The 282185-nt window shown below is 44.2% G+C and overlaps 4 protein-coding genes and 1 long non-coding RNA gene across 14 annotated transcripts; 2 read left to right on the top strand and 3 right to left on the bottom strand.

Annotated features, from left to right (window-relative positions):
- Positions 1-5391: 5391 nt before the first annotated feature.
- Positions 5392-45026, bottom strand: QSOX1 (quiescin sulfhydryl oxidase 1). Its single transcript, XM_048860325.2, has 12 exons — positions 44698-45026; positions 35908-36008; positions 28369-28417; positions 27794-27896; positions 25445-25535; positions 23477-23622; positions 20827-20961; positions 18586-18715; positions 13817-13939; positions 13510-13657; positions 12243-12419; positions 5392-10811 (listed from the first exon to the last, which is right to left on the bottom strand). The coding sequence occupies exons 1-12, from the start codon at positions 44942-44944 to the stop codon at positions 9784-9786; spliced, it is 2478 nt and encodes an 825-aa protein (XP_048716282.2). The 5' UTR covers positions 44945-45026; the 3' UTR covers positions 5392-9783.
- An 8908-nt stretch (positions 45027-53934) lies between these two features.
- Positions 53935-62676, top strand: LOC125626151 (uncharacterized). The gene is made up of 2 exons (XR_012669651.1): positions 53935-54519; positions 59972-62676. It is a non-coding gene; the product is annotated as an uncharacterized LOC125626151 (long non-coding RNA).
- A 2317-nt stretch (positions 62677-64993) lies between these two features.
- On the bottom strand, positions 64994-200034 carry CEP350 (centrosomal protein 350). Of its 9 annotated transcripts, none has more exons than XM_075131502.1 (39): positions 199788-200034; positions 185737-185822; positions 184073-184116; positions 181975-182089; positions 180887-181058; positions 168927-169573; positions 168420-168533; positions 161750-161863; positions 155740-155886; positions 147334-148037; positions 146535-146656; positions 143682-144742; positions 141146-141299; positions 139195-139358; positions 137767-137956; positions 130386-130597; positions 129844-130007; positions 129072-129182; positions 128671-128811; positions 127188-127324; positions 126592-126711; positions 124803-124969; positions 122878-123074; positions 120510-120694; positions 119343-119430; positions 118803-118949; positions 117012-117169; positions 112536-112658; positions 103037-103236; positions 99979-100190; positions 98529-98673; positions 90277-90437; positions 89599-89735; positions 88458-88540; positions 85301-87399; positions 82931-83332; positions 82695-82841; positions 81073-81195; positions 64994-69137 (listed from the first exon to the last, which is right to left on the bottom strand). In XM_075131502.1, exons 2-39 carry the CDS (start codon positions 185807-185809, stop codon positions 68973-68975), a joined length of 9645 nt encoding a protein of 3214 aa, XP_074987603.1. In that variant the 5' UTR covers positions 185810-185822; positions 199788-200034; the 3' UTR covers positions 64994-68972. The 9 variants fall into 9 exon arrangements, with proteins under 9 accessions (XP_074987603.1, XP_074987604.1, XP_074987605.1 ...); XM_075131503.1 differs by having other exon boundaries at positions 124803-124966; XM_075131504.1 differs by having other exon boundaries at positions 139195-139352.
- An 8514-nt stretch (positions 200035-208548) lies between these two features.
- Positions 208549-229300, bottom strand: LOC125641019 (torsin-1A-interacting protein 1). The gene is made up of 8 exons (XM_048860314.2): positions 228907-229300; positions 226127-226189; positions 224474-224548; positions 223518-223565; positions 217373-217477; positions 214202-214264; positions 213213-213272; positions 208549-211125 (listed from the first exon to the last, which is right to left on the bottom strand). The coding sequence occupies exons 1-8, from the start codon at positions 229106-229108 to the stop codon at positions 210323-210325; spliced, it is 1419 nt and encodes a 472-aa protein (XP_048716271.2). The 5' UTR covers positions 229109-229300; the 3' UTR covers positions 208549-210322.
- A 9556-nt stretch (positions 229301-238856) lies between these two features.
- Positions 238857-255057, top strand: LOC125641018 (torsin-1A-interacting protein 2). Of its 2 annotated transcripts, XM_048860310.2 has the most exons (6): positions 238857-239053; positions 240194-240369; positions 244155-244724; positions 246569-246658; positions 248456-249242; positions 252070-255057. In XM_048860310.2, exons 2-5 carry the CDS (start codon positions 240336-240338, stop codon positions 249238-249240), a joined length of 1479 nt encoding a protein of 492 aa, XP_048716267.1. In that variant the 5' UTR covers positions 238857-239053; positions 240194-240335; the 3' UTR covers positions 249241-249242; positions 252070-255057. The 2 variants fall into 2 exon arrangements, with proteins under 2 accessions (XP_048716267.1, XP_048716266.1); XM_048860309.2 differs by having other exon boundaries at positions 248456-255057.
- Positions 255058-282185: the final 27128 nt, after the last annotated feature.

The raw sequence follows: 282185 nt of genomic DNA, 5'->3' as shown, positions 1-282185 counted from the left end.
ATAAATTCGACCTTATTCCGTAGTGTAGACATACCCTTGGAAACATAATCCCAGCGCTACATACAAAATGATGGGGGTCTAAATGTGCTGCTACTCAAGACAGAGATCTTGGAGTCCTTGTGGATAATTCTCTGAAAACATCTGCTCAGTGTGCAGCAGCAGACAAAAAAGCTAATAGACTGCCAGGAACCGTTAGGAAAGGGATAGATAGTAAGACAGAAAATACCATAATGCCACAATATAAATCCATGATACACCCACACACCTTGAGTACTGCATGCAGTTCTCAGCCCATCTCAAAAAACCACAAGCATATTATCATTGGAAAAATACAGAGAAGGGCAACAAAACTGATGAGGGGTATGAAACAGCTTCCAGGTGAGGAGAGATTAAAAAGAATTGAACAGTTCACCTTAGCAAAAAGAACAGGAGGACTTGTGGCACCTTAGAGACTAACAAATTTATTTGAGCATAAGCTTTCGTGGGCTAAAACCCACTTCTTCGGATGCATCTAAGTCTCTTAGTCACCTTAGTCTCTAAGGTGCCACAAGTACTCCTGTTCTTTTTGTGGATACAGACTAACACGGCTGCTACTCTGAAACTCAGCTTAGCAAGGAGACAACTCGTGGAGGCTATGATTGAGGTCTATAATCAGGAATGATGTGGAGAAAAAGGGTTATTTATCCTTTCACATGAACCATTCATTCATCCAATGAAATGCATGGCGGCAAATTTAAAACAGACATAAGAAAGTACTTCTTCACACAACACATAGTCAACCTGTGGAACTCATTGCCAGGGGAACTTGTGAAGGCCAAAGGTATAACCAGGTTAAAAAAACAATTAGATAATGTGATGAATGATAGGTCCATCAATGGCTACCTAGCCAAGATAGTCAGGGACACAACCCCATGCTCAAGAACAGACCTGAAACAGACTTTTGATTCACCAAAAATTCAGGAACATTTCAGATTTGGTTCGCCAAAAACTGAATTTTTTTCCCCAATTTTTTGGAACTACCACCAAACCAAAATATCAGTTCTTCACCCTGCTCTACCCAGGGTCCCCTGCTTGGCTGAGGGGACTTGCAAGGAGAGATGTCACTTACTGCTTGTCCATTCATAGTGAGACCATGTCATTAATAGCTGTTTGAGGGGGGCCTATGTGACATGAGCTGCTAGACCCCACAGGGCAGGCGTTTGCATCATAAACACAAGTGGCCCCTTTGGACGATGCAGCACAGTGGACTGTGCATATTGATAAGCTGAGCAAGGCTGGAGACGGCATCATCCCTGTCACCCCCTCGAGGCAGTCTGGCCAGGGTAAAGCAGAGCAGGGTGCTCTGCGAAAGCTGTGTCTGAGTCCAGGACTCCCATCTCCAGGCCTGTCTGTCTAGCATCTCTCACCAGTACTAAATGCACAGGCAAAGACAAGCTGAGCTGAATCTTCCTTTCCGTTAAATCAGCTGTTGCTTTAAGCAGGACAATAGCAGCGCCCATCATAACCCGCCTTTTCCATGCAACATGTTGGGATTGTAAAGAGCAGCAGCCCTTCAGCGGTGTGTAGCATTCTGGGAGCTAACTGGACTCAGGGTGCAGTTTGCAAGTCAGCCTGGGCACAAGGCAGTGGGCATCCCCCAGCAGGTCTCTGCCATGAAGCTGGACACCAAGCGTAATGCTTAGAAGAAGCCATTAAGCTGTGCGGGGGAGAACTTTGCAGCCACTCCACTGCCTTGCCCTGACACTAACAGCAGCCAGCACAAATGGTTCCAACTCTTAGCCATGAGCACTTCGCTGCTAAAACAACCCATGAAAAAGGCAGCTCAGGGACTGTCCCCTGCAGCTGGCTGGGAGATGCTTGGAGCTGAACTTGGGGTATTTCACTCTCAAAGCAGCCCTCCTTTCCCCTCGGCCCTGCCCACTTGATGGAAGAGGGGACCAGCTGGTGGGGAGGGGAGGACCCCTTAGGTTTATAGATAATTCTCACAGGCGCCCTGGGGAAATCAGGGTGAAAGGCGACAGAGGCAGCAGCAGCCCTGCTAATGACAAGGACCCACCCCATCTATCAATCACAGGGCCGGGGAGGGGCAGTGACGGACATGAATAGTGTCTGGGGCACACAGCCCCTGGCAGACGTTCTCTCTGGATACAGGGCAGCCAGCATGTCCACGGGCTTTGCGCAGATGTGCCAAGAGCTTAACACGATGCTCCCATGGGAGGCTTCCCTTGTGGCCTCTGGCGAAACCTAAATTCTGGGGGAGCAGTGTGTAGGGGGGGGTGTTGCAAAGGGGAGATTGAGGCATTTGCTTTCTCCATTTCATCAGGATGATTTCCCCACTGGCAGAAGGAGGGCAGGTGGAAACAGGCTTAGATTAAATACCTTTTGCTGGAAAGGCTGATACTTTATCCCCAACCCATACAGAGGGTATTGATGGTACGGTACAGGGTTCAACAGGTGTACAGTTATGTTGCGGGTTGGGGAAAACCTCCTGGCAGCTAATGGGCATAACAGCCTTCATTCAGGATCCATGCAAGAAGCACTTCCACTGCTTTATGGAGTGAGATAGCTGAAACAATATGAGTCACTGCACAGCCACAGGCAACTTTCCAGGCTGCTCAGGAATCTGAGTTATGTGGGCGGAGGGTTTCACTGGGGCGGAGTGTAAATGCAGAGGGCTGGGTGGGTGAGGTTTATGTGCATCTGAGAAAGAAAGAGAGAGAGAAGCACACAGAGAAAGCAGCAAGGGAGCCTCAGAGAATCAGGGAAGTGTGACCCTGGTGAAAAGCGTAGGGAGAGCTTTTGGGCTAAGTGCTGGCTGGAAAGTGGCTTGGAACGGTGAGCAAAGAAATTGTCTCCTGAAGAACAGAAACTGTTTGATTCCTGCTGTGTTCAGGGAAACAGGACTCTATGATTTTCTCAAGGCTACAGAGGGAGTTGGTGGCAGAGCAGAGAACCAAACCCAGAACACCTGAGCCCCAGGCCTGTGCCTTAACCACATGGCGACCCTTCCTTCCCCGAGGAGGGGGACCTCCTGTGCTGCTTTGAGTGCGTGGGTGGGGGCGGGCACTAGACAGAGCCCCCAGGAGGTGGGGAGCAGAGAGAGAGATGGGAAAAGGGACACAGGTGGGGAGTAAGGATTTAAAGAAGAAACAAGAGTGAGAGAAAGGGGCAGGTGGAGAGAGAGGAAGGGAGAGGGGGAAAGACTCTCCACTGCTTGTCCCTCCCATCTGCCTTCTTCCCACAGCCACCAGTGGCCCTTGGCTCCCAAACAGGCCCTAAGCAGGTGTGAGGCACAGAGTGAAGGAACCAGGTCCCCCTTCCCCCCATACCACCCAGAGCCAGCGCACCCTGCTTCCTGTGGTACATCTGGGTCTCCCCTACCCCCACCTGAGCAAAGTGAAGATGTCAAGAAAAAAGGCTCCAAATCGGATTGACACCCATTGCCCCCCTTAATAAAGTTTATTATCAGCCGGTCTCTAATCCTTTTAAATCCCCCACAGCGGGGGGAGGGCCAGGATTAGAGGAGGCCGGCGTAATCCCAATGAATTTGTTATAGGAGGATTTAGCCAGCGCCAGGGGAGCAGATGGCCCGGGACCAGCTCTGGAAAACAACCATTTTCCTTAATGATTTGTAACAAGGATAAAAGGGCAGGAGAAATGGGGCCAGCAGCTCTGGGGAGAGGTGGGGCATGGGGAGAAGGGGGCCACAGTGCAAACAAGAGGAGGCAACATCAGTTCATTCAATCCCTTAGAAAACAAACCAAGACAGTCAAAGCCCCAGCAAGATGCACAGTGGGGAGGGAGGACATGCTGCCTGCCCCAACCTCCACGCTCAGCATCCCGGGAAGAAGCACACGCCCATCCCTGGAGAGAGGGTACTAACAGCACCTGGTGACAACAGTGCCCAGCATGCCCACGGGGAGATGGGGAAAATGGTTTCAGGTGTTTCCTCACCCTACATCCAGGCCTCCCCCCCACACACCCCATTTGGGGCAAGGGCATTTGATTGCCCTGACAGTGCTGCAGAGGAGTCCATACGCCAGGGCAGAGCCCCCTCTCAGGTGCCGCTCTGAAGCGAACTGTTGAAAGGGACCAGAGGCGGCCAGCCCGGAGGGAGGGGGAGAGAGAACTCCTCTACTTCCCTCCACCACAGCTCCAGGAGCAGGGGCAAGCTTCCCCCACCCCACTAAGGTGCCTCACCACAACCTGCAGGACTCCCGCTAGGGTGGGCGGGTGGCTCAGGCTAGGAAGCCCCATCAGGATCTGGCCTGTGCTGACAGTAGTGACATGAATTGTCCATCAGGAGCTGAATGGAGCCCCACCAGCTCAACGGACACAGGGCCATGAACAGCAGGCAACCAGGTGTGGCCCTGACAGCCCCCTCAAGTAGAATCAAGCTGGCGACAGGTGAATGGCTCCATAATCCATTAATAATCCTCTCCTCTTTCTCATTCCCTGCTCATCAAGGACCAAAGACACCTGCGTGCTAGTCTCATATTCAGGAGAACCACCTGCAACAGCCAACCTACTGCTCCAATATCAGGGCAGCACTGCGAGCACCTGGCAGCCAGGGAGACCAACTAGAAACGGCCAGGTGAGGTGCCTGTGCTTAGTTCAGTGCTGCTGGGATGCTAAGGGCTGGAGAGCAATGGGCATCCGAGTGCCTTGGGCTAGTCTCCAGCCAACCAGGATGGAACTCTGAAAACAGCTGAGCCATCCTCTCTCTGCCAGGCCAGGCTAAGTGATGCAAAGCTTCTGCTGGATTCAAACCAGGCAACAGGGAGGGAAAGGAAGGCTATTCCTGGCCCTTCCCGGGTGGAGTTGGTGCATGGGGGAAATAGGACTTTAAATTCCTTTGGGACAGAACATGGCAGAGGGGAGCAGAGTGGGGTGGGGGGGTGGGAATCAAAGGCTATGCTCCTTGTAAAATGGTTGCTACTTTAGATGACAAATGATGCAGTGTGGTGCCTGGCTTTGAGCGAAGGCTTGGGTATGGAGGGCCGATGCACTGGAGGATCCTGCACAGACAGAGGAGATGTAGGGATGTGCATGGATTTCTTTTGACAGAGGGGAATCAGAAGTCTTTCCTCAGATCCCCACCCCCAAGCCAAGAACGTGGTCAGTAGCACACATGCACTAGGGATGCAAAAAGAGGTGGTCAGAGGGCCAGGAGGGGGCTAGTGGAAGGAGGCCAGGAACAGGAGGCACAAGGAGAGGTTAGGTGGAGAAGAGATGAGTAAAAATGACATGAAGGAAAAGTGGGCTGGTCCCTAGCCCACTGAGCTCCTTGGCTGGCCCCACTGGAGTTCAGCAGAGAGGGTCACGCCCTGTGTTGCTGTTCTGCATCACAGCAGTTCAGACCCACACTCAACACACTTTAGACACACGTGATCCAACAAAGCAGAACATTTATTAGCAAAAATAATTTATTCCATTAACACAAGCAGCCACCGCGTTCAGAGACCCCAGTTCCTTCTGCCGCAGCAGCCTGGCACCGGGAACAGAGCACAAACCAACCACCACTTTGAAAGTGAAGAAAATGAAACCAAACCAACCTCTTGTGACAAAACTACAGAAAAATGTTTCTCCTCCTCCCATCCTGGAGCAGAGCGTTCCACAGATCTCAGCCTGGGGGCAACACACTGAGGTAAAGGTCTAGGTTGGGGCAAGCCGCTCTGCCCCTTACAGCAGACTGGCTGAGATAGATAATGATGCAGCACCCCTCTCCCTTCCCAAAGGAATCTATTCTCTCCAGTGACACACAAAGACCCATAATGTCAGGCAACATGGAAGGGCATGTGTGACCCCATCATGTGATGTCAGAATTCCTTTGAGTGGCTATTTTCCATTCACAGACACCAGCTCATCAAGGACCAGGCATGCAGGAAGCCACTCCAGAGGGTTGAGGGATGCCCATTAGTAGCTCTGAGTGGGCTAGCATAGCTCCTCATGGGCACAGTCCTGGGAAGCTCAGATACATTCCAAGCCCCATCCAAAATCCAGCAGCCCAGCAAGCTGGTCCCCCAGCTCCAGCCTGTAGATGGCAAAAGGAAGGTAACCTAGTGAAAATCAGGGAGGAATCCACAGGTGATCTCAGAGCCAATGTTTTGTAGCTCAGGAGTCCAGATTTTTTTAAAAGGCACATTTAGGAAAGGAGCAAAGAACTCATCTATCCCACTCTGGGCTTTAGAAACATCCCAGCAGGCTTAGGTCAGATCCATCAGGACAGCACAAGCCCAGGGAAGGGAGAGCCACAGGAGCCTCACCACTCCCAAAAGCAAGTCCAGGCCTCACTGGAAGAAGCAGAGAGGCTCAGGGCAGGAGATGTTCTCAAGCACCAAGTAGGGGATGGGGAGAGTGATCATAGGTTGCTCCCCCCCATACCCCATATTCCAGGGCAGTCCCCATTTCCAGGCACCCGTCCCTCCCCTCCTCCTCCCCAGTTTTGGGATGCAAAAAGAAACAAACAAAAAAAAGGGGGGGGGGCGGAGATGATAAAAACTTAGCTCTTGTCCACAGGGGGGCAGGCTGGCTGTCACCCATTGTTGCTGTAGGAGCCCCGCCAGTGGTGGTGTGAGTACAGATCGGCTGCTAGCATTTTTACAGCTATCTGACCTGGTCAGATGCCACGGTGGCAGAAGCACAGGCAGCCTATCTACATTGGCTTTCTGGCTGGCAATGGAGCACAAAACCACAGCACAGACAAGGCCTTAGAGCAAACCCAGCAGGTCCTGTAGGGCAAGGTTTGCAAAGGTGACCAGTGATTTCAGATGTTAAACTGGACATGCCTTGAAAGGGGCAGGATTTTCAGCCTGTGACAGTCAGGCCCTTTCGAGGCCTCTCAAGCAGGCTGAACAAAATCCCTGGTCACTTTTGAAAAGCTTGGTCCTAACTTGTAACTAGTTGGATGCACCCTTTGAAGAAAGCCTACGGGTACCTGGGGTTACTTGGATGGTACCAGGAGCTATGTTCAGAACAATCAAAAAGAAATGCTCCTTCACCCACTGGGCAGCCAGCTTCTGGATCCCACCAGCCCAAAGGTCATTTGCACAGTGCTAGACAGTCCCTGCCCTGCAGACCTCACTCAAAACAATGCACAAACCAAAGGACAGGATGGGAAGCCACAAAGAGCTGGCGAATGACTGGGGATAAGTTAAGCAACTCTTGCAGTGCCACGATTTGTATTAGGATTCCCTTTCCTCAGCTCAACGGTGACTCCAGTACAATGGGTTTCACAGAAAGCTTGAACAAAGTGACAATCATCTGCAGGCCGGTGAGGTGCGCTAACACCAGGGGTCAGAGATCAAATGCTCCGGGCTGATGGTGCTCACTATACAAGGATGTGGGCGGGGATATTCCCAGGACTGAACAAGCACCCAGGTGCATCTGGGTGCTGGGATTGCGAGACCGAAACACAGTACCCAAATGCGTGGCGGGAACCCTAATCGAGGCGCCCATACGTGCATGCTGAAGCGGGTGGGAACAGAGAGGGGTAATGGAGCAGCACAAGACTTCCTGGTATGTTCTATGGCTTTTTATTGTACAAGGGGAATTTGGCTCGAAGGCTGGCCCCACCCAGGGTGCCAAAAGGAAGAGTTCCAGTTTCCTAAACACTATAATAGGGGGGGGGGGAGAGGGGAAAAGCTCCCCACCTCCTCCCACTTCTAATGTTAAAGCATGAGGATAGCAGCAAATCTGCCTGACAGGCTTCCAGAGAGATGAGCGTTGGCCCGAGCATGGCCCCAGCAGGTGAAACACAGCACAGGCTGACACAGAACCCTGCCAGCACTAAACCCCCCCCCCACACACACACCCATACTCAGGAGAAGGCTGGGGACAGCCTCACCCACGACAGGCCAAGGTGGCCCAGAACTAGATGCTCCAGCAGAACGGTCTGTATCCTTTCCCACCCACCTCTGTGCCCAAGCGTGCTCTGGGCTGCAGGGAGGCTGGATGTAACAGCTGTTCTCATTTAACACAGCGACTCCTCCCCTGCGAGCCCTGAACTTCAGAAGCCAGATGCCAATGGGTGAGTCTGACCCCTGTGGCCATTTCTCTCGGTCTCTCTCACGAATGCAGAGCCAGCATAGGAGGAACCCAAGAGTGCGGAGCAGGTGGTATTTCAAGATAGGATTGAGATGCATTAGTCTAAGGAGCGCAGTGGCTCGTGACACAAATAGTACATGGGGCGGGGGGGAATGTTTCAGGTCAGGATTAAGGTGAACTGGCTTAACTCTGGCTACACAACTTCCTCAGCACCTGTCTGTGTTACGCATATCTCTAGCCAGTGGCACCGCAGTCCCTTATTTGTGGGGGGGGTGTCACCTACACTGAGCATAGTGCAAGAGCACCTTGGGGTGAATGGATTAGTGATCCTGGCCTACAAGAGTGAAGGAATCATCTGGCAAAGGGAAAGTTCTGCACCCTCTGGGGCAGCCTGGGAGCTTGGGGCTGGATTCACCTTCACCACGGTGCAGCAGGAAACAGTACCAGGGCATGCAGCTGTGCTATTCCCTCTGCTAGCCTTGCACCCCTGGGCTCTCACTGCTCCTGGAACTTAGGGGGCAGCCTCTGACAGATCAGGTTTTCACTCTTTCCCTGCACTCCCGCTGCAACTCAGGATGAGAACTCGCAGAGCAGGACTGACACGTAGGCAGGAAAGCCCAGCTACTGCAGTGGTGATGGGTGTGCAAGCTCTCACAGCATCCCCTAACCCTGACCACGTCTAGAGGCAAGTGATGAGCATCGCATCTGAGCCCATTCAACCCTTTCCTTCTCTGCTGAGAGCGCTAAGGGTGCAGTTACTGCTGGGGGCTTTCTGTGGCGGGGATCCCGCTGTGCTAGGAGCTGCATTCAGCCCCCCTGCATGGAACAGCTGCCAGACGGCAATCGCCACTGAGCCAAGATGGACTAGCGATGGGGGCAGAGGCTGTGCAGTACCCCAACACCATCCTGGCCCCCTACTCAGTGGTACCAGTTGGTCTGTCTGACCGGTGGGAATTTGGAAAGGAGTCTGATCTAACTCTTGGCCCAACCGATCACAAAACACAAGAAGCATTAGTGACCCCACAGCGATCTGATCCTTCCACCGCCCAATGCCTATATTAACTAAGCCTGGCTGTCCCAATTCCCCCTCCTCCCCCACCCCAACTCTAGTGGTTTAACCCCAAAGGGCTAGTTCTACATGGTGAAAACTGATAGCGTAGCTGGAGCTGTAGTACAGGCCTGGTGTGCGCTGAAGAGGTTTTGAACCCAGTTCAGAAAGAACAGGTCTGGCCACCTTCTACACTGCAGCTCTAGCTCGCTTTCAGAGGGGTGGTAAGTTCCGCCCAGGGCAAATAAATCAGCCCAGAGAGACACGACTGATCAAAGGCAAACTGCTCACAGCCCCAGACCAGAAAGGAGGCCCCCCAGTCCTTATTAATGGCTGAGCTACTGTAAGCAGGGAGGCAGCTAGAACTCCCCCCCACCTCTCCCAGTTCACTCCGTCCTCCAGCCCTCCACCCCGACCCGAAAGCGGCTCCACTCGAGGTCTCTGAGGAGCTCGGGTGGCTTGGTAAGGCTCTTGGATCCCTGAAGAACACCCTGCCACATCTATCTGATGGGCGGCCCCATGTCCATGTAGCCAGCAGTGGTGAGATCCAGAAACTGTCCAGCTGCACCCACTGCCCTAGCAACCCTTGTGGAGAAAGTCTGATGCTTCTCCAGCCACAGAGCCCCGGAAGGAATCGTTTGCACTTGCCCTGTACCATCACCCCCACCCTACCAGCGCCCCCGCCAGCCTCAAGCTGTGGGGAAGCCGGGGCGGCCCTTGCGGAGCCTCGTGCGCATGCGGAAGAAGGTGTACATGCCCAGCAGGCACATGGAGGAGAGGAAGTATAGGACGATGCACAGGCTGAGGTCCAGGCGGGAGAAGCCCACTCCCAGCATGCGGAACCAATGGTTCCTCCTCAGGGCGTCCCCTTCATCCTCCTCCAGGGCCCCGATGAGCTGCTTGGAGCCCCGCCCCCGCCGCCTCAAGCGCTCCCAGGCCGCGGCGTAGTCAAAGTCCTGGTGGCTGTCGTCCGCCAGCAGCAGCGGGATGGTGTCCCTCTTGCTCAGCCGCCACTGCTTGTTGGCCGCCACGGCTGCAGCCTTCAGGGCTTTGCTCTTGTAGTGCAGCTCACTAAAGTTGTCCAGGTCCACAATGTCCTCCTCCAGCTCCTGTGTCTTGGGGTTCATCCGGACGATGCTTGGTTTCCGTGGCCCTGAGGAGCCTCGTCTTTCCGAGCCACCCACCTCCATTCCCACCCCTGCGGCCTCTGGTTCCCCTGGTCTCCTTTCTTCTCCTTCGTCCTCCTCTTCCTCCTCCCCTCTCCCATTATCGCCTCTCTCTTCCTCCTCCCCTCTCCCATTATCGCCTCTCTCTTCCTCCTCCCCTCTCCCATTATCGCCTCTCTCTTCCTCCTCCCCTCTCCCATTATCGCCTCTCTCTTCCTCCTCCCCTCTCCCATTATCGCCTCTCTCTTCCTCCTCCCCTCTCCCATTATCGCCTCTCTCTTCCTCCTCTGCCTCTCCTCTCTCTTCCTCCTCACCCACGGCCCTCTCTCCAGCTCCCTCCTTTGCCTCCCGGCTGTGCCTGACCACCAGCACCATCTCAGGCTCTGTGTAGTCTAAGATGATGTTGGCCGGGGAGAAGTGGGCCTTGAGGAAGCGCAGCACGGCTGCCTCGTCCCACACGTGGCGCCTGTTGACCACGCCGTGACACAGAGGGCACAGGTCCGGGGGAGGCCACTGCAGCTTGGGGAATTCAGGGTCCTCCGTCTCGGTACCTGGATAAGTCAGATGGAACAAAGGCCTCAGATACAGTCCCACCAGAGGCTCCAGCAGCAGGACGATCCCAGTACAATAACCACAGCATTTAATACCCTCCCAATGAGCCCTGAAGGAAGGGGAGTAGCCTTTGTGCCTTACGGATCTTACAGACACACCCCAAACCTGCCCAAAGCCCTCCAACCTTAGCCTGCTCGCACCTTGCTAGTGTGAGACTCCCAGCAAGGGGCGCAGTTCCAGAGGGGTCTGCACATCACCCTGACTTGGAGGTCATGCACAACTCGCCTGCAGGAGCAGCTCTGTTTGCTCACTTGCCCTTCAGCCATCCTGGGGGTTAGGGAGCGGGCGTGTAAGAACCCCCAGCCTACCCTAGTGCCAAGAACAGGCTCTCGTAGCCGACAGCTGCAGCCCTTGGAAACTTGGGATTCTCCTCTCCACCCCCTTGCCCCGCAAATGACCAACCAGAGCAGGGACAGTCACCCCACAATGGGACAAATGTCGGCAGGTTCCCCCAGGCTTCAATGGGCTCTGCCCTCTCCCTGGCAGAGAGTCCCTGGGTGTCAGCCTGGGCCACATCCTTGGGCCACGGGGGTTCCAGGTGAATGCTGTGAGCTGGAGTGGAGGGTGCTATGCCCCCCTGCCAGGGGAGGTTGCACCAACAAGCAGGAAGTCATTCCCCGCTTCCTTCCCCTGCCCAGCCACTCTTGCTCCCTCTTCCTTCTCAGCTGCCAGCTGCTTTCGTCCCAGCTCCCCTGAATTTTGCTCTACAGGGGGAGGGGCAGCATCTGCATGCGAATGGAGCATTTGGAGAATCATCTTGGGAGGAGGGTCCTCCCAGGGCACATGGCAGCTTTTAAAGCCCCCGGTGGGAAGCCAGATAAGATTTAACTGCTTCTCTGGGGCAGTCTCTGGCTCAGCACCACCAGCTGCCTGTTCCCTTCACCTCGGGGGTCTGCGATCCCTCCCCACAGCCTTCCACCAGACCCCTGCCAGGCTGCAGAGTTAACCCGTGGCCGCCCGCCTCCTGCTTTCAAAGGAGAAATGAATGAACAAAGCCGGCCCGTGGCGTGCAGGCAGAGCGCTCTCACAGCTCCCTGTGCCCCAGGCTTCGCCCTTCAGCCAGCTTCCCCTGGGGTTATCAGCCTGTGAGAAGAGACGTCCCCTCCCTGCGCAGTGGTGGCAGGGCAGGCATGGCGTTATCGGGGAGCTGAGTCAGGCCCGGCCTGTGCTTTACAAGCCGGCTCACAAGGTTCATCTCAAATTCCAACCCCCCCTGCATTCAGCTGTCCCCATGACCCTGTCCCCCATCCCTCCTCAGATATGGCCAGAGGGTCTGGAACCCCTGCACTGGGGGCTAAATTCTCCCTCGGGCGCCTCGCACCCCTCCTTCCTTGGCCAACGCCAGACTCGCCAGCAGGACCCCCCCTTACCTGCCAGTCGAGCGTTGACCCTGTTGTGTCTTGACCAAAGCCAGAGGACTGCCTTGTCCACGCTTCTCACTTTGTCCATGGACTCCGCTGCCATGCCCTCAAAGTGCTGAGCGCACTCCCGGCAGCCAAAGAAGGACCAGACGTAGCCGCGCATAGCGCCAAGGACCTCGAGGGGGCCTGGAGGGGGAGGCAAGACAGCTCAGCTGGGGAAACCCTGGCACGCTCGGCTGGGGAAACCCTGGCGACTCAGAGAGGCACTGCGCCTGCCAGGTTCTTGCCAGAGTGCTAGCAATCCAAGGCCAGGTGGGTCCACGGGACCAGCCAGCTCAGGATCACAGCACCACGGAGCAGGGGGCCTCAGCTACACTGAGAGGGCTTTGTGGGGCCCAGCATGGGGCTTCCAGTGGAGTGAGACACGCTTAGAGCATTCAGCCCCACCTGCACTGGGCGGTGTTGGCACAGCACCATGGGACACCACGGCACCATGAGCCAGGCTGGGCAAGGGGATCCTGAGGGAGACCAGCAGAGACGCCAAAGGCTGGCTCGGCAGTCGGACTTGTATGTCCTGTTTAAGACACATCCCCTGTGACCCAGCAGGCCCTGGGGCTAGTGTTCAGCTGTCACTAGAGAGCCACACTACAGAAGAGCTAGATACTATTGTTGCTAGCTGTTGTCTGGTGCTCCCTGAGCCAGAGGGGCTGGCTGAGCTGAGACAGCAGTGCCCTTGGCCCTGGGGCAGGAGAGAGCGCCATGCACAGCTGACTGACGATAAGGTGCTAAGATTCCACAAGGGAGCACGACCCCCTTAGCCGGCTGGGAAGCTCAGCACTCTGACCCACGCGTGGGAGAAGCGGCAGCCAGCCACCTGACATGAGAGCAGCAGAAGGTTCCTGCTGGGGGGATCCAGCAAGCCACAAGATACAGGCTTTAGATACAGGCTCTAGGCATGCAAGGTGGGGTGAGAGGAGATTGGGGCATTACAATGGGCCACCTAGTCTGGGGCTTACCGACGTCCTGGCTACGGGGGATGGACGGAAGGGCTTTCCCAAACAGGGAGTACAACCCTTCTAAAACCCCAGGACTGCCTTCAGCTTTCTGGCCTAAGCCTACCTCCCCTCTCCCCATCCCATGGAGCAGCAGCTCCCGGAAATTCCGAGCTACAGCCAAGGGGAACTATCATGGTGATTCCCATACCCCTTTCTCTATGGTCAAGAGCTAGATCATCCGGCACATTCAAAGTGGGACATGCACAGGGTCACCTGTTTACCTGTGCCCAGCCTGCGGTACCTAGTCGCCTGCACTGTCAGGAGGTGGAAGAGGGTCCAGAGGGAGCAGGGGTAGCCTCGGAAATGAGGTTTGCTTCCCTGGCAACCCACCCATGTCATGTTGTTCGACAGCACTTCCGGGGCTTGACCCTGATGGGGAGAGAGACAGGCAGACAAAGAGTAAACCTCAGGGCTAACACGGGAGGGCAGAGGAGGGAGAGCAGAAGGGGACTGAGAGAAAAGGATAGGGGAAAGCAAACACATGCACATGCCGCAGGGCTAAAGGGAAATCATCTCTAAGTGACCCACCTCTTTTCTGTTGGTCAAGACCCGCTCCAAGGCACTGTAGGGAATCCTTGATTCTCTCATGTTCCTCAGCCACCTGTCCACAGAGCGCAGGAAGTTCTGGACAAAGGGGCGGCCAGGAAAATACTGCGGCAAGAACAGAGAGAGGAGGAAATACATTTAACGACAAAAGCCTTGCTACCCATTATGGCCGACGTGAACCCAGGCGCGAGAGACATTTCTGCTTTGATTCCAAGGGACATTTTGAGACCTTTACTGAGCATGCAGGCTAATAGGACACAAATCATCCTACAGCGATAAAGTCAGGTTTTTAGCAATACTATCATGTTCCAATATGCCCTTTGCTAGCCTCTCCCAGGTGGGAAATGGGGCGAGACCTGGATTGTGGACAACTCTCGGCGACTGCAATGCCAGCCTCTCCCAGCAGTCGTCACTACAGGGAATGGTGCAGGTGCACTGGTTGTGGGGAGCTCACAGCTACGCTAGTCTCAGGCTGTCCAGCTTGGTATGAAGCCTCCCCCTGCAACAATCCAAGCAGCCAGCACTGGGAAGCCCTTTCATTTGTATTCAAGCTGCCACCATTGTGAATAAGTCAGTCCTGTGGGCCAAGAGCCAAGATCCAAATCTCGATCGTAACTCCAAATAGTCTCCGAGGAACACGAAAAGCTACTTTGACAATAAGTCAACACAAATCCGATTAGTATCAGCACTTTAAAACCGCAAGCGCTTCGGGGGGAGGGGGGGGGAGAGCGAGTGATGGGGAGGGAGGGTGGGGAGACCCACCTCAGGGAGAAACACAAAGAGAGGAGACAGTGTAGGTGGGTAAAACCAGGAGCGGGGGACCCAGGAAAGTGCAGGGGGCATGAAAGAAAAAGGGTCTAGCCTCCATGGACATCCAGTTATGCTAGACAATAAATAAACACAGGGAACTGACATTTCTGATGGGGAGCCCCACCCCCAATCTCCTTTCAAAGGCTCCTGTGGGATACTGGAGATTTGGGGTGAAGTTTAGCAGGTGACCCGTTTTAAAATAAAGGCTTCTCTCCCCGCAGGCCTACCCATCTTTCGGAAACGTGAGATTTAAGGATCAGAGTCTGGACATGCAGAGAAGGAAAATTCCCTGCAACTGTCAGGAATGTGGGAATCCTGGTGACATTGCTCCGTCTAGTGGCCTAAATCTGAAAGAACACCTTGCACTGAGCACAAAACTGTTTCCTCTAGACTATGGTACACACCCAATCACCAGAGGAGGAGGCAGAAGGGAGAGAGGTTGCAAGAGAATCATTCCCCTCCCCATCTATACCTCCACACACACCCATTCCCCTTCCTCCCCACCCCACCCCCCATTCCCCTCCCTACCCACACACCCATTCCCCTTCCCTCGCACCCACACCCCATTCCATCCACACACAGCCACACCCCATTCCCCTCCCCATGCACCCACACCCCATTCCATTCCCCTCCCCATCCACACCCGCATCCCATTCCATCCACACACACACTCCTCTTCCCCTCCCCATCTATACCTTCACTCACACACACACACACTCCTCTTCCCCTCCCCATCTATACCTTCACTCACACACACACACACACACACACACACACTCCTCTTCCCCTCCCCACCCACATCCCATCCACATCCACCCCATTCCCATCCCCCGCCCCCAACATCTCTGAGCTTTGCAGGGAGGGAGGGAGGGAAGTTGGTGAACTGGGTTCCTTGTGCTATTTCAGTCTTGGACTCTGTTCCCTGCATCTGAACAGCTTTGTCTCCTAATCTGGAGCTGACATTACCAGAGCTGCCTGACACCAAATGCATTTCACAGTATAGACTGGTCCCCTGAAGCTTTCAGAGCCTGGGGGACTGGTGTAGCAACCCCCGCACCCCCGACACACACACACACAGCGCCACCTTTCAGCTGTCAGTGGGTTGAACACAGCCTGCACTCTCCTGGGGGATTGTATTTTGAATGGGAAGGTGGCAGGGTGGGGTATTCATTTAACAAAACCTTCCGTGCTCAGGAAAATGGGGGAGACTGAGAGCAACAGCTAAAGCCAGGCTGCAAGCAGGCTAGGTGTTAAGCAGGCTTCAGCACAGCCATGCCAAAGCACCTCAGGCCTGACTCACATGGCCACTGGCTATTCTCGTCCTGCCCTCCTGACACACTCCTTCCAATGCACCTCAGTCCTGCCCCGCACCATCCCCTGCTAGTCTAACTTCTGGTCCCTTCACAGGCACAGCCTGCCAGTTTTGTTAATCAGGCAGCAGCTGGGCAATTAGGGAAAAAGTAATAAGGGTCTAAGCTGAGAACCCAAGACTCATTGCACTAGTGACCCACATTTAGATGAATAGATTTTAAGGCAACAAGGGACCATTACAACCATTTATCTGACCTCCTGCATAGCGCTGGCCACAGAACCACACCCAGCAATCTCTGCATCAAGCCCAGAACTTGAGTTTGAGCTAGAGGTTCTCCTTTAAAAACACACCCAGTCTCGATTTAAAGGCTTCAAAGTGATGGGGAATCTACCCTGTTCCCAGATAAGATGTTCCAGTGGTGAATCACGTTCATTTCCAGTCTGCATGTGTTTAGTTTCTGACCATTGGATCTCGTCAGCCCTTTTTCTGCTTCATTAAAGAACCATCTATGATCAGAAATGTCTTCCTCAGATAGGCACTAACTCTGGGGCTGGAGCACCCACGGGAAAAAAATGGCAGGTGCTGAGCACTCACTGGCAGCCCCACTACCAGCACCTCCCCCAGTGCCTCCTGCCCGCCGGGGGGCCCTGCCGATCAATGCTTCCCCCTCCCTTCCAGTGCCTACAACAGATCAGCTGTTTTGTGGCATCAGGAGGTGCTGGGGGGAGGAGTGAAGGCACAGAGCACACAGGGGAGGAACTTGGTGGGGCGGGAAGAGGAGGGGCGGGGTGGAAAGAAGCAGGGTGGGGATGGGGCCTTGTGGGAAGGGGTGGAGTGGGGGTAGGGCCTGGGTGGAGCCAGGGGGAGCATCCCCCTGCAGATTAGAAACTCGGCGCCTATGCTTCCTCATCTTTTAGACCAGGGGAGGGCAAACCACGGCCCACGGACCAGATTTGGACCATCAGGGCTTGCAATCCGGCTCGCGGGATTGCCAGCCCTGTGGTGCAGCGGGGCTAAGGCAGGCTCCCTGTCTGCCCTGGCCCCATGCCACTCCCAGAAACAGCCGGCACCACGTCCTTGCGGCCCCTGGGTCGGGGGAGAAGGGTTCTGTGCGCTGCCATCACCTGCAGGCACCGCCCCCTGCAGCTCCCATTGGCCAGGAACAGGGAACTGCAGCCAATGGGCGCTTCGAGGGTGGTACCTGCAGGCAAGGGCAGCACATGACAGAGCCGCCTGCCCCCCCCCCCCCCCCCTAGGAGCCACTACTGGACATGCTGGCCACTTCCAGAAGTCAGGGAGCCTTCCTTAGCCCTGCTGCACACCGCTGCCACTCCGGAGCCACTCGAGGTAAGTGGCGCCAGGCTGCACCTCAACCCCCAGCCTTGAGCCCCTCCTGCACTCTGCACCCCAACTCCCTGCCCCAGTCCTACATTCATGGCCCTGCATGCAATGTCCCCACCCAGATGTGGCCCTCGGGCCAATAAGATTGCCCACCCCTGTTTTAGACATAATCAAGTCATCTCTCAGCCCTCTCATGGAGAAACTAAGACTGAGCTTACATCTCTCACTATAAGGCACATCTTCTAAACCCTGAATTATTCCGGCAACTATTTTTGGAACCCTTTCCAGTGTTTCAAATCAAACCCAAGTTTCCAAAGGAAATGGACTCATGTGCAAGCCCAAGGAGTCCAGATGGAGACTGCACATTTAGAAGAGGTCCTTAGTGGTCCCTTGCTACAACAATCGCATTGCATCCCACGTGAGGAGAGTTCTTTCATCCTGTGGAAGAGGATTTCCAAAGGTAAGTTCTGAAGGATTGTATAGGAGACAATATACGGCCAGCAAGCCACATATCTGCCATAGCAAAGCAGAGGTCCCACGACACTTCAAAGCCACTCACTGCAGAGGGCATTGCTGTGTGTGTATTTACCGGTGCAGCCAACGCAGATGCTTAAGGTAGAGGTGGGAGCAGGAGGAAAGAAGTTGCATCAAGGTGGGTGGGGGGGAAGAACCAGCCACAGAGGTGCCTTCTTGCCGGAGGTTCAGGGGGAAGTGGCTACGGTGAATGGCTGAGCATGGGTGGACGGGGTTTCCAAAGGTGTGGTTCATGTCTAGGCTCAATGTGATTGGCCACGTCACCAGCGAAGGTTTGGGAAGGGCACATATAATTTTCATGCCCAGCCCAGGGGACGATGCAATTCCTATTTCCCATTTATCTAAACAAAGGCCCCGTATTCACAACCAGGGCTCAAGCGGAGTTAGGGACTAGGGCCAAGCAGCCATAACTGAGGGGGTTTGTTAGCGTTCGGCTCAGGCAGAGCTGCGCTCAAGCCAGCCAGAGTATCGTCACAAGGGCTGCTACGCAGGCTGGAATGCGGGATATGCAAACGGCATGGAGACAGGCTTCCCCGGAGCCCTGTTCAAGCAGAGCGTGTGAGGGGATATGCCCAGCTTCATTCACTGCGGGATTCATTACCAGCCTGCCGCTCCTCCAATCCATCCGAAGGGGAGGCCCAGTGACTGCCACAGTGGCAAGTGAGGCCCCAGCAAAAGCCCCGCATCGGCTTTCAGCATGAGGGGGCTACGGACCGCCCAGACCTTGCCTGGCTGATGACTCCTTAGTGCTCACCTTGGCCAGCACTGTCACAAAGTCTTTCAGGGCTCTCACGCGCTCTCCTGTTAGGACAGAGAACCGGGCCACCTCTACCCGCAGGGCATAGTGCAGCGCAGACTCCAGGTCAGCCATGTACACCTTCGAGCTGGAGAATGGGGGAGAAAAACAAGGCGTTAACAACCGGCTGAGCCTGCCTGCACAAAGGGAGTCCTTCGCCCCTGCTCCAGTGAGGGACCTCAGCTGTATCCCTCCAGGATCCGCCTGGGAGGAGGAGACCTCTCATTACAGCTGCGAGTCCTGGCCCCTTCTCCCACAAGGGGATGACAGAATTCAGTCATGACCTGCAGTCTGGCTTCATCCCCAGAGAGGCCAAGGTTAACTCAGTCTCCAGCTTCATTCAGTCCTCAGAGGGCCCTCCGCATGGCGCTCACCCCAGTGGGGCTAGGGTTGAAGGCGCCTGCTCTCTTTATTTTGCAGCAGCAAGAGAAGCAACAATGGTTGTGTTTTACACCACTCCTCAGGTCCCCACATCACAACAACACCAACAGCAAAGGGCCTGCCAATCCACAGCTAAAGCAAAGGAGGGACAGCGTGCAGATAGAAACGGGGGGGAAGGGGCGGGGAGAATACACCAGGACCCCAACACGGTACAGACGCCAGCAGGATGCGCCCCACCACAGAGCCTGCAGGCCTCCTCTGGGGGGAGAAAGGCAATGACCTCTTCCTTCCTGCAGCAGGGCAGGGGAACACCTCCAGCGTCCCTGGCCAGCGAGGTGGGCTAGGGGGAAGGGATGGGGCAAGGAGCAAGCAGCATGACCACATCTCTTCCTGCCGCTGACCCAGCTCACAGCCTCACCCTCCAAGCATAAGCCCCCTGCAGTTCCTGGGGAGCAGCAGCCCAGACCTACCAGTGCCAAGGCCCTTACGCTAAACTCAAACAGCAGCATCCTGGGGCACAGGGAGCCTGTCCCTCATTGTGGGGCTCTGGGGAGAGTCACCTCAGTATTTGGGCTTTGGTCATAACTTACTGCAGAGTGAAGCAGAGCCCTGGAACCATCTCGGCTACTTACAGAGCCCCACTAAGACAGGTTATCACCTCCACCCTCTCCTGGCTTCCCTGTGCCCCAGACTGTCCCAGACACAGGTGATCCTGTGTCTCAGCAACCCCTGGGTGGCCATCATCTTCATCTGTCCCAATGCCAATGCTCCACAGAGCCAGGGAATCCAGGACAAGAGCCGCTTGTTCTGGATTCAATCTCCAGTTCATACCGGCACCTCAGTAATGACTGAACTCAGAGCCAGGTTCTTCACTGCTCTCCACTGACCTGGGGTGCGAGATCACAAGCTGCCACCGTGGCCTGCGAGCACTTTCTCCAGTCACCCTGCCCTGCGTCACCTCTCCTGCACTGCATTGTCTCTAGTCCCACCCAGCAGGGTAAAACAGGTGAGGCTTGCAGCACGGCCTAGATGTTGACCGGCCTCAGCTCTGCTGAACGGGGCATGCGTCCAAGAGCAAGTTCCAGAGCAGAAGGTCCCTCTGGAGAAAGCCCCAGCCCCCAGCTCCCACCCTTTCAAACCAGGGGGCCTGTCAGCTCCACCGATCACCCCTGTAATGTAAGGGAAGGTGAGGACGACACTCTAGGATTTCATAGGCCAATGCCTGAAGGTCCACTCATAAAAGGCAGCCAGTGCAGGCCATGGGAGCACAGCTGCTTCACATGCCCTTGGGACCCAGCATTAATAAGCAGCAGGCCCATCCCATGCTAACTTCAGTGTCTGAATGGTGCCACCCCACACAGAGCACAGCGCGTGGATCTCACCGCCAAGGGACAACTGCACAGAAAAGGGCAGGAAAGGCCCAGCCCCTCTCACCAGATGGCAAGAAGCTGTTGCTGTCTGAGCATCCAGCAGCAGCTGAGAGCAACGAACGAACCCCTGCCCCAAACTGCAATATGGTACCCACGCTCCTCCGGCTCTGCCACTTTGGCCAATTGCTTGCCCCGGCCTTGGCGTCATATCCATCATTTCACGCCTACCAAGCTACCCTCCTCCGACTGCCCGTCCCTCTGCTCCCCTTGTCTACACATGCTCCTGCTAGCCAGGCCTTCTGGAGCCTCCCACAGGAAGCATCAAGTTCCCAATGCCGGTCATAATGCTGGAGGCCCAGAGCTTACTCAGCCAAGGGAATGGAGCGGGGGTGCGTGGACTGACAGGAGCGGGGGTGCGTGGACAGACAGGAGAGTGGGACCTGCTCACCGGTCTGCAGGCCTCCGCGGGGTGAGGGTCGACTTGATCGGCGTGTCTGGCGCGCTGGTCGGCGCGTAGGGGCCTCGCGTGACCCCAGGCAGCCTCCGTAGGAAGTAGGTGTAGAAGGATCGCGCCGCCATTTTCCTGTAGGGAAGGAAATGGGAACACGTGATAGAAGCCTCTTCCACTTGCACAGGGGGTCACCTTTTCACCTCCATTAACCTTTTTATCACCACGAACACAGCTGCTTGCGCCCCTGAGGTATGTCACACGCAGGCAGGAGGCCAGACATCTCCTTGGGGATGGGAGTGGAGTTCCTGGCATAACAATGTGCGCTGTGCCCATCTGCTTCCCCACTCCCATATACACCGGCAGGCCCCACATGCCCAGGGGGTCTCCTCGGGTGGGAGAGTAGCTGCACAGTTAGCCGTGTGGCCCCAGGGCGCCCCCAGCTGGTAGTGGCCTCGCTTGAATCACTAGCTCCCTGCTCCAGCTGCCTAGAAAGGGGACGAGGTTCTGTCCCTGACAGGGGCAGAGACATGCAGATAAGCCAGGCCTGGAAGGGGAGGGGTTTGCCTCCTTGGTCTGGAACTGCTACCTCTGGCGCTTCCCACTCCCTGTGCTCAGCCCACGCGCCCCTCCCTACTGCTCCCTTTGCCTCTTTCATCCGTCCGCAGCTATGCCCCTCCGCTCGGCCCAGCCAAGCTCCCCGAGCACCCTGCCTGGTCTCCTTCCTAACATACAGCCGGAGCAGTCCTGCTGCCATCAGCCTGAGCCTGCTCCACACAGCCCCACTCCTCTCTTGGGACTGCCCTCTCTGCAGGGCAGGGTCTCTGCTCTCCGCTCCTCCCACCACCTCTACAGACACATTCTCAACAGCCATCAGCATGTGCCCTGAAGCGTTTGACAAGGCAGAGCCAGCACCTCCTCTGACTGCCAAGACTAGGGACCCACTGGCTGCAGTGAGCGTCCCTAACGGGCCTCTGGCCGGGGGAAGGGAGAGCACTGGAAACCAAACCATCTATATAAAGAGAACTCAGGTTCTGACTGGGCACCGCGTGCGTTCCAGGCCAGCTGGCATGAGGAAGGGCATGGCTCTCATGGGGATGGGCAGCCCCAGTTCACGCAGCCATTCCCCCAGCTTCTCTCTATCCCTTGCAGGCTCTTCCTCGCCCTTCTGTGGGGAAATTCCCAGTTCTGCCAGTGTGGGTTTTACCCTCTTGGAATCAGTAACGCCCTTTAACCTGAGAGCTGGGGGTACGGATGCACTGGGATCTGTGCAGGATAAACCCAGCCTGGCAGCCAGGGGACTGTGGGAGGTTTTGCTGTCTCACAGGACAGCTTGGCAAGATGGAGGGAGCAGGGGGTGGAATGCAGGACTCCCTACTTAACCCACACAGAATGAGCAAAGCTGTCAGGCTCTGAGAGAGGCAGCGGCAGGAAAGCCCAGGAGAGCCAACAGCGAGAAGCCATCGCTTTCCGCTCTTTTTTCACAGCCCGATGTTTGCCCGCAAGCAGATGGTGGAGAGACAGCATCGTCACAAGCAATTTTCCCCTCCACCAGCTCCGCGGCAAGGAAACAATGGCTCTGCTCTTGGGTGAAGCTGGCATCATCAGAGAGCAGCCCTCCTCCCGTCAACCTGGCTCACTCCGTCCCCCGCATGCCAAGCAGCACAGACAAGCTTTGCAAATGCCATGCTTCCCACTAGGAAAGACTCCCTGCTTGGCTATTACCCAGGCAAGCAACCCCTCTCCACGACCCTTCCTAGGGAAGCCACAAGTGTCTGTTTGCCCCCTTGCCCCACCACACTCTTCCCTGAACTGCCAGCCTGACATCAATCATCCATCGAGGGTGCGAAGGCACCATCTGGCTGCTGTTACACGTGCCATTCAGGAGCAGGAACCCACGAGAGGGGCTGAGTCCCGGTGCTATTGTTCTCTGCCAGCATTTCAGAACCAGCCATTGTCTGGTTCCTAATGAACTTTTCCGCAATTAGAAAACCAAGAGGGAGGAGTGGAGTGGCTGACTGAGGCGGGGAGAAGGTCAGGGACAACTTGACTCCCTGCCAGATTTGCAAAGTCCACTGATGTATTCCCCAGCCAGCAAGACACCTGCAGGCTGGGCTGAGTTTAGAGGGGCTTTCAGCCGTTTGTAGCTGTAGCTTGTGGGGTAGTCCGGGGAGGAAAGCCACACACAGCATCACAAAGCCACATCCAGTGTCTCAACAAGGGGGAGCAGCCCAGAACAGGCAGGGAAGTTTGGAGATGGGCAGCTCCTGGACAGGAGCTGGCCTTATCGCTGTGGGATCTGCCCACCAGCACCAGGATTCACACCCCATCCCTTAGGGAAGGGTCCCATGGAGTTTAGCAGAGAACAATATTCTCTCGATAGACTATTTCGAGCCAGAACTCTCCGGCCAGGATAGGAGAGGAGCTGCCATAAAACCCTACGGGTTTTATCCCTATCAAACTCCACAAGATCTCTCTCTAAGGGCCATGGGTAGGGGGATCCGCGCACAAGCACCGAGGTTCACACTCCCAGCTTCAGTGCAGCTAATTCCCTCCATCATCAGCCCCACAGTGCCAGGATTCATCCTCCCACTGCTTAGGTACAGGGGGATCCACCACCACGTCTGGGTCGCAGCAGGGAAGGACTCACACAGGGATGCGGCTGAAGGTCCCATTGTTGATGAGCAGGAAGCCGGAAGGGAAGGCAGTCACGCCATACTTCTTCACTAGCTCCTCCTCGCTGCTCAGCACTCTCCGGACAGCGACGTTCTCGTACTGCAGCATGTCCAGTGTCACCTGCAAGGCAGCACGCTCCATGGGTTAGGCTAACTATGGAACAGAACGTCCCAGGGCCAAGCCCGCTTACAACGGCTCTCTCCTCTGGGGGGTGGCATGGGACGCTCATGGCTGCTCCAGCTCCAGCCCCAGCCTCTACCAGCAGGAGTCGGGACACAGCACTGAGGGAACACTTTACGCCTCCCAAACCATTGTACAAACATGGCCTGACCCTCACAACAGCCCCGAGAGGTGGAGAAGTAGGATCTCCATTTTACAGACAGGGAAGGTGAATCAAAGGGAGACTCAGTGACTGGCCCAGGTCAGTGGCAGAGCCAGGGCTAAGTTAAAAAAGGTGAACTTTCCCTGAATGAATGATGCCAGGAATTCCTGGCTCCCAGCTCTGTGCTTGACCCGCCAGACCATGCAGTTCTGGCTACAGGAAAGCTCACCACTACTTGAGCCTTAGCTTCACCTAACTGCAGCGCGTGGCACTTGATGGCTATGGAAACTGGAAGGGATATAAAGAGTCAAGGAACAATTAACATCTTTGTATACGAACTCCTGAGGAGCCCAGGGCGAGAAGCAGAACTCGCCTCTCCACCCATCTACTCAGACTGTAAGCTCTTTGGAGAAAGGGTCATCTTTTCACTACATGTACATACAGCACATAATGGGGCCTGGTGACATGATGGGATTAAAATAGATCATTGTTGCGGCCACTGTTATACAGTTGCAACAAATCTTGTACAAAATGTGTCATGTGAGGTGTCAATGGAAAAGTTATGGCTTGCTGAATATGATTATCCTGTTTGTATGCATGTATCATTTTGGTGTCTGAAGTTATGAATACTGACTATGTACCAGTATTTTAAATGTGTTTGCTCCTGTGGAAACACCCACAAGGTTGTTAGTTTACATCCAGTCTGGTCAGCACATTGTGAATGGACTAGTCAAGTTGATGGCCCACTGAAGGACACTTGCCTCACACAACAGGCCATAGAAGAAGCTGAGGATGCATCAGCCAGAATATGGGTAATGGCTGCTCTGACTCATCGAAGCATGCAAGGACATGTGACTTGCTCCTGTGACCCTGAACTTCATCTTGTGCCTGGACTTTTCCACAAACTAAGACTGAGAGTTTTCCCTCCACATGGGAGAAAGTATAAATAACCCTGGTAGCCTCTCCCATTTGCCTCTTTGCTACTCTGAACTATGGACTTACACTAACAGAAGCATTCCAACCAATGGACTGAGGACCTTCCAATCTTTTGGATGTTACCAGAGACTTTATAAGCCAGAGTTTATTCCATCCCTGCTACAAACCTGATCCAAGAACTTTGCAATGAGTGTATGTATTTGATTCCTTTGACCATTTTTACTCTCACCCCTTTCTTTTCTCTTATAAATAAACCATTAGATATTAGATACTAAAGATTTGGCTACAGCTTGATTATTGGGTAAGATCTGAGTTATAAATTGACTTGGGTATGAGACTGGTCCTTTGGGATCAGAAGAACCCTTTGGTTGATTAAACTGGTTTTAAATAACCATTCATCATAAAGCCTAGTGTCTGGTGGTGAAACAAGGGCTGGGATACCTAAGGAGGCTGCATTTCTGGCTTCTGGTTAACTAGTGTGGTGAGACAGAAGTTTACTTTTGTTACTGGTTGGTATATCTTATGGAAGAATAACCACCAGTTTAGGAGTGAGTCTGGCCCATTTCTCAGCAGTTTGTCCTGAATCCAGCATCCTCAGCTGTGACCCACTGAGGCACGGTGACAGGCCACAACCCAACCTGATGCTACAGGAATACAAATACTGAACCAAACAACAATGCCCACCTCTCTTCCCATAAAGGAGTCGTTCGCTTCGAAGATCAGTGCCAGGTACATGACATTGTTTGTTTGAAAGAACCCACGGATCTCCTCTACGCTACAGGAGGAAACAATGAGGCATTCTCAGTGACATGGAGTAAGCAGGTGAATGCGCCAGCCCCAGCAGCTCCCTGCCAGCACAGCACACAGCAGCTTGGCAAAGGGTTGGGTGTTTGCCCTTCTAGCACACAGCTGAACCCAGCTGGATTTGTTGCCCAGGTAGGTGGCCGAGATCAGCTCTGCTTATCCACTGTTTAATTCACATGGAGCTTGCCGGCCTGGTTTTCTGCTTCACTTCACTGGCTCTATGGTAATCTGCCAGGGTCAGCCAAGGAACAGGAGATGGGAGACTGTTTGTGGAAGGACTTGAGGTTAGAACCCTATCTAATGTGAAAGCCAGCATTGAGACTAGAGCCAGACCGGTTTAATCAGGACACGGATCGGGTCACATTAGAGACAGCCTGAACCCTAACTCTGAGCCCAACACTCCTGCTCTTGGGCAGTGGGGTTTAAAATGAAACCCCCAATTTCCCCTGTGGGGCATCAGACGGTGGGGAGAGCCGGAACATGAGGTTGGAATGCTGGAGTTTGGCTGGGGTTCATTTCCCCATCCACACCTGTGGCATTTGATTAACTCTGCCTGTGGCTTTGCAGTTTTTACTTGGGGGGGAGGATAAGTGCCTACAGAGCATCAAGAGGTGCAGTAAATCCACCTTTGCCGAGGAGCAGCGCTGTGCATGGCACAGAGTTTGAAGCCGGGAGAGAGCAGGGGTACAGAGACGCATCTTTGGAAGGAGGGGGCCTTGCTGGGGTGCAGCCTGGAATGCTCAGACAGCGGGGAGGAGAGGGTAGACAGACACCTGCAGCGTGGTGTCTAGCACCTGGTCAGGGGCTATCCTCCTGCTCCTCCATTGAAATGTGGATGGGGATGGCTGGTGGGCAGTGCAGCTCAAACCCTTTTGTTTAGTCCAGCCCAGCCAGACCCAGTCCAGATGACTCAGACCCAGGAAGAGCCAGGTCAGTCCCCTTCACAGGCACAGAGGAGAGCGCAAGGATGTGGTTACCTCTGGAAGGGGTGTGTGTGTGTGCTCACAGACTTCCCCCGGCAATCACCAGATGCAGATCTGAGGAGTTTCCTTTTCATCGCTGATCTGCAAGCTGCCTGTCTGGCTTCACAGATCCATTTCTGTCTCCTAGTCTAACACCTTTCTCCACTGCCACCAGCATTAACAGGTTGTAGCCACAGGGGCTTTCCAGCGGGTGCCCCGCACTGAACTGTACAGCAGAGTCCTGGCTGCTCTCTAGGTCTGGCAGGTAAGGCTAAACGCTCCCGGATCTTACGCTAAACGGGCAGGACTCAAGCCAGGGCTTTCAGTCAGGGAGGAGCCAGAGGGCAGCAGTGACTCCAGGTTGCAGGGCAACTTTAGGATCTAAGGACATGGAGGAAGACCAGGGACAGCAGTGGGCACGGCACCTCTGTGCCACCAGCCATTCCCCCCCCCCAGCCATGACGTGGACCATCAACTACCCCAGACACGTGCAGCCCAGGGGAAAGAACCCAGCCTCCTGCTCCAAACGCTCACGGGGCATCTGTTTGCTGTGGGCAGCACTGTGGGCAGCAGAAGGGCTCATCTGCCCTTCCCAGGCCGTCAGCAGATCTCATTCGATACAGCAGAGGCCACCGACACGTCCCCCATACAAGCAATACAGGGCATGTCCTTCCCCCGGTGACGAATAGGAACAGCCTCCACAGCAGAGTCGTAGTTACATGCAGGTGTGTTAGATACGAATCATGGGGAAAAACCTTGCAGGTAATGGAACCCGCCCCACACTGACAGCTCTGGACGCGTCACACGGGGAGATACACGAACGTTACCGAGGAGGCAACTCAAAATGTCTGTGCCCATTAATCCCTGGCTAAACAGCTGCCTGCTTCGTTTGGTCCACGTGCTACTATCACAGTCACTCCAGTTAGTCGCTCTGGCGCCAGGCCATCAGGTCTGCTCACACCTCTGCAGTGCATGTCACTGTCCTGAGAGTAACCGGGAGCCTCCTAGGGATCGCCTAGGCAAAGTCTCCAGCCCAACCCGCAGGAATTCAGTTCCACACAATGACAGGGATTGAACCAGGGCAGGCCCTTGAATAGAGTCATCATCCACATGCGGCAGAGGTCTCAGGGCAGGACTGCTCCTGGAGGCCCGGTTAAGCATGAGTTCATTCCTTGTCGTTTCTCTCACCCCAAGCCCCCTCAACACACTCTCTCACACACACAAATACACAGAGTTACATTCTGCTATTATGTCCCCCTCCAATAACCTGGCTGGTTCCAGTGGTGGACAGGCAGGTGGCCACGTCTCCTTGTGCATCTCCAGGTTGGTGATTATGCTCTGCCTCAGGTTCTGAATGCTGTCCCCAGGATCTGTACGGGGAACAAAATACACAGAGCTCACCACCAAAGCACCATGCACAAAAAGCCAAGGACTGTACCCAAGGTAACAATGACCCATCCCAACCATGCTGGACCCCTGCAGCTATAGCAGTGTCACATGGAGACTGAGCACTACTGGACCATACTGTACAATATATCTCCAACCCACCCTGGCAGCCCCTCCAGTGGCTGGTTCGTGGCACATGGTAGAAACATCTCTTTTGCAAAGTTTGATATGCCTTATTCATTTATCCCCTGCCGGAAGATTCCCTGTCATGAGTCATCCTCCACCAACACCTCTTGCCCTCCCACCCTCACCTGGGGAAACCACTCGCTGACCACACCCTACTCTAGAATGCAGCAGGTGCGCAGGCCACAACGGAAAGGAAACCGCCACAGCACGGCGAATTCCAAAAGGGGAATCCAGCAAGGATTAAAGAGCCAGGAGGTTTTGGATACTCACGGAATATCTTCGTCCCGTCCTCAGGGCTCTTGGAGAAGGCCTTGAAAAACTGAAAAGAAACACAAGAGAAGAGTGTCTGCAGGATCATCTGGAGAACATTTAACAACATTCATTGCAACCCACAGAGCACTGGTGCGGCTGCATGGACCAGTGGTTAAGGCAACAGACTGGGATTAAGGAGCTCTGTATTCTATTCCCAGCTCTACTACCAACTTGATGGGTGATTTTGGGCCAATCACTGCCTTTCTCTGCCTCAGTTTCCCCATCTGTAAAATATTTACCTGCTTTGTAAAGTGCTTTGAGAAGTGGGACTGAAGAATGCTATAGAGAAGGTAAAGCTTATTACTTTCCCAAGTGAGTTTAATCATGCCTAATAATACTACCTAGCTCTTATATAGTTTTTTCAGCAGTAGATCTCAAAGATCAGTATCATTATCCCCATTTAAAAGATGGAGAAACTGAGGCACAAAGCGGCAAAGTCACTTGCCCAAGGTTACCCAGAAGGCCAGTGGCAGAACCAGGAACAGAATCCAGGCCTCCTGGGGTCCCAGTCTCATGCTCCATCTACTAGGCCTTGCCAATTTATAAAAGGTCTCTAGGCACCTGCAGAACAATCATTAAAACAGGCACAAACCACAATAAATAAATCGACCCAATACAGAATCAATGAAACTCCCCAGACACAAATCTGCTCAGCAGCCTACCCCACCTCCTGGAAAATGCCTCAGGGAGCAAACAGATCTTGCATCTAACCCTGAAGGGCAAACCCACATGCTGGCTCTGTCAGACTAAGCAAGGGGGTGGGAAGGAGGAGCGGGCATTCGAGAGTCAAGGTCTCTTCTCCAACTACCATCCAGACACACGTCTTGCAACCTTCCCACCAACAGCCCTCAGAATTCCTATCTGGGGGCTGTCAACAAGTCTGTCAGTGGATCTGGCCTGCAGGGATGGTGCACAGGTGCAAAACTCTTCTTGGTCTCCCCTCTCCAGATGCCAAAACTTCAGGGTTGCCCTGCTTGGCCAATTCTGCAGCACAATGAAAGTTAAAAGCATGTCAGATGAATGACATTTAATACCAAGGTCAATGGCAGGCAGGGTTCTGTGCCAAAGTACATCATTCATCTTCATATTTCAATCAGGGAAAGTCCACCTTTTTTAATTCCTCTGAAGCAGACAGAATTCCCAGCTGGCTTCCCTGGGGCACTGTGAAATGCAGAGATTGTGCTGCAGAATTTACATCACCTGGCTACAGGGTACATCGGATCTCGGTTATAGATCAACCGCAGCCCCATGAATGGCACCCATAATGGAATGGCTTGGATGACCAGGCTGTTTGGAGTGTGGGCGTGACATCTCCCAAAGGCCAGGCCTGCTCTGGAAGTGGGAAGCCATCCTTTGTCCTAGGCGAAGTCCCATAGTGCAGCAATGCAGTCTGGAGAGGACAAGTGCTCTGCTCGCTGCGCTCAGTGCAAGCTCCTCACCAAAGAAGGAAACAAAGAGCGCTCTCAGCTGCCACCAAGCAAGAACAATGGGACCCTTCAACAGATCCTTGTAAAGGCAGGCAGACTACCCCAATCGATGGAGCAGTTGCCCAGCCAGTCTGGATGTTTTCCCTAGACTACCAGCTTCTCCAGGCTGACCCTCTGCCAACTAGCCCTTGTCAGAGCCCCACTCTCAGCTAGACAGCGGGGAAGCAGAAATCACAGCCTGTCTGGATCCAATGAGTGAAAGGGGCAGAGCTGAGTGTCCCCAACCCACTGTCGGCATTGCACGCCAGCTCTGCCTCCCCCGGGGCCTGGTGTGCACGCTGGCCGGGGGTATGGATCAGAATCACTTATTGCAGGGGCAGGGCACAAGCGTGTGCCTACCATACGGGTGGCAGAGGAGGGATCCTTCCATGGAGGAAGATGCCCCATCCCAGCCTAGGGCTCCTGCCCTTTCCAGGAAGCTCTGTGAGGGTTCAATACGTGGCCATGTTGCGTGTGCCGGCACCAGAGCCTGGAACGCGGCAGTTGACTGTCACAGGGACGAGAGAGCCGCCGATGTTCCCATTGCAGTTATGGCGTTGGGGAGCATGGGCAGCAGACCCCACAGCCCAGCCTTGCTGCGGGTGGGGGAGAGGTCGCCATCCTGCACATGCCAAGGCACTGCAGCGACATCCCCACAATGGCTGTGTTCAGCCAGGAGGAGAATCGCCAGGCTCAGCCGTGTAAGGGTTGCAGCCCATTGGACCTAGCAGGTCCTGGACAGGGAGAAAGTCCTGCTGTTGGAGGAGCCAGCCAGGCTGACTGACCAGCTGCCTGTCAGCCCTGGGAATGGCAGGTGCGTGAAGCCCTGCCCTGGGACAAGGGCCGCAGCAAATTGGCAAAGAACGCAACGATGCCTCCAGCCCAGAGGAGGGCTGTGCCGGTGTAAAGGCTACAGCTCCACATGGAGGAGAGGAGCCAGCCACTCAGGCTGCTTATCGGATGCAGCAGCACCCCTGGAGAGCTCAGCCCCCTGAGCACAGCAGCAAAGGGCCAGCAGGGCAGGCGAGAGGGTTGGCACACGGGGGCTGCGTGGGAGATAAATGCCCACGCTCTCCTTTGGCCAGGGCCCAGGAACACAGCCAACCTCATACAGCCGAAGACCTCCCAGCCCTGGGGATCATTCATCCTGCCTCTTTGCTAGTCCCTTTAAAGGCTCACCAGCAGAGGGGAGCCTGCTCTATGCAGCCATGGCAGGATACAGGCCGCCCCACAGTACGGGCTGCAAACAGTCACGTGCCCTCTGTGTTTGATGCCAGCTGTGCAGCCTCCCCCCTCCCTCCATGCAGGCGGGGCAGCAGGATCAGTGAAATCTCATGGCAAATGTTTGCCAACCAGGCTGGGCTGGGAGTGAAAGCTGTTTGCAGAAGGTGCTGTGGAGGGCGGGGGGAGGACGACACAACACCAACCAACAGCCTTGTAGCACTGCCACATCAGCAGGTCCCTCTGGGCTTTGGGAGCCTTGTTGAAGACAGGCTCTAGCGCTGTACTTTGGGTCAGGCGAGGGGATTAGCCCATCAGGCCCATTCCTGTGGCACCTGAGGTAAGGGTCATTGCTCCAGCACTCGGTTCTACCCCGTCAACAGCCAATTAAAGTACCCAGCGGACTGAGGGGTCTCACAGGACCCCCCAGAGCGGAGAGCATCCCAATCCATACCTACTAATTTACCCCTAGGTTTGGAGCTCTTTTTAGGCTGATCCCAGGACTGTAATTACCCCAGGAGTCCGGGAAGTTTCTTTTTCCAGCCAGCCACAGAAAGGAACTTTGGGTGGATTTTTACAGTCACCCTCTTCTTGGCCACCAGCCCAGCCATAGGGCTCCCCCAGTCAAAGCTAGGGCAGGTAGGAGGCAGAGGTGGCCCCCCAGGTATGCAAGATGCTGGGGTTAGTGCCCATTATTACGAGGCCTGAGATGGCTCTTGTGCATCTGCCGTTTACCACACGCCCCGCGCCAGAGGGAACAGAAAACCAAACCAAAGGGACTTGACCTGTCATTACAGACCCAGACATGACAACTCTCAAATGTGAGATTTTTTTTTCCAGCCACCTCATTCTTTATTGAAATGATAATCTTGAGTGGCTACCTCTAGATGGCTTACTGCTTCCAAAACTTGATTGCTCACTCTGAATTCCTTTGAAATGCTTATTGAAATAATAAACAAAGAAGCTCAGCAAACAGACTCATTACCTTGTTAGACTTTGTCTCTTTTGAGAGGTGTTTCTGTCAGGCCCTCTTAATTGTTGCTTAACTACTCAGACTTCTTTAGCAGTTGTAAGGTGTATAGCTGGTACACCCGACTCCTTTAAACTTAGAATTTGATGATTGAATAATTTATTAAAATAAAGTTATTTTTGTAGTAATATCTGTGGGTTAAAGGTCACAGATCTCCACCAGCGAGGGGCATACATTAGCGCTCCCACAGCCACTGCCACAGGTGCAGCTATACCAGGGGGAGATTTTCAGAAAAATACAGCCCATATTTCTTGAGCTAAAGTAGGTGATGTGCAAATTCCCAAGTTGCTGATCCTTGATTGGAGCTGCTGATGGCTCCAATCCATTGACCCGAACAGAAGTTGGAACAGACCCTCACTTTGTTATCTTTATCGAAGGAAAAGGGCTGGAAACGAACTTAAAAAAATTTTAAAAAGCAAAAAAGAGATCAGAGATTCTCCTTTACATTTTGAAATTTCCCCAAAGCAGGAGAGCCCTAAGAGGGGAGTTTTGCTGGCCTTAGAGGCAGGTCTCTGAAGGTACAGGCCAAGGCATTTAAATAAATAAGCTCTTTTGGGACTAAGTCTGTGATTATAGACCCAGACATGCCAACTTGCAAGACACGTGATTTCTTAATAAAATTAAGCCTTACTCATCATCTCATGATAGAACTCTCCAATTTCAGGATTTTTTTTTCTTGGGAGTCACCTGCTCTGAAACAATGGAGGCCTGGCAGAGATTAATTACTGGGCAGGAGACAGGCAGATGTGGGGGTGACAGCACCTGTAACAGGGGCCAAAATCACCTTATCCAGTGCACATGGCAGAGCAGGCAACACTGATTGTCACATGCACACACCCTGGGGTTGGGTGGGGGCAGACGGGACAAAAATCAAGAGACTGATCTGAAAAACACATCTTTAAAAAAAAAAAAAAAAACACCTCATGGATTTTTTGGCCTCTCTCATGATTTCTGATCTCTTGAAGTTGGCAATCCTGCAGACATCACACTGAAACATGACTCACCACACGGCTGGGGAATGGAGGGAATTGCTAGTTGCGGGCATTGAGTTGGCCAAATTCTGCCAAGCTGGGAGTGAGTGTATATGGGGGAGGAAGGTAGATGATGGCGTGAGGAGCCTGACCCCGTCAATGGCTCCATGCTACTGCACAAGGCCCGGAAAGTAAAACTCACCAGTCTGGTTTCACCACAGGGTTCATGTGCACCTGGGAAATGAGTGGCATTTTGAAACATGTCAGCTAACACGTTTGAATTAACATATTTCTAAACACCACTCAGCACCTGGTGCAGGGCCAAGCCCACCGTGTTAACATTCACATTACAGTGTATAAAGCCCTAGGATTAGCCCAACCAGCGAACATTCTTAAACATAATTGTCTTTGTCTACACTAGGTGCTGAGTAGTGTTTACATACCATGTTTGAATACCCCACTCATCTTCCCAGTGTAGACAAAAACACAGGCTGTTTTCACTGTCTAAAAGGGAACGAGTGTTAGCGATCCTGCTGCAAACTCCTAGTAGAAACAAGGCTCTTTAATTTTACTATGATGTAGCTAGGTGAGGTCAACCCCAGGTGGAGGGCGTACTGCTGACCTCAGCCAGCTACATTGCACTAAAAACTACCTGTCCCTTGTCTCCAGCAGGGTAGCTCCCATGCCTTAGTTATCCCACTGTCAAAAATCCCACACACCTCTTTGCCTGGCAAAGAGACAGCCAGAGATTTTGGTCCAACCGTGACTCCAGCTAGCTGACTGCCCCTTAACTCAAGTTTATGACTGGCTACTCATAGTCGTTAAGTGTTCGTTTCAGGAGATCTGACCAGGAACCAACACTAGGGAATGTCAACCCTGAAGTCTGGCATCTTGTTAGTTAGCTGGCAATCAATTTGCTTGGGTTACAGCTCAGCCAAAGCAAGCTCACCAGCTAGCGCAGAAAGTAAACAGTAAAAAACAAGTCACAGAATTCTTCCGGCTTCAAATAATCCAAAGGGTCACTGGAAACACACTGATGTTTGCTGAGAAGGACTCACTGACACTGTCTCTTTAAAGGACTTTGCGGGAACTGCACTAGGTCTGCCTCAGGAAACGTTTGCGGCAGAAGCATTCGAAATGGCCATATGCTGTATTCCCCTTTGCACCAGATCAAAGGCACCACACCGTCCTCCCAGCTGGAATGGATTCAGGCACTTAGAGTCCCCGTTCCTTGGGAAAGGAAGACAGCCAGGACAAGAGTCGTGCTGGGAACTTGAAGGGAGGAGGAGCGGGGACATTCTGATGGAGTCCACCAGACTCTGGTTTTGCTCTCCCTTACTACGACCTCAGAGACGGCTCATTACAGGGAGTCCCCAACAGAAATGCAAGAAAGAAAAACGGAGGGTACCTTTTACTACTCTGGTGCCATTCTCCTGCCCTGTGCATGTCTGGGCACTGTAAAACTAATAGTTAATATTTAAGCCCTGCATCTGAACTCCAAGTTATGGGAATTCATTGCCTGTTAGCAAGGCATCTCCGAGGCTTTTGCATTATTGCTTATGTTGGACTGGGCTTTGTTTGCATGAGGAAATATTTAAATTATATATGTTTACACAATTTCTGCTGGGCGCAGGACCAAGGGATGGAATCGCAATTCGACTGCCAATAACAACAGAGCCACCCAACATGGGAAGCTCTCAAAGCACTTAACAGATGGGAATGAAATCGCACAGCACCCTGGCAGCCTAGGGAATAGACACAAAAATTAAGTCACTTGTGGCAGACCCCCATGGTACTTTTTACAAGAGTTGAGGTGTTAGCTCCAGCCTCCTGGCCAAATTCCTCTGTGCCTCACTACATTCTGCCTGCCCAGATCCCCACAGCAATCTCACTCGGATATGGTATTCTTCACTGGCTGTTCTAGACGCCGGAGAAGGGATGCTGTGCACGGCTGAACAGCTGCTGTGTTTCACTCCAGAGGTGGCTGCATTTCAGTGCTGGGTGAAACGATTCCTACGTGTATGCCCAGGAATGTATTTGAGGTGCTATATAAACAGATGCAAGGTCAACATTCAGCTGAATTGACAGGGAGAGGAAACAATTAAAAGAAACAGGAATAAAGGAGAAGGAGAAGCAGGAGAAGCCACAAGAATAAAGTGCTCTAGGAGGCACAGAACACATCTCATACAGGAGTTGGTCCTAGAGCCCTGGGTTCAATTCAAGGCTCACTCCTTCCTCAGGGGCAGTGAGCTGCACATCTGGGACAAAAGCCAGCTGGGCTTCAAGTTCAAAAGGTTGTTGATTCCTAGAAACACACCAGTCAGGTTTCTCTCGTCATGCCACTGCCACTGTCTTACAGGGACAGAGAGATTGCACACACAAAGGGCTCTTTTCCCCGACTGGTGGTGGTCAACACTCCGTATCCCAAACAAACACTGTCTGCACTGAGATAAACAGGATGGGGGTGGTTTCAGATGGCTTATGGCCAATGCTGCCAAAACCAAAACACAGGCTGAGACCAGGACCACAGTAGAACTGATCGGGGGCCTCCTGGGGTACCAGCCCCATGGAATGTCACAAGGTGTGTCTACACAGCATTTTGGAGTGAGCCTCCCTGCTCCCACGGGTCCTCCCACCCCCCTGCTAGGCTTCAGACCCCGAGACTCTGTTCAAAGCACTCCCTGTGCAGGTATTTTTAGAGCATTGGTGTGAGCCCCACTGCAGAACGCTGAGTACACACACCCCTACAGACTGAAGCTGGACCAGCTCCGCTTTCCTGCCACTCCACTCCAGCCTGTGCTCACTTTACCTTCAACGTTGGGAACCCAGTTATCCCAAACTTCTTGCACGCTTTCTGATTGGCTATGTCAGCACAGTTGACGACGCCGAGGTTCACCGCGGGGCTCCATTCTGAAAGGACACACAGACAGACAGACGTTAGCGGACCTGAACCTCCCACTCCAGTCCCGGCCACTCTGCATTGAGAACAGGAGCAGCCGCTGGGGAGAGCTAACTCTGAATTCAAGTGGCAGCTTTTCCCCGAGAGCCTGTCACAGCTTCACTGCTCATGGGGAGACCCCCAGCCACGCCAGCCCCAGGAAATGGGGCAGGAGCCACTAGGATATGCTAGACGAGGACTAAGTCGGAGGAAGCCTCTGTTATACCATAGCTCACGGGTGAGCAAATTATGGCCTGGGGGCTGCATCTGGCCCTCCAGACATTTTAATCCGGCCCTCGAGCTCCCGCCGGGCAGTGGGGTCCAGGGCTTGCCCCACTCCATCTGGGGAGTGGGGTCGGGGGCTTGCCTTGCTCCGCACGGCTCTGGGAAGCAGTGGCATGTCCCCTCTCTGGCTCCTACATGTAGGAGCAGCCAGGAGGCTCCGCACACTGTCCCCACCCCAAGCGCTGTCCCCGCAGCTCCCATTTGCCAGGAACCACAGCCAATGGGAGCTGCAGGGGTGGCACCTGCAGATTGGGTGGCACACAGAGCTGCCTGGCTGTGCCTCCCCGTAGGAGCCAGAGGGGGAACATGCCGCTGCTTCTGGGAGCTGCTTGAGGTAAGCGCCTCCCAGAACCTGCACCCCTGACCCCCTCCTGGGCCCCAACTCCCAGCCCTGATCCCCCTCCCACCTTCCGAACCCCTCAGTCCCAGCCCGAAGAACCCTCCTGTATCCCAAACCCCTCATCCCCAGCCCCACTCCAGAGCCTGCACTCACAGTCGGAACCCTCACCCCCCACACCCAAACCCCCTGCCCCCACCCGGAGCCCCTCCTGCACCCTGAACTCTTTTCTAGACCCACCCTAGAGCCCACACCCCCCGCTGGAGCCCTCACCTCCTTTTGCACCCCAACCTCCAATTTCGTGAGCATTCATGGCCCGCTATATAATTTCCATACCCAGATGGGGCCCTTGGGCCAAAAAGTTTGCCCACCCCTGCCGCAGCTACTGCTCCCTACTGCAATTACATAATAGACAGCTGCCCTTCAGTGTATTGGAGTTGTTTCTACTTCTATCTCACTCCCAGACACTGCTGAGGACTGCATAGACTTCCAGGATTACCTACATATCCCTTGTGAGCAAAATCTTGCTCTTTCCACTTGGAAGAAATGCATTATGGGTAACCCTCCAAATCTTTCCCACAGTTCCATGGCCAGAAGCTGAATTCTATCCTCTTCCATTGCTAGAGCACTGCTCATCCCAAAGCACTTTCAACACTCATGCACAGGACCTTTAGAGCCACCAGTGAAATTCACGGTACGGCATGGCAGCCGTTTACCAGTGCAGAGTAAGCACAGAAGCTTAGGACAGGAAGCAGAGCGGCATGCTTTACACAAGTCAAACCACTTCATTTATATAGGACCAGGAATGCGCAGGCCACTTCACAAGCAAATGCTGTGGGGGTATTTTAGGACTGGCTGAATGTAATGCTCAGAGCTGGAATCCAGTCAGGAGACTGGGGCTCAAACCCCTTTTCTTACAAAAAGTATTCATGTGGGGAGCGGGGGAGTCAGGAACTCAGTTTTCCATCTCTCCCACCCCACTGCCCGTCTAGCTGTCCAGTGACCCAGCCACCATGCTGAGGCAGTGTTGAGATGCTCACCTAGGAACAGTGTCATCAACAACGCTTCCTGCAGCACCCGGCCTTTTCCTCGGAGGGCTCATCTCCAAGGACAGCCCAGGCCCACTTGGCTTGCCAGCCACAGTTTGAGGGTTGCAGGGAGTGAAACATGAAAGCATTGCAAAGAGGTGGATAATACTACATTGCATGTGTGCACTTGGGGGCTGAGAGCTGAGCAATTCACGCTGTGCTCGGCATTCCCCCCACCCGCAAACTGGCATCCTCACTCTGGCCCCCAGCATCTTCTCTCTGGGCTGCAGTCATTGGGTGAGGATAGGGACCCCAGAACCAATATACAGCTCAACAGAGCTCACAGCTTCTCCCCCTCCCAAAAGAGAAGCCCCCTAGACTTTGCAGAGACAGGAATCCCACAGTAGTCATGGGTCAGCGCAGTAAACTCACAAGTCTCATCTGTGGGCAAGGTGCCAGGGAGGGAGAACTGGGCCCTTTTGTTCCAGGGACCTTGCCTCCTCCACTCCAGGCACAACAAGGAGAACGCCCTCCTGGCCCTTCACAGTGGCAGTGGGAGACCGGAGGAGGAACACAGGGGAGAGCAGCTCCGGCCTGGTGCCAGGGGCAGAGCTGGGCAAGGATCCAATGTAGAGCTGTTAATCCCTCTTCCATAAACACTGTGGCTCAGAGGCTTCTCTGGCACCAGCTGTGAGCCCAGAACACTCTCTCACCCTCCCCACATGTTGGCACAGGCAGGTCCCTACTCCCCAACGCATAGCAATGCTGTCCTCACTCAGACAGGCCAGCTCCAGGGTCCATCTCACAGTCGGTAGTGCACAGCTGCTCCATCCATGCCTCTGGCTCCTCCTGACATCATGGCAAGTAGCCCCCGCGCGTTTGTTTGAACAGAGCATCTTGCTTAGGAAACTAGACCCTGCATTCACCTCTGGAGACCCCTGGGGATCCATTCTAAAATGATGCTTGACTAGAAAAAAATCCACCCTCCTGAAAACTCACAACTCAGCTCTTCTGAGCTGTGAGCAGCAGCCAGATACTTGCAGGCGCCTTCCAAGCACGTCTGCATGGGACAGCCCACACCTCAGAGGGAAGCGTATCTGACTGATACAGCAACTTCCTCCATTTGCTCTGGGGTCCGGTCCATGGAACATGCTCGAAAGGACGGGAACAGGAGCCAAGAGCTCGGAGGTGGTGGCCACAGCAGGGATGGAATACAGTGGCATCTATTAGCTATTCTTCTGGCCATTGCAACCAGGTGGCTACATCAGCTAGTGTGGTTGATATGCAGGAGCTCTGGCAGGGACAGAGGTGTTACTGCAGTGCAGGACAGGCAGCCATCAGCACAGGTCACACGGTACTATTACTTGTGCCAGCCACACAAGAGAACACTGTGCAACAGCACGGGGGGGGGGTTGGAGTCCAAGGGAAATACCAGCCCCAGCCCCACCCCACCCCCAATATACTCCAGCCCTCAAATCACTGCACAAGCGCCACTTGCAGCTCTTAATTTAAGTAGCAGTTCTCTGCATTTATTGTCGCAGCAACCCCTGCTGGCCATTTGAGGACAAATGCAGTGCTCCAAAAGGTGCCCGCTCCCAGCAAATGAGCACACTGGCAATGATGCTGCTATCTGTGCTTGAAGGAGCAGGGCAGGTGTCAAGGCTCATGCAGACAGTTCCACAGGGCAAGGAGGAGCCAGAACCAGGGTTTGGGGCAGGTTGCCCTTTAGTTGCACACCCAGGCAGTGCTGGGGTGCTGGGAACGTTCACATCCTTTACTCTAGTCTCTCTCTGCAGAATCCACAAGATCCAAAACGCAACATCCCTTCCACACAGCACTGAATAGATCCCAGCCATTGAGAGCTTCCCTCCTGTCTCCACAGTCTGCTTCTATTCAGCTCCTCTGTAGCCATGCTACAGCTGCTACACAAGGACTGTGTCGGGGCTCACTAGAAACCATCCTGGCATGCACACACTGGCCGTGGAAGCTGGCCTCACAATCAGACTGAGGGGTGTTTGCCTCTCTCTTATTGTGTGCTGCCCTGGGGATGATCCATTTGAAAGCACAGGGCTTTCCTTCCAGGTGGGTTTCATGCTCCCCGCCAGTGGACATAAAAGGCTCAGCTCACATTAAGGCGGCAGATGGTTTAACACACATTTTGGGTGGAGAAAGCCAGGAAAAAGCAGCACTAGCAAGAGCCAGGCTAACGCAGACAAGCGCTGTGCAAGCTGCCCTTATCCTGCAACACCCCTGAGCTCTCAGACGTCTCCGCCAAGGCAGCTCAACTCTGACCTGCAACACCCCTGCTATTCCGGTTATTCCAGTGCTGGGCTCTCATCCCAGCTTTGCCAATGCACCTCAAACCTGACCTGCAGCACTTGCTCCTATTTCCCTGCTGGGATGCAGATCCGTCAGGGCTCCTATGTTCTGACCAGGGCTTAGGGCAAGAGGCATGGAAAGACTTCCACGTGAGCAGGCAACGGCAGGGCTGTGGGGAGGAGACCCGTAATGGGGACATGATGGAGGCATATTAAAGCATAACTGACACAGAGCAGGTAATCAGGGGGCCTGCTCATCTAACCCAAGAACATGGGGACAATCAGTAACATTGAAAGGCAGCAAAACAAACTGATCAGAGGAAATCATGTTAAAAACACAATTAACCCGTGATCTCACTACCACAAGATCTCATTGAGGCCGAGAGTTTAGCAGGATTTAGAAAAGGCCTGGACAAGCGGACAATATGGCTGAGAACATTCAGTTACATTAGACAGGAAAAATTAGAAGGGCTCTAAACTCTCAGGCCTCAGGACGTAAGTCACACATTGCCTGGTAGACACTAGAAATTAAGTTCCCCTACAGGCAGGATATTCTGTAGTGTCCGTTAAGGGGATTCCTGCTGGCCACTGTCAGGGACAGGGTAGTGGGCTAGATGGGCTACTGGTCTGACAGCTTTATGTCTTTAATTCTCCTGAGGAAAAGTTTCCAACTGTAACCTGCTGCATGACAACTTTGTGACGTGGGGATTACAAGGAAGCAAAACTCTTCCCCACGTGGGACTTAAGGGGACATTTACCAAGGCACAAATGGGATGCAAGCACCCAACAGCCCTTTTGAAAATCTCCCCCTAAGCCAGATTGGAGCTCAGGGCTTCCCGGGTGCAGGGAAAGGGGAGTGTATGAATTGCACTGATCAGCTGAGAAAGGGATTTGGGTGGGAGAAACACAAAAGAGAAACAATTCTCCCCTCCCATCCAGGCAAGGTCTCTTCATACAAACTCTCCATCACGTTTTCATACGACAACCCAAGATGGATTTGGCAAGCTAGGCTCTTCCCCGCTCCAGGAGGTTTCACTTTAAAGATCAGCATTTGCCCAATTAGATTCATGGAGATTTTCCAAGTCTGATTTATGGGCTTCTGCAGCCATCAGCGAGCAAAGACAAAATTCTCTAGTGTCCTGGCCTCTCCTGCCAGAATTGAAAAGGGGGAGGAAAAATTGCAACGACAAGCAAATCCAGTGAGGGGCTGCAAGGGGCCAGAAGCTCCCTGCTTAGATTGTATCAGTGCACACCACCACTGAATGCTGCACTGAAGGCACGTTTGTACCTCTTCAGCCTTGGCGTGTGGGTGTGTGTACTTCCTTCAGCTGCATGAGCTGGGTTCTGTCAACACACGTCAGAGGGGAGGCAAACATGGGTTCATAGTGAAGACTCTTCTGTGATTACATCAGCAGGAGAGCTCTGCACAGAGTGTGTGTGTGATGCCCTGCTGGCACAGAGTCAAATACAGATTTTTGGGCCAATGGGAGGCCATGTGCCCACAGCACCCAGAGTCATCAATTCCAAGGCCAGGAGGAACCACTGTGATCATCTAGTCAGGCCTCCCGCATAACACAGGCCACCAGCACATGGCTCCTTTCCCCGCTGCCCACAGGACACCAGCCCCAGTTGACAGCCGTCATCACTAAGTGTGTTCCTCCAGACAGGGTTGAAGGGCTGTGAACTCACCCCAGAGAACTGCAATCAACAGCATCCTCCTCCTCTCAGCTCCAGGCATCGGAAAAGCATGTGCAGCCTGGGGCGTGAGACCCTACTGCTTCCATCCCAGCTCACAGGATCTGGCCCTCCCATGTCTGTTTGTCCCCAGCCCTGGGCATGTCACTGTGCAGGAATCTTATCTGGAGCATACTATAGGGGGGTCCAGAAGGTACAGGCAATTACAGCAAAGGGTCCCTAAATGATGCTCTGAGGGGGACCAGTTACTGGAAGTTCAATCCCTATGGTAAGGTCACCAGAGAGACATGGCTGGCTTACAGCATCAAGTCACAGGCTGGCCCACAGCATGTGGGACCCTGCTCTGTGTAAGCCCAGATCCCATGCAAGCTTGGCAGCGCATGGCCCACCCTACCTCTCCCTGGAGGCACATCTGGAGAGGAAAGCAATAAGTCAGTGTGCCTCTCCTCTTCTAGCAGCCGGGGACCTCACTGTCATTGTGGTTAAGGCATAGGAATGGGAACCCATGGATCAGAGGCCTGGCCCTAGGTAGCTGTGCCAGTGGCTGGGCGATCCTGAGCACCACATAGCCTCTGACAGGTTATCCCTTCTGAGAGCCGGGAATAATGCTTCCCTCCTGTGGATAAGGAGGGCTGGAAGCTGAATCCCTAACTGCTGAGGAAGCACTTTGAGATCCCCAGATAGGAGGAAGCAGAGGGAGTGAAAGGCCGTTTGATCCTAAAGCTGGTCCTGGCCACCCCATTATCATAGCATCATAGAATATCAGGGTTGGAAGGGACCTCAGGAGGTCATCTAGTCCAACCCCCTGCTCAAAGCAGGACCAATCCCCAATTTTTGCCCCAGATCCCTAAATGGCCCCCTCAAGGATTGAACTCACAACCCTGGGTTTAGCAGGCCAACACTCAAACCATTGAGCTATCCCTCCCCACTTATGGCAAGCTCTCCCCAGAACCTTCAGGACAATGCACACGGGAAGTGTTGAAGAGGCCTTCAGGGGGATGACAAGGATCTCGAAGATCCCTCCTGGCCTCCCACTAAGTCACACAGTCACATCAGCGCTGTTCCACCAGCGTCTAGAATCAGGGTACACCACCAGAAAACACCTGTGAGCATGAACCAACACTCTTGTCATCCAGTTACACAAACCTCAGGCTGTAATCTCATCACCACGGCTGCACAGTCTAGTACATAGGTAAGGGAGTTCTACTCACAGCTCTGCCACTGATTCATTGAGTATCCTTGGGAAGACCCTTAGCCACTTTCCCTCAGTTCCTTGATCTGTGCAATGGGGATAATTATAGTTACTTACCTACCCCACAGCAGCTGCAAAGATTCAGTGCTGGGAAAGCCCTTGGAAGGCACAAATGTAAATCCTCCTCCTATCTCGCACACTAAGCATGGCCATGCCAAGCAGATACTGAGACCTCTAAGGAAACAAATGCGCTGTAGGAAGTGATGTGAGTGGCTTCCCCATTGGCACGTTTCCTTTTGAGTCGGTCCTGAGCCATTGATACCCCAGCATACTGCTAGGCTGCACAATGCTAATGCCTCTCGGGTGAGACACAAAATGGGTTGTCTGAGCTCATGGCACTTTGGGGAAGAATAGGGGTGTTTCTTACACTGGAATTTGGCCAGAGTATCTACAATTCCCTCTGCACATTTCAAATGTCCACAATATTCTTCACTTCCTTCCCACAACTGCCATTCAGTGCCACTGCAAATTTCTGAACAGCTGTCACATTCTGCCTGCAGGGCGGCTGCTGCACTTCAGTGGCTAGTGGAGTGATTCACATGCCTCTAATTGGGCAATCAATTACAATTGTAAACACACCTTGGGATCCCTCAGGATGAAAAGTGCTCAGACCCCATCTCCCTGGGCTGCAGGCCCCAAACATCAGAGAAGGGACCAACTGGACAACTACTATGCATCCGATGAAGCGAGCTGTAGCTCACGAAAGCTTATGCTCAAAAAAATTTGTTAGTCTCTAAGGTGCCACAAGTCCTCCTTTTCTTTTTACTAAGCACCAATTCATCAACTACTCATTGATGGAGCCACCTGTGGCAACAGGAGTTGTCCCAGCCCATGCTCAGGCACAACTCAGCCTTTGATCTACAGAGGCTCTATCTGCGACCTTCAAACACACACGCCCATTGCCCAGGGCAAAAAGCCAGTGGGGAAAAAACCTCCAATTCTCCCCCGCTCCCTCCAGTAGCTCCCAGACCCAGTCTGTATTAGGGCCTCAGCTGATCAGATCAACACTTGCTGGCCTCCTCCACAGCCAGCTAGAGAGTCCCTGAGCCCCGGGGCAGATGAGAAAGGAGCCACAGCGTTAGAGTTAACCCAAAGTCACAATACCAGAAGGAAAGCCTCCCTGGAAAGTGATGTAGCTACAACGCAGAAGCGAAGCGAAGCAGGAAGAGGCTTCGTTTGTATGTGGTTTTTTACAGCAACTTGAGGGAAGTTGCTCAACTAACTGCTCAGCAACGGGCACTAAAGCTACAGCGCAGAGTGCAGCTGGGACCGGTCAGCCACGCACAAGAAACGGACGCTGCAGGGGAAGGCCAGGCGGCCTCCTTTCCGCACTCTGCAAGTGACCCGGAGCAGGGATGCTACAGCCAAGGGTCTGGGAGAGGCTCCGACAGAGGGGGAGGGGGAGGGGGAAGGGACGACACACACACACACACGGAATTAAGAGGGGAAAGGAGTGTGGGCGAATGAAGATGCCAGGGGGGCAGGGAGAAGGCACAGCGATAGCCAGACAGGGGGCTGAGGGTGCAGAGAAGAGAAGCGAGGACTCCGCGGAGAGCCGGGGCAGGGACCGAGAAGGTGGGTGGCAGAAAGGCCACGGGGCGGCCCCAGGACAGTGTGGGCCCTTTCTAGGGGGAGGGGCCCAGGGCTGGCCCGTGGCAGGTGGCCAAGTGCCCACGCTAGGGGGGCCAGGCAGAGGGCAAGGGCTAGGGCCGGGGGGAGCGGGGCTGCGGTGGCCCGGCCACTCACCCTGGATGTCGGCGGCCAGCGCCCGCCAGGTGGGGGCGAAGTGGACGCAGTGGCCGCACCAGGAGGCGTAGAACTCCACCAGCCAGGCGCTGCTGGAGTTGAGGACTCTGCGCTCCAGCGTGTCCACCTGCAGCAGCACCAGCGCGTCGCCGGGCGAGTAGAGGCCGCCGGGCTGCGCCCCGGCCAGGGCGGCCGCCAGCGGCAGCAGCAGCAGCAGCGCGGACGGGGGGCAGCGTCGCCCCGCCATCTTCCGCCGGGAGCCCGCCGCACAGTGGCTGCTGGCCGGGCCGCGGGGGAAGAACTTTGCGGCCGTAGCTGCCGCTGCCTGTCCCTGGCCGGCGGGGGCGGAGCTGCAGGCGGGCCCCTCCCGTCCCCGCCCCTTTGTTGCGGCGGCCACCCTGGCCTGGGCCTGGGCGCGCGCGCTCAGCCTCGGGGCGGGGGGGCTCGGCTCAGCTCCCCTCCCGTCCAGCCCCCGCTCCAGAGCCAGGGGGTCCAAGGCTGGCTGGGCGGCAGCAGGGGTGGGGACCCGGGCAGGGCTGCCTTCAGGCATGGGGACGCCCGGTACCTGGAGAGCCCCTTCCCCCAGCCGTGGTGGTTACCCCGGCTCTGCTGAGCCGGGAGGCAGGTGGCGCCTGGGAGCAGGGTGCCACCCCCCACAAAGCGAGGGCTTTAAAGCAGCAGCGCCCCTGTAAAACTTTCCCTGGGCCTGCAACAAAATGTTACCCCCGCAAGAACGACCCTGTTTCCTACTGGCGTAGGGAGCCTCTCCCCTTTGACACTGTGCCCTGGTGCCTCTTAAGTGATTAAGATGGCCCTGGACAAAGAAGCCCCCCTCGTCCCTCCCCGTGGGCGGGTCTGAGACTCTTGGGCAGTGGCAGGTAGATTGGCGCTAGCTCCCAGCCAAGGGTCATGGGTTGGGTTACCTTTCCCTTTTTGTGGCAGCCTGAGCAAAGGCAGGGGGTAGTCCCCACTCCCCACAGTGCAGCAAGGGAGACCTCCTTCCACCTGAAAGAAATGACCAGCACAGCTGCCTCTCCCTGTCCTAGGACATTAGGGAGATGTGTTTCAGGCCATTGAAATGCATTGGACATAGGCCCCAGCAGTGAAAGGCATCTCTGTGCATTAGAGGGGGCATATGATCCCGTACTCGTCACACTGTTTAACTACATAGCTGCCAGAGGCCCTTGTTCTACACCCACAGATTTTAATACAGATGTGAAGGTGGTTGCTCACATGCAATGCTAACATACAGTATAAATACTTTGATCTATACCTGCCAGGTGCCAGCCATGCCTCGCAACACGTGACAAAGACGCATCATTTTAATTATCTGCCAGAACACAAAACAGCAGCCAAAACACACCTGTTCAAAGATCAGGAGAAGCCACCAAAATCATATGCACTAAAAAAAATCATGAGATCGATATTTAAAAAAACAACAAAAAAGCTTGCCTTGAGGCTTGGCTCAGGTTACACCTTTTCAAGCATTTCTTTGTAACCATGACACCAGAAACATACTGTAAAGAAAAGAAACTGGAAATTCTTACGCAAGTCTTTGTCCCCAGAAGTTGGGCTTTAAGAAAAACATCAGACAGCTTGAGACCCATGATAAAATCACAATAGGGGATTCATTCGTTTAGTGTAAATAACTCTAAGCTCAGGTGCATGAAAGGAAGGACGGTCCAGCAGTTAGGGCACTCACCTAGGACTGGGGAGACCTCCCTGTCAAATCCTGCTCTGCCACGAGCTTCCTGTCTGACCTTGGGTAAATTACTTAGTCTCTTGACAATTGGGAGAAACAGCTCTGTCCTGCCTCACAGGGGTGTTGTGAGGATAAATACATTAAAGACTGTGAGATGCTCAGTTGTTACAGTGATGGGAGCCAATAATATTCAGCAATCAAAATGAGAGACCGCCACCACTGTGGGAGATAGGAAACTTGGGGACAAATGTGTGACATCTCTTGAAATGAGGGGAATTTGAGAGACGTGCCTAGATAGAAGGGAATTTTACCTTGGAAACCCAGAAGTAAAACTGATTTTAAACACTAACCATATTACACAGAGCCCTGCCATGAGCTGGTAACACACACACACGAAAGAAGAGAATTCAATTTGGTTTTTTTTTAAAGACAAGATTAGATAGGACTTACCTAGTTATTCTAGGACAGTATTTTTGTTCAGGCCTTTTTAACTGTTTAAGAAAAGCCATGAAATGGAAACAGTCAAAGTCAGAAGTCACAGGCATTTTTCTGTATCCTATTATTTATTTTCCAATTTTGCTGCAAATTACTAAAACTGTATTTGGGCTGTAATCAATGTGCCCTCTAGTTTTTGACAGGCCGTGTGCGCAAAAAAATTTCTTCTGTGCAAATTGTGCTTCTGTGCAAATTTTTGTGCGCGTAGTGTTTTGCCGTGTGCACAGGGTTTAGGATCTGTGTGCAGCGCACACGTGCACAGCTTTGAGCGCACAGTGGCTACAATATGGAAATTGATCTGAACATAGATATCACACAAGAGCCAGCCAACCGTTTCAAACTAATTCCACACTCCATGTTTATTCTTTCACTTGTTGGAGAAAAATTCTCTGCGGGTGTCACCTGCAATGGAACTGGGCCAGTTTACATCACCAGCAAATTTGTCTTGCAAATATCTGACTGAGGGTTCCTTGCTCTGTTCCGTTGTGCGAGCATAACGTTGCTGACCTTTTTCACTCTTTACATTAGACTCCCATGCAGCCCAGCTTTACCTTGGCAAAACACTAACTCCTCAGTGAAATCATTTAACATTACTATCACATCCATCCATCCACCCATCCACATGCAAAAATTAATGGATAAATTAAAAAAATACATGGAAAAAATCACAGAAATCAGGGCTCTAATGACAAATGGAATTGAGTAGTTACACTTTTGAATTCAGAACCACCCTTAACCTCCATGCTCCATCACCCACAAGAAAGCCTGGCCTTAGTCTCTGAAACCTGCTTATTTACACACATTTATATAAACCAATAGCCCCTCCTTTTCTGAAGCTCATTTGTCCCTCTCCTCCCCCATCTTTACAGTGGTGTGCATCGGGAAACAATTCAACAACTAAATACGTAGTATTTATTGTTCTCTGTGTTAATCTTATTTTATATGGACAAATATGGGGGGAACACTTAACAGAAGCATCAGGAGAGCACGTCTGTGGTTAGTCACCACGTGATCTTAACGCGGTCATTCTTATCCTTGTTTCAGAGTAACAGCTGTGTTAGTCTGTCTTTGCAAAAAGAAAAGGAGTACTTATGGCACAAGTACTCCTTTTCTTTATTCTTATCCTGCTTTCCCTCAAACCCTCCCTATTCCTGGTCACCCACTCCCCCATTGCAACACTATAACAGACGTTGCAAGCACTCTGGGGCAGGAATCGAGTCAGCCTCCCCCATTAGAGAAGCACATTTCAGGGCACTATAAAGTCACACACAATAATACATAAAAGCAGATACGAAATTAACACATTGGCTTTTTGACAGTCTGTGTTTCAGATCCACTGGTCTCCCAGGAATCGTCCTCGTTAATGGCACTCCCCTTTATTTATGGCTTTGTTTATTGGTCCATCTCAGAAAGCTCATCTTCCCAGAGCTACACCTAGATATTTAATGCAACTTGCTCTGCTAGAAGAACAGGATTCTGAGAGGCCATTAGCATTCCAGCACTTGACAAGAGACCCAGCCAGCTCTTGCAAGGAGCATTTGTACATGATATGACTACTCTGCTTTCCTGAGCAAACCATCTTCATGCAAGAGGGATGTTTTTACAGTGTCTAACCCAGCCCCAATCCTGACCTGTGCCCTTAGGGGGTATGATAATAATCAATATTACAAATACAAAATTACAAACCTTCCATTTAAATGAAATACTGAGGAACTTCAGTGACTATCTCACTGTTCAATGCTTTAGTTCCCAGGGAGGTTAGTGGGAAAGACAGTGGGCACTTTGGTTGCCAGGGGTAATACTAGAAATGGGTTTCGTGTGAAAATTCCAGGGCATTTATGAGACAGTGCTTTCAATGCACAGGGATTAGCACAGAGATCCTAATGCATTCTAGCAGTTTTGGGTGCATTTCACTGGGGAGTGGGATTAGCATGTAGCTCTCCCTACTCTTTGGTAGCTGTGGTTACTCTCTTGGGGCTTTCTAAACATTACTGCCCTCTAGTGTCTATGGATGGATTTCCAGATGGGTATATCATTTATTTTATCGGTGGCAAAGAGTCCTGTGGCACCTTATAGACTAACAGACGTATTGGAGCAGAAGCTTTTGTATTTTATGGCAGTCCTAGTGACTATCAGACTCCCAGTGTACCAAGTGCAGGGCTAATACAGATAAAGAGACAGTCCCTGCCCCAGTTGAGTGCTCAGAGGGGTGGGGCAGATTAGAGTACCCAGAGAGACTTGCTCAAGTCCCTGTGTCCCCAGCCCAGAACTCACCCCCCCATTGCAGATATAATTTGTGGTTACCTTTTCCTCACTGCTAAAGCCATCAATGGCCCTCGCCTATATTACAAAAATAACCTAATTGAACCATAGTGGTTGTGGCGATGGGTGTTTATTGCTTCTCTAATGCCATAAGAATGATTCAACATTTCAAGGAAGCCTCAGCTTTTTTACAAGACAGTCTTATTATGCTCCTCACCGTGCTTACTCATTCTTCAAGACAGGACATTCCAGTCCCACCGTACGAAGTGGAAGGTGACTCAGGTTCACTCAGCCCTGTCAGGCTTGGAATAATTTGGTTTGATTGGTTAAGCTCTCCTCCACTCTAGCAGTGGCAACAGATGGGTCCATCTCACTTGGCATTATGAAAACACAAGAACTGCATCTTTGCTCGCAAGGCATTGACAGATACTTTGCAATGCCCCATCTTTTCTAAGGGGTGAGTTAGAAGACTGAGTCCTGACTTGGGGCTTCCACTTTTCTGCCATAGAAATGACAGCCTGGGCTGTTGCTTTACTATATTGATTCTTTCCCCAGGGCACATCTGCTTATGTCATTTTAAAGAGACAGCAACTTGATTTCATTAAGTTACTCTAGCATCATGAATTACAAACGTGTTAAAAATCAATTACTTATTCTCTGGCAATCCTGCTAAAAAAAGCCACATCATCTACTCTAATTAGTCCCAATTTGTTGACTCATATTCTAGCTGCAGCTAAAGCATCTTTGTACGTGTAGCAGTTATGCAAAGTGAAGGGAAAGAGTCCACACCCCAAATGCTTCGACTCCTTACAAAGTGACGCTCCACCGTGCTGTGAGTTATTTTCCACGCTTCCTGCTACCCTAGAAGCTAGATTCATGGAGCTTGTTATGACCACCTTCTCATTAGTCCAGAGGTAGCTCCTTACCCAAAGATGTGGGAAGGGAGGATGGCACGCATATCCTCATTCACTGACAATGCGTGCATGCTTTTCATTGTGTAATAGTGCTTGAATAGCATTTTTTAAAACCCTACCCTAAATAGGAGACCGGATGTTTCCTTTCCCTGGAATTGAAAAGAGGTCAACTGTAATTGTAAAACAACAATAGCAGCCATTGTGCTAGAAGAATTAATGAAGGATCAGTTTCTTTCACATCTTTTACTTCCGGAAGGACTTTTATAAAATATATGTATTTTAAAAGTCTCCTGGTGAATTGTTTTAAGATGAAATCAAGAGGAGGAAAAATTGGTCCCTTAGCTCAATGTCAAGGTCAGTTCTCATATGGCCCCTGTTCTACAGGTAACTGAATAAACTGTTTTTCCATGGACTTCAATGAGCTTTGGACAAAGCCCATATTGCCAAAGATCGATCATTCTCATAGACTATAAGAGCCTCTATTATGGATAGTATACTAGATTGGAGAGGAGTTAAGAAAATCCAGACTGATTTACTTGTATTCAGTCCTTGGCTTAGCTGAAGGGACTCCATGAAAGCAAGTGTTACAGGATTCCTTACCTGTGTAGCACTGTCAGACAGAAGGGTTCAAAAAGGCAAGAGTCGGCCTCAAATCATCACAAATGACTTAAAAATGACAGGTTTCAGAGTAGCAGCCATGTTAGTCTGTATTTGCAAAAAGAAAAGGAGGACTTGTGGCATCTTAGAGACTAGTGTAGCTCACGAAAGCTTATGCTCAAATAAATTTGTTAGTCTCTAAGGTGCCACAAGTACTCCTTAAAAATAATGACAGGTTTTAGAGTAACAGCCGTGTTAGTCTGTATTCGCAAAAAGAAAAGGAGTACTTGTGGCACCTTAGAGACTAACCAATTTATTTGAGCATGAGCTTTCGTGAGCTACAGCTCACTTCATCGGATGCATACCGTGGAAACTGCAGCAGACTTTATATATACACAGAGAATATGAAACAATACCTCCTCCCACCCCACTGTCCTGCTGGTAATAGCTTATCTAAAGTGATCATCAGGTGGGCCATTTCCAGATGTCAAGAATTATAACATTCATAAACCAGTCGGAGAACACTTCAATCTCTCTGGTCACGCAATCACAGACATGAAGGTCGCTATCTTAAAACAAAAAAACTTCAAATCCAGACTCCAGCGAGAAACTGCTGAATTGGAATTCATTTGCAAATTGGATACTATTAATTTAGGCTTAAATAGAGACTGGGAGTGGCTAAGTCATTATGCAAGGTAGCCTGTTTCCTCTTGTTTTTTCCTACCCCCCCTCCCCCCAGATGTTCTGGTTTAACTTGGATTTAAACTTGGAGAGTGGTCAGTTTGGATGAGCTATTACCAGCAGGAGAGTGAGTTTGTGTGTGTATGGGGGTGGGGGGGATGTGAGAAAACCTGGATTTGTGCAGGAAATAGCCCGACTTGATTATGTAAAGAGTTGTCACTTTGGATGGGCTAGCACCAGCAGGAGAGTGAATTTGTGTGGGGGGGTGGAGGGTGAGAAAACCTGGATTTGTGCTGGAAATGGCCCACCTGATGATCACTTTAGATAAGCTATTACCAGCAGGACAGTGGGGTGGGAGGAGGTATTGTTTCATATTCTCTGTGTATATATAAAGTCTGCTGCAGTTTCCACGGTATGCATCCGATGAAGTGAGCTGTAGCTCACGAAAGCTCATGCTCAAATAAATTGGTTAGTCTCTAAGGTGCCACAAGTACTCCTTTTCCTTAAAAATAATGTGATTTTAAAATTCATGTGGGGCTCTTTTCAGTTGCCCCCTAGTTTTTGAGGCTTTAAGTGGTCCTGCTGTCAAACTTTTCTTCACAACTATGAACCCTAAGAACATTCTCTCTCTCTCTCTCTCTCTCTTAAATTAAGGCCAAGATTCTCACATAGTCACATGGCTCCAATAGCTTGGACTTTTAAGACAAACACTAAACAGTGTGAGACTTGTGCTGAAATTGAGAGAGTTGGTACCACTGTCGGCTAGCACTTTACCCTGGTATTTTCAAAGGAGCCAGAGGGAATAAAGTGTCCAGCTGCCATTGAATTCCGGTTGACAGGTCTGCTAGTACCAAGATCCATAAATAACCTGATTGAGTTTATACCTTGGCCTTCATTTTCCCCCTTTAAATCCAATTTCTTGCACGTCTAACAGATTTACATATAGTATTTTGTTTAGAATCACCCTAGATACCACCTAAACCAGGGGTTCTCAAACTGGGGGTCAGGACCCCTCAGGGGGTCACGGTTATTACATGAGGGGTAGCAAGCTGTCAGCCTCCATCCCAAACCCTGCTTTTCATCCAGCATTTATAATGGTGTTAAATATATTAAAAAGTATTTTTAATTTATAAGGAGGGTCGCATTCAGAGGCTTGCTATGTGAAAGGGGTCACCAGCACAAAAGTTTGAGAACCACTGACCTAAACCAAGCACCACAGAGGTTAAAGAGACAGACAAATCAAACTTCAAATCCAGGCCCTGGATCTGTCTGTTGGTAGAAGCTACCTGCAACTGATCTCAGTGGGATTGCTGGTCTCATATATTTAGACTCCAATGGTGGAAAACTAGGCTGAGATGAACATCTAGATTCGAAGGCTTCTTTCCCCACTCTTAACAAATTTCAGAGTAACAGCCATGTTAGTCTGTATTCGCAAAAAGAAAAGGAGTATTTGTGGCACCTTAGGGACTAACCCATTTATTTGAGCATAAGTTTTCGTGAGCTACAGCTTACTTCATTGCATCCGATGAAGTGAGCTATAGCTCACGAAAGCTTATGCTCAAATAAATTGGTTAGTCTCTAAGGTGCCACAAGTACTCCTTTTTTTTCTTCTAACAAGGTTACCTCTGAGCTCCTGCAGAAAAGGAGGCTACCTTTCCTCAGATGTCCCTTTTTTTTCCCCTCGGTCCTACTTTAAGTACCTTCTCCTATAAACACCCATTGGTCCCCTATCTTGGTAACCATTTGTTTTCCCGTAGCCTCTGTTCTTCATCCCTTCCTGGGAATTTTCCAGTGTCTATTTCAAACAGCACCATATCCTGGAAAGGGCAGGAAAGGCAGAGGAAGAAAGAAGATAACACTCAGGGTGGGATGGTCACTGGTACATCTCTATTTGTTCATTGGTTACTTCAGACTCTACTGCATCTCACTTCTCCAGCAACCAGTGCACTTCTGAGCACTGTGTTTTGCTTGCATCTCCAACCCTTATCATGCCATCTACTGTAAACATTGTTATAATCCATACATATTTCTTCCAGCCAGCCTGCCTTCCAGTTACCCACATTTTGGGCTGGGCTTCCACAGAATGGTAACATCAAGATAGTGAGCCGCAACGGTCCTCCTCCAATGCTTGTGCTCTAAAGTGGACTCCTGGAGCAGTGTCTTCTGGCTAGCACCTTTCTTTCTGCAGTCCATTCAAATGAAGGACTGAACTTTCCAGAAACACTTTGCTTTGCAGGATGCTCCAAAATCTGAAGCAGTGTTACGTTTCAGGCCCAACAATGTTCTTCAAGCAAGGCATCATAGGCTGTGTAGCACCAGATTAAGATGCAGCTGAGTGTACAATAGATGCTAGACAGTGCCCACCAGAATTAACACAGTGAATTTTAGGAAGTATGTGCCCTGCCATTGATCACTCAGAGAATTTCATTGGGTAACAAAATTCTAGGGCAGGGAGAGGTTGGTTGGAAGCATTTATAATGTGATTGTACACGTTAAGTGGTGCAGGGAAGTGTTAATACTGTAGATAGTCAATGCGAAGGTGAAGTAATAGGAATATGCAAATCAGGGAATAATATGGTGTAGCCAGACAGCCAGCCCCCCCCCCCCCTCAGACCAGCATTGCTGGAAACACAGGAGGAAGCAGGAACAGGGCACTTAACATATATTCCAGCACAGCCTTTGAAGCACAGGTGTGCTGCTACAATGTGCCTCTGGGAACAGATATGACGATTAAGCTCACAGCAGGCAGAGGCCCTGTGACAGACCTGGCTCTTAGCCCCTACTAAGTAGTGTGATGCACACACACCAACATCCTAGGTGGGAAAATATTTACCCTGATAAAAGAAATGTCCAGTAGTCGAAACTTATTGTTTCTCTCCCTTGCAAGTGTAAACTACTCTTGCAAAAGCTGGCGTCACCCCGACAGACCAGCCTCAATTTGGCATAAGAAAGGAGAAAGAGAATAAAGGAGTACAGAGGTATAAGTAGGGGACCTACAGCACCATGATTCTTGAGTGCTTTTCACTATCTATCTGCTGGTCAGATAAGTGACAGCCTCCCAAGGCTTCTGCAGCTAAGAGGGTCCCTACGCCTTGTCCCTTATTCGTCTTTCCGCGGAATTGAGTGACCGATCCTGGCTTGGCACCGCTGGAATCGAGAGATGCAAGGAGGGTAAGAAGCACCCACACCTGATCTCCTATCTTTAGTGTACACATATTTTGAGATAGAGCTCTATACTTTGTTTTCTTTCTTTGGGATTGTGGCTTCAGTTTTGTAACTTGTTTGTGTGTGTGTAACATCTCTACATTTAAATAAGTAGGCACTAGCAATTTTGTAACCACATGATTAGAATCTAGCTTAATAAATTTTGGTAACCATTTATGCATAAGCCTGACTTGTTTTCTCTGGTTTACTGTAAAGCAGCCAACACAATTAAAGAACCTCAGCCGTTTTGGCTCTAAAGCCTGGCCATTAGGTGAGAGTACTAAGAGCCTAGCGTTGAGTTGTGCCGCCTCCACGGGGCAAACTCTTGGGGCACCTGTCAGTCAATCCTGGCTGCCCGCTGCGAAGGAGCTCTGAGCTCTAGCAGTTAAAGTCACGGGTGTGGAGAGGCTCTTAGTGCTGCCATTGGGGCACCTGTCAGTCAGTATTGACTGCCCGCTGCGAAGGAGCTCTGAGCTCTAGCAGTTAAAGTCACGGGTGGTTAGGACCTTGGGGCATCCGTCAGCCTAGCCCGGGCTGCCCGCCGCGAAGGGACAGTGCGTCCTAGCGGTTAAAGTCACGGATGGTATAAACGGGCATAGCTGGCACCTCACCAAACATCCTTGGCCGTCGGCTAACAGAAATTGGCGTCACGAACAGGATTGTGATATAGGCTGCAGTACAGTAACACAATGAAACCAGTCATGATAAACACCACAGAATTCCCTGAGCTAGAGAAAAGTTTGACCCAAGAGGGATGGGGAAATCCTCTGTGGAGCAAAGAACTGCTGGAGAAATATTGGGGAAAACCAGCAGAGATCTGGCAGCATTTCTGTAACTGGAGAACTGCCTGCAAGATGAAGAAAGGGAAAGGAAAAGGTGCTTGTATATGGCTGCTTACTAACATTTGGCAAGCTGCCTGTAAGGATTATCATAGTCTGGCAATAGAATTTAATAGGCTACAACAGGAAAGGGACACACTGCGCAAGGAATGCCAGAATTTAGATACCAGAGTAAGAACACTGAATAGGGATATGGAACATCTTCAGAAAAGATTACTTCCCTTAATTGAGAAAGAAGGGATAGAACGAAGGGAAAAGCTGGAGACTAAAACACGCAGTATCAACAGGGCTAAAATTGAGACTGCTCTCTGGCTAGACCCTGAGGAATGGGATGGAGACATTTGGGATTCAGCAGATGAGTCCCCCTCCTCTGAGGAGGAAGGTCCCTCTGTAAAATTAAGACCAGCTATCACACATCACAAATCAGAAGAACATGAGGAAAATTTGAGTGGGGCAGAGCTGGATGAAGAAGGGGATGACAATTATCCATCCACCTCTTCAAAAACAAAGAAGGGAGGTAAAAAGGGAAAAGGGAGTAAAGCTCCAACACACTTTACCAAAATTACCACCCGCCAATATACTCCCATGGAGTTAAAAACAATCCAGGGAGATTTTGCTAAAAAGCCTGAGGAAGGTATAATAGAGTGGCTGGTCCGCCTCTGGGACACTGGGGGTGGATATATACGCCTGACAGCCCAAGAAACTGAGCGCCTTAACTTAGGTGCAGGAATATTCCTGGAACACTCAGAGGGGAACACCCCTAAAACACTTTGGTCTCTGGCTTGTCAATGGGCAAGAGGAATTTACCCAGCAGACCGAGATGAACCCACAGTAATGCACTGGACCAACATAGATGAGGTAAAAACAGCTCTATTAACTGTGGCTGTCATTAGCATGCTTGGCCAAAACCCTCAAGGGTTAGCCTATGAAAGCCCATGGGAGGGTCAGGTAGATGTAGATGATCTCAGACCCCTGCTTAAGGGAGTTCCGAGTAACCACAGGGCTATGGCACTGTCCCTTAGATCAGAAGCTGCAGCACATAACAGTACCTTTCGGGCACTGCTAAACCTTCTGGTGTCATACTTTAGAGAATTCGGAGACATCAGAGCACTGACAGGCAAAGCTAAGATGCGTTCCCTTCAGGGAAACAAGGGGGCACCATCTAAAGGACATAAAAACAAGCGAGAGCCAACCCAGGAGGAAAAGGAGCTTAGAGCCAAGTTGTGGAGACAATGTCTGGCTTTAGGTTATCCCAGAGATGTGATAAATGGACTGCCCACAGAGCGGCTAAAATTATTCACCACCTTTAAAAGAGCTGACTGGGAGACAACTAATGCTACTCCCAGTGCACCTCTGCAGCTCTCTCCTCTTTCCCCACCTGCAGACACCCTGTATACTCCATTGCTGCAGCAACTGCAAGAGTTACCAGAGCAGGGAAACTAGCTTGCGGGGGTCAATCTCCTCTCCTAATAAACCAGCTTAAATCCAAAGAGGAGAAAACAACAGCAAAAGACCCCCGGATACATGTAACTGTAAATGACAAACACATTATTCCTTTCTTAATGGACACAGGGGCTCAAATGTCCATGATTAAGCGAGAAAGTTTTCAGGGCTCGCCACCTACTGGCCGAAAGCAGATACTTGTTACAGGAGTAAATGGCAGTACCATAACTTACCCATTAGTTAAGATAAAACTGGATATCCCATTGCAACCCCACCATCAGCCCCGAAAATATGAGGTGATTTTGGGCAATGCCAACATACTGGGCATGGATGTTTTAAGAGGAAAGAAGGGAAGGATTAATGGGGAAAGATGGGCTTTTGGAGTCAGTTCTGTTCCTCATGCCACCCACCTGGAAGAGGAAAGCCCTCCCCACTATTCTGTAAACTTACTTAGCAGCGCGCCTGCTCTCCCGCTCTCAACAGTAACAAACATAAAGCAGTATAATGTCCCAGCTGAGGCCATAAGCCCTGTTACTGACCTGATCAAAGATTTGGAACAGCGAGGAATTTTAATTCGTACCCACTCTCGCTTTAATTCTCCTGTGTGGCCCATCAAGAAACCAAATGGCAAATGGAGACTCACTATAGACTATAGGAAGCTAAACAGTAACACTGGACCATTAACTGCAGCAGTCCCTAGCATAACAGATATTGTAAACACCATACAAACCTGGGATAAACCCTGGCTAGCAGTATTAGATGTAAAGGACATGTTCTTCATGGTCCCTTTGCAACCAGCTGACCAGGAAAGATTTGCTTTTACTTGGAAAGGTGTACAATACACTTTTACCCGAATGCCACAAGGGTTTAAACACTCACCCACTATTTGCCATGGGGCACTGGCAAAGGTCCTAGATGACCTTATCCTGCCACCCAATGTACAAACTGTGCAATACATTGATGACATCTTAATAGGTGGGAAAACCCCAGAAGAGGTACAGGAGGCTATGAATCAAATCAAAGGAGCACTAGAAGCCCTTAATTTAGAGTTACCAGCTGAGAAATGCCAAGGTCCCTCCCAAGAGATAAAATTCTTAGGTACTGTATGGATGGGAGGTAGGAGGTCTGTGCCTAATGACACTGTGCAAGAGCTAAATCAGGCACCCTCCCCTGAAAGTAAAGATCAATTGAGACAGATTTTGGGAACCCTGGGGTTTTGGAGAAAACATGTACCTGGCTTTGCCATTATAGCCAGACCATTGTACAATTTGTTAAAGAAAAGTGCTGCCTGGGAATGGGCTCCTGCCCATGAGGAAGCCCTCAGACAACTGATAGGGGAGATACACACCTATCAGGCTCTGGGTCCCATACATCCTGAAGCCCCATTCCATTTGTACCTAACTGTGGGAGCCACTGGAATGTCTTATGCTCTCTGGCAAGAAAGTGACACTGCTCCCAGACGACCAATTGAGTTTGGTTCCAAGTCATGGCAAGGGTCACAGGCTAACTACACGCCTTATGAGAAGGTGCTTCTGGCAGCTTACACAGCCTTGAGAGAAACTGAGGAATTAACTCAGGATAAGGACATCACAATTCACACTCCTCTTCCAATCATTAAACCTATATTGGAAGGGAAAGAGTTACCACCTGGTGTAGCACAAAAGATGACTATCCAAAGATGGGCACTTTACATACACCACAGGGTAGGTAGTGCAGACACTGCACAAAACCCCACTATGATTCAGGAATCCCTATGGAAAGTAGGAATGCCTGATGAATACCGCCTACCTCCACAGCAGTCTCCCATTAAGGATGCTGCCCCATTTGATCCTTCTAAGCCTGAGGGAGTATGGTTCACTGATGGCAGTGCCAGGCTGGTTAAAGGAAAATGGAAGGGAAAAGCTGCAGCAGTGCCTGCAGACCCCTCTGCAGCACCCCTAACTGCTGAAATTGATGGGTCAGCACAACTTGCAGAATTAGCTGCAATTAAACTGGCCTGTGAAGCAGGAGCCACCACAGTATATACGGACTCCTATGCGGTGTGGGCAGGTGCCACTCAGTGGATCACTAACTGGAAAAATAACCACTGGGAAATAGGAGGTAAACCAGTCTGGGGACTGGAATACTGGAAGTGGTTATATCAGCATGCCCTGCAACAACCCCTGTCTATAGGACATGTCTCAGCTCATCAGAGGAATAATACCCCAGCTGCACAGTTAAACAATTTAGCCGATGCAGCTGCCCAGCTCTTTACCACACAAGTAGAATGGGAACGCTTATATTCATGGTTACATGATAATTTAGGACACACAGGAAGTGATGAGTTAGTGCGGCAAGCACATATCAGGGGGTGGCCTATCACCCACAGACAGGCTAGAGACCTGGTGCAAGCCTGCACTATTTGTGCTGAGACTAGAAAACATATAGCAGAAGGACAAAGGTTTGCCAGGCTAAGAGATGGAAAAACACTATGGGCAACCTGGCAGGTCGACTATGTCGGACCACTGCCCACTACAAGGCAGACGTGGAAATACATCTTGACTGGGGTAGAAATTGTTTCAGGGATTGGTTTTGCATATCCAACCCGACTGGCAACAGGGTTGTCCACAGTTATGGGACTAAACCGCTTAACAGCAATTGTCCCAATGCCTCAAGAAATCCAATCAGATAATGGTTCGCATTTTAAGAATAAACTTGTAAGGGAATGGACCCTTAACCATGGAGTCCAATGGACCTTCCACCTTCCATATCGACCTCAATCTAATGGCATGGTCGAGCGCTGGAATGGGTTGCTAAAGAATCACTTGAAGCCTACTGATGGCACATGGGGAGACAGACTGGACGAAGTGGTGCAGAGATTAAACAACAGACAGACTCCTACAGGAAGTCCAATCAGCAGGGGATTCTTCCCTACAGGGAAAGCTATCTCCCCTGCCAGAACACCACTGCACAGTTCCAAGTATGCTCCCGGAGACACTATTGTGATTAAACACCCAGCCCTGGGTACCTTTACCTGCGTTTTGCACGCCTATAAAGAGAAAGGTGTATGGAGTGCCTTAAATGCTGATAAAAGGCTAATAACCATTACAGAGGCTTGGATCGCATCCAAGACCGGCTGACCATGTGATTTATTGCAGGAATGGTCCCATGGTTCCGAGCAACCTGCCAGCTAACCTGTCAGCAAAATGGACCATGCAGCAGACCTGTTTGATCACTAGAGACTACTATGGACTGTTGATATATTTGCCATTACTTATAATAGCAGGTGTAATTTTTGCTTTTGGTTTTAAAATAAGTTTTTTAGCTAGAACACGACCCACCAGAGATATGTTCCTGCAAGCCCTCATGATCCTTCTGTTGGCTCCAGTCACCTTGGCAATACCAGAACATCCTCTTCGGGGAGCAATCCAAACCATCGCCTCAGCTGCTGGTGCTACAAATTGCTGGATGTGCACCTTGCTAGATTCAACCAATGGACTGGGACTTGAATTTGTACCACTCAGCCTAAATGATTGGTGGAACAAAAGTGACATCTTTCAGTGGGGACCAGCATGGTACACCAACAACCCTCACAATGACTCGGGGGAGGTGGGACAATGGCATCGCACTGTTTGGGGACAGCCTGTGGAATATGTAACGGGATCATCTAAAGAAGTATACCCTATTTGTTTTGAAACTCAGGGTGACATACAAATGGGTAGTCTAGATAAGCAGCAATGTGCCCATACAATTGTATTTGATCAGAAAAGTGGGGGTTGGACTACCTACCCACCCATGAGCAACAAAAGGACTTTAAAATGTTGGAAAGGTCCCATCAATGGCACACTTGAACATAGACCCCTTTTTAGCATACATAATGCCACAATTGTTCCCCTGAATATGAGTAGATACCCTGAAAGCAGAGATTGGTATGACCAATCACTGTTCTTTATTCCCAGTTCCGGACACATTTATAACCCATTGCTAATCAAATCTATTAACTCCTTATTAGATCAGTGTAATGAAAATGGACTTTTTCGCTCAGATCAAATTTTAGAAGATTTGTTAATAGTTTTGCTCTGTACTAACATTAAGATGGGATATTGTGTTCCATATCACCAACCCATACCTAAACCTGAGGGGGGCAGGTGGCACAGAGGACCTTATTCACCTATTCTTAGTAAAGAACCTGGCTTGTTCTTTATTTGTGGGGACAAGGCATATAAATATCTACCTGTAGGTTGGACTGGAAGGTGTTCACTGGGACATGCAGTACCCGAGGGACTAACAGTACACCCTCATGTTAATGCCCCCAGAATAACAAATCTGGGAAGTTTTATACATCGGTCCAAACGAAAGTTCACCTACAACCCCCTGATTGAACGGCCCTCTGGTTTTCACCGATTTACACGTGCACTTATACCTTGGTTAGGTATAACTGAGCTCGAGATGGCAATAGCAAACGTTTCTGGACAATTGGAAATTGCTCTGAATCATACTGCTGATGCATTAGGGCTTTTAAATGAACAACTTCAGTCTGTGGCCCGATATGCTCTGCAGAACAGAATAGCACTGGACGCTACCCTAGCCCAGCAAGGAGGAGTGTGTGCTGTCATCAACCAATCTTGTTGTTTTTATGTAAATCATTCAGGGCAAATAGAGCAAGATGTGGTTGCTATTAAAGGTGCAGTTAAAATTTTACATGCAGTGGCTGAGAATGGACAAACCTCATGGATGCAATGGTTAGCTCAACACTTGGGATTTTCTCTCTCTCCGTTTTTACATTCGGTTGTGAATACTGTTTTAACCATTTTAATTATTGTAATTGTTTTTTGTGTAACTTTATGTATTATGAAGCGTTTGATTCAAACTGCTCTTTCCTCCACGCAAATCAGATACCTAGAGCTAAAAAGGGATCCTAACCAATTCCGCGAACCCTCATCCTCTAATTTGGTTGTTGGGTATTTCTAGATTTCCCCAAGGAGGGCAAGAGGTGCTGGCATCACCGCCACCTTGCAATCTGGGATGTAGTGTGGTGCATCAGGGGGTGGAATGTAGCCAGACAGCCAGCCCCCCCCCCCCCTCAGACCAGCATTGCTGGAAACACAGGAGGAAGCAGGAACAGGGCACTTAACATATATTCCAGCACAGCCTTTGAAGCACAGGTGTGCTGCTACAATGTGCCTCTGGGAACAGATATGACGATTAAGCTCACAGCAGGCAGAGGCCCTGTGACAGACCTGGCTCTTAGCCCCTACTAAGTAGTGTGATGCACACACACCAACATCCTAGGTGGGAAAATATTTACCCTGATAAAAGAAATGTCCAGTAGTCGAAACTTATTGTTTCTCTCCCTTGCAAGTGTAAACTACTCTTGCAAAAGCTGGCGTCACCCCGACAGACCAGCCTCAATTTGGCATAAGAAAGGAGAAAGAGAATAAAGGAGTACAGAGGTATAAGTAGGGGACCTACAGCACCATGATTTTTGAGTGCTTTTCACTATCTATCTGCTGGTCAGATAAGTGACAGCCTCCCAAGGCTTCTGCAGCTAAGAGGGTCCCTACGCCTTGTCCCTTATTCGTCTTTCCGCGGAATTGAGTGACCGATCCTGGCTTGGCACCGCTGGAATCGAGAGATGCAAGGAGGGTAAGAAGCACCCACACCTGATCTCCTATCTTTAGTGTACACATATTTTGAGATAGAGCTCTATACTTTGTTTTCTTTCTTTGGGATTGTGGCTTCAGTTTTGTAACTTGTTTGTGTGTGTGTAACATCTCTACATTTAAATAAGTAGGCACTAGCAATTTTGTAACCACATGATTAGAATCTAGCTTAATAAATTTTGGTAACCATTTATGCATAAGCCTGACTTGTTTTCTCTGGTTTACTGTAAAGCAGCCATCACAATTAAAGAACCTCAGCCGTTTTGGCTCTAAAGCCTGGCCATTAGGTGAGAGTACTAAGAGCCTAGCGTTGAGTTGTGCCGCCTCCACGGGGCAAACTCTTGGGGCACCTGTCAGTCAATCCTGGCTGCCCGCTGCGAAGGAGCTCTGAGCTCTAGCAGTTAAAGTCACGGGTGTGGAGAGGCTCTTAGTGCTGCCATTGGGGCACCTGTCAGTCAGTATTGACTGCCCGCTGCGAAGGAGCTCTGAGCTCTAGCAGTTAAAGTCACGGGTGGTTAGGACCTTGGGGCATCCGTCAGCCTAGCCCGGGCTGCCCGCCGCGAAGGGACAGTGCGTCCTAGCGGTTAAAGTCACGGATGGTATAAACGGGCATAGCTGGCACCTCACCAAACATCCTTGGCCGTCGGCTAACATATGGGAATGCATCAGTTGGTTTACAGGCTGTCTTGGGAAGGGCCCAAAGCAGTGATGCGGCAGTTTGCTGCACCACTCTCCAATTAGCTGTGGCAATGTTGTCCTTTGCCAAGGTTTTCAAAAATGAAGACAAATCCAAAAGATTGAGTTTCTAACCTGAAATGCACCCAAAACTGATTCCCAGTGAATATGCTCCCATTGTAAGCATAGGCATTATGACAAGTAGCAATGTGTCCTAAAGGACAGGCTATGCAGTGAAAATTAGTTCAAGGGTGGCGATGTACAACGACGTATGCTCTCCCTGTTTGAAGCACCAATTTAGACACTACTGTGTTACACCCATTTGTCCAACCACCAACCTACCTCAGAGCTCTGGTTTGCTCAAATCCAAAAGCCTGAGTGAATCAATCACTCTAAGACTTGATTCTAACTTGGATCCTACTTGCTAAGAATTTTCCAAAACATTTCTCGTTGGGAATGAAGTGCTTAAGTCTCTGCTCACCTATTTAAACAATTTCAACCACACATGAACAAAGAACCAATTTGAAATCGAACATGGATTGAGTCCTCACAGAATACTGTATGCCTTGATTTGTAAAAAGAACAAAAGGTTACTTATCTTACAGTAGCTGTGGTTCTTCCAGATAGGTTGTCCGTGTGGATCCCACTTGCGACATGCATACACTTCGTGCCCATGAAGATGGCACAGATGCATTGTGCCTCAGTTTCCCCATCTGTAAAACGGGGACAATGAGGCTGACCTTTGTAAAGTGCTTTGAGATCTACTAAAAGCACTGTATAAGAGCTAGGTATTATTATTATTATTAATGCAATATTAAAGTTGTGAAATCACTCAAATTCCCAAGAAATTCCAAAACGATAAGGTTGCTCTGGCAACAATAAGTCTCCCATGATGCATATAGGTAGTATTCTTTATGCCTCTTTTCCTTATTAAACGGAAACCCTAACCTATTACTCTGTCAATGTACAGCATCAAATAAACAGGATGTGTAATGTGGAGGAGTTAAAATAGCTAGATAGCAACCTTAGTTGTAGGAACATCTAGACCAAAGTGCTTGATCTTGCAACCTTAATATTGCATTAGTGCTAGTTTTTTTTGCATTTAATCATGAAGAAGCCTGGCTGTCATGAATCCTGTGATTTCTGCAATTTACAGTAAAAGTCATCGCTGCTCAATAGCCTTCTGCAGAGCTCCATTAGCTTTCATTTTTAAAATTACTACATTTCTAACCCTGACAATTATGAAGATAATCTTCCAAATATGAACCAAGTGTAATGGATGCAGTGCTCCCTTCCTAGCAACAAACAGCACCTTCTGGAGAACACTCCTTTTTACTATAGGAAGATGGGTTCAGAGAAGACAAGAGCAGACCCATAAAACCATCTCATTTAGGAATATATAACACAAGACCTAGGTTCATTTCTAGGAAAATTTTATCCACTTCTTAAATATATTATTGATATTTCCTATTTGAAACACATTTTTAGTATAATTTTAAATTGAAGATTTTTAAAGTCCATTATGAAAAGTTTACCATGACTCATTTTTAACCTTTCAAATTAAAAATTGTGACTTGTATTTTTGAAAAACAAAGCAATGACTTTTCTGTTTTTTGCCACAACACTCAGCCAGCTTTAACAAACATGCAAGGACATGCTATAAGGTATTATTACAATTAAGGCAATTATAATAGGATTTAGCAGATTGTTATTGGGACCAAAGTGCAGCATCAGGGATAAGGAGGAATATGTTACCAAGAACAAATCCACTGGGCACCTTCAGAATTATCAGCTATTTGTGTAATTATACTCCATTTTATAAAGAAGCAGGAAATAAGACAATTAATTTATAAATCAGTTTATTTACAGGTTTTATCCTCAAAGTACATTTCAGTTAACAAAGATATTTACATTGGTGTACACAGGGAAAACCCTGGTTATTTTACAGTTCATAATTACAAAAAACCCCCACATCCTTAACTCTACTGTGCAAAGCTGCACTGGATGCGATTATTGGCTGAGAACTGGCCTGGAAACCAGGTTAACAGGTTATTTACACAAACAAAGTAAACAGATTTATTTATTTTAATATCTGCACAATACAGTACACAGGGAGAGAGGGTCTCCCAAGGTGGCTTTGCAAATGTATATAAAAAGGCTCTGCAAAGTCAAGGAAAAAACCTATTAAATGCAGGTTAATTACAGTACTCCTTTTTCATCTATATATATTTTTGCATTTTTAATTTTTATATTTCAAATGTGTTCTGGATATTTTGCTTTTCTCCATTTTAGCTGATTTGTAAACACTTCAAAATTCCTACAATTTGAACTAAATACCTTGTAAGTTTCAACTGTTACTCTGCTGAATAGTAATTTATTCCCCAAGTATTCTTAAGGTAGCAATGGGATCTGAAAGTCTGAACTACACTCAGTTCTTTGCAGAAGAGTTATTTAAATGCTCTCTAACGCTGTGCTACTGAAAATCTTTTGCACATACACAATTTATTCAAGTATTGCAAAAAGCTAAGGCCACTTTTTCAAGAAAGGAAAGTGAACAAGATACATTTTTCAAACAGGCCACAAAACCTTATGAGCAACAAAACCTTTTCTGAAAGGTAAAGTAGTAATAGCCCAGATCTGTAGCTTGGGAATTATCCTAGTCAGAGAGGTGGTCTCTCTCCATATTCACACAATGCTGGACAGTTCTACCTTGCATTAATAGTCCTTCTCCTAGACTGAAAAGGGACATAGGTCTTCATATCGACTCCATCCAGTGCTTTCTGACTCTGCCATAGAGGGCCCACCCTATTTTTGGGCTCAGAAAAATTCTGGAGTTTCCATGTTCCCTCAACCTTGGATTTTCCAACACTGTTGCACCAAGATAATTCAACCATGACCCAGACAGAACTTGGGCTTGAGATAAAAGGGATAGAGGGGCGTGTGTGTGTGTGTGAAATTCAGCTCTCTCTTTATTCAGTTCAAGACTTCCCCATACTACTTCAACAATTGATCACAAAGCCTGACCTGAAAGGACCATCACCAAATCTCAATGATCATCAGTCCTAGCCCACAGTGTACCTCAACAATTATCAAGCATTGAGAATGTAATTTAACAGCCATAGTTGTTTTAGTCTAGGCTGCTCCCATTACAAATTGGTACCAAAAATAAATGGTGATCTCTCCAAAAACATTACTTTTACGCAGTTTCTTTCTGCCCTAAGAGCTGGAAAGGTAGCAACTGTTTCTGCAGCTGATACCTAGATGTTTGCTTACTCAAGCCAACAAGGGCAAAAGTAATCTCCAGTCTTCTTCCACATCTTGATAGACTGACAGTACAATACACTCTGTGCTGGCGCACGTACCACACATGCACAAACTCTATATTCCAGCAGGAAGCCTCAAAGATGCAGGCTATCTTACTATCTCAGCAATGGCCATGGGATCCTAGGGATGGAAACTAATTTATTTCTATGATACCTATGCCACAGACCTACTTTGCAGGTTTCTCTCCTTCTGCTGGTCCTCTGCCCTCTTCTATAACTATCTATAAAAATAACAATATTCTCTGTTGAAAAGAAGATAGGCCCAGGAAAAGGAATCAGACAGTGACCTGATTAATGACACCATGCTGGTTAAACAGCAGCTGTAGCTGGTTTTTGTCAAATGCTTAAGACAGTGTTGAGGTTCAGCATCAGGATGCTAATTTACATACACAAGTGACTCACTCATGAAAAAGATGCATACCACTCATGAAATCATCTGACTTCTGGACAGCTAGAAAGAACACTACCACCTACAGACTGATACATGTGCCCTGAGGTGTTCCAAGACACTATTTGCTCCTATTTGTTCTTTGCTCATTAAGCTCTCATGGATATGGCTCACCATTAATAAACTCACACATGAGAATCTGATTGGGTTGAAAAGCCAACATTTCTCAGTGCTGTCCCTGATTTAAAAAATTACCAGTTGTGTGTCATTGTGCAAAATGCAAATATTTCAATGACAGTTTCCCAAATATAAAGATGGAAAGAGAGAAAAACAGAATGGAGCAATAGCACATGTATGCATAGCAGGAAACCCAAGAAACAAAAACAGATGGAAGGAAAAGAGCAGAAATCTTCCCACATGCATATCATGGGCTGCAGCATCTTTGGGTACCTCCTAACATGCTTTTGCATGCACTTCAATACTCCAACGTGCCTGGAGAACATGAATCCGCTTTGGGTCTCATCCCATGTTAGTAAACAGGACTTCCATTAGTAAGGCATTAATACTCAACCCCACATTGTCTGTGTTCATCCAAGAAACACAAAGAGGGAGGACAGATTAAGAAAGCACTCAAGACGAAGAGCACAGCTCCAAAAATACAACAGGGTGGCTGCCTAGCGCTCTGGAAAAAGAACATTTGTGAGAAGGAAGGCAGATAATAAGGGAGCAGAAAATATTTTCACATCTTGTCTTCAGATTACTCCTTTAAACACTCCACAATCGCTGGCATTTGCCCAGGTGAAGCTCTTTTCATAGTTTTCCACTTTCCTTCCCACATTTGACCACTGAGGTTTATTTCTTTCTACCCCTCTGTCTCAAGAAGCTGGATTTTTGTGCAAAGAATATGGACCCTAGAAGTTTCTAGGACAGATGCAGTATAGTATAGGACAGATGCAGTATAGGTACCTTTCACAGGTTCTGCTGTTTCAAGGCCTAAGACAGTGCAACCACTGCACTGGACACTTTCCTTAACTCCAATTTAATAAATTATCTTAAAATAAGTTAAAAATCCCACAACCATAGAACAAGTACACAGTCAAGCACTGGACATCACTCTCTTTGGTGAATACACTCATTTCCCTAATCGTTCAAATAACTGCTCCTCTGATTTATTAGGGTTGGGTGGTAGCAAGGGAGGAAGCCGAGCTATTGAAGGCCATAGTTTTGTGAAGAAACGTTTTCCACTCCTGCGTGTCTACTGCCTGAGAGAATCCTGAGTATCCATTTATCTAAGAGCTGCTGGTAGTTCAGGAGCTGAAGAAATGCTGCTTGGTAGGAGTAAAGCTGACCAATGTGTAGTCTCTTATGCCCAGTTTTTGGTGGCCTTTACTTTGCTCTTACTCTTGACTGAAGCAAATTAGACAGGAAACAAGTAAGAATTCTTTAGATGAATGCAAAAAAGCAAGCTCATCCAATTTCCCCTTTGTTAGCCCACCGATCATGTCTGGTACCACATTGCATGAAGAAAGATGGGAATGGATTTCAAGGGAATGAAATGGACTCTAGAGTGGAAAAATTGATGCATATTGTTAGGACTGCAGGTACAAAGTGGTTAATAATGTAACACTATTAATTGCCGTAATGTCCATTTATGGCTAAAAACTGACAAGCAGTTATCAAAATCATCCAATACACCTTTCTAAAGATCAGTTTAGATTGCTGACAGCAATTTTGGGCCAAGTGACCAGTATCTCAACCCAACCGCATCCAACCACCTTCAGCGTACAATTTGAAGTTCATAGTCCCAGTCTGATACCATGGAAAGGTGCTGACTTATACTGTGTGTGCTGAATTAGCAAAAGGATGGTGTGACTATATCACAAGCCAGCATTAAGTGAAGGACCATGCTTAGTTGCAACAACAAATCCAGTGTAAGGTCTCTAAAGGCAGGGGGATATAGTACTGTGTTTCCTTATCGCATCTGAACTGCCTTTAAAAACATGTATGAAAGTCCAGCAGCAATATTGCTATGGTGGAGATGTAGTATATGTCAGGAGTCAGAAAGCCCATGACAAGAAGTTTTGCAGTTTTTGGTTTATTTTCACGGATGTCACAAAAGCAGTAGTCTCCCTTGTTTTTCATTTATCTGGTTCAGAACATTAATAGTGTCTCTGATTAAGGCCTCGAATATCCCATCTGCCAACTGCATCTTCACACAGAGCTCATCCTCATCATAATTCACCCACTGAACTTCTTCCTCATGGAGTTCCTGCACCTTGGATTTTAGAGAGAAAAAAAAAGTGTTAACACACTATTGTTTCTTGGAATATTATTCTTCAGGCCTTCTAGGACAAGTAAAAAAACAAGCACGGAAAATGTATAATACAGAAATAACTGACAATGACAGAATTGTTTTTATATATAAGTTGTTCCACAATAATTCTCAGAGCAGTAAAATGAACAGTTATATTATACAGCTGATCTCTTAATCAGATCAATTAATTTTATCAAAATAGTTTTACTTTTTAAATTTTTCCCCTTTGATTTACTGTTCATTTTAATGAAATTCATTCTATTTTTATATAAGTTTTGTGCTTGAAAAACACTACTGATATACCATCATTCCTGATGAATAGTGTGAATTCAAACTGAAATATTCTTAAAATTATTTATAAAAAGTCAATTATGTGATCAGTGCTGCACAAAAGAGGAAAATAGGATTGAAATCAGTAAGAAAGTACAAAGAAAAATGGGGGGAGGAAGAAGGTAGGTGATTAGAATATGGCTAATAAGCATCAGAAACCCATAATATCAAAGATATTTACATTTCATAACTAATTCTCCTGTAAGTAGAAGCAAAAATGCTGGCAGGCAATGCTACCGTGCAATACTATGATACTGCAAAACGGTTTCTTTGTACAGCATATTTTATGCTTCACTGCTCGTGAAAGCATTACTACTAACTGAATTTTATGCTACGTTCAGATAAATAATTTCTAACAATTTGATGATTTTTCTTTCTTGTCCATGAGCAGACCCCACAATTCTTAATTGTTATTCAAAATTAGGTATTCAGACCCCACATGACAGGTTGCATACAAGAACATAGACAGAATTTCATCAGCAAATAATGCATAGTCCGAAGGCTGTCCAAACTGCATGTTACAAATATTACAATTTGAAATTACATCTTTTGAACATTCATGCTAAAATTTTGTTTCCATATGTATTCACACTAGTAAACCTTGAGTGCTTCGACTTACTCAGAAAGAACATGAAATCAAATAAAACATTCTTTTGAATGCTAGGGAGTAACTCTTGAAAACTCTTCCACTATTTGCTTAGGTTTCAGAGTAACAGCCGTGTTAGTCTGTATTCGCAAAAAGAAAAGGAGTACTTGTGGCACCTTAGAAACTAACCAATTTGAGCATAAGCTTTCGTGAGCTACAACTCACTTCACTGGATGCATCCAATGAAGTGAGCTGTAGCTCATGAAAGCTTATGCTCAAATAAATTGGTTAGTCTCTAAGGTGCCACAAGTACTCCTTTACTATTTGCTTAGTTTCAGTGCTAACCACATTGAGCCATGAACCTTATATTTGGCACAAGAGTATCTGTTTACCTTAATTAAAATATATTTACGTTATATAATCAGAAAAGGAAAAGAAGGAACCTCATTGTGGATAAAAGCTGTCCCAAAATACATATAGACAACTAGTAAGGAGGTCAGGCAGACATTACTTTGGAATACATGATCAAAACAAGGCTGAAAAACATTGTTTGCAATAGTTTTATTAGTTATGATATCAACATATATGGTATTTTATTCTATTTATGTAATAAAGGAGGAGTGAAAGAGGGAGAACTGAAATAAACCCAGTACCCTCTTCCTCTTTGTTTAGTCTTTTGAGTTGTCCACACAAGGGGACTTCGTCTGCTGAGAGTGTGAAAGGGGGCAAGCTACTGTACAAGAATTCTTTGCAATTTAATAATCCAAAAGTAATGTGAAGGCCCAACAGGCTGCAATGGAGACTACAGAGGAACAGAACTTCTAAGGTTCTAGCTATGTTTACAACCAGTTATGCACGTGGTTTCACAGTTTGATAGCTCCTTTCATACTTATTGAAGAGTTTGGAAAAAAAATACATCTCACCAAACAAGTGTGAAAGGGCAATTTTTAGGTGTCCCGCACTTTCATTAGTGCTCTGCACATTTCCACAGATCCACCCTAGTGTAGTTAAAGAAACTGTCATTCATACATATATAAGACAAAAGAAAATCACACCCTAATAATTCCTTTTTGTCATAATAGTATGGGGGAAAAAAGAGGGCTAACAGGAACCAACAGTTAAGGACAAAGTGCTATGGCTTTGACTACAAGGAAACACAGTAGCAAAGACTCTGTCAACCAAGCCCTGTATATCAGAGGTCAGTCCTTTCACTTCCCCCCAGAAAGAGAGGCTCTGAGAGGGAGGACAGCATGACACACTGTACCTCGGGGAAACACCCTTGCACCCTCATCTTCATCCTTATAACATGTTTGTGTGGTATCCAATGCAAAGTTTGTCATGTTGGGTGTCTTCGGAAGGCTCATCATGCACTGAGCATTGTTGTTATAGTAATGTTATAGGTTGTAATTTCATGTATATAGTTATGAGGCTGAAAATGTGTCCTCATTGCCTAAAAAAAGCCTAGACAAAAACTCTCCAGGAGCAGAGGCCCAGGCAAAACTCTCCAAGAGCAGAGGGGCAGTTCACACCTCATCAGGGCATGTATGAAACAAACCCAGCCCAGCCTCACAGGAACAAGACACTGGCCTAGGGAGTGACAAAGGATCTGCTGGACTCTCGAATGAGTCACCCCCCCTTCCCTTGGTCAGTTTGGGACTAGGATGAGGTAATGCTCACCTGACTCTGAAGTGGGGGGGGGGGGCGAAGGGGGGAAGGAGCCAATAGGGACGAAAGAACATGATAAAAGGGAGAGATGTTTGCCATGCTGGCTCTCTCTTCCACCTCCATCTACAGACACCATCACCACCAAGTGACTTAAGTGCTGATCAAAGGGGAGAGCCTGGCTGAAGGGCAACCTGCCAGCCTGTGGTGAAAACATCTAAGTTTATAAGGGCACTGAAAGTGTTAAGATCAGCTTAGAATGCGTTTTGCTTTTATTTCCTTTGACCAAATCTGACTTCTTGTGCTTTGACTTACAATCACTTAAAATCTATCTTTGTAGTCAATAAATTTGTTTGTTTATTCTACCTGAAACAGTGCATTTGGTTTGAAGCGTGTCAGAGACTCCCCTTGGGATAGCAAGCCTAGTACATATCAATTTCTTTGTTAAATTGGCAAACTCATATAAGCTTGCAGCATCCAGCGGGCATAACTGGACACCGCAAGACGGAGGTTCCTAGGGTTGTGTCTGGGACCAGAGATATTGGCTAGTGTCATTTGGTTGCACAATCCAAGGAGCAGCATACATGTTAGAGGCTATGCGTGAACAGCCCAGGAGTGGGGATTCTCACAGCAGAGCAGGGTAAGGCTGGCTCCCAGAATCGAGGACTGGAGTGACCTAGCAGATCACTAGTCCAGATAATAACAGGGGAATGTCACAGACAATTAACACAGAAATCAGAAAAGGTATAAGAATATAGGGTGGGTTCTCCTCAGAGGAAAGGAGGGTGGGATGAAGGATGACAGGGGAGAAGACTAAGAAAAGGAATTAAAGAGACTAAACTTCTTTTGTTCTACATCACTCTTCTCATTTCCTTCCAAGGGATTCAGTCAAAGACATACATTGCATGCACCACGTGGTGCTCTGAGAAGGGCCTACCTTATCATGCTGATTGCAGAATTCTACAACTGAAGGAACACTCAGGCGTATGCAGTCTAAGGGATAGTGCTTTATGAACAGTAGGTGATGTTTGACCAAACTGGTACACTAGCATTTGGCTGGCTAATAAGCAAACAATACTGGTCATTACCTATCTGGCGGTTAAAGTGAGCTTTTACACCCTTGCAGCAGTTTTCAACAATTGTGTGTGCTATGAAGCTTTCTGAACTCTCATGAAAGAATTCAGTAGAAGCTCACACCTCTGACACCAGGACTGAAATTTCCCATCTTGGAGAGAAGCAGGGCTTGGATAAAGCTGGGAACAGGACAGGTTAACTAAAGCAGAATTCATGTCCCCTTCAAGGATGAATTCTGGCAGGAGAACAAATACCATCTTTCCTGGAAAATACTGAAGGAGGTGTGCACACATGTGTAGGAGAGAGAGAAAATGAGGGAGCTTAGAATTCTCCCATCCATCTGACAAGATATTATGACAACTGAAAGCAGCACTTTAAAAGGGTAGCTTGGGCAGCATCTGGGGAAGGAGACTTTCTCCTGGTGTGATGGGGTTGGGACTCACCACCACAGCGCCTCCTGCTGTTCACTCTGGGAATTAGCTCAGTTCATGCGGAAAGCCCTCTGCTGGTGGTGTCCCACCCGTCTCTCGCCCTAGATTGGCATCTCGACCCGCGTTGCTCCTTGCTCAGCGGCGTCCTCTTCGGGACACAGCCCTCTGGCAGTGCCCCCAAGTCCACACTCGCCCCCTTCCAGAGGAGGGTTAACAGCACTCTTTTCTCTTCACCCCAGCCGCAGTGGCCAACCACATTCCGAAAGTCTAACCCCTTCTATCAGGGGTCGGGTGCAGTCCGCTATGGCCACTCCTAATGGCCAGGTATAGTACAAGGGGGAAGGGGGGGGACCCAGGCTCGCCCTCTACTCTGGGTCCCGGCCCAGGAACCCTCTGGCAAAAGCCTCCCTGCCCTCCTTCTCTCCCCTTGTCCGCCTCTCCTCCCTGGGCCGCTTCCCCTTCAGCCCCCTTGCACCTTGTGGGCCCTTCTATCAGGGCCTGCAGCCCGGCAGGTATTGGGCTAGAGCTCTCCTCAGCTCCCCCAAGCCTGCCCAGCACTGCACTGTCCTGGGTGCTGGTCTCCTTCGCTCAGGAGACAGACCTTCTCCCTTCAAGGTCTGGGAGAAACTCCCTGCCTCTTGCCTGGGCAGCCTTTATATAGGGCCTAGCCTAGCCCTGACTGGCTGGCTGTAATACTGGTCCTGATTGGCTCTCTAACAGGCCCTCCCTGGTTGGCTACCGCCTTGTGCAACCACTCTGGCCTGCTGTAACCCAATCTGGCATGGGGGTGGGGCACTGTGCCACGACATTGGGATTCAAATGCAAACGTATGAGTACCTGCAAAATGAAGGACAGGTCCCACTGAGGAGTCACTGGATGATGTAGGAGTCTCCAACAAAACTGAATAAAAACCAGCTGGGAAATAGTGTCCCTGCTCCTGAAAGAACTCCAATAAGAGAAAGGACAGAAGAGTAGATGCTCAAGTTATAGACACTGAGCTCTTTTTGAAATCCTACAAAGAGAACATTAAGATGTCTTGCGCTGGCATTGATATTCCTCTCACTGCCCCACTGAACAACAACAAAAAACGGTTCCAAATTCATACGTATTTCACAGAAGTAGGCTCTCTGTTGCTAGGTAGAAAGATTGCAATTTCAGAACAGATTTCCTCTTCTAGGAAGCAGCTATGCTTTATTTACAAGCTCTCCAAATCACACTGAAAGAGGAGAATTGTGGGCCTTGGATCGACAGGTCCAAAAGGTCAAGTAATGTCCTAATGACAGGCTCATCAGCTCAAAAAAATAGGGGCATGGGCCTTTAAGAGGCTTGACAGCATTACCTCCGCTTTGTCCTGCTTTGCCTTCCTCAAAACTCTGAAAAGGGATAGAGGAAGAAAGCAGTGGTATAGCTCTTTGCCCCAGTCCCATGCAGGCAAGCCCACAGGCAAGTAAAAAACATGGAGACCTGGGAGAAGGGTCGAAATTTGGGGTGGGGGGAGCATGGGCTGTTATAGTAGGGATAAGGGAGAGACAAGACAGAACTGGGGGTGGGGGGGTGGGGATATCAAATCAGTATCTTAGATGCCTGTATACTAATGTGATAAGTATGGGGAATAAGCAGGAAAAACTCAAAATGCTAGTAAATAAACACAACTATGACATAGTTGGCATCACAGAGACTTGGTGGGATAATATGCATGCCTGGAATATTGGTATAAAAAGGTATAGCTTGCTCAGGAAGGACAGGCAGGGAAAAAAGGAAGATGTTGCCTTGTATATTAAAAATATATACACTTGGACTGAGGTTGAGATGGAAATAGGAAACAGACTTGTTGAAAGTCTCTGGGTAAGGATAAAAGGAGTAAAAAACAAGGGTGATGTCATGGTAGGGTCTACTACGGACCACCTAACCAGGAAGAAGAGGTGGATGAGGCTTTTTTTAAACAACTAACAATCATCCAAAGCATAAGACTTGATGGTGCTGGGGGACTTCAACTACTCAGACATCTGTTGGGAAAACAACACAGCAGGGCACAGATTATCCAACAAGTTCTTAGAATGTATTGGAGATCATTTTTTATTTCCGAAGGTGGAGGAAGCTAGTAGGGAAGAGGCTGTTCTAGATTTGATTCTGACAAATAGAGAGGAACTGGTTGAGAATTTGAAAGTGGAAGGCAGTGTGGGTGAAAGTGATCATAAAATGGTAGAGTTCATGATTCTAAGGAATGGTAGGGAGAACAGCAAAATAAAGACAATTCATTTCAAGAAGGCAGACTTTAGCAAACTCAGGGAGTTGGTAGGTAATATCCTATGGCAAACAAGTCTAAGGGGAAAAACAATTGAAGACAGGTGGCAGTTTTCCAAAGAGACATTATTAAGGACGCAAGAGCAAACTATCCCACTGCATAGGAAAGATAGGAAGTATGGCAAGAGACCACCCTGGCTTAATCAATAATCTAAAAATCAAAAAAGAGTCCTACAAAAAGTGGAAACTAGGTCAAATTACAAAGGATGAATATAAACAAACACCACAAGTATGTAGGGACAAAACTAGAAAGGCCAAGGCACAAAACAAGTTCAAACTAGCTAGAGACATAAAGGGTAACAAGAAAACATTCAACAAATACATGAGAAGCAAGACGAAGACCAAGGACAGGGTAGGCCCTTAACTCAATGAGTGGGGAAAAACAGTAACAGAAAATGTGGAAATGGCAGAGGTGCTTAATGACTTCTTAGTTTCAGTTTTCACCAAGAAGATTGGTGGTGATTGGACATCTAACATAGTGAATGCCAGTGAAAATGAGGTAGGATCAGAGGCTAAAATAGGGAAAGAACAAGTTAAAAATTACTTAGACAAGTTAAATGTCTTCAAGTCACCAGAGCCTGATGAAATGCATCCTAGAATACGCAAAGGGCTGACTGAGGAGATATCTGAGCCATTAGTGATTATCTCTGAAAAGTCATGGAAGACGGGAGAGATTCCAGAAGACTGAAAAAGGGCAAATAGAGTGCCAATCTATAAAAAGGGGAATAAAAAAAACCCAGGGAATTACAGACCAGCCAGCTTAACTTCAGTACCTGGAAAGATAATGGAGCAAATAATTAAGCAATCAATTTGTAAACATCTAGAAGATAATAAGGGGATAAGTAATAGTCAGCAGGGATTTGTCAAGAACAAATCGTGTCAAACCAACCTGATAGCTTTCTTTGACAGGGTAACAAGCCTTGTGGATGGGGGGGAAGTGGTAGACATGGTATATCTTGACTTTAGTAAAGCTTCTGAAACTGTCCCGCATGACCTTCTCATAAACAAACTAGGGATATGCAACCTAGATGGAGCTACTATAAGGTGGGTGCAAAACTGGTTATACACTTATAAAGTTTGTGGATGATACCAAGCTGGGAAGGGCTGCAAGGATTAAAATTCAAAGTGATCTGGACAAACTGGAGAAATGGTCTGAAGTAAATAGGATGATATTCAATAAGGACAAATGCAAAGTACTCCATTTAGGAAGGAAAATCAGTTGCACACATGCAAAATGGGAAAATGACTGCTTGGGAAGGGAGTACTGCGGAAAGGGATCTGGGAATCACAGTGATCACAAGCTAAATATGAGTCAACAATGTAACACTGTTGCAAAAAAAAAAAAAAAAAAAAAAAAAAAAGCAGACATCATTCTGGGATGAATGTTGTAAGCAAGACACAAGAAGTAATTCTTCCACTCCGTGCTGATTAGGCCTCAACTGGAGTATTAGGCCTCCTGTGTCCAGTTCTGGGTGCCATATTTCAAGAAAGACGCGAACAAATTGGAGAAAGTCCAGAAAAAGGCAACAAAAATGATTAAAGGTCTAGAAAACAGGAACTACGAGGGAAGATTGAAAAAACTGGGTTTGTTTAGTCTGGAGAAGAGAAGACTGAGAGGGGACATGATAACAGTTTTCAAGTACATAAAAGGGGTTACAAGGAGGAGGGAGAAGAACTGTTCTTCTTAACCTCTGAGGAGAGGACAAGATGTAATGGGTTTAAATTGCAGCAAGGGAGGTTTAGGTTGGACATTAGGAAAAACTCGTTTTTTCTGCTCTCTTTTTGAGGTCTATTTTGTGCCCCCTCTCTGTGTAGAGTCATGAAGTTTAAGGCCAGAAGGGACCACCAGATCTCTAGTCTGATCTCCTGTATATCACAGACCACCAACACCACCCAGCACTAAACCCAACAACTGTACTTGTCCTTTTCTTCAGTTCTGGGCTTAGAAATGAGGAAAAGAGGAAAGATAAAGCTGGGCAAGAGGAAACAGGAACAGAGGGAAAAACAAAAGCAAAGAGAAATCTCTGAAATGGGGCCTTACATGCAGGGCTTGCCTGACAGAATTATTGCCTCTTTGCTTCCTGGTACGCAAAGTCACAACACTATATGTAATTGACTGTCTTTTTTGGTAGGCTGGGAGAAGAGGAACGCACAACAAATTTCCTTGCCTATATTACAAACACATTACACCGGTGGTCTCCAAATTGTGGTTCCCAGTGTGCTGGATGGTCACAAGGTGGTGGCTCTCCTTGTTTCCAGCTGCTACATTATATTTAATACAGCCAAAAGTACACACTTTACTAAGAATACTTTTCCAAGTAAGCAATTGCTGTAATTGTCACAGGATGTTACACAATTATGAATGGGAAGGGAAGAAGCCTGCAAGAGACTCTACTAATATCTTATTTCAGGCAATGAAAGTTTTAGAATCTCTGCCTCACATTATTAAAAATGAAAATAATTATAATATAACTCAATTTTCACTATGTTTAGTTTATGTTTCTGCACTTCAATAGTCCTTTATAAGGAGCAAATCAAATTTGGACAATAAATCAGCCATTATAAACAGACTAACTACAGTTTAACTTCTATATTCTCCTATGTGACACTGGCAGAGCAGGTGCCAGCTGATGCTGAAGCCACAGGTCAATTCACTTTTGTATTAGTATAGATCAAAGTAATTGTTAATGTATAAGAGTGTATCTGGCATTTAAACTTAATGAAAAACTAATGGGTTGTTACTTGCATTGTTTTCACTTATTCGTATCCTGTTATAATGCAATAGCTAACATTTATATTGTAAATACCACTGTAACTAAATAACCCATCAGACAAGAAAGAAGCCTTTTGAAATGCAAATGAAGAACTTTAACAGAAAAGTGCTAATTTCAAAGCAAGTGGTCATCATGATGATCGCAGGTCAAAGATTCAAAATGCATTCCTCACCCTCTGTCATCAAAGGAAAAGGCCACATGAATAGTGACCCTGTCAGCTTGATTTCTGTGAGAAGAAGCTTTAAGAATGGATTAAAGGAAAGATCATTCATCTCTGGACTTTTGGGATGTGTACCAGATGCAAAGTGGAGATCCCAGAGACAATCTGGGTACCCTGAAAAGACTTTTGGGAAACTGCCAGTTTATTACATGACTGTCACCATTTGGAATTACAAAGAGTGACTCACTTGTGCATATATTTTACCTGCTAATAACTCTCATTTCCTTTTCTTAGCTAATAAACCTTTAGGTCATTTAAAATAGAATTGGCTGCAAGTGTAGCCTTTGGTGTAAAATGTAGAATACCAACTGATCTGGAGGTCTCTTGGGACTGGGAGCAACCTTGTGTGACATGATTTTTGGTTTGAGTTACCTTTTATCACAAAGTCCAGTTTGTCTGGGTGGCAAGATGCCCTGGAGATCCAAGGGGACTGTCTGTGACTCTATGGTAAGACTGGTAGCGGTCCGGGAGTTCACACTTGTTACGGGCAAACACGCTACCAGTTTGGGGTATCTGCACTGAGGCTGGCACTCAGCTGTGAGGCACTCCAGAGCAGGACAGACAGGATTTGAGTTGCAGAGATACATTTGTTAAATACACCTATACTTAAGAACACAGATGAAAACAAACGTCTACAAAATCTAAATTTTGAACCAAATTTGATTTGTTCCTTTAATAGACTATTGCCATACTCAGGAAAACATGAAACGGGGTTTTCGAAACGCCATTTAAATCATCATGTTCTATTTCTTTTTGAACACTGTTATTTAGCAATGCCCCTGATTCAGTTAGTGATGCTGCCATGATCCAGTATTTGTATTCTCACGATTCATGACCACATAAACAAAAGTGGCAGAAGCTGGAGGCTGATTAGGAAACAAAGAAAGCTAAACAGCTGCTTAACAGTTTAAAGAGGTTTTAACAAATATGTTTATAGAAGTTTTCCAGGGTTTGGCTACTTTTTCTAAGCTAGAAGTTTCTCTCTTGGTTGCTTACGTTGCAATGATAAGCTTAGCAACAATGTCACTGAGCAATGCCAATTCCTAAAGCAAACAGTATAGTATAGAGTTTGTTTTTCCATATTTTTCCCAGCCTTCAGCTAAAATGGTGGTTGTTTTACCTCTGTTTCTCTGTGAGAGTGAGGTGGGATGAAACACAGGCTTGTCAGACCTTATTTATTAAAATATATTGATTGAAGTGTTTTAACCTTTGACACTTGAATTCTTGTATGAAATCTGGAAGGTCTCAGACTATTGTACATTAGTGCCTGAATTTCAACCTCATTCAACCTGATTCACTTTTTTGAATGTTTCCAATTGAGACTAATTCATAACAACTGAAAGCTGGTACAGTGAGCTGGTGCAGGCACACAACAGCTGCATGTTCCATACCTAATGTGGCTGTACTTTAGCTTATTACAAATGATATTAGTTACAACACATGTACTAATAAGGCCCAGATATCCCAGGATACTTGACCCTAACTTTAAATCCTTTACCTAGCTAAGGTGCAACTTTGTCCCTGGCGGAAAAGTCTTCCTAATGCTTTGCTGGGAAATCTTCCACAGGTGGGAGAACAAAAGACTGAAGATATCCATTGTTTGAATTAACTGGTAATTTTATATATCAATTTAGGATATAGTTAAGATAAATGCAATGCGTTGGCAACTCTTATGTTGCCAAGTAGACTCATCACAGACGAGAGAGACCCCAACCATTCAGTAAAACCACCCAAGGATCAGCTTTAAAAAGCTTGCCCCCATGAGTTATCCTCCATCCCTGAACCAGTGTTGGCAGCATATATTGTTCATCGGAGTTTACATGCATAGGTATTATAGGAGCAGCAATGCTGCTCAATGCTGGCTTAGAGAACATGTTGAGTGTACCATGTGGCATAGCTGCTACCACAGTACAATGAAGAAGATCTAGTCACTTTGAAATTACAATCCTATTTCAAACTCTATACTGGTCTTAACTGCAGAAGTCTTGAAAAAGCCAAGAAATGCTATATCAGAATTCTGTCATGGGAAGGAGCTTAATCTATTTGGATTTCAGTATCACTTGTCACAGTGGAAACAACATTACTAAAAAATAAATAATTTGGTTCATCAAGGCAGAAAGCCAGTCCTTCTCCGAGAATTTGTGACAGGTAGGAATACCATTTTTGGTCCAAATAAAAAATGTTCTCCTTTCAGTTATGCATTTTACATTGTAACAAATTCACTGTTTAAATTAATGGTTTTAATATTTGATGCTTCTCAACTTTCTCCTTTGCTTACCCTCACTACCCACACACAATGATCTGTTTAAAAGTTATTTTGTTCATTGCAAATACCCCAAAAAGACAAAAATGTAAGTGGACCATATGGAACTTAAATATTAGTTCTAAATTGTGCACCTAGGATTAACAACCTTTTGTCAAAAGATTCATGCCTTCTTTTGAGATATAACTAACACACCCTTTGTATTCAGGGAATAGAATACAATCAAACTACTGAATGCTTTTATCCACTGACCAGTATATGATCCACTCTGTCCCGTTTCTTGCGTCCAAACTTCATCATCTTCTGCCAATCTGTTTTGTGATTGGGTTCCTTCCTCAAGCTGAACAATTTCAGCACTTCAGTTGCAATGAAACTCTAGAGGAAGAAAAGAAAAAAAGAGTTAATATTGTATTTGAGGGAAGAAGTGAATCCTGTACCGAGCACCTGCCCTTCAAAATCTGATCTTAAAATACAGGGTGAACTTCTGTTTCACTGTGAGATGTACATTGCAGTGCAAGAGATTTACAGTGGAAGCACTGAGCAATAACCCTATCTTAGAGACAACATTATGCAGAGATGACAGGTTTCAGAGTAACAGCCGTGTTAGTCTGTATTCGCAAAAAGAAAAGGAGTACTTGTGGCACCTTAGAGACTAACCAATTTATTTGAGCATAAGCTTTCGTGAGCTACAGCTCACTTCATCGGATGCATCCGATGAAGTGAGCTGTAGCTCACGAAAGCTTATGCTCATATAAATTGGTTAGTCTCTAAGGTGCCACAAGTACTCCTTTTCTTATTATGCAGAGAGTATACTATATTTAAAAAAGGGCTGAATTTTTTTTAGCCCTTAGAGCTTTGACTGATTGTAGAGCACAACTTTCACTTAATGATACAGTAAACTGGAGACTAAAACTAATTCAGTTTATGAAAGGACACTGTAGGAAAATAGGGTTAGAGACTGACAGTCCTTTATCCTTTTAACTTTATTCTTCCCTGCTATTAACAGTTCAGGGACAGCTATGGCTTGGTAGACCTAGGTTCTGTCCATGACTCTGCCAAAGATTCAATGTGTTATCTTGGGCAAGTTACTTTAAATGCCGTTCTACTCTGAAAAATAACTTTGGAATAACAGCACTGGAAGCAGGGGATATTCCTTGTTTGTGTCCTAATGATTTCCATATGAAAAGTGCTAGTTTGACACGTGTTTTTTTCTAACATACAGCCCTGTAAATTCAATCTGGGTTCAGCAACAAGCTGAGTTTTTTCTTTCTTGAGCATTATCACCAGTAATAAAAAGTCTGCAGACCAAACTAGGCCCTTAGTTACAGCAGTGCACCCATTTCATCTTCAAATCATACCCTTAGTCTATCTGTGCAACTCCATTGCCTTCACTGGGTTTGGCACAGGTGTATCTGATTGAAGTTTAGCATACAACTATGATGCACAGTAAAGTATAAAATCCAGCTCAGTCTTTTAGCCCCAATCCCACAACCAGATCCATGACAATAGACCCTTACATCAAGTCCCACTGAAGTCTGCATAGGTGTATGGATCTGCTCACACAGATCAGACTGCAGGACTAAGGTGTTAGATCTGCAGTAAAGGAAATTTTTTAAAGTCACTAAAGTCAACAAATACAACCCAGAAAGAGAGGGTGGTAAATCTGTTGAACAAAAAAAATTACCATCTTTAAACACTTGCTTTTCAGCGAAGAACCACTCTTGAAACCTCTCTGTGCTCAAATGCTACATCTGTTAAAATCCAGGTAATGTTTGCCTACCTACATTCAGCATTTTGTGGGCTACAAATGAAAAAATGCTATATAAACATTATATGATATGAGGACAGTCACAATTTAATAGCATCTTTCCTACCTTGATCTCGTCAAGGTCGTTTGGATCTTTTACTCGCCGGAAGTAAGTGGAGGTAATTCTACATGGTTTCATCCAAATAGGTTGATTCAGACTAGGATCCTCAGCAAAGATTTCCCGAAAAATCTCTCTCGTCAAGTCAAATACCGCCTTGACAAAAAGAAAAAGGTCAAAATTAAAACTTCAGCTTCTGAGAGCAAGTATCCCGGGGATGAGATCAATGTTCCCCAGGGTTGTACCTGTTTATAGACCTGTTTGCTTATAGTTTCCATGTCCTGCTCTTTGGTGGTATTACCAAGGTCTATGGGAAGGCTGATATTCTGAAGATCATGACCCAGCTCTTTCAACTTCCACAGCTCCTCAGCTGCTGCATGCACCATGCCTTCTACTTCCACTGCAGTATGTGGAACAGCCAAAGGCTCCTCACATGGCTTAGGTGGCACTTTTTGTGGCTCTATCTTGGGCAACACCGCTGTTTCTTCAGTTTGCTTCTGTGGGACCTTTTGGGAGCTCAAGCCAAAGTCCTCATCAAACCAGTCTTGATCATCTCCTAACACACTCAGGAATTCCCGGCTGAGCTCCAGTTCTGCCAGCCTCTTTGCAAGCTCTTCCTGTCCACTGGCACCAAACACTGGACTTTCCTGTGGAATAAGAAACAGAATTACTATTCAGAGCAGTAATGTACTCTATTTCCCATCAAACACTTCTTATAATTAGATTTTGAAATGTACTTCTGATATGATTGTCTGTGTATATAAAGCATTTTTGAATAATTATCTCAAAAAACCCAAACCACTGGAAACATTTGATTCTACTCCTATACCTGCACTTTCATCATATCTTCCCCAATGTTTTTGAAAAGTTACTAGGGAATTTACAACAGAGAGAAACATTTTTAAAAATAGATCATCTGTTCCTGTTGCTCATTCTGCCCTGAAACTAATTTGTTTGGGAGGGGCTGGGTGCCTCAACAGTTTGGAAATGGAATATGTAACTTTTCACTTCACTTACAACCAGTAAAAATCTAGCTCGGGGCGGGCAAACTTTTTGGCCTGAGGGCCCCATCGGGTTTCCAAAATTGTATGGAGGGCCAGTTAGGGGAGGCTGTGCCTCCCCAAACAGCCAGGGGTAGCGCAGCCCCCGCCCCCTGTCTGACGCCCCCTGCTTCTCGCCCCCTGACGGTCCCCCCAGGACTCCTGCCCCATCCAACCCCCTGTTCCCTGTCCTCTGATGGCCCCCTTGGAACCCGTGCCCCATCCACCCCTCTCTGTCCACTGACCGCCCCTGGACCCCCCACCCCTGACTGCCCCACACCGCCCCATCCAACCCTCCTCTCATTCCTGACTGCCCCCACCCCAGGACCCCTGCTCCATCCAACCACTCCTTCTCCCTGACCACCCCCGGAACCCCTGCCCTTGACTGCTCCCTGCTGTCCCATCCAACCCCCGCTCTTCTTACTGACCGCCTCCCCCCCGGAACTCCTGCCCTCTAACCGCCCCGACCCCTATCCACAGCCCTGCCCCCTGACCACCACCCCGACCCCTATCCACAGCCCTGCCCCCTGACCACCACCCCGAACTCCCCTGCCTTCTATCCAACGCCCTTACCATGCTGTCTGGAGCACTGATGGCTGGCGGCGCTACAGCTGTGCTGCCCGGCTGGAGCCAGCCACGCCACCATGCAGCACAGAGCACCAGGTCAGGCCGTGGCTCTGCAGCTGCGCTACCTGGCAAGAGCTCACAGCCCCGCCACCCAGAGCACTGTGCAAGCGGTGCAGTGAGCTGAGGCTGCGGGGAAGGGGGGACAGCAGGGGAGGGGCCGGGGGCTAGCCTCCACGGCCGGGAGGTCAGGGGCTGGGCAGGACAGTCCCGCGGGCTGGATGTGGCCCACAGGCCATAGTTTGCCCACCTCTGATCTAGCTTAAATCAGTAGACAAAAAGCCATTACAAGCTGATGGCTGTTTGGTGGCCCATGTGAAAGCGAGCTGGTGCTTTTTGTGATAGTAACATATCGAGAATATAACCACAGTTGTCAACTTTGTTAGGAGCCTCAGCAAAGAGGCCATATCTTATCTTCTTACCCTTAGAGGTGGTTCTGGGGAAGCTTGAACTTTCACTGTTCATGATATATCTGTCCAGTGGATATATAACTTCACCTATCAGAGAGCTGTTAACCCAGCACCTTTAGCAGCTTGATATCTTAAGGATCTCTATAGCAACTAATTGTAAGGTCAGAGGATGCTTATTTCATATGGAGAGTAAGCAGAAACAAACTTACTCTACAAATACAAGAGTCAGCATTCATGCAAATTCAATTAGGATTATGAAAAACAGGGTAGGCTAATGCAGAAAATATGATATATGTAAGCAGAATGCTCTCTAAGTAGAATATTTTTTAGTTTTTCATGTGATATGAGTAGGTGTTTCATACATCTTTGTAAATCCCCAAAATGTTTCAGAATGTACCATAAAGTGAGACACATATTGGAGGCCACCTGAAAACACTTGGGAGGAACAAAATTGGTAGAAAACAAAATCTTCAGATTCAATAATTATCAAATAAACAATTAATATATTAGCTTCTGAAATCAGTGCAAGCTATATACTCACTGGTCTGGGACACATATCCGGAGAGGAAACTTCTTCTCTTTCATCTTCCAATTCAGGACTTAAAAAAAAGTTCTGCAGGCCCTTTGCTACCTGTTCCTCCACATGCTGGGCTGGGGTTCTGGATGATAATTCCTCTTGGACATCACAGAGCTCCTGATTGCTAAGATGAATCTTCTCATTCCTGACCTTCTTGATTTGCTGTAGCTGATTGACAGTGTCCTTAACAAAATCCTTAAGTAGACTGTCTGTCAACAAGCAGACCTTTTCTAGCTGGTCTTTTGACTTCTCTTCCTCTCTAAGAGGCAGTCTAAGTTGGGCCTCTAATTGATTCTTTTCCTTGGTCAATAGGTCCAGAAGTGGAGTTCCAGGTTTTTCCAAAACTTCAGAGGAGAAATTATCTGACTTTTCAGTACATTCCTCCCTTGAGGACTGCTGCCCCTCCAGCTTTTCAGACAATATACCATCTAAGGTACCCTTCAATAGAACGGTGGTAACATTTTCTATAGTAGAAACAGACAGTGCATGGACAGTCTCATCTTTTACAGCATCTTTCAGGCAGTCCACCACAGACTGCTCTTTGGCAAGCGGTCTAACAGCTGTGAAAACCTCCTTTATGTGGTTTACTTCAGAACTGGAGTAATCATCGACTTTTTGCCCAATAGAGCCTTCTAAAGCAGTCATGCCTGGTGGAGCTTTATCTTGGGATGATTTCTCAGTTGCATCTATTCCCTTGCTTTCTTCAACTTTGCCAGATTTGGAACTTTCTTTGTCTTTCTGCTCGGATTTGTAGTGCTGACCCAATCTGTCATCAAAGAATGAGTCTTCATCTTCATTCATGTCTATATAGGTATCAAAACTTTTTGAAATGTGAGAGATCTTTTCAGGAGGAGCAAAAATACCATGCTTTTCCTTACAATCAAAATATTTAATACCATCATAAGTCCCATTGTTGTTTCCTTCAGGTTTATCCAGCTCCACACCAGCCCAAAACCCTTTGGCAAAACTGGTCAGACCTTTGAATCGCAATGTTCCAGGCTGGATGTTACTCACAAGTATCCTGTCACCAATATTGAAATTTACCAGTGTGTTTGCTTCTTCTGTGATAGAAATTGAGGCCCAAAGTGGTGATTCGATGGGGGCTTGTTCTTTCTCCACATCACTGCGTTCTTTATTTTTTATGAGCTCTGTTGGTGACTTGAGTTCTAGCAATTTCTCTGAATGCACACTGCCAGAGACAGAGAGAGACTTGTCACTGAGATATTCACTGATTTCATCTTCACTGCCAAGGCTGGTGGATCTGCTTCTAGGAGGTTTTGAATGCTGTGATTTCTCTCTAAGTGACTGAGAATCTTTTCTGTGTGACAGTGTAGGCTTCTCAAAATCGTCTTTGTAACATTTAGCAGAAGGAGTTTCTTCAACTGATGTCTCTTTTCTGGGGGGGGACCCCAAAAAATCTTCAGAGTATGATGGCTCTTTTTGAGTAAAAACTTGTTCTGGAACAGAGAAGTCTTTTTCCAGTGCCCACTTGTTCAAGCTGAGAGAGGACTTTTCTGATCTGTCACTTTGATCACTCCCTGCATCATCTTTGACTGCCTCTCTCTGTTTTGAGATCTCTGCTCTACTCTGAATATTTTCAGCAGTCATGCTAAATAGTTCCTTCTGAGACTGTTCAGTGTCAGAGTGGAGATCTCTCTTTGGAAGGACTTCTGGTAAGATTTCCTGGTGTATATCTAGCATCAACAAGGCACCAGAACTCTCTGAATGTTTATTATTAACATCTTCAACCTCGGATTCTTCTGATTTTATGTACTCCATCTCCTCTTGTATATCAGATTTGTGATTGGACACAATATCATCACTGGATACATCTTCTGACTTGCTCAGTAACACATGGGATACTCTGCCACTATCTCTTAGATCTTTGAGAAGAGCTAATGAGGGCACACTGTCCAAGGAATCACCAGATTCAGCTCTAGATCTCCTTGGGGACTTGAAGACCGGGGACAGGGTTCGGGAAGGTTCTTCTATATGAACCTCTGAGTCAATGAGTCTCTTGATGTGTACAGACACAGACCTCTCAGAACTTGATGATACAGCATCTTAAATGAAAAAGATTAATCATCACAATGCTAAATCATCCAGAATAATCTTTTGCTACCTTTTAATCCTATCAGAGCAAGGTGTGATCAGGAATGCCTGTTATTTTGTTGGGAAACTGCAGCCAAAGTTAAACAGCTGTTCAGTCAAAAGATTTGAGACTAAAGGATATTAGCAGGGAGCTGGGAAAGTTTCACAGGCTCCTGGACTGTCCTGTAAATAATAACAGCATCCTCCGTATTCCGTATGTATTATGTCTCCATAGTTTTCTTTCTAACCTCCTACCTCTGCCGCTGTCCTGTGAAAAGTTATTATTGTGGAATGGGACTTTGTTATAGGAGGTAAAAGCTCAGGTATTTGTCTGGAGGTCACAAAGGTAAACAAGGTTATAAATGTATGTGGAGAGATAAAGATTAATAGTAAACCACTGAAAAATATCTGAACATAAAAAGGAAATCTTTCATTGTTTTTGGCTTCTTCAAGGGCAGTGTTCTCAAATTATATGATACTGGGGAACACAAAAGGCAAAAAGAAAAACAGTTGTCATACTTTTGATGTTTCACATGAGTCTCAGCAAGGATAGAACCAAATATCTGTGGTTCAGCACATTGTTTGCTTTTGCTGTCTCCTAAGTTGAAGTGATACAGCAAGAAGAAAAAGCCAAGATGCTACCATTTCTTCTTAGTTAAAATATTCTTCTAAAATTTACCATTTTCTTTCCACTATGTTTTGGCTGTTTATTATTAAAGTCTCTTAAAAGAAGAGACCTAAGATGCTTTACAGCTAAGGGGAGGAATAGTGAAATTTGATCTTCAGAAGATTAATGTTAGAATCAAAACAAATGTAAATGTGAAAAAAAATACAACTATAAAGAAAAAGTGTGTACTATGCATTCAATTTTGACTTAACCACTCTCTCTCTAAATCCCTTCTCACCTTGAAGCAAACAGTGAGAGGTTATGAAAGAATGGATATTTTTCAAAACACGGTAAAGTAATAGAATTCTTCAAGATTTATGAAAGGATGCCTCCATCTGCAGCATTTATTTTCCAAATACATACCAACATGCTCTGCAATAGATTCCAAAGATACTCTGGACCGCTCTGACTCAGTCAGTGATTTCCAATTCTTGGTTGTCTCCGGCCTAGGGTTGAAAAGTCAATAAAGTGAACCACCAATGTTCCAGATGTTGGAATCGCTAGTCATAGTGTAAATGCAAACAGCAATAATTACAGAATCATGTACCCCAATGCAAGAGTACATTAAAGGTGAGATGAATATAGAAAGTAATTATAAAGATGGGTGTATGTATGCGTGCAATCGATATATTCTGGGGAGGATTTCTTTCTAATAAAGATTAGCTTAAAGAAATATTACCCTCTGCAGTTGAGAGCATGTAAACCTACTACTGAGAGGCCAGTGGGATTTTTTGTACCATCTCTTGGGGTGGGAAACAGAACCACAAGGAGATACACCAAGAGGTGTAGTGGGCTAATGCACTGTTTACCTCTGAAACCCTGGGTTGTAAACTAGGTTTAAGTTATAAGTATGAATGACTTCTACAGGAGGGACGGGGAGATGCCTGCACAGGGGGCCAGGAAGAGAACTGTCCAGGTTAGAAAGCCATCCATAATATTTGTCACAATTCCATACAGGCAGGAGCTGCTGTTGCTCAGAAAAACCCTAGATTAGGACACCAGGATGAGGTAGGACAAGAATAGAATACACTGACACTGTGCATGGGAACTTCATACAATGCTTGTCTGTATGATGATGTGTCTGCTGACTGGGCTAGCATAAGGCATCAACACACTGCCATTCTCCAGTGGCCTAGGGAGCTGTGGTCTTCAGGTTTCCTCCCTGTGATTTTCCCCTATACCTATATGCTGCACTTTCTGAGATATCAACTTCCTCCCTTCCACCAAAATGCTATTGAGTGTTCTCACACACACACACACCCCCTACATTCTAATACATGTTTTTGTTTAGTTTAGATTAAAGTTCTCCAAGTACATAATACCTGAGGAACAGAGAAGCTTGCACAGATTGTACTTTTCTTCCATGCTCATTCAGAAATATCTTCACACAACTACTTTATATTATAACCGTAGCATATTCTGGAAAAGGCATTTGTACTTGTACAGCTAACCTAGAAAAATGCTAACAAGGTAATGTTAAATTACAAAGAGATTTCCAAGTTACCTATGGAGTGGGGGTGGCTTAATTTTAGGTTTTTCAGTAGATGAGGATGGAGTTTTAATTTGAGGCTTAGCTGTGGGTGATGCCTCCAGGTCTTGGCTCAGCTCTGCTTCAGTCTTCTTTATGAACTCATCGTAAGACTGAGTGTGAAAAAGTTCAGATTGTTAATTTTCCAAATCACAACTTCTTGGAAAAAATCAATCAGCAAACAGAAGTTATCAAATGAATAAAGCACATCCTTTCCTTTTAGAAGACTGCTCTCAAAGCAAGAAGTTTTCATGTGTGTATTGGACAAACAGCTCTTCAGTTGCGAGTGGCTGGAGTTTTAATATTTTATTTTTATAGACTCCAAGTGTCTGTCAAGTCTGAGTCAATATACTACAACAAAACAAAACAAAAACAAAACAAAAACAAAACTCCCCCCCTCCCCCAACATCATGCTACTGGTGGATTAGTCTTTTATCCTGAAGAGGATTGTCCATCATATCAGTACCACATGGGCTACTGTAGAATTATTGGAAATATTTAAACCAGTACCAGAATGGTGGTGCTGCTGTCATAAAAAGGTGTATCAATAAGCACAAAAGAAAGGATTTCTTCAACAACTGACTGTAATATACCAATTCATACTATGCTAGCAGTTTGACTTGTTACTTAGCCCTTCTTCTAACTGTTCCTAACCTCTAGCTGTTTGATCAAACTGGCCTCCTGGGCTTTCAGCCTCTCCTTCTGCCTCTTCTTTTGTTCCTTTTTCAGCTGATAAACAACAGACTTCCTCTTCCGTAGCTCATCCTTTAAGGCCCTGATCCGGCCTTCAATGTCACTCTGGTCAGATGTAGTTTCTGAAAAAAGTAGTTTAGTTTTAATCCTCAAATAACCTCACACATTACAAGTATTTGAATTATTACAAGTACAGAATCTTCAGTTAATGAATTTAAATTACATCACATAAAATATTAGTAAAATAATTTATTTTTAACATGTTCATATCGTCTAAATAAAGACTTCCTAAGTCAGCATCTCTTATTTTAACAATATCACATCACATATGGTAAGGAAGAAAAACGCTACATCTGACCTTACTGAGTTTGTCAAAGACATGACGTATAAAATGGTTATGTTCCTAGTTATGTTGTACATGCTTAGAAAGCCAAAGTCGCTTAACTTTGTGATTCCTACACTGAAAGAAGGCATTAGAGACACTGCTGAATAACCAAAATAGATAGAATTTCTGCTGTGTTTGAAAGTTATGATACAAAAGGCACACAATTAAACAAAAGGTAAAAAGTGTAAAGTGCATGAACACCTTTCTGCCCTCATATAGCACATGTAATCTGAGAATCCCAAACCGCTTTACAAAGATGGGTATTCTTATACCTATTTTGCAGATAGAAAAACTGAGGTACAGGGCAGTTAAGTGAATTGCACTGGGTCAGCATGTCAGTGGCAGAACAGGAAGTAGATTTTAGGCCTCTTAATTCCCTGTCCCTTAGTCTAATCTATAGTCTAGACCACACAGAACTGAGATGTTGAAAGTGCAGTCACTGTTAAATAAACAAAAACAATACATAGGTATTTTCTCCATTTAACTAAAGCATATTAGCCTACTCAATGACAAACTAAGGGCATGTCTGCACTTGGGGCTGAGGGTGTGATTCCCATGTTCAGGAGACAAACTCACACTAGCTTTCATTGAGCTAGCATGCTACAAACAGAAGGCAGGACAGGTTAGCTGCCCAAGGATGTGCCTAGGGTTTTTCAGGGGCACATATTCAGAATGACTAGCCTGTCCTGCAGCTCATGCTGCTGCAGATACATTCTAGTTTTAGCGTGCTAGCTTGATGAAAGCCTGTGTGAGTTTGTCTCCTGAAGATGGGAATCACACCCCCAGCTCCAAATGTAGACATACCCTTATGCTATGAAGGTGGCATAGAATAGACTGACTCTGATCTACAGAAGAATATCAGGACTGAAAATTAGCTCAATATTCAGAACTATGCTGTGTGTCTAGAATGCAAATGGTTAATTTATAGATAAGTGTGTTTCAAATATATATTTTAGATATAATAAGTATCTGAAAGTCATTGCCGCCTCTCCCTACTTACCAATGTGTAAGTTCAGGCCTCTGTGTTTTGTTAAGGACATCACAGACACACACACACAGCACAAGCATCCAGTAACTTTTACTCAGTTCTCATTCATTCAATTCATTGATCACTTGTCTGGATAAAGACTTAAGGATTTGTCATTAACTGCTTGTGATGTCAACTGCTGCAGAGGAAACAGTATTTTAATGTTATGTTTTTCAGTGTGACACTTCTTTTTAGTGGTTTAAGAATGTATATATTTTTAAAATTTGTGTTTAAAAGCTTTTAAATTCACCTTAAACACCCTTATGCTACATGATGTATTATTTTAATGGAGAGTACTTCATTTGTAATAGTACGGTACAGAAGCAAGCTAGGTCTCTTGCAAGCTATAGATACAGTAAGACCACCAGCTTTTAAATCTCCTGGACTAAACAAATTCACTAGGACTGGAGGATGACTAGTTAACTTCAGTTAGAAAAAGAGCAGTTTGATCATGGAAATAATTAACTGTCAAACCCTCCTGTTTGACAACTTATTTCTGGGGTTCTCACACTTAAGCAAACAGAGAACCACATCTTTAGAGAGATTATCTCATGGGTCACCCGACATTCCATTCACAACTGCATGGACCACTTAAGCTCCTAGTCTCGATTTTGCAGACTACCTATTATGTCATTCATAACAACAATATATCCCTGTGGTGAATGTAGCCACTTCTCACTTGAACAAATATTTTCATTGTTCTTTAAAAAGGAAATCACATGGTTTCCTTTTGCAATTTCATTACCATTCGTTCTGTTCCTCTTCCCCTCCCCCAGGATTCCCTACTGTCTGGTCTTCCAGTCCTGCTGGTAGTCGTCTCCCTCTATTCTACTAAAAAGAAAAGGAGTACTTGTGGCACCTTAGAGACTAACCAATTTATTTGAGCATGAGCTTTCGTGAGCTACAGCTCACTTTAGCTCACGAAAGCTCATGCTCAAATAAATTGGTTAGTCTCTAAGGTGCCACAAGTACTCCTTTTCTTTTTGCGAATACAGACTAACACGGCTGTTCCTCTGAAACCTGTCTCTATTCTACTGAAAGTCATGCCCAGCTGCTTGATTCCCTTCTCAACAGTAGAGTCGTCTCCACTAATATAACTGTTTTTGTATTTCTGTAACAACCAAGGCCCAAACAAGACTGTGTAAGCTCATAGAAAAGCATGGTCTTATTGTCTCAATGCTTCCTTGCACATTCCCATCTGTCTGTATCTACTGGTTGTCTCTTGTTTTATACTTAGGCTTGGTCTACCCTATCTACTTATGCCAGTATAACTATGTGTGAATTTTCCACACCCCAGAGTGATGTAGTTATACCGACCTAACTCCTGTGTAGAGAGCACTATATCAACGGGAGAAACTCTCCCATCAGCATAGGTAGCATCTTCTCTAAGTGCCACAGCAGTGCAGCTCCACTGTGCAGTTGCACCACAGCAGCGCTGTAAGTGTAGACAAGCCCTTAGGCTGTAAGCTCTTTGGAGCAGGAGTCTTTGTTCTGTGTCTGTATAGCACCTAGCACAATGGGGTCCTAGTCCATGACTGGCACTACCAAAATAGAAATAATAAATATTATTAATAGTTTTCAGTCTAATTTACAGTCCCCTTGGCACTTCTCCCTGGTGGCTGAAAACTTCAGTCTCAGGGGCGCTCCTGTGTCCTCTCCTCCTTCTATGTAGCAGCAGCCCCAAGTAGAGGCAGCTTCTAGCCCAGAGGTGGGCAAACTACGGCCCGCAGGACTGGCCAGCCTGGCCCGTGAGCTCCTGGCCCAGGAGGCTAGCCCTTGGCCCCTCCCATGTTGTTCCCTTTCCCCCCCGCAGTCTCAGTGCGCCGCGCCGCCGGCACAATGCTCTGGGCGGCCAGGGAGGGGCAAGCTCCTGGGTCAGCGCAGCTGCAGAGCCCGGCCTGACCCGGTGCAGCTGCGCCACCAGCCACTGGTGCTCCAGGCAGCGCGGTAAGGAGGCAGGGAGCTGGGGGCTTGGATAGAGGGCAGGGGAGTTCGGGGGTGGTGGTCAGGAGGCGGGGGTGTGGATAGGGGTTGGGGCAGTCAGAGGGCTGGGAACAGGGTGATTGAATGGGGGCAGAGGTCCTGGGGGGACAGTAAGGAAGGACGGGGGGTTGGATGGGGCAGTGGGGGGCAGTCAGGGGCAGGGGTTCTGGGGGCAGACAGGGAGAAGGGGTGGTTGGATGTGGGGGGTCCCGGGGAGATGTCAGGAAGGAGGGGGGGGTTGGATGGGGTGGCGGGGGGCAGTCAGGGGCAGGGGGTCCAGGGGCAGTCAAGGAGAAGGGGTGGTTAGATAGGGCAGGGGTCCGGGGGGGGGGCAGTCACAAAGGAGATGGGGGAGTTGGATGGGGTGTCAGGGAGTAGTTGGGGTGGGAGGTCCGGGGGCAGTCAGAGGACAGGGGGGTTGGATGGGGCAGGAGTCCCAGGAAGGCCATCAGGGAGGGGGGTCAGATAGGGGGCGGGGGCCGGGCCATGCCTGGCTGTTTGGGGAGGCACAGCCTCCCCTAACTGGCCCTCCATACAATTTCAGAAACATGATGAGGCCCTCAGGCCAAAAAGTTTGCCCACCCCTGTTCTAGGCAGTTTTACAGGCACCCAGACCATTTGCTGCAATGAAGAGCATAGATGACTATAAAACCAGCTGAAATAAAGAAGAAAAGTCAGCAGCACCATGTGACCAGCTAGTTCTTCATGGCCCAATAGCAATTTGCACTTCAGTTCGATAACCAATGCCTCATTTCACCAAAAGATAGCAAAAGTAACTAGCAGTAAGGGATTTCACTGTCAGCAGCTAGTAAATGTGATCAGCAGCTGGATGCATTCCTTTTTCAGTGAAGTTTTATAGTTAAATATTTATGAAAGTGTTTTTAAACAAGTAGTGCACAAAATAGATATACGTGTTTGATAGGAAGAATGTGTTCTCTCCTCATAATCCGAGGTAGTGTACTTATTTTCCGGCAAGTGTCTTGATTATAATTAATTCCTCCTACTTAAGTGACAGTAACATCATGTTAATTAAGGCCCAAATTCAGTTTTTGTATAAAGCAAGTTTCTACAAAGCCTAACAAAAGAATCTGTTGCCACGACATTTGAAAAATGTTAATGAATTTTTTTTAAAAGAATAACTTTCCTCTAAAGTGTTTTCAAGCATTGATAGCACATATGAACCAGAAACTGATTATAAACAAACACGAAATTGACTATTCTGTTTTCATAGTTCAAGCTGACAAAAAAATGCAGAAGTGGAAACAAACAGCATAAATGGTGAGAAGTAAATTAATTTTTAAAAATTCTTTACTTATCTCAGACATCAGTTAAACCCGCAAATAAAACTGCAATATCTATTTTTAACTCGACAATGTCCTTTTAACGAACCAAGATCATTTTACATATGGTGCGAGAAAAAGGGTAACAATGCAGACCAACACTAGAATGCAGTGATACATCCCCAAATCCCTCCTCCAGCTGACATCAGTCTTAGTCTCTCCATCATATTTTAAAATGCCAAATACTTGAAAGTCTATTTATTTCAAAAGAGCTCATCATGATCACTGTTGGCACCCCATATTCATTATTTTTCATTTATTCGTACTGATATGTTTATTTGGTTTTCTCTGTTTCAACTTTAAGATAATTTTATCAAGTTATTGCATGTTTTAATTATGTTACAGTGCCCTGAAGGTGGCATGCTATTAAAAATTAATCAGTGTGAATGTGTTTATTTTATGTATTCATTTTTATATCAAAATGGAAATCACTTGTCCTGACAAGTCCTGTTATTTTCTAGTGCACACAAAAGCTGTTATAAGAACATTATTAAGGTTGCAAGGCAAGCACTGAAAAGCTAGGAAATGCCAGAATTAAGGTTGCCTATGCAACCTCAATTTGGCCCCTTTTTGCTTATTCTTTATGATACATGTTTAACTTACATGATTACATACTATTTTTCCATGTGACCCCCACCTCATTCAGTGTAGAGGATGGATCTGCTGTGGGGAGGGACTTGCTGTGGGGAAGTGCAGAGGACCCCTGCTGCATTTGCTGCAGAAGTTGGAAGGTCTGCAGTGAATGAGGCAGGGGACTGCAGAAAAAGAAGGGATGATCTCATGGTTAAAGGCAATTGAATGCTGGCCCAGAGAACTGAATTCTATCTCTGCCTCTCCCACAAAGTTCCTGTCTCATGTCAGGCAGGTCACTGAAACCAAACCTCTCACAGGTGGTCACTAATTAGATGTTCCTCATTTTCTGGGTGCCTAATGTGAGACCCTGGAGTTTGATCTGCAGAAGTGTTGAGTGCTCACAGCAGCAATTGAAGTCAATGAGAGCTGTGCTTTGAGCACAGAAAGTGCTATGTAATGAAAAGTACTCTGAAAACCAGGTCCTAGGTACCTCAAAATGGGCACCCAAAATTAGTGGACACCTTTGACCTTACTGTCTGTGCCTCACTTCCCTATCTGTAAAATGGGGATAATACCACCTCCTCCTCACACAGGGAAGTTGAAAAATTACGTTTGTTAAGTACTCTGATACTATGTGATGAGTGCCACAGAAAAGTCCATAAATGAATTAATAATTCTGTCTTCAGAGCAGGGTTTGAGTAGTGTGCAGCAAATGAGACTTAAGGTGACACAATGCACAATGAAAATAAAATAAAATATTGAATAGCTGCTCATTACATGAGTACCATCCATCCTGTTCACTGGTGGAGGCAGGGGTCATGTGGAAAAAATAGTACATGATCATGTAATTAAAGACTGTATCATAATGAATACACACGAGGAAGACAAATTAAGAGTGCACAGGCAACATTAATTCTGGCTTTTCCTAGCTTCTGACTGCTTCACTGTGCAACCTTAATGTTCTTGCGTTTAGCTTTTGTGTGTGTAATCTCCTAGATTTTTAAAAGGCAAACTGAAAAACCGCAAATTCCATTCATACTGCCACTCACATAGGTCATCAGCAGGGCTTGAACCTTTAGATACACCACAGAAACCTATTCCCTTTGAGCTAACAGAGTAACTGATAGCATCAGTAGGTTGTCATCCTCTATATGGACCAGCACTAGAGGGGGATGAAACGAACTTTGCCAGTGGGTTCCACAGGTACTACTGACAGCAGAGGAAAGGTGAGACTTAGGGATCTTGGGTTCCAGTCCAAGCTCTGGAAGGGAGCATGTCTAGTGGGCACAGATTCTTCTGTCCCTTCATACCTGTCTCAGTCCCATCTCTTTCCCACCCTAGCACCTTGTCCCAGTGCCATTCTCTTCACTTATCCAGTCACTCTCAGGCTTCTCCTCCCAGTCCCAGTGTCCTTACCCAGGCAGTCCTAGAATCCCTTCTGGATTCTCCATCCCAGTTCTCCCCCTCCAGACTCCTTGTCCAAGTCTTCCCCACAAGCACCTTACTTCCAGTCCCATTTTACCATCAGTCCCAGTCCCCACGACCCTGACTCTCTTCCTCCCTCTACATCCCCATTAGCTTTCAATCCCAGTCTTCCTCCCTGGGCTCTTTGGCCTATCTCAGTGTCTCTCTCCAACCTCCTAGCTCCTTTTAGCAGTCGTTTTACCCAGCCACTCCCAGTTCTCTTGCCTCAGAACTTTTGGAGATCCTAGCTGCTAAAATCTAGGAAGTCTCTATTGAGCATGTGTGAACTGATTTTTCCAAGGTTTGTAACTTGGCCAAATTTGGATGGATTTCCATAGGGAAGGCAAAAAGGCATATCCTTAACACAAAGGCAACCCCTCTGTCAAATTTCAAGTCCTTGCTCCAAAGCATGAGGTCACTCCGGCTTCTCGAAAAAGTGTGCCAGAATTTTTCTACATGGGCAAAACAATGTATTTTTCTCTAGCCTTGATTTCAGACACACCCAAACCATTTTAGCTGAAATTTTCTAAGAAAATTCAGTCTGAAGCAGACATCCAGCATGGAAAATTGGAGCCCGAACGGTCAAAGTTTGTCAAAACTGCAAGCAACCAAACACACAGTCTTATAATGGAAAGTAATAGGCAACCTTAATAGGTTGGTATTACCAGCTCCACCTATAATATATATGCCAGGTGCTAACCTTTTTGCATTGGTGGCGTCCGACACTTTCTGCTGTTTGTATATAAGCACACAAATATTCTAAATTCAGGATTAATTTTAATGCAAGTCATTTGCTGTCAGGAAAAGGAGAAAATTGAAGCAAAATTCCCCCTTTTTTGTTAAAAAAAAACAATTCCTTTCTGGTAAAGGTTTCCAGGTAGAGCAACTAAGAGGATGATAAACTCATCCTACAGAGCAGATAAAGCACAGACATACAACCCCAGTGCAAGCTTCCCTACAATGAAGGTGGCATTCTTATGCTCACAAACTGCAGAATGTCCCTGGGTGCAAATAACTAAGTCAAAGTATTCTTAACAGGGGTAATGAACATCGGTTTCATTAAAAGTGAACTGGTGAAAAAAACAACATGTTTAAGATCTCATTCATATCAGTGGGTGTGCATGTTTAAGTACACTTAAATTCAATATAGTAAACAAAGGATCTGAAAGATCATTTCCTCCAACTTCTGACATCAGATTTTCAGGCTCTGTATTTCTTCTAGAACAGTTAATGACATCACAGTTTAGGAAACTTTGTTCATTGCTGTACACTGAAGTGATCAACTTTAATATAAAACCCTCCTACAGAATCCTGAACTCAGCGCAATTTCAAATATTTTCAGTTTACTTAATTAGATTTATGAGTTAATTTACTGGGTTGCAAAAACACAGAGTATGAGAAATCAATTTAAACACAAGACAATGTATTCTTTCAATCTTACCTGACTGTGTCATGGATAAAGACTCATCAGACCAACTGTGGGATATTTGATGGGATTTCACAGGTAAACGCTGCTGCCCTCCAGTTCTGTGGCTTCCTTTGATGGAATCCTGCTTTGACATAGATGTACTGCTTTTGGAAGGAGACTATTCAAAGACGAAAGAAAAAATAAGTAACTACTTGTGAAGTTCAATTTAAAAGTATGAGATCACTGTCAACAGGAGTTAATTACAAGGAAGGAAAGTATTCCCTAGCCATAAATCTTTAGCAATAATAAATAGCTAGCTACCTATCCAGATACATTAACGAAAGCTTTATCCGTCTCAGTGTATTACGCATCAGAACAAAACTACCTAAAGTAGCAAAAGCAGACATTTATCTTGAACCTGGACCTCAGTAATTCTGCCTTACATGGTCTGGTTTATTGCTAAACAAGAAAACTTGTATGCTTCAGATTAGAATATTTTTAACGTATTTGTTGGTGCAACCACACTTTCATAAAAACTGCTGCCAAATATATCTGCTAAACTGAAAGGACACTTCTCAATATCAGGAAGTGCAAGGCATTACCCTACATCAACCACCACAACACGGGCTCAACTTCCAGCCAGGCAAAACTTCTCTTAAGGGCAGATTCTCTGCCAGATATCTGTTTACAGCATTAACAGTATGCTTGCCATAGCCATTTTACCCAGACAGAATATAACCTTTGGCACATTAGATGTTTACACTGCACTCTCTCTTCAGCGGCACGTTCTAAATGGACTTTCCCAGAGGAAAAAGTGTTTGTAAAACTCAATGTAAGTCTCAATGAGCAGTGTCTCCACAGACAGTGGCTGACACAGCATCTTTAGCCTCACAGCTTCACCCAGGTATAAAGCCCAGAGAACAAGAATTACCATGATGCAACTTAGAAAGCAAGCAGACATAATACTTGGAACAGAGTAGAAAGCCAGAATTATCTACAAGCTGGCATTATATGTTGTAACCTGCAAGACTATGGGTGAGGCATAGCTGGGTTCCTTATGCTATGGAATACCCCCAAACACTTCATAATGCATAATTCAAATCAAAATCATAGTATTAGCTTCCTGTGCCTGATATAATCATGACAAACTATCATCCATCCAAGTCACACTGGTATGCTGGGCTAGCATTCCACTGATTATGCTGCGTAGCCCCTCTGGCACATTCAAAATCTGTAGTAAGTCTGCACACAAGTTAAAAATGCTTAATTGACCCCATTCCCAAAGAATTTTTTTTCTAAAGAATTTAAAGAAAGTACGAGTCTCCAATATTTACTGACACCTTCGGATATAGCATTTCAGCTAAAAAAACAGTTTAATCTCTGTGTAGAAAGCTTTAAACGGCTACTAGAAAGTTTATTTTCTACTTCTCTTCTGATGGTTCTTTACTAGAACATATAAATGTAAAGGATAAAGTTCACTCACAAGCTTGGCTGGCGAGGTAGCAGACTCTAGATCTTGTGAGTAAATCATTTCTTCAGTAAGTGTACTCTGATCTGGGCTTACTGGCTTCCCTTGGTCCACAGCCTCTGATGGGACAGGTTCACCAGCTGGACTGCCTAGTTCTTCTGGGACAGAGCTTTCACTGTTTAGATGAGTATAGGAAAGCACTGGAGACTCCTCTTCACTGGCTGTTTCTGAAATGAGATAGTGGAGGCAAAAGAGAGCACACAGTATAGTCAGCCGAGCAAGAACTTGCACTATTTACATGCATCTAAGGTAGTTTTGATTACTGCATTTGATCAAACAGAATCAGTCACAAGCTGTGTTTAAATGCCAGATTGTACAGTAAAGAAACAAGGTGGGTGAGGTAATATTTTCACCAACTTCTGTTGGTGACAGACATGCTTTCAAGTTTACACCATTCTGATTGTATAGTGTTACTTCACATTATATGGTATTGAATTTTTTACCAAGGCAATATTTAATCAAGGAATTTTAATAAAACAAAATGCCAAATGTTAGTAGTGGCTGCTGGATGCCTAAAACAAAGGGATTTCAGCATATTCTAAATTAACTTTTCCAAACTCTGTGGTTCTTAATGAACATCTTCCAATACCCCGCAAAGACAGGCTCCCCTATTCAATTACAACCCTCAGCAGTCACTGAGGTGGTGAAGTCAACTGCCGGAGACCAATACTGGAGCATGGAATCTGCCTATGGAAATAATTCCTCACCCCTCAACGATATTGCATGGTTAGCTGTGATTGGTTGAAAACCAAATCCTGAGTTCAAAATTCTATGCTTCCCCTGAAACAGTTGTTGACAAACCTCAAACACGGGAAGCAGTAGGAAAATGCTTCTTGTGCTATTTTAGATGTTATGATTTCTTCAACTCTTGGCAGATAACAGAATCTGGAAATCAGGACCTAGTTATAAACATTCCTGTTTTCTAACTTTTATAGGATATACAATACTAGTGAAAAAAGCCTTAGAAAATTACTCAATATTGGGGCAGAGGTTGGGGAAAGGAATCATCTTACTCCATTCTCCAGGATGACTGAGCTCCCACCCTGGTAGGTAGATAAAATTAGTGGAGGGACTACAAATACATTTGCTTTTTACATTCAACACATTGGGGTTTTTGTTCACTAAAACTTTATATTTCACCATTCTTTTTTTAATTGTCATAGTCGTGTGAAGTTCAAGTGGGAGTTTGCAATGACGAGTGAAACGGACCATAACTCTGAACTGCCTCATAGATTCAAAAGATGTGCTTTATTTTGGTGAGGGGAGAAAGGAAAATTAAGATCCTCTGGGACAATCTTTGAAGAGACCAGTATTTTCTTCACTTAGACTCCCTGCTCTCGAAACCTCTTGCTGAAATTACAAACTGCCACAGGAAGGCTGAACAAGACTCATTTTGGGAGCTGCATCGAAGCAAGTTTATTTTCCATATAGAAGAACCTTTCATACAAACTGCACCCAAAAATACTTTAGTCATGTATAGTTGCAGAGTTAATAACATAGCAAGAGAAAATAGAAGTCAAAGGCAGGGAAGATAAACAGCTTTTCACTGATCCGAAATGCAAATTGTGAGGAAGAAGAAAGCTCCCTCTGATGGCAGGAATCATAATGGTAGTAAGATGGCTGGTAGGGAGATGGACGAGAACAGCACTGAAACGGAAAGGGGATTTAAGAGCAGGGCCGGCTCTACCATTTTTGCTGCCCCAAGCAGGACGACTGAAAACAGAAGCTGCTGCCGAACTGCCGCCGTGGCGCAGCCTGCAGAGTGGGCTGCTGCCGAATTGCCGCTGCTGCCGCGGAAAGACAAGTGCCGCCCTGACGACACACGGACTGCCGCCCCTTTCACAGTGCCGCCCCATTTGGGAGCTTCGGGGGAGGTACCTAGAGGAGCAGCCAAGGCAACACACAGACCACCGTGCCCCCTTCCCCCTCCCCCAGGTCCCAGCCACTTCCCAGAGTGGTGTGGGGGCAGGGCAGACAGGCAAGGAGCCTGCCCTGCCCCCGGTGCATGTGGGGCCGGACCCGCCCCTGAACCCCTCCTGCAACCAAACCCCCTGCCCTGAGGCCCCTGCTGCACCCTGACCCCCTGCTGCACCCCACACCCCTCCTGCACCCCAAGCCCCTGCCCTGAGCCCCCGCTGCACCTCACACCCCAACCCTCTGCCCTGAGCCACCTGCCACATCCTGCACCCTGACTACCCTGCACACATCCTGCACCCCGCACCCCTCCTGCACTCCAACCCCCTGGGGGCAGGGAGGGGGCAGAATTGGGGTGGGGATTTCAGGGAAGGGGTTGGAATGGGGGCAGGGAAGGGGTGGGAGGAGGCGAGGCAGGGGCGGGGCCTCATGGAAGGGGTGGAGTGGGGGCGGGGCTGGGGCAGCAGGGGGTGTGGTTAGTGGTGCGGCCCTCGGGCCAATGTATTAGACCTCATGTGGCCCTCGTGGTCATTTGAGTTTGAGACCCTTGGATTAGAAAAACAGAGAGACAAACAGAGGCACTGAGACAAATGGATAAAGCTGCAGAGACGGCCTCAGGTGTATTTCAAGATGTAACATGTAGAATATAAAGAAGGGTACAGAGTCAAAGATGTCACCAAGATAAAGCCACTGGAAGCCAAAAACTTTGAGTTGAGAAGGAGATGGAGTGGCGCTTGAGAAAGGTCGTCTTGTATAAGAGAAGCAATTCTATCAGAGGTATTTAGCTCTGGAAAGTTGAAACAAAGAAACGGATTTATTTGGTCAATGCAAGACATGAGGGTGAACAAAGTCATTAAAGACATACTGTTGACTATCAGTGTAAAAGTGGTAGCTAAGGTTAAAGATAATGATAAGAGTTAGAAGATAATAAAGAGCAGAGGACAGAACACAATTGTGTGTCCAGAGAGGAATAACCACTACCACACAGGAAGAAAATACAAAAATATGAGCTTACCAGAGGCTAATAGTTTATGATATGCTATGTTTTGCCCAGTCATCATTTGCACTGGGTCACTCTTTGAGCAGAACACGGTTTTACCTTTGGGTTCAGCCCTCTGGTCCCCAAGTTCCTTTTTGGCTGTTTTTGTTTTGAGTCTCTCTTTGTCCCAAGCAGCTAAGGCTTGTTTCTCCATCTGACGTATCTCTGCTTCCTCTGCATCTAGACGGCGCTTCCACTCCAGCAGTTCTTCAGCATGTTGTCGCCGCTGCATCAGCTTCTGTTCTCGCTTAGTCAGGAACCTAATAAACATATCAGAAGACAACAGGAAAACAGTCTACCACAGCCAAAAGACCCAATGGCCAGATGCTCTATCATCATGATATATAGACTTGTTGTTTTCTAGGAGAATATCAATGTTGTGACATTCCATAGATCTCCAAAAAACAAACGAAAAAAACTATATAATAAAAAGAGGCAAATGACTTACTGTTCCTACTGTGTAGGACTTATTGCGGTTCATTGACAAATTATGTAGAACAGCACAGAAAAAAAATCAGAAGTGTAACAGATATCTTCCAATTCATATCTTTCTGCACGTTTCCTTTCTATGAGAAGCGGGCAAGTTTTTAATGTAAAAACTATGATGGAAAATTCTTAATCTACCAAGAGACCCACCATTTTGGATTTTTTAAATGCTTGTCCCCTTAAAAGAGGTTTCAAGGTTGACCTTGCACCAGGCCCACTTTGAGCAGAAAGTCAACACACACATAAACAACTTCTGGTCACTTAGGATAACTCTGAGGCCCAGCTTTTATGATACAGTATGATAAACAGATCACTAATCTGGAGGGAGCTAATCACCTACAAATTCTGAGGATTTTAAATACTGTAGTTATACATAGAAGGGTTACTCACCAGTAACCAATTTGAACAGATAGTCTGTAGTGATCCCCACTCCTGGGCATGCAAAAAGGCTGTTACCATTAAGTCAGAACCCTCTAGAAAACAGTGACCATTGGGATTGTGAGCATTCTTTTTCATGGATCCCAACGTTCTCCCTACTGTCCTCACTGGTATAGAAGATACTGCAACCCTAAATGTCTCAAGTTCTTTCCAAATACACAAGCAACCATAAGAAGAGGGCATATGGTTCCATACTGACAATCCAATTGAAGAACTATAGGTACTGATAAGTAACTCTTCTTTTAATATTGTCTGTATGGATCCCTGCTCTTGGAAATGGTGTCTTCACATGCCTTTTTCCTTCAGTTAACTACATGGAAACTCCCAAATAAAAATTAGATTTTCTGAATAATTATATGAAGATATATTTTCAGGAGCCATCGGACATCCAGAGTGTGCCACCGCTTCTCTTTCCTGCATTGAGAAATGGAGGCAGAAGGAAGGTAGAACTATATCTTGGGCTCTGTGGAACACTGACCACCTTTGAAGGGGATGAATTTCTCCTCGATTTTCAGTATCATTTTGTCCTTGGGGATATATTTATAATTCACATGTAAAGTACTCTGAATCTCTTATACTTGGCATGGAGATGTGATTGATATCATGAAACACACAAAGACTAAAGCAGTATAGAGAAACTTACTTTAATGGTTCAAAGGGATGTGAAAGGAGGGATTTTAAGATTAAATTGAGACTCCATGTTGGACGTATTAACCTCTTTGGAGGTCTGAGTTTCTTCAGTACTTTGAAAAAATATATGATATAATACATGTTGCTGGCCTATGAGTGATCCCTCTACCTGGCAGCACATAACTGAATTTAGGGCCTAGTATATACCTTTGAAGTCCTAGTACAAAACCCCTGGATAAGGCATCTTGAGGGAACTGTAATTGACAATACTTGGATCACCATGGAGTCCACATTTGTTTCTTCACCAAGACTGTTTAACTCTTTATTCCTTGTTTTCAATTATGCATGTCATAGCCATTCCAGTTAGTCAAGTAGGTCCTTGACTCAGAAACTTTTATGGAGACCAATTAGGTGACAATGACCTCATTACGATAACTACCTCTGTCTTGCTTCATTCAGCAGCCAGGCTGATGCGTTTCGAATTCCCAGTTCTTTGTGGCTGACTGGATTCCAGAAGCACAAGTCCAGTTGTCATAACAGTCAAAAGGTAGTTCAGTAAATGTATGAGCAGTGAAAACCAGAGTCTCATCTTCCAGTGAGGTGCTAGAACACTTCCATACCAGCATCCATTTCCTGGACACCACGATTAGTTTAAATAATGGAACCCTACAAATGACTATACACAAGAAACCCACTGATCACCACACTTACCTCCACATATCCAGCAACCACTCCAGACACACCACATAATTTGTTATTTACAGCTAGGCACTCAGATATCACATAATTTGCTCCAAAGAGGAAGTCCAAGATGCACACCTAAACACATTTAAAATGGCCTTCACTAAACAAGGACACGCCACCAGAGAAGTAGATCACATCATGGAAAGGGCCATCCAAAAACACCCAGAGAACCTGTTTCAGTACAGGAAAGAGAAACCCTCTGGCCGCACACCCCTAGTTGTTACTTACCACCCACAATGAAACCCTTATGGGGTATCATCGAACAATTACAACCCATATTTAATAGGGACCACACCCTGAAAGAAATCCTTCCTGAACCCCCTTTTCTGGCCTTCAAACAACCCACCAGCCTCGCCCAGCTCATCATCAGAAACATGCGCCCCACAGACCAGTACACACCAACTCAAAGGAGCACCAGACCCTGCCAGAACAAGATGCAAAACCTCCAGACATATCTCCACTGCTATGATGATCAATATCCCCCACAAAACATGTTCAAGATTCATGGGTCCTACATCAAATGCCCCATTAACAACTAAGTGGGTGAAACCAGACAATCACCTCACTCTCGAATGAGCTCAGATAGAAAATTGATAGAAGACAAAAATATATCGTATCATCCACGGCAGAAAATTTTTCACACAGTGATCATTCAACAAAGGTGATTTTTCAGTACTTGTCCTCAAGGGAAACCTGCATAAAACCTGCAAAAGGCAAGCCTGGAAACTTACATTCATAACTCTGCTAGCTACCAAACACCATGCACTTAACAGGGGCACTGTTTTTATGACTCATTACAACAAGTTATAACACTGCACTGTCTGCTATCCTTAATTGCCCATTTCAAACCCTTTATGCATAACAGTCTAACCCCCAATAACCCACTTCATTTCAAGTAATGACCTCCAACACACTTATCCCTTCTGCTTAACCTGTATTAGCTGAGACGTTCTGCTTCCATCCCTCAGACCTGAAGCAGAGCTCTGTTTAGCTTGAGAGCTTATATCTTCCACAAACAGAAATTGATCGAATAAAAGATATTATCCCACCTACGTTGTCTCTCATATTCTGAGACCAATACAGCTACAAGATCACTGCAAACAATGGGGTGCCACTAAGATTATTTTCTCTGGATCTCCATTTTCTGAATCTTTTTTATTAGAAGAGGCACAGAAGGGAAGGTGTATAAAAACAGACCCTCTGGGCAATGTTGTGACAGGCATCTGTGACAATCACCTTTGAATAAAGTGTTACCTTGCTGCTGCTACAAAACAGACTGATGTGCTAAGGGCCAATGAGCATATTATCCATTGGAACACAGCAGGATTCAGAGATAGTTTTCCTGGTACAAGGTCTTCATATTTAAAGCCCATCACATAAATGATCAGCTAAATTGGACAGCCAGCTGGTTACTAGATTGCAAAAAGTTCCTCTGAACAATGGAACAGGATGAAGCTCAACTCCTTCAGCCCACCCTAGTCTGTTAATGTAGGCCACAGAGGTGACATTTGCTATCTTTTTCCAATTAAAAACGACAATTACTTCTCAGTATATTTTCGTAACTGATAAGAAAAGATTGGTAAGAAACATAGAGAAGAATTAGATGGCGTAATCTTTTTGAAACCAACCTCAAGCACCCATCTGCCTGAGGTAATTGCAACTCTATGATTCATGAAAAATAAAGAAGGAAGTTGGCTCCTAAGCAGAAACAAAAATAACCTGCCACATTTATTATCTTAAGGCTCTTGTATGCATATCAAATTTACTGTCTCAAAAACTGTACCTGGATGAGGGGTTGCCAAACTATATGGTTCATGTACCATGGGTACTATGAGAGCTTGATATTCCATCCATTCACTTCATACATTTTTTTTTTTTAAGTTGGTGGTACATGAACCAATAAGCTTTGGGAGCCACTGGCACAGACCACCAAGCTGTAGATAAGTTCCTTTATCTCTGCTAACTAAAGTTTTTTCTGCCAGAATGACAGTGTCTGATGGGGGTTTCTCAAAGTGTTCCGATGATTGCTCTGCAGCACCTGGATACTGGAAAGTTAGCTTTTTCCTGTAGGAGGATCAATCCAGTCAAAAATTTCCAAGACGACCTAGAATTTTTCTCTCTTCCATTGTATAATTGGTCTTATAATTAAATATGTGGGGAGGCCTCAAAAGGAAGATATTTCTACTTGCTAGAACATCTTGTGGAATGCCTGGCCTCCTTAGACATAATTCATTGGTAAGTCACTGCCATGACTACCAATTGAGTTGTGTCTAAGGAATCAAGCCACATTAGAGGAATGCTTTGCCTCCTTTTGATCTTCAGGCACAACTACCCTGGCTTCTTTTTTCAACTATTTTGGAAGCCAGTCCATTAATAGGAGAAGTCCGCCCCAAGCCAAGAAATTGTACTGTTCCAATATCATTTGATGAATCCTTATTCTCTTCTGAAGCACAGCAGAGGAATAAAATTACTCCCTCAACATTCTGATCGTGATGGGTTAACTCTTCTTTACTTTGTTTTCTTATTAACTGCCACAATAAGAGATCTGGGATTTGGTGATTATCAGCAGGGTTAAATGTCTGTGGGATAGAGGTGAATGATAGTCAGAGGTTTTCAGAAGGAATAAGGGGATAGTTGCTGTGTTCTGCTGGAGCTGAATGATAGTAAACAAGTGGTGAGATGATGTTCCATGAATTATCTGAATTTAAATATAAAACTCCTCTGCCATTCTGCTCAATAACTCCTGAAACTTCCTAAAGTCATCAAATTGAGACATAAAAGGATGGTATGTATATACAGACTCATCAGTTGAAGAGGAGGAAGCAGCAGTTACTTGAATGATTATTCTCTATTTCTTCTTTCTCCTCCACTCAGGGGAAAAGGATCAAGACTGTTGGGCCAACAAGTCCAAGGCCATGTGGATCTCTTATGATTATTTCAGAAGGATTTTGCATAGATGCCTGATACGTTTGGGAACCCTGGAGCAGACCTCTAACTGCATCCTAGCTTGATCTTCACTGAGGCCAAAGTCTCCATAACTTATTTCAGGAATCCATAAAGGACCAAGAGAAACATCATGTGTCTTCTCCTCTTCCTTCCAAGAGAGGGAATAGTGGGATCTGAGTCGAGTGAGCACTGTTGTCCTTGAGACATTCTTGAACCCAGTGATTTCTCAGAGTTGGACTTCTAGGCAGAAGATATTCCAGACTCCAATTCATTAATACATTTCAGCTAAAATCAGATTAGCCTGTTGGACTTTCTTCAACATACATAGGTGGGACTCCCACTCTGAGTATTTTGGGAGGGGAAGTGGAGGAAATCTGCATAAAGCATACACCTCTGTGGGAAGTATCACTCACCCAGGAACTGGATACACTGGTCTGAATACAAAACTCTTTGCCTCATACAATGTACATTACTTCAACCTCAGATTCTTCTCAGACTCAGCCACTTTGACAATAGAAATAAATGGAATCATAGATAGATTCATAGATATTAAGGTCAGAAGGGACCATCATGATCATCTAGTCTGACCTCCTGCACAACACAGACCACAGAATCTCATCCACCCACTCCTGCGAGTTTCATGAAGTTGTATAAACCCCATACAGTCTATGCAGATAACCTCAATATAAGGCATATAACATAGCTCTGATCTTGAAATGAATTCAAAAGAGCAGGAGCTGACAAAACCATGCCGAACCAGATGCCTACTGTATCAACTCATGGATCCAAAGAATGACATGAAGAACCAATTAACTTGCCATAAAAATTAACAGCTACACAAACATTAACTATTTATGATGACACTAGCCGAACAAGCCAAAAGGAGTCCAGAGAAAACAAGGGTTTTGACCTTCAATCCACAGTGGTAAGAGAAAAGAAAGGGATGGGTGGGAACTGCAACCAAACTTCCACACAAACTTCCTCGTGGCTGGACTTTATAAAAACTAGACAAGCCATTTACAACACACATTTTGCTTCTCTACAAAAGAAAAAGGACACTAAATTATCTAAACTACTACATGCCACAAGAGGCCACAGCAAAGGTTCCCTGAACCCACCCAGCAATATTGTTAATCTATCCAACTATACTCTTAGCCCAGCAGAAGAATCTGTCCTATCTCGGGGCCTCTTCTTCTGCCCCTCCACCCCCACGAACATGATACAGTACTGTGGTGACCTAGAATCCTATTTTCGACGTCTCCGACTCAAGGAATATTTCCAACACACCTCTGAACAACATACTAATCCACAGAGACCTTCCTACCAACACTACAAAAAGAAGGATTCTAGGTGGACTCCTCCTGAAGGTCGAAACAACAGACTGGACTTCTACATAGAGTGCTTCCACCGATATGCACGGGCTGAAATTGTGGAAAAGCAGCATTACTTGCCCCATAACCTCAGCCGTGCAGAACACAATGCCATCCACAGCCTCAGAAACAACTCTGACATCATAATAAAAAAGGCTGATAAAGGAGGTGCTGTCGTCATCACGAATAGGTTGGAATATGAACAAGAGGCTGCTCGGCAGCTCTCCAACACCACTTTCTACAAGCCATTACCCTCTGATCCCACTGAGGGTTACCAAAAGAAACTACACCATTTGCTCAAGAAACTCCCTGAAAAAGCACAAGAACAAATCCGCACAGACACATCCCTGGAACCCCAACCTGGGGTATTCTATCTGCTACCCAAGATCCATAAACCTGGAAATCCTGGACAACCCATCATCTCAGGCATTGGCACCCTGACAGCAGGATTGTCTGGCTATGTAGACTCCCTCCTCAGGCCCTACGTTACCAGCACTCCCAGCTATCTTCGAGACACCACTGACTTCCTGAGGAAACTACCATCCATCGGTGACCTTCCTGAAAACACCATCCTGGCCACTATGGATGTAGAAGCCCTCTACACCTACATTCCACACAAAGATGGACTACAAGCCGTCAGGAACAGTATCCCCGATAATGTCACGGCAAACCTGGTGGCTGAACTTTGTGACTTTGTCCTCACCCATAACTATTTCACATTTGGGGACAATGTATACCTTCAAGTCAGTGGCACTGCTATGGGTACCCGCATGGCCCCACAGTATGCCAACATTTTTATGGCTGATTTAGAACAACGCTTCCTCAGCTCTCTTCCCCTAAAGCCCCTACTCTACTTGTGCTATATTGATGACATCTTCATCATCTGGACCCATGGAAAAGAAGCCCTTGAGGAATTCCACCATGATTTCAACAATTTCCATCCCACCACCAACCTCAGCCTGGTCCAGTCCACACAAGAGATCCACTTCCTGGACACTACAGTGCTAATAAACAATGGTCACATAAACACCACCCTATACCGGAAACCTACTGACCGCTATTCCTACCTGCATGCCTCCAGCTTTCACCCTGACCACACCACACGATCCATCGTCTACAGCCAAGCTCTGCGATACAACCGCATTTGCTCCAACCCCTCAGACAGAGACATACACGTACAAGATCTCTATCAAGCATTCTTACAACTACAATACTCACCTGCTGAAGTGAAGAAACAGATTGACAGAGCCAGAAGAGTACCCAGAAGTCACCTACTACAGGACAGGCCTAACAAAGAAAATAACAGAACGCCACTAGCCATCACCTTCAGCCCCCAACTAAAACCGCTCCAACGCATCATCAAGGATCTACAACCTATCCTGAAGGACGACCCTTCACTCTCACAAATCTTGGGAGACAGGCCAGTCCTTGCCTACAGACATCCTCCCAACCTGTAGCAAATACTCACCAGCAACCACACACCACACCACAGAACCACTAACCCAGGAACCTATCTTTGCAACAAAGCCCGTTGCCAAATGTGTCCACATATCTATTCAGGGGACACCATCATAGGGCCTAATCACATCAGCCACACTATCAGAGGCTCGTTCACCTGCACATCTACCAATGTGATATATGCCATCATGTGCCAGCAATGCCCCTCTGCCATGTACATTGGTCAAACTGGACAGTCTCTACGTAAAAGAATAAATGGACACAAATCAGATATCAAGAATTATAACATTCATAAACCAGTTGGAGAACACTTCAATCTCTCTGGTCACTCGATCTCTGATCTAAAAGTCGCAATATTACAACAAAAAGACTTCAAAAACAGACTCCAACGAGAGACTGCTGAATTGGAATTAATTTGCAAACTGGATACAATTAACTTAGGCTTGAACAGAGACTGGGAGTGGATGAGTCATTACACAAAATAAAACTATTTCCCCATGTTTATTTCCCCCCCCCCCGTTCCTCAGACGTTCTTGTTAACTGCTGGAAATGGCCCACCTTGATTACCACTACAAAAGGTTTTCTCCCCTCCCCCCTGCTGGTAATAGCTCATCTTAAGTGATCACTCTCCTTACAGGGTGTATAACAACACCCATTTTTTCATGTTCAGTGTGTATATATATCTCCTCACTGTATTTTCCACTGAATGCATCCGATGAAGTGAGCAGTAGCTCACAAAAGCTTATGCTCAAATAAATTGGTTAGTCTCTAAGGTGCCACAAGTACTCCTTTTCTTTTTGCAAATACAGACTAACACGGCTGCTACTCTGAAACCTTTTACAACCTAGAGGACTGAATGGTCCAAACCACAAGAGAATACGTATACAACCTCAATATTTGCTATATTCTAGAGTGTTCCAATGTAACACCAGGCACGCACATGCATCCTATAGAGCAGGGATCTCTACAGAAAATAATCCAGTGAAAACTCTAATACATACTGGGCAAGAGGTTTCTCTTGTTTTTTTTTGGTCAGTGGGGAGCGGGGGAGAGAAAGGCATTCACACCACACCATTACTATTTTCAAAGGCTAACTGTGCTAATGCTGTATTTTTTAACCCATCAGTTCCAAAAGGTTAACAGAAACCATTGAATAAAGAAAACTTAGTTGTGCAGTTTAAAAGGTTAAATGTGGTGCTCTCTCCAAACACAGATGCAATAACTAAATAGAAGCTGAGGCGTCCAGACTTCAAGCCCAGCGCTAGATAAAGTTTTCAATTACTGCTCCGTTGCAGCAGCTCAATAATAGGCAGTCCATTTTGTGTTCTTACCTACTGCTCAGGAAATTATATTCAGCAACAGCAGATTAATTTGGAAACAGTGAGGCAAGTGTTGGAATTCTATTCTGATGAGGAGCCTCCTAGCTGTTTAGGAATGAACAGAGCATGCTCTATCAAAGAGTACACCACTGAAAAAGGTGCCGTTACCTGACCAATTGGTTGTAGATATACAGCTGGAATTTGGGATGGAGGTTGGGAAAACAGACACTGAGAGAGGCCCAGTGGTGAGACGTAAAGACAGAGAAGAAGTAGTGAACAGGAGAGCAGTGTCTACAAAATAAGGAGGAAGAGTTTAAAACCAAGATATCAAAAAGACAGAAAGAACAAGAAAAGGAGAGCAGCTAACAAAGAATTTTAAAAATGTGTTAACATTACATGGATTACATCACCTCATCTTAAACAGAAAAATTGTATGTTGTCACTCCAAGGGCAACAGAACATAACTACTTCTATGCATAAAATGTAACAATTTATTCTGTCAATTAAATGCAAGCTTCTTTTCATATTGTTATCTAGGTTAATTTCAGATTTTGGTAGTAGTTTTGTTGCTTGTGTATAAGCTTCCATTTGCAGTTCTGTGCACACACCTCAATCCTGGGTCTTTAGCACCTCCTGCTATTCCAGTCCTCAGTAGAGGACTTGTTTGTTTTATGATGTGGACAATGGTACTATTCTGAGACCCCTAAACACATTTTCACTTATAGGTTCAAACATGAATCTGACCATTTTTCCAAAGATAAATGCCACTGATCTAATTAGTAGCACCACCTGGTTCAAAAATAGTGCAGTGATTCAGAAAAATAGCCTGAAATGTTCACGGGTACTTCTATTTCTAGCTGGAATGCAGATGTTGCCGTTTTTCATTCTCAGCAAAGCATAGTCTTGGTCTCACATTTACACACTGCCTGTTTCACTTAAAAGTACTAAAGTGCAACAAAATTGCATCCATATTACAAAATTCCTGAAGCCAGTTGGATGATAATATTTAAAATATAGTGTAGCCCCCAAAAGTTATTCAGAGGAAAAGCCATGCTACAGATAGCTCACTATTACAGTGCAAGGTAAGAAACACGTTAAGATAAAGCAAAAGATTAGGTTAGTTCTTCTATTTCCTATGGTGCATGGATGATTACTGTTGAAGCTGCATACACAGAGGACACAAGGGGAAAAAAGTGTTAATTCTCTTTGACAGAGCATGCTCCTGTTCACATGCATACCACAAGGATTAAGACAGAAACTCTTTTTCTCTTCCCTTCTTAGCAGAAGATAGGTATTGAAGCTGTCACAGAAGTGTGAAGAATCTCTCCTTTGCCACAGAGTCCAGCAGGTCCAGCATTCCTTTCCAGTCTGAAGTATAGCTGGCTTTTAAAGCCCTCTTCTTCCCCAGTTTGCTTTTAGTTAATTCTTATCATTCAGTTTTTTTCCTGCACCTTATGCAATTAGACTAATTCAATATTAGTTCCCTTTCAAGGGATGGCTTCCCTTCCCCACCCGCAAAAATTCTGCCAATACTGTCTTGCTGTACTGCTTTGATTTAACCGTATTCTTTGCTACATCCTTGGGAGAACTCCGCAGTCTGCAATGCTGGTTTTTATGAACAAACATACCGTTTCAGAACCATGTAGCAAAATATTAATTACGTAAAAAATATCCATTTGGCATAATCTGTTTGGCAAAAGTAAAAGTTAAATTTAAGTTTAAAGAAAGTGCTACTCCTCCCTGAACTTCTACCAAACACACACACAATCCACAGCACAAGAAGCAATGAGATAACATTGGAACGATATATTAAACCACACAAAGGCATAATTTCCATTTCTTACTGCTCAGAGCGTGATAAAGGAGGGCAACTGTTCTGCTAGCCAGTCTTGAAAATTCTACTGAACTAGGGCAATTGTTTTGACTGGCAACTAAAATATCATTAGGCCTTTCCCTATCATCTTAAAGGTATGTTTACTGTGTGCCAAGGCTGAAGATTTTATAACAATTTTACAAGATTGTAATGGGGTCGTTATCTACCAGTAACTAACTCTTTTTCTGTAAAGATAAGCATTATTTAATGATCTACACTCCTGGAGAAAGAAGAGAGGTATCTAGTACAATACAAGATGAACATTAAATATTACCAAAAAAATTTTTGGCATAAAAATACTTCCATTAAAAAGTGCATCAGTCACTGATAAAAAAAAAGCGTATCAGTTGCATCTTAAGAAGTGGTGTTTTACTCACGAAAGCTTACGCCCAAATAAATCTGTTAGTCTTTAAGGTACCACCGGACTCCTTGTTGTTTTTGTGGATATAGACTAACATGGCTACACCTTGATACTCAGTCACCTATGATACTTCCTATAGAGCTACTCTTATCAAGGTATGTAAGTATGATTTCAAAATTCAAGAACTGTGAACCAATTCTGAATTATGGCATCTGTTGCCACTGGAAATTTCATTCTTGTGATCAATCTGTCCGATTCTTAACCTTGAAGACTCAAAGACCTTCTTTTGTTCTAAGGAGAAAAACCCTTTCTTTTTGGGGAACTCTGGAACCCATTATTGCCCATAAACAGAGTGGCCCTTCCCATTCTAAAAGAATTTGTCTATGTTAGGGCATAGTTAAATCTCAACGCTTCTTGTATAAAGATGGACTTGGTTTAGCATGACTAACTTCGGAGGCACAGATCCTTAAGACTTTATAGTCAGTGTCTCAGTTGTCCTGAATGCTGTTTCTTCTTTAAAGAAGAGAACTGAACTGAGGGTTCAGGCCACTCAACACCAATCAGTGGAGTCTGGGTCAGAAGACTTCCTTTTAGACCCAAAGTGGGTAAAGACTGTGCAATCAGACTGACCTTCTGTCAAGTTATTTCTTACTATATGGGCCCCCTTAGTATCTGAGCTTTCATTACCATAGTTACCGAGAATCTAACATAGGGAGGACTTATGCCCCTCCCCAGGCATTTCAAGTATCCAATATGCTAATGAGTCATGGATATCTTGTCATTACAAGATGTGTAACATTTGATTCATGACCTTTTCTCTGGACCCAACATCTTGGGATTCTAGAGACAAAAAGAGAAAAAACAGCAGAAAATCTGCATAGTATGGACTAAACTATAATTACCTTAACTAGTAACAAGTTTAAAGCTATTTACAGCAATTACTTTAAGACTATTAATAGTGGTGACCCATAGTTAAAGGTCAAAAGAGAAGAGCTGAAGGCAGTTAGGGCCACATACTTTTTATATGGTAACTTCAAGGTACTAGATTAATATCCAAGATTAGTGGACATATTGAATTGTAATAGTTAACTTCTTTTAGACGTATGTGGGACTTTTAAAGCAGAACAAGAAACTTCCACATTGAATTGCTTCTGCATATTTTCAATGAAGAAGAATGCCATATTTTTATTTTACAAATATCTCATCTGTTCAGATCAGCTTGAGTTTGGCTACAAGCTCTGATGAAATTATTTTTCACATGCCCTTCAAGTTGCAGTCTTTGATGGCCTAAACATTTCTGACTTGAAAATGTGATACTTAACCAATGAAATAAGACAAAAGGAACTAGGGGCTCTGCAACAAAGTATTTATATCCTTTGACATATATACTATACAGGCATTACACAAAGGGCATGCCTCAAGGAAAAATTTTACTCATCATGAAGCAATGAATTTGCTCCTTCGTTACCTTGTACAGCAGGAATGTAGAGCCATAGCTAATACCAATCTTTAGGGAACAAGGGTTATTTCACTGTGAAATTTATACCATCCAAATTCCCTGAAGGACGTTCTGGATCTGACAATCTCTTTGTTCATTGTACTGCATCTAGTGCCCTCCAATTAGGTTGTATCTCCTTTAAGCAAGCATACTGTAAAAGCCATTTATGAAATAAAATAAAATAAAATAAAATAAAATAGGAAACTAAATTTAAATACCCTCACCTTTTAGACTCTGTATTCTGCTTTCCAATAAGTGCCTGTGGCTCACATGTTCTCAATTTTTCTCAGTGTATGGACCACATATTAACAGCGGGATTATCTCATGGAGTGCCTACTATTTCCTTCATAATCATTCAGACCATCTCCCCTTCCCATTCATGGTCAAACACCACCCCATGCCACCTACAACAATTGCTTCAGTGAAAAGTAATTTATCTTTAGATGATTTTTAATCCAATTTAGCAGTTAAAAACAAGGAGAGCCAGAACTATATGATCAGCTAGCCAGTGATCTGCAAATCAGAATTTGAAGTCAACTAACGTGCCAGCAGATTTCTGTTAGAATGCAGGGCAAAGATGTACTGTAACATCAAAGCATTATTACATAAATGTCCCCTTAAAAAGTGAAAGGGATAAAGTGAGATGCCCAAACAGAGGACACAGGCACTGTATCTTAGTAGTCTTAAAGATCTATCTGAACTGAACTGCAGGAGACACTTTCCCAAGTTGTACTCAACTTCATTTCAACTCCTCATATAAATTAATGGCACGGCATTTAAACTGAAGGGCTGCTGTAGTAAAAGGGAGCAGCCTTGGCACGGTCATCTACTGCTAATAAAACAAAGCATTTACTTATTTTCTGCTACTAGTTTTATTAAAATAAACAAAACAGCTTTTATAAAAATAGTTACTTTTCATCCATTCGGCTGCGCATTTTCTTGAGCTTCTGCATGATGCTACTAGTCTCACTACTGGAGATGGAGACTGGGGAAGGGCTGCGGGTCTCTACATCAGTTGGAAGTGGGCTGGAAGCATTGCTCTGCTTTATATCATCTTCACTGCGAACCTCCTGCAAAAGCGGAACAAAATTAAGAAAAGTACCATGGGCTTGGAGTGAAGAGTGAGAAAAGAACTTTTTGAATATTGATCCGCTTTCCTCCTTTCTCCAGCTTAAAACACAAAATTTGGCCCTGAAAACAATACTTATTACCACACTGCTTTAGTCAGGTTAATCCTTGGACCCAAGCAGCCTATTTAGAGTTTATCCTGAGGTTACTAAAACTCAAACACAATACAATTTTAAGCAATCAAGAACATAAATCCATAAGAAACCTCTACTGAGAAAACTTTAGAGCCAAAAAGAAGGCAGGAAATTCTTTTAATTGAACCTTTTCAGGTTTCTTTTTTATTTTATTAATTTACCCCATATTTACCTCCCACCCAACACCAATCTGACAATAGAAACTTGAGGCACTAGTTCCTATTGCAGATGCTTGGTAGCTTATTTAATATAATAACAATTTAAAAAATTCAGCATGAATCCCTTCTGTACTCTGCCCCTCTGTAAGTTAAGTTCTCCACTGATAGTTTCTTAAATACTGAGTCAATCCTTTCCATATTGCTAGAATAAAGCCTCATCTTAGATTTTGTAAAGAGTTTCGCATCTGTAATGGAATCTCTCTTCTCTTTCTATCTGGAGGAAGAAACATGCAAGACTAAGGGTCAAGAGCTCAAACCATTCTACCTACACATTTCAAAGTATTGAGCTTCCACCCCCTCTAGTGTCTTTTTCTCAGTCTTGTTCTCTTCCTCCCTTTGTGGGTAGTATATATTCTATAGAATCTCGATTCTACATTTTACCTTCCTCAGTCTCTAACAATGACTTATTTAACAAGTTAATGATATGGGTTTCTTTCTTTCCTAGATGACTGTGCCTTCCTTTTGTTTCCTCCGACTCATAGTGAATGCACTCTTTGCATGGTCTGGAAAGTCCTAGAATCCTGCTGCTGCCGTAGTCAACAATCCTGCACTATAACAAGTATGTTCACTTTCCAAAGAGGTCTTTCATCCAGGAAGCACAGCAACTAGTATTATCCATGATACAGAAGCTTCCTGCTATTTTAGGTCCCTAGTCTCATATATCCTGTGCAACTGGAAGACTGAATTAAATAGTCTGAAGTCACCAGAAAGCTTTAGTCTCTTCAGATTAAACCAGAAATGTATAGTAAGGAAAACTAGTTTTATTAGTCAAGATTTTCAAAAGTGACATTGGGTGCCTCAATTTTTCAGGGCCCAACTTGGGACTCTATAAAACGGACTGATTTTCAAAGGGCAAAAACTCAGTATTTTCTGAAAATCAGACTCTTTAAAGTGTCTTAAGCTGGTATCCATAAATCAAGATACCCAAAATCACTAGTAACTTTTGAAAATCTTGATAATTAGCATCATTTGCTATCCAGTTAAAAAAATAAACATCTTTTGGAAGTCATTACCATATGGCTGTTTTTTCCTTCCACAATAAATTAAACAGATCAGACAGACAAAATTGCTCATAAACCCAAGGGATGAGGGAAGGGTTAGGAGCAAGTCTGTAAGCTATATATTCAACATGATAACTTTTCATTGCTATAACACTGAAGTCAATTACCAATGATATGGGTTGGCTCCAAGTACCAAGATACAGCTTCTGTAATGTTACTTACCAGCTTGTTTTCCCCTGCAGACTTCAGTTTTTCCTGCAGTTTCATGGTAGTTTGGCGGATTCGTTCTATCTCCTCCTGCTGTTTAAGTATCAGTTGTCTCTCCTTCCGAGCTGCCTTATTGGCCTCTTGCAAACGCTTAATTTCTGCCTTTAAAGGTAGGGAAGATGCAGCAAAAGAACTGTAGTGACAGTTGCCTGGAATGCATGCTGAGGCTGCCGTAAGGCCTGTGCCACATAATTGGCCACAGCATTATGCTATTTTGATAATTTTGTTCAGATATTCTCAGTCCAAGGACAGCTGATCAATAACTATACCATCACTAATAACTGTGTCCTGATGTAAAAGGCTCAACTTGCTAATGCTAGATGCTATTATAATACAAATAAATAAAAATAATAATAATGAGAACCACAATAAGCTTAGTATCCAAGGATCTGGTTCAGTGGTTCTTGTTCAATACTTAAGAATCTATACAATGTCAGAGCTGTCCAGTGACTATACCATGGATTCAACTGGATTTGTCTATAGGGTAGCATTTACCTTCTCCTGCTGCAGCCTCAACAGCAGACCACGCTGTCTCTTTCGGATGGGTGGCATCTTGTCATCCTCTCCTTTGTCTCGTAAATGTCTGCAAGGAGATTGGGGGAAGGGAAGAAATAAATAAATAGCCTTAATTTCTCTTGCTTCCAAATACAGCAATACTTTTCTCCTCTACAATCTTACATCTCTAAAACAGAGTAGCACCATTTTGCATGTCATAACTCCATCATGAATATTCTCTTCAGTGAAATATCCTATATTCTTTAGGGTCTAAACAGAATCAGTTTTGCTATTTTTAGTTTGGCTCTGTTTGAGATACAATTCTGTAGCAAAGGCATAAAAAGTTAAAAGAGAATTAGGTTATGCCAGACATTGTCTCTCATACCCAGGCCAGATATTCACAGCGCTCTCATTTGAAAGAGTGAGTGAAAAAATGCTTCAGGTCACTCTATAATAGTTCCCTGCCTGGTACACGAAATCCTAGAGTAAAGGAAACAGTTATGGTTGTTTACTGCAACATAGGGCCTTTGCTGGTTGGTGGTACGGGAATATTAGAAAGGGCGGGGGGGGGAGGGAATCAAGTGACCTTAATACCACTATTACTGTTGAGACATTATCAAAATGTACATAAAAGAGATGAGACAGAAGTCTCAGTACAAGATAACTTAAGCAGCAGCATATTTAAGGTTTGAATATATTGCATGCAGTTATAACAGAAAAATTTAGAGTTGAAAGAAAATGGTTTCCTCTTGAGTTGAAAAAGTGATTTCAGGTGGGACATTATTAGTGATGCTATACAATTAATTGCTTTGTCAATCTATGAGGGAATAGTTATGTCCCCCTTGCACCCTCCCGACTATGAACCTTAACTCAGGAAGCAATACTTTAATAAATAATAAAAAGAGCACTAAGACAATCATCATCTCTTGCAGTTTACTGTGAAGACAAGCTTCTCTTTATTGAACAGTACTGAATTTAAATAGGCATGTGCCTATTGTGTCATTTTTACATTTTTTATACATATAAGGTGATTTTAGATGAATAGTTTACAAAGAACATTTAATCGAATTTAAAAAACAGAACATGAAGAAGCCATAAAAAAAATACCCAGGTAGAAGCACAAGTGCAGGAATCATCAGTGATACTACATATTCAGAGTTCTCTTACTTTTTCTGGTGTTCCAGCCAGGCTAACTCAGCCTTGGTTTTCTCTTTCAGTGCCTTCTCACGGAGCCGGAGCAGTGAAGACTGATGAGCTGCTCGCATTTCCTCTTCCTTCATATACTGCCGTACCATCTCCATGGTGAATTTAGAGAAACTATCCTGCCCCCCAGAGAATGGCATACTTAGCTCCTGGTGAGGCAAGAGATATTCCAGTTAATCCCCACAAAAAGGACCTCAAGTAATATTTCATCAGACCCAAATAATCTAAGTGAAAGAGGATGAGGGCCAGCATTCTGCATATACAATACCAGTACCCAACTACATGTGGAGACTGAAACTCATACCAAGGGCTATTTGAAGAGATGGTATGAAACAGAAGACGGAGGGGCAAGTTGAGATCCCCAGTTGGTGGTGGTGTGTGTTTGTTTCATTTAAAAGGACACCGAGCTACCTCACTGTTAGACAATGATGCTGCACTTAAAGTACAGGCTGAGAATTACATGCCACACACTGAGAAAGAGTTTTCCCTATAAATTGAGCTCAGGCCTGGTCTACACCAGGCGGGGAAATATTGATCTAAGTTGCACAATTTCAGTTACGTGAACAACATAGCTGAAGTCGACATACTTAGATCTACTTACTGCGGTGTCTTCACTGTGGTAAGTCGACAGCTGATGCTCCCCCGTTGACTCTGCCTGCACCTCTCACTCCGGTGGCGTACCAGAGTCGACGGGAGAGCGCTCAGGGGTTGATTTATTGCATCTTTCCTAGATACAATAAATCAACCCCTGCTGGATCGATCGCTTGTGGAGGTAAGTGTAGAAATGCCCTCAGTCTTAACTTTCCAACATCTTACATTAATGTAAGATTAATTTCCACCGGTTGTTAGTCTGTTCTTTACATCCACTTGAAAACGTCCTTTTCACCTGAAAAACTGTTAGCGCTTTTCCTGGTGTAGGGAAATTTGTGTTGTTTTTTTAAAAATTTTGATGCCATTTTTAGTTTATTTTCTTTTCCTCATTGTGGCTGACAAGGCTACAAAGCAACAGAGAAGCAGAGGAATGTGCCCCAAACACAACAGTATAGAATAAATTTAAATGCGTCAAACACAGAGTAGACTTTCTACTTACATGTTTCAGCTTTATCCTTTGCTAAAGGCTTCTATATTTTGTTTTACAAAACTACCTTAGCCAACTGATAGCTAGCTGACAGTTCCAAAAAGTCTTTTGATCTATTAGAGGAAGTGGCACAACAGGGGAATACTTTCCATGCCAGATCCATGTCCACATATCCTCCCTGGTAAATCTTAACTCTGCCCAACTTTAGGTCAGCTGGGCTTGGAACATCCAAAGCCCAAAAAACTGGGACCACAGCGAACCACTAGAAGTTTGTCAGAAGGAAAGTCACCTCTGAACCAGAGTTGAGGCACCTTTAGCTACAAGTCTCTTAAATTTTCCTGCCTCCTGCCCTGTTAATAATAGCGGCTGAACTAGTGGGAATGGCAGGAAGAGGGCTACATATTTGCTGGTGAGTGCGATGGAGGAAGTCTGAGTGGTCTGGGTAATTGATGGATGTAGAGAAGAGGAAAAGTGACAAGTACATAGTTGGGGGAATGAGATTTCTAGATTTTCAGCAACTGCGTTGATTTGATTTGCTTAATTCTAAGTGAAAGGTTTTTGTTTGAAGGATAATAATGTGGGGAGACACTGGCATGGTTGTATAATTATTAGAAAAGTTTGTATTCAGTGCACATTCACAAGTGTTTATTGAAATAGTTGACAGATTACAGAAAAAACAATGGTAAAAACATTATTTAGGTTGCAATCAAACATTCAAAAGTTCAGAAATGCCTGATTTATGGTTGCCTATGCAACCTTAATTCTGTCCCCTTGTGAGTTATGTCCCTCCTGTGCACTGAATGAGGCAGCAGTCCTGTGGGAAACGTGTGATAATGTAATTAAAAAACATGTAATGGGGTAGAATTAAAGTTGCGCTGACAATCATAATTCTGGCATTTTGTAATTTTCAAGTGCCTGATTTGAAAGCTAAATAACTTTTTAGCACAGTTTTATTATGTGATTTCCAAAGTTTTTTTTTTTTTAAAGGCAAAATGGTAAACAAGTTATATTATGTACAACTGAAATTCAGTGCAAGATGGAAAGCTTCATTCTCTATTAGCTTTACATTTGGCACAATATACAGAATTATCCTTTGAGTGTTTTACAGGAAAGAAACATCCTAAAGTTTGCAAGCGTAACTTGACAAAAGATGGTTCATTTCAAAGTCACCAACAGATTGAGTATCTCACCTAGGGAAGAACCTCAATTGCATTTATTCTCCATAACTACAGTTTCATGGTATTTGAGACCTACCTTGACAGATGACAGGGCTGTCTTTTCTGGGGAGACTTCCTCATCAGAATCGTCCCGATGATCTCGTTTCTTCTCCATGTTAATCCTCCGATGGCTCTCAGAAGGTAGCAAAGACCGGAAAGACTTTTCTTCTATCTCATCTTCTGTCATGGACTCATCAAATTTCAGGGAATACTCTGTTGCAATGGAAGCTGAGTCTGAGGGAGGAATCAGAAAAAAAAAAAAGAGTTTATTCTCCAGTGAGTCTTCATTATGCATGTTAGGATATAGATATTCAAGCCTGTCTGCAAAGGTACTCTAAGAATTTAGGTGTATTCTTATCACTTGGCTAGTTATAGAGGTATAAAAGAAAGAATCAAAATCACTGTCTGCCGGTGTAAGGTCCTTCTCTTACTGTGACAGTTTGAGGCCCTGTTCTTAGGCTAAGGCCTTTGGCTAAGCAGCAGAGGCAGCCATAAGCTGGGAAGCAACTGGTCACATCCTCACATTCCAAACTAGTCACATTGAAAATAAGGTGCTATTGGGCTGTTAGGAGTACAATCCTGTCCTGATAGTGCCTATCGCCTCCAGAGAAAGGGAAGTGCCTAGAAAATGTAAAAGGAAACTTAGTTTGATAGCATCCTGTCTGGCAAAAACTCACTTATCAATAGCTGGGATGTGAAATCCTCACTTCTGTATTGTTTTGTCATTATAGTTCCCACTTTGCTATTGTTTGTCTTTATAATCTCTGTCTGGTTCTGTGATTATTCCCGTCTGCTGTATAATTAATTTTGCTGGGTGTAAACTAATTAAGGTGGTGGGATATATATAATTGGTTACATAATCACGTTACAATATGTTAGGATTGGTTAGTTAAATTTCAGGAAAATGATTGGTTAAGGTATAGCAAAGCAAAACTCAAGTTTTACTATATAGCCTGCAGTCAATCAGGAAGTGTGTGGGTGGGGAAAATGGGAACAGGGAATGGGGGTGGGGAAATTGGAATAATGTTTTGCTAAAGGGGGAAATGGGAACAGGGAATGGGGGTAAGGAAATTGGAATCATGTTTTGCTAAGGGCAGGAATGGGAACACGGACACAGGTGTAAGGCTCTATGGTGTCAGAGCTGGGGAGGAGGATACTAAGGAAGGAAACTGGAATCATGCTTGCTGGAAGTTCACCCCAATAAACATTGAATTGTTTGCACCTTTGGACTTCGGGTATTGTTGCTCTCTGTTCATGCGAGAAGGACCAGGGAAGTAAGTGGGTGAAGGAATAAGCCCCCTAACAATGAACACAACGGGCTTTGAAGTGGATCTAGCTTCACCAAAGGTATAAATTGTTGTGTGGAAACTCGGACTGAAATAATTCAGCCAAATAATGGGCAAAAATGTTACCACACAGAATGAATGACAAAACTGTGAAAAATGTACAAGCCAAAATAAAAAATACTAGTCTGAACTACACTTATCATCCTGCAAAAAAAGCCTATTAGAAAAATGTGTGGTCATCCCTTGGAGATTATAATGAAGTAGAATATCAGACATTTTTTAACTAATAGTATTATTTAGCTAATGAAGGCTTCAAACAGAAGGTACCCAGTGCCACTTCACAGTCTGAATTTTTTAAAAAAAACTATACAAATGCATTTTTATGGTAGCTGAAACATCGGACCTTCAGCATATATTCTGGTATAAAAGTAAATGAACATCTGGCAACAGTTAAGTTAACAGAAAATAGAACAGCTTATGAAGTCAATTGCCTGCTAAATACAGAACAGTTTAAATGATTCCTTCCCACCATGTCATCCTCTGTTATCTCTTCACACACCACCACTTAGTCCAGATGCTCATCTTTCTTCACTTGCATTCCCCCTCCACTTATCTCAGAGACTTTAATTCTGGGGCACTACCTCTAGCTTCACCAAGGATCAAGAATACATCTAACCTTTCTCATCTGGTAGTGATGGAATACTATCACTCTGCAAGGAATCATCCACACCAGTACGAGCCTGCTCTTCTATGGAGCTGCTCGTCTTTTCACGTCGGGAGGGCTTCTTCTCATTCTCCTTGGAAGAAGGAACTGAAGGACTCTCCTGCCGGCTGCTGCTGCTACTATTTAACAAGAACAAACACTTTTTACTTTGTTTCTGCTTTTCTCCACCAGAACCAAGACATAGAAATGTTGCACAGGTATTTGACAGTTCTGCTTGTTCACTCCTTCAACATTTAAAAGTAGTTTGTATTCTCATCTTATCTCTTACTGAGTAAAAGCCCTAGTTAAAAAAATATTTAGGTTAAACAAAAGCACAGTTTGGCTACTGCAAAATCCCAGGCCTAATTAAATTGGAAATCCACACTAGAAGTTCTCACTTCTGGTCTAAGATAGAAAGGAATAGTCAGGGAAACAAACAAGCCTGTAAGTATGCACATCTTTTACCCTGCAATAGGTACTAACGATAAATCATGCCAATCATTCCCTTTTTCTTTTACAAGTCTTTAAAATTTGGGGGGAGGGGGGAGTGTTTTGTTTTAGCTTGTTAAATTATTTATTGTTATTATTAGAGAGGGAAAACAAATTGGCTAAGAGACAGAAAACTAAGAGTTGGAATAAGTGGTCAATTTTCCTCTGGATAAAAAGTTATTGGTGAGGTGCCACAATGTGGTAAACTAGGATCTAGAAAAGGGGGTGAGCAACGAGGTGGTAAAATATGCAGAAGACACAAAGTTATTTAGGTGTGTCAAACCAGACAACTATGAGGAACTTTAGAGGGACCTAATGAAACTAGGGGAGAATGTGCAATATAATGAAAGATTAAATTTAGTGTTGACAGATTCAAGATAATGAATAATGGATGGACTAACAGAAGGTTCTCATACACCTTACTGGGTTCTAAATTAGCAAATAGCTCCCAGGAAGGAGACCTAGGCACCTGTAGACAGTTCAATGAAGACTTCTGCTCAGTGCAGAGCAATTGCCAAATAAAAACAAAGCAAACGTCAGGGTATATGAAGAACAGAACAAAATATGACATATATTGTAAAGCAATTATATAGATCAATGGTATGCCTTCACCAGGGATACCGTTTACTGTTCCAGTTACCCCATCTCAAAACATATATAACAGGATCAGAGAGGTTTCAGAGAAAGGCAACAAAAGAATGATTAGGGACATGGAAAAAAATCTCATAAAAAGAGAAACTGAAAAGTTTAGTACTGTTTACCTTAGAAAGGACAAATGGGAACATGGGAGAAAGGGGACATGATAAAAAAATATACAAAATAATTAATGTTATAGAGAAGGCAGAAGAGGAGTTTGTTCTTGTTCTATGAGACAGGAAAAACAAGGGGACATTCAATGAAATTAAACAGTGGCAAATTTAAAACGGAAAAAAATATCTTCACACCACGAGACTTTGGAATACATTGCAACAAGTTCTCATTTGAGGAGCAGAATTTAGCAGGAAACACAAAAAAAAGAGATTAGGTTAAGGATTATTTATATAAATAACACTAATATCCAGAGTTATAATAGTAAATATTTAAAAACCAAACAAGTTTTGGAAGGGATAGAAACCTTCAAGATAAACCAATCTCCAACTACTGGGAATTAAGAAGCAGTTTCGAGTTTAAAATTCCAATAGATACCAGTTTTCCAGAGCATTCACTTGTATGTATTTTTACTTTACTACACTTTTAAAGTAGAAATTGATGGCATAATTTAATCTCTTCTCACCTCTGATCATGATTCTTGGATCTTGAGGATTCTGAGTAACTATCAAAAAATGGGGAGTATGTCGGCTTTGAGTCAGCTGTCTTCTCTTTACTTTGTGAAGGGGCCCCAGATTCATTTTTTCTGTCAAAGTAAAATGTTCTGGATAAATTTGAGTGGTCTTGGAATAAAGAATAAAAACAAAGGTTTTTACAAGTCTACTTCAATTTAATAGGAGAAATAAGGGTCTGTTGAGTAAAGAGAATGGAGGACTTAAAAAAGGATAGGCCAGTTAAATCAGACCAAACTTAACAGGATGAAAACTATCCAATGAAAAGAGTAAACAGTTTCACTTCTCACTTATATACAACCTTTTACAGAACAGATGATGTGTAAACCAAGGGAAAAAATTCTGTCTTTGTACTCTTACATTAAGCTAAGTTAATCTTTCTAATCTATCTACTATAGCCACATAGAACTCCTTTATATAACGCTCTTTCATTAAAGTTCCATATGGTTTTCCCTAAAAAATGGTGGGAGAACTAGTACAAGAGACCACAACAACTGCTACTGCTTTTCCTAATGTGCTACGTTTGTGAGAGGTTGTATTGGTCAAATACCTGTTTGTATCGGCTCTGTCTCTGAGCTCTTTCATGAACTTTGAATGATGTTGCCGCTGATGGTCAAACAGTGTGGTGATTGGAGCTGCTGGAGCACTGACACCATCTGAGATTTGTGTTCGTGCCAACTCTGTCATCTGAATATAGGAATATACTTGATACACAGCTGCATTGTTCCAGGCATATATACACAACACACAGCACCATGATATACAAATAATTTACACTTAAAGAAGGATCAATTTCAACTAAGTAAGAGGAGCAGACTGCTCTGTACATTTATTTTTTATTTACACACACACACAGAGTGGGAAAAGCCATGTGATAAACTGTATCAATCATACCACTTTGGCCAACTAACCTGAACTCTGCTCACTAAATGATCTTCACTTAGACAAACATTCCAAAACTCCAGACAGCTTAACAGATGTATTTTTTTAAAGAAAATCTGCCACAAATATAATTTTCTTCTTTCCCAAAAAATTACACTTGTCTGATGAGTGACACTGACTATGCCTAGTCTTGAACAAGTGCCAATTTTATGGCCCAATATTATGCAAACCATCAGGACTAGAAATGGCATTATATAATCAGAAACCCAGGACTTTCCTCTTTTCAATGGTATAAGGCGCTTGTTTCTAATCAGGTACACAAAATATGTCAAACGTATCAAAGTATATGGAAACTCTACTTTTAGAAACTCAAGATTTACTAGTTTTAAATTTTCCTCTTCCTCAGGAGGTCTGTACGTTCAGAATTGGGAGACTAAAAGCTTGGCTTTATAGGTGAATGGGTTCAAAAAAATCAGTTCCAATAATATTTTTCAAGAACTTACTAAATACATTTCTAAAATAGTTTTTCTGTAAAATATGTAGCTTATGCAGAACAGACAGTGTGGCAGCATAAAAGATTTTTGGTTGAGATGATCTGCATAACTTGCTCATGTCTTCATCATTCGTGAGTAACGTAGTAACCTTAAACGCACACTGATAAACTTGCATCACATCATGTCTTCTTGTGTACATATATATGCACATTATTGAAAACAGTCAGAAAAAGTAACTCCCTTTATACTTAAGGAAAGTATGGTGTGTGCCCAGCAAATGTGCTTGGTGCACTGATGACAGGTATTAACTATACATCATTATGTTCCATTTAACTCTATGGACATTCAATTCAGTTTTGCCCTAGTTTCTTCAGAACATTGATCCAAAAACTCTCTCTCCAGAACCATCAACCTGAGATAAGAACGATTCAAAGAAAGGGAAGTCATGGTCTTAGAAAGATGCTCTGGGGAGTGCATGGGGATTATAAGAAGGCCACTCACTTTTTTCTACATAGCAGTGCCAGAAGTTCTACTGAAAATCCTTCCAGCACTAGCATGCTGCAAAGGTGAAGAAGCTACACTGAAGAGTGAATGTTTTAGTAGCAAGACAACTTTGCAATGGAACATTTTCATCAAGTCTTTCATACAGAATCTCACCTCACGGATCTGGCGAGCTGCATCTGTGGTGAGCAGAGCAGCTTCCACCTGCTGGGCTGCAATTTTACATGTGGTCTCCTGTAGTGCTTCTGCTGCTTCCTGTCGTGACTGGACCAGATGCTGCAGAGATTCTGCATGGGCCTATAAAGAAACAACAGCAAGGTTATAATTACTCTTCGTGGGTAGTATTACTATTCGTTTTGAGTTTACAGCCTTAAAGAAAAAAAATCAGTTTGAAATTAAGATTGGTCTCTGACATATTTTGGTCATACTTCAAATTCCTTCACCCTTTCCAGACCATCCATGGACTTCACATTAAGAATATTTCTGGACACAGGTTTACTTACAGATTCAAAGCTCTGTCTCTTACACACTTGATATTTTTTGAAGGTAGGCATTACCTGAGCTGCTTTCTGCCTCGCCTCCTCCAACTGTCTTTGACTCTCTAAAGCCTCTTGCTCAGCCTTGAGTTTCAAAAGAGCCAAGTCCCTCTCATGTCGCTGCTGCTGTGCCTACAGATTGAGACATTTTAGTGTTAAGAAAAGGAATCTGCATTTAGATTCCACAACCCGCCCCTAACTGTAGCTAACTGACAGTCAGAAGGCTGCTCTATTCGCAGCTTCCTGTGCTAAAGTCAAACCTTCAATCTCTCTTCCAGCACCAATATCTTGTTGGTGAGGGAGCTGACAACTATGTGTACCCCTTCCCTCCCTTTCCCTCTGGGTACAATAGAAATCAGAATCTGGAAGGTTTGCTTGTTCTGCTTTGGGAAGTAGCTGATTTTGTCAAGATGAGCAGATTTCAACCAAGATATACCCGGAATAAGACCAAGAACCCAGCCTGAACAACCAACATTGTGTTGCCTAAGGGCCAAATATCAAACCTAGCAAGTAAACAAATTCTAGTTTTATCGTGATATAAAGTAAAAACAATTATTTCTGCCAATGGCACACTAATGGTAGGAGCTCATGACTCACCACTGGTGTGTTGAGAAGAAGAGGGAAGATGATGCAGGTATTGATCTTAAAATATATTGGACATTTTCAAAAAGACTGCATCACCTCAGCTATGTAGCAGCAGCAGAACTATTTCAATTACAGTGCTTTGGTTATTTTTTCCTCACAAAATACAGAACAAGAGGGTTAAAGCAAGTAAAAGAACTTTTCCAGTCACCTTCAGGATCTGAGCCAGAGAAACACTCTCCTGCTGGGCAAGTGATATGCCCCGTACTCGTTCTACATCTGAGAGTTGCCGTACAGATTCCTCAATGGCACTCAGGTAGTTGAGCTCTGCTGACAAACGATGCTGGAGACCAGCAGGAGAGAAGCGCATGGATCCTGTAAGAGAATACTTACTATTTAACATTTATAGGACTTAGGCTGGTCTACACTAAAAAATTAGATCGACCCAGCTATGCTGCTTAGGGGTGTGAAAAATCCACACCCCATGAATGATGTAGTTAAGCCACCCTAAATCCCTGTGTAGGCAGCGCTAGATGGACAGAGGAATTCCGCCTCTTGGGGAGGTGGATTACCTAGGATGACATGAGTGTCTGTGCTGAAGTGCTACAGCAGTGCAGCTGCCGCACTGCAGCTGAATCATTTCAAGTGTAGACAAGCCCTTGGCCTGCATCATAGAAACTATACATAAATACAAAGAGAGAAAAAAAAAGGAAGTTTTATAGTATTAGTTGGGCTTGAATGGAGCCAGCTCACCAGCCACGGCTGCTCCTGTCTTGCTAGTTCCCAGGCTCAAGTCAGAGATGGGTACATTGGGCTTGAACCCTGAAGCTGTAGTCCCAGGAAAGCCTGCAGGGGACCTGGTTCTTTCCACTGTATTTCCTAGAGAGTCAAACTGCGATAGTTTCTGGGAGCCTGGAGATGGGGGAGAGGTTGGGGTCTTCTGGGACCTTCCCTTGTCTGAGAGACTGACAGAAAAATCAAACCAGAAAAAGATCAGTATTCTCCAATCCCCAGACATTTAAGTGCAAGGATGACAGTTTACATAGTACTAACCTAAATCCCCTGTTTGTCTACATTTGAACAAACTATGTAAAAGGAATGCTCTCCTATGATTTGCAGGTGCCTACCCTGCATTTAAGTGGCGGCTCATTACAGGAACACATTTTGATAACGTTCTATAGTATCAAGCATAGTTAGTATATAAATAACAAAGGAACAAGGATTACTTACAGGTTCTAAACAGAGAGAAAAATCTCATATGAATCAAATTTATAAACAGTCATTAAAGTATCACGGCCAGTAACCTACTGTAGAAATTACCCTATAATCCTTCACATAAATAACTACATTAAAAGGTGATAGGACTCCTTGATTATCACATAGATACAAACTTCTCTCTGTACCACGGGACAAAGATTTTCAAAAATAAGTGCCTAAGGTTAGCCCCTTAATTCCATTCTTAGGCACCAGCAGAATAAGGGGCCTGATTATACAGCAGCTCCTATCAATTTCACTGGAATTTGATAGGAACTCAGCACTTCTGAAAATCAGGCCACATTCAGGTGCCTAAATATGGATTTAGGAGTCTACCTTTAGGCACCGCGTTTTGAAAGTCTTGGCCAGGAACTTAATTTTACCTACAGAAGAACCTGACATTATAGAAGCTCTTTACAGTTTAGAAATGCTCTAGAAGTGCAAGTGGCTATGACAGAACTGTTACCTTTAAATATTAATCTCCCTTTGCAAAATGAGACAAATGCCAAAGAGTCCTAAATTTGCATTAAATAGTAACAGTTAATAAAATACAATATGAAAACTGCCTGGGGAGGGAAGTTTTAGTACATCGCTTTCCAAAAACTTTCAGAAAATGATTCAAATACATACAAAAATGTTAACATTCCACAATTATGAAAGCAAAGATGATCAACAGTGGATGCTTAAATCATAGGGAAGCCTCCCAGACACATATCAAAACAATGGCATAACCCATTTCATCATCTCATTAGGCCAGGGGTTTTCAAACCCAATACTGGGTTCAATATTTCAACTAAATTAAGCCAATCCATCACAATCACTCTGTATGCCCTCAGTGAACAGACACATGAAAACTAACTTGTATGTCTTTTTAGAAGGCGATTTGAGACAAGATTTTATTTTCAATGACACGGTTAATGGAAACATGAACTGCAACAGCAGCAAGGATGGGTATTAAATTCTCTCCCCCACTACACTCCTTTGGAGCAGCAACCCATCTTTGCACAAATCACAACACTGTCATAAGCTCATTCATTAGGGGGCATGCAGTCACCCCAACCAGACACATTCTTGTGGTTTCTACCGGCAAAGATTGCAACAGCTCTTTATAGGTAGTCTGCCTATTTCTTTTAGCTTCTTACAGATTCCTCTTTGTGAAGATGGAAAAAGAAAAGCTAGCTTCAGTGCCTTTTCAGAAATTAAACTGAAAGATGCCTGTATTGGCCAGGGTTTTCTTTGTTTGGTACAGAAATGAAGATTAAAAGGGACAGTGTTAATTTGAAAATCACTTCTATTTTGTACCTGCTATTATTACAGATAACACCTAAGACTACCCTAATTAAGAAGTTCTAGAGAAAAAAAAGTCTCTAATTTTTCCACGTGTTTATTTTGTAAATTTGACACCACAGCGTAGAGTCTGTTTCAATGTTTTGTTGATCAGTTGCTCTTCCAGTCTCATATACCGGTACGTCACCACCACTGATGCAGTGTTCTGGCAGGGGTGAGGGAGAAGAACTCACACACTTTCACAGCCCCTGCACGAAGGTTTTTACCCATAGTAGCTGCAACAAAACGGAAACTAAATCTGAAGAGTCAACAGGTAGACATATATAACCAGAAAGAAAAAATAGGAGAAAAAGGGATAAGGCTGAGCACATTTGATGTTGCACTTCGGTGTGCCCTAAAGGCTGTTCTTAACATCAACAGTGAGGCAGAAAAACTAGGGCTGTCTAACAATTCAAAAAATTAATCGCAATTAATCGCACAAATAAAAAAAATTAATCGTGCTCTTAAACAATAATAGAATATCATTTATTTAAATATTTTTGGATGTTTTCTACATTTTCAAATATATTTATTTCAATTACAACACAGAATACAAAGTATACAGTGCTCACCTTATATTTATTTTTTGATTACAAATATTTGCAGTGTAAAAAACAAGAAATAATATTTTTCAATTCACCTCCATATAAGTACTGTAGTGCAATCTCTTTATCATGGAAGTTGAACCTACACAAGTAGAATATGAAAAAACTGCACTCAAAAATAAAACAATGTAAAACTTTAGAGTCTACAAGTGCACTCTGTCCTACTTCTTGTTCAGCCAATCACTCAAACAAGTCTGTTTACATTATCAGGAGGTAATGCTGCCCGCTTCTTGTTTACAATGTCACCTGAAAGTGAGAAGGGGTGTTCGCATGGCACTGTTGTAGCCGGCGTTGCAAGATATTTATGTGCCAGATGTGCTAAAGATTCGTATATCCCTTCATGTTTCAACCACCATTCCAAAGGACATGCGTCTATGCGGATGACAGGTTCTGCTCAATGACGGTCCGCACTGCTTTGGATCGACGCATGTTCACTTTCATCATCAAGAGTCAGATGCCACCAGCAGACGGTTGATTTTCTTTTTTGGTGGTTTGGGTTCTGTAGTTTCCGCATCAGAGTGTTGCAGACTCTGAAAGCATGCTCCACACCTCATCCCTCTCATATTTTGGAAGGCACTTCAGATTCTTAAACCTTGGGTTGAGTGCTGTAGCTATCTTTAGAAATTTCACATGGGTACCTTCTTTGCATTTTGTCAAATTTTCAGTGAAAGTGTTCTTAAAACAAACAACATGTGCTGGGTCAACCTCCAAGACTGCTATAACATGAAATATATGGCAGAATGTAGGTAAAACAAAGCAGGAGACATACAATTCTCCCCCAAGGAGTTCAGTCAAAAATTTAATTCACACTTTTTTTTTTTTTTTAAACAAGCATCGTAAGCATGGAAACGTATTCTGGAATGGCGGCCGAAGCATGAAGGGGCAGACGAATGTTTAGCATATCTAGCATGTAAATACCTTGTAATGCCAACTACAAAACTGCCATGCAAATGCCTGTTCTCACTTACAGGTGACCCTGTAAATAAGAAGAGGGCAGCATTATCTCCCGTAAATGTAAACAAACTTGTTAGTCTTAGCAATTGGCCGAACAAGAAATAGGACTAAGTACACTTGTGGATGCTAAAGTTTTACATTGTTTTGTTTCTGAGTACAGTTATGTAACAACAACAAAAAAATCTACATCTGTAAGTTGCACTTTCACAATAAAGAGATTGCACTATGGTACTTGTATGAGGTGAATTGAAAATTGAGAATTCACCTCTTCCAACTCTACACGTATTACAACCTAACGTGGAGGGTCTGTCGGTTGCCAATTGTGATTTACTCAGTGTTCTTGCTCATCGACATACTATCGACATCATTTGCTTGCAAGGGACACACACGGCAACTGCCGAAGCCAGGTGTTACAGTATCGATGGCTTTGACCTCTTGTGCCATGTGGAACACCCAAAGCATGTCCAAGCCACATACATTCGGTCCAATATTGCAGATGCCACTCAACTGATGTCTACTGAATTCTGTGACACCATCCAGGTTGGCGGTATCTAGCTAGCAAATGTTTACAAGCCTCCAAGCGTCAGCTGGAACCAACAGGTTCTACCAAGCATGCCACACCCAGCTGTTTACATTAGAAACTTCAACTGCCATCACACACACTGGGAGTAGGAGGAGGTTGAAACTGACAGTGAACAACTTGCACCTGGGCATCTCAAAATGACCTTGCCCTTATCCATGATGCTAAGCAGCAAGGCACGTTCCATTCTTCTAGATGGGATCATGACTATTCTCCTGACTTGTGCTGGGTCAGTTCAGTTCATGGCCATCCTCAGCCAGCAACATACCAAGTCTTGAATAACTTTCCACACAGGCAACACAGACCATCGCTGATCCTGATCCAGTTGTCAAGAGTTCCAAAAAGAAGTGGTGGAACTTCCAAAAGGCTGACTGGGAAAAATATAGGGAAGCACTGGAGAAGTGTGTGGTGACAATACCAGCCCGGCATATCTTGGTAAATGAGACCTACCGTTGCTTCTGTGGTGCTATCCATAAAGCAGCCTGCAGAGCCATCCCACGCCGTTGCCGTCCAGTCTACATCCCATTTTGACGAGGAGAGCGCTTCCTTGCTTGAGCAGCATGAGGCATCTGGTGACCCAGATGTCAATGACCATCTGATCAAATCATTGGACGCTGGTCACTGAGCCAGATGGGAGGAGACGACCGAGAGGATGAGCTTTACTCACTCCAGCTGCAAGTGTTGGAGTCTGCTCCGATGCCTGGGAACAACGCAGCAGCCACCTGCACTCTGCCGACCCTCAGTGTCACCCAACCAGGTAGCTGGATACCTACTTAAAGTGGCCAGAGCACCTTTGGAGAAACAGGTGTGAAGACAAGTGAGGAACAAATAGCGTACTTTTAAACATGTACACCAGATCAGAAGCTGCCCAGAACCATTCACTGTAACAGACACTGGGTAGCATCAAGTGTGGAACAGCTGAGGGCTATGACAACATATTTCCAGAATTCTTGAAAAACCTTGGCCCCCGTGCTCAGCTCTGGTTTGTGAAATTCTTCACCGGGGTCATCAGTGAAGGCAGGCTACCGAAGATATGGTGCACTGCAAAAATCATTGTCCTCCTAAAGCCAGGAAAGGACTCAAGTCAAGCATCAAGCTATTGTCCCATATCATTACTGTCAGTGTGCTTCAGTGCATAAAGTGTTTAGTCCTACAGCGGAGAGAATTTTGAGTCCTGACCAAGCCGGTTTTCACTGAGGTCGTAGCACATGCAACCAAGTACTCGCGCTGACCATATTTGTTGAAAATGGCTTCCAGAGAAACTTGAAAGCAGGTGTTGTTTTCATTGATCTAACAGCAGCATACAATACGGTATGGCTCACTGGCCAGCTTGTGAAGGTATCATGGGTCCTGCTACCTTGGGTCACAGGCATCGTTGAACTGTTCCTCCGTGATAGGCAATTCAGAGTTCATATGGGGGAGAAGACAAGTGTTTGGAGACGAAAGAGCAATGGGTTACCCCAGGGCTCTGTGCTTTCTCCAACCCTGTTCAACCTTTACATCAATGACCTGCCAACAACGGAGTCACGAAAGTTCATTTACGCAGACATCTGTTGCGGTACCCATACCCGGACGTTTCACGAGCTTGATGCCACCTTAAACCAGGACATAGTAAAGTTAGCTGACTACTGTAAGACTTGGCGCTTTCAGCCAAGCATCATAAAAACAGTTTAGCACAACCTGAGAACTGAATGTTTATCTGAATGGTCAGAAGCATGAAGTAGAACTGGTCTATCTAGGTGTGACCTTAGATCGCACACTGAGTTGCTATGCCTACCTGAAGAAGACAGCAGCTAAAGTTAAGACGCGTTACAATCTTCTTCGCAAACTGGCAGGTTCGTCATGGGGTGCCAGTGCTCCAACTCTGGGGATGTCAGCTCTTGCCACCTCGTATTCAGTGGCGGAGTACTGTGCAACAGTATGGAGTCGATTGTCACACACCAAACTGGTGGATATGCAGTTACATGCTCCTATGCCGATCATTTCTGGCACCCTGAGTCCAACTCCACTCCCATGGCTTCCAGTTCTGAGCAATATTGCTACTCCTTATATCAGACGAGAGGTTGCCACTGGCAAGTTACTGGAGAAAGTACGCGTCAGCCCAAGCCTGCCACTGCACAATGACCTTTTAAAATCACCAGCTGCACGTTTGCTGTCACATCGCCCATTATGGTCTCATCTGCCACGCCAGGATGTTAGGGGTGGAAACACTCTGGCGAGAGGAATGGATATCTGTTATAATCCCCAACCAGTCCCTCGTTGCCGACCCCACAATCCGCCCACCTAGTTTTTGACCTGCCCCATCACCAATGGTCCCTGTTGAACAGATTTCAGACCGGTCAAGGTCTCTGTGCAGCTTACCAGTATTGCTGGGGCCTTCGTGACAGCCCTTTGTGCAGCTGTGGCGCGACAGACAATGACACACATTGTCGATGAATGCCTACTGACTAGGTTCAGTGGTGGCCTAGAAGAACTGCATCACGCCACTGAATATGCTATTGCTTGGCTAGAGGACTATGCACAAGCTAAATAATAATTGAAAAATACTATTTTCTTTTGTTTGTATTATTTTTATTACAAATATTTGCCCTGTAAAAATGATAAAGTGAGCACTATATGCTTTGTATTCTGTGTTGTAGTTGAAATCAATATATTTGAAAATGTAGAAAAATATTCAAAATATTTAATAAATTTCAATTGGTATTCTATTGCTTAACAGTGCGATTAAAACGGCAATTAATTTTTTTAAGCACGATTCATTTTTTTGAGTTAATTGCGTGACTTAACTGCGATTAATCAACAGCCCTAAGAAAAACTATCAAATATTTACAAACATTGAAAGGTTTTCATAACATTGTATTTAAAGGGTATTCCATCAGACAATTGATTCTTTTAAACTAGTCCATTTCAAAGAACAGAAGTTGACAGTTTCCTTTTGAGTGTTAAACAAGACAGACAAGATCTCGAGGACCATTTTTATGCTGAAACGAGGTAGCTGTATTCATTACAAAAGCTGCCAGAAACCTACAAATAATATTCAAACTCTATGTCCTCTCTCAGAACGATAGGGTCAGCTTCAATATTTTCTTTAAATTGATTAATTTTTAAAAATTAATCAGACAGCATTTTTTATACTATGTTTATTCCAAGTACAGGTGTCTCACTAGTAAACGTTGTGATTTATTACTACTAACTTATCCAGATAGATGGTAGAATTTTCAGGAGCCAGGCTATAATTTAAGACTTTTGTATAAAAGTTATTCAGTGTAGTGCTGAAACAGCAGATCAAGCTGCAAATCCTTTTTCCACCTTTCTCCACCTCTACACTGTGGTTGCACTTGTACTCCACACTACATATTAAAACTCAACACCAAGTTCTAGTAATATGTGCATGTCTTATAAAGGTCCACTTTACCTCATCAAAGAATGTCCAGACAACTCTTCCAAAGTGCTATCAGTATTTGCATTCTGCTCATGGTCTCTATTAGAAACTCTGCTGTTAGGCAAGGACTTCTTTGCTTGCTGGGACACACGCTCTGACTCAGATAGCATTTTGTCATCTTCCACAGGAAAGTGGTGTGAACTTTCATTGAAAGATTCTAGCCCTACAAAGTATAATACCAGCAAAGTTAAATCCAAAAGTTCAGCAGTTATTAGCTACAAAGAAACAATTGAGCGGACTTTTCCCTTACTTAAAAAAGGCTTTGTCTAGCCTAAATAAATATGGCACCTTTTTACTCAAGACTAGCTCCTGTTCTGAATCACATCTACTTAAATTTACTAATATAGTACCTGTTGCACTGCAGAGCCAATACAGCCATGACTGTATAGTAGACAATTCTGTTCTGCCTCACACTTTCTTCATCAAAATAGTCAACTAAACCCCAACTGCACACACAATTACTGGCAATTTAAACGGAAAATATCAGTTTTTGTGGTGGTGGTGGTTAGAAAAATTCCGATCTTGACTTGCACACTGAGGAATTCTGATACAGAAGCCAGAGAGAGAATATGGAACCTCCAACTAAACAATTTCTTTTCTGAGCGTAACCACATTTTAAACTTAGTATTCTCATCTTACTGTCCATTTTTTTTTTAAAAAAGCATAAAACTAATTTCCCATTTGTCAAATCATATTTTGCTCCGTTTCTAATGTAACGGAAACTAGCACAAGAGGCTTGATATTTATTCATTTATGCATAAGATACAGATGTTTCATAGCCTAATGATGGACTATATATTGTATGTTTGCTATCTGCTACAAAAAGGTGGCCATTATTTTCATTTCACAGCAGCTGAACAGATTTTTTAAAATTAATTTTAGAATTTGAGGATAATCTCAGGTTATATAAAAAAATAAAGCTAGGTCATTTTTTAGACAGTTTGCTTAATATAGCACATTTTATCATGATACTATTAAATTTCTCAACTGTTTGTTTTTATCAGTTACTATGTCACAAAGCCAAAAAAAGGATCACCCCAAACAGTATCGTGATGTTTCTGGTAGAAACAGCATTAACAACTCTGTTTCAATATTCACTGAATTTGTAACAGACTGAGTTACAGATGAGCATCTTACATGGTCAAAGCATGAGAAAGTAACTGCTGAAGACAGACATTTGATTTCTCTTTAGAATAGTAATGTAATGGAAGCAGACATTTTCATACAGGGTTAAAAGTAAAGAAGGCTACCTACTACACTGACACTAGATTACAGATGCTGTACCATCAACCCCTGGATAAGTGAAAATGCTTAATCTGTCACAATAATCCCAGAACCAATCCAATATATGCTAATATAACCATCTGATAAAAGTTAGTCTACACTAGGCACTGCACTTACTTTCCTTTTTCCCTTTCCTTTTAGAAGATCCAGATGAGCGAGAAGATGCTGCAGACCAGGGTCCAGGTGAATGCTGGGAGGTTAGCTCTACAGATCGGTGTTCATGGGGAGACTTCCTGCTGGGAAGCTCTTCTTGAATGCTGGAATTGCTGCTCCCACTGATACTGCCATAGAACAAAAAACACTAGCTGAAGATTCCCAACTCCCCTATTCCATGCCACAAGAAATCCACATGACTTTCTTGAGGAGACAGATGACTAAAATCAGGGCCAATTTTATGTTGCCACATTACAAACCCATCTTGAGAAACAAGATGACTTTTGGTATTAGAAATTGGTAGCAGTTGCTAGGACACTCAGAACTTAGACCTGATTCGGAGTGTACTGAATTTCAGACCAGATGTAAAATTACAAAAGATGGATATTTGCATAATTTCAGATACAAGTTTTTATGGGCATTCAACTACAGATTTGGATACACATATGTATTACCCTGAAGTTGATGGAAATCTAGATTGCACATGGATGTCTGATATTATTGATAAACTTGTAGAACTATACACTTTTTCAACAGGGTCATGCATTTATGAAAAAATTAAAGGGACAATGTTATGTGAAAGGTGGTAAGTTGTATTAGAAGCTAAATTAGAAGCTAAATTGCAATATTTGTTTTCTTCTGTAAGAGAACATTTTACAGCTAGCCATATAACCAACATGAAAAATGTGCTCTGTCTTCCACTTATTCAGGCCTACACAAAAACTGTAGACAAACATCTGTTGCTGCCCTCCTTCCCCAACAAGTTGATAGGATTATTGCTTCTCCCCTATCCCACTCCAAATCCCTCCAAAGATGGAAAATTCGATGTAGCTAAATTTTGAAAAAAAATCAGCAAGTAATTTGAATCCAACCATTTTCACAATAAATTGGAAGATCTGGAATGCCATGGTCTTGAATTCCAAGCAGTTACAGAGAAGGTTTCAAAATTCTATCAGAATTTTTTTGTTTTTAAATTTCTGTTACTAAACCTTACTGGAACCTTGAAAAAATTCTAGATGTTTACAACAACTACTACAAAAAGACAGTAAAAAATTATAATTTGGCAATTACATAGGGCTTAATATCTTCAAAGAGTTTAGAACATTAAGCCTCATAACAGCTATGAAAGGTTAGGAACTATTATTCTCACATTCTACAAATGGGGCAACAAGACCCAGAAGGGATAAGTGACTTGCCCAAGCCAACATAAGAAGTCAGGGCAGAACTAGGATTAGGTCTCAGGAGTACTCAATTCTCTGTCCTACACTGCTTGCTCCTAGGCCATGTGGCTTGACATATTAGTTGTGTAAGGCCACAGGTACAGCGGAACCTCAGAGTTATGAACCCCAGAGTTATGAACCCCAGAACCGGTCAACCACACACCTCATTTGGCACCAGAAGTACACAATCAGGCAGCAGAAGAGACCCCCCCCCCCCCCAAAAAAAGCAAATACAGTAAAGTACTGTGTTAAATGTAAACTACTAAAAATAAAGGGAATTAAAAAAAAAGATTTGACAAGATAAGGAAACTGTTTCTGTGCTTGTTTTACTTAAATTAACATGGCAAAAAGTGGCATTTTTCTTCTGCATAGTAAAATTTCAAAGCTGTATTAAGTCAATATTCAGTTGTAAACTTTTGAAAGAACCATGTTTTGTTCAGAGTTATGAATGTTTCAGAGTTATGAACAACCTCCATTCCTGAGGTGTTCACAACTCTGAGGTTCTACTGTAAATTATTTACCAAATCCTACTATAAGGAATCGTCTTTTTCACTAATGGGATAGCATAGTGTAACAGTACTCTTCTGGGGGATATTCACACATTACTTGATGCAAAAAGGAAGCTGCTTATAAGTACTCAGAAATTCAGTATCATTTTTCATTTCAATTTTCTCCAAATGTTTCTACATAATTACCTAGGCTCAAGAGCAATCGGTTTGTCTGTCAAAGTTCCACTGCCCTGTGATGAAACAAAGTCATCTTCATATGAAACAACACTATCTGGAGGGCTCATGGTAGGAAGTAAAGGTCGTAGGACTGGAGATCCACCATTTGACCTTTCCTCTAATCCTGTGAAAAGGGGGAGAAAAAAGAAAAGGAAAAAAAAAAAAAGACAGTTGATACTAAACTCCATGTAGCTCACATGACAGGAAATGATACTGCAGGCCTTAAATACTTCTACCAGTACTCAGTAAGAAAGAATGCTTTCCCAATAGAAGCATGCTAAATGAATATGATAGAACTGCCACTGGATGTCTAATATAAAATGTCAACTATATTCTGCCTCTTTTCTATACTGAAGTAAAAAGCCACTTGAAAAATGTTATCTGGATAACGTGATGCTTGGGAGTGGAGCCATCTGGAGAGCTAGAGGGAGTAAATTCCATCATCTTTGAAGAATGAAAAAAATAATCAAAAAGGACATAATGTAAATTAGCTTGTGGAAAACATTCAGCATCAAATGACTACAGTATCTGAAGGCAAGAGCAAGTGCCAGAGGACAATTAAGTGCACTGGTAAGAGGACAGAATAGCTATGCACAAGAATAGAATGCAATGTCCTGGCATGAAAATTCTGGAAAATATGCAACAAGGCACCAAATAGAGCAATTAACACTACAAACTTGCTCACTTAGCAAGAAAGATCCTGCCTACTGATATACCACCAGCGCCTAATCTATGAAGACCAGAGATTGCTACAAAGATCTCAATTCATTACCTGTGTTGTCTGCCAAACTATTTTTCAGAGCTACCACTGGATAAGACTACATATGAAGAGTTGAATTTAAAGAAAAAAGGAAAAAAAAAAATCTACCCTCTACTGAAGTAATCTACCCCTGACTGTGCAGCACTATTTTGGTGAGTGAAGAGAATCTGGCATATATAGAGTCACTGACATTACTAGATTAAACAAATCTTGCAAACAGTATGCATTCCATATTTCAGGAATAACTGAAATGGGAAGAGAACGGGATGAAATGCTGGTAAAGCTTTGGCACAAAGCTTGATCCTTTTGTTAGAAATAACTCACTTAAGAAATCGCATCGGTGGGATTGGTGGGTGGATTTGAAATGGAGCTGTGGTAGGAGGAAGCATACTCCCAACCACTGGCTCAGCTCCCACTGTTGGCTCCATTTGCCCAGCTACATTAAAGAAACCTGAAAAAAAAGAACAGGGGCAGGACTTACCTTTTTCTCAGCAACAAGACCCTTTTATTATTTAATAATAATAAAAAAAAGCTTTCCAACCCAGAAGCTGGCAAAGCGGTCTGAAAATAGTTATAGATGCCAAACTGAAAGCAGATGTCCACAATAGCATGTATTTGAAGTATATTTAAAGGGACAGTGCTCCAATGAGCGTACATGGACTTCAGATGAACAGAATGGGGAGGGAAAGAGAAAAATACAAGTGGCTTACAAACAAGGAGACGTTAGGGAGATTTCTGTGGAGAAATTGTTTGGTACTGTAACGGGTGAAGTCAGCTATCAAACACATTCTGGTCCTCAAACCCAACGCAAGGTAGTTAGGTGTAGCATAGCACTTTGGATATGACAAGATACCTGATAAACCCTAAGTATACAATTCTAAAAATATACAAAAATTAACATGTACCACACATAGTTCAATGTTCTAAAATCATGGTAAATACATTTAAAAAATACAATTCACTCCCAAATAGTCTGTGTTGCATTTAACAGTTGAATAGGTCCAAAATTCTAATTACCTACACTCCGCAGGAGTGTAGCAACCTAAATACAAAAGCAGTCTTCTGCTTCCAAAAACAATGGAATTCTCTTCCTGGAGCAGGAAAAAATAAAATCAGGTCAATCAATTATTACTCAAAACTACATCCATAAAACTTCCCTGTGAATTGTAAGAATGGCCATAACAGATCAGACCAATTGTCCATCTAGGTCAGTATCCTGTCTTCTGACAAGGGTCAATGCCAAGTGCTTCAGCGGGAATGAACAGAACAGGTAATCGAGTGATTCATCCCGTGTTGTCCACTCCCAACTTCTGGCAATCAAAGACTAGGGACATCCAGAGCGTAGGATGGCATCCCTGACCATACTAGCTAATAGCCATTGATGGACCTATCCTCTATGAACTTACCTAATTCTCTTTTGAACCCAGTTATAGTTTTGACTTTCACAACATCTCCTGGCAACGAGTTCCAAGGTTGACCGTGTGTTATGTGAAGAAGTACTTTTTTGTTTTAAACCTGCTGCCTATTAATTTCATTGGGTGACCCTGGTTCTTGTGTTATATGAAAGAATAAATAACCGTTAGTCATTCACACTTATGCCTTATTGACAGTTCCTTATTAATCCATCTTCATATTTATTGAGATACTTGAAAACTGAGTCACCACCAGTAAATTCAACTACAAAATTCAGTCAATATGGAAATTATGAATGTACCATGGTGTAATCTTTCCATTTCTTTTCCTTACCTTTGCCATGTAGTTGGTAAGATTTTGCAAATATGTTGATGACACTATGTGGACTTCCCTTGGCCAGTTCCTCCCATGGTCCCTTGCTTTGTATGCCACTTGTCTGTGTGAAAAGTGGTAAATACTTTTCTGCCTCCTTCTGAAACTCTTTTATGGGCTCAAAAGCAGTTCTCTCCCCAACACAGAACTCCTTTTCTTTTAATACCTCAGCAATTTTCAAAGGAGACTGCCTATGTTGGTCACCTTCCTCCTCGGAGAGACTCCCCTCACTTAGAAGAGGCCCTTCACTGATTGAATCTGTGCTGGAATTGTGAGTAATTATTCCTTTGTTTTGACTATAAGCCTGATTTTCAGACCCAGGGGAGTCAATCTGCCTCTTTGATAAATGTCCTAGCATTCCTTCAGGTCTTTGACTCACTGGGGATCTCATTCCAAGGCTGACTGCTGCACTATGAGGCCTGATAGTTTCAGGGAGCTTTTTAAATTCACTAAGGTTGCCCACTCCAGGAAGGTTATCATCAAAGGTTGTATGAGACACACAAGTAACCAACATTTTCTGAATTCTGGCTGAGAAAACATCTTCATTATCCTCTCTCACAGGGGGACTCACAGCCTTAGCCCAGCGTCCATCATCCTGGTTCCCCAGCAGTAGTTGCTCAGAGTTCCACACTGAGCCATAGTTGATGCCAGCCCCAGCTAACTTCTTGGCTTCACTTTCAATTCTGCTAGACAAAGAAGCAGCTGTAGCTTTCAGGGCTTCAATACGATCCAGTTTACTCTTATATTGGCTGGTACCAGGCTTTACCAAGAGATCGTGCTGTGCAGCAGATGAAGTCACGAAAGGCTGAGGTGTCAAAGTCAAGGATCCCACAGCTGTGTTGTGATTCCTCCTGGTTGTCAGTACTGAGTCAAAGTCCTTTGGCAAAAGGCCCATCTGCTCCAGATCCAAAAGCTGAGAGAAAAGTCCTCCACTTGAGCCAGCAAGAGGTTGTGGGTGAGAGAGTTGGACTCTTGGGCTCAGTCTATCTGGCTGTATCCACATAGGCTCCATCAAATCATTTCTAGAATCAAAAGACAAGACTGAAATTTGTGACCAAGTGCAACATTTGTGAAGTACTAAGAGTTCATGTGAACATATATCTTTGCAACAAAAAGTGTTTTTCACAGACATCAAAACACAACAATCTTTTGGGAAATAGAAATTATAGATGTACCAAAAATAGAAATGCTCTATACTGTATTTACATAAAATATACAGCATATACATACAAAGTCTAAACACTCTCTTAAATTGCATTATGTTGTACCAGATAGTATTCGTTGGTAAGAAAAAGCAAGATTTTTGCAGCAGTTTACAGAATGCAGTTCAGATGACACCTTGCTTTCCCTGCCACTCCTGTCTCATGGAATCTTCCAAGCCCAGAGAATCCTCTCCAGTTTTACTCACATTACCCTCCCAACACTTCATAGCAACTGACACACTGGGCAAGGACTAGACACATTTAGTGTGGAATATAAGCACATTCACAAATGTATAAATAAAATAAAAGCCTTTTATTATAGCTAAGTTTCCCCTAACTAGGGTTCTACAAACGCATTCCTCTTCCAGTGATCCACAGTCTTGGAATTTCCCTCTTTAATCTTACTAGCACATAGTCTGAATATTAGATTTCCTGAGAAACTCACCAGCTAAGTCCTGCTTCTCAACTTACTACATGGCTCTCCAAATAAATTATGCAGCCATTTTAGTCTCAGTTCTTCCCTGTTATTAGCACCCATATAATGCAATATGAATATACTACTGTGATAGGCACCTGAGAAATGCCTAGGTATAGTGTGTACCAGTGTAGTATTTGAACTATTACCACTTGAATTTCCTAGCCCTAGCTAAAACTCTGCCTGCCTAAGAGACAAGTATTGCTACATTCCAAAACTGAGTTTTAATTTGACCAAGGTAATGAGAGACATAAATTTAAAAAATGGTATGTGATCACGTAATTAAAGACCAGATCATAGGACACATGTACAAGGGGACAGAGGTAAGCCTTAACAGTTATTTCCTCACTTCTGAATGTTTCAATGCGCATTCTGAATATTTTGTTAATATAAATTTGATTAAATTTAGTAAGTAGTGTCCATTAGTTTAAATGTCCAGAAAAGAAGATAGTCGATGCTACAAAGAACTTACAACCTAAATTAGACAATATATCAAATGACCAGATGACAGTTCAGTGTGAAAACACTGCGCAGAGATTCCACTCCATGCTGCTTCTGACTTTAGTGAATTATTGAAAAGCTTCACAGAAAATAAGCAAGAGTCTGCTTGCTACACAAGAGGAAGAGAGATTATTCCATGTATGAAGGCAATGGTGGAAGGATATAAATTGAGTATTTTGGCGGAAGCAGAAGGTTGAAATAGGAGCAAGCTGGGGAATAGGAAGAAGTTAGAACAAAGATGCAAGCAGAAACAGACTTGTGTGGAGCCCTGAAGGTGAGAATCAAAAGTTGGCACCTCAGTCTGAAAGTGAGGAAGAAAATAATGACGTGATTCAAACAGAGAATGACAATCTAACTGGCAGATATGGTTATATGATTACTTGTTCTTGCACAGGGATGACAGAGGAAAGACCAGTCCCTGATGTGGAACGCAAATCTCTGTGAGATATCTAGAGAAGAATAACAGCAGTTGATGTCAATTATATTTTAAATACTATTTACAGATGCTATAATTTTGAGGCAGATTGGTAACCAAAATTTAATTTTTCATACATTAGATTCCTGTACAACCTCAAAATAAAAATTTATTACTGTACTTCAAATAAGTCACTGACTGAAACATCCATACTTACTTACCTAACAAGAGGCTGTGGAGGTTCCGACAGGGACATATCACTACTGGAAGATGCACTAGGAGGACGCTCCTGTACCTTGTTTTCTTTGTCAGATTCCCCAGATGGTTGATATCCAGGCCTGGGCTAGAAATAAAGAGAAAACACTAACAGCAAAATTTTCAGAAGCACCTAAAGTGACTGAGTAGCTTAAGTCTCATTAAAGTCAAAGGGACTAGAAGAAACTCCACGTTAAAGTTTTACTAGCATGCAAAAATAGAAAAAAGGAGAGGGCATTCAAGATTTTTGTCCCAACAAAACGGACTGGGACACAAGCTTTACTCACACACAAGAGCCAGCCAAAGAAGAACCAGGAAAGTTAACAGTGATGACCTGTCATCCAACAACCACATTTCACATTCAGCCTCAAATAGCAGTGAGTTGAATGACCTCAATAGTCACAGCTCTGCAAAAGTAAGCTGAACTGAAGCCCCTCATTCAGTCTGAGGCGTTTTATTGTATGCATTTCTTAAGTTTCAATCAGTTAATCAATACATTAAACTCAGATGCTGGTTAGAATTACAAGATACTGAATTTCCATTCACCATTATTGTGTGTCTTGCTGACGCGAGGAGATTCTGCAGTTTATCTGTCTTGTGGGCAAATAAAATTTTGGTTTGTGGTATAGATCATTATTTTCATAGGTATAATCTGCTTCTTTCCTTAACTGCTAGCTTAATAAAGATAATTCAGGACCTTCCTAAGTATTCTACCCTCTATTTCTATGCCTATCTTTAAAATACTGAGTAGTGAAACTGCCATACCTGCATTTCCTGAGCAATAGGGAGCTGAGAAGTTTCCTCTAGCAAAGTGTGTTCCAGCAACAGTTTAGAATAGGTTTCCTGTAGTCGCCTAGCTGCTGAAGGTTCAGAAGTTGGCATGTTCTTTGCCTTAGCAAAAGCCTCTCTCTGTTTCTTGTAAAGCTCTTGAAGTCGTTTGTTCTTTCGTTCTGTTGCCTCTTTCTGTGCCTTCTTCTCTTCATTCTGCCTCCTCTTCCTCTCCTCTTGCTGTCTAATAATGTACTGGCGAACCTCATCTGTGTCATAGTGACGCTTCTTGGAGATAACTTGAGGCTCTTCACTAGCAGCTAACTTGTCTGGTTTCCTTTTTGTTGGACTGTGGCTCCTGGCACCTTGTGTAGGCACTGCAGATTTCTGACTTTGCCTTTCCCCATCTTTCTCTTGTTTTGTACTTGGAATCACTGAGTCCAGCTGCAGGTCGTCAAGAATTCCACGTATCTCTACAGGCAGAAAGTCCTTATTTAAGGAGGTATGGTCTTCATCTTGTTTACTACCTGGAAAAGTAGAGTCCAATTTCTTCAGGTTACTCTCGGACTGTACTTTACTCCTTGACCATTCAGAACTTCTTGGACAGGTTTTGTGGGTAACATCCAGCCTGGGATCTGACCCTGTCCTTCCAATAGGGCCTGCTGAAGAATTAAAGGTGTCAGATGATACATCTAAACATTCTGAATGGGAAAGAAAGGTGGGGAGGGGAGATTTTCTTTGTTTCAAACAAATCACATAAAAATGATCAATAATTGAAGAGCATAAAAAGTAAGGAGATGAACTAGTATTCTTTTGTCAGTTCCAACCGAAAGAGAAAACATCCTGTTTTATATATCAAAAGCACTGTACTAAAAAACTTTGATATATAAAGTTAAGATTTGGGAAGTAGAAGCCACCACTGAAATATCTGCAAAAAATTTTAATACACCAAGCAGAGCCAATGACTTCCAAAGATTATATATAAAATACTAATATAATAACTAATATATAATAATATAATATAGTACTAATTGGAAACAGATAGGGTGTAGCCAGGACACTGCTACCAAAATGCACATATTTTAACAGTTACCATTAGCACTACTATAGTTAAGGATCTATCAGTTTATAATTAAATCCCTTCCATACAGCTTTACAAATATGCTGTAAAGTTTGCTTCAGAATGAAACTAGACATTGGGCAAAAAAATTACTACAAGTCCAATTTTTCTTCCAAATTTGATGTGAAATGTGTACATTGTTGGAATACCCAAAGAATCTTGCAAGTTTTATAGTCTTTTCTTTACAGCTTTTTAAATCAAAATGGCCACATTAAATTTGTATGAAACAAAGTGTCCATCCATATATGAATCTATGAATGAGCTATCATAGTAATCTTAAGTAAAAATATAGATTTGCCACATTGGATTGGACTGTAGCCATTAAGACCAAAGGTGGCCAAAATCTGCTGCTTCAAAGGAAAGAAGAATTCTTGTAATACACTATTACAACTCTCTAACATGGGAAAAAATTCTTCTTGATCTCTACAGTGAGAATTTTGTGTCATGAAGCTTTGGAATTACTTTTCTCTTAACACCATAACTACAAATGTGAAAATGTGAGAGTTCAAGGATTTTGCTTTTGCTATAAGATGCAGATCAGAATTTGCCTCCAAGTTTACAACCAGGATTCTTTAATTATGGCGAGGGTTACAAAAAGGTATAACTGATTCCATAATAAAACACAACTGAAGATCTTAAACTACAACCCTGGGCTTATCTATACACACAAATTTCACCAGTTTTAATTATAGGTGTAATGTTGCACCAAATTAGCTAAACCACTGCAACTTTTTGTAGTGATATAAGTGTTCACACAAAGTTGCAAACTGGTGCAACACCACTCTTTTTTTAATTCAAAACACAGATGAATTTTCTTCCAACTTTGCAGAAACGCTCTTTGCCTTAAAAGCAAAAACAAACAAAAACCCCCACACTTGGTTACTTATCTTACAGTATCTGTGACTCTTCAAGATGTTCTCGTCTGTGCGGATCCCACTCCAGGTGCCCAGTTCAGTGCCTTGATCTTTGGAAAAAGCAGTGTCCACTGTGGCCGGGTGCCTGCATCCTGAATGTCCTCACGCTCTCCCCTGTCCCTTCCCCCGACACAAGGGCATAAAGGGCAGAGCAGCTGCAACTCTCCCTCAGTTCCCTGACTAATTCAGAGAACTCCAAAAAAGTGGGGAAATCGAGGCTGGATTGTGGAGCGGGATCCACACAGATGATAACATCTTGAAAAACCAGTTACTGTAAAGGTGAATAACCACTTTTTCTTAATCAAATGTGCTCATGTGGATCCAACTCCAAGTGGCTGATAAGCAATGCCCTATCTGGAGGTGGTATAAAGGAGTTCTGACTGCCACTAAAGAATGGTTATAATACTGCAGTGCAGACCTTGGCATCTGATCCTGCGGTCAGATCAAGGGAGCCCTCAAGGGGTGCATGTAGCTGACTTGCAAATGTCAGATATGCGGAGGTTTCTGAAACAAGAAAAGGAAGCAGTTTATGCTCCAGTGGAATATGCTTTAACCTTTGGAGGAAGAGGTATTTCAGCCATATGGTAGCAAACTGATGCACTGAGTAACCCATTTTGATACTCTCTGGGAGGAGATGATTTAGCCCTTCGGGTCACTGGAGAAAAGGCAATAAAAGACAGGAAGACAATCAAAGGATCTGTCCTGAAAGGGTAGTATAATAAAGCCCTTGAAACATCAAGGCATGGAGTTTCTTCTCCCTGCGAGCAAAATGGAGTTTAGGAAAGAAAATAGGTAAAGTGATGGACCAGTTTGAATTAAACCTGGATGTTAGAAAAACCTCGGATGAGGTGTCAACATCACCTTGCCTCTGCAGAACGTTGTGTAAGGAAGATCAATCACGAAAGCTTGGACGTTGCTGATCCTACTGGCCGACGTGATGGGATTAAAAAGACTGTCAAGAGAATGAGAGGTGGTGGAAAGAGCATACTAAAAGGTGCTCCATGAGTGGCATCATGAGGTTTGCAAGGATGATATTAAGATTCCATGCAGGAGAGAGTTCTCTGACTATTGGGTAAGTATGCAGTAACTCCTTTAGAAATCTGGATACCATAGGATAAAAAAAATGAATATAACTGGACAAGTGCATGACATGCAGCAAATGCTGCAATGCGGATTGTAATGTAATTGAAAAAACTCCAAAATGTTTTAAATATATGATATAGTTAAGAATCTTTGGTATAAAAGCTTTCAGCAAGTCAAAGTTGTGCTGAGCTACTCAAGCTAAAAAATTTTTCCATTTGTAGGAAAAAGACCTCCTCATGGCGGATTTCTGCTTTGGAACAGGATCTTGTAGAGAGCAGACTCAGTCAGTGATGCTCAACAAGCCTACATCCAGACTATCAGATGCAATGACCCTTGATCTTGATGTAGTAGCTGACCTTGATGCTGCAATACTACATTTAGGCTTGGCAGAATTAAATTCTAATTGCTATCTATTGGTAAACTGATTTTCAGCTGACACACTGAAATCGACGAAAAAAAATATCAATTAGTCAGTGAGCCTACTGGGATCGGATATCACCAGCCCTGTAACCATGGAAGGAGCACTCTGTAGCGAGTCCCCTACAACCCTGCTGTCACAGGAGTACGTGAGTGGGTCAGAGACAACAGAGCTGCAGAGGGCTCCCTGAGCAGCCTCAGGACTGGTGGCACCCAATCCCTACAGGCACAAGATACAGCAGGAGGTTGTGGTCCTGGCATGGCAGAGCAGAGACCCCTGACCAGGACTGCAAGGAGGAGGAGCCCCCAACAGCAGGGGAGGCCACACCACTGCTGAATGGCTCCTGCAACAGTGCAGTGAGCCCTCTGCAGCCCACTATCATGGATCTACTCCCTCTCACCAGCTGGGAATGCAGGGGGTCTCTGCTCTGCTCCTCCAGGATTGCAGCCATCTTTACACCTTGTCCCTGCAGGAATTGAGTGTTACTGGCCATGCAGGGAGACCTCTGCTGCTCCACTGTCACAGGAGTGAGGTGCCATGATAGTGCAATTGAAGAGGGCTCCCTGCATGGCCACGGGGCCAGTGACACCCGATCCCAGAAGGAACAAGGTGTCAGGGAGGCTGCAGTTGTCCTGGCCCAGTGGAACAGAGACCCCTGGCCAGGATTGCAAGGATGAGGACAAGCTCCTGGCTATAGGGGAAGTCACTACGCTACTGAGAATTTCCTGTCCGGGAATGGCTCCCACACTCCCGGCTGGTGAGACTCAAGCCCCGAAGGCATAAGGTGTGGGAAAGGCTGCAGTCCTAGCTCAGCAGAGCAGACACCCCCGGCCAGAATTGCCTCTCCCTAGTCGCAGAGGAAGCCACCCAGCTGCTGAATGATTTCATCCCCTGGCTGGAGCCATTTAGCAGTGGGGTGATCTCCCCCATGGCCGAGAGCTTGTCCTTCTTGAGGCCCTGGCTGAAGGTCTCTGCTATGCCCTTCCTGGACCCCAGCCTTTCCTGTACCTTTTGGCTGCATGTCACCGGTCCCATGGCCATGCAGGGAGCACTCTGCAGTTTTATTGTCATGGACCCACTCACTTACTCACCAGCCAGGAGTGTGGGAGCTGTCCCCAGGCAGGAACCGTTCAGCTGCAGGGTGGCCTTCCCTATGGCCAAGGGCTCGTTGTTCTCCTTACAGTCCTGGCTGCAGAGGGCTCTGCTCTGCCAGGCCAGGATGACCTCCCCATCCCCATACCGCATCTTGTGCCCTAGTGTCTTGGCCCCCCAGCCACACAGGAAGCCCTCTGCAGCTCATCACTGTTAGCACTGCCCTAACTCTAACTCCAACCTTCCCCCCACAATCATAAAAATAAAAATAGTTGTTAGAAAAAAAATCTTTAAAATAAAATTTTATATATATCATCTAAATTAGAAAAAACAAAAACTTGAGTTTGCCAAACCCATCTATATTTGGGCAGTCTGGAAGTGGAATGGGAGGCTAAGCAGATGTCTGGGGAAGGTCTATCAACCAGAACTGTCTTGACCTGTATGGGACCATCAGGACTAATGAGAGAGACTCTCTCATCTCGTCTTGCATGTCATTCTGGGAATCGGTGAGAATGTGTATATGAGACCTTGATCCAACAGTATGAGACACGCATCTTGCAATGAACCTGCCTCCCCAAAACAAAAGGCTGGACATTTCAGATGGTCTTTGGTGACGAACAACTCTATGACGGGATTTCCCCACCAGTGAAAAGAAATCAGTTTGATAAAGCTCTTCAGAGACCACTTGTAGTTGGTGATGAATTGTCTGCTTAGTAGTCTGCTAAACTTTGCTGACTCCTGTGAGATGGAGAGATGATACCTGGGTTGTTGGCAAAATGTCCATAAAACTTGATAGCTTCTGACATGGGGGTGATGAGCAGGAGCAGATGCACCTGCAGATGTGTTGACTATATGAATCTGTACTGTGGAATTCCATAGGACAGTCTGGGATGCCATGGAAGTTAATTTGATTGCTTGGAGTTTCAGAACATTTACGTGAAGAGTTATTTTCTTTTGAGATCGAATCCTTTGTACCTGGGGTGGTTCAGGTGAACACACCAACCTGCTCATGATGTGTCATGATCAGCATCTTTGCAGGAGTTAGAGAGAAGAGAACCCACTCTGGAAATTCTTGGGGTTGGACCACCAACCAGTTCAGTCCTGATGGGATGAGTGATGGGACTACAGTTCTCATGCTAATTTGATCTCTTGTAGGACAATACACCAACTTTAGCCAGGCTTGTAACAGGCACGAGTGAAGTTAGCCAAGAAGCTTCATGTAAGTGCAGAGTGGCATGGTCTAGAAATCCGAGACAGCTCCATGCTGTGTATGCTGGATTCAATTTAATACTGGTGATTATTGACTGAAGAAACAGAAATCTGTCTTCAGAAAGATATGACATCACCAATTTGGAGTCACTCAAGGCTTCTATTAATTCTTTTGCCTGTGATTGGATGGGAGACTCTCTCATAGTTCACGAAAAGGCCCATTTGAGTGAACAAGTGAAGGACATAGTTCAAAGCTGCAGTAAGCTCCTGATGGGATAAGCCTTTGATTAGCCAATCATCTAGATATGCATAGACATGGATGCCTTGTCTAGCCAGTGTCTGAGGTATCAACGGCTGCTGGTAGCAATGTTTTGGCTACTAGATAGGGCCTGTTAATTGACTAATCATAATTGTAGTGAGGCTGATGAACAGGCCATTTTCCCAAATGAACTCAGTTTCTTGGGATATCTCTCACCTTAGATTTTTCAAGCACAGGAGAGACCACCAAAGAGCCTGGTAGTGTTTCTCTGCTCTGTTAGCCGTAGGAGGTAGAGTAGCGGGTGTTTGCCACAAGGTCTTAGCTCCAGGAGGTCCTCGTTGACAGGTTGTACTATCCTAGCAGGAGCAGATGAGTGCAGAGTACCAAAAAGCTTGTGAGAGCTTGTTTTAAGTGACAGACATTTCAATGTCAAGTACCTTGGCAATTCTGGGGCACAGGTCCTGAAACTTTTGAAGTCATCAGATTCTGGTACAAGGGTTGACGGTACAGCTTTGGCTGGGGAAGGAAGAGAATGGGTGCCTGAAATGCAAAGGACAATGCTCCTGCTGTTCTCTAGTGTCTGTTCCTCTTCAGCCACTTACTCACTCATCTCTCTCAAAATGATGGTGATCTGGGCACAGATGTGGAGGGGAAAATGGAGATCTACTCTACTTCCTAGAATGTAGGAAGGTCTTCTGGATGTCCAGGACAGAGATCCCCAATATGCACAATCCCACGATGGCACACTGTATTGGTAAGATTGGTTCAGATTGGGCTGACCAAGCCATTTGTAGGCCTGTGATGGATGTGTGTAGGAGCTCCAAAGAAAGAGCCTCTTGTTTGCAGTGATATAATGATCTGAGGTGAGAAGACTCCTTGCTAGACCATGGAGAAAGAGAGTGCTTCAGTGAGGAGGACAACAAAGAAACAGTCAAGGGACAGCCTGACCTCTGGGAAGACCTTAATGCCAAGAAGTCAAAATTATACACTGGTGCCAATTATGAAAGTCTTAGTACCAAAAACATCACCGGGCACAAGATAGTCTCCTCCAGTAAAAAAACCATCAGGCACCAGTAGAGATTCCATAGATGGTGCTGATATTGAAGCTGCCACCAGTGTCAATGCCTGTGCCAGTGGTATTGTAAGCACTGGTACCACCTGAGGCTAATACTTCTTCAGCACCAAGCTGAAGGTTGAGCCAGCATCACTTACTCCTCCTGTGACGGGCAGAGGCATAGTGGTTTGTTCCCTGGAGAACTGATGTTTGCGCCCTTCCTTACAGAAAGATAGGGACTGATGCCAGGAGCCATGTCTGTCTCTATATTTGGGCCTCATGTCTCATAGAAGAAGCTGCACCAGTGTTCAGTGCCAGCATGGACTTTGGTGCCAGAGCCTTGCCTGATGCCAAGGATTTTTTGTTGGTACCCATCTTAGGAGTCATGTGCTGGGTAGCAGGGGCACTAGCAGCCTAGGACTTAACAGTGGTCAGATCTGTCTCAGAAGTTGATCCTCCCTCTTCAGGGTCTGAAGTGACCCTATGCACTGTTTGAGGCAGTGAAATTTTATATAGGCTTCCCTGGATTTCCCTGTCCTTGTGGAAAAAGGTCAGCACAGCAAACACCAACCTGGAATATGGCTCTCACCAAGGGAGAAAAAATGGTGGCTGTGGCCAGTGATGAGAGGGATTAAGCCACCCAGAAAAGATGTGGTTTGCAGTCTGAAGGCTTTGAATCTACCATTTTGGTGCAGAAAGAGGCGCCATGTGCCAAAGGGAAAAATACAGTCCTTCGTTTTTTTAAAAGACAAGCCAAACAGGAAAAAAATAACAGAGGGTAAAAAGGGAAAAATTAGCACTGAGTTAAGAGAAGGAACAATAAGGGGTAGCAGACAAATGCTACTAGTTTTGTCTCAGTGCCAGGGCTGGTAAGAGGGAACAGAGGGACTGTACGGCTGCTCTACCCTTTATGCTCGAGGTGGGAAAGGAGAGGCACAACGGCATGGAAGGTGCAGACACAGAGCCAGTGGACGCAGCTATTCAAAAAGATTCTGCTGTCATGTTCATATACACCTGGAGTGGGATCCACAAGACACAAAAAACTGACACTTTTCAGGCCAAACTAGTTTTCCAAGTCAAAGTCATATAAGATAAAAATAGGGCTTTATAACAAAAGCAGGTTGAGTTGCAACCTTAACTGCTGCATCCTCCTTATATAGTAGGAGCCTCCTCAAATCTTAGAAGTCCGCAAAGTTGTTAAATAAAAAATTAAAACCAACAGAAAAAGCTAGTGTTAAATACAGCACAGCTTACGAGATTTAGTAGCTCTCTCCCTCCCATTTCTGTCACTGGATGTTGCTCTTCTGTGCTGTTGCTCTACTTTAGGTGCTGGACCCAGTATCTTTTTCACTAGCTTTTGTCCATCCCGCCAAGAAGATGTACTTATCAGATGGCTTCCACCTAAACAAAGAGCAAATAATGAATTACAGCATGTATTTTCCAGTGTATCTTGAATTTACCTAGTACTTACCATAAACCTTCTACTTATTATTACACTAAGAAACCATCACTATATTCCAAACAAATGGTACGACTTCAGTTGCACAACCCAGGCCTAACGAATAGCCTTGAAGCATAAAAGTATATGAAGGCTAAGGTATGATGTTTATTACTGAGGTACAGCACAAAGTAAAAACCCAAAGCATCTTGCAGTAACTTGTATCCCTACAAAAAACTGTAGAAGTAATAGTCCTGTGCTGGCCTAAGAGATTTGATGACAAGTGTTAGTGAAGATAAAGAGAGAGAGAATCTGTAGAAGATTGTGAGGTTGAGAAAAGAGGCTTTGTATCTTGAGTGGGGGTAGGAAAATGAGAAAGCAGAGAAGAAATAGAATAAGAGAGAGATAAAATGTCAGAGTAGTGAGAATAAAAGGAGGCCCAGAATGGAGGGAGGGGGGAATGAATTATTCGTCTTTAAGTACTGAAGCTAAATGAGCACCTATTTAGTTTACAGAAAGGACTTTAGAAAGCAACAGCATTTTTAATAGCAAATTTGCTGATGAAATAGATGGCTCTTATGAATGTACAAATGTGAGTCAACAACAGTCCTGGGCTATGCAAATCCACTGCATTCTAGCAAGACATTCTGTGAAGGGGAAGCTTTAAAGGGTTAAGATGCTATCTTAATGGTTTATGCATTGCTTAGGAACAGAAGGCAGTTTTAAAGGGCCACATCACCATTATTTTTTTCAAACATGCATTAATATTATTCTACGATCCTATATCAGATCAGAGGCTGACAGATCTGGTACAAAGGTATCTTCACTGAATGCTTATAAGGTTAAACATGTAAATTCGTCTGACTAGTTTTTCTTCCCTTTAGCTTCCCACACAATATTTAATGACCTTTTGAAGTAAAGCACCAAGATCCTTGGATGAAAAGTATATATATATATATAAGTGCAAAGCAGTACACTAATTATTTAATTTGGGCCATTTATCACTTTAATCTCTGCTGAGAAACAGGTAATTTGCAGGTAATTAATAATCAGGTCAATTTGTCTCCCTCTTAGTTGGGATTTCCAACCATATATGTTCATACACTAGAGCATGAGCATAGTTTAAAAACTAGACATAAATAAATAGGGATTACAGCCTACTGGCCCTACAGGGTTCTGAGAAGCCTAGACATTGAATCTAACTAAATTTAAAAGTAAACCCAACACAGCAGATCTAGTATATTTTCACATTTAATATCTTCAATGTTCCTTTAATGGAAGCAGTAGACCTCTATGATAAAAGGTTGAAAAGCCACCATTTCAGTGGCTACTTAAATTGTAAGCTATACACATGTTTTATGAACCTGTCACTTGAACTTGAAACAGGTTACCATGAACCTTTTCAAAAGAGATGCACCAGCCAAAGAGATTCTCTTGCTCAACTTGCTGCTCTCAAGTACTTCTATGCCCCTCCACAAAGCCAGAAGGAAGAGCTCATCTTCTATTTCAGCTCAGCTGTCTACACTAAAAGAAGCTAACAAAGCAGAATATGAGCTGCAGTTATTTATAATACCTGGCTGTGTTATGCGTTCTGTTACTGCAGTGCCTGGAGGGGGAGGGAACATCATTACAGATATAACACTGAACTAGCTTTGGTGCCTCTCCTCTAAGAATTTCAGCATAAAAACATGAGGAGAATTACACAGCCCAACACAGAGATAGGTGCAGCTGGATAACACCACGAAATCAACATGGCTACTGAGTTCAACTGCCTCTGTGCTATTCCCCCTTTCTGGACTAATGATATGATCACAAATATTTTATGGAAAACTCTTAATTAATTTTTCTTTTCAAGGAGATATTTGGTTCCATTCTTAATCCATGAGGCCCACAAGCATTGCTTAATTCAGGCTACCCTTTCAACTTTGTCTGGGAACTCCATCTTCAGATTCCTAAATAAAACCAAACTGAAGGTAGCAGTTCTAAAATTCAATCTACTTTAAAGACAAATCCAGAACACACAACTTCTGTTAGAGTTTTGATAATTCTACTTTCTATGTAAGGGAGGAGGCTTAGCCATTCACAGATCCTGAACAACATGAATTCAACAGGGAACAAAGAAACAGCTTCATATCTAACATTTACTTTCAATACCAGTTTCAACTATTAGCCACCATCACTAAAATGAGACATTTACACACTGCTTCCCTGAGTACCATATACTGAGTGCACAGTTCTATATTGTGCCACATTAACTTTGTTCCTGAAACTCTTTGGGAGTAATAAATTTGTATATGGCTTAACTTTATAAGCCCAGTTAAAGAAAAAAAGAGCTCGCTAACTACAGACCACAGTACATTCTGAGGTTAAATATGCAGAAATAAATACCCTATGCATTTTTTAAGCTATGTTAGTATATTGATTGGGTTGCTTATTTGACTTGAAAGTTCAATTCAAAAATAATTCCATCTGAAAGTTTTTCCATTTACTTTTGTTACTTATAATATCAAAGATTAGTACAATTTAAAGGAAAATTGTCTCCCTTCATTGTTTCAGTTGGGGTACAGGAAAAGTAATGGAGAAGGAAGCTGTTCCTCTCTACTTCCCAATTCCCTCCACAGACCTGGACCTGTACACAGGAAGGGGGGTGGGGGGGAATGAGGAAAAAAGAGAGGGACTCCATTCTATTCCCAATCCATCAGGCCATAGAAGGATAACACAACAGGTTTCATTGACCCCACCCCACCTACAAACAGTGGAGGCTGTTGGTCCCTCCATTATTGCTGGCATCTATCTGTGAGATAGGATAGGCACCAGGAAAGCAACATGCAGCATCCCACTGTGACACTCTGTACCCCAAAGCAACACCCTGGCACTCCCGAATTCACCAGTGTTATAATTGCAACAAATCTTGTACAAAATGTGTCATGTGAGGTGTTAATGGAAAAGTTATGGTTTGCTGAATATGATTATCCTATTTCTATGCATGTATCATTTTTGTATCTGAAGTTATGAATATTGACTATGTACCTGTATTTCAAATGTGTTTGCTCCTGTGGTAACTCCCATAAGGTAGTTTACATCCAGTCTAGCCAGCACATTGTGAATGGACTATTCAAGTGGATGGCCTGTCATTTAACACAATGGGCCATGGAAGAAGCTTATCCCCACCTGGTGGACTTTCCTCTGAATGTTCTAGCCAGAATATGGGTAATGGCCCCTGCTATGACTCATCGAAGCATGGAAAAGCATGTGACCAGCTCATGTGACACTGTATTTTTCCACTAACTGTGCTGGAGGCTTTTTTTGGGACAATTAAGTTCCCTCCACATGGAAGAAGCTATAAAATAGGAAAGTGGCATCATCCCTTGGCCTCACTCCCCCCACAACTCAAAACCTGGAAACACCTCAGGAACAAAGACTTTGACTGGGGAGCTGATCCCAGGCTGGAAAGGAGGAGCTCCAGCCTGTGTATGGAAAACTGATGAACTGTTTGTACCATCAGGGTGAGACACTGCTTGATTCAAATCCTGTCTAGTTTATAGAACTTAGATTGTGATTTTGTTTTATTTCTTAGGTAATCTACTTTATCTGTACATTTATTACTTATAATCACTTTAAATCTATCTTTCTGTAGTTAATAAATCTGTTCTATATATATATATTTTTTTTTTTTACCTAGAACAGTGTGTTGTTTGAAGTGTAAAGGGAAATCTCTCAGGAACAGAGGCGGGCTGGTGCATGTCCTCTCCACACTGAGGGGGGGGTGAACTGGGTAAATAACTTACACTGATCAGGCTTCTGACTATAGTGGAGTTGCATCTTACGTGGGGGTTAGGTTCTAAAGTCAGCACGTAAGGCGAAAATCGCATATAGTCAAAAAGAGAGAGAGAGACGGAAGAATGAAAGAATAAAGAAGGGAGAAAGACGACTTCAACGGCGTTCTGCGCAAACCGGAGTGCTTCAGGATGGCCAGAAGCATTGTCTATGATCAGCAACACTTTAAAGTCAAGTCCTTTCTCTTCAAGGTACCGCTTGACCTCTGGAATGACACACTTGTGGAACCAATCCAGAAATAATGCTGCCATCACCCAAGCCTTTTTATTTGATTGCCAGAACACAGGCAGCAGATTTTTGTTCTGGTCTTTTAGGCCACGGAGATTCGCAGCCCTGTAGAGCAAGCCCGGCTTTATTAAAAGCCCACCACATTGCCACAAAACGCCACAGTCACACTGTCTTTAGCTGCTTTGAAGCCAGGGGCTTGTCTTTCTGATTTCGAAGGGTAAGTGCGGTTGGGCATTTTTTTCCAGAAGAACCCAGTCTCGTCAGCATTATAAACTTGTTCCAGAAGCTAGCCCTTTTCTTCTATGATTTTCTTTAATTGTTCGGGGTAGGCTTTTGCTGCCTCTTCACTGGGAGATGCAGCTTCACCAGTAGTCTGCACGTTTTTGAGGTTGAAGCGGTTCCTAAAACTGTTAAGCCAACCTTGGTTGGCTTTGAATTCCTTCTCATCAGAAGGCTGTCCCTCTTCGGTGGGAGGTTTGAACAGCACGTAGAGGCTAAGACCCTTTTCTCGCAACGTGTTGATATCGATAGGCACATGTTTACGGTTCATGTCTTCCAGCCATAAGTTTAATGCCTTTTCAGTCTTCACTAAAGTCTTATCACGCACCTGGCTCGTCATCTTAGCAGTTATTGGAGCACTTGATGCCACAGCTTGATGAATTTCTCTCTCTCGAATCTTGATGGCACGGATGCTAGAATCGTTGCAGCCATATTTACACGCCACACTGGAGACTGACATACCGTCTCTCAATAAGACCAGCACAGCCAGTTTTTCCTCCAGTGCTGGAACAGATCACTGTTTCTTCAGAGGAGCACCAGATGAAGTAGTTGGCTTGCATTTAGGGGCCATGATGTATGAAAAATACGTATCTTTAAACACTAGACTCACTCAGCACGGCGAGATGCTCACTGGATCGGCGGGCAGCGATCGATCCAATGGGGGTAGATTTATCACATCTAGTCTAGACGCGATAAATCGACCCGAGCGCTCTCCCGTCAACGCCTGTACAGTACTCCGCCGCCGCGAGTTATTGTTATTTTTCTTTTTTTTGCCAAGCACATATAGTTGAATTTGCATAAGTTAAATGTACGTATGATGCGACTCCACTGTATAGCAAGATGGTGCAGCTAAGGGGTCCTAGGCTGGGGAGCTGGGGGGAAGTGGCTGGAGCCCCTCTATTGTTGGTTTATAAGTGGCTGGAAAAAGCATTCATGTAACTCAGCAGGGTGTGTCCCTGCAGTAAATGTTTGTGTGAGTGCAAGACTGGGAGAGGTCTGCAACTTGTCACAGCATCACAATGAGAGAGGGAGCCCAGTCTGGATAGACAGAGAGCTCAGCAGTATCCCAGTTTCAGGCTGCACCCCAGGGAAGTACTTCACACCCACCCCCTAGGCTCTTCCACAGAGATGAGAGAAGACACAGGCAGAAGTGGAGAGCAAGGAAGTACTGCTGGTCTCCAGTGCTCTGGTGAATGTCCTCAGACAACCCCTGTGAAATACATATTCAATCATCTGCTGTTTCTGAGAGTTGCACACAGTGGCAGGGGAAAGGAAAATTTTGTAAACAGAAAAAAAAAATTGGTGGGGGATACATTGCTGATATAGCATACCAAACAACCTTTAGGACATTTTGTGCAACTAACCAGAGTTCAAGTCAACAGGTTGCCTTTAAACTACATCCTTTTTCACCCGTCTAGACATAACTAATCTCTGAACATACACATCTAGAAAGAAGCCTATGTCAAGAGTACTACTAGTCACCTGGTTTGGAATCTGGGCTTGATGACCTGGTTAGCTTTTGAACCTTGCGCACTGGTCTAGTTGCTTTCTTCTCCTTGCTTTTCTCAGGGGGTTTCTCTTTCCCTGTTGAATCCTCTGAAAAGCAGACAGTATGTGTGAACTGTTAGTTGATACCCCATGGGAAGGAAAAATAAAACTCAGAAGCAAACTTGCTTCAGCATTTACCTCGATAAAGTGGGGATTAGTCAGAGAACTGCAGCATGATCACTCTCTAGGTCATACCCACTACCTTAGAATACAGCATCTGCTATAGAAAGAGCTAGGTAGAATTCTACTGCTACTCCAAGGCCCACAGATTAGACTCCACAATGCATTGCTTAGGCTTATCCTTATAGCTTTGCCCAAACACACTCAGAATGAACATTTTGCCTCAAGCACTGTTTACATAAATACTAGAAAATTGCAAAGCCATAAGTATGCACAAATAACAGCTGTAACAGATCCTTAGAAAGTTCATTTTGGGGGTTAGAAGTCACGGTAATAGTTTGGCATATCTGAGCTAATGTTGCTTTTTTAATCTACTAAATGACAAAGTAAGTTTTACAAAGTACATATTAATGCTCCACCTGAATGGGCTATGTCTAGCTCCTTCATTGTTGAATACATGACCCTCTTCCTTTACATTATGCATGCTAGCACATTTAATCCTTGGCTCCCAACCAATCCATCAAAATGTGATAGACTAAATAGCTGAGCATTGTACTTTCTGCAATTGTGCCCGCAGAATTTGCCACAAAATACACCCACTGGGTATGTCTATACTGCAGTTAAACACCCACTGCTGGCCCGGGTCAGCTGACTCTGGCTCACGGGCGAACATCTACACTGCAATTTTACAGCCCCACAGCCTGAGCCTGAGTCAGCTGACCCAGACCAGCCATTGGTCTTTGCTATGTAGACATATCCACTGATTCAGAACTGTTCTGCATCATTTAAGCTTTCATTTAAAAAAAAAATGACAAACCTTAGCCCTTATGGCTGCAAAGAAAGCATTCAAAAAGTGAACCAAATGTGAGTCAGTGCATTGTTACCAATGGGCTTGTGTAAACTAAGATAAATATGGTATTTTAAAATTAATTTAGCTAAAGTGTGTTAACACATTCTTTTAAAACTCTAGCGTAGACAGGACAAGTTTTATTTTCACATGTGTTTAGCTGATAGAGATAAACCCAAGGGTGGGATTCAGAATCAACATTCCCACCGAGTAGGATTCACTATCACAATTAAAAAACAAATCAAGAGATTCTGTATTAGTTGTATTAATTTTCATAATTAAAAAAAACCCTCAATTTCTAAGAGACATGTTCTTGAAGATGCTGCAGAATTTTCAGGTATGCTGCTGATTTCAGTACCAGATTGGAAAAGAATTTAGGTCCAGCTGACCATACAGTACATGGTGAACATATCTACATTACATTTTCTGTCCATGTGTTCACTTTTAATAGAACCACCTCAATATATATTTACAGTATGTACTGTGTATGACTATAGATTGGTTACTTGGAATCAGTTATTTGATACGATCTTTTCAACTGAAGGAGATCATTCCAGACAGCTGGTGTACACATGACATCAGGAGCAGCATATGGCCAAACCTGCATACAACTCATTCCTCTTACTGAAATGTGTCCCCTGGAAAATGTGAGAAATGGACTAGATGTCTGTTTAATTGAGACAACTCTGTTTATATTAAACTTTTAAAGAAACACCGGATTTCTAGAAAAAAAGATGGTAAGTTAAACATAAGATATCTATAAACATTAGAGTAATCTGAATAAAAACCCTGCGCAAAAACAGGAGTAGTCTATTTTTTGTCAAGGTCCAAATTTCTTGGTCAAGGTATAGTCACAGTCCAGACTCCAGAGAAGAAAGTAAAAAACCCAACAACAATAAAAATAAGTAAATAAAAGGATTTCGGGATCCGTTCAAAAGTGTCTGGTGATCCGGATTTGGCCCGCGGTCCACCATTGACTATCCCGGGCTATAACTTCAGCAAAGGAAGCAAAATGGCTTTAAGACAACTTTGTGGCTCCCCAGTCAAGGTACTAGTCAAGAGCAGGTCCGGTCCCTGGTGAAATTTTGAACCACCTCAGGGCAGCTCTAAATTGCACCCAGCTTCCCAAAGCCCCTAGAGGCAATTCCAGCAGCAAAGGATCACTGGCAGAACTGTGACCCAAGCCATAATTCCTTCACCAAGGGCCATGAGGAGGGTGGGTCTACCTCTAAATGGGGATTATCGCTACTCTAGAAAAATCACTAGGAGACTGATCTGCCAGGTTTACAGCTGCTTTGGACTGCCAGAGTGCCACAAGTAATCAGAAGGGCACCAAAGATTTGGAACTTCATCAACCCATAAAATACAACCTGCAAGTCAGAAGGAGAAGTTTAATTCTACAGAAAGGTAAAAGAAATAGGTTTGGTTACTCAAGATAAATCTTTTAAGTGGTGTCAATGAAGTGAAGGTGAGAGCCAGAAATCTGAAGATTATATTACCATGCATACATTTTTAATTGCTTGTATGCTATTTAGCATGTGTCTGATTCTGCTGGCAGAATGACAACAAGCACCGTGCAAGTTAGTTAGAAAAACCTCACATCATTATCATCATCCGAGGACAGCAGTCATCCACTGTGGGATATTGTGAAGGTACATCTAACGAAAGTTTCTAGTGGACATTTCCAAAAATCTAGGGTAACAAATGTGAATTTGAGTGCAAAGGTCAAGAGCAGATAGATAACACATAGCTAAGGAGAATTCCACAAGATTTTAGAACAGAGCTGGAAAAGCTAAGTTTTGCTTACAGCTCTCAAAGTGCCCCCAACTGATTTTGTAAAGAGTTTAGATTGTCTTCTTGTTCTGATTTTTAAATACATTAAGAGAAAAAAATAATAATTACATTAAATAATTTGGAAATTCATTAAAGAACAGGCTTAGTGATAAAAGACCTTTGAATTTTAGAAACTGAACAGTCTCTCACAGGCAAAATGGATCTTTAACACTTATATAACAAAGCCATAAAAGTCCAGAGTTTGTGCAAAATTCTCCAGTTATTTTTTGTTGGGAGACATTTGCAGGATAATTTATGTGATCTCAGCATATTTTTAAAACAAGGCACCCAAAAAAAAAGAAATGACAATATTTCTAGATCTACTCTTAATAGTGTTAATAACCCCATGTCAGAACCACAGCTTACTTTATTCTGATACTAAGAAATCCCAAATTTAACTGGAAGAGAATGCATAAGAAGTGAATGTCTGTGTGTGTGTCTGGAGGGGAAGGTGTTATCAAATGATTGTTGTATAGGCGTAACATTTTGGAGCTTTGAGAAGGACTATGCTTAAAATGACCATTTCTGAAGAGAGATGGTATCTACTGGGACACGTGTTGAATCCTTTAAACATCTTAAATGGATGAAAGATGTAAACAATCTTTTTGACAAGTAAAAGTGACAACAATATTTCAAAAAGCACATAATTCTATAAATTATTCAAATGCAAGCTTGTTTGAACTAAAAACCACTTAAATTAGGAGCCTTCAAGGCTCCTGGTGAAGTTACAGATATAGCAGAACATACATATGTGGACCATTGAAAGCTTGTTTTGACTGGGTAATTTTGATAAAAATAGATTGTTGTTCTTTCTGGACATTTTTGCGAGGATCACTTGTCAAATTCCTCAGCTTGGCAGCAAGTTCTGAGTGTGAAGGAAGACATCATGATCACCATTACTTCAGCCACCATCACTAACACTGGGGCCCAAAGATTTACTATTACACCGTTGGTCCTTTTTCCTTGGCCTGAAATATGTTCTGACCAGATAACAACAGGTATTTGGACAACATTTTATCCTTGGTATTATCCAAGCACCTCCCGAGATGAAAGCCTAAGATCCTCATTACACCCTCTTAGGGTGTCCATTTCCATTGCCACTTTATTCCTCCCATCTCCTCTTTTTCTTTGGCTTAGTGAATCAGAAGCTATTTAATTGTATCATTTTTCTGTAGCCAGTCTGGCAAACTAAAATGCAGCCTTATCTCAGTAAAAATATCCTACAGACCAGCCAGAGGAAAGTAAGGACAATCAACAACAGCCAAACATTTTTCAGAACAAGAGGAGTAAAGCCAAGGACTTGGAGTGACTAAATGGGCATGTGCTATACTTGTGGTCTTTCAGCAACTGAACGGTAAGCAAAGCCAAGCTACATTTTAGCATCTTTGATTACTGTTTTCTTTTTGTCCTTTGTATGCATTTGTCTTATGAAACAGCATTTGCTTTAACAAAACCTGAGTACTATCGCTAAAATTGATCCCCTGCCACAACAAGGACATTTAATGCCATTAAAAAGACTATCAAGCAAAGGTTTTTTTCTCTACACAAAGAAAGGGAATAAGGGATATTACTGAAAACAATTCACTTGCATTGAGTTTTGAACATTTTCATTGTTTCCCTCCCCCCTTTTTTGAGTGTTGTAATACAGCATGGCCAGAAGGCAGCAGGAGAGTGATATAGGAGACATATGTAAGTCCCAGGATAAGGAGAAGCCTTATTCCCTGTAGAGGGAAGAAAGGTTTCTATAGATTAATTAAAAGCACCTGAAGCCAGTCACCTGATAAAAACCCCCTGCTTCCATCAGCCAGGGGAAGGAGTTGGAGCAGAGTGCAGTTTGGAGAAGTGCCATGGCTGGCTAGAAGACCAAGCCCTTAGGTAAAGAGACACCCGGCTTGTGCAGAGAGAGGGCAGGAAGTCCCACAAGGTGAAGAGTAGGAGAGGGAAGTAGCCCAGGGGAAGGAAGCCCTAGTTCAAGTGGTTTGCCACTATCCCTAGGGCCCCTGGGCTGGGACCCGGAGTAGAGGGCGTGCCCGGGTCCCTCTCTCTCCACTACCCTTCTCTGGGTTACTAGTGGGACAGTAGAACAAGAGGAGGAAGCGCGGAACCCATCATAATCGTGCCAGCAATTTGCCACAGTGTATTTAATAAACACGTAAAGAAAAAGGTTCATTTGGTAGTGTAAAATAAGCAAAGCCAAGCCCTTGCAAAAAACTCATAACCCTGAAATCAAATTACTGTTAACAAAGCAGCAGTAAAGAAACAGACAAGTAAATTATAAAATCCTCAAGATCCTATCTAATCCTCACAACAGACAAAACTGATGTAGGAGTGCTGTAAGGAAAAAAAATCATGGTACATCATGACAATGTTTTTTTCATTTCCAGCTAGTTCACTTTTTTTGTCTCCCTTCTTTAGGGAAGAGTTACATAGCAACATATGATCGTGGGAAGAGTTACCCTGGCACACTTCTTTCTGGAAAAACTTTTCCACTCCTCCTCCTCTTTTGAAAGTTGGATACAGCTGAACTTTCTGTTTCTCTTGAGCTGAGGGAGAAGCACCATGAGACTTCTCGTGTATTAATACCTGGTTTGATTTAATTTACCCCTTATAAGGGAAACTGAGATAAGAGTTGTCAAGACAACCAAAGTCACTTTTTGGGTACTGATGTATCTGTACCATCCAGTGATCATGTCATATGCTAATCAAAAGACTTTCCACTCCTAACAGTTTAGAGAAGTTAAGCTACCTCATAATACATGTACCCTCTATCTCCTGCAGCCAGAGGCACACACTTTACCACAACAGGCCACGTATTGCACCTTAAATATGCAGCTCCTAGGATTCAAGCCTTCTATCACCCCCTTTACTATGGCTACCCACTCCACCACAACACACTACGACACAAAACATCTCCGCAACTAATTTGGGGAGTGAGTAATTTGATAAAAAGGTGCGTAGAAGGGGCAGAATTAAAGCTGTGCCACATAGTGGTAGTAGTTGTGGTAACCCAAAGGTGTGCATTTGTTAGAACTGTATGCATTTTGTCAAATGAAAAATTTTCCCACTAAAAAGTGGGGTCTCATCAAAAACAATTTTATTGTGGGAAAAGACCTGATGAAATTTTTCAATGGGAAATTTCAAAATTAAATGAAATATTGTTCCATTTCAATCTGCAAAATCTTCCAATACAAAATAAAACAATCATTTGACTTATTTAAAAAAATCCTGTTAGTTAAAAATGTTTTGCGGGGGTGGGGGGAAGTTTTTTCAACCACTTCTAGTGCTTGTGGATGGAGTACAGCAGAGGTTCTCAAACTGGGAGGCATGGAATGTATTCTGGTGTGGGTGGCAGGCAGGCAGCGAAAGAGAAGCTTTAGGGAAAATAAAAGCGTACTGCGCACATTTTATGCTGCCCTCTGCCTTGCCTTCAGAACTGGGCAGCCGAAGAGTGGCGACTGCTGGCTAGGTACCCAAAACGGCAGCATCTCACTTAAAATTTACATTACTATATACTTAAATGGCTATGTTTGAATCAATGCCTAACTGTTTTTAATATTTAGCAAGAGTTGCATTTTTTTGTATTGGTATATTTACTTGTGTGGCAGGGGGGCATAAACTACTACAGACACAAAGAATGGTGTGATCAAATAAGTTTAAGAAACACTGGAATACAGCATATGCTCTATTAGGTAGCTCAACTTTTCACTTGCCATGGGTTTGTGTCAGTTAAGTTGTGTGTGTAGCAACCCTAGCTGCTTCTCAGAGAAGCCTGTGTGTATTAATAAGCTTAGATCTGCTTCTCACCTGTTAATTGGAGTGCTATATCGCGATACAACTCCCTACTGATGTTATGAAATTCCTCTTCATGCCACACCTTTCCATCAGGAGTGCGAATCTTTGTCTCAGCAGGATTGAAACCTACGATAAACAAAGTTTTATCTAGATCTTGCAGAACACTTTAAAAACCTTGAGAAAAAAATTGTGCTATTAAGCTATGTCTACACTACAGAGTTTTGCTGACAAAACAGTGGAGGTGTACACACTGAAATGCTCCTCCCGCTGATGTAACTCCCCTACTATGCCAACATAATAAAACCACCTCAATGAGAGTTATAGAGCTTATGTCAGTGTAGTTAGATCTACGTAGACATTGTGTTTCTTTCATTGCATTTTGGCTGTCATTCTTGTCAGTTTCACGGCTCCAAATTGACAAGAAAGCCAACTCCTGGTTCCTGAGCTGGGCTGCTGCCCGGTCTCTGCTTCAAGCCGGGGTGCCACATGTAAACAACACAAGATAGAGAGTCTACATACCTTTATATGTCGGAGCAGGGGGTGCAACTGCCACTTTTCTGACTTTCGGCGTCACTGCATTCTCCACATTTGTTACCACTACAGGCTGCTCGGCATATCCCAGAAGTTGTCCCTTGCTGCCTAATTCTTCCGAATGTTCCCATTGCTTCCTAATCCGCTCTTTCAGCTTCTCCAATTTAGCATCATGCAATTTAGCATCATGCTGCCTCCGTTTTAAGATTTCCAGCCTGTGGGCACTGGAAGTACTAGTGGAGGAAAGAGAAGATTCTGCCAGCCTTATCCCTTTCAGTTCAGCATCCTGGGCTGTGCTACTAAAAGCAGTTTTAGTGCTGCTCTCATCTCTTCTGGACCCATTAGTCTTTTCCTCCTCCGATCTTGTAGGGGTTACAGCTTTAAAAAGAGACTCAATGTTCTGCAAAGCATCAATTGCTGGTCGGTCATTCAAATACCTAACAACTGTGCCATCTGCAGCAGAAGAACGTGGGCTTTCAAAATTTCTGTTATGTAAGTCACTTTCACTCCTGTCATGTATCATACAGCTCATTCCTTCAGTCTTATCCTGTGCTTCATTATGGTCTAAACCAGACAGCAAACATTTCGTCTCCAATGGACTAGCACTTTGATAAGACGGTGCACCATAAGTCTCCCTACCATAAAAGAAAGTCAGCATTAGAAACACAACAGTAAAAACAACACAAACTAGGTTTGAAATAACTCTGTAGTCATTATCACCTACATGAAGTATACATTGTGAATGCCTGTGAGATTCTTAAATCAGAGAGAATGCTATTCATGGTGTAAAAATCTACCAATTTTAACATTTGTGACCATCATTTATGCTGCCTAAACTATAGTGGTTGGCATAACAATGATTTCAACATTTGCTGAGATAAACTAGCTTTTACACATACCAGAAAACCTCTGAAAAGTATGGATTTCTAGGTGCCATTCAACATTACCTATTAGATGACTCATGGAAACAGTTACTTTGTTTATTACAATGGGCACTTAATGTTACCTAATATAACGAAGGTTGCAAAAGTTTAAATTATGTCCCTGTTTTTATATGCTCACTACTTTTCAAATGTTTCCCCATTTCAGCTGAAATTTTCTATACTTAGTTTCTGCCTTGAAGGTGATTCCCCCCCACCCCCCGGAAAGTTTGAGCAAAATCCTTTCAGTAGCTTAAGTTTGGCAAGAGTGAAAAAATACGTGCACAGTTCCTTAAGTTAGCACTACTTATTTCAGAAAATGTATATAGTAGACAATGGAGCTTCTAAGTTGCAGAGAAAGGAACTTGAATCTGACGTGTGCACAGCATAGACAAACTGATGAGAAAGGAACTTACCGATCTTTCAGACTGAATTGGGGGTAGAGCAGTGAACTTAACAAGGTTCATTAATAGAGGTCATCAGCTCAGCAAGCTAATTACCTCCCAATATCTTCCTTCCCATCAGTTCTCTCTCTTTTTAAAAACCCAACAACTGTTAATCGAATGTTAACAGTTTGCAGTATCAAGCAATCAGAAGTAAGAAAATTCCAAAAGATAAGGCTGTTTTGGAAACTGACTGACAAAATTTCTTATATTAAGTGTTTTAATGCAAATGTGCAGAATCGGGGATTGTAACACCTAACGATTCAGGGCATGTATAGGTTTTGGCCAAACAAGTGAACTGAGTAGGCAAAGCAGTTTTCAGCACCTTTCCTGGAAGAGAAGGAGGGAGACTGGGAACAGAGTGGCCCAAGCACTACAGCACATTTTACAGAAAGAAGGAATTAGAACAGCTGGAGCTGCTACATTTTTATAGGAGGGTGGAAGAGTGAGAAGTAGAGTGGACCACAGCTTCTCATGCCTTAAAAGAAAGGGAGATGGAATCCAGGTACAGAGAGGACTCAAGTGATAAAAGGGTTCTGCAAGGCTGAGGGCCTCCTCTGCACCCAGGAAGGTAAATGCCATCTCTTTGGGCAGCATGCTGAGAGCAGACAGCCTGGAAAGAGATGGGGTAGAAATGATTCAAACTATAGAATAACAGAACTGGAAGGGACCTTGAGAGGTCTTTTAGTCCAGTCCCCTGCACTCAAAGCAGGGCCAAGTATTATCTAGACCATCCCCGACAGGTGCTTGTCTAATGTGCTCTTAAAAACCTTCAGTGATGGAGATTCCACAATCTCCCTTGGCAGTTTGTTCCAGTGCTTAACTACCAGGACAGTTTCCGAATATGCAACCTACCCCTCCCTTACCGCAATTTAAGCGCGTTGCTTCTTCTCCTATCCTCAGAGATTAACAAAAACAATTTTTCTCCTTCCTCCTTGTAACAACCTTTTATGTGTTTGAAAAATGTTGTCATGTCGCCTTTACCCCAGACTAAACAAACCCAACTTTTTCAGTCTTCCCTCATACATCATGTTTTCTAGACCTTTAAATCACATTGTTGCTCTCCTCTGGACTTCCTCCAATTTCCTGAAACATGGCGCTCAGAACTGGACACAATATTCCAGTTGAGACCTAATCAGCATGGAGTAGAGCGGAAGAATTACTTCCCGTGTCTTGCTTACAACACTCCTGCTAATACCTCCCAGAATGACATTTGCTTTTTTTGCAAGTGTTACACTGTTGACGCATATTCAGCTTGTGATCCACTATGACCCCAGATCCCTTTCCACAGTACTCCTTCCTAGGCAGTCATTTCCCATTTTGTATGTGTGCAAATGATTGTTCCTTCTTAAGTGGAGTACTTTGCACTTGTCCTTATTGATTTTCATCCAATTTACTTCAGACCATTTTTCCAGCTTGTCCAGATCAGTTTGAAATTTAATCCTATCCTCCAAAGCACTTGCAACCCCATTCCAGCTTAGTATCATCTGCAAACTTTATAAGGTCTGGTCTACACTAGGAGTTGAGGTCGAATTTAGCAGCCTTAAATCGATTTAACCCTGCATGCGTCCACACAACGAAGCCCCCCCCTTTTTTTTTTTTTTTAAACTTAAAGGGCTCTTGAAATTGATTTCCTTACTCCACCCCCGACAAGGGGATTAGCACTGAAATCGGCCTTGCTGGGTCAAATTTGGGGTAGCGTGGACGCAATTCGACGGTATTGGCCTCCAGGAGCTACCCCAGAGTGCTCCATTGTGATCGCTCTGGACAGCACTCTCAACTCAGATGCACTGGCCAGGTAGCCAGGAAAAGGCCCACAAACTTTTGAATCGCATTTCCTGTTTGGCCAGCGTGGCAAGCTGCAGGCACGTGCAGAGGTGACCATGCAGAGCTCATCAGCAGAGGTGACCATGATGGAGTCCCAGAATCGCAAAAGAGCTCCAGCATGGACTGAATGGGAGGTACAGGATCTGTTCGCTATATGGGGAGAGGAATCCATGCTATCAGAACTCCGTTCCAGTTTTCGAAATCCCAAAACATTTGTAAAAATCTTCAGGGCATGAAGGGCAGAGGCCATAACAGGAACCCAAAGCAGTGCCGCATGAAACTTAAAGAGCTCAGGCAAGCCTACCAGAAAACCAGAGAGGCAAACGGCCGCTCCGGGTCAGAGCCCCAAACATGCCGCTTCTATGATGAGCTGCATACCATTTTAGGGGGATCAGCCACCACTACCCCAACTGTGTGCTTTGACTCCATCAATGGAGTAGGAGGAAACACAGAAGCAGGTTTTGAGGATGAGGAAGATGAGGAGGAGGAGGTTGAAGACAGCTCACAGCAAGCAAGCGGAGAAACCAGTTTTCCCGACAGCCAGGAACTGTTTCTTACCCTGGACCTGGAGCCAGTACCCCCCAAACCCACCCAAGGCTGCCTCCTGGACCTGCGAGGTGGAGAAGGGACCTCTGGTGAGGGTACCTTTTTAAATAGTATACATGGTTTAAAAGCAAGCGTGTTTAATGATTAATTTGCCCTGGCAATTGCGGCCAGTGCAGCTACTGGAAAAGTCTGTTAACGTGTCTGGGGATGAAGTGGAAATCCTCCAGGGACATCTCCATAAAGCTCTCCTGGATGTACTCCCAAAGCCTTTGCAAAAGGTTTCTGGGGAGGGCAGCCTTTTTCCATCCACCATGGTAGGACACTTTACCACGCCAGGCCAGTAGCACGTAGTCGGGAATCATTGCAGAACAAAGCATTGCAGCATATGTTTCCTGGCGTTCAAACAACATCAGTTCTTTCTCTCTCTGTGTTATCCTCAGGAGAGTGATATTATTCATGGTCACCTGGTTGAAATAGGGTGCTTTCTCTTAAGGGGACATTCAGAGATACCTGTTCCTTCTGGGCTGTTTGCCTGTTGCTGAACAGAAATGTTCCCCGCTGTTAGCCACGCAGTGGGAGCAGGGGGGAGGGGTTAACCATGTGGTGAGGGGAGGCAAAATGTGACCTTGTAACGAAAGCACATGTGCTATGTGTGTAATGTTAACAGCAAGGTTTACTGTGAAAGAGTGTACCCATTGTTCTAATAAAATGTGTCTTTTTAAATACCACTGTCCCTTTTTTTTGTCCACCAGTGGCATGTGTTTCAAGGACCACAGGAACTTCTCCTTCCCAGAGGATAGCAAAGATTAGAAGGCGAAAAAAACGCAGTCACGATGAAATGTTCTCTGACCTCATGCTATGCTCCCACACTGACAGAGCACAGACGAATGCGTGGAGGCAGACAATGTCAGAGTGCAGGAAAGCACAACATGAACGCGAGGAGAGGTGGCAGGCTTAAGAGAGTAAGTGGCAGGCTGAAGAGGATAGGTGGCGGAAGAGTGATGACAGGAGGCAGGATTCAATGTTCAATGCTGAGGCTGCTGGAGGATCAAACTAATATGCTCCAGCGTATGGCTGAGCTGCAGGAAAGGCAGCTGGAGCACAGAACGCCGCTACAGCCCCTGTGTAACCAACTGCCTCCTCCCCAAGTTCCATAGCCTCCTCACCCAAACGCCCGAGAACGCGGTGGGGGGGCCCTCCAGCCACCCAGCCACTCCACCCCAGAGGATTGCCCAAGCAACAGAAGGCTGGCATTCAATAAGTTTTAAATTTTTTAAAGTTTTTAAGTTTTAAAGTGCAGTGTGGCTTTGTCCTTCCCTCCTCCCGCACCCCTCCCAGGCTACCTTGGCAGTTATCCCCCTATTTGTGTGATGAATTAATAAAAAATGTATGAATGTGAAGCAACAATGACTTTATTGCCTCTGCAAGCAGTGATCGAAGGGGGGAGGGGAGGGTGGTTAACTTACAGGGAAGTAGAGTGAACCAAGGCGGGGGGTTTCATCAAGGAGAAACAAACACTGTAGCCTGGCCAGTCATGAAACTGGTTTTCAAAGCTTCTCTGATGCGCAGCCCGCCCTGCTGTGCTCTTCTAATAGCACTGATGTCTGGCTATGCGAAACTGGTCGCCAGGCGATTTGCCTCGACCTCCCACCCCGCCATAAACATCTCCCTTACTCTCACAGATACTGTGGAGCGCACAGCAAGCAGCGATTACAATTGGAATATTGGTTACACTGAGATCTAACCTAGTCAGTAAACTGCGCCAGTGCACTTTTAAACAGCCAAATGCACTCCACCATTCTGCACTTGCTCAGCCTATAGTTAAACTGCTCCTTATGACTGTCCAGGCTGCCTGTGTACAGCTTCATGAGCCATGGCATTAAGGGGTAGGCTGGGTTCCCAAGGACAACTATAGGCATTTCAACATCCCCAACAGTAATATTCTGGTCTGGGAAGAAAGTCCCTTCCTGTGTCTTTTGAAATAGACCAGAGTTCCTGAAGATGTGAGCGTCATGTACCTTTCCCAGCGATCCCACAAGGTTGGTGAAACGTCCCTTGTGATCCACCAGTGCTTGCAGCACTGTTGAAAAGTACCCCTTGCGATTTATGTACTCGCTGGCTTGGTGCTCTGGTGCCAAGATAAAGATATGGGTTCCGTCTATGGCCCCACCACAGTAAGGGAATCCCATTGCAGCAAAGCCATCCACTCTGACCTGCACATTTCCCAGACTCACTACCCTTGATATCAGCAGATCTTTGATTGCGTTGGCTACTTGCATCACAGCAGCCCCCACAGCAGATCTGCCCACTCCAAATTGATTCCCAATTGACCGGTAGCTGTCTGGCGTTGCAAGCTTCCACAGGGCTATTGCCATTCGCTTCTCAACTGAGGGCTGCTCTCATCTTAGTATTCTGGAGCTTCAGGGCAGGGGAAAGAAAGTTACAAAGTTCCATGAAAGTACCCTTACGCATGCGAAAGTTTCGCAGCCACTGGGAATCATCCCAGACCTGTAACACTATGCAGTCCCACCAGTCTGTGCTTGTTTCCCGGGCCCAGAATCGGCGTTCCACCGCATGAACCTGCCCCATTAGCACCATGATGCCCACATTGCCAGGGCCCATGCTTTGAGAGAAGTCTGTGTCCATGTCCTCATCACTCTCGTCACCGCGCTGACGTTGCCTACTCGCCCGGTTTCGCTTTGCCAGGTTCTGGTGCTGCATATACTGCTGGATAATGCACGTGGGGTTTAATGTGCTCATAATTGCCAAAGTGATCTGAGCGGGCTCCATGCTTGCCGTGGTATGGCGTCTGTGCGGAACGATTGTCTGCCGTTGCTCTGACAGAGGGAGGGGCGACTGATGACATGACTTACAGGATTGGCTTACAGGAAATTAAAATCAACAAAGGGGGTGGTTTTACCTCAAGGAGAAACAAAAACAACTGTCACACAGAATGGCCCCCTCAAGGATTGAATTCAAAACCCTGGGTTTAGCAGGTCAATGCTCAATCCACTGAGCTATCCCTCCCCCCAGTATTCCAGGCAGGACTGAATCTCCATTAAACCTTTCAAGGTGCCCCTGACAGACCTCACCAAAATGATTGTCGGCCATTGATTTCACGGAGGGAGGGAGGGGAGAGCAAATGAATACAAAACAGATCTGGTCTATTTCTTGTTTTGATCCACTCCATCTATCTTTTACATCTTAGGCTGGCAGCAGATGGAACAGTAGGACTACTAGCCATCCTCATCTTCTGGCTGCTCGCCAGAAGACGGTGCAATACGACTGCCAGCAGGACTCAAAAGAATGACCTGGTCGAGTCACTCCTATTTATGTCCCTGCGCCCATGTCTGCCCAGGCGCTCCTAACTGACCTCTCCGAGGCGGCCAAAAGCACTTAGTACATGATGACGATGGTTATCAGGCCTATTGCACTGTCTGCTGCCACAAGGCAATGAGCTGTTGCTGTGTAGCAATGCAGCACCGCGTCTGCCAGCGCCCAGGAAACATACAGTGACAGTGAGCTGAGCGGGCTCCATGCTTGCTGTGGTATGGCGTCTGCACAGGTAACTCAGGAAAAAGGGCACAAAATGATTGTCTGCCGTTGCTTTCACGGAGGGAGGGAGGGCCTGTCGACATGTACCCAGCACCACCCGCGACAATGTTTTTGCCCCATTAGGCACTGGAATCTCAACCCAGAATTCCAATGGGCGGCGGAGACTGCGGGAACTGTGGGATAGCTACCCACAGTGCAATGCTCCAGAAGTCAATGCTAGTCTCGGTACTGTGGAAGCACTCTGCCGAGCTAATGCACTTAATGCACTTAGAGCATTTTGTGTGGGGACACACACAGACTATATAAAAACGATTTCTAAAAAACCAACTTCTATAAATTCGACCTAATTTCGTAGTGTAGACATACCCTTAGTGTACTCTCTATGCCATTATCTAAATCATTAATGAAGATATTGAACAGAACCAGACCCAGGACCAATCCCTATGGGACCCCACTTGATATGCCCTTAATTCAGCTTAATTGTGAACCACTGGTAACTACTCTCTGGAAACAGTTTTCCGATCAATTATGCACCCTTTATCTAGGTTGTATTTCCCTAGTTTGTTTATGAGAAGGTCATACAAGACAGTATCAGAAGTCTTGCTAAAGTCAAGATACATCACATCTACCGCTTCCCCCCATCTACAAGGCTTGTTACCCTGTTAAAGAAAGCTATTAGGTTGGTTTGACACCATTTTTTCTTGACAAATTCATGATGACTGTTACTTATCACTTTATTATCTTCTAGGTGTTTGCAAATTGATTGATTATTTACTCCATTATCAGAAATTAAGCAGACTGGCCTGTAATTCCCTGGGTTGTCCTTGTTCTCCTTTTTATAGATTGGCACTATATTTGCCCCTTTCCAGTCCTCTAAAATCTCTCCTGGCTTCTATGACTTTTTGAAGATTTGCTGATGGCTCAGTCAGCTCCTTGAGTATTCTAGGATGTATGTGTGCTAGGAGGGCAGAATTTATTTATTTAAGGTTTATTCAAGAGGGGTTGAATATGTGCCAATGCATGGCAGGACTACTGAGGTGACACTGTAGATATTTTTCATCTAGGCTAGTAGGCTTAATCCTTGGGCATGTATATGTTCAAGGAAGCTTTTTGAAGCCATGTGCATGACACTGCACACACTCAGCATTTTCTATTTCTCTTTTCCATGTTAAATACAGACCTTCAGGTGCCACACTCTAGTAATGTATACCATAAAACTATACAGGACATGCAATAGGACAGAATTAACATAATCAGCACAAGCACAACAATTTGAATGCCATGACTTGAATACTTGATCTTACAATCTTCACAATGCAAAAAAATAGTCTTTTTCATTTCCTGTACTTTAGATTTCTTTATAGCTAAGTATATTTGAATGAGAAATGATATTAGGTTGATAAGAGTTCATCTACTCCTGTTTTTTCCCCCTGTATTTGAAGTCAAATAATTTGATACGCTGCTTTTACAACAAGTGACTGATGTCAAGGAAACAATTATTCCAGATGGAAAACTAACAACAGGAGCAGTTTAATCAGCAAAAGAGCCCCCAGCCTGACAGGTCCAACTCTGCCTCCTATGTAGCCAAGGAGGAAAATCCACAGTTGGAATAAGGAGCCTGCAGGCAAGATAGAATTCTATGTTTGCTTACATTTAATTTCTACTGACATTGAGATAACAATGGTGCTGGGCCCATTACAAATAAAGAGATAAAAGGTCGGACTTTTATAAAACAGCTAGTGGTGGCCTAATTCAACTCTTACCGAAGTCAATTGGAGTTTTACCATTGACTTCAGTGGGATCTGAGTTAGGAAGCGGTTGAGCACTTTTAAAAATCCTACACATCATCAATTTAAACAAGTCATTCATTATAACTAGGGCCAAGGTTTGCCACAAATTGAGAAAAAAAGTAATGAAGGACTTAAGGTGAAATGCTACAAACCTCAGAAATCTTAAGTACTAACCAAACTAATTCTGCAGTGACAAGCTTGTTTTAGGTTTCTGGGTACATTGTAATCATTAAGTATTTCTCCCCACCACACGCCTTCCAACTGCCCCCAACCAATATTTTCTTAAAGTCAGCAAGGTTCTCTGCATGTGTGCATGTGAGAGAGACAGACAGAAAGACAGAGTGTTCCCTACAATAGGGTCAGTGATCCCTTGCTGTTCAATACTCTCCTATGCAATTTTCAAGGCGTTTCTTTAAAGACTCCAAGTTTATACAATAGTTTACCAGGTTGTTTGTTGACCTAACAGGGTGCAAAAATTCCACAAGTAAAATGTCAAGGAAATTAAAAAACTTAAATTACACGAATACATGACTCAACAGCCAAGAAAAACTTTATCATTACTTATGCTATTCAAAAATAGATGAAATCTCATGTTCTGTTGGTTATGATAATAATAAAGGGGCTGGTCCACAATCAAAGTCCTCAAAAAAGCAAAGAAAAAAATGTATCAAGATAGAAAACATTCTTTCTACATCACCAATAATATACATTAGAAAAAAGATTTTAAGATGAATCAAAACTAGGAAAAGTTGTTTTAAAAATCTATTGCCACTGCCAAGAAGTTAAGAAATAGCTACTATTTCCCTATTACTTGTAATAATGCTTTGTACTTCCTCTGCTGCTCTTTTCTTTTTTGGGAGGGGGAAAGGGGGGCGGCGGGGTTGGGTTAGCCCATGAAAGCTTATGCTCAAATAAATGTTAGTCTCTGTAGTGAGGCGGTGCGGTTCCCTGCCGCCCCGGAGAGGGACGAGCCCATCCAGAGACCGGGGTGGGCGGAGCTAGGGCACTCTGAGCCCACCCCTCAGAGGGTCAGGCAGGGACCCAGAAGTATAAAGGCTTGCCCTCAGAGCTCACTAGAGGGCCAGCCTCTGGGGAGGCCAGGCACCTCCAGCCTAGCCCGCGACTGGGAAGCCCCTGTGGCCCAAAGTGCACGCCAGTACTGGGCCAACCTGCCCTGTGCCCACTACCCGGAGGAGTTGCTGGACCTGCCCTGTGCTCGCTACCCAGAGGAGTTGCCGGGCCTCCCACTCGCCCGGTACCCCAAGGAACCCATGATGCTGGACCCCCCGGAGGACTCCACCGTGACTCAGGTACCACCAGAGGGGGAGTCAGGAAGTAGCCCAGGGACAGCCGACCCTAGTCTGGCTGTAGCACTGCCAGAGCCCATGTCAGTGTGTTGCGGCCAGGATCCCCACTGACACAGCAGTGGATCTTCTACAGCTGCTAGGGCCCCAGGCTGGGATGCAGTGGAGTGGGAGGGCCTGCGTCCCCCCTGCCACCCAACTCATGGATGGCAGTCTCCCCCTCTCCCAAACCATTTTGAGGCTTGGGCCTACTGTTACGCTCAGCCCTGCCTGAGCTCCTGACTCATTACTGCCCCGCCCTAACCTGGGGCCAGGGCTTACTACTGTTTATATTGCTACTGCTATAGTATTATTGCGCAGCCCTGCCCTGACCTAGGGCCCCGGCATAACTGTACTTATTTTCTGCCTCCACAAGAGCCGCAAGGGAAGACTTCTGTGGCCGAAGTAATTCCCCAATCCTCAGCTGTGTGTAGTGAGCCGGTGTGGCTCCCTGCCGCCCTGGAGAGGGTTGAGCCCACAGCTAGCCCCTTTACAGTCTCTAAGGTGCCACAAGTACTCCTGTTCTTTTTTGCGGATACAGACTAAAACAGCTGCTACTCTGAAATCTGCTGGCTTTGCAACAGCAATTCAGCAGTTAAATAAAATGTTTCAGTCTTTCTGATATCATTTGCAATTCCAGTGCTGAAGAAGATTCTTTGGCTTATTCTGTACACTGTACAGAAAATTAAACTACTGGTAAAGAGTGGCAGTTCTATTAAGGGCAGCCTTTTAAACAAGTTGTCATAGAAAAATAGTAGAAATTTTGGTTTAAATCTTTTAAAGGTAGATTCTAAAAACAGGTAGTAAAAAAAATCTAGTTATTTCATTGTCATTTTAAAGCACCAATTAATAGTGTGGACAAAATTAAATTACTTCTTAATCACGTTTTCATTTATGTAGGAAGAAAATACCAACAAATTCCCATGAATTAGCTTCTGGGAGATAGGAAGCATACAATAAGGTATTTTCAAACCTGATGACAAGAGCTGACTAGTAATCATTAGGGCTGGAATTTTCAGAACAGTTTAAGTGGGTTAGGAACTGAAGTCCATTAAACCCCTTTAAAAATCCCAGTTAAGATAGCTCCCTGATCTTTAAAAACAAATGTTTTGCCTCAATACCAAGAATGAAATGCTTGGATTTAGTAGACATTAGCAGAAATACAGCACATTATTTTACTATAGGTGATTAGCAGAAGCCGGAGAAGAACAAGAATGCATTTTCAGCAACAAATACAACACTTTAGTGATATTCCAAATATTGGGGGGATTATCACGGAAGTTAAAGACATAAGAGACCTATTGGATCATTGTGTCCATCTTCCAGTAAATGGATAATAAAGCCCCTTACGCAACACATCAGATATTATACTTGTTCAATCAAAAACCAAGAGGTTTTGTTCATTATCCACCTGTTGACAGAAAAAAAACAAACCCAGTCCTGAAGTGTTCATAAGAACATTGGCAACAGCTCTGTTCCAGTTTGTGTATTTCACAGTAAATGTCAGTTCTCTCTTGCACTAACCTGTATGAAGCCAAGGGTTCACGAAATTCCACACGGGTACTCTTTTTCACATTGCTCTCCAGAGTTGTAGCTCGAAGAGGACTGCGGGAGGACTTCTCTTTGCGTGACTTATTTTGGCTTGAGGACCTGGAGGCTGAAGCAGAAACCAAGGAATCCTCTAGGTACCTACCATCTGCAGGAAGAGAAGGCTCATAGGGCTGAGTGGTTTTTAGAATGCAGTTCTCCTTGGGTTCAATTAGTGCTCAAGAATAGCACTTAAGTTCTCACCTTCTCTTCACTAGCAATCTGTTTCAAGATACTAGGAGTAAGCGATAAACACTCAAGCTACACATTGCACTAGTTCTTCATAAAAAATTTCTAAAAGAATATTTAAAAAACCATAATTGGGAATGATTAAGCCCAAGAGAGTTGACTGAATCAGAGAAATAGAGATCCAACAAGTTTTCTTGCTGCTCTGACATGTTAATATAAATCCTATGAGAATGCCAAATGAGTTAAATTACGACTAACGATAGAGGCTGAACAGGGATGAGGAAAACACACACTGTAAATAGGAACACATTTTTTCATAAGTGGTTTGAATTCTAAAAGTAGCATTAGACAATATGATTTTTTCTCCTTTCATGGCCTCGATGTCATGATTACAATCACTTTAAAAATGCAGTATTATAAGGGCATTTATCCTTGAAAGGGAGTGTTGTGAAACTATTACAATGAGTTAACTAGTTCAAGAAATGTTAAAAATTTAGATGGTCACTCCAGTGTAATACTACTGCTGGCGCCAGCCATCAGCATGTGTAGCTGTTAGCGGGAATGCCATAGAAACAAGGTAACAGACTATGGTAAGCAGAAGTTGCAGCAAAGGACCTTTCTAGAGAGTTCCAAATACCATCACCAAATAGGCAGCATGTTTTTTCTTTTTTTCAGGACAATGTATTCAGAAGAAAGAGAAACCTTGCTCCAACTTTCTCTCAAGTTCATGAACAAAAGAAACTGGGAAAAGAGGATTAAAAAAATGAAAATGATACTACTCAGAAAGACGACTTCTTACCCTGCCCTATATAATTAATCTTTTAAGTAATACACACCTTTCCTGCTTATTTTCCTGGTAGCACTGGCAGAGGGTTTCTTGGCATCCATGACAGAATCAAATACTACTGTGCTGGTAGGCGCTACCTCCAGTTTGTTCTCAATATGACGCAACTAGAATTTCAAGACACAAAACAATACTCAGGTTCATTTTTTGAATGGTGAGGATACAACTTAAACAAAAAGTACAGAACTCCTCTCACTTTCACAGTAAGAAACAATTACAGGCAAGAACAGCTTTAAAAATCTGGTGGTACAAACTTGTATAGTCTTGTGACCAGAAACATTAGAATATGAAGATTAGTACAAAAAAAGATTATTCAAATTAAGCTCTGTTGACTAAATCTGTTTCCATAAGTGGGTCATTGCCAACAACAGAATTATACAAAATGCCAAAGGTCTTAACACTTGGCCTCATTGAAACATAACCACTAAGAACGAAAACACACTGTATTCTATAATGCTCTACTCTAGAGGGAACATGAAACAGGATTCCACGTATAAAACTGTACCACTTCACTCCCTTATTCAAAGTGAGAGAGGTAATGAACATACAGAGAAATTCCCTAAGTTGCCAAAGAAATTTAGCATCTTTATTTCACTGTACCCCAGTTTATACAAAATGTAGCATTGCATCCTGAGTATACAGCTTAAATTCACACATCATGGTAGTATTCCATGGTTGGTGCAGTACATATGGAACTATGAATCATATGTATATTGCTTCACCAGCCCCAATCTCTGAATCTCAGTAGGTAAGAAGAGGACAGTTAGTTCCTTTAAAATGACAGAGAGGTATCTCACTCTACAGCTCACACCTGCAGGGATTTAGGAGATTTTCAAATGTAATTAGTGACTTTGAGGGCCCAACTTTGACACTGTAAAGGGGTCTAGATTTTCAGAGGATGGGCATTCATTACTTTCTGAAAAGCACTACCCCTTAAAGTGCCAAAATTAGGCACCCAAAATCACTAGCCACTTTTGAAAAATCTTGGCCTTGATATTTACTAACCCTAACTGAGATTTTCAGGAGCAAGATTCTTTATACTATTCAGTTTGGTGAAAGCTGACATGTAATTTGGCAGCCCTGGATTACTACAGAGCTACCAGTTGGCAGATTATGTGCTTTCTGAGGTTGTAAATTCTTTGGGGAATGGACTGTCTTTTTGTCCTGTTTGTGTACAGTGCCTAACACAAGGGGGTCCTGGCTGATGACTGGGGTTCCTAGGCACTATGATAATACAAAAATAAAAAGGAATATTTAATATTAGTTAAAAGCTTCAATGTAAAGATATCACAAGATTCTAGTTAACATTTACATCTTTTTTGCAATAATTAAAAAGAAATTACAAAAACATTTAACACAAGTTACCCATACATTCTTTATACCGGGGTGGCCAACCTGTGGCTCTGGAGCCACATGCAGCTCTTCAGAAGTTAATGTGTGGCTCCTTGTATAGGCATCGACTCCGGGGCTGGAGCTACAAGAGCAAACTTTCCAGTGCCGGGGGTGCTCACTGCTCAACCACTGGCTCTGCCACAGGCCCTACCCGCACTCCACCCCTTCCTGCCCCCTATCCTGAGCCTGCAGTGTCCGGGCTCCTCTCTCCCACCCCCCAAGCCTCTTGCACCCCACGAAACAGCTGATCAGGAGGTGCTGATTGGCAGGGCTGCCGGTAGGTGGGAGGCACTGGGAGCGGGGTGGGGGAGCTGATGTGGGGGCTGCTGATGTATTACTGTGGCTCTTTGGCAATGTACACTGGTGAATTCTGGCTCCTTCTCAGGCTCAGGTTGGCCACCCCTGCCTTATACCATTCTGATTGATAAAAACAATACTATTAATTGATAATGGTATCAGTTTTATAGTAGCCAAGCAAGACTGATTTTTCATTATCCTCAGTAATGAGCTTCTTGTAGCATTAAATTACACTGTCAGAATTGCTGTCCAAAGCAGTAAGAACATCCATCATCTTCATGCCCCCAACCACCAACCCCATTTTTTACTTCTGTAACCATCAAACTATGGGGAAAATAAGGCATTCAATAAAACTGAAGTGGCCATTAACTGATTTCAATCCAGAAAAAAAATATACTTACTGTAGCCTTAGTTTGAGAAAAAGTATCCCAGGCTGTGGTTAGATCTCACAAAACAAAAATAAAAGAATAAAATCAAGTTTCCTATTAATTCAAGTAACACAATGAAACAAAACATTTTAAAACAGCTTTGCATGGCTCACTAACTAATTCCTTTTAATGAATTCATCCCAAACCATGAAACTCCTCTGTGGGGGGTAATTATTAGACAGCGTCATTAGAAAAGAAATATGATTTTCTTTAAAAACTATATTTTTAACCAAAAAAAAATCAAGTTATTAAGAGTTACATAAGTTAGGCTGAGTTTCCTATTACATCTCCTATTCATCTCCAGAACTCCTATATATTTTAAAAATCTACAGCAAATTCATTACCCATGTGACCACACAAATATCTATGGGGTTTTTCCATTATATCTCATGCTTTGAATTTTGATTTTTTAAACATTATATTTTTATTTATTTATTTTACAAACAGGCTATGAATATATATGGTCAATGAAAGCTCACACTTAGACTGCAAGTTGTCATACATTGGTACTCAAGAGTAACAAGCTATGTTTAAGCTTCACAGGTTACATATACAATACATATAGCCAAGATTTCCAAAGAATGGGTGATAGGTTCATAAGCTTCACTTACTTCAGCTTTATAAGCTAAATTTATAAAAAAAGTTAGCTATCTTCAGAAATCTAGTAATATGCCCAAAATTATTGAAATAGTATTTAAGTATTATCTTTTTTCTTAAAGTAGACTATTTTGACAAGCACTTTTTAAAAAAAAAAAAAGTCAACTGTAAGTGTTGCTAAATGTAATTACATGTTACAGTAGTACCCAGAAGCTCCAGTCAGGACCAGGGCCACATTATACCAGGAACTGTACAAACATACAAAGATCTGGTCACTGCCCTGAAGAGCAACCAATCTAATTTAGGACAAGGTGTAACAACATGAGAGAAAGGGGAAGGGAGGATCTGGAAATAGCAACAGGACACATTTGCTGAGAAATGGTACCTCAATAAAACATCTACAAAATCCTTGAAACCCCTGAATAATATTTCCTTAATTACAGGTCTATAAACTCTGACAAGACATTCACAAGAACTTTTTAGGAGACAATCATAGTCAATTACAATGAGGTATTTCAGCTATCAAATTATAGAGTATATATGATTTTATAGGTCAAATATGCTTGTCATCAACTATAGCAGGGGTCCTCAAGTTTTGTCATAGTGTGGACCACATCTTAACCAAAATCTTATATCACAGACAACCTGCACTCCTGTTTGTGAGCACGCATCGTCCATATGACAACTGCAGTAAATACTTACCTGGAAAAGTAATAATAGGAAATAACAATGTAACTGTTTTTAAACGTAATGTTTTGTCCTTTCTTGACAAAGCTTGCAATTAAGAGCCTGAACATTTATAAAAAAAGTGTCTGGAAGCAATGAAATGGAGTCAGCACCAGGTGATCTAACAGCACTCTGGACCACTGTCTGGGAACTGCTGTTCTACAGAAAGTAAGCTGTATGAGACATGGTTTTAGCCTTTGACCCAATTAAAAAAAAATATATATCTACAAAATTTACAATACAATATAAAATATTACACTATCTAGGATAAAACTGCTTCTAAAGTAAAGCGATACAACAAAGCAAATCCATACCTCTGAGGGAATCCCTGTTCTGAGTGTGCCTTGGGTTTTGTAAAGGCACCTCCTTCGATTTGTTGTTCCACATCCTGTTAGTTTACCTACAGACAGAAAGATTCACTGAAGGACCAAAAGTATACACAATAAGAGTGAATAAAGATATCTGTTGCCCAAAGAAAATGTTATCTTGATCGACAAGAAATGAAGATGTTTTACCTTCAAATTATATTTTGACACTATATACATGACCAATTGGATCAGACAGGCAACAATGAGTGACCAAAAAGGTGACTACAGCTTGTAATTCTCTTAAAAAGGAACAAGAGTGAACTACTACTGACAGTGGGAGACACCTTGAAGAACAATGTTTACAAATGAGGCTGAAAGCGACCAGAGACAAAAATCCCAGGAAGGTACAAGGTAAGACTTCTAGCTCTATAACAGATTTCAATATAGAAAGTCAGAGAGAACCTGTCAGTCTACAGCAATAAGCGCTCCACTGAGTCTGAAGAAATGATAAGACGACCCCAGATAAAGAGGCTACATTAACAAGGAACTGAGGAAATACAACACAGTCAAGGGTCATCCCTAGATAATTTTGAAAAACTTTGAAAATGTCTGGCCCTGCCAATGGATGAATGAAAGGAACAACTGACACATTACATGCCACCTTACCCTTTAAAAGAAATAAGGATCTGAAGTCTGACTGAGATCTAGAACCATGACAATAAAAGTAATAATTAAACAATTTTTTTAAAGAGTGTAAGAAGACTCAATATTCAGTGACATCTTTCCAAAACCTCCAGAAAGATAACACGATTTAAAGGCAAGAAGAACACAAAAAGCAGTTTCTTGGACAGGTTTGCTAATGAATCCAAGTACCCCTTCTAAACCCAAACAGTCAGAAGCTGTCCTTAAAGAGCTTTGGGTAAGGTAAAACCAAGATTAAAGTTGACAGAGGAACAAACTTTGAAGGTTAAAGAAACCAGAACTTTATTTAAACTTCCAAGACCTATAATCATCCTGCCATTCTGGGTCATTTGAGACTAAGGGCCCTAGAAACTCCTTAGGTTGATGGACCTCTGTCCTGAAGCCAACCTAGGGATTTATATAGCCCACATTATTGTAGTAGTATCTTAGTATCTGAAATGGTTCTTCCTGTCACTTCAGTGTGAAGCAGACCCCCATGTAGACCCACTTCCATAGAGCAGTGAAAACAAATTTTTAAATAGCTGTCTTCAGAGAGATATATAAGTAAGGCCTTTCTGTGAGAAAATTACTCCAGTTTGAAGTGAGAAAGACTACTTTCTGTAGAGGCAGGCTAGACTGCAGAGCACAACACTGGAAGCAGGAAACAAACCAAGGCCCCAATCTTCCTCTCAGTGAAATCAATGGTAAAACTCCCAATGAAGTCTATCCTGCACGTTCTAAGGCCAAGGAACACATCAAAATTCTTTCAATATTATTGGTTATTGTTGCCTGAAAAAGAAGGAAAAAACAACTCAATAGTATGGACTGATGATCTCTTAGAAAAAATAAGTAACTTATGCAAAAAGTGGTTACATAATACATGAGAATTTTCTTTAAAAAGCAAAATTAGACTGGGAGTGGGAGTATTTAAAAGAAAAGTGCTTTGAAAAAAGAGCAGTACAAGGAAATAAAGTGATTTTAAGAGGACTGTGTTTTAAAGAAGCCTGAAAAGAAGCCTCCACAGTCAACAAGATCTCTCATTAGTCAGCACCTCTTTTTCCCTCAAAGCCCATGAATTTAAATATATTCTACCAATAGCTCAACAATCACCACAAGGTTTTGAAGAAATTCTTGTTATGGAGGATGAAAAGGCAAAATTAGAACATGAACATTAAAATGTGACCAAGATTTATATTGGAAGTTATAAGAACTATTCTTAGTACCCTTCAGAATAACTGAAGTCAACCCTTAACAAATGATCCAGCAGGCAGGTCACTACACGAAAGATCCATCCTGCTCTTCATCAATGACTGAAGAGTTGGGATGAGAAAACTAATTCCCTCTCTCCTCTACCCCACACCCACAGATATCAACCTTCTCCTCCTGTTGCGGAGCTCAACAGTTCTGAATGAGAGGCTCTTCCTCTTTCACTTCCCAAAGTCCTCCGTTACTTACAGGACTGGTTCCTTTACTGTTGAGATGAAGGCCACCCAATTATACAGGGCCCCTTTTCCCATAAAAGGTGACCCAATGCCCCATGAAACCAAAACCTTCTAATTTACACCACTTCGCTAGCCAATAGGTCACCGCCAGTATCTTCTGTGAATGGTAAATCTATCATGTACCACCACAAGGATGTCCAAAAGGGTAAATGGCAAAATTTGAAACCTGGACTCTCAGGTCTCCAACCTGGACTGCTACCACTTGAGCTGTATGAGTAACTACACATGCCTGTCACAATATGTGGTATACCACATCCAGTTAACTAAATGCCTAAATAACAACTATGTGGGTGAAACCAGACAATCACTATGCTCTTGAATGAACTCACACAGAAAAATGATAAAAGACAAGAAACCCTATCACCTGTGGGTGAACACTTTTCACAAGGCGATCATTCTGTCTGACCTATCAGTGATCATCCTCAAAGGAAACCTGCACAAAACTTTCAAAATACAAACCTGGGAGCTTAAATTCATAACTTTGCTAAACACTAAAAATCATGGACTGAACAGACACATTATTGCAATAAACCATAAATCCAATCTGTAACCCACTAACCCCATCTTTTTGTTCTATGACTGCAGAGATGTTACCGGGCCATTCTATCTTGAATGGTCCCTTGGAATATGTGCTAGCTGCTCATGCTAAACAATTGTTCCACCTTGCACTTAGCTGTGACACTTGGAGAATCTTTACAAGACAAGAAGAGCTCTATGTGGCTCGAAAGCTTGTCTCTATCACAAACAGAAGTTGGTCCAATAAAAGATATTACCTCATCCACCTTGTCTCTCTAATATCCTGGGACTGACATGGCTAGAACTATACTACATATAAACTTACCCCATAGAATTTGTCTCAATGCCCCCCAAAAGTTGTAAGAAAGGAGTGGCTCATCAAGCTGCTCTAGTGGTCCAGACCTTTCGATTCCCCTTGCTTTAGAGAAAGCTAGGTATGTCTGCTTTAAACTAAGTGCTGGAAAGGCGATGGGTGGAAGAGGGAACCTACACGTTAGTGGAGTGTGTGACAGCGTAGAAACATAAGCAGTGTGGAAATTCTAGAGCAACGGTCTCCAACCTTTTTAAGTACAAGATCACTTTTTAAATTTAAGTGCAATGCAGGATCTACCCCAAAGAAAATGTAGAAATAACAGTAATCACACACACCCAAACACCCTTGCCCCCCTCCGAGGCCATGCTCCTGTCCCACCCTTCTCCAAGGCCCCGCCCTGCTTACTCCATCCCCCTTCCTCTGTCGCTCGCTCTCCCCAACCCTCACTCACTTTCACCAGGCTGGGATAGGGGTTGGAATGCGGGAGCAGGTGCAGGCTCCAGGCTGGGCCTAGGGCAGGGAGTTAGGGTACAGGAGGGGGTTCAGGGTGCGGGTTCTGGGAGGGAGTTTGGGTGCAGGAGGGGGCTCAGGGCTGGGGCACGAGGTGGGGGTGCTGGCTCTTGGAGGGGGCCAGTGCGCAGAGACCCCCTACCCCCCCAGGAGCTACTGCTGGACATGCCAGCTGCTTCCGGGAGTGGCGCAGGACCAGGGCAGGCAGGGAGCCTGCCTTAGCCCTGCTGGACTGTTAGTAGCCGATCTCCCGGTTTGGCTGCAAGAAGGTTGGCAACCCTAGATTGTAACTGAGTGACTGACAGAGGCGCCGCAATCAACCAGTTGATCGCGATCTACCAGTTCATGACCACTGTTCTAGAGAGAACTAAATTTAATATCAAGAGGCACAAGAATCAGGCAAGCTAAGTTCCAGAACTCTGCTTCTGGAATGGAGACTGGGGAAACCATTCATGCCGACAGCTGCTTTCTGTATCAAATGATTCAGGTTGCAAGGCATAATGTTGCCCTATATTAGAAATCTCGTCCAGTGATGAAGAGACATGAACCAGCTGAAAACTCCTATATTAGAAAAGTGGAAAGGAAATGTTTATGAAAAGAGCCTTCCATCCTTTCATGAAGGCAATTTTGAGAGTATATGAAACCTCCATCTCAAGATCGTTGCCCAAACAGCAACATACTGGAACCTACTGGACAGTAATTATGGCCAAAAAGTACTTCTAGCCAATGCACCTTTTCTTGAGGAGATAAAATAAAAAGTTCTATGTAACTAACTGAATTTATTATTCACCTATGAGCCCCAGTTGTGGACCAGTCATAGTAGCACCTATAAGCGCTAGTTATGGACCAGGACTTAACTGTGGTAGGTGCTATACAAACACCAAACGTTTTACATTCTACATTTCACTACTCTGTAACAATGCAGTGTAATGTTGAACTCCATATGTTCCCAAAGCTTTTAACAGAGAATTTAAAAAATATTCTTCAAAATTGTTGCTTGCAACATGCATTCAGAGAAAAAGTCAAGTGGATTGAGCTGAACCAAGGCAATACAAAAGAACAAAACTGTAAATATACATTGACACTGTCTTAAATTTCTGGACTTCTTGCAGTCTTCCACTGCAGACAATCACTACTGGTTAAGAACACAGCCACAACAGGAGTATAAAGGTCTACTTCTCCTCCCCAGCTCCTAGCTTCTACAAACAGGGGCATGGTACCCTCTACTCTACTCCGCCTTGTGAATAGCTCCACTGCCTGCCTCTGCTATTCAATTACAGTAGAAGCTCAAAGTTATGAACTGACCAGTTAACCACACACCTCATTTGAAACTGGAAGTATGCAATCAGGCAGCAGAAGAGATGGGGGGGGAAAAAAAAGGGCAAATATGGTACAGTAATGAGTTAAACGTAAACTACTAAAAAATAAAGGGAAAGTTTAAAAAAAGATTTGACAAGGTAAGGGAACTGTTTCTACGCTAGTTTCATTTCAATTAAGATGGTTAAAAGCAGCATTTTTCTTCGGCATTGTAAAGTTTCAAAGGTATATTAAGTCAATGTTCAGTTGTAAACTTTTGAAAGAACAACCATAATGTTTTGTTCAGAGTTATGAACAACTTCCATTCCCAAGGTGTTCGTAACTCTGCGGTTCTACTGTATGTGATTCTTGTCGGTTTCATTTCTGCACACAGAGATCTGAACAGCAGTGCAACTAGCCAGTCTTGTTAATCTCATGCTGTTGTTGTTTGAGAAAGATATGAGGGGATCGGGAATACTGGAGCAGTCTACAGATTCAGAAAGACAATACTGCATCATTTCCCATTTGACCATAAGGGCCTGAAAAACATTAAATGGCTTTTCAAGCCCTAATTACAATGATGTTGATGCACACTGCATTTTGTTTTGGACCATGGAGATAGACATCATGACATCTTTCCATTGTTTCAACTCATGTAATGCAAGCAGAAAACCTAACCATACCCTCTTGTGTAGTTCAATACCCTGCCTGCTCAACATGACAGAGACAGGTAGAAAGAAGTACAACATTGCATCTATATGCCTGCAAACCATAACACAGTGGGTATGTCTATTTTTAAGCTTACCACCCTTGACAGTGTCAACTGAACTCGTATATTTATTGACATGAACAATGATTTGGACAGGATAGTACATAAAATAGCTTTACACACAAACAGCTCAAAGTTCATTTGAATATACTTTTATATATCAACATAACCAGTTATCTCAAAATTTCAGTAATATCAGAAAAATATGCATTCTAAAAATAACACTATGAAGTGACTGCTGAGGAAAGACAACAGGAAATTCTTTATATTCAACTGGCTTTAGATCCATCAGTATTATACCCAAATGCACAAAACTTAAAACTAAAGATGGAATTTAACTTGGAAAATTAGGACTCATTTTCAGTACATAGGTACAGGAGCAAAAGTGTGCCATACACCACAACCTATTTTGTGCACACTTTATCAGATGTACAAGCAAATCCACAATTTACGCATGCACACGATAAAAATCGCACTACTCTAGCCATTTGGGTATGCAATCAAGAATTTGCATATAAATATCAATTACTGCAAGAGCAAAATAGATACACATTTGCGCACACACAAATTCACATCTAAAAACTTACTGAAAATCAAGTCAGTATTGGCTAAGTGGGAAGGTGGCTGGCTATCTTGCTGGTCAATTTCTTAAGCTGTTATAATCAATGACAAACAAAATTTCCTTCAAAATTCTAGTCAAATACTTATCCTACAAACTAAGGTGGTAGACTGAAAGAACAGGGTGTAAAAGGCAGGAAGGAACACTTACTAGAAAAGTCTGAGGATACAGCTACTCTCTGAAAAACCCACTGTTCTACCTTTGATCAGCACATATTTCAAACAACCCATTTAAAGGGTCATCACCTATTTAGCTGTAAACCTGTTAATATCAGATAAATTGCTTTTAAATCCTAAATTACTGTGCTACTATTAGAGAGATGTGTAATTTAAATTCTTGAAGTCACATGTATAATTATGTTATATTATGCACTACTGTTAATGACCCAACTGTAAATATTTAACTGAACCAAATCAGTTTAAAAGTGCATCTTTTATTCTCGTGTTTCTCAAAAATTAATGTAATGTTATGAGACATCACAAAAAGCCCTAACAGCAGCAAATCTTTGTAAGCTCTTTATATAATAAAGATGTTTATGGATAGCCCAATTCTCTTAACTTTTTTCCTGTGGCAGGCACTTTTCATAATCCTTCTTCTAACCAAGAATTCAGAATGACAAAACAGATCAGACCACTGGTCCATTTAGCACAGTAGCCTGTCTCCAACAGTAGCAAGTAACAGACACTTCCAAGAAGATGTAAAACTTCCTAATGGACAACTATGTAATAAGCACAAGGTCCTGGAATTCTGCTAAGTTCTTTGCCTCAATCATGTATGTAAGCAGAGTTCCGCATATTCGTTGTATCCAGGGTTTAAAAAAAAAGTGCTTCCTTTATCACTTACATTAAAAATAAAAGGTAATAATAAATTTATGTCCCCTGCTCTTGTATTATGAAAAGTAGGAGCTCCTAACCAGCCTCTATATACTATTCATGCAAGCTCTTAGTCCTCTCCATGCTAAACTAAAAATTCCTAACTCTTTTCAGCTCTCTTCATATGGAAATCTTCCATACCTCTAATCCATTTTCACTGCCTCAGCTGCCACCAGCACAGAAACAACCGGATCTGCATAAAATCCGCATACCATTTCCCAAAGAGCCACATTAAAGAGCCACTTGTGGCTCACGAGCCTCAATCTGAGTACCACTGATCTAACCTAAATCTCCCTTGCTGCAGTTTAAGCCCATTAATTCTTGACCTAGCTTCAGTGGACATGGAGAACAACCTCAGCAACAGGTTACAGGGTTTATTACAGGACTGGGTGAGTGGGGTTCTGTGGCCTGCAACGTGCAGGAGGTCAGAGAAGACCAGTGTTTTTCAAACTTTTGTATTGGTGACTCCTTGGTGACACAGCAAACCTATGAGTGCAACCCCCCTTATAAATTAAAAACACTTTTTTGTATTTAACACTATTATAAATGCTGGAGGCAAAGTGGAATTTGGGGGTGGAGGCTGACAGCTCGCAACCCCCGCACATGTAATAACCTTGTGACCCCCTGTGGGGTCACAACCCCCAGTTTGAGAACCCCTGGACTAGACAATTTTGATGGTCCCTTCTGGTCTTAAAGTCTATGAGAAACAAAAATACAAAGGATGAGAAGAAGTAAGAAAGCCAAACTAAGTAGATTTCATCCACTGAAGTCCCCCACCAACCAGAGATAGCTTAGTTGAGGGAAAACTTACACAGACAACATGCCTTCTCTGGCATAGCCTTGAAGAAAGTTAAAGCTCAAACTGGCTCACTTAGTGTGGCTCCTGTGCATCAGAATCTAAGGTTTCATTTTTAAAAAAAAATTCTCTGAGAAAGACTGATCAGCTGAGGAATGATCATCAAAGGAAGATCTGCATAATCAATGGGTGTCTCATTTTTTCACCTGAAGTTTGCAGAGCTTGGTCTGTAGGCAAAGTATCTGAGAATGACACTAACTTTTCTTTTCCCAATTCAATCCAACAAAAAGGTGGAGAAAGAAAAGCTATGGATAACTCACTCAAGAATGGTGGCCCAGGTAAAGTACCACCTAGCAATAGCTAACACTGGAACCACAGTGGTTCTACAAGCTAAGTTATCTCTCTCACACACACACAGCTAAACACAATTAAAATACCTTAAAATTATTTACCAAAGGTTGCATGAAAAGGAACATTTGATGTGGTCCAATTCAGGCACAAACTTAATATTCCTACACCCGCCAAGTATGATAAGAAGTAGAAACTGAAAAGGGAAGTGCAGAGTCAATAACTTATAACCTCGGGCCTCGAACATTCAGTGCTACGAAGTACGGCCCACATTGTCTCCAACAGACATACCTGTAAGGAGATTCTAGAACCTTGCCAAGCAAGGTGCCTGGATTCCAAGTGAAGGAATACACAGAGACCCTTGAAGAAAAATTTCTGTTTATTCATACCCAATGCGTGAGGAAGAGTTGTTGTAATAATGGCCTAATTGTAAGCTCATCTATAAACAATGAGTGAAAGTTCATAAATTGTAACAATGTCCTGTTATATAAAATTGTTTAAGAAAGATGTAAGGAGGAGACAGAAAGACTGAATTAAACAGAAAGGGCTTTACTGATCCCATTCAAGGACTGTGTTAAGATTATAACTGGTAAACCAGAGATGAAGAAGACCGGAAATGAATGAACCAAAAATTAATGTGTTGGAAATTGGACCTATTGGTGGACAAAATAATGAGAAGATGGACTATTCCACCCTACACTCCCTTACAGAAAAAATACTTTTGGGAAAAATTAGCAGAAGCAGCTGCTCTCTGCCAGCCACCATTGCAGTGAGCATTATCATCATGGCTGTCAGACCTACTGTCTCCTGGGACCCCCAGAACTTCTTCATCCCAATCCTCAAAGATGTACTGACCAGACGGGGCCAGAGAGTGAGCCAGATAACATCACCAGATCCAGCTAAATCCCAAATATCGTCTGGGATGTAAGACTTTGTCCCCCACAGATCCCTCCAATTATGTCTCTCTCCTTTTCCCTTACGTCCACCTTAGCTGACCAAGACTGCGTATTCTGCACACTGCTGTGTGATCAGAGAGGCAGCTAAATGCAATGCACTAAAAACTCCAATGCTGGTACAAGTATGCCAGGTCTCAGGCCATGTCTATCTTACCACTGATAGACTTTGCTACGATCGATGCAATTGGGGTTGATTTAGTGCAGAGGTGATCAAACTACATCAGGGCTTTGGATCTGGGCCATGGAACTGCCACCCCCATGGCGCCACAGGCCCCACACCGCTCCCAGAAGCGGCCAGCACCACGTCCCTGTGGCTCCTGGGGGGACAGCACACTGCCCTCTCCTGCAGGCACTGCCTCCCACAGCTCCCATTGCCCGGGAACCGCAGCCAATGCGAGCTTCGTGGGAGGAACCCGCAGGCAAGGACAGCGCGCGGAGCCCTCTGCCTCTCCCTCCCCCAGGGGCCTTGGGGACATGGTGCCGGCCACTTCCGGGAACGGTGCGGGGCCAGGGCAGGCAGGGAGCCTGTCTTAGTGCCACTACACGTCGCAGCCACCCCTGAGCCACTCAAGGTAAGCCCACACCCTCCTGCACCCCAACCCCCTGCCCTGAGCCCCTTGCCACACCCCACACCCCTCCTGCACCCCAACCCCCTGCCCTGAGCCCCCAACCCCTGCCCTGAGCCCCTTCTCACACTCCGCAACCTCCCTGCACCCCGCACCCCCTCCTACACCCCAACCCCCTGCCAAGCCCGCTCGTACAGCCAGCGCCCCTCCTGAGCCCCAACCCCTTGTCCTGAGCCACACCGCATCACCTCCCACACCCCCTCCCGTATCCCAACCCCCTGCCCCAGCCCTACATTCATGGCCCTGCATGCAATTTCCCCACCCAGATGTGGCCTTTGGGCCAAAAAGTTTGCCCACCCCTGATTTAGTGGGTCTAGTGAAAACCGATGTTTCCTCTAAGCCATGCAGCTGCCTATTAAGCCCTCCGCGGAGGCTCAGGGCTGTGGCGGGAAGAGATGCTTGTCCCCCAGCGCAGACTTGCCGCGTCGGGGGAGAGGCGCCCCTCCCCGCCGGCCCCAGTGCGGACCTGCCGAGCCCGAGGGAGAGGCGCCCCTCCCCACTGGCCCCAGCGTGAACCTGCCATGGCTGGGGGAGAGGAGCCCCTCCGCACCGGCCCCAGCATGGACCTGCCCTGGACTTGCCGTGGCCAGGGAAGAGGAACCCCTCCCTCGGCCGGGCCCAGGCCTACTGGAGCTGCCACAGCCAGAGAGAGGCGCGTTTCCCCCTGCTCCGAGCTGCTGTGGCAAGAGAGGGCTGAGGAGAATCCTTTCTCCCACTGCAGCCCTGGGGCAGCCCGCACCCAAACCCCTCATTCCCAGCCCCACCCCAGAACCCACACCCCCAGCCAGAGCCCTCACCCCCCCCGCACCCTAACCCTCTGCCCCAGCCCTGAGCCCCCTCCCACACTCTGAACGCCTCAGCACCACCCCCACCACATTAATTCATTCCGCACATGGATGTAAAAAATTAGAGGGAACACTGAAGACCCACTAAAGCGACTGCAGAGCACTCTCTGGTCAACTGCGGTACTCCACTGGAACAAGAGGAGTAATGTAAGTAGACAGGAGAGTGTCTCCCATCAATATAGCGCAGTGTAGACACCGAATTAAGTTGACCTAAGCTACACAGACTCCAGCTATATTACTCACGTAGCTGGAGTAGCGTAACTTAAATCAACTTACCCTGGTAGCGTAGACAAGGCCTCAGAGTGGCTGACAAGACAGTGTGCTGTGCCTGTGTTTTTCCAGCAGTGAGGATAAGTGAGACCTTTAGGCTAGTGTCTGCATCCTAGCTATGGAAAGAAAAAGCCACTTTTATCTACAATAAAGAACCTAGAAATCCTCCCAAGACTTGAGCATACAGTTTCTGGCATTACAAATCATCTTCCTCCACTCATTAGAAACGTTGACATTTGCTGGATTTTCATTCATGAGAGTTGTCTGTATCTATTTAAAAGGAACATAAATTTAAAAAAGGAATCAGACTTCTGTCTGATTGATTTTTACCTACTATTGTTACATGTAAAATGTAATATTAATAATTGAAAATTAGAGAAAAAAAACTTCAATTTTTGCCATTTGTTTACTTTTTGTATTTTATAGCACTTTGGTTGAAATTTTGGACCCCCTGAAATCAATGGAAATTTTGCCATTGACTTACATGGGATCAGGATTTCACCGTCTGTTATTAGTCAGTTTCAATCGACCTGGTATAGTCAATTAGCTAAATTTAGAGACTAACAAATTTATCTGAGCATAAGCTTTCCTAAGCTACAGCTCACTTCATCGGATGCATTCAGTGGAAAATACAGCGGGGAGATTTATATACACAGAGAAATGAAACAATGGGTGTTACCATACACACTGTAACGAGAGCGATCAGGTAAGGTGAGCTATTACCAGCAAGACAGCAGAGGGGACGGGATGGACCTTTTGTAGTGATAATCAAGGTGGGCCATTTCCAGCAGTTGACAAGAACATCTGAGGAACAGCAGGTGGGTGGGGGTGGGGGGAAAATAACCATGGGAAAATAGCTTTACTTTGTGTAATGACCCATCCACTCCCAGTCTTTATTCAAGCCTAAGTTAATTATATTGTGTAGATCCCTGATGATGCGTTGGAGAGGTTTTAGTTGGGGGCTGAAGGTGATGGCTAGTGGCGTTCTGTTATTTTCTTTGTTGAGCCTGTCCCGTAGAAGGTAACTTCTGGGTACTCGTCTGGCTCTGTCAATCTGTTTCTTCACTTCAGCAGGTGGGTATCGTAGTTGTAAGAACGCTTGATAGAGATCTTGTAGGTGTTTGTCTCTGTCTGAGGGGTTGGAGCAAATGCGGTTGTATCATAGAGCTTGGCTGTAGACAATGAACATCATCAAGGATCTACAACCGATTCTGAAGGACGACTCATCACTCTCACAGATCTTGGGACACAGACCAGTCCTTGCTTACAGACAGCCCCCCATCCTGAAGCAAATATTCACCAGCAACCACACACCACACAACAGAACCACTAACCCAGGAACCTATCCTTGCAACAAAGCCCGTTGCCAACTGTGTCCACATATCTATTCAGGGGACACCATCACAGGGCCTAATCACATCAGCCACACTATCAGAGGCTCGTTCACCTGCACATCTGCCAATGTGGTATATGCCATCATGTGCCAGCAATGCCCCTCTGCCACGTACACTGGCCAAACTGGACAGTCTCTACGTAAAAGAATAATAGCTCACCTTACCTGATCACTCTTGTTACAGTGTGTATGGTAACACCCATTGTTTCTTGTTCTCTGTGTATATAAATCTCCCCACTGTACTTTCCACTGAATGCATCCGATGAAGTGAGCTGTAGCTCACGAAAGCTTATGCTCAAATAAACTGGTTAGTCTCTAAGGTGCCACAAGTACTCCTTTTCTTTTTAGGGATACAGACTAACACGGCTGCTACTCTGAAACTTAAGTAAACTTGTTTCCCATTTTGTTTGTGGTTCTTTCACACAAGTCTTTCAACCAAATACTGTACCTGATTCTTACTCACTTAACTAGTCATACTAGACCAGGGGTCGGCAACCTTTCAGAAGTGGCGTGCTGAGTCTTCATTTATTCACTCTAATTTAAGGTTTCGCGTGCCAGTAATACATTTTAACATTTTTAGAAGGTCTCTTTCTATAAGTCTTTAATAAATAACTAAACTATTGTTTATGTAAAGTAAATAAGGTTTTTAAAATGTTTAAGAAGCTTCATTTAAAATTAAATTAAAATGCAGAGCCCCCCGGACAATGTGAGTGCCACTGAAAATCAGCTCGCATGCTGCCTTTGGCACACATGCCATAGGTTGCCTACCCCTACACTAGACAGAAGTCCCATGGCAACGCTTTAACGTTGGTAGTGAAGACATACCCTCACAGAAAGGGAAGTAAGCTATACCAGTATAAATGAACCCACATTAGGAGTTGTACTAGTATAATGATATTTTTTAAAAGAAGTATCACAGCCCAAAATGACAGTCATACCAGTACAAATCTGTGTAAAGATTGGGCCACAAACAAACGGCTTAACCAAAATTTGTAAAATGCTTGCTTTGTTATGAGTGGATGCAAGGTATACATACAGATATTATACATTGAAAGCATTCCAACACCTTTGTAGACAAGTAAGGATAAGGCTATGAAAGTCAATCCATCAGCGGGTTTAGCCACCAAATTTACGTTTGGAATTTTAAAACAAGGTTTTACAAGCCTAATGTTAACACAAGGGGGGGTTGAGTTTTTTAAATAGATACATTTAAAATGCAAAGTGGCTGTGAACATTCAACAGCTTTCACCACCCAGATGTCATGCCCGAGCACGAGAAACAGAAAGGAAAGAGAGGAAGAGAGGTGATCGAGGCTAACGCAGTTTCATTTCCCAAGCAGAGCAGAAGCAACGAGGAGCCAGCCTCCAGGCACAGCTGAGCGGGGCAGTTGGGTCAGGCTTCGCTAACGGCACGGCTATCAGCACGGCAGAAAGCGCCGCTGGCTAGTGCGGGGCACAGCCCTAGGGGAAGGTCTCTTTAAACAGGGAGTGACAGCACGGCCCGGAGCCAGGGCTGCCCAGCGCTATGGAGACCCGGGGGCGGAGATCCAGTGGGTCTGGCAGCCAGTCACGGCCCGGACACCAGCCCTACGGCGGACGGAGCCCCGGAGCCCGACCCCAAGGCGTCCCGACTCCGGGGCTCCACCTCGCCCCCAAACGGCCAGGAACCGAGGTGGCCGCAAGGCAGGGCAGGGCCCGGCTGAGGACAGGCCGCTGCCAGCCGCTCTCCCCCTGCAGGCTCCTCACCTGAGAGTCGCCGTCGCCACCGCCTCCGCCTCCGCCTCCCACCCCGGGGGCAGCTCCCAACGCATCCTGTGGGGGCTGGGGGGCCCCTTAGAGTTAGCGGCGGCCCCTCACTTTGCTCCTTCCCGGACGGCTGCGTCCCACCCTGCGCCCGGCCCGGGCTCACAGTCACTTCAAGGGAGCTCGCCGGCCGCCATTACCGGCCAACGACTGACACGGAGCGGCGGCGGCAGCGGCGCGGGGCAGGGCGGGAACAGCCGGCCACGCCTCGCGAGAACGGCCTACTCTCCGACCTTCCACACATGGCGGCGCCGCTAAGACTTCCTGCCCCAAACTATACTTCGGCCATATTGGGTGTGGCACAGCATCCTGCGTCAGCTGGGCTGTAATACTCAGGGTACAGGCATTTCAACTTTAGATCTGACAGAAGGCGGGCTAGCCTTTAGAGAGGCAACAGCTGAGCAGGAGAGGAAAGATTCCCCCCAAATCGTGCTCCAAGAGTGGCAATGGTTTGAATAGAACCTCAGCCCCGGGCACCAAATATTTCTCCTGCCCTTTGTAAGGGATGTAGGGACGGTTAGCACCCCTACAGCTAAGGCTGAGACATAGAGTTTAGGAGCTGGAGGACATCTATTGCAACTACTAGGTTGGTGCATAGAGGGCAGAGCTGGTGTGGTGTGTATCTTAACCCTGGAATGGCTGGCTTTCAGGGAGTTAAGTTTAGATGTATTCAGTGTTTTGGAAGGAGACAAGGCAGCACCTACCAAACTTTACGCTCTGTTAAGGAAGTTTTGGGGCAAGGACTCCAAAAGTAGCTCAGGCTCCTAACTTCCATTAAAATCAACGAATAGGGCCTTACCAAATTCACAATCCATTTTGGTCAATTTCACAATCATAGGATTTTAAAATCTGAAATGTCATGGTATTGTAACTATAGGGGTCCTGATGCAAACAGGGGTTATGTGATTAGGGTGGGGGGGCATCACCATATTGCCACCCTTACTTCTGGGGTAATGCTGGGGGGATGCTGCCTTCAGAGCTGGGAAGCTGGCCAGCAGCTACTACTCTCCAGCCACCCAGCTCTGAAGGTAGTACAGAATTAAGGGTGGCAATACTGTAACTCCCTACAATAACCTTGCAAACCCCTCTCCCCCACAACCCACTTTGAGAAACACTGGTCTCCCACATGCAATCATGGTCTTTTGTGTACTTTTACGCTGTACTATACAGATTGAACAGAGGAGACCCAATTTCACCATCCATGATGTGTTTTTCAAGATTGTGAATTTGGCAGGGGCCTAGCCATGAATCTGGGCTACAGCACCACTTAAATGCAGCCAGCACTGTTGTATAAGGGCAGCAGCTCACCCCCCAGCACAACTCAAATGGGACGATTGCAACCAACACCTCTACTCTTACCCAAATCTTAATGGGGTCTTTGAGTAGTAGAGGGCTAGTCAGTTTTTCAAATAAGAACATTCTCTTAGATTTATTACCCTAAACCTTTTTTCCCCCCACCATGATTTACTCTTTTTTTAAAAAAAAAAAATGAAACAATATTTAGGATTACACCCCAGGGTTTTGTTTCCTCCTTTTTCCTCTTCTCTTTTCAGTGCAAAAAATCAAACTACGGAAGAAACCAGGAAAATCAAAAAATGAAAATTTTCACAAACTAGAGTTAAAATATTTTCCATTTCAAAAGCAATGTGCAATTTTTTTGAATGAGTGAAAAGTTGTTTTTTCGAACCCCACAGAACAGAAATTACTTCAAAATTTAGTTTATCATTTTTCTCCACCACTTTTTGACCAGCTCTAGTTTTTACATGAATGGCTATCAGAGTGAAAGAACAATTTGCTTTGTAAAGGCCCATCTAAATGTTATACAGACAGAAACCTGCCTGAAACCTCATTCATCTATTTCTGATACCTGAATAAATGGTGGCAGGGTTAATAAACCTGGGGGTCCAGAAAGTCTACATGAGCCAAATATTTGAACCTACCTCCTTACTTCAGAACAGAGATCATTTTTCCAACTTCATCTACTAATAAAATCATTCTTATAAGAACCCCTTTAAAAAAAAAAAAAGGCTAATTTAAGTGACTGTCTCACTGAGACCCAGAACATAAGGTTTAGGTAAATAACAGGAGAAAATTTATAAAAAGTATGAGTACAGATGTTTACACCATTTTTATTTTAATTTCAATTAAAAATTTTTAAAAGAAATTTAAAGTTAATGCTAAGTGAAAAAGAAGTAGGAAACAATCCGCTTAAATGAATACAATGAAAACTGTAGTTAAGTTCTTTCACTTTTAATAAAGTTTCTTTATAAATGCAGGGAAGGGGAAATGTTTAGGGTATCATTTTTATAATACCTCTAATACTTCCGTACCTTGCATGATTTTTCTCCCCCTCTTCATAGAGGATTTTAAAAGCAGGCATGTGATGTCATGCAGCTATAGAAATGTAGGGCTGGAAGGGACCTCAAGGGCTCATCTAGTTCAGCCCCCTGTACTGAGACAACACAGGTAAAGTATTACAGGAACAGTCACTTTCTTCTAAGACTGAAGAAGGAATGTCATTAGAAAAGGAAAAACAGCATTATTCCTAAAGAGCCAATTGTGTACATGCATGCACGTAGGCACATACCTGCTTCACTTAAGGACTTCTACCTACAACTTTATCCACTCCCATCATGCTACTTAAAGAAACAAATGTCTGTCTCCTAATCTGAAAAATGAGACCTCATTTCAAATTCATTCTTGATCAACACAGAGCAGAAAACTCAAGAGTTTTATTTTCAGTTTTAAAAAGGTAATAGTATACTATTCAGCATAATCTCATGTGCAACTCCAATTGGTATTTTTATTGCTTGACACATCGGGACCAAGGTGCATGAGTCCAAAGTTTTTTGCTTTGTTAAGCTTTCTTGATTCTCAGAATAAATTATAGTTGTCATGCAGATGCTAATATTTTCAGGTTGGTTTTTTGTTTTGGTTTTTTTAGTTCACCAGAATATTTTAACATGGGCAAAACATTTTTCCCTAGCCTCACTCTGAGATGCAAATTAACCATTTGGCTGAAATTTTCTATGGTTGTCTGTAGTGGGCTGAATTTGTTTGGAAAATTTCAGCCCAAACAGCTGATGTTTGGCAAAGTTACAAGCAACTGGAATCCAGGGTCTTATAAGATGATGTGTTGGGCAACTTTAATAGACAGTGACACAAGCCCCACCTCTAATACAACATGCAAAAAGCCCCCCACATTATGTTAAAAGAACATTAAGGTTGCAAAGCCAAGCATGCAGTACTTCGGAAGTGTCAGAATTAAAGGCTGCCTATTCAACATTAATGCTGTTCCCTCCTGCATACATAGTATGATAGTCTTTAATTACATGATTGTGTACTGTATTTTCCATGTTTCAGAGTAACAGTTGTGTAATCTGTATTCGCAAAAAGAAAAAGGAGTACGTGTGGCACCTTAGAGACTAACCAATTTATTTGAGCACAAGCTTTCGTGAGCTACAGCTCACTTCATCGGATGCATACTGTGGAAAGTACAGAAGATCTTTTTATACACACAAACTATGAAAAAATGGGTGTTTACCACTACAAAAGGTTTTCTCTCCCCCCATACACATTGTAAGGAGAGAGTGATCACTTTAGATAAGCTATTACCAGCAGGAGAGTGGGGTGGGGGGGGAGAGAAAACTTTTTGTAGTGGTAAACACCCATTTTTTTCATGGTTTGTGTATATAAAAAGATCTTCTGTACTTTCCACAGTATGCATCCGATGAAGTGAGCTGTAGCTCATGAAAGCTTATGCTCAAATAAATCGGTTAGTCTCTAAGGTGCCACAAGTACTCCTTTTCTTTTTGTGTATTTTCCATTCAGTGCATAGGATGGGCCTCAGGGTGTATGAAATGTTCAACACCAACTGACATCTCTATCTTAAAATTTAAAAAATTTTAAAATGATAAGTATCAGTTTTGCCAGAGGAGAAAAAAAAGCCCTGCCAACAAAGACAAAACAGACATCTCTAGTGGGGAAAAGGAGCATGATCAGTGATTAATTCCCTCCTGACTCCTGAGAGGACCAGGACCTCTTAACTCTTATTATATCCCATATAGTCACCTAGTGTTTGCTTAAATCTATTGCTTACTAGTACTTGACTGGCAGATCTCTTCACCTAGTCATCACTTTCAGTAACATATTACCTCAAATTGTTTTTGAACATAGCGTCTTTTTATTTATTAGCAATTAATTTAGTTCCTCACTCTTCCCTCCCATTCTCCAGACAAGTAGAATGCATTAGAATTTACACTGAATATGAAAATCACTAAGTTAGCTTCTTTATTTTCAGTCAATTGTATAAAATTAACAAACAAGATCCCCTCCGCCTCGACTTTGCTTCCACATTATTCCCACATTCTCAAAATGTCAGGACTTTTCTACATAACAATGGAATTCAGTTATAACTCTTGCACAAAATCTTAAATCAAATGATCAAAGAATGTGCTGTTTCCAGAGTCAGCTTTCATGTAAAAAAAATAATAATTTGAGACAGCATAACACCTCATGAGAAATTAAGGAAATTTAAATTCTCTTGTGAAAACTAAGCTCTTTTCAATTAAATTTGCTAAAATTAGCATTTTAAAGACAAAGTAAATCCTTTACCTGGAAACAGCCATGGCTGACAGAGAAAGGAAGAAACAAGTGCACTCAGTTCCAATATGGCTTTGATGAACTGGTAAAGAACTGGGCAGCGTTATTGAATATATTGCAGCAGTGCAGCCCAAGCGCTTGAAAGCGGTGGACGGGAGAGGAGGACTAAACATAAAGCAGCACCATCTCATTTTACACTGTGCTGACTTTTGCAGCTTTTAACACCCAGGCTGTGGAAAGTTTTCCACTCCATAGTACCCTTGCACATCCCTTCTAAAAATAGAGAGAGGCAGCTGGCTATTGTGCCTGAAAGAAGACCCAGTAGCTTCCCCCCTTCTCTCTTTGACTGACATGCTTCCTTAAAGCCATCCAGGAATTTTGGAAAGGGTTATCTCCACCTGTTGAACATGGACTGGGGTTGTGCAGGCATTCGGTTATAAATCCAGCTGCCAAAACCCAACACTAAAAACAGGGCACAAGGCAACTGTGAAATGGTGCAGAACTAGTTACAGGAAAATACATACAATGTTTATATTAGAATCTTAAAAGATGAACTAGAAAATTTATATAAAGAAAATGAAAGTTTCCTGTGTATGATCTGGGCTCATAAAACAAAGTAGTAACAGCTGTACTGTAGGGTATTCAGATGTTAGCTCCCCATTTGTATTATATATTGCACACACTGATCACCATACAAAATAGAGCTTCCCAGTCATCTACATACTTTGGTACAAAATTTGATTATGTTTGTGTGCGCACGCATACGTGTATCAGTTTGTGGCACCAAGAGCAGGCTCTCTTTTCTGTAATACACTGCCAATTAACTATGTCCCAGATGGTGTACAACAACAACATATAAAAAGCAGTGTATTTACTAATTATAACATTTACCTATATATCTCAACATGTATGCACATCTGCACTTGTGTACCAAATTGAGATTCTACCCAGTACCTGCTTGTCAACACACAGAAAGTTACAAAGTAAGGATTCCATATTCCCAGATATACACATTTTTATTTGTAGGAAAAAAAATGTGGAAAAAAAGTCAGCCTTTTACACTAACCTGCCAAAATTCTTCTTTGCCCATTGTAGCAGCAGAGAACATCACTGACAACTCAGAGCAGAATGTGAAAGACAAAACGTATTGATTGGTTGTGCATTGTTTTAAGTGCTTGTGATGTCATAAACCGCTGAAGGGGAGAGCTGTATTCTCAAACTCAGGGCTCACAGGTGGGACAAGCAGAAACTGCTGCAGAGCCCCCTGCTGGGAGGACAGGGCCTCCACTGCAAGGAGGATCAGGATGGCAGGATCCATCACTGTCACCATATAGTTCCAGTCATCTTCCCAGAGTGAGAGGAATGGTTTGAACTGTCCCTACTGAGGAAAGGAACTCAGACAAGGTCCCAGGTCAAGAAGTTCAGGGATGAGTAACTGGAAGTGGTAGCTAACCAGACTGGATGAAATGGTGGAGAGAGCAACAAACAGGGAGATGGGTTGGAGTCTCTAGTTGGATGCGCTATCCTGAACAATTTACTATGTACAGCCAGTATTACATGCATTTCACCTTTAGGCACCATTCACTGACTTGCCCATGCTTCTTGTTCTCATAATGTTACAATTTTCCTTTCCTAGTATTTTTATCTGTAATACTGCACTTTAGACATGGAAAACCATCAATCTTCAGTTCTATCGTTGGGTATGTGTTCAGTCTATGTTTGAGTTTGCAGCTTCTTACTGTGTGTACTGTACTCTTTGGTGTGGGGGGTTTCGTCACTATTAAACACAAATCAATTGCCCTGATTATTTGTCTGTAACATATGTAACTATGTTCCCTCTAAGTGTACTCTAGACTACAGTTCCTCTCTTTCAGAGTTTTTGCCCTGATAACTGACTCGTATTCCTCCTAACTGACTCCACTGGACCCTGGCTGCTAATAGCCACAGTATTTATACAAAAAGAAAAGGAGTACTTGTGGCACCTTAGAGACTAACAAATTTATTTGAGCATAAGCTTTCGTGAGCTACAGCTCACTTCATCCACTGAATGCATCCGATGAAGTGAGCTGTAGCTCACGAAAGCTTATGCTCAAATAAATTGGTTAGTCTCTAAGGTGCCACAAGTCCTCCTTTTCTTTTTGTGAATACAGACTAACACGGCTGCTATTCTGTAACCAGTATTTATACAGCACTTTATGCTTCTTTAATTGGTTCAGCTCTCCTTCATTTGCACTTACAAATACTAAAGATGTCTCAACCTCCACCCAGCATCTCCAACCAAAGCTTAAAAAACACACTACTCCAGCATAAGCCTGCAGAACACAAAGTAGCACTTTATCTTCTATCAGCCACAAGGTGAATTACAAACTTTTCCTTGCTCTAGCTGCTGCAAGCACACTAACTCATTTCCATGGGTTGGGTTTACTGGTCTGTGACAGCTAGATCCAACTCAGCTTCACCCTCCAGTGAGGCAGTTGCTCTAGAAGCCAAAATGCTGTGGAGTGGTTGGAAAAGACTTTCAGTGGCAGGAGTGACATTGTAATGGAAAGGGAAGCCTGAAGAGGACGATGGCCAGCAGCCACCATGTGAAGGATGTATACAGCCCTCACTTCACTGGACTGATGAGGTGGTATATAAACAGTCAAATGTGGGCCAGGTTTTTTATTTTCTCTTTTACATTTATTTCCCCACCCTGAGATAAGTGCCGCAATCTACATCTGGAACTATATTCCATTTTACATACATGTAACATGATGCTGCTTTATGCCAGCTAGCCAAAGAATATCTGATATTCCATTACATCTTCAGTGAGTAAAAAAAAAAAAAAGGGGGGGGCATGTACTAAACAAGTTCTCATTTTACCCTTTCAGAGACAGAAAAAAATTGCTCTTCTAAACACTCAGCCCTTCAGAATCAGCTCCCTTCTGAGGGAACTGGGTGGCTCAAGTAATTATTGGTAGAGGAACATGGAGCTTTTCATCTCCAAGTCACAAACTGAAGCCTGCTCTGTACTGGTTGTGACCATGGGATTATTCCAACAGCTGTTCAGTGGCCTGTGAGGACTAGCATTCCTGGTCCAACAGTCTCATTAGTCTCCTAGATGCAGTCTCACAGAGGACAAGGGTGGTCATGGAGACTACACTAGCTAAGGGGGTTTTCTCCAGTCCATGGTTGGGGCACCTTGGAACAGCGTAGAGAAACCTGAACTTCTGAGGTCTGTGCTGTAACTGTTCTGTGATACAACAGAGAACCTCCACCTCCAGGGCTGTCACTGATACTTCACAAGCATCAAACGTACATAAAGTAAGAAGAAAAAAGTATAATTGCTTGGTGGAGTGAAGTTTAATGAATTAATGCTTGTAAAGCATGTTGATATCCTCCAGTGACATGCCCTATAAATGCCAGGCATTATTCTGTTTTCTAGCTCTTGGGCCTCCGTGGAAATGCTGAGACAGGTAAGAAGAAATCACTTGTGAATTACTTCCATCATACCAATTACTAAAAAGACTGGAAACTGAAGTGTAGTCTGCAAGGTGGCAGAGTAGACACTGCATCATTCTTCCCCCAATATTGAAAAAAAAAAAACAACTGCAATTATAGATGCCTTCTCAATTAAAAGCAGGTAACAACTTCTTGTTTTCAGCCTGAATGCAAACTGTCTGGGTGAGGTGAAAAGGACAGCTGACAAGGTTAAAAATCTCAGACAAATGTGTTTACAACTCAGAATAAGTATGTCCTATTCAGAGAGTCCCTAGTAAGAAATGCAAGAACACCAGTTAAGAGGAAGTTCTCAGCTACATTCCCAATCTACATGAATGTGATGCAGCTTTCTCTCAGCTAGCCAAAGATTATTTTCATGAATTTTATGTAACAGCTCAGATGGTAGGAGGGGGGGTGTCTCTGTAGATAAGGACTTACGTATAATTCAAGGAACTTGGCCAAAGTTGTCAAGTTTAGGTGCCCAAAATTAGGCACCTAAGTCTACATTCAAGTACCTAAATCAAAGTGGACTGATTTTCAGAGGTAACTACATTTGAAAATGCTGGCCTGTAAAAAAAAAGTTGACCACAACTTAAAATTCTATCAGCAGTCTTAGAACAGGTTATAAAACAAATAGGTAAATTTATTTCTAATGGTTACTAAAATAGTTTCTTTAAATTATTTACAAATCATCATTGGTCATTTCCAACTAATATAGTAAGTAACATACAATTTTAAAAAACCACTTGTCCAATGAAGTGTTTATAACATTTAAAACTTTTCTTCATGAGCTGTTCTTACACACACAAAATGGCAACACTTCCATGTCTCTCTGCTGTATAAATACCTCTACACAAAACAAATTAGTCATCAGTTTCCAGCTCTCAAAGAAGGGCCAAATCCACCACTAGCGTAAGTGGTCACAGCTCCACGTCTATGGAGTTCTCTTGCACCAGTCATTAATCCAGCCCATTTCACATCGCAAACCAGAGTCTTTTCTGGTAGTCTCAGCATGGGGACTTAGCTGCCCTTTCACCCCCTACAGATAAGTCCTTTTTAAGGACTTTTATAGCAAGACAAAGGGAAGTTTGAGTAATGGATGTATTAGAATGCCATCAATCTGGCAGCTATTGTAAGAAAATGTATCTTAAATTTGAGCAGTGTCTCCTTCAAATCCAAGAAAGCTGAATGGATCTGGAACAAGAGACACCCAAGATGAGATACTAGGCAGCAGAGAGGCATGAAAGAATGACAATTCTTCTGTGGGAATAGAAATACATACATGATTTTTAATCGGTGGTAAATTTTAGGGATTTTTGGCATGAGGCACTCAAAATATGGTCAATGCATGCATATCAAGTCTGTTTTTCTTAAAATTTACATAGGAAGCAGCAGGTTTTATGCAGACAAATGGGGAGTCATTTGGGACAAGGCTTACAACAGTAATAAACAAATCCTCTCGATGTAAAAATACTCTTTTCAAATAAAACCTTTGGATCTAGCCAAAATAATCTGTTCAGAATGTACACATCTTAGGCCTTTGAGAAGGGTTTGATGAGGCCTTTTTAGCACACACTGGAACAGCATTTAACATTTCCTCCTTGAGATTTGTAAGTCTTAAAACTTGATGCAGAACAAAGCATTCCTGGGTGCTCTGGGGAGCAGATGCACTAAGGGGTTATTTTGTTAACTGATGTGTTAATGCCCAGAGCAATCACTTGCACCTCATTCATCCCAGCCTCCAAAACTGGAGGGAGGGGAGGAAGGCTCATCTAAACAGAACAAAAACAGCTTTGAGAAGTCTCTCCTGAACCAGATCATCATCATCATCATCTATTCAATTCAGCCAGTCTAGGAAACATGAAGAGACAACTTATACCCAAGGCCATGGTCAGCTGGAGAAAGAAAGCCGATGGTTGGAATGCATGTAGCCCCACCTCCAATTAATAAAATTAAGCCTCCGAGAATAGAGGGGAACGTTATTCTGGTAGATTGGAAGTAGGCAGAGGAGACTGTGGAATCTGCTAGATCCCATTATCTTGCCATACCCAATGGCAGTACTACTTACTGCTGGAAAAAGTTTCAGCAGAGAGATGCTTGTCTACTGCACACAAGAACAGCTTTGCATACAGAGGGATGGCTCTACAATGGGGCAGGACATTTTTACCTACAGAGCACTAGGCCCAATAAGTTACTGAGGAAAGCGCAACCTAAGAGCTGTGCTCCATATGTACGCTCTCCAGTTGTCTAGAGAGAACTCCAGTTCCTTTAAATGCAATCACCCTCCCCGTCCTTGCTCTGCAGAGAGAACACCGTGTGCTGCCTCTGCTCAGCAGTTAAGTTCTGCACTGCCCGGGCACCACAACACTGGTTTCCTATCCTTCCAGGTCTCAGATTTAAGTCATCTGTAAGCAGCCCTCCTTAGGGAGAGCATTTTCAGGCCAAACAGGCAGGACCAGGTGGGATATGCGGCTCCACAGTCCACTCAGCTTATCTGTGTCCATGTGATTATAGGAGCTGGGAGTGTCTGAACTGGTGAATTTGGCCCAGAGAAAATCCCGCACTCTCTCCTCAACATCCAGCAGACTGAGGTTCTTTTCCAGCGACTCTTCATCCAGAAGGACAGTTAGCAGAAGAGTTACATCCTTAAATGCTGCATTTTCATGGTCACAGTACTTGTAGAAGATCAAAGTGGAGCCTGCAGGCAGAGACTCAAATCGATGCACCACAGCTGCTTTTTTACCTTCCTTGAACCCAGAGCTTAGCTCATGATCTACTTCCAGCTTGACATCGTTGCTATCCAGCATGGCTTTTGCAGCCCCATCAATCTTGATTGTGGCAGCACTCAGGGAGGAGGAATAAGCTTCAGCAATCTGGTTACTTAAGCACTTCAGAGATTTTTCAGCTTCTTGAGCAGCTGTGAGCAGTAAGATGGCAGGCTGTGAGTGAGGATGGGTGGTATTGAGTCGTTTTATAAGGAACATTTGGATTCTCTCCCACAGTCTTGGATCCTGATTTGGATAGACATTCTTAAGTTTCTTTATCTGGGTCGCAAATGCTTGCACAACTTTGATTTCTTCCCTCGGCAAAGTCTTGGAGGATTGATTCTTCCAAACATGCCATATAACAGTAATGGAAGCTACTGCTAATACCAAAATGCACATCCTAAAACATCCTGTACTGGACTGTCCAACAGGCTCTGCACAAAAGAGAATGTTAAAAATAAGCAAATGCTTTCATCATTCAATGGGGAATCAATTAGTATGGATGAGTGAATAGTGACATTTCAAAAGACCCATTTTCCTATCCCATAAACAACTGAACACCACAAGGTAATGGAGACACCCTGGAGTGAGAAAGAAGGACTTAACTTCCTTAGAGGAAAAACTGCAGGATAATGCAAGACATCGGGTACATTTTTCAAAAGCACCTAAACAACTTAAACACACAAGGCACAGTTTGAAAATGGGACTTAAGCATTTTTGAAAATTTTGCTCACTCATATTCTAACCATAATTTAGTCTTCGATTAGATATAATTAAAAAACACATTAAAACATATCTTAAAGAGGCAGGTCAAACCTGGCCCAACATTTAAGTTTTGTAAGAATAATCTTCTACAAAATCTGAAGGCAACAGAAAGGAAAAAAGTAAAGCCACAGAAACCAATCTCAATGGAATTTTTAGACAAAATGAACATTCTTCATCACTGTTTGTAACTCAAACATTACTGCATTGTGCTAGTGCTGGGGTTCTCACACTAGGAGTCACAAAGTTATTATGTGGGGGTTGTGAGTACATGCCTCCCAGCTAGCTACCAAGTCTGCTGTGAAAATTGATATTAAACATACAAATATCACTTTAGAATGGTGTTAATATTAAAAAAAATGTTTTTAATTTTGTAAGGGGGGGTGTCACACTCAGAAGCTTTCACGCTCTGAGAAAGGGATCACCAATACAAAAAGTCACTGCGCTAGTGCATAAGAACCCAGAAGTTAAATGGCCTCATCTGTTCATTCAGAGAACAAGAAGTAAACGCAGGGGATGACGAGGACACAGGAAACTGCATCTTACCATTGAAATGCATGCAATCAGACATTTGAAGATGGGTTACAAGTTTGTTTTTTAAATGTTGTTAATTTAACAAAGTGACTGAACTATTAACCAGGGTTATTGTCAACATGAAAAAAGCTTATATCATGTTTTTAAAAATCTTATCCTCCCCCTCCTGTCCTACAGGATCTGATCCTGTTTCCAAAGAAGTCACTAATAAACCTCCCATTGATTTCTTTGGAAGCAGGATCAGACCCATAGCAAGGAGATGCATTTCTTGGATCCTAAATACTTCAGAAAACAGGATGACAAAAGTTTTCTGTAGATTACTATAATTGAATTTGAAGCATCTAATTTAAAACAAACAAACAATGGAACACAGAACTATCACTATGTGTGCCCCAAATTTAATCTCATGTAGATGCCAGAGTCTATTAAAGGAGTAGTGGGCAGACCAGGTGGAAATCTGAGAAATTAGACAAGAAGCCTCGAGTCATCTTTCCCTCAGTGCTGAAAATGTGTCTCCTGATAAGCAGGATCTGTAATGCAGGTCTGTTCTAGTAGGACCCACTATACAGCACCAAGTTAAAGGAGCTTGAATACAAGGATGGGCACAAAAATGGTTAAATGCTATACATACATTAAACCAGAGATGGGCAAACTATGGCCTGCGGGACCGTCCTGGCCAGCCCTTGAGCTCCCGGCCGGGGAGGTTAGCCCCTGGCCCCTTCCCTACTGTCCCCCTCCCCCATAGCCTCAGCTCGCCACGCTGCCAGCGCTCTAGCCTGTCGCTCCTGCCAGGTGGCGTGGCTGGCTCCAGCTGGGCGGTGAGCTCCTGCTGCTCTGAGCAGTATGGTGGGTGGATGGGGTGGGGAAGAGGAGTCATGGTACAGAGAGTGGTTGGATGGGACAGAGGTTCTGGAGGGGTGGTCAGGGGATTGGGGGTAAGGGGGGTTGGATAGGCCTGGGAGTCCCAGGGGACCTGTGAGGGGTGTGGATAGGGGTCGGGGCAGTCAGGGGACAGGGGCTTTCAGGAGTCAAGGAGTGGGGAGGGTTGGGTGGGTCGGGGTTCTGAGAGGGGCAGGGACACATAGGGAGTGGGTGCCAGCCTTTTTGAGGAGGCACAGCCTTCCCTACCTGGCCCTCCATACAGTTTCACAACCCTGATGTGGCCCTCAAGCCAAAAAAGTTCGCTCACCCCTGCATTAAACAGATCTGAAAGCAGGAATCTTACTTTTGGCTGCAGGCTGCGAATGCTTCAGCGTATTGGGTTGAACTTGAGATTCAGCTTCACCTGTTGGAGTGATGGGAGGGAAGGGGAGTTAAGATGACAGAATCCTGATCCATTTATCCAGTTATCAATGGAAGGGATGAGAAACATGAAAACTGATTTTAGCTCTAAATTCAGTCTAGCTCAGGGATCGGCAACTGTTGGCACGCAGCCCATCAGGGAAATCCACTGACAGGCCAGGACAATTTGTTTACCTACAACATCTGCAGGTTTGGAGGATCACAGCTCCTACTGGCTGCGGTTCACTGTTCCAGGCCAATGGTGGCTGCGGGAAGCAGCGGCCAGCACATATCTCAGCCCACGCCACTTCCCACAGCCCCCATTGGGCTGGAACAGAGAACTACAGCCAGTCGGAGCTGCGATCGGCCAAACCTGCAGACACTGCAGGTAAAACAAACCATCCCAGCCTGCCAGCGGATTTCCCTAATGGGCTGTATGCCAAAGGTTGCCGATCCCTGATCTAGCTTCTGCTTTTTGTAGATGATTCTACAGTAAAACAGGCAGAAAGGTTAAAGGTTAAACAACCTTACCTCATTGACAGCACTGCTTAGCCAGCATTGTCTCACTAACAGAAGTGAGAAAGGGACTATGAACTCAGCAGTCCTTAGCTGCTACTGTAACAAATAATCACTTGGAAAGGATTTCATTTCAGGTTTGCATCAAAAAGAGTTCAAAGCCAGCCCTGCCCAGTTCCCAGAGACAAATACAGTGGCATGTTCACAACTGTTTCAGGCCAGCAAACTGATCTCTTTCAACTGGCAGACCAGCTTCAGTTTCCCATCCACACTCTTCCCAGGTCCCCTTTTTCACAAAAGCATGAATAACCAAACATGCTTATGGAGAGCTAACAAACTCCTCAAACGCTGAACCACCAAAAGAAAATCACAATCAATCTATACATAGGTAAACGAGAGGCAGTTTTATCCACATACTTGATCTCCTGAATGACATCTTCTGGTTAAACACTGGATGTTTTTGTACAACTGTTGGGGTATCTGGAACATAGTAACAGAAGAAACATATGCATATTTTAAAGCAATACTTTGACTGTATTAGACTGAAGAAACAGAAAAGTAGTTTTGTCAAGCACAATCTCAGGCCTCAAAGTTACTTCTGCCCACCAACCTGCTGCATATCATCATCAGAAAACTGGACCAGAATAGTGCTTTATAACTCAAAATGCAAGCTTTTATATGAAAGTGAGGCTTTGGAGTATTCATGTAAAAAAATATGAGAAGGTAAAAGATAATAAAAAATTACTCCTGAAAAGAACAGTGTCAACTGCATTCCATCAACATGTATGAATGTGCACACCGTACAGTTATCAGTTGTTATGGTTTCAGTAAGGGTACATGTTATGTTTACTCACATGGTACAAAACCACCTACATTTATGGTTCCTTGAGTCAAATAAATCCTGTGTAATCGCAGCAATTGTCTCAAAGATGAAAGATCTCATATATAGATGCATAGTGACAGATGGGGGGGGGGGGGAGAAGAGTGTGCGCGCGCGCGTAGAGGATGCTAGCAGAAACACGCAGGCAGAATCTGAGCAAGGAAGGTGAATGGCTAATGGAAAGGTACCCCAGAATCCCAGGAGATAACCTAAAACAATTGACCCCGATCAGAGGTTTATGAGAAGGAAAACTCAGAAGTGAACCTACGGGACACGAATGCTTTGTATCATGTCTAATACTTCAACACAGTGTTTGCTCAGCTGCAGCCACACTTGCCTGTCACATTGGGCAGTGTCCTCATTGGTGGCTGCTCGTTGTTTGAAATTCAGAATAGGATTACATTCAAATCACAGAAGTCAGCACAATAAAATGAACAGAGATCATAAATTTAACAGACACTGACCAATTTGGAGACAAATCAATCACGGACATAGTACTTCCAAACTGCTACTCAAAGGGCAGCTTGGCATTTGGGATGCAAAGGGAGATTTAAAACAGTCACTCCTTTCTCATGCAGCCTGTTCCAACCTACATGCTTAGCTGCCTTTATTTCCTAGTCTTTGTATTCAGTCACTGGATTTCTAAGCAGAGGATGGAATGCTGTAACTAAAGTGAAATTAATTCTCATGAGAGGTACCACCAGATGAATGCCTTTTGGAACCAAAACCACTTAATACAAAGGGCAGCCATCTCACCACATACCTGAAGACTGAGGGGTCATGCCTATGGGCAAGGGTGCTAAAGCATATCGATTGTGTAGGTGTTATACACCACCTCCTTGAAACTGAACGAAGGCCAGCACAGCTCTGCTTTTGCATGCATCTCCTCTCTCGTCTCCCAAGTCCAGTTCATCTCCATGCTTTGTCAGGTTGGTGCACCTGGCCGCTCCCCAGGTCTTCTCCCATAAGCAATCATATAGCAAGTTGATTCAATTTTGACCAAACTGGATTTGAACCATACCCTATTACCAGTCCTCAATCACCCAGTCCTCCATCAGTGTATCTATTCAGACGCTTTAGTATCAGTTGTAGGAACTGCAAATCAATTTATCTTAAATCATGTCTTAAAGGGGCCCTCAACTTTAAAAAACCTATTTCTGTCTAAAAAGTCTTTTCGTACTGTTACAAGTCACATCTAAGATGTCTATAACAGAGAGTAGAGGAAAAAATTCTCTTCCATCACTTTATTTGATAGCACTTGGTATAGTCACTTTCCATTGCTGGAGTCATTGGGAGGTGTCAGTAATTCAGCTCTTCTGGAAAAAAAAATAAGGCCACCTAATTAAGTGGCTACAGTCCCACTCCTGGAAACACACATATGAGTAAAGTTACTCACATGAGTCTCATCAAGCATTTATCTTAAGTGTTTGCAGGCCGGGGCCCTATATGTGCACTTAAATCTAGGATTTCACTTTTGAGTATTTTGGCCTAAGACAGTGTAGTGAGTATTACTCAAAAAAAAAATCCACAAAAATTGTCAAGGAGCTTTTTTCAACTGATTAGGTTTCAAATTAACAGTGCTCCTTTAATGAAATTAGGAGAATTTCAACTTTATTATATTTAAACTAAAATGACTTATAGTAGATTTCTCATGTTTAAACAAGATTTAAGCAGTCTAGAAAACGAATCTTTGCTCTATGTTGTGTCACATGTTTGTTACTTTTCAGCAAGATGACAGCCTCCAGCAAGAGATGGCAAACGTCCATCATCAGAACCCAGGACACCACAGACCCGGGCACACCAACTCAAAGTGGCTCCAGACCCAGCCAGAACAACAGATGCAAAAACTTATAGACATATCTCCAGTAATACAATGATCATCATCACCACCCCCTGCAGGCCCCCCCACCCCTACCCCACATACCACCCTTCAAGAGCCATGGGTCCTACTCATCTAGTGCACTAAATGTCCCAACAATTATGTGGCAGAACCAATCATTAAGCTCTCAAATGAACTCACACAAGACAAACACCAGATCACCTGTTGGCAAACACTTTTCACAAAGCGATCACTCTATATCTGACCTATCAGTCCTCATCCTTAAAGGAAATCTGCACAACACTTTCAAAAGATAAGCCTGGGAGCTTAAATTCATAACTTTGCTAGATACTAAAAATCATGGTCCTAATAAAGAGACACTAATGTATGTCTTATTACAACAATCTGTAACCCACTAACCCCCTTTTAGTCCTATGACATCAGGGGTGTTAATAGGCCACTTCACCTTGAATGCTCCCTTACAATATATCATAAGTAGTTAGCATAAACTCTGTTCAATCTTTCATTTAGTTGTGACACTCTTCGTACCTTTCCCAAAGCTGAAGAGCTCTATGTAGCTTGAAAACTTCGCTCTCTCACACCAAGAATTTGGTCCAATAAAAGATGTTACCTCACCCACTTGGTCTCAACTGTACAAATATTATTGCATATATATCAAAGAATGGTTCTCTCTGCCCAAATTTTCAGAATGCTACATTGAACTACAAAAGCGTACTGCCATATATACAGGACTGTACTGTAATGATATCTTGTTATGTTTTACTTTGTCTGGCCCAAAGTTCACAAAGTTTAAAAACTGAACTGATAATCATTGGAGACAAACCCTTTGACAGGAGGAGGGATGGCTGCAAAACATCACTTCCATTACCTCTTGGCGGTTGAGACACAGTCTTCTTATAATTTTCCCCATCATTTTCAGATTCATTGTCACTGTAGCCATCAGCATCCTCTTCATCTTCCTCTTCCTCCTCATCTGCAAAGACAACAGGTTATATAAAGATTAAGAACCGCTTGCCACACAACTCAAAGGCTATTATATATAGCTACAGCATGACATTTTACAGAATAAAAGGACAGGTCCTTGTCTCAAGAAGTTTATGGCCTACACTAACCATGGGACATCAAAAGATGAAGGCTACAACAGGAAAGGTTGTAAGATAAACTACTGGATGCACGTATCTTGTTTAGTTGCTGTTTTACCAACTTGTGTAACTGTTTGGGAACTACAGTTCTCCCTTGGGTAATGTTAATAGTTGGAGGAGCAAAGTCCAGCAAGATGGCAGGCCAACCAAGAGAATCAAGCTAGGAGGAGGATTTGAAAGAGTGAGGTACCACTATGTGGTGCACAGAGGGATATCAGAGGGATATTTCAAGCGTTCAACAGGGGTGTGGCATGATACATAGCACAGAGCTGACTGTGAGAGGAAATCAAGAGAGTGACTAGATGCACTGGGCTGACAAAGCATGGGGCAAGAACACTGAAGAGGTCGTGAATGGAAGAGCAGAGCCGTACAGCACCTCGAAGGTGAAAGGTGACCAATTCAGACTGGCCTCTCAAGACTACAAAAATACATACAGGTGTGAAGAGGTTTCTTTGTCTTTGTTAAAGAAATAGCCCCTTCCCACCTTATGTAATACCAGTCCTCTCAGCATTCCTTCATAAAAATATCATTGCCTATTCTGCAGTTCCTGCCATCTAAAACAGTTCTTTTATATTACTCCTTTTCATTTCAAATCTTAGTTGACTAATTTCTCATATGTATGAGATAATTACAGTTTCACACTCACCCCCTAGTTATATTTAAATCTAAGTTTGTATTAAAGATACAATATTATTTTGTAAGGTATTGTATTGCTGAAGTCATGGGCTTTCCAATTCAGGAACCACAGTCTAAACAAACCTGAGAGCTTGAAGTGAACAGAGTTAGATAGGAACCACCAGCATGGATCAGACCAGAGGTCCATCGAGTCCATTATTACGTTTCTGACAGTGGCCAGCACTAGATGCTTCAGAGGTAAGGATAAGAACCCCACAACTGGCAGATGTGAAGTAATGTGACCCCAACATTCAGTCTCTTCTTGATCTCTAGTAGTTAGAGATTGGCTTAAGCCCTGAAGCATAAAATTTAATATTCCTTCCAAAAATACAAAATTATTTTCTTTTGATAAATGTGTTTTTTTTTTTTTAAATCTCAGTCCACAAGTGGGAATCTCATATTGAAACACAAGGTTGTAAAAAGTCAAGGACCAACACACAGTAGGGGAAAATGGTGCCGGTAGAGGCAAGAAGCCTCTTGATGCTACTATGGCCCATGACTGGAGACCCCCCAAGACAACTCTGATTTCTGCACTCGTAATATCTATGCTACACTAGACTTTTCTGCAGTTACAGATCCCCATCACCGCCAAAGGAGGGGGATTAGTTTAGAACTTACATAGAAAGGGGCATAGCAACTATTAGCAAAAGTTTTCTACTCTTTAAGTGAGCCACAGTTACCACTGTATTCACAACAGACCCATTAGGCCAGATATTTTTACATGGCTGATAGCTACAGAAGCTGTTCATAGTCATTTGCTCTCAAAAACTGTGCTCAAGATCTCAGTTTTGCCTTCCCACATTCAATTTTCAATATTCACCTCTAAAAATGTACTGGGGCTTCTTCCAAACCCATATTTGCAATTAATACTTAAAAACTCCCCTATATAATGCTTACAGTGGGCACCAAGGCCAGTTTAGGGAAGACTGCTATCCTATGCCCTAATAGCATATAAGAAATATGTACAGCTTTCAAACTTCTCAAAAACCAATAAAAGCTCAGACATGGCTTGCTACAGGGCTTTACTTTTATTGAATTTTTAGGATTCCAAGAGATTTAACTACTGAAAAACTGCTTCTGTGGCAACAGTGTCAGTCAATGATTCAATAGCAGTCTGTTTGCCTATTAAATAGGCATTTATATGCTTCACTCTAAATTGTTTGTCTGATAGATTAGGATTTACTCTAGAAAATGAGCAAGTGGAGAAAATTTTTGTAGTATCTAAACATCCAGGTTCTAAACATCCTGTTTAAATGTAATAGGAGTTTCCTATCTACAAAATGAATGTATCGGTGCAAAATAAAAAAAGTTAGAAGTAAATTAGTTCTATTAATTGACTATCTTTTTGAAGTAATAAAATATGACTTTTACAAAACATAAATTGTGTGGCTATTTGTAAGGTGATTATTACAGTAGAAGCTCAGAGTTATGGACACCTTGGAAACAGAGGTTGTCCATAACTCTGACATGTTTGTAACTCCAAACAAAGTGCAGTTCGGGCTCCAGTTCCAGCAGCTGACATTCCAGGACAGGCTCCAGCAGCAGCTAAACTCCCTCCTCAGCACCAGCAACTTCCTCGCAAGCAGCTTCTTTCCCTGGGTCGGACTAAATTTGCAAGCTTGTCCCCCTCCCAGCTGAGTGTGTGCGCGCACGTGAGTAAACAGCACATCCCCTTCCGGTCGGGGAAGTAGCGGCGCAGACCCCAGCACTGCTCCTGCTCTGTTGTCTCCGTCTGCCTTGGGCTGGCAGCCACAGCATCTTCACCTCCTAGCTGTAAGTGGCTGCCCCGTGCATGGGGTGGGATGGGGACAGGAAGCCAAAGACGTGCCTACCTTTAAGATGCAATAGAGGCACAGTACAGTATTTCTTTTTTGGGAGGAGAAGGGGGGTCTCTACTGCTGCCTGATTGGTTACTTCCAGTTTCACATGGAGTCTGGTTGACTGGTCAGTCCATAACTCCGGTGTTCGTATCTTTCAGGTTCTACCGCAATAAGTAATTAATAAACTGCTGCCACATCACTTAAAGCATCTAGAACTACAGTGCAATGGAAAATATACTGTAGGAACAGTCCTACCCTGGGAGATGGGATAATCAGTTTTTTCCATCACCAGTTTTCAAGATTTTAGAACATCAAGGTCATGGATCAAGTGTAAGACCTTCCCACAAATCTAGGGAAGATGGGTTTTCAAAACTGTTGCAATGTGCTATCAGAAAAGCAAATAGTCAAGGAACTCAAGACAAACACTGACTTTAAAAAAATATTAAAAAGAAAAAGAAACACCCACCCCACAGAGTGCATGTACCACACTCAACTTGATCAGAAAACAGGACTAGTCAGTTTCACTTTTACTTAGTTTCACTTCTGGGCTCTCATGCAATAGCACAATTGCATCTGGGTTTTGTGAGGGTGCCAGATGTCCAACACTCTTGGGGAATATTTCACCACCAAAAGCATAACACTGTTTTTGCTGAAGTGTTTTTAAGTTTTCACAAAGACACTTCTTTATGCCATGGGCTGGTCTATACACAGTTTAAGTACCAACTTACCTATATCCGTTTAAAACCTGATCTTTAGGATTGGTGCAATGCCACACTGTGGACACAGTTATATGGGTATAAAGCTGCGTATATCAGTATAGCTTATTTCCATAACAGAGTGTGTAGACAAGCCCTTCGATTTGTAAAGCTTTTCTTTCATGAAAAACCTACATTTGGGACCTTAACTACTTGTCAATTCATCTTTAACATTCTTAGGCTACCCAGACACTCATGTACTCCCAATAGTTTACACAACATATATGCAGGTCTCTCTTTAGATGGAAGCAAAGAGAACAGAAAGTAAGTGATACTTATTCTAGGAACAGCTCACACCAATTTTTGGGCTAAATTTAAAATCTATTTGTCCAGTTTTAAAAATACTCTCCAGTTATCAAACAGTAAGAAGAACATAATGAAACAGTGGGAAATAGTTTTATTTCACATAAGATTAAAATACACTGCTACAGCACATAAAATCTCCAAATATGAAATCAGATGTCTATGTTGTTCAATAGAAGAGTTATTTAAGTCACTACTACTACTAGAAGCGAAAATATAGCTATTAATTCCCTTACAGACTTCAGCAGTTCCAAAGAGTTTTAACCTGGTTGTAATTATTTACTACAGACAGAAGTCGGAGAAAATTCCTGTGTTTCTCAAAGAGCAACTTTCAAATGTTCATCTGTATGTCTTAGGCCCTATAACACTAACGGTTAATGGGGAGTCTCCTTTAACTCAGGTAACAGTGGTCTATCATCTTGGAGAAACTGGGCTGTGATGGGGATAAAATTATGCAAACAAATCTCTGAAATAATAGCAAAAGAGTACAGCTGAAAAGGGCTGTCTATGAAAGCCACAGCTTGTTTTCTTTTTACAAGGTACAGTGTCAAGTTCCTTTTAAGAAACAAACCTTTGTTTCACAAACCCATCCTTAAAGAAATCTGCAGAATTAAGCAGAGTTATTTGTCAACTAGAGGGTTTTTTCATAAGCTCTGTATTACAGGAACAAAAGTCACAGGAAAGAGGAAGATGCAGACATCTGCAATTTCACTTCCCTCGTGAAACTAAATACTGAGGTATAAATCTTGCCTAATATCACCAGCTAGTAATGCAAACTGCCTGACTGGGGAAAAAGTTATCATGTAAGCAGGTAGCATCTTTAACCTGCTCTTAGAACAGCAAACTCTCACCCTCACCCTGCCTGGAGTCTGGCTTTATCAAAAAGGGAAACAAATTCCAGCCTGAGCCTTTTCCTCAGGCTTGGCTGTTCCTAGGATCTTCCCTATGGCCCCTACTGTCCCAGGATCCTTCTGCCCAGAGTATCACTCCCACCTTCCCTATAGGAATGGAGAAGTTAACAAGCCACACCTAACACAAGACTACTGTAATCAGCAGCTTTAGACAGGGCCTACCACCTGCCTACATGGTGGGTCTTCAGAACATCCCTGTTTTGGTGACTGATCTTATTTGACACACCCAACAGTAGGTAACACGCCAGCAAATCAGAAACTAATGTTTTAGAGTATTTTCTGATAGCCAAAGTATATAAGACTGTTCTTTAAACTCTTCAGAATCCAGTTTTTAAAACTGGTACTGAGCTCAGCCATTCCTACAGTATCAAAATCCACTATGCAAAGTGATTCAATCTGCAAAATTATTCACTGTATAAGACACAATATACAATAGTGAGTGTGGTTATCGTGATAACTGTAAACACGAGGCACAAGCCAAATGACGAATACTTTCAGCATCCAAAACATGCCTTTAGTGTAAAAATCACTTATAAAATGGAAGGTTTGGTTTTAAAAAAAACAAATCAAGAGCACTGACATTTATAACCTTCTTAATCTTTGTTCATTTACATAAATTTTAAATATATAGCTTAAAAAAATACACACATACACCTGTGGCCAGATCTACACTAAAAAGTTAGGTTGACCCATCTACATCACTCCTGGGTGTGAAAAATCCACATCCCTGAATGATATAGGTAAGCTGACCTAACCCTCATTGTAGGCAGCACAAGGTCTAGAGAAGACTTTTTCCATCCACATTACTACTGTCTCTCGGGGAGGTGGATTAACTACAGCAATGGGAGAACCCCTCCGGTCGCTGTAGTAAGCGTCATTGCAGCAGCTGTGCCACATGCAACTTAAAGTTTTTGCATTGGGATACGGTTTTTTAAATTTCAGTTCTATTCATGGTGGTGTCATAGCAAATGCAATTCTGAGTAAACTGAAATCCTTTCGAAATAAAAATCCACCCAATCAGCTTCCAGTGTCATGCAGTTAGACCTCAACCTTACTGTATTGGAGCGGGGAAGGAAAACAAAAAAAGTCACTTAATAGCACTTTGTCAGAGGTCTCTACTTGGAACACTCAACTTCTCGGCATTTCTCAAGCAGCAGCCAAGCTGTAGTGGCAACGTTCTGTTCTGTATGTGCTCTCACTCCCTTTCTCAATCTGGGCATTACAGTCATAACAAGCTTCAGAGTAACAGCCGTGTTAGTCTGTATTCGCAAAAAGAAAAGGAGGACTTGTGGCACCAATTTATTTGACCATAAGCTTTTGTGAGCTACAGCTCACTTCACAGAGACAACCATATAATAGCAAGCAAGCCAGAATATTTAAAGTGGAAAAAAAGTCACTTGAACCAACCTGACTCATTCCTTTTGAAATCTCTTTTTGCACTGGAGAGCTTATATTCTGTAAGGCAAAACACCACAAGAACGATTAACAACAACAAAAAGGAAGGAAATGCAGCAGTCATGTTCGTGCTGTGGTTATCTGATGCAGTGACAGATACATTTCTCAGGACGCTGCAAAGACTGCACTCTTACAGACCTAGCTCCCCTCCCAAACTCCAGAGTTTGGCAAATTTAAACTTCGTTATGTCCTTTGTATTTTTGTTTAAAAAAAAAAAAAAGGGATGTGCCAAATTACACCTAACCATTAGACTATCAAGTCTGGTAACCCGCATCTGGCAGTGGTCTATGCTTGATGCTTTGGAGAAGGTACTGCCAAATCCCAACAATGCATTTTGTGAAATGCAATGCTATACATTGGATGGGCTGGGTGGGATCCCTTCCCGACCCTTCTGAGAGAGTCAATTTATATCTTGAAACATGAGATCTTACTACCCTTCTCTTAGCTTGCATAACTACAGATACTATTGGTCATAGCATGTACTCAAGTGTTTTTACAAAAAAAAAAAATCACACAATGTTATCTGACTCAATTACTATATGTTGCAATATCCCAGCCAACTATTACTACAACTCATGCACTGTAAAACAATATATGCTTGTATAGCGCCTTCCATCTGATGATCTCAAAGGCTTTATATACATACATTAGTCCTCACAAACTCCTGTGAGATAGAAGAGTACCATCCCCATTTTACAGAAAAAAAAGCAAGGTGCAGAGAGATTAACTGATTTGCCCAAGATTATACAGCAAGTCAACAGCAAAGTCAGAAATAGAACTGAGGCCCCCTAATTCCCACTCCCTGCTGTGATCACTGAACTACGCTCCCACAAGTCCTGTGCATGTTTCACTAACATTATACCCCAACTAGCGAAAACCCGTCCTTTAGGTTTAAAAGAAACATTTACCTGTCTGTCGACTCTCTCTTATTCTTGGTCGAAGTAAAGATGATACATCTGCTATGCCAACTGCACTTTCACTCCCTAAAACAAGGGAGAGGAATACATTAAGAGCGTAACTTTTTTAAAAACTGGGTTCTGATGGGTTTATAGAACAGTTTGATGCACTTCCACTAACCAGAGAAAACACTCTGTAAATATTCTAGTTTCTGATTGGCTGGACTGTTTACTCTTATCAGACTATTGGGTATGGCAAATAAGATCAGGGAGTCACCAAAGCAGCCACTCCTCCATCACCAGTACTTGAACCCTCCACTCCATCTCTTCAAGAACATGGTCTTCTTAAGTCCGCATCTCCAGTTTGGCAATTTTCCTGAGGTATGTGGGGTCTGTGCAGGACAAGTAGCTGCTAGTGTATCCAGGATATGGGCAGCAAAGGGGATGCGGGGACAGGGACAGGATTGTGAGAACTAGACAGAGACAAATAAGGGGACTGGGGCAGAAGGGTCTATTACCACTAGAGAACATCCCCCCGGGAGGCTGGAATTGATCTCAGGATCCTCAAGTCTCAGCAGTCCTCTGTCATGTGGCAAATAGCTGCAAAACCCACTGACAAAGTGAGTCTCTCATCACCCTCTAATAGCTGGTCCACACAGAAGATTACAATCTACTACCGCAAGCAATCACTGAGTTAGCTCAAGTGGTATTGGCCAGTGCTCTGGATCTGAAGGTCAAAAATTGCACTTGCCTAAGGTGCAAGACAGGCAGAATTCACTCCTGAATGAGTGACAGTGTTAGATTTTATGACAGGGACCGAGACAGTACATGCTTTGAAGTCCTTCATTACCACTCTAAATGAAGCAATGTTTGATCCTGCCCCAAAATCTGGCCCTAGATCAAACCTAAAGAATCAAAGATCAAGCTCCACGAAACTTCCCCATATGTCACCGAAGAGCTAAAGAGGAAGTGAAGTTCCTCACCCAACCCTCCCCCAAAACCCCAATCCTGAGAGAGGTTAAAGCAATCAAAGAGGCTCAGAGATCAATAAAAGCAAGGTAACAACTCCTAAAAAAATTGTTTAGTAATACCATCCTTCTAATCCCTAACCATATGGAATAATTGAACACCAGTGGATTAGGAAACCAATCTTTTATTCAAGAATACATCACTTTATGAACAACAAATAAATACTGTTTTCTTTGGCCTAGCACAATCCTACATACAAATGTTTGATTTTGATGTACCTAAATTATGTGCTGAGACCCAAGGGGCCTCAATATAATAAATAATTGTAATATTCTATTTTTATGAATCCTAAATTAATGGAGACTATACAAAAAACAGACTCCTAATTTCCTTGCAAAGGGCTTTGGCCACCTTTTTCACAGTAATTATCCTGTTAAGGTGTATTTGAAAGGATACAACAGTGCCTTTACTGTGTAATGGCAATTTAAAATCTAGTTAGTGCCTACCTTAAGGATGTGAAAGAAGACACATAATACTACAGAGTGAAGTCTAGTAATTCTCTGCAGATAAGTAAATTATTGAAACTGGGTATTCTAGATATTTTGAGGAACTAATTTATTGTTAGCAATTCATAAGATCTGGGAGGAGAAGACTTCCTCTAACTGACAAAGGAAAGGAAAGAAAGCCCACTGTTACCTTCTGTCAAGTGTGTCTGACTGTTGGCCCTTTGTCTTCTGGTTCTATATGCGGACGCTTCATCTTCAAAACATTCATAGAAAAGAAAAAAACAAGTACTTTAGAAACAAACAGGTAAGTTAGTGTGCACCTATCTATAGAAATAAAAATCTCTGAATCAGTCTGGAAATTAAGTTTTTATTCAGTTTATAAAAGCACTGAGATTAAACTAGTAAAGTCACTCATATAATCACATAAGAGACGCAAGTTGTGTATAACAGAATATTCATCAAATATTTAAATACACAGGTTTTACAATTCAGCTTAAGCCTTCCTGCTTAATTTTAAGAGTTTAAAAATAGGAAAGGAAATAGGTCCCAGCAGGTAATAGGCATGGAAGTAAAAATAAAAATATAAAAATAAAGATACCCACTCAAGACAGCCTGGGTCAAATCAAACCACGTCGCCCTAGATCTGTGACCTGGTACTTTACCCTAGTGGCTGTCATCTTGTATTCCAGAAACTGGGGATGTAAAAAGTTACCCAGTTAACTGGTAAGAACTAGTCTTACTTGCTAACCAACCTTAACCGTTAACCCAGTCACGGCAGCGCCACCCCGTTGGAGTAGCCCCAGCCACGCCAGCTCTTTAATCAGTTAACCGTTTAAACAAAATATTTTAACTGTTTAAACAGTTAACTTTGTAAATGGTACTTACATCCCTACCGGAAACTAAACTGGCTCTTAAAAACAAAAACAAAATAAGGAAGTCTCAACCCCTTATTCACAGAGAACATTCAAACTGAGCTGACGAGAAACAGATGCAATAAAGCTTGACAAAGTCAGCAGAGAGCCTGAAACAACTATTCAGAGAGGTGTGAAATGCCCCCCCTCTCTCATTGCGTTAAGGGATGTGAACAACTTTGCAGAAGAGCAGCTATAAAGTAGCCCCCTCTCATACACAGATCTAGAACTATGTAGAAGCCAAAAGTTTTACCGCACTTTAGATTTACAACATGGCAAATGAGGCAGACCTTCTTACCAGTCAACACTGCTACAAAGTAAAGCTGAATTCCATGTCTTAAATTTACGCTGAAGTAACAGAGCAAAATTTGATCTCTGGTGCACAGGGAATAAGGCAAGAGTGAACTCATTGCAGAGGATCAAAATAACACAGTAAGCTCATATCTACAAGTTACTTAGTTTAAAATATTTGAATAAGTTTTAGTTCCATTGAGGAAGCAAGTGTTGCATCAACAGACATAACAACTGTATAACACACAGCCTGACTTCACTTGTTTCAGTGAGCTATTTAAATATAAATGTCACACACTTTTTGCACAGGGTCCAATTCTGCTACCCTTACTCACTAAGATCAATGCTTAAGTCATATATTACTCAACATGAGTCAGAGTAGCAGAATTAGGCGTTCACAGTGCAGAGTCCAACCCGCACAATGAACAAGGCAGGGGCCCACAAATAGAGTATGCAATCATAAAGTTAAGTACCATATTGTAATAAATATTTACAGGGGCCTGAATTAATGGTGTACAAGTAACTTCAGTTTAGTCATTCCAGTCTTTTGGGGATTCACTTTAAAAAAATACATTAAAGTTGTATAGAAGGTAACACATCAACTATTTAATAAATACAATACAGACTTTCTGGTCCTTTGAAAGAAAACTGATGCTGGATACAAAGTTATGTTGTGGGGAGACAACTAAGAAGAATGTAGTACAATGCACAACTCATGTAGATTCCCTAGAGATTTTTACAATAGACACAAACTGGTGGGAAAACGCTCAGTACAATGCTCAAGCTGAATGTCCTCTGTTCCACATCTCTTCCCTCCCTGTCTCAGATGCTCAGGCCACTGAAGTTTAACAGCAAACTCTACCCTCCTTAAAATGGCAACCCCACTGGGAAAACCGACTGTATAAAAGAAACATGTGCAAGCAGGTAAGAGAATGGAATTAAATTGTACCCAAAATAAAGCTGTTACTCCGTTTTCAAAAGCCAGTTGGCCCTACCCTGTTTCTTGGAGCCCAACTGATTAGTTTACTGGCCAGATGTCACTGTCACATTAATGATCTCTAGGGAGCCAGGTTGCCCCGTCTTCCCCACCTGGGTCTGCCCAGCCTTCCTTATCGCGGGAACCGTTTTAAGGGAAGCGTGTAAATCTCCTGCTGCTAATTCACCTGCCCCTTTGAAGCCGTTTAGCTGCATATGACAGAAGTAAAGTCTGCTGCGTTTCAGCTGTCCCCTCCCGACACTGAGCAGGCAGACCCAGGGAGCAGCTGAGACGCGGGGCACGGAGAAAGGAAACGAAACCCAACCCAGCCCCAGCCGTGCTGCAGCGAAGCGGTGCCTCTCCCCCGGGGAGCCCCGCACGTGGTGGGTCCAGCATGCACCCACAAGAGGTGCACCGTGACCCCCACCACGGGGACGGTCCCAGCCGATCCCCAACCGAGATGCTGAGCACGGCAACTCTCACTGAACCCAATGAGAGCTCAGCACCCTGCCACCCCCCGGGCTTAGCCCCACGGAGCCCGACCGGCGACGGGGACCGGGTGAGGCAGAGACGGGGTACGGCCTACCCATTCCCCACACGCCGGTACAGCGTCATGCCCGCGCCCCCCATTACACCACTCCCCACCCCAGGGCATCCCACAACTCTCCGAGGCCCCCGCCCGCGTCCCTTCACCGCGCTCCAGCGTGCCCTGAACCAGAGGATGCAGCAGGGGCGCGCCCGCGCCCGCCCGCCCCAACGGCGCGGGTCGGCAACTGCTCCTCAGTCACTCACTTGCCGAAGCCTCGGCGTCCCGCCGCCTGGTCTCCGGCCCCGGCTGCCTGGCCCCGGCTCTCTGCCGTGTCTGCATCTCCACCGCTCCCGGGCGCAGCGACTGCCTGGAGCGCAGGTAATAGGCTCCTCTCGGCACTCGCTCCTTCCTCGCTCTTCGACCTTCGTCCTCAGGGAACGCCTCCTCCGCCGGCCGCGTTTCCATCCGGACACGCCCCACCGTCGCGCTCCTCCTCGGGCTGGAGCCGCCGCACTGCGGCCCGCTAGGGATAAGCTTCACTTGTCCGATAACCTCACTTCCTGTCGGCCTGGTCGAGGGGCGGAAGTTTATGGGGTGTCTCGTTCCAGCAGGGGCGCCATTTTGAGGGGCGTTTCTCTTGGTGGGCTTTGCTGGAGCTGCCTCTCCCTTGATTGGGAGGAAGTCACGCGGCGTGACGCAGCAGCGGCAGCTCCGCCCCGCCCCGCCGCCGAACGCTCCGGCGGGCCTGGCGCTGTCAGCGCCGGTTCTCCTCCATCCCGGCTCCAGCTGCGGAGCAACCTCCCCCCCCCCATTCCAGAAGCGGTTCCAGCAGCAGCCCTGCCCAACAGTCAAGAGCTGGGTCTGCCGATCCCCTCCCCGCTCCTTCTTCCTCCCCCTCTACTCCTTTTTCTAGCCTTCCTTCCCTCCCGCTCCCTCGTCTCTGTCCTCCCTCCGTCCCCTTTCCCCCAGAGGCGGGGGCTGGCAGTGACACCGATTGGTCTCTGCATGGCCCCAGTTGAGAGAAATGCGAAAGCTTCACCCACACAAGCGCGCCTGAGAAGGCAATGAGAGGGACTGCTAGTTACAGCAAAGAACTGGGAGTCCAGAGTTCTTTTCTTGGTTTTCTTGCCTGAACTTGGAGTGGCTGTTTCGCCACGCTAAAGCTCACTCAATGAGTAATCCCTTGAAGTCAGTGGACCTACACGTGTATAAAGTTACTCCTGCATGTAAGAATTCGTTGGAATAGGGCCTAATAACGCTGTAGTTCAGTTTTGCTCTAAAATAGGACTAATACAATACCTACCTCAGAAGGTTGTCACAATTGCAATTCACTAATATATGTAAAAGTGCTGTGAGATGTTCAGATTAAAGACTAGTCCATCTTTGTGTGGAATGTTGGTGTAGAGGGCTTCTACATCCATAGTGGCCAGGATGGTGTTTTCAGGAAGATCACCGATGGATGGTAGTTTCCTTGGGAAGTCAGTGATGTCTCGAAGGTAGCTGGGAGTGCTGGTAGCATAGGGCCTGAGGAGGGAGTCTACATAGCCAGACAATCCTGCTGTCAGGGTGCCAATGCCTGAGATGATGGGGCGTCCAGGATTTCCAGGTTTATGGATCTTGGGTAGCAGATAGAATACCCCGGGTCGGGGTTCCAGGGGTGTGTCTGTGCGGATTTGTTCTTGTGCTTTTTCAGGGAGTTTCTTGAGCAAATGCTGTAGTTTCTTTTGGTAACCCTCAGTGGGATCAGAGGGTAATGGCTTGTAGAAAGTGGTGTTGGAGAGCTGCCGAGCAGCCTCTTGTTCATATTCCGACCTATTCATGATGACAACAACACCTCATGTATCAGCCTTTTTGATTATGATGTCAGAGTTGTTTCTGAGGCTGTGGATGGCATTGTGTTCTGCACGGCCGAGGTTATGGGGCAAGTGATGCTGCTTTTCCACAATTTCAGCCCGCGCATGTCAGCGGAAGCACTCTATGTAGAAGTCCAGTCTATGTAGACTCCCTCCTCAGGCCCTACGCTACCAGCACTCCCAGCTATCTTCGAGACACCACTGACTTCCTGAGGAAACTACCATCCATCGGTGATCTTCCTGAAAACACCAATCTGGCCACTATGGATGTAGAAGCCCTCTACACCAACATTCCCCACAAAGATGGACTATAAGCCGTCAGGAACAGTATCCCCGATAATGTCACAGCAAACTTGGAGGCTGAACTTTGTGACTTTGTCCTCACCCATAACTATTTCACATTTGGGGACAATGTATACCTTCAAATCAGCGGCACTGCTATGGGTATCCACCTGGCCCCATAGTATGCCAACATTTTTATGGCTGACTTAGAACAACACTTCCTCAGCTCTCGTCCCCTAATGCCCCTACTCTACTTGCTCTACACTGATGACATCTTCATCATCTGGACCCATGGAAAAGAAGCCATTGAGGAATTCCACCATGATTTCAACAATTTCCATCCCACCATCAACCTCAGCCTGGACCAGTCCACACGAGATCCACTTCCTGGACACTACGGTGCTAAGAAACCATGGTCACATAAACACTACCCTATTCCGGAAACCTACTGACCGCTATTCCTACCTACATGTCTCCAGCTTTCACTCAGACCACACCACACAATCGATTGTCTACAGCCAAGCTCTACGATACAACCACATTTGCTCCAACCCTTCAGACAGAGACAAACACCTACAAGATCTCTATCAAGCATTCTTACAACTACAATACCCACCTGCTGAAGTGAAGAAACAGACTGACAGAGCCAGAAGAGTACCCAAAAGTCACCTACTACAGGACAGGCCCAACAAAGAGAATAACAGAACGCCACTAGCCATCACCTTCAAACCCCAACTAAAACCGCTCCAACGCATCATCAAGGATATCCTGAAGGACGACCCATCACTCTCACAAATCTTCGGAGACAGGCTAGTCCTTGCCTACAGACAGCCCCCCAACCTGAAGCAAATACTCACCAGCAACCACACACCATACCACAGAATCACTAACCCAGGAATCTATCCTTGCAACAAAGCCCGTTGCCGACTGTGTCCACATATCTATTCAGGGGACATCATCATAGGGCCTAATCACATCAGCCACACTATCAGAGGCTCGTTCACCTGCACATCTATCAATGTGATATATGATATCATGTGCCAGCAATGACCCTCTGCCATGTACATTGGTCAAACTGGACAGTCTCTACGTAAAAGAATAAATGGACACAAATCAGATGTCAAGAATTATAACATTCATAAACCAGTTGGAGAACACTTCAATCTTTCTGGTCACTCAATCTCTGACCTAAAAGTCACAATATTACAACAAAAAGACTTCAAAAACAGACTCCGAGAGACTGCTGAATTGGAATTAATTTGCAAACTGGATACAATTAACTCAGGCTTGAAAAGAGACTGGGAGTGGATGAGTCATTACACAAAGTAAAACTATTTCCCCATGTTTATTCCCCCTCCCCCACTGTTCCTCAGACGTTCTTGTTAATTGCTGGAAATGGCCCACCTTGATTATCACTACAAAAGGTCCCCCCCACACACACACTCTCCTGCTGGTAATAGCTCATGTTCAGTGATCATTCTCCTTACAGTGTGTATGATAACACCCATTTTTTCATGTTCTCTGTGTATATAAATCTCCTCACTGTATTTTCCACTGAATGCATCCGATGAAGTGAGCTGTAGCTCACGAAAGCTTCTGCTCAAATAAATTGGTTAGTCTCTAAGGTGCCACAAGTACTCGTTTTCTTTTTATAAAGCAGTATTATTCCTATAGCATACAGTATGGAAGTTTGATTTTTAAAAATACAATTTTTAAACACACACACGTGTCACCTCCAGAGGATTTTACTAGTACAGCATATAAAGTTATCTGGGATCTTCTGGATACAAGCTGTGATATAAATTCAAGATTATTAGGTTTATTTTGTTCATCTGGATTTGAGCAAAGAATATAAAAACAATTTAGGCAAGACAAATTTAACCAAAATGAAGAGGTCCTAAAGAGTTTACATTTTACTGAAAGAGGGGAGGGAAGGGAGCATTTCCTTCCTGCTATTTCTGCAGCAAAGTCTTATTTAGAATATATAACAGTCAGGTCCATGCCTTTTTCATACTGCAAGGTTATAAATTGTGTTTGGGGAGACATGGATATGCTCTGATCACTTCTTAAGCAAGAATATGGAATCATAGCTTTCTTCATTTCTTAGCCTCTCTACCTCTCAAGTGGGATGTTTATTAAAGAAGAAAGAAATGTTAAATAATGTTGTACAAGTGTGCTCTAGAAGTTCAAATTATGTTTGGAAGCCAGTGAAAATTTGTTATGTAAATTATGCATGCCTTCTTTCGTGCCAGCAGTAGATGTATGAACTGTCAATCTTTCAAAATGGAATAGGAGAACAAAGAATTTGAGCATTATGTTTAATTAAGCAATACAACAGGATGTAACAGATAAAAACCGCACGAGTAGGTGATTAAGTCCACAGAGCTATTTATTCTGGTTTAAGTGAGGTAGAAAGAGATCTAGTAAATGATTTATAATCTTTCATAGATTCATCTGGTAAATGTGCAGGTAAAACCTTTACATTTCACCTTCATCCAAAGGTCTCAAAGGGCTTTACAAGAATTAAATCAGGTGAGTTACTGACTGTAAATGAAAGGCAGCACTTCAAGATATGCTTTGTGTAATCATTTCTAGTGGACTACTGTGTATATTTCTAAAACACCCAAAAACCTTAGTTTAAAAATAAGTTAATGTTTCTAAGTGACACTATATATACACACCTATCAAAACCCAACAGGATTGTGACAAGTTATAATTTTGCTAGATGGAGACAAAGAAAATTAGACAAATTCAACATTTCCAATCAGAATAGTTTATAATCACCTGTAACTCAAAAACTGTTTAGCTTTATGTTTTCAAGCTTCTGTGACCAAATGCATTCCTATATTCACACCCTACACTCTACTGTAATAATCTTTGTACAAAATATGCCTTGTGAGGTATAATTTGAAAATTAATAACTCATATAATGGGAAAATGCATGTAACAACACTATATATAAAGTTATGAACATAAGCTGAAGTTATGACTGAAATGTGTTTATCACACAAGTCTGGGGAGAGCAAAGGGCAAGCTGATACCTGTAGCCAGGTGTCATCAAAGTTGATTGGCCATCAAAAGTCAAGTGGCCACTCTTTGGTAGCAAAGGGGGGAAGGAACAGATTGATTAGCATTTTTACAAACAACAACATGGAACCTCTTTCATCATGAGACTCCAAGTGTCCGTCCTCACAGCTGGAAGGAACTCTATCTAGGGGTAACCCTCAGTAAAATGCATTTCAAAGGGTGACTGGATCATAAAAGAGGGGAGCAAAGACATCCACGGTATTCTTTCTCTTGGTCCATCTCTGTGTCTCTCTCACTTTTTCACCTGAGAAGACAAAGGAAACAGCCTTTGGACTTTGGGAGGGGTTCTGACCTGAGAATTTGGCCAGCCCTGTTGCTAGGAACATTTGGTAAAAATTAGGGCTGTCAAGCAATTAAAAAAACTGATCACGTGATTAAAAAAATTAATTGTGATTAATCACACGACTAAAAAAATTAATCGTGCTGCTAAACAATAATAGAATACCCTTCATTTAAATATTTTTGGATGTTTTCTACATTTTCAAATATATTGATTTCAATTACAACACAGAATGCAAAGTGCACAATGCTCACTTTATATTTATTTTTTATTACAAATATTTGCTCTGTAAAAAAACAAAAGAAATACTATTTTTCAATTCACCTAATACAAGTACTGTAGTGTAATCTCTTTATCATGAAAGTTGAACTTACAAATGTAGACTTATGTAAAAAAAAACTGCATTGAAAAATAAAACAATGTAAAACTACAAGTCCATTCAATCCTACTTCAGCCAATCGCTCAGACAAACAAGTTTGATTACAATTTGCAGGAGATAATGCTGCCCACTTCTTGTTTACGTCACCTGAAAGTGAGAACAGGTGTTCACATGGCACTGTTGTAGCTGGTGTCGCAAGATATTTATGTGCCAGATGTGCTAAAGATTCATATGTCCCTTCATGCTTCAACCACCATTCCAGAGGATGTGTCCATGCTGATGATGGGTTCTGCTCAAGAACGATCCAAAGCAGAGAGAGGACCAATACATGTTCATTTTCATCATCTGAGTCTGATGCCACCAGCAGAAGGTTGATTTTCTTTTTTGGTGGTTTTGGTTCTATAGTTTCCACATCTGAGTGTTGCTCTTTTATGACTTCTGAAAGCATGCTCCACACCTCGTCCCTTTCAGATTTTGGAAGGTACTTCAGATTCTTAAATGTTGAGTCAAGTGCTTTAGCTATCTTTAGAAATCTCACATTGGTACCTTCTTTGCGTTTTGTCGAATCTGCAGTGAAAGTGTTCTTAAAACAAACAAGATGTGCTGGGTCATCATCCGAGACTGCTATAACGTGAAATATATGGCAGAACATGGGTAAAACAGAGCAGGAGACATACAATTCTCCCCCTAGGAGTTCAGTCACAAATTTAATTAACACATTTTTTTTAAACAAGCATCATCAGCATAGAAGCATGTCCTCTGGAATGGTGGCCAAAGCATGAAAGGGCATACGAATGTTTAGCATATCTGGACATAAATACCCTGCAACGCCGGCTACAAAAAGTGCCTGTTCTCACTTTCAGGTGACATTGTAAATAAGAAGAGGGCAGCATTATCTCCCATAAATGTAAACAAACTTGTTTGTCTTAATGATTGGCTGAACAAGAAGTAGGACTGAGTGGACTTGTAGACTCTGAAGTTTTACATTGTTTTGTTTTTAGTACAGTTATGTAACAAAAAAAATCTACATTTGTAAGTTACACTTTCACAATAAAAAGATTGCACTACAGTACTTGTATAAGGTGAATTGAAAAATACTATTTCTTTTGTTTATCATTTTTACAGTGCAAATATTTGTAATAAAAATAATATAAAGTGAGCACTGTACACTTGGTATTCTGCGTTGTAATATAAATCAATATATCTGAAAATGTAGAAAAACATCTAAAAATATGTAATACATTTTAATTGGTATTCTGTTGTTTTACAGTGTGATTAATCGCAATTAATTTTTTGAGTTAATAGTGTGAGTTAACTGTGATTAATTGACAGCCCTAGTAAAAATTTTACCTTGAACCAAGTCTAGTTTAAGTTCATAATGCGTTTTATCTTTATTTCTGACTTTAATACCTTGTATTCACTTCAAATCTATCTCAACGTACTCAACACATTAAAATGCCGATCGTGCAAAAAGTTGGACATGTAAGTAGTCTCACTGAACTCGCCTTAGGCCTGATTTTCAGTGGTACCAATCACCTGCAGCTCCCATTGACTTCAGCTCAAGCTGTGGCTGCTCAGCACCTCCGAACATCAAGTCAAATGTGGCTGAAGTTGGGCTCCCAAAATGTGAGGCTTCCAAAAACACAGGACCCTTATGCAAATTTTGGTTCAAATGTATGATTTTGCTCCTGGCATGCAGCACTGTATAACTGGGAAGCCAATGCAATTCTGCAAATATTCCACCAAGACTGTTGCCCCTAAGTTTGGAGTTCTCACTTGATTTGTAACCACATATCCCAAGGCATAAAAGGTTGGGCATGGTAAAGGTATCTACTATATCTCTAAGGGATAGAAGGCAGACCTTGTCCTTCCTCAGCACCATCAGCCTAGCAAAACTGCAGTCCAGTGAAGAAGCTAGTTGGCCTTCCTCACCCCTGGAAATAAAGTAAAATATTGCTATGTGTGAGAGGGGACTAACAAGGGAGGAAAAATGCCAAGGCCGAAGGAGCATTGTCCGATCTCTAGCCAGCCTAATTCAGAGGGTGGGGAGGAATCATTTTTGTGCAGTCGGGAGGAGAAATTCCTGGCACTGGAGGAATTACTAGGTGGAATTCAATGGCCTGTATTATGTAGGAGGTCAGACTAGATGATTATATTGGTCTCTTCTGACCTTAAAATCTATTAATTTATGAGAGTGGCAAATACATTTTGTTTGTGAAATGTGGATTAAGGAAAAGATTATGCTGCATGATCCAGAAAGACACATTTTATATCTCTGTGAGCCATGCACCAGATGTATAAGAACACGAACAGAACAGATTCTCCTTAAGTGCATCTCAGCCTGTGCTATGCCCTTCCATTTTGTGAGTCTCCAAATTCAAAGAGAGTGCATATCAGGCTTTGGCTTTTTTCTTTCTCCTCTCCTTTTGCTAGGAGTTGATGAGCCCTTAAGCTGCTGAGTATCCAAGCAATAGCTCATTCTTACAGCCAGCCCTGTCGATGGATGAATGGCTGCATGTTGAAGAAGCATGCTGCTCTCATATACAGGAGAACATTTTCAAACCAGTTTCTAAATAACAGGCCCTCTGTGAGTGCATTCCTTTGTATGACTAAATAGATGAAGCTGCTTTGAAAATTTGACTGCTTTGAAAATTTGTTAAAAGATCAGTGAAGGGGTTAAAAACAAAAGGGCCCTTGACTCCAGCTCAGTTTTGCTTCTTAAGCTGCCTAGCATAATAGTAACATTTGAATGGTCCCACCTTTAACACTGAAGTGAGCCTTTTTGCAGCTACTCCAGTCTGGAGCCTGGTTTTCTACAAGGCTGGCTTAATGAAGTGACCCTTTGCCGGGAAGGCCACCAGGAAAAGGGCTGGACACTTTATTTTCTAAACGGGGATGTTTTGGATTCCAGAAAATAAAACAATAAATCTTGGCTTCTCTGATTTTTCTTTCCCACTTTCTGTTTTACACTGGCCCGTGTTATTGAAAAATAAGCAAATAACCACAGATTTATTATTTGTACTATGTAGCATTTATTCTGTCCCAACCAAAATCAGGATTCCATTGTGCCAATGCTGTACATACTGACAGATCAGTGTTTTTCCAGCCGCATCCCTCTGCGGACCACTCCCTTCCCAATCCCCCACTGGTTCTAGTTTCATTTTTCAGCCCACAGGAACTGACTCCATGGAGACATGGCCCACAGTGTGAGGTCTTAGTGTCTTTACTTCCGTATTTTTTTTTACTTACATAAATCACCTCTTTTCTCCCTTGCCTTATGCCTCTTAATAATTTCTCCCTCTGTTGTAATTCTGTTAATTGATCTTCCATCCTAATAATAGTTCTGTACCAAGAAAGCCACCAGGGCTGACAGAGACAGTTCTGAATATCCTCATTGCTGATCTTGTTCTGCTTCTTAATATGGAGCAGCTGATGAAGAATCAAAAACATCAGTCCACTCTCTTCAGCCTTCCTCAGCATCCACATCTCACTGCTGTACAATAAAGTTGGTGTAACCATAGTTCTGTAGATCTGCAGCTTCATAGCAAGCTTGATGTCATGATGTTCCCACAAAGATCACTGAAGGGCTTGAAATATGGCAGCAGCTCCTGCTATACAAGCATCCACATCTTCCGAGCATCCTCCAGCAGTATGATGCTTCTTAAGTATTTAACAGTTGCCACCTGCTCAGTGTCCCATAGAGACAGGTTAATACTGAGCTGGCTATAATCTGGGGTTGGAGGCTGCTTGATGGTAATTCGGTGGTGCGATAAGGTCATGAATCATAGAATACCAGGGTTGGAAGGGACCTCAGGAGGTCATCTAGTCCAACCCCCTGCTCAAAGCAGGACCAATCCCCAATTTTTGCCCCAGATCCCTAAATGGTCCCCTCAGGGATTGAGCTCACAGCCCTGGGTTTAGCAGGCCAATGCTCAAACCACAGAGCTATGAATGATAGACAGAGACTGAGCATGCAGCCAGATCAACTTAAGGACTGAGCTAGAGATCCATCTGAGTAGCACTTGAGCTGCAAGGAGGCTACCTTTCTTTGGGATTTGCCATGATGATGATGCAATAAATTTAATTCTATTATTTAACATCTAAAGTGGTTTGTGATACAGTCTGTTTGATGGATGCTCTATACAATTGTAGAGTTCTGTAAATAAGTCCAAACAGATGAGTGATTTCCTGAAAATACATGTCTGTAATCAGAACAAAGCCACTGACTGATCTAGGACTAGGGACTATTCATTCAAAGAAACGTGACTGTAGTCAAAGAGTGGGCGAAGAACTACATATCCCAGCATTCCACACTATGGCACCTTGGATGGGTGCAAAGTTCACTGTCACGTTGACAGTGGAAGGATTAAGAGCCTATGGGTGTGTGTATTTCGGAGGATCTGTTTTCCCTCTAATATCGAAACTGAAGGGTGCTGGGGACGTTTGTGGTAGGGAGCAGTTTAGATCTGCCTGTAACAACCCCTCTGCTAAGAAATACCCGCGAAGAGCAGCTGCTGCAATCCACACAAGTAAGTGTTCAACTCTTGGAGTTAATTTTCTCACTTCCTGCTCTTTCTAAATAACACAAAGGAGGAATCAAAAGCTGGTGGATTGGAGTGGGGGGCAGAGTGCAGAAATTCCTGGATGTGAGCTATAAATCTGACCACTTGCCGCCATAGGGAGCAGTTTTGTTTGTTTAACTCCAAATATGGCATTGCCTTCTGTTAGAGGGCATGACAATAGAGATGGTAGGCCATCTGGTGTGGGGAAGTATCTTATTAGACTCTGTATTAGGCACAGAGGGCACAGACTGCTGGTCCTGTGTCTATAGATCCTGTACTAAGCAGAAATCTTGTATGCAAGCCGATTGCCATCAGAGAAAGTTTCTCTTTTCAATTGCCCGTGTACTTACTCATTCCTGGTAGCCAAGTCTGAAGACAGGATACACTGCTCACTAGTGCTGACTAGAAATGATTGGCATCACAAAATGCATCATCTTGAAACTGAAACAATAGAAAACTTTCTTACGTGAAGAAACTGAATCCCATATCGCTCTTCTATGTTATTTGTGTCTTTCCCTCACATAGCGTTCAAAAGCCAGGCTCACATTCTTGTGACTTGGCAGGTTGAGAGCTTTCCTCCTCTTTCCTTTTCCCTTCAACATCTTCCCCCAGCCCCCCAGCATTTATATTCTGTGTGTGGCAGTTTTATTCAAACGTATTTTAAATGAGTGGATTAAATTGCTGGTGCGACAGCCCTGGAGACTGAAGTCCTCTGACCACACAGACATCACTGACAGGTACAGTACAACTTCCCAAATCACTGCCCCACCAATGGGATTCAGACATAAAAGCTTAGGCCTAGTCTACATGGGCTCGGTCTACATGTGCAAAGATGTTTTTTTTCCAGTTGAGTTATCTTAACATAATTGAAGATCTCCCATATAGACCCAGTTGAACACCTTTACAGTCATATTAGCTGCTTGTTAACAGCACTAGGCCTGAAGTCTGTAGATGTCACTGATTATCTGAGGTATATCTCGGTATATTCCATCATAAAGGTAACAGCTTCACACAGCTGCAAACAGCTTTATTAATGGCTTTGGTGGTGGTGGTGGGGAAGCTCTCAAGTTTCCCAGTATGAGTCATTGCTTTATTCTTTGTATTTAGTTGGCTCAGGGGTTGGTCTCCATGAGCTGGTTGAGACTAATCAAGCTACTCGGACCAAAAAGAAGATAGCAGGCATCTGTATGACCTAACCAGGAAGTGTAACAATCTAGTCAAGAAACCAAAACACCAAAAGATCAAGAGAATGGCAGAAAATGGAGACCAGGATCCTCATCAGAGTAAGTTTGGTGTGAATGTGAGGCCCTGGAATAGATGTTTTAGAAATAGGTTCATATTTAATAATAATTTTGAATATTTGTGTACTGTTGTATTTGTCATTGTTACTAGTGATATAATAAGGGAAATGGGAGCTGGCCCTTTAAGAATAGGGTTGGGTCACAGTGGGTAAACGCTTGCAGGGATGGGCTGGATTCCGGGGGTGGGGGGAATGCACACACCTGCGCTGGAGCATCTGTGTTTAAACAAAGTTCTCCTTGAAAAGCTGAGTCTTAAGGGAGTTCCATGCATGTCTCCAGTGCTATTGTCCCTAGCATTTTCAGACACACCAGAAGAGAAAATCTCCTCAATGAAACTAAAACCTGGAAAGGAAAAAGCATGTTTCATTTCTGTATTTCCAGTTCAATAAAAGGAAGCCCCGACAGTCACTATTGGTCTCTCTCAGACTTAAAGCAAACCTAGTGGTTTGAATTTCAGACTGTTGTGAGAACAAGCCATCCCTGTGTTGACAAGACCATAGATATCTATCCTATGTCCGGGGTTCTATCCATGACAATGATCAATGCCCAGTGCTTCAGAACAAGAGAACCTTTTGCAGCCCTGCACCTCCAACACATTAACACAGTACGGTTACCTAATTGTGCTCTGCTGTAGAGGATAGAGGGGAATTTCTTCCTGACCTCTGAAATAATCAAGCTTCAAGCACCTAAATGAAAGTCTAATCTTGTGGAGCAGGGGCGGGCAGGGGTCCCACAGGCCAATAGTTGGGGCAATTAACAAAGTGGCTTTTATTGCCGATGAACTAAATAATGGAAGCAGAACTGAATTTAAAGTTCCCAGTTTCCCTAAGAACATGCATATGGTTATGTTTGAGAATTGAGCGTGTTGTGGACTTAGGGGACCATAGGTGCTGGAAATAGGGGCTCTGAGGGAGCTGCTGCTGCACCCCCTGGCTTGAAGTGGTTTCATTATATGCAGGGTTTACAGTTTGGTTCAATGGCTCTCAGTACCCCCACTATAAAAATTGTTCCAGAACCCCTGTAGGGGACATGTTTTCTATACAAAGAAGAATTGGATCAGTTCTGAGATCCAAATTCCACAGAACCCAGAGACCAGGAAATTATAGCTGGTCACATAATAGACCAACTGTTCAACACATGGCCTCTAGCCCACTGGCCCCAGATTTTACATATGTAAAACAGAATGATCCTCACACCAACTACCTGTGCACAACTTGAGTATTCAGAAGCCTAACTGGAGAATTTATTTTTGTTTCTATGTATACTGAGTATTTTTATTCTCTAGTGCAGAGGGTCTCAAATTGCGGGGGGGAAGGGGCCTGAGAAGCTTTAGGAGGAAAAAAAAGTGCACATTTTACCCACAGCAATGAATAACTAGCAAAGCTGATTCCTCCAGACATATCAGATCCTCAGATAGCACTGTGACTTTGATGGATTTCTGGTAAGTATGAATAGCATTCGACAGAGTCGTTGCCATTTGTGCGTTAATCCGTTTGCTATGACGCTGGGTGCACCTTTCTTTGTAAGCATCAATCACAACTGCAGTGTTGCTTTTGCTCTTATGACAATGGATCGTTGGCTCTGTTTGAATCAGTGCCTTACTGTTTTTCATATTTAGTGAGAGTTGCAAGTTGATTATTTTTATCAGTATTTGTGCTGGTGTGTTGGGAGGTGTAAACTACTACAGACACAATGAATTAGATTCAAAACGTAGAGAATCCTTCTAGGCAAAACCTTAAGTTACAAAAAAGACACACAGACAGGAATAGTCATTCTATTCAGCACAGTTCCTTTCTCAGCCGTTTAAAGAAATCATAATCTAACACATACCTAGCTAGATTACTTACTAAAAGTTCTAAGACTCCATTCCTGTTCTATCCCCGGCAAAAGCAGCATACAGAGAGACACAGACCCTTTGTTTCTCTCCCTCCTCCCAGCTTTTGAAAGTATCTTGTCTCCTCATTGGTCATTTTGGTCAGGTGCCAGCGAGGTTACCTTTAGCTTCTTAACCCTTTACAGGTGAAAGGATTTTTCCTCTGGCCAGGGGGGATTTTAAAGGGGTTTACCCTTCCCTTTATATTTATGACACGCCCCCCAATCTCAGCTAGGGTGAAACGCTGGCTGGGATTTCTTCCTGAGCTCTAGGAAAAACAGAGTTAATAAGACACATGCACCTCTAAATATACTACCAAGTACATAAAGACTAACAATATTTTCCACATCTCAAGGACAATTTTAACCAGTTGATTCTGGGAAACTTTCACGGGAGAGTGCATCAGCCACTTTGCTAGAAGCTCCTGAGATGTGTTGGATGTCGAAATCAAAATCTTGGAGAGCTAAACTCCACCGAATAAGTTTTTTGTTATTTCCCATGGTGGTATGAAGCCACTGTAGTGCAGCATGGTCGGTTTGCAGGTGGAAATGCCGTCCCCAAACACACGGGCGTAGCTTTTCCAGGGCATAGACAATGGTGTAACATTCTTTTTCACTGACTGACCAGTTGCTTTCCCTCTCAGACAGTTTTTTGCTGAGAAACACTACAGGGTGAAATTCTTGATCAGGTTCTGCATTAAAACTGCTCCCATACCACGCTACAATCAAATAAGTTTGAGAACCACTGTGCTAGTGTAAAACAGATAAATGACAGTCCCCATTGCCCCCCAAAGAACTTCTGAACACATAAGATCACTTTACTCAGTCCACACCGATGCTAATAGAATTCAGTGGGTAATTCTTAGTAAAGATAGTATTCAACAAAGATATATTTTTTCCCTGTTCTTGAATTGTCTGGGAGCATCTTACAATTTTGTCAGATTTATTTTGTATTCAAAATTATTTGCTGAATAATTTCCATATGATAATAGTTCTTAATCTGCAGATTTTTTGTGAGCTGGTTGTTGCAAATATTTAGTATTTGAAATCTGAACCATGTTGGGTAGTTTTGCTACATCCTATAGCTCACTTATACCTGTTGTTTGTTCCCTGATTGGAAGTCTAAGATTCAGGTTCCTAACACAGATACTTATATTTACAAGTTCAAAACTTCCTTTGTGCAAATATTCTCTAATATTTGCTTTAAATTTCTGTTTCTGCAAACAAACCTAAATTCTTTGGTAGAACAGCCACGGAAAGTCAATGAATAAGAATCAGAAATATAGCAGAAGCAAGTTATATTTTTTATATACAGTAGTTACAAAGAAATGTTTTGAAATCACTCAGATCAATCTGCTACCATGTCAACATCACTAGTGGAAACTCCCCAAACCACAAAACATAATCTACATCCTCTTCTCCTTGACCTACTAACTAAGGAAACCCCAGATACATAGTTAGGCCTTATAACAGATCCTGCAATTTGATGGACTATACTTTCAGAGTCAAGGGACTTCCACCTAAGACTCTCGGTGACCATTTAAATGTCCTGGCTGATCTTGACAGCTGGGTGTAGAGTACAGAAAGAGGGGTAAAATTCTAAAATAGTCAGGATCCAATCTTTGCAGGACCATTAGCGTGAACAAATTATTGTATTTGCAGAGTGGCAGGCACAAATTTAGAGGCCAGGTTGAGACTTCTATGAAGATGGCCCAGTGTAGTTCATTGGTGGTGAGGGGTCATGGGAATCTCATCACCATTCTTGTTGTGTGTCAGTTTTGGAACATATAGGACTAGGAGTTTTGGTGGGAGTTTGTAGAAAACTAGTCGGCAACTCAGTATTCTTGACCTTTATATTAAAGAAAATAAACAGTATTTGACTTTTGATCCCACAGCCTATCTGGCCCAAGAATTGATGAGAAGAAAGGAGGAGAGGACTCCCCAGGTCCAAGAAGGTGAAAATGTATTGAGGACCCACCAAGAAAAGATGATTGAAGATTCTGGCTCTGTCCAACTGAAAACCTCCTTAGAAATAGAAACGCTAGGTCCCCAAGAGACAAACAGTGTGTCTGGAAGCTCCTCCGCAGTAGATGAAGAGGATTCCTCAGAGGGAAGGCCAGTGAGTTCTGATGGAATTTCTCTGAAAACATACACTAAGGAGTCTCCAGGCCTTCTGAACCTTAACCCAATGGGTTTACCAGACTATTCCCTGGACAAAGACACAGTATCTTCCTTCGGTGAAAGGAAAACACATTCAGTGCCAGTAGCTCTGGAGGAGAAAATCACAGGGGAACCCCCAACAGAAGAGAACAGTGTATCCACCCCCAGTGCAGAGCCACAAGATCCCATAATCCAAGAAACCACACTTTCATCTGCAGACTTCCTGGAATCAATGAAAGAGAGTATCTCAAACAAGGAAGAAGAGAGACCCCAAGACACTGCGCGGAAGAGACACTCGACTGAAGGTGAGTCAACAGTAGTTTGCACGACAAAGTGCTGCCATGTTTAAGGTCTGCAGATCCCTTGCCTTCAATTTAATGTGTGGTTAATCTCTTTGTAAGAGATTTGTAATGTGTGGTTAATCTCTTTGCGGCTTTGTAAGAATGGCATTGAGGGGTTTGTCTCTCAGTCAAGGATTGCAGATCACATGTGCCGGGTTTACAAGTAGGAAGATGTTTTCCCAGATTGCCAGTCCTGCAAACTCATTCTGGCCTCAGAGTCAACACAGTTGCTTCTACAGCTGGTCAGCAAATGAGTTTCTGTTCTGTGGAAAATTTAGACTTTTAATTGTAAAATGAAAACTCTTTTTTGGTTTTTGCAGGTTTGTTTTTTCCAACAAAAAGTTGAAAGTCTTCACAGCAACCAGGGGCTTTGTTCATGAATAGTTTTGTTTCATTGAAACCCCAGTTTTCCATTGGAAAAAACAGTTCTGAATGGAAAATGTTGAACTGGCCCTAGTTATTTCCTTCTTGTGTATCATCACCCCCACCAGCAGCAGAAGAGGTTCTGCAGGCCAAAGTGTGACCTCAGTGACACCCGTACAACCGAATTACCTTCAGTAAATTGACACACAGATGTGACTGATTGAAAGTTTGTGATAATCCTGTTGATGATGCATAAGACAGAACAGATTCTAGCTCAGGAGTTCTCAACCTATATCTTTCTGAGGCCCCCTCAACATGGTATAAAACCTCCATGGCCTAGCTGTGCCACAACAACTGTTTTTCTTCATATAAAAGCATAGATGCTGGAACTAGGGAAGCTGGGGGTGCAGCAGCTGCACACCCTGGCTTGAAGTGATTTCCATCATATACAGGGTTTACAGTTTGGTTCAATGGCTCTCAACACCCCCACTGTACAAATTGTTCCAGCACTCCTGTATAAAAGCCAGGGCCAACATTGGGGGTAGCAAGCAGGGCAATTGCGTGAGGCCCCATGCCACAGGGGCCCCGTGAAGCCAAGTTGCTTATGCTTCGGCTTCAGCCCCAGGTGGCAGGGCGGCGAGGCTTCAGCTTTCTGACCTGGGCTCTAGTGAGTCTAATGCCGGCCCTGCTTGGCAGACCCCCTGAGACCTGCTCGGGGCCCCCGGACCCCTGGCTGAGAACTGCTGCTCTAGCTCACTCTCTCTGGGCTGCAGTGGTTCAGAAGTAATGAGCAGCAAGAATATACTTTTGTCACTAAACTCAGCAGGTCTGACTGAGTACACACCAAGAGCAGAGCTATTCTGAGAAGGTTCAGTTCTTACACAGAGGCTTTTCAGAGCAGAACCGCACTTTAAGCATTTAATCACAATAGAAGGCAGCTTCTGTTCATAGGACATTTCACCCAGCTTTGCAGCTATTGCAGAGACTTTAGCTGGGTAAGAAACAACTCTCATCAGCCTCTCTTCCCCATCCCCACTGATGCTTGCTGGTGGAGCATGTTATGAAGATTCTTGCTCTACCCAAGATTTGGAGGCTGAGCTGACCAGGGACAAGCTGCAATTTCCAAAGAGCTGACTGGGCATGAAGCTATCTCTAGCTCAGCACAGATCCCAGCTGGCTTATTCTCACTCCGTGGGACTCTCTTCTGCTCGAGAAGAAGGGAAATTGTGAGGGGCTTTAAAGAGCTGCATGTTCCTTTCCATTCTTTGCAGGGTGGTGACAGCCTCCCAGAGCAGAGGCATCTGCAGCTGAAAGCAGTATCACAGATTTGCCATGTGTTCTGTGGATGCAGACTTTATTTTAGTAGTGTGATTAGACTAATTTTTGACTTTACTAGTGAGTGGCAAACTTCATCTCCCTTTTTTTTTTAAATATCTGACCCACAGTGGTGAAGTCAGAGGCTGAAGCCCATCCACAAGAGACAGAGACCAGGCAGGAAGCAACACCAGAGAAGGAGAAGCCCTTTTTAGGCAATGGTGAGAACGGGAAGGTTTCCTCATGGGTTACGTTGTTCACAGTTCCCCTGGAAAAAATCAGCAACCAGGATCAGATAATGAAACACATTCAGATCTTTCACTCAGGCCTCTCAGGCCAGGTCTGTACTACAAATTTACATCGATATAGCTGCGTCACTCAGGGGTGTGAAAAATTCAACCCCCTGAGTGACGTGGTTATACCAGTTTAACCCCCTGTGTTGACGGGAGGCTCTTGCGGAGGTGGATTAACTCTTTTGCCTGGGATTTGCGAAAACTGCTGCAAATTTAGTTTATTGGGGTTTTTAGAGAAGTGGGTTTGAAATGGAAAGCAACTCTCATCCATAACCAAGGTGTGTCTGGCTCAGTCCCATAGTACATGGGATTTCCCTAAAGTTCCCAGGGCATGGAAAGGTGTGAAGGGACACGACCTGCTCGCTGTGCAGGAAGGCATGCTTCCTTCACCATAATCCAGCCCCACAGCACCATGCCTTGGCAACAATGACAGGGCCTTCCAAGTAACTTGTCCCCTTCTCCCTGCAGGGACGTGGTGAGGTGGCCACTGTCTCTTTAAAATAAATACCCAACAAGGTACTTGTACTCGGCAATACTGGCAAAGATTTTAAGAAAAGGTGACTAAAGTTAAGCTGCTAAATCTTTATTTAAGATTTGAGCTAAAAGGCTGAGGCTAGTCTGGTGGCTAGGTGGCTAGCCTGGGACTTGGGAGACTGGGATTCAATCCTCTGTTCTGCATGTGGGATCTTGGGCAATTTCCTAAGGCCCAGATTTTTAAAGGTATTTAGGCATTGCTGCGCTCAGCCTTGTGCCACCTGACTGAGTGAGGAGTCTAAATCTCATTTGCAAAAGTGATTTAGGCACTTAAGGGGCCCAAAATCCCATCGAAATCCAATGGCTTTTAGGACTGTGTAAATACCACAGTCCCTTTTGAAAAAGAGATTTAGGCTTCCAAGTAGTTAGGCATTGCAATGCTGAGCACAGCAATGTCTAAATAAATACAGTTAACAATCTGGCCCTTAGCCCCAGATCTGATAAGATATTTAGGTGCCTCACTCCCATTTAAATCAATGAGAGTGAGGGGCCTAAATACCCTTACGGATCTGGGCCTTGCTGTCTCTGTGCCTTAGTTTCCCATCCATAAAACAGGAGTAATACATCCCAGCCTCACGGGGCTGTTGAGGATAAGTCCACTGAAGATTGTGAGGCACTCAGACACTACAGCACTGGGGACCATATAAATACCTTAGATAGATAAGCTATTTCGGCATCAGTAAGCAGACTGGATTTTGGAAGGCTGAACACCCAGCAGCTCCACCACGCCAGTGAGTGCCCTAAACTGATGGCCTACAAAGCTGCATTAGAAAACAGCTATGAAAAAGTGCTGTCGGATTGGGATTTGGTGCATTAAATTCTAGGGGGAAAAGGCAATAAATCACATAAAGGACTGAAGTTTCCCAAGGGAATGTGTAGGATCTCACACCATGGTTCCGAAGCTGCGGGCCGTAGCTCAGTCTGTGGATTTGTAGGGCCCTCTGCTCCGTGGCAGAGCAAGTCCTCAGACCTCAGGGAAGAGGGTTCTTTTTCAGTGCTACATTAAACATTTTCTGGGCCATCACTAGGGTGATGTGTTAAGCCCATCATTTCCATTAGAAAGTAGGTGTTGGGGTCTGGGAGATGGATAAAGACAAAGGCATATCTCTATGCTAGCCTCGAGCATGCCACTGTACTCATGTCGGACTCTTTCACTTTCTCTTGTCCCTTCCCCTCAACCTTCTCTAACAGGTCTTGCCTCTCCTGCAGCTTCACTGGGAGTCCTGATACTTGTAGTTTGTCTCAGCATATATTGCAATGGCTACTATACTTCCCAGCCCGACCATGTGCCAAAAAATCCAGCCTTGGAGGCCTTCTTGTCTGGGTTTAACCAGCTGAAGGACAGATTTCCGGGCCAGAGCTCCTATCTGTGGGTTAGAGGGCGAAAATTATTGCAGAGGCATCTCAACGCTTCCAGTCATACCGAGCCAGCTATTTTAATCTTTACTGCTGCCCATGAAGGTGAAGAAACCTTAAAGTGCCTGAGCAACTGTATTGCAGATGCCTACTCCACCTCACTCCGTGCCAGCACGATCCAGATTGACGGAGCTGGTAAAGCCGCGCTCAGCAGCGACAAAGCTAAACTGGAGGTGGATTATGAGCTGAGCACCGGCTTTGAGGAGGGCAAGAGGGCCGCAGTGGTGCACCGGTTTGAGTCCCTGCCAGCTGGCTCCACCTTGATCTTTTACAAGTATTGCGACCATGAGAGCGCAGCCTTCAAAGACGTGGCGCTGCTCTTAACGGTCCTGCTGGAGGAAGAGAAGCTGGAGGCTAATATGGACCTACAGCAGGTTGAGGAGAGAGTCCGTGATTTCCTCTGGGCCAAATTCACCAATGCCAACACTCCCAGCTCCTACAACCACATGGACACCGACAAGCTGAGTGGGTTGTGGAGCCGCATCTCCCACCTGGTCCTGCCCGTCCATCCAGTAAAAGCCATAGAGAACAATGGCTGTTCTTTCCAAACCAAACCATAGAGGTGAATGAAATCAGCTTCCACGATAGCCAAAGCCTTCATGTTGAGGAGGCAAGTCACTACTAAGTCAGGGATCTGGAGCCATTAATGAACAATGAGCTCACTTTATAATAGCATGACACTGTCACATCTATTTTTACCTCTTGGGAAGATTTTATAATTTTCAAAGTGAGACCCAATGGTGCAGGCGTTAACTGGCTAAGCCGTCTCAGCCAGTCGTGTTGGATATACACTAGAATGATGCTTCCCATTTGTGGAGTAATAGATGGGAAGAGCTAATGCTTTAAACTGCTAACTGCACAGCTAGAAGATGATGGCCAATGGGGGGAATAGACAGGGAGGGGAGTGGTTATTGAAGGGACAACATCACCTTGACAAGCAGATTCCTCCTGGAAACGATTGGACCTACTATAGATACATGTAACACAGGAGGTTACTATAACTGACAGAAGCAATTAAGTTGAAATATTTATCTCCTCTCCCCCCTCCCCCGCCCTATTTGTTTACATTTGACAGCAGTTTGCAAAAGGTGATTTCATTGTTTCCTTTGCAGTGTCAGTTTCTTTCTCCCTGACTGAAAGAAACGGGGGAGCAGAACACCCCAGTTAAAAATACTTCAGAGATATTTTAAAAAGAAAATTAGGATATACTGGCCAGAGCCTTAGCTGCTGTAAATCAGCACAGCTCCCTGAGAATCTGGTTCACTGTATATAGGGTGTTCAACCAGAAATGGCAATTTTAAAAGTAGTAGTCAATTAAAAAAAATATCAGGTTGACAGTGGTTCTAAGGACTCCTCCTGCAGGGGAGGAGGGGAGTATGCTGAGAAATTCCACAGGGAGACTTTGAAATCTGAAGGTATTATTGAAGTAGCTACTTCAATCTAATCTGAAGCCCTTGTACATGGAAAGGTGCCAAGTCTCCCAGCTGCTGTGCATCTCAAGATTCTTAGATTTGTGTGACGATGCTGCATTTCAAGTGACACTATTTGGTAATGGTTAAAGGAGAGGCCACTCTGAAAGCGGGAGAAGGAGAAGAAGGAAAAGTAGCAGGTAGGGAACGGAAGGAGCAGGGGAGTAGTAATGGGAGAGAAAAGATTGATAAAATATTGATCCATATTATCTAAGAAGGGAACCTGTCAGATCAAATCTGCCCCCAAACTGTATCAGACAAAACCTAAAACCAAACTAGATTTTTCCAGGATTTTTTAAAAATGCCAGTGGAAGGCCTTTCTGAACCACAAATAACCCTGTGCAGTATTTGCAAACCAAGGGCCAGATTCCGGATCCTCTTGCTCACGTTAAATAGAACGAGATGTCCCATTGGTGCAGTTTGGCGATGGAGATGACTTTGCCAGCTTTCCACAAGCAGAGAGTTCCACAGGCCATCTCCATCCTCTTAGCCCACTTTGCACTGGTTACATAGTGCACAGGGGACTTATCACACTGGAGCATCTGGCCCATTGACTTCAGAGGGACTATTTGATGGAGCAAGGGACTATTCAAGGTGAGTCAGAGCATCCGAACCCAGCCCACATCATTGTGTTTGTGCAAGAGAACCTGAAAACGAAACTAACTAGAAAGTGATTTCATTGTCCAAACTGAGAGAAATGCAAGAAGGTAGTTAACTTGATGGTGTTAAAACCAGATTAGATTTTTAAAATTCAGTTAGATTATTTAAACTAGGATGATACTTAAAACACAGGTGAAGGAAGGTTGTTGCGTTGGTTTTTTTAAAATGTTTAACTTGACATAACCCCTGTCAAGGCTGAATCCCCCCTCTGTCACCTGAGTGCAGAAGGTGGGGGCCCACAAGGATTCTAAAAATTAATACTTGCCACACCAGGCTTGTATTAAACTCCCAAGGTTACAGCTTTTCTTTGACCTTGGCTTGGTAAATGCTGCCGCCACCCAAATGCAAAAAAACTCCCTTGGACCCAGGAAGGAGCACTTGGGAATTTCCTCCCTGTGAGGTATCCTCAAGCCCTCCCCCAGGGTAAGAGTTGAGAAAGAAAACAAAGGAAATTTAGCTGTTGCTACCAGCTAATCAAACAGCATATGCACAAATCTCTTAGGACAGCGAAAATCCAATCCTGTTCTTAAAAAAGGTAAATTTTATTACAAACAAAAAAAAAGAAAATACATCAGGAACTTAGGCTTTTGCTAGATTTTAAAAGAGAAATTCCAAAAATCAAGCACCCAAAATAGCTTTTTTGGGGGTTCAGCTTAAAGGTTACAAGCAAACAAAAGCATCTGGAGTTAGCACAGAGAAGTCTACAAGCCAATAAGAAATAAAAGAAATAACCCTAATCGCGTCTTTTTAGACATTCCCTAATTTTACTTACATATCTGTGGCTTCAGATAAGTAGGTTGGAGGTATGAATTGATAATCTATAATCATACCTGGCTTAAAGCTGTTTACAGCATTGCTGCTCCGTGTTCCTGCAGCCTGGAGAACAACTGACAAAGGGAAAGTTTCTTTTCCAATTTTAAAAAGTTTTATCTTCCCATTGGCTCTTTTGGTCAGGTGCCCACTCCTTTTCTTTTACCTGTAGGCTAGTTAACTCTTTACAGATAAAGCAAGCAAAGAACAGACACCAAGAGGAATTTTACAGCTAACTGGCTGGCTGGGTGTCCATTAGGGAGCTACCCTCCACACCCTTCAGTTATCACACCTTATGGACACCAAGCCAGCCAGTTATCACAGCCCCTTTAAAAGAAAATAACTTTCAGGAGCAAGGCTGTAATGGCCTCTTTGTGTCACTGGTGATGTCCCAGGCCACTCACACTCTGCTCCTTGCAAAATCTTTTCCCTCATCCTTTATCTGTACAGAGGGGACCTTCCACCTGCACGCCTGCTCCCTCCCATACAGAAGGGGAAGTCGCAGCCACCACTGTAGCAGTGTATCCCCAGATCCTGTGGATGTTCGGGGGACAAGAAGGTGGAAGCTGGATGGGGACAGGAGAAATTTGGGAAGGGCTTTTCTCAGGAAGATTTCCTCCCCCACCAGAGCCCTGGGAAGGGTGATCGGCCAATGGTTTGTAATGTCACTGGTAACAGCAAACAGACATAATAATCTTGTAATTCACAGTTGCCTCCAGATCTCTCTATAAATAGCTTTTATGATTAACTTTTATTTCCCTAGACATTTGTTAATAGAGGTATTTATTTCAGCCCCTATAGGACACGTTGCAATAGGATCTCTCTGCATGGGGAGAGGTCACCTTCTCACCAGCCCGTGGGAACAGCCACTCAGAGTAATAGGAGTGCTTCATATGGCTGCGGAACTGAGTGCATTGATGGGTGGTAACAAGCTAATACTTTATTCACTGTTTGAAAGCTTATGGATCCCCAGCTTGGTGCACACCAATGCATTATTGCACATCATCTTCTGTCCATAACATAGGGAGAGCGTGAGCCACTTTGGAGCATGTTACGTCCACAGGTACTGATGCATTCTGGAAAGAGTCTAGAGAAGAGCTACTAAACTCATGCTGGAGGGGACTCAGGGTACTAGGCTAAAACTCTTAAGGCCCCAATCCTGCAATGAGATCTCTGCAGGCAGACTCCCTGCACCTGTGTGGGTACAGAGAGTCTGATTGTACAGATCACATTGCAAGATCAGGGCCCAAGTCTCTTCTGGTTGGAAAAGAAGAGGCTGTGGCAAGGAGTGGAGCTTACTTCCAAGTATAACTGCCCAAATGGAAGACGCGTTGTGATGGGCGCAATCTATGTGTGGGCTGAAGAACCAAGCAAACAAGGTGAACTGCCCAAGACAGGCCTCACAAAGGCATAGACTATATCTGAATTAAGTAACAACAGGAAAATGCTTGGACGCTCTGAGATGGGTAACTTTGTAAAATACCCTCTAATGACTGTACACCAATGCTGCCTGTGTCACACACCAGTGGTGCCTTGCTGAACCATTCCAAAGGAAGACTAAGCTGACTCACAGCACAGCTCACAGTATTCACTCATTTCACTGCAGCCCCAGGGATGCAGCCCCATCTGCATTTCCAAATCTCAGGACTGAGACAGTGAATTTTTGGGGGGTGGGGGGAAGAGCACATGCCCCGATTTTGCATGTCTGCTTTTATCCTTGCAAACAGAATGCATTGGATGTGGCTTTTCAGCACGACCGGCCATTTCAAGACATGACTTGGGACTGTTGTTCATTTTTCCAAAGTAGTTGGCATTTTATATGTGATCCAGTTCTTGTATTGAAAAGCACGTGGTTTTCTCTCCCCTGCAGAATGGAAATAGGTTTTACTATAGAAGGTGGGCTAGTGTTCTGAAGTGTTCCTTGGGATGCAATCATCATCCTAACACTCGGCTATCCAGGTTTTAAGGAGAACAATGAATAACTGTGGCTGTAAAAATTCTCTCTGTGCTGACACTCAGCAAACCAAGGGGTCCAGTCCAAGGAACGTTTTTGTACAAAATCTGGGGTAGGGGGAACTTGGATGCTTTTTACTTTTAATCAAAGAAGTGCTCAACAAGGAAGCACTTTTTTGTTTTTCTGCGTGGCTTGGGATTTATTGTTTGCTTTGACTTAATAATCGGCAAGAGAGCAGTCTATGGCGCAAGTTCAATGATTTGAAAAAATATTAACATCTAAAAGTCAAGTGCCACTCACAGACAATTTTATGTATTCAGTTTCTACTGCATTGTCTTCTGTGCACTGGAAAGGAATGATTCTCAGGCACATAAGGCACTGTGGACAATGTGGCCCATGAGCATGAACCAGTCGAGTTATTGCAGTGCAGAGAGATTTTATGCTTTTTTAAAGAAAAACTTCCTTGTGTTTCTTAAAGTCGTTCTTTAAAAAAATACATCATGAGGTTGTAAAAGAACCCAACAAAGACTTAAATGTTGGACTGAAGCCCTTGTCTTTTTATAAATTGTTCATATATTTCTAGTGAGTTTTAGTGCACACACAGGATAATCTGTTGTATAGGACAGAGCCATACTTAGAGGTCAGGACAGGTCCTATGCTAACATAGCCCATCTCAACGCTTGATCCAAAGCTTAGTGAAGGTAGAGTGTCTTTCTGTTCTGGATCAGCCTCTGACTGCAACTGAGCATGGGTAGACCATTGTGCTTACGTGGAGTTTCATTGAGTCACTGGGATTCCATGTGGGTGGATGGGGAAGGCTAGTGTATTGCTTCCCTGCAACACCTGCCCTCAGATATTGCATGCTTAACACACTCTGCTCTGTCTTTTTCTGTCACACTGGTGGCAGCAGTCAGCATTAACTCTATATTTTGGGGCTTGGCTTCTAGTCCAGTCTTAGCAAACTATACACTTGAAGCTTGTGCATTTGTATTCCATAGATTCCAAAGAATATGCCCTTTTCATTCAGATGGTCAATTACCAAATGTAAACCTCAGTCATTTACTCTGGTCTTCTGATGTGTGATGGAGGATTCAGTAACACCCTCACCAGAGAGAGAAACCTGGAGATAAGACAGACAGATGGCTGAAGAGGAATACCTGGGACCCCCTCCACTGCTGATTTAAGGCAATCATGGCCTTTCCACGGGACTTCTATGGCTTTGGAGCAGGCAGTTGCTGAACCCAGCAATCCCGTGCAACACTAAATCAGCTTGTATTTGAAAGCCAATGGGAAACAGGGCAACTGAAGCAGCTTTATCAGCAACTATGGAGGGGCTCCAAGATAGTCGTCTTTGAGCCTGCATGCACTGGTGTTTTTGAACTCCTGTTTTCAGAAAGCGCACACATCAGTTGGACTCTCTCATGCTGTTAATATTATCATCAGGGACCTGAACCTCTGTTCCAATAAAAGTGTTGAACTAGAAATGTGAGTGGCGTCTATTGTCGAACAGAAACATTCAAGGCAGGGCAGGTGACATTGGAAGATTCTATATGGACTTGTGAGATTTCACAGCTGTGGAACCTGTCTGAACTTTTCGGGCCAGATTCAGGGAAAGATAACGGGCTGACTAGGTTTTCACCTGGTGTAAGTCAACATTGCTCCGTGACTTCAATGGCACTACACAGATTTACGCTACCTGATGGTCTTGCTCATTGTCTTTTATGTTTTAAACATATTCAGGAAAAAAACAAACCATCATCAACCAAGTGGTTTCTGATTATTTTTAAAGACAGATTTAAAAGATTTTGCAGGACTATGATCATGGAAGCAAGAGACATCGAGCACTAACTAGAACAAAGGAAGTTCTTATGCAAGCTTCCTCTGCATAACAAGTATAGATATCTAGACACTTTGAAATTAAGAATTTATTTTTAATCAGATTCTGAAAACAATTATGGGATGAAAGAGTTGTCTATTAGAACAGAACAGTGGGAGGCCAAAGACCTGAGTTCTACTATCAGTGTTCTGTCACTGATTAACTCTGTAGCCTTGGGCAAGTCACGTATCTTTGGCTCAGTTTCCCTATCCATAAAATGGGGATAATTACATTGGTAGATTGTTTGGAGCAAATTGAGTGAAAGGCATTATACACTGTAAGTGCAAGGTATCACTCCTATAGGACTGGATCCAAACTCACTGCAGTCAATGGAATGATTCCCATCAGTTTCAGTGGGTTTTGTATCAGATCCGTGGCCATTTCAGAACACGATTTTTCAACGTTTACAAAGCAACAGACTTGTATGACTATCAAGCAGTGTGTGTGTCCATAATCTTGTTTAAATCTGTAAAAACTGAAAATAAGAACCTCCTCCTTCTAGGAGCTGCCCTCACACTGTGTCAATGCATCTGGTAATTCACGTGCTATATTCCTCGGACCGAAGTCCTTCTGAGTAAGGTCAAACCTGCAATTGGTGGGGTCACGCAGAGAGGTTCCCTTGGACACTTGACTCTCATGCATGGAGTATGGATGGATAAGCCCCTATGTTTTCAGTTTGAACAGATTTTTACCAAAAAAACCTGGGTTTTACAAAAGGTATTATTTGTTTTTTTCACCGATTTCACCCTACTTTTGTGTCATTCAAATATATTAAAAAATAACTTGTTCTATTAGGAAAATACAATACATTGCATGATATACATGTATTACAATAATACATTAGTCTGTGTGTATATGCAAAGCTGCCTGTTGAAGTAAGGCGATGTATTAGTCTAGAAGAGACACACAATAAACAGGCACGCTTGCAAGCTCCGAAGTGCATGTGCATCTGAACGTTCTGGTGAATCTCACACCCACCACGTACACATTTCAAGCTGTTAGCAGATAACGGTTTAAAGATTTGACACACTAAAATTGGAAGAAAATGAAAATCTGTCAGAATATATTTCAGAACACAAGGAAGTATTTGAAAGTTTAAAAAAAAAACAGGAGAAAAGGATGAAGTTGTGCTGCAAATGATGTGGCTCAATTATTAAATGTAAATATAGAGGCTAATAGTTCTAAGTCTACCACAGTAAACTGTTTATTCAAATGAAAAGTTTTATTTGGGGCTTAGAGATCTATTGTTTTCTTTAACTCCGAGGTGGCATTGTGCTTTGAGTTCTGTTTTAGTTCTGCAGCAAACCACACTGAATTCCATTCACCAAAGATTTAATCTACTAAATATGTTTTCCCTGTCCTTCCATCCACCACAATAAACCCCGATATTTACCCAGAAAAATTAACAGTTTTATGCACCGATTTTCACCTGTTTTTGTTGTAGTAGTAATAAACACAGATAAATTCCTGAGCAAAATTAAATAAAAACCAAAAACAAACAGCCCTCATTATGGAGTAACAGCTATTTCATGATGAAAAAAGAAAAACACAGTCCAATTAATGTTTTTATTCATTCACACCTTTAAAGGCCTGATCCAAAGCCCATTGAAGTCAATGAGAGTCTTTCCATTGACTTCAGCTGGCTTTGGCTCAGGTCCTAAATGACCATTTCAAATCAAAGTGATGAACATTCGCATACCGTTATCCCTTGAGTACCGGAATTAGGCTTTCCAGATAAGCTATATGAAGGGTAGCAGGTGCTGCAGATACACCCAGTGCCTAGTGGTTAAAAGGAGGACATGAGTACTTGGAATGTTAAATAGTTCCTTCTTCCTCTGGCCTGGATCAGGGGAAACCTGCGGGGAAATAATACCATTATTTGTTTCCTTTTACACTTGTGTGAGTTGCTATATAGTCTTATAGAGAAATACAAAATCAGACGAGTCAGTGCTTAGACCGAAAGCTGTCAGCCATGTGTGTCAATACATACAAAATAACCACCAAGTCCTAAATGAAATTTAGGCCAGTTGGGTAATCAGTAACATTCCTATGACAGGTTTCAGAGTAACAGCCGTGTTAGTGTGTATTCGCAAAAAGAAAAGGAGTACTTGTGGCACCTTAGAGACTAACCAATTTATTGAGCATTATTTAATTTATTTATTTATTTACAATTTATTTGAGCATTTCCTATGACAGCAAATAAAGTGTAAGTGCTCCCAGCTAAAATGAAGGAGATAAAGACCCTGATTCTGTGGCTGTAGGACAAGTTTTTCACTGAGAAGCAGGCAGGGTAGAAGGAAATGATGCAGAAATAGACAAGGTGGAGGAGTTAAGCTGAAGGGAGGGAGATACAAAAATGTGGTTAGTGTTGCTTGACTAAATATTAATTCCAAATGCTGAGATCCTGCTGATGGAACTCAAATGGTGGCTCTTTAAATACACATTTTCACCACCAGATGGCATTGCTCTCCTTCATAAGAAAACTGGTCTACATGTCCAAGAATGACCAAGAAAACTGTAGCAGGATTAGAATGCAGGTGCCCATCCTTTCTAGGGGCATACTCTGCCCTGTGAAGTAAATGAAGGAGGACCTTGGACAGAGATTCAAGCCACATAAGGGGCTTAGACATTCTCAGCTGCTTCAGAGGAAGAATTTTTCTGGGTTTAAAGACAATTTATGTTTAATAGTATGTGTTGGGGGTTACTCTAATATAAATGGTGGCTCAAACCACCATTTATATTAGAGTAACCTCCAACACATACTAGGTACTGTATGTACCTACAGAAAGCCTTCAGGGAGCTTACACAACCTAGAAGGGCAAAAAACAGATGACGGTTGGGGAAAGGAAGACAGTGTCGAGCGTATGGCTTATGTTATCCAGGAGGTCAGACCAGATGATCACAGTGGTCCCTTCGGGCCTTGGAACACATGAATCTGTTAAAGTGTTTAGGGTGGTCACAGACACAGGTCTTGTTAGGTTAATTTAAAAAAATATATAAACTACTGCAATTGTTCCCCCTTTTTTGCCATTATTCATTATTTGGCTTTGTTCTGTTAAATGCTAACTTTTTTTTTAAAAAGTAATTGTTATTTGGTTTTTTATATTTGGATGATTCTCTGTTTCTTTTTTAAATTGTACTGTTGCCTGCTTTCAATAGTTAGTTATCATTTAACTCTCAACCTATTTATTAAACTTTGCCTCCTTTTGGTCTGTTGTCATAACAGGGGAGGAAGGGTGGTCTTGTGGCACTTGATTGGGATTGATTGAAATTCAAATCCTAGCTCATACTGATTTCTAGAGCACTGGATCAGCCCCCATCCCCACCCCAAGCAGAAGGAAAGCAGATCTGATGTTAAATGGGAGTAGGATGTACAATTCTTTCTGGGGTTAACGATCAGAGTTCAGGGCCAGCTAGCTAACTTGGGGCTCATATGTCTATTGCTAGAGTTTAAGGCCAGAAGGGACCAGCTGATCATCTAGTCCCACTGCCTGTATAGCGCAGGCCAAAGATTTTCATCCAGTGACTCCTCTGTTGAGCCCTGTTCTGTCCTGGCACCCATGGCTGTAAGAGCAGAGCCCTCCCAGGCTAATTAGTTTGGCTTGGTGAGGTCACCGCTGGGTCTAAACTTAATAGAATCAATGTAAGCAGCTGAAGTGGTACAGGAAAGAAAAACACTGCACAATTTACAATGAGCACCTCAAACTCATGGGCAGGAGGCCCAGCTGGTGAGATTTCCCTCCTTCGCTTGGGCTGCACGTTTTCTCAGTCTAGAGAAAAACTCTGCAGCTTTCCACTAACATGTCAAGCTATTGCTAAAAGGCTCTAGCTAGCTTTGCCCCTGGAGAGGAAGGACAGAATGTCATTACTGCTATAGTTCTGGTGCTGATTTCACCTTTGTCATCAAAGAAGACTGGAGCAAACAAGGCTGGACTGAGCCCTCGACCATGCACCTGGTGCTGGCCTGGATATCTCACTTCTTCTTTTCTCTAACTGAAGAGGGCCCTGGGTTTTTTGTTGGTGTTTTTACTCTCTGCAGGGTCACTTCTCCATCATCTGGCTGGCATTACTGATCAACAAGAGTATTCCCCAGTACGTGTGTGTGATGGTGAACTAGCAATCACACTTGAGCTCACATTCCCCACCCTTCAAAGACGTTCATGCTTCTGTTACTGATGCATTTTGGACCTTATCCAAAGCCCACTGAAGTCAATGGAAAGATTCCCATTAGCATCAGCAGGCTTTGGCTAAGGCCCTTTAGTGGGTACAACCCACTGAATGTGGTAGCAGTGCTGAATTAACTGGGCCAAGAAGCAGTTGGAAAAAATCCCCCTGCTGCTAAAGACCAGAACAGCAACCCAGTGGAAAGCAGCACATCATTCTCCATGGCTACATCAACCCAACTAATCCTTTCCCCTCTCCATAGCTAATACTGATGCAACTCTGCTAGTGGTGGTAGTAGTGGGATCCCCAGTGTAAACAGGGAGTTGAGAGTTTCACCATTGTGCCACTTAACCTTGCTCAGATCAGATGTAGGGAATTTGGCGGTAAAAACTCGGGTGGCTACCTGCAACTTGGCTACTCCATTGCTACTTCCAGCAGAGTTGAAGAGGTGGCAGCAAGGATGAGAAATGTTCGGAAGTCTAGTCTGGACAAGGCTGAGGTTGGCTTAGGGTTAGAACATAGCAATTAGCTACAACAGGGCATTAGAAGGCTACAGTGAGGAGGCCTGAGAACTTAAGTGCCTCTGAAAGCTCCCCCTGAACTTGGCTCCAATGCTGATAGGTCATCGTTCCTTCATTTCACATTTTGGTGGGGAGAGTTTTTGGGAGTGCAAATTCTAGGAGTGCAAATCTATTTAGTCACTCGTTTCTTTTCAGTTTCCCTGCTCCAAAGGAAGCCTGAGGAACAGTGCTGGCCTTGCTGGTAAGGGAGACACTAATAGGCAATAACCTGTCTCAGCAGCTGTCAGTAGGATCAGTGGAGCTGGGAAGCATGTGAGTGCAAGATATAAATCCTAAGGATGTGGGATGCACTTGCAGGCCTTTGAGAGGGCATGATTAGTGTCACCATCTGAGCCTTTTACCTTATGGATGACTTCCGGAACCACACATGCCGAACCCATCAGCCTCTGCAGATCAGTCATCTAATCCGGTAATGATTTTTCCAGTTGCCGTTTGGGGTTGTCGGTGATCTGACAAGATTTCATCCAAAAAGCACACATGGAGAAGAACGGTCTCCATAGGGTTGGGGCTAGCACCTCTTGCAGACTTAGCAGGGATGAGAGTGCAACTCTTCACCACCATCCTAGACAGGGAGGGGAGCAGAAATTCAGCATGTGCCTGGTTGGTGGAGTAAGGAGATGAGGTGAGGACACCAGGATTTAATTTGGCTGCTGTGCTCTGGCATTAACCCTCCATAACAAAGAGGCTGCTGTGCATTTCTTAGCAGATTGGGATATCAGACCTTCCATAAGAGGGTTGTCAAGACGTCCATCCCTAAGCACAGAGAACGGGGTTCCGCTAAAGCAAACACTTTGGTCAGTAGGGAGGAGTGAGTGGGGAGCAAAGATTGTTATTGGTGCTCCAGTGTTTTACTGACAGTTTAATACCCAGTTCTGATTTTGCCAAGCGCTAGGAAGATACCTGCTGTTTGGTTCCAGGTGCCTCCTGCCTCAGATCATCCCTAATCAAATCAGGCTGTGATCCCAGCATTCTAATGCGGCACACCCTCACGTGTGACGGACGCTGTCTCACCAAGAGATGTCGGGGTGTGACAGCCGGTAATTTAACACAGGACAGTCCTCTGAACCTGGTGACTGCAGGTCCATCTCCAGCCCTCTAAGTACATCAGACCGTCCCTAATCCAGAGCCACCATCCGATTCCCGCAGCTGATCCTGCCCCCAGATCAGGGAGAGAGGCTGTGGTCTGACTCCTGACCTTCCCCCCCACAACTGAGAGAGGCCACTCTTTGACTCCGGCCATTGGGATGCAACAGATTCCTGCTGGTTTGAAACCCTCACGTGCAGGGCTTATGGAACACACTGGTGAGTGTGTGTTAGAGATCCCCCTGTGTGCCCAATCCACAGAGGGTAGGTGTCTGTTACAGCCCAAGCTGGGACACTGGAGTAGCTCATGCTTTTAGCTTTGGAGGTCGCCACTCCAATCCCCAGTGTTTCAGTCAAGATGCAGAGAGTTGCACATACCTGAGGCCCACCAGGTTGGTGTTTCCCCTACTCTTTGCCCTCCCCTGCACTGAAGCACTGATAACAAAAGAAGTCCTCATTGTGTCTATTTGTTGTGCAAGGGCCATTTATTCCGCTGTACCTGGGATCCAAACTCTTTCCATTTTATGTCTCTTTCTCCACTGCAGTTAATTTTTTGAAGAATAAACAATTTATGGGGAGGGATTTTATGAAATGGAAACATTTAAGGAGGGTTTGCCAGCCACCCCTTCTTCTCTGAGCCGTCAGCCTTTTATTTTTCCAGCTTGATTAAAAGCATCTTCTTTGCTTCCACTTTGCATTAAAAACCATTAAAACAGCTGTAAGCAATGGTTAAATTTTTTATTTCCCCCTTTTACTCCAAGCCACAAGCAGTTAAAACAACATTTCTTGTAAGGAGTTTTAGGCTATTGCAATCCTCACACAGGAGCAGAACCCTCTTCTACAATATTTTAAACACAAGGTGAATTATGACTAGGTTTCCCATATATCAAGAGAGCTAGGATTTTGCAGCTTCTCAATGCCGTGGAAAGGAGAGCTAGCTGTCTTCATAATCAGTACTGGATGTATTGAAACTACATGGGACTTTCATTTTCCTTTACTATATATAGAGGGCTTGGCTCCTTACTTCCACTCAAACTCTGTTCGGAGCAGGAGTTGGGTAACAGTAAAGGTGACTAAGCCTTCTTTGCACTCTTCATATTCAGGGGATAGCCAGCCCTCAGCATAAGTTAGAGCAACCTCAGGGCTGCTCTAACTTACACACAACTGCATATTGTCACAAGGGGCCAATCTGGCAGCTAAGGATAGCCAGAGCACAACAGTGGTTAGGCCACATACCCCTACCCGAGGGGTCAGGTGAGAGGTAGAAGACTGTCATCATGGCAGCTCTGTGCCAACCTGAGAATCCCTGTATGCCAGTGGAATTTCTTGGTGGACAGATCTGCCCAGTTATAGCACTGGAGTGGCATAAAAGGGCCATAATGCAGTGGACAATTGGGCTTAGAGTGACACTATATCAGAGTTCACTGCAGCCTCCTGCTGACTTCAAGGTGAATTCCTGTCCCTGAAAGTTTTGCTGACATGAGGATGGAGGTTCCATTCCTCTTAAGAGCTGCAGGCAGGAAAACAGCAGAAAGTTAGTTTAGCAGGCGCATATTGTGTTCAGGGAGACGGGCTGAGACCTAAGCACCGTCATTTCTCTCTGGGGAAGCCCCTGTGATCTCTGTATACCTGAGACTCCATGGCTTTTGGGGGGGCGTGTGCCTGGGTGGGGAAGAGGCGGGGCTGGGGGAGACCTGTTCTGTGCAACATCATCCCCAGGCAAAGTTGCATAAAATATGCTACGAAAATGGCACAGAATTCTGATTGTGTCAGCAGTAACTTGTGCTGATCTCCATGGGAAAGAAGTTGTAGGCGGCCTGGAGCAGCTCTGAGCTGTTCCCAAAGTCTTTAGGGTCCCTGCTGTGCATGGGGAAGGGAGTGCGATTACCTTCAGTGATTTGTCTGCACTGATACTTGCCCCAGCAGCCTTTCCTTACCAACAAACACTAGGCCTGGAGCTCCAGGCTTCGGCTCTTCTCCATGGCCCCCTGTGGGATTTGTACCCACTCCTATTTCCTTCCTCTAGGAACCAGCTAATCCAACTCCCTGTGTTGGGAATTCAAGCAAGGTGGCACTCCTGGCTCTGCTGTGGGCTTCCCACCCATCTCCCCTTCCTATCCCTCCACTGTAAAATGGAGGTAATGAGTCTGACCTTCTTTGTAAAGTGCTTTGAGATCTACCGCTGAAAAGCCCTCTATGCCAGCTAGATATTATTATTATTGCTGTTGGGAAGGGTTGCTTCCCAGTTAAGCACAGTGCGGTGTCAGCCGCCATCATTAATAGCAGCAGCAGCTCTGAGTGGATTTGAAGCCCAGGGACAGTTGAACAGATCTAGGGGGCAAGGAATGGGTAGATTGAGGGCCGTGCGTTGCACTCTGTTTTGCTGCCATGTTTGTACCTGAATCTCAGGGAGTGTAAAGCCGTATGTCAGAAGCACAGCAGCTCCTGGGAACCAAGACTGCAGAATTTCACACACATCTGGTTAGGCATGGTTCCTTAGCAAACAGCCAGATAATACACAAAGAAACCGCACCTGCCGGCAGATGTCAGGCAGTCACATCGTCACCCCTGCGCTACACCTGCGTAGGAGAGCCTTGTGAAAGAGGCACATGTGCGTGGAGGGGAGAAGATGAGGATTCTCTCCCTGGCCCCCATATGTTCCAGAGGATTAAGGGAGCCATTTCACAGTTGCTTCCGGGGTTGGATTAGCATTCACAGCCCATGCAACGTATTCCCCTGCTAGTACACATGCATCTGTGCAGTTGCTTTAATACCAGTCCCTTTGTGGTTGACATCACAGTATTGTTTAGTGGGCCCCAGTGTGCTGGGTGCTGTACAGACATGGTGGGAGACTGCTTATCTTCTAAACAGGCAAAACAAATGAAGGGTGGGAGGGAAAACAGAGGCACAGAGAGGAGAAGTGACATGCCCAAGGAACTTGCCTGTCCACTGTTCTCAAACCTCGCTCTGCTTGGGTGGATCTAACTAAGCTAGGCTGTTTGGGGCAAGGACAGTCATTGTGTTCGGTGTTTATACAGCACTGAGCACAATGGAGGCCTGGTCCATGACTAGGGCTCAAAGGGCTAGATCCACAAAGACTCAGTGCTGCAGCGCCCTACTTTAGGTCCCATCTGCGTGGGTGGAGACGGCTCGGGGATGGAGGGGAGGTCAAGGGGTGCATCTTCCCTGCCCTTGGCCCCAAGAAGCCTGCACCATTCCCAGGAACAGTAACACTTTGCTGTATCCAGGGCCATTTGGGACAGCAGAGGAGAGAGCAGGATTTGCTTGTTAATGCTGGGACACAATTCAAATTTAAAAAGTTGGGATCCTAACGATAAAAAGATTGATAATTACAGTGATTGAAGGAGACTCAGCTGAGTTGTAATGCGTATGCTGCATGGGTCCTATTCCATTTAGCATTCCAGGCATAATGAAACGGGAATCTTACAGCAACCCAACAGCAACAAACAGAAAACTAACGCTGAGTGAATTTTTCAGCGGCTGAATGGTAGCAACGGCACTGCATTAAAATAAAACTGACAACGTCTTTAATGTGATGTGCAGTGTTACTTCTCTGTCACACTGCTACTATGAACTAACCTCATGCACAGGTTTTGTTCTTTATTAGTAGTATTATGGTAGCGCCTAGAGGTGCCAGTCAGGGATCAGGGCCTGATGGTGCTAAATGCTGGACATACATGAAATTGAAAATCCCTGCCCCAGAGGGCTCCCAAGGGGGCTTGTTTCTTTAATTTTGTGTTTGTTAAACTGAGTGTCCCCAAAAGAATAGCTAACTTAGTGTGACACCAGGGTCATAGGTCAAGCCACAGATCTTATTCCAGTCTAGGGAATGGTACCTTTCAGGGGAGATAGAGCCCAGCTATCAGCTTGGGACCCAGATGGAGAGATGAGCCCTGATGTCTGACTGAGGTAGAGTGGTCTAGTGGCTAAGGCACGAGTCGTGGATCTACCAGGTCTGGGTTCAATTCCCTGCTCCATCACGAGCTCATTCTAACCCTTGGGCAGACATTTCCTCACTTACAATGCTCCCTTTCTGGCCTTGAACACCTCTGCATAGGAGGTGCCCTCAGGCAGTCAATAACAAGTCTGATTCTGCCATCACTTTTGCTGACTCTGCACCCGTGTAATTCCATTGACAATGCAGATTTACATGGGTGTAAGTGAGAAGAGAACAGGTGCTAGTGTTTTACATTTATAGAGCATTTTGCATTCCCCAAATACCACAGAGCACCAGAGTAATGAAGCCTTGTATAGGGTAGAGGAAGGCAGCCACATGCTGCATAACAGTGGAGGGATGCAGGGGGGCAGCAGAAAAGTTTGTCCCAGAAGGCTCAGGAAAGCTCCAGCTTCCCCCAGAAGTGGAGTGGAATGTTTTGTTGCTGGGTAGAGCAGGCAGGTGTTATTCCTTAGGTGTCATCCAAAAGACCCCCCACAGTACTTTAAAGGAGTCTGTATTAATAGCTAGGATGGCTTTTTAAGGGTTCTTTGGGAACTCACTGCTGGAAGGACACTAATTCTCCATCCACAGACTGGAAAAGAACAGGAGTACTTGTGGCACCTTAGAGACTAACAAATTTATTTGCGCATAAGCTTTCGTGAGCTACAGCTCACTTCATTGGATGCATGCAGTGGAAAATAATTGCTCCCTAAAGACTGCGAGTGGAAACATTTAGCTTTCCAGGAGGGATTAAGTGGATTTCTCTAGTCTAATCTGGGCACCACTTCAGGGTTCCCAGGCACAGACTTGGCTCATCTCTAGCTTTAAATGGTTAATCGGCACAACCACGATCTTAAAACCAGGCACCGCTGGTAGGATTTTCCAAAGCACTCAGCATTCACTTAACGCTTCTCCCATTGATGTCAGTGGGAAAACTCCCATCGCCATCAGTGGGGGCAGAGGTAAGAGATCGATGAGCCCCTCACAAAATCCACCCCACAAGCTTCATGCTCCCCAGATTTTTCTGCCTCACACTTTCCTGAAATGCTCTGAGCACAGGGCTGGGCTTCACAAGCTGTGGTGTTCTGACAAGGACTTCGGATAAGCGTCACTTCTCCTCTCCCTCAGTTTGTCTGGCTGGACAATGAGGGCACTATGGCTTTTAGGGTCACAGGGCAGGGTGAAGGTACAAGGACTGCTCCTCTCCTCCCTTGTGCGATCCAAGGACCGGGACCATGCAGCCCCTGTACTTTGGGGAACACAGAAACTGATCCCTCTACATGCACTGGGGACAAATCCTCTCCAAGAATGTGAACGGGAAGGTTAGAGAGAAAATGTAATGAGAAATAATTGGCCTGAGCTCAATAAAGTACAATTTTAAGAGTTAATTTTCTAGTATGAGATTTTATAAATTACGCATTACTCGGCGTGAAATATTCACATCATAGAGAACTAAGTAGGGATTTCCAGATTATTGCATGCTTTGGTTTTTCAAATCTAGCATTCTTTTACCGCAATTTTTGTGAGTTGGAAATAATTCGTTGATATATCTTATGGATCCTAGCAAGATCATTTGAATTTTCTAATCACCAAAACTTCAGCACAATACAGCTATCCATGTAATCTAGGCAACATAAAATACATCTATTATATACAAAAACAAATTAATGATGTTATAGACTTCATAAGCATTATAAATGTGACTTTTAATGAGACTCAGGGTAAATTTTTCAAAAGCCTGTGAGTGCCAATGCCCTATATCCACTAAGCAATGCATATTTACATAACTGGTTGATAATGTTGATAACCTCTAAGTAAAATATTTATGAAACAACTACATGCAATAACCCTTTGCATTTCTAGAGGGCAAATATAGTGCTGCCAACCTATAACAAGGGGAATAAGGACAACTCGGAAAATTACAAATCAGTCAGCTGAACTGCAGTACCCAGAAAGATGATGGAGCAAATAATCAAGCAATCCATTCACAAACACTTAGAAGATAATAAGATGACAAATAACAGTCAACATGGATTTGTGGAGAACAACTCATGTCAAACCAACCTAATAGCTTTCTTTGAGACGGTAACAAGACTCTTGACAGGGAGGAAGCAAAAGATGGGTATATCTTGACTTTAGTAAGGCTGTTGACACTGTCTCACGTAACCTTCTCATAACAAGCTAGGGAAATACAACTTAGAAAGATGGAGCTACTATAAGGTGGGTCAGTGCATAACTGGTTGGGAAACCATTCCCAGAGAGTAGTTATCAGTGATTCACAGTCAAGCTGGAAGGGCATATTGAGTAGGGTCCTGCAGGGATTCATCCTGTGTCTGGTTCTGTTCAATATTTTGATCACTGTCACACCACAGCATATCCTGAAAATGATAAACTGACAGAACACACGACCAAGGGCACATTCAATGAAACTGATAGGTGCTAGAAAAGAAAACACCTTCACAGAATGTGTGATTAGACTGTGGAACTCACTGACACAGGATGTCATTGAAAGCAAGAACTTGACAAGATTCAAAGTGGGATTGGATGATTATATAGAACTCAGCATCCAGAGTTACAATAGTTAATGCCATTTAAAGAGAATTTGGGGAGGGTATAAAACTGCATGTTTCAGGGCTTGAGCAAATCTCTATTAGGAATGAGAGGAGACTTCTCTAGGGATAGATATCCCATAACTGTCCACTGAGAGAGTTCTTACATCTTCCTCTGAAGTAGCTGGTCATTGTCAGAGACAGGATATTGAACTAGATGGACCATGAGTTTGATCTAATATGGCAAGTCATATATTACTGTGTGTGACACCCTGGCACCCCAATATTCACCACTGTCATGTAATTAGGACATGTTCTGTACAAAGTATGCCTTGTGAGGTATCGTTCTAAAAGTCTTGATCTGCTAGTCAGCAATATCTCATTGGATTGTATGTTCTATTGTCGTATGTGAAGTTATGAAGTTTGGCTGTGTATGTGTTACTGAAACACGTTGCGAGGTTGGAAAAACACCCACAAGCAGCTTTTCAGATATGACAGTAAAAAGGTCAGACAATGTTAATGGCTCACTGAAGAAATGCACACAAGCACAAGGATTACCCCAGGAACTGTGTACAATAGAAACCTCTCAGAGATAGCTCTATATAATGGGGACTGTTTGACCCAGGTCACAGCAAAAGAGCTTTCCAGCAAGTGGGAAGAAGATATAAAAGGGGGACAATGACATTATGAGGGTGCCTCATTCTCTCTACAACAACACATGTGGAAACACCTGAGGAATAAAGACGGAACAGGGGAGAAGTGGTGGTCCCAGGCTAGAGGGATTTCTAGCCTGTGTATGAAAACCCAGGAAACCCAAGCTGCAAAGCCAAGACAGCTTGTGCCTTAAGAATCTGCCAGCCTGTTTATCACCCAGGGTGAGAATTTGCTAATTCATATCCTACTTATCTAGTATGTTAAGCTCAGTTTGCAGTTTTGTTTATTTACTAGGTAATCTGCTTTGATCTGTTTGCTATCACTTATAATCACTTAAAATCTATCCTTTTGTAATTAATAAACTTACTTTATATTTTAATCCAAACCAGTGTGCATTTGACTGAGGTGCCTGGGGGAAATCTCAGCTTGCTTACCACAAGTGTGTATGGTTCTCTTCACATTGAGGGAGAGGTGGACCAGGTGTTAAACCCAAATACTGGCTACATTTGACCAGGGCAGGATGGTTCTGCTCTGGGGTCCTAGACTGGGAGGCTGGTGGTTAGAGAGCCTGCATGTGACTGCAGCTGGGTGTGTCCCTACCCAACTTGTTATAAGAGATGACACTGCCAAAGCTGCAATGAGGCCTTGTCCAGCAAAGCAAATGAGGGCAGGTCTACACGAAAACCACTGCATTGGCACAGCTGCACCGATGCAGCTGCGCTACTATAGCACTTAAGTGAGACGCTCCTAGGCCAATGGGAGAGAGCTCTCCCCTTGGCGCAGTAGATATGTCGATGGGAGAAGCTCTCCTGCCAACATAGTGCTGTCTACATGGGGAGTTAAGGTCAATATAACTACGTCACTCAGGGGTGTGAATTATAGTTATACCGATATAGGTCTGTAGTGTAAACCTTGCCTGAGACTCTCAGCCACATCCTCATTATTGAACAATGTCAACAGAGACATGTCCAAGAAAGACTGAACCATATTAGAAACCAAGAGGAGACTATTTTACTAAGAAAGTCACTTTGGGCAATAGATTTGCTGGGCCTGATTCCCTCCTCTCCTGTCTTGGTGTGGATGTCGTGTGACTCATTCAATGTAGAAGAGCGTGATCCAAAGCCTAGTGAAGTCAGTGGAAAGACTCCCATTGACTTCAATGGGCTTTAGATCAGGCCTTCTTCCTCTACTGATCTTACCTGATAACATGTCCTTTCTTGAGATCCCTGCTTTAGGCAGCCTCTGCTAGCACTGCCCATCTCCCCAAGTGGAGAGGAGTCTCAGTTTGGTATTGATCCAGCCCATCTAGGCTGAAGACCTGCAGAGCCAGCCCTCTCCCCCCACTTTTTGGCATATTCTTTCTCCAGTGGCTTTTGATTGCTGTTACCATCTTCCCCTTCCAACCCCTGACCCCACCTAGGCAAAGTGGGGACTGCAATGGCCCTGCATTGTGTAGCATGGAATATGGTTTCAGAACACACATGTCCAGACGAAAGAGGGAGGAGAGTGTTACAGTAGCTGTGAGGAAATGAAGAGTGGAAAGTTACAGAAGCTACAAAAGAGAGACCTCCGCCCCAAAGGGGTGGTAAATTGGAGGCTGGTGCTTTGAAAATACAAAAAGATATGCCCAGAGACCTTTATCATCCAGACCATTTACATTCTCTTGTGTAGCTTTCCAAGCCCTTAGCCCCTTTAACTGTGATCCCAGGACTTGGTCTCTTAACAACCGTTTCCCTCTGTGAATTTGCAGATGGGTTGTGGTGGGCAAAGGAAATTCCATCAGGCCTCATTAGACACTCCATTCCAGTCCTGGAGGACCCACAGTGATGGCGGCCATAAGCATTGCCCCCAACTGCTGTCATATCCAGTCGATAATGCAGCTGGGGATTCCATTCCCTGTCTGGCTGCACTGGGAAAGCTTACTCAGCTCCTGAGCCTTTATGAGAAAGCCAGTTGGGTGATACATTTCCCAATCTAATAGCCGAAAGACAAAATGTAAATCTTGGGGGTTTCCGAGGACAGTAAACTCATGCAGAAACCTTTCACCTCCAGCAACCCTGATTTAAATGTGCCCTGAATATCCACAGTGCATGGTGGTTGGTGGCCCCAGCTAACCTCTGATGGGGACGCTATCAAGGTACAAGATGTATATGAAAAAGCTCCTTGATTGTAGTTTAACAACAGCACCTTAGATTATGATTCCTATCAAAACTGATAGAATTAAAATCCCTAATGTCCCTTTTATCATTTCTGTTCTTTGTTTACTCTCTGCCCTTCACTCAGCTTGGGCACTGAATGAATTACTTTCATTATTATTTACATAGCATCCAAAACACGCTTGGCCCTTTATTGACAAACAAAAGCCACAGTTTCCGCCTCAAGCACATAGACTAAGAATTTAAAAGCTGCTCACAAATTTTGGAAACCAAATTTCCAGTAACTGGGCACCCAAATCCAGGGGGCAGCTGTGAACATCTCAGATTTACAGTGTAAAATAAAGACCCTTTATTTCTCTAAAAATGCTGAAAAGAGGCAATTACAAGTAAATAAAGAGAAACATTTTTTGACAAAAAAATTTCCCCACTGAAATAAAGCATTTTTCAGGGCCCCAAAACATTTACTGAATTCAGGTTGAATTTGACAAATGGCTTTCGTTGAAAAAAAAAATTTTTTTTAAAGAGTTGAAAAATTTTGTTTGAACCATTGCGTTCTGAAACATTTTATTTTAAAAAGTCAAAATATGTTGATGTTTTGAAATACATTTTGGTCAAACAGCCAACTCATCATAAAAAACTTGGGGGAAAACTATTTCAAGTCAACAGAAAACATTTCAGTTGAGTCAAAGTGAAATGTCTTCAAGTTTTCAATTTGATGAAAACTTTTGGGAAAATCTGATTTCAGTTCGAATCAAAATGGAATTTTTTCAAAATTTTCATTTTGTCCCTCTGAGCAGAAAAATCCATTATTTGCTCAGCCCTATATATGAGAACAAGAGTTGGTTTTGGTGGCTCTGAATATGTCTTGGCAGTTTATTATTTTTACTAGACTGGTCAATTTCACATTCAGATTCTTATGCACTAGTTGTGTGGGTTTCCCAACATAGCAGGGAAACCTTTAAAAAATAAAATTTTTTTGCCATTGAATCATTTTTTAAAAAGTGATGAAAATGTTTGGTTTTATACTAGGTTTTGTAATCCCTTTTTAAAAACACATCCTAAACTTGAGACCCACACAGCTGGGAAGTGTTCTTTCAACATTTAGCAATAGATACACCACTACACATCATCTCTGTCTCTGATCAGGAGAGGCCCAGAAACTGCAGCTCATGACTGCACTGGAAAACCTGTGGGGGAAGGGGCGGGGGTCAGGACTGGAATAGCAGGGGGTGTTGCAGGTCATGAATGAAGGGCATGTTGAGCTGCATGTGGAGAAAGCTTTGCATAACACCTGGACATGCTCTGCCTGGTCCCTGATGTGCACAAGCGTAAAATCCTCCAAATCCCTTCCCCTCCCAAAATGCCATTCATCAGCCTGTTTGTTTTTATTGGCTCCCTCCACCAAGATTACTTCTTTATCTTTTCTCTTCAAGCTGTTTCTTTGAATGAGTCAGGTGCTGGGAAATATTTTTGGGAGTCCTGGGTCATTCTGTTCAAATGAAAACTTGTGCTTCTCAGAAGCTTTGCTCATTCTTGCTTGTTTGTAGCCCATGAGCTGGCTTTATAAGGCACTATGCCTCATTGAAATAGCAAGCAAATTCCCTACATGAAACTGCATTTATCAGTGATCAGTTGGCTTTTCCCTTCATGAGACTGGCTAATCAAACAGACTCTCTGCTGAGCTCTGACTGTATTCTCTCTGTTTGTTTCATCACACTGCCGGTTTATTTCAGCTTGGAAGCAACGTTTGGCCATTGTAGAAGTCAGTTAATAGAACTGCTGTATGATTTTTAAACAATCGTCCCCTTGTTTTCTCTGGGCGAGTATGAATTAGGTGTCCCTGACTTCCCCCCATTTCCAGCAAACTGCTTTGATCAGGGGTTCCCAGTACCGCCTCCATCACTAGGATCCCAGCTGACATCCTTCAGTAATTTCTCTTTTCTCACTCCATCCTGAGGCCGAGACCCTCAGTGGGGGAGAAATGCTGAGGCTCAGATCAGCTTCCCACACGAATTGTACCACATCTGGCATGCAGATCCACCCTCTGCTCCAGACCCCAATCCCCCTGCTTCGGAACACCTGATCCATTTTGCACTGCCTCAGCCCTCGCTCTGGCACTAGTGTGACAGCAAGCTGGCTACCAGGGAAGGTGCAGAATGGTGCACAAGCATACAGAGGCATAAAGGATCACCTGAATGGTTGTGATGGTATCACAACTGCTCTCCAAGTCAATGGGGAAAGTTCATATAAGAGAGATTTGCTCCAGAGTACGCATTCAGCTTGATTCATTAAGCCACACAATTTCTGTTAACCGGCAGTGCTCAATAACCCAGCGCATTGTGCAGAAAATATATTCTTAGGAGGAAGATTTAGCTGGTTCTAGAGTTTGCATTTAGTGGAGATTGATACAGATGAGATTGATACAGATTGAGAGATGGCAAGACCAGAAGGCATCATTGTTTGGTGCTCCTCTATAACTCAGGCCATAGAACTTCCCCAAAATAATTCCTAGAGCAGATCTTTTAGAAAAACATCCACTCTTGGTTTAAAAGGGGTCAGTGATGGAGAATCCACCACAACCTCTGGAAAATTGTTCCAATGGATAATTACCCTCACTGTTAAAAACGTACACCTTATTTCCAGTCTGAATTTGTCTAGCATCATTGGATACATTTTAGAAATAATTGGATATATGATAGAAATCAACATTTAAAATGGTCTCCTAGAAAACTGAGTATGTTACTGCCTGATGATTAGGGCCCTACCAAATTCACGGTCCATTTTGGTCAATTTCATGGTCATAGGATTTTAAAAATCATAAATTTCATGATTTCAGCTATTTAAATCTGAAATTTTATGGTGTTGTAATTGTAGGGGTCCTGACCCAATAAGGAGGGGAGGGTTGCAACGCTATTGTAGGGAGGATTGCAGTAATGCTCCCTTTACTTCTGCGCTGCTACTGGTGATGGCGCTGCCTTCAGAGCTGGGCAGCTGGAGAGCGGCGGCTGCTGGCTGGGAACCCAGCTCTGAAAGCAGAGCCGCCAGCAGCAACACAGAAGTAAGGATGGGATGGTTCTGGTATTGCCACCTTTACTTCTTTGCTGTTGCCTTTAGACCTGGGCCCTCAATCAGCTGCCGCCACTCTCTGGCCAACCAGCTCTGAAGGCAGCAGCATAGAAGTAAGGGTGGCATGGTATGGTATTGCCACCCTTACTTCTGCACAGCTGCTGGTGGGGTGCTGCCTTCAGAGATGGGCACCCGACCGATGGCCACCACTCTCCAGCCGCCCAGCTCTGAAGACAGTGCAGAAGTAAGGGTGGCAATACTGCAACCCCCCTAAAATAACCTTGCAACCCCCCTGCAATATCCTTTGGGGTCAAGACCCCCAATTTGAGAAAGCTGGTCTCCCCCTGTGAAATCTGTATAATGTAGGGTAAAAGCACACAAAAGACCAGATTTCACAGGGGGAGACCAGATTTCGTGGTCCACGTTTTTCATGGCCGTGAATTTGGTAGGGCCCTATTGGAAGCTATCATTTCCCTTGTGCAGGCTGGGAAGTAGTTTTATTACTAGACAGCAAACTCCAAGTGGCATGAAATGTCTGACTTTGCCAACCGAGGAGTGCTATGTCACTGCATTAGCTGATCAGGTATTGAAAGAGAATAGGCAAGGGTGGTGGTGATTCATCAGAATCTGGCATTCAATTCCCCAGCTGGTTAAGCAGAAGAGTTAAAACCCCCAAAGCCAATTATAAACCCAAGTGATTGGTTTCCGAGCTGAAATGTACACAAAATCCACACCTCTATGTCATACACATGTGTTTGGTCAAAGAAAACTCCAACCTAAGTAGCAACATTCAAAACATTCCCTACAGAAGGAGAAACACCGTGAAATTGCAGGGGGCTCCTTGCCTCTTGTTATGAGCTCAGACTGGCCCACTTTACCGAATTCATTATCTTTTGCCATTTTTTCCCCTTGAGAATGGACACGCTGTGAGTGGCAGGTGGCTGCGAAATAGAACTTGACATTATTAATGATTATATTGATGTATTTATTGACACTGCTCTAGTTCCTAAGCATCCCAGTCATGGAGCAGGACCCTATTGTGCTAGGTGCCGGACAAACCCAGCACCAAGAAACAATCCCTGCCCTGAAGAGCCTGGTGTTGAAGAGGAAATAGCCAGTTTGTACAATTTTGTGGAACATACATTATTTGAGGAACACAAAATCAAATGGCAACATTTGCCCCCAGTTTCCTGCAGCTCTCATCTTGAGGAAGCTCTCAGAAAAAGCCCTGGGAGTGGGGAGAGCTGGCCTGTTAATCCAGGAGTGTCACTTCTGGCTTTGTTGTGTCGCTGCCTGGAGGTCAGTGAAACCTATTTCAAGCCATATGGTTAAAGCCAAATGTCTTGAAAACAGTACTCTCAGCTTTCCATTTGAACAATGCCCAGGCCAAGAAGATAAATAGATCAGGGTGAAATTAAACATCAATTTTGGTGGGTCACCACTGATGCCCAATCATAATCCACAGGACCTAGGGATAGCCCCGGGCCATAGGCTCAGCTTCCGTCGCCACCTTGAACAAACCAAAAGGAAAACGCACACCAGGGACAACATCATACAGAAGCTTGCGGGAACATCATGGGGAAGCGACGCCTGCAAGCTCCAAATACCATCACCAGCCTTGGTCCACTCCACAGCAGGATACCATGCCACAGTTTGGAATGGAAGCCCACACACCATCTTAGTGGGCATTGAAATTAATGCCGCTCTTTGCATAATTAGTGGCACCCTCCCACCAACGCCACTTCCATGGCTATTGGTATTGGCTGACATTGCGCTGGCAAATATCTGACGAGATGCTGCGACAGTTGTGGAGTACATAAAGACCATGGCAAATACCACGCTACTGCTCCACCATGACCTAGATCATCCCCCTCGCCACTGATGAAAATCAAGAAAACCCTTCCGGTCTCACTCCTCCTTGCAGAAGAAAAGGACATTCACAGAAGATGGTCTGAAGCTGGAGCAGCTGCCAATGTACTAAGCAAAAATCGAATTGACAACTCAACTGTGCAAGTGCTGGGCTTGCCCACCCCATGGTGCATATGGACAGCTCTAGACTGTAACTGCCCCTGACATGGAAGATTCAAACATTTACCCCATAGATGGAAAGTGAGGGAACCACTGAACTGTGTCTGTGGTGTGGTGCAAACTATCGGACACATCACAGAGGGTTGCCCAATTTATGCTTACCCTGGAGGTGCCACACCCATTCATATGGCTGCCCCCTCTGCTCTAGACTGGATAAGAGACCTTAAGGTCCAGCTGTGGCCATATGAAAGAGAAGAGTCAGTGTCCAGCCCACCTCAGTTTGTGAGGCAGATCTTTCAACCGGTATGACCCAGCCCTCCGTGAGCACTGTCAGAAGCACAACAAATAGAGGCATTCTCCCTGGGCTCTGTAACGCTCACATGGTGCTCCTGCTGAAGTCAACAGGCATGCTACCATGCTTCTAAGGGCAGTATTAGGCCATTGGCTGTTTATGGGCTGCCCAAAGGCCACCTGACCTACCTGACAGCTGTTTGTCTTCAAAACCTTGATGAGTGACCCTCAGAAACATTTTATAATAAGAGCCTTCCTATGCCATTGGAAGAAGAGCAATAAAAAATGGGGTTTGGAAAAGTAATATGTATCTGCAATGTTAATAATCCCATATTTCTCAAGATAGTAGTTCCAGGATCTTGGCTTCAAGCCACTGAATGTAGACCCAATAACGCAGTAATAATTGCAGTGCAGTTAAATCCACTTGTTCATGCCATAATTCTTACTCCCACTTTCTAAGGCCTCAATTCAGCCTAGCATTTAAGCATGTGCTTCATAGGATGGGATTGCTACCATGCTTAAAGTTAAGCCATTCTTTGCAGAATCAGGGCCTAAGGCATCAGATCTGGAGACTATGTTCCATCCCTCAAGTGCCAGGATTTGAACTCCTGTTAGAGAGCTTATTCCTTCACTCTCCCACTTCCCTGGTCCTTCTTGCATGAACAGAGAGCAACAATACCCGAAGTCGCAAACAATTCAATGTTTATTGGGGTGAACTTTCAGCAAGCTTAAATACAAGTTCCTTTTTCCTTATTTTCAAATCCCAACTTACTTCCTGTTTGCCCCTAATTTATATAGTAATATTCTTAGCTATACCTTAACCAATCATTCTACTGACAGGTTTCAGAGGAACAGCCGTGTTAGTCTGTATTCGCAAAAAGAAAAGGAGTACTTGTGGCACCTTAGAGACTAACCAATTTATTTGAGCATGAGCTTTCGTGAGCCACAGCTAATCAATCCTAACATATTGTAACATGATTAGCTAACCAATTATATCCCACCACCTTAATTAGTTTACACCCCGCAAAATTAAGTATACAGCAGACAGAAACAATCACAGAACCAGACAGAGACCATGCCAATAAACAATAGCAAAGTGGGAACTATAATGACAAAACAATACAGAAGTGAGGATTTCACAACTATATCCATAAAGACATAAGAGTTTCCCAGCTGTGTCTATTGATAAGTGAGTTCTTACCAGACAGAAAACTATCAACCTAAATTTCCTTTTACATCTTCTAGGCACTTCCCTTTCTCTGGAGGTGATAGGCACTATCAGGACAGGATTGTATTCCTAACAGCCCAATAGCACCTTATTTCAATGTGACTAGTTTGGAATGTGAGGATGTGACCGGTCGCTTCTCAGCTTATGGCTGCCTCTGCTGCTTAGCCAAAGAACTTAGCCTAAGAACAGGGCCTCAGACTGTCACAGTAAGAGAAGGATCTTACACTGGCAGACAGTGATTTTGATTCTTTCTTTTATACCTCTAACTAGCCAAGTGATAAGAATACACCTAAATTCTTAAAGTAAAGACCTTTGCAGACAGGCCTGAATATCTATATCCTAACAACTCCCAGGAGCTGAGTTCGGTCCAGTTCCATCACTTCAGGAAAGCAAATAATCCTCTAGCAATAATGTTTCTGTACAGGCTCAGGAACACACAATCTACTCTCATATAGGGTGTGTGTGTGGGGAGTTCTATTTGCCATGTGAGATTTTAGCAAGGCCGCAGCATATGATTCCAGTTATAAGGGGCTGATAATCTGGGTAGGCATGCAGTTAGTTAATCTCCGTTTCTTTATAAGAACCAATTTACTAGGTGATCCCAGCTGTGATGTTAGAACAGAGGTGGGCGAACTATGGCCCGCAGGCCACATCCGGCCTGCGGGACCGTCCTGCCCAGCCCCTGAGCTCCCAGCTGGGGAGGCTAGTCCGCAGCCCCTCCCCTGCTGTTCCCCTTCCCCCGCAGCCTCAGGATGCTGAGCCACCAGCGCTCTGGCCCACTGCTCCTGCTGGGCAGCGCAGCAGCGTGGCTGGCTCCGGCATGGTAAGGGGGTGAGGAGCAGGGGGTCCCAGGGAGCAGTCAGGGGTCAGGGAGCAGGTTGGATGGGGCGGAGGTTCTGGGGGGGGGCAGTCAGGGAACAGGCTAGGCTGGATAGGTGTGGGAGTCCCCGGGGGGCCTGTCAGGGGGTGTGGATGGGGGTCAGGGCAGTCAGGGGACAGGGAGCGGGGGGTGGGGGGGTTGGATAGGGGGTGGACTCCCGGGGGGCGGTTAGGAGCAGGGGTCCCAAGAGGGGGCAGTCAGGGGACAAGGAGCAGGGGGGTTGGATGGGTCGGGGGTTCTGAGGGAGGCAGTCAGGGGGCAGGAAGTGGGAGGAGGCAGAGAGGGAGTGGGGGCCAGGCTGTTTGGGGAGACACAGCCTTCCCTACCCGGCCCTCCATATAGTTTTGCAACCCAGATGTGGCCCTCGGGCCAAAAAGTTTGCCCACCCCGTGTTAGAACTTCTTTCATTCATAATGTGGACATGCGCCACCTACCTACCAACCACCCAACCTTATAGGAAGTGTTGTAACACCATTCTTCACATTCTGGGCATGGGGCCATTTCCCTGCTGCCTCATCTGATGGTGGAAGTGCACTGTCTTTTGGCCTGGACATGAGCCATCAATAACCCTCCAAGCTGCAAGATATTATTATCCAGTTGCTGCTACATATGGTTCAGGGGACAGGTCACTGTATGGGAACTCTGCAGATTGAGTTTTATTCCCAACTCTGCCACTGACCTGCTGAGTGACCTTTGGCAAGTAACCTCACCTCTCTGTGCCTCAGTTTCCCCTCCAACCCTTTGTCTATCTTGGCTATTTAGGATTTGTAAGCTTCCTGGAGCAGAGACTGTCTCTTACTATGTGTTTGTACAGTGCTTAGCAGAACGGGGCTGCAAAGTCAGTCAGAGCCACAATACAAATAATTAACCAACAATAAATAACCAATCATTAATCCATAACACTCTTATATAATTTCAAAGAGCTTCTCAATCTTTAATGTATTTACCCTCACAATGCCACAGGGAGGCAGAGCACTGCTATTATCCCCATTGTACGGACAGGCACCAAAAGACTTGTCCAAAGCCACACAGGAAATCAGCAGTGGAGCAAGGATTTGAACCCAGGTCTCTCAAGTCCTAAACTAGTGCCCTAACCACTGAACCAACCTCCCTCTATAAAATTACATAATAAAATAAAAATAATCAAAGCCTATAAAAAAACCCACCAGGTTGCAGAGAGTGCTGTGCATCATCCAGGTGTGCTCCACATAGCAATGTCCCGGCCTTTAGGAGATGTTATCCTTTATCCCTTGGGCATGCTCAATCTACCAATATCATACTCCACTTGTCAGTAACCCCACTAAGGCATTAGAAGGTGACATGCTGCTGGAAGACTTTATGTTAACTAACCTAGATATTAAGTCTACGTCTGCATGTTACAGTTACATGGTCATCCTTTCATCCCCACAAGACTTAACACACACCGAACTGTGGGAAGAATTGTCCTCAAAATCTGGGCACACCTGATTTACCACTATCCCAATCTGGCTTTAGGGGACACAGTACCTGTTTGGATAAGGGTATGAACTACAGATGGGTGAAGCATGGAAAAAACATCTGTGACTGTTTTATTTCAGCCATGTCTGTGACCTATTCTGGTCCACTCGCCAGCAACAAGCAAGTGGTTGAGCTTTGTTAACATGAATAATTGCACAAAATTGAAAGACTGAACAAGCACCGAAAGCAAACTTCATATTGCACATTTCAATGCAAATCCTTATTTTGTGCTGTTAGAGTGATCCAATCAGAGACCAGAAACAATACCACCAGATTGCTGTAACTAACCCGCACACAGCAAGTGTCTACGTTGGAGAATTTGCAAGAACTGCTTGCAAGCTGTTCATGGAGGGAAAAGGATTTTAAGGAAGAAATTGACATACAATTTAGGATAATGAATATATTAAAAAATCTGCCTGTGAACATTTTGTAAGGAGAAAAAGAGGGAAAATTCAGGAAATAAATATGCTTTAAGACTTATCTGCTCCACCCTGGGGAAAAAAGAAGTTCCTGTATTTTGACAAAAAGAAAAGGAGTACTTGTGGCACCTTAGGTACTCCTTTTCTTTTTGCGAATACAGACTAACACGGCTGTTCCTCTGAAACCTGTATTTTGACAGATTCAGTGATCATATTCTATGGAAGTAGTGAAAATAGCCATCGAAATTCAAGCACCCACTCTCTGCCACCCCACTCTCTGCTTATGTGGCTTTTTCTTCAGAGAAATGGATGGCAGGAAGCCTTTCAAATCAATGGGAAAGTTTCTGGACACCTAAAATATCTAGTTTTTCATTTCATTTGTCAAAACATTTGTTTTTTCAGCCTCCTCCTTCTCGGATGCCCATATCACCCTGCATGACTGTAGATATACGGGCGGCAGCCTGTTTGTATTAAGAACCATCAGGACTGCAGGAGTGCAGTGGTTCCTTCATGCTCCCTGACAGCTCTTTGAAAATGGGGCTGGCCCATAAAAGCCAGATGAATGGTGGGATGACAGGAGAGAAATCATGGGAATTAGTTTGACCCCGAATCTCAGAACTCCAGTGCCTTCCAGCAAGTATCTCACAGTGACAAAAATCCCACAGCACAGAGCCTAGCAGTGGAGCATTGCACCATAGGATTTCTGCAAAGAATGCCGAATGCTTAATTCAAAACAACACAGTTCTGGGCACGATGATCCCAAAGGGAAGCATCTTAACCCAAGATAACAAGGTGGTGTGGATGCATTGTTGGCGCAACAATTGTTGTTCTGGATCGTTTAACGTGGATGAAAATAATTCCAAACAACTTTCACACGTGGACAAGCTCTAACTACAAAAGGCCTGTCTACACTACAGAATGAAAGTCAACCTAACTTATGTTGGCATAGAGCCAGTGCAGTAATTATATCACTTGTGTGTGTCTGCACTTTGCTCCTTGTGTCGGCATTGCGCATCCTCTCCAGGAGTGCTTTTATTGATTGTATTGTCAGTGTGGGAAGGCTCCTGAAAGCCACTGTCAGTTGGCATAAGCAACGCAGTGTCTACACTGACACTGTGTTGACCTAACTACATTGACCCTGACTCTACGCCGCTCATGGAGGTGGACTTATTAAGTCAGCACAGCTGGACAGTTACGTCAGTGGAAGCAAAATTTAAGTGCAGACACTTTCATAGTTGGGTCAACATAAGCTGCCCTCTATTGACCTAACTCTATAGTTTTCAGAGTAACAGCCACGTTAGTCTGTATTCGCAAAAAGAAAAGGAGGACTTGTGGCACCTTAGAGACTAACCAATTTATTTGAGCATAAGCTTTCGTGAGCTACAGCTCACTTCATCGGATGCCAAGCTTATCCTCAAATAAATTGGTTAGTCTCTAAGGTGCCACAAGTACTCCTTTTCTTTTAACTCTATAGTGTAGACCAGACCAAAGTGTTTTTTTGAGACAAGTAAATAGAAATTCCTCTATGTTGACCTGGAACAAACAGTTCAGTGGAAGGAGTGGTCAGTGTGATGATCAGTGTCTGGAGTGAAAGGAGGAATCAGAGGAGACAAGATCAAAGCTGTTCCTTTGCTCAAAGTGAACATTCATGCCACTTGTTCAGTGTTTCACAATAAAGTCATTCGGGTCTTGTCTACACTAGGAAGTTGTTACCTCTTTATCCATACTACTATGCAGTACAACAGCGCCCAATTATAGGGGTTTAAGGGTTCCTATACCGGTATAAATCTTATTCCTGTATGGGAAGGGGAATAAGCTGTACCAATATAAGGCACCTTATAACTGCATCCACACTAGGTGCAGACCAGACTCAGTTACCAGGAAAAAGCCTTTATGCACAGAAATATGCCTGTGGTGCCCTGAGTCCAGACACCAGCACCAGAATGCCCTTTGATCTTCAGTGGGACCATTTCACAATCTTCAAGCACTGTCACCACCAAAGTGACCCTTCTTTTAAGGGTGAACAATATGGTCACCAGACTGGGATTCTCTTCCCAGCCCTGCCCAGACTTAATTGCCCCGCGCCTCAGTTTCCCTAGCTGCAAAGTGGGGCTATAACTACTACACTTGCCTACTTCCTTCATTCAGGGACATCTGCCAGCGGGAGCCAGGCTGTCCTGGG

The sequence above is a fragment of the Caretta caretta genome, chromosome 8, assembly GCF_965140235.1.
Source record: "Caretta caretta isolate rCarCar2 chromosome 8, rCarCar1.hap1, whole genome shotgun sequence".
NCBI classification, from domain to species: Eukaryota; Metazoa; Chordata; order Testudines; family Cheloniidae; genus Caretta; species Caretta caretta.
Note: the sequence above shows the minus strand (reverse complement) of the source record. Positions and strands in the feature narration are given on the sequence as shown.

What these genes read in the sequence shown, in the direction of transcription:
- QSOX1 (XM_048860325.2), bottom strand. Translation starts at nt 44,944, where the DNA reads ATGGCGGGGCGACGCTGCCCCCCGTCCGCGCTGCTGCTGCTGCTGCCG. An exon ending in CCACCACTGGAACCAGCCAG is followed by an intron (nt 25,536 to 27,793) that starts GTTATTGGAGGG and finishes TTCCTCCTGTAG; the next exon opens with CGTAGAGGAGATCCGTGGGT. An exon ending in ACCTTCAGCCGCATCCCTGT is followed by an intron (nt 20,962 to 23,476) that starts GTGAGTCCTTCC and finishes CCTTCCCTACAG; the next exon opens with GAAAATGGCGGCGCGATCCT.
- CEP350 (XM_075131502.1), bottom strand. Translation starts at nt 185,809, where the DNA reads ATGTGGAACAACAAATCGAAGGAGGTGCCTTTACAAAACCCAAGGCAC. An exon ending in TGAGGCTGCAGCAGGAGAAG is followed by an intron (nt 118,950 to 119,342) that starts GTAAATGCTACC and finishes CTACCTTTAAAG; the next exon opens with GCAGAAATTAAGCGTTTGCA. An exon ending in GTTTGATCAAACAGCTAGAG is followed by an intron (nt 89,736 to 90,276) that starts GTTAGGAACAGT and finishes TTTCACACTCAG; the next exon opens with TCTTACGATGAGTTCATAAA.
- LOC125641019 (XM_048860314.2), bottom strand. Translation starts at nt 229,108, where the DNA reads ATGGAAACGCGGCCGGCGGAGGAGGCGTTCCCTGAGGACGAAGGTCGA. An exon ending in GGACGCCGAGGCTTCGGCAA is followed by an intron (nt 226,190 to 228,906) that starts GTGAGTGACTGA and finishes AATGTTTTGAAG; the next exon opens with ATGAAGCGTCCGCATATAGA. An exon ending in TCAGACACACTTGACAGAAG is followed by an intron (nt 224,549 to 226,126) that starts GTAACAGTGGGC and finishes CCCTTGTTTTAG; the next exon opens with GGAGTGAAAGTGCAGTTGGC.
- LOC125641018 (XM_048860310.2), top strand. Translation starts at nt 240,336, where the DNA reads ATGGCAGAAAATGGAGACCAGGATCCTCATCAGA. An exon ending in AGACCAGGATCCTCATCAGA is followed by an intron (nt 240,370 to 244,154) that starts GTAAGTTTGGTG and finishes TTGATCCCACAG; the next exon opens with CCTATCTGGCCCAAGAATTG. An exon ending in GAAGCCCTTTTTAGGCAATG is followed by an intron (nt 246,659 to 248,455) that starts GTGAGAACGGGA and finishes CTTCTCTAACAG; the next exon opens with GTCTTGCCTCTCCTGCAGCT.